This window comes from Parambassis ranga, chromosome 2, assembly GCF_900634625.1.
Source record: "Parambassis ranga chromosome 2, fParRan2.1, whole genome shotgun sequence".
Taxonomy (NCBI): Eukaryota; Metazoa; Chordata; class Actinopteri; family Ambassidae; genus Parambassis; species Parambassis ranga.
The window spans coordinates 31,102,812-31,391,169 of record NC_041023.1 but is presented as its reverse complement, the minus strand read 5'-3'; the positions used below and the strand labels follow the sequence as shown (position 1 = coordinate 31,391,169).

At 41.5% G+C, this 288,358-nt stretch overlaps 4 protein-coding genes across 7 annotated transcripts; 2 read left to right on the top strand and 2 right to left on the bottom strand.

Annotated features, from left to right (window-relative positions):
- Positions 1 to 80,230: 80,230 nt before the first annotated feature.
- snd1 (staphylococcal nuclease and tudor domain containing 1) lies at positions 80,231 to 242,133 on the bottom strand. Its single transcript, XM_028422360.1, has 24 exons — positions 241,905 to 242,133; positions 239,546 to 239,695; positions 238,498 to 238,618; positions 238,248 to 238,329; positions 233,641 to 233,801; positions 232,268 to 232,359; positions 231,184 to 231,342; positions 230,982 to 231,088; positions 230,085 to 230,175; positions 224,426 to 224,530; positions 211,696 to 211,797; positions 204,466 to 204,566; positions 202,732 to 202,842; positions 201,311 to 201,383; positions 197,284 to 197,425; positions 187,047 to 187,156; positions 138,288 to 138,476; positions 114,868 to 115,009; positions 101,805 to 101,928; positions 100,192 to 100,261; positions 97,700 to 97,813; positions 94,055 to 94,258; positions 81,721 to 81,765; positions 80,231 to 80,329 (listed from the first exon to the last, which is right to left on the bottom strand). Exons 1-24 carry the CDS (start codon positions 241,977 to 241,979, stop codon positions 80,264 to 80,266), a joined length of 2,736 nt encoding a protein of 911 aa, XP_028278161.1. The 5' UTR covers positions 241,980 to 242,133; the 3' UTR covers positions 80,231 to 80,263.
- On the top strand, positions 164,796 to 168,556 carry LOC114446652 (leucine-rich repeat-containing protein 4-like). 2 transcript variants are annotated; one of them, XM_028422347.1, is made up of 3 exons: positions 164,796 to 166,796; positions 166,869 to 167,229; positions 168,037 to 168,556. In XM_028422347.1, exons 1-3 carry the CDS (start codon positions 165,336 to 165,338, stop codon positions 168,198 to 168,200), a joined length of 1,986 nt encoding a protein of 661 aa, XP_028278148.1. In that variant the 5' UTR covers positions 164,796 to 165,335; the 3' UTR covers positions 168,201 to 168,556. The 2 variants fall into 2 exon arrangements, with proteins under 2 accessions (XP_028278148.1, XP_028278139.1); XM_028422338.1 differs by having other exon boundaries at positions 164,796 to 168,556.
- Positions 242,134 to 245,421: 3,288 nt separating the features above from the next.
- pax4 (paired box 4) lies at positions 245,422 to 248,667 on the top strand. Of its 2 annotated transcripts, XM_028399600.1 has the most exons (10): positions 245,422 to 245,553; positions 245,650 to 245,780; positions 245,884 to 246,099; positions 246,180 to 246,270; positions 246,403 to 246,543; positions 246,613 to 246,695; positions 246,787 to 246,850; positions 246,974 to 247,047; positions 247,194 to 247,290; positions 247,866 to 248,667. In XM_028399600.1, exons 1-10 carry the CDS (start codon positions 245,520 to 245,522, stop codon positions 248,147 to 248,149), a joined length of 1,215 nt encoding a protein of 404 aa, XP_028255401.1. In that variant the 5' UTR covers positions 245,422 to 245,519; the 3' UTR covers positions 248,150 to 248,667. The 2 variants fall into 2 exon arrangements, with proteins under 2 accessions (XP_028255401.1, XP_028255400.1); XM_028399599.1 differs by having other exon boundaries at positions 246,403 to 246,695.
- Positions 248,668 to 252,290: 3,623 nt separating this feature from the next.
- On the bottom strand, positions 252,291 to 272,209 carry LOC114427866 (hepatocyte growth factor-like). 2 transcript variants are annotated; one of them, XM_028396079.1, is made up of 18 exons: positions 272,043 to 272,209; positions 268,745 to 268,907; positions 268,449 to 268,561; positions 267,745 to 267,859; positions 263,177 to 263,319; positions 262,919 to 263,039; positions 262,623 to 262,741; positions 260,566 to 260,737; positions 260,251 to 260,402; positions 259,128 to 259,221; positions 257,513 to 257,652; positions 256,128 to 256,160; positions 255,821 to 255,929; positions 255,656 to 255,730; positions 254,555 to 254,692; positions 254,348 to 254,454; positions 254,100 to 254,233; positions 252,291 to 253,267 (listed from the first exon to the last, which is right to left on the bottom strand). In XM_028396079.1, exons 1-18 carry the CDS (start codon positions 272,104 to 272,106, stop codon positions 253,091 to 253,093), a joined length of 2,169 nt encoding a protein of 722 aa, XP_028251880.1. In that variant the 5' UTR covers positions 272,107 to 272,209; the 3' UTR covers positions 252,291 to 253,090. The 2 variants fall into 2 exon arrangements, with proteins under 2 accessions (XP_028251880.1, XP_028251888.1); XM_028396087.1 differs by having other exon boundaries at positions 260,251 to 260,384; positions 272,043 to 272,106.
- Between the last annotated feature and the right edge of the window lie 16,149 nt (positions 272,210 to 288,358).

The following is a 288,358-nucleotide window of genomic DNA, read 5'->3' as shown; positions in this document are numbered from 1 at the left end:
TTCTGATATCTTCTGGGCCTGCTGTTGTCTAGGTTCATGCATTTTGCTACAGGATAATTTTTTTTTTTACAAAGTGGAACAGTTTCAACATTGATTTGTTGCTTTATTACCTACAAATCAGAGGAATCGGAGAACAAAATAAAAACTTTTTCAACAGGCATTTTTAGTATTCACTCCATATAAAGACTGACCTTGTTGTCTCCTGCAGTCTCATGGTCTTAGCCCAACTGTCCCTCCAACTGTCTCCTTTTGTTTTTTATCCAAAGTGGAGCCTCAATGCCTGAACATTATATTTTCTGATATATCTCTCCCAGTCAGTTTTTTTTTTGGTTCCTCCTCTGGGGAATCCCAGAGCATCTGATGTATATGGATCTACCTCTCTCTGTTGGTTTCACCTCCAGGCGAATGCGCTCAGGAAGCATCCCCATCAGATACCCAAAACCATCTCAACTGGCTGCTTTTGACCTTTTGAGTTAGGTGCACGGTTCCAAGCTCCCTGTGGATGTTCAATACTCCCACTATATTGCCTGAGGAGAATTTAGTTCTTTCAGTCACCCAAAGCTCATCACTGTAGGTGATGGCTGGAATGTAGATAGATCGAAATCTATTCCTTATACCTCAGGGAACAACAACATCGTTTTTTCAATTCCAGTTGTGCCACAACTTGAAGTAGGAAAAGAATTTAAAAGTCAAATGTTTACTTGCTGCACATTGCTTTCTTTAAATGATTTTTGAGATTTGTGTGTAACAGCTGTACTCCCAAATCAATACCCCCCATCTTTTACCTTCCACAGTGTAGTGTTACTGTAGAGCAGACAGGTAACTAACCATATCTTGTCTTACACGTGGGTCCACGCTCACAGTTCGGCTTCTGTTTCTCTCCCACAAGTCTCCTTCCATCTCTCTCTTAGCTGAATTTCCGAACCTCCCTCTTTTCTCTTTCTCTCTCTCACTCTTGTCTGCCATGCTTGGGTAGCTGCTTGTGCTCCCATGGGGTGGTCCATCAGCCTGCGCTGCTGAGCCCTGACTGGGCATCAGTGCCTGGACTCCTTTCCAGTAGAGTTCAGGTATCATCTGTTAGCACATCAGAGCCAGAGTTGCCCCTCCATTCCCCCAGCCACATGCCCAGTAAAACTGTAAGGACACTGTGTCCTGGATCTGCTGTATGGAGACTGAAAGTTCATACCAGGACCATATGTATGATGACATTTGAAATGATTTTTAAGCAGTGAATTCACTTAGTTGTAGCAAGAAGAAGTAGCAGTTAAATCATCATTTTTTATATAACATGACTTTATATGACCTTCAGTTAATACAGGATGGAGTTTGATGTTAAGGTTTGCATGGCTGCTGACGTGTTCTTCTTTTAAACTAATTAAGTTTTCAAAACAGAAGAGGGTTTTCTCTTCCTTTGAATATTTTATAGTTGCACTTTTGCTAAGGTGAAAAATAGATATATGATGCAAATATGCAGAAAGGGAGAAAGTAGAACACTTACTGTAGAACCCAAACCCATTTTTAGGCAAATTTCACTGCCTTAATTTTAGCCACATGTTATGTTTCTACATCTTATGTTTATAGCGTGTATTTTTTCATGAAATTCTGGCAGTATAATTGCAGAGTTGAGATCATCTGGATAGTTCAGAACCAAAGGTAGGCTACTGATATCTCAAATGTACTCATTCCTTTGCAAAAAAACAGTAATTATTATTTAACTTTAACAGCAAGAGCAGCAATTTTGGTCAATTTTAACTTGCTCCAGAAGTGACAGATGCTTATTTTCTTGCCAAACGGATGCACGATCATGGTCACAGGGCTAAGAGACATGTATAAACTCTCACAAAGAAAATGTTGTAAAAATGATAAAATATTAAGAAAATAAACATATGTTCAGTAGGCTGTCTGCACACAGGTAGAGAAAAAATGTGCTTTGCTTAATCTTCCGTAGATTCCTCTGTTGCTATAACTCAGTTTTTTCTCAGACTGCTCATGTCATCTATATGAAACAGACACCTCACAAATCTGTAACCCACAAAGCTAAACCTTGCTTATAGCTTGATTTTTCAAGAGAAACCACCAGCTCAGCGTGTTACAATTCACCTGCCACTGCACCCGTCTCTTGACCCGGCGCTAACGCCAAACAGGGTTGCCAATACTTATAACCTTGCTGTATTAAAGCAGCAGTGTGCAAGTAGAAATTCCAAATAAGCATTGTGGTAGAAAGGTCTTAATCAAAAGCTGCCCTTCCTCACACCTTGTCTGATACTTTGCCCTTTTCCCACAGTGCTCATGCCATCCTGCTGTGCCCAGCTTCCCTTGACCTACTAAATCCATAGAGGCAGCACTAACACAGATTTGAAGGACTATTGGATGTCTTTCCCAGTGTTTGGCTGGGTAGTGCTGACCTGAATTGCATCAAGTTTGCATGTGAAATATGTACATCTGTCAAATTGATTCTTACATTTAAAAAAATTTAAAACATCTGAAACAAATCTTTAAACCATTCCTAACCTTGAATTAGCTGTAATATCCTAGACTCAACTCCATGTGATAAATCATGTCCGTATGTTCACATCAAACACACAACATGGTCCATATAATTCTTCCACATTTGCATGATTTGATCTAACGTCTCCATCATTTTGATTAACTTCCACATGCCATTACTCTCTGCCTATTAAAGGAATGAAGCAACAAAATAACGAGAAAAACTACAAACCACCCAAATAAATGTGTTCTTGTGCTCTTTTCTCTCCTCTTACTGCCCTGAAAAATTATATTTCATGCATGATAAACTCTTGCAAATGATATTATGTTTGTACATTATCTGTTTCTCGCATATGCTCAGATCATAATGACGGATAGCTCCTTAGGAATGTCAGTGTGCACTCTTGCTCGCCTTTTCTCCAAGCTCAGGGATTTTCTAAAAGATTCATCTGCGGGTGTCAGTTTGTTGGCATTGATTGAACCTAACGGGCTTTTTGTGGAGATGGAAGTTTGTTTGGTAAAATTGCAAATCCAGGCTGACAGTTTGTGTTTACTGCTTGCTGAGGAAGAGCGTCAGGTGGGAAATGAAAACAAGAATAAAATCGCAGTGGGGGAATCATTTTCGAAAAGTCATTTACATCATTTTTATTTGCATCAGATTACAATGTTTGTCCCCTAAAATAATTGCCTCACATGCATCTTCCTTACCTGACTCAGTGTGCACAGCTCAGCTCAATTAAGGGTGCATCCCATTTACCACATAGCGAACCACTTCATGCTTATGAGAGGTCATTAAAACATTCACCTTCACAGGTCAATAAAGATTCTAAAGCCTTGTAAGAAGGCTGGGGGTTGATCTCAGCAGGCACACACACACACTCAGTTATACTGGTTTTTCTAGGATCAAACTACTTAAACATTCCTGCTCCCCGAGGGAGGATGTCCATTGGGCGAAAAAGTTTATCTCATTAATACCGCTGGGGTCAATGAAGTGTGCGACTGGTGGCTCTAATGACTTGACTTCTCATCTGCAATGCAGTAAATGATGGCAGATCTGATTTAAAGGCACAGGCTGCAGAACATTTACATTGACTCCCTTGTACAGACGCACTGTGAGAAATGTTACAGCTTAAATCTCGCCTTCCAAAATCTCATTCATAATTCACTCAAACAGTGTTGTCATGTATTTTTTTATTAAATGTTTTAATAACCATTAATGCTGATGAATGACCTACCATAAAAATATTTAATATTATGAGAAAATCATTGGATGTGTTAAAGTTCTTTTTTGAGATTTACAATATCGGGCTTTCTTCTTTTCTTCAACAGTAATGCCTGGCATGCATTATTCATGTCTCTCCACAATACCAAATCATAACTAATAGAGAATGATAAGCATTTTTACATTCTGTCTAGTATGTCTATCTATCTAACCTTTTTGTCCTTCTTCACACAATGCATACTGTATATGCATACATGTGTGACACCAGGGAATCCATCATGCTTCTTGCATAACTGGGCACTGATCAAGCGATCAACCCCCCCTGTGATGTCTAACCTTGGTGCAATTGCCAGGCTTCACACAGGACCCCTTAATTGATCTGGGGATATCAGAGAGAGATTGTGACAGCCTGCCTAAAGGGTCAAAAGTCATGAGAGTTGATCCTCAGACACAAATTATGGAGGTTGCTGGTCTGAATATGTTATTCTCTGTGTTTTAGCTCAAATTAGTACTTATCCCTGAACAAAATGATGTACAATACAGTTGCCTATAATCTTCAAAATCTTTAAAGACTTCAAAATCCCAAATCCTATTGATTCCAATAGGAAAAGCAAGCTTAGATATTGACAATTTTTTGCCCCATATATACTGGACCCATTTTTCACAATATACACGTTATCTTATGGTATTTGGAGAAACAAATTAGCAGCATCTGATGTGCCCTGTCTTAGCAACATACTGTTAACAGGAAAGGTTCCTCTGGGTTTAGCAACAGTCAGTTTTGACTGAAACCATGAATTTGAATTAAATTCGATTTATTACCTAGTTCTTGTAAAATCTGTGAATTTTGCACTCATCATAAATTCAGAAAGCTTATGCTAGCTGCAACATTTTGCACATTACAGATGGCTGAATTAAGCCAGTCAATATGAGGATGGCTCCTATCAGTGCAGTTGTAATTAGGGATGACATTTTGTGTGTAAGATGGTTCTGTGTACACTGTTTGATAATTGGTTGGTGTCATGTGTTCTGCCAATTGATGTTAGAAACAGTAATTCAGGTCTAATGATGAAAAATGTGCCTCTGAAAAATAGACAAGTATTTGAGTCTTCAATGTTTTTTTAAGATGAAGGTGGAAATTAGACATTTTATTTCCTCTTCTTGGAGGTTTCTCCCCCAGTTTTCGATTCCTGTCCAATGGGCCTGACTAACACTGAAAGAGACCCTGCTAATCTCTCCTCGAGCGTCAGCTCACTTCTCTGTTCTTCGTCTAAAAAGATGCTGTTTATCTGGCCAAAGCCCTTCGCAGTGCCATTTGCGCTGTGGGGTGCTTATCGACCATGAGATAATTCAAAAAGCCCCTCAGCCAGCTTCTTGTTCATTAAAAGTTTCCTCGGACTCCTCTTCAAAAGTGCATCCATCTGTCTGGTAGGAGAAACGATGGAGGGCGATGTGAAGGGAGCTGTGTGTATGGGGAGGGGTGTGTGTGGACATTATCCCTCTATCTGAGTCCTTGTGTTGTTCCCTTTGATTTAATTTCCTTTGACGCTTCTCTGTTCGTCCTGTTCGGATCCCTGATGGATTGGGTCTAGGCCATGAGTTTAAGATTTGTTTCTCTCCTGCTTGTGTTGCCTCGTTATTTGATCAGCTTTGTTAACTCTGATCCAATAATGATGGTAAATGTTAAAAGGGTATGTGTGACCTACATTGGCAGTTCCGCCACTAATTTCCCGTGGTAGACCTGACCGATTTTCAGAGTCAAAACTTTGACTTGAAGGACTTTGCTCTGCATCAATTTCACTTAGATCTAGTGTGTTCCATTTGATACCAGTGAACCAAGACATCAAAGTGAACAAAACACTGGCTCTGAATTTAACAAGAAGTTCCACTCCAGTGACTCAGTGAACTTTGAAAGGCTTGTTTTTTTTGTTTTTTTTTTACAACCATGAATCACTGTTGAATTCTAATCCTGAGCTGATATTTGTAGACACCAATAAAACAAGCAGCAGACTGAGTAGCTTTCGCGCTGACAGTGTCTCAAACCACCACTTCAGATTAGCTCTGAGGAATGCTCAAGGACGAAAAAAAGCGAGGAGAGTAGTTAAGAGATTGATGCTTTTCATGTGGCCATGTGTTTAATTTATCAATAAAGCTGTCAGGCCTCCACTAACCTGGGCGGGTGTGCCTCGGCATTAATCAACAAACCAGCATCAATCTGTTGGTCCAGAGCTGCCGGCCGCCACTCCATTACATTGACCGTAGCAAGGTTGTCCCAAAGCCAAAGTTTGATGACTGATGCCTATCTTGCTGAACAAGACACAACATTCTAAAGCTTCACAGAATGGTATCCAGAACCGAGATATGGAGAGTGTACTGGAGAATGAGTGGAGGGACTTTTCCTCTCTGGTCTGCCGTGTTCCCTCTGCTGTTAACAAGCAGGTAATTATGGATAGTGGTTTGGGCCATCCGTCAGGGGCAGGCAGCGGGTAGATTGATACCAGCAGAGCTCCATCCGGTTTTTACCCCCCCCCCCTTGCTTTTAAGATCCTCAGTGCGTGATTTGGGAAATTGAATATTCCAGCTTGCTCATCCATTAAATTCTTTAATCTCTGGGTGGAAGTCGTATAGAGGGATTGTGATAGATGTGCAGGAGATGGTTACAGAAAGGATACTTCTTGGAGCGATGATGATGATGATGTAAGATGAGAATGGAAAGACTTAATGAGAAGATAAAAACTAGTCACAATTTGCTTTACTTAATTACTCGCAGTATAGTAGCATAGTAATGACTTCCTCAATCTTTCATAAGTGGATTTGGCCCAAGTTGACAGCCTTCCAGTCAGTTGTAATTGAAGAGCTGCCTTTAAACAATAATTGGTCTGTCTCATGGGTGTAGACTGTGAACCAATGTGTGTGTAAACCAATGGCCAATGTCAAGTTAATGTTTGTATGACAGGATAAGCTTCTTACCTGTCAAAGCGTTCATATGAAAACAATTAAGTCAGGACACAAACACAGCTTTGGCACAGTTTTCAATTAACAGAAAGTAAATGAAACATTGTCTGCCTGCTTATTAACTGCCTCAACACCACCGTTTTGGAGGTCCACAGTCTCCAAGGCAACAGGTTGCAGTGGAGCCTCGCCATGGAAGCTGCAGGGACATGAGTGAGAACACACCGATAAATCAAACTGCAATTGAGTGCCATCATGTTTGTGGGTTATCAACCACGATCATTTGCAGCTTTTGATTAATTCTCTGATTGAAAGGTCTTTTCATTAGGAACTTGTTTACCTAATTTTTGCAGCAGCCTTCATTTTGCAGTATTAATTTACTCATCAAATAATCCAGATACTAGGACAACATTGTTTGCTGGTGCTACTTGTTAGCTCAGGACGAGTCTTGGCATTCTCTTACTTTTCATGGCTTTGTTGAATGTCCTTTTTGTCCTTGTCAGTATCGCTCAATTGACGACCAAGACAATTATAAGCCAGTCAATCACCACTTCACACATGAAACCCATCTGAGAAGCTCCTGAGATCCATCTCATGAATATTGTATGTGCGTTTCTGTCACCATGTTAAAGCTCCTTTGCACAAATATTACCATGGGTGAATTGTTTTGACACCGGCCTGTCATTTTTTTCTGACTGATTTTTTTTTTTTTTTGATGTCTCTTTTATTCTGAAATGTTTTCCTGAAACAAGAAAGCTGAAGGAAGAGGATGAGCAAATGAGAGACAGTAAGGAAGATGGACTCTGCGTTTCCACACCATGAATTACCAGTGGGGAAAGGAGGTGAAAGACTGACAGCATGACGAAAATTTAATTAATCGCAATATCTGGAGCTCCATAAACAAGTATTGGATTTTCAATTTAGGGGAGAAGACCGTGGTTGACAGACAGGGATGCATTGCAGCTCAACCCGAAGCTCACTTTCTCTGCGAGTGCTGGCAGGTATTGATCAGTAATCATTTACATATGCCCTTAACTTTGCCAGACGTCAAAACAAGTCAACAACACAGCACTAACATTGGAGAGTGAAAAGGAACCAAAAATCTGTGGATGTCACGACAGCCCCCGCGAGTCTCGTTAACATCACACTCATTTTCACAGTTTTCTCTGTCTGTGTGGGGTCCTCCTCTGCCAAGTCGATGTGATGCACGAGCTCCATAAACTTAACTAAGCCCAGACAGAAGTGATGGCCTACACCCAGGGGAGTCGTGTCCAATTTTGCACTTCATAGCCAATAAGCTTCACAGATAAGGCTGTATTCAGAATATCTAACCGTCTGTCAAGAAATGACTTTGTACTTCATAAAACAAACAAGCTGTAATAAGATAAGCACGAACAATGAAGACAAATACAGCATGGTGTAATCCAAAGAAATATGCCACTACTTTGACAACAATTTTGTTTTTGTGATGGCGCAATCTGTTGGTTTAATGGAACTGTTTTTATTGTCTAGCTTATGGCATTTTGCGTAAGCACATTGGATACATCTGCCAAAAAAAAAAATATTTTTGCACCAGTTTGATCACATACGAACATTTATCTCTTGATATAATAGTAACACAATGGGTGAGTTTTCAGTGTGCAGGGCAGGATAACATCCTGCTGGGTGAGGTCATTGGGTGGCTGTTTTTATGTTGTTGTTGTCCTGTTTATCTCAGAGTTGAACTGGAGGTGAGCCACAGTGTTGAGTTCAACCAATCAAAGGCAAACCCTGTCATGCAGTTTTTTAAAAGGGACATTCACATGTACTTTTTTTTCTGCCCTGAAAGAAAGTACATAATAGCCCATTAGTTCTTGTATCACATCAATTCCTGCAGTGGAAATAACACCCAATGTGACATTTAAGAGTTATCTGTCCAAGCACCCATTCCCAAAATGTAACCACAGGTTTATTTGCCATCCTCATGGCAGTGACCAGCTCACCTGTCAAAGAGCTAAGTGGAACTGAAGGCCTCTTGTTTTTTTATTTGATTATAGTTGAGGTTATTTCCCACTGGCAAGTCTCCTTACACTTGTCAAACACTTTATGAAATCTACATTTAGAGTGAACCTCAGAAGTATCTGAGCTGATAACAACAATCCTTATTCCAGCATCACAGCAGCCATCCTAATGGGCACCAAATAATTCACTGGGGTACAGGAAGTGCTCAGTAGTGAGTGCATTTGCAGTATTGATGAGGCATGACAGAAAAGTTCAAAGCATGAAGCCTGTCAGAGGGCTCCAACATACAGAGGCTATGGCCTATGGATGACATTACACATGTGCATGGACTTTATTTTTACTCCTCATGGTGGGTGGCTGTAACAGAGATATTTCTGGAAATGTGACCACCACATTAGTGTGTGGAGTCATTCTCCTACAGGCATGTGATGATGAGTCCTCCATTGCTACAAATGACTGGACAGTAAATGCAACATTCTTCCTGAAAATCAGAACAAATTGCATTTGAATTTCTGTCAATTCTCCCCTGGGGTTCTTTTGTGGGGATGCCACTCACAGCTGGTGACTCACTTTTCAGATGTCAGTAGCTGGACAAAATGCCATCATGAATTTAAGTTATTCTACTCTTTTGAGAATATAGACCTTATCCTGAGTCCTTCCCCTGCAAACTTTTGCCCCAGTTTGTTCCTTTTATAGCATGTGAATCAGATTATGCAAGAGTGCTGCAGAATTATTAGAGGAGCTGACTGGCATGTGCTGTTGCTTTCATTCCCCGACAAAGCTGAGTGAAAGATAATGATGTGCTGCATTATGGAGTATGTGCTCCTCTCACCCTATTAATGAGCACCACGTGCACGCACAGGGGAAGTATGTATAGCAGCCATTTTGTAGCACAGTGCTTAATGCATGATTATGCAAATGAATCATGATTACAACCTTATGTTATTTAAGCTCTCCTAATCAAAAACGGAGACATCATTTTCATTCATGGTGTAGCCAAACTCGTCCATGCGAATCTGACACTCAGTCACATATTTCCAGCTCTCATGTGAACTTCCCACTGTAAAATGCCTGTCATTCATTTTCATTAACTGCTATAAATGAGGCTGACATCTGCTGTATTAAAAATGTAATTATCAGAATACATAAATATGTAATTGCTGCCACCTGCATAATTGATGTGCACTAATGCACAATGTTGAAGATATAAACTTCCACTTAGCAGGCGCATGCCACCTGAACAATAGGTGGGCTCCTGAGTGATAATTGAACCCACAGACGATTCCTGGGCCTGTGAAAATGTTAATCACAGAAGATGGAGCCTTCATTAGCTGGCTCATCCATAAAAGCACCATTTATATGTGTGAAGTAGAGAGAAATGAAGGTAGAGTGAGAGACTTTCCCCTAGTGTAAGAGGAAGTGAGGGATAGCCCGTAACATGTCCCCACAGAAAGCACTGAGAAGTCAAATACCAAATCAGGCATGCACCAGGGCAAAAAAAATCTAATTATGCTTGAGTCATCTTTATAGTGATTAAGATGTTAGCTAATGCATGATACATGACATTGCAACCAATGGACAGCCAGTTCATACTGCAGAGATGTGGCTGTATATCCAAATGCAAACTAAGAACAGGGCCACAGAGTCTCTCTCTGGTTTTCAATTAATCATGCCTTGCATTAAACTAATATAACTCCATGTGCTTAATGCTTGTGCTGGTAAGCAGTTCTGAGGCAGAGATCTTCAAGAAGTCCCAGGCTATGAATGAATGCATGCATGCTTGCAAGATATCATTGAGTGGTAGAAGAAGGAACACAGGAAAGGAGAGCAAATTAAATGTGTACTTACAGTAAGTATATTTTACAGGCTTGGAACTCTTATAAGTGGCACTTACACCTTATCCTCAGCTGGCTTTCCTTCAAGGGTAGAAAAATGAAGACACTGCTATGATTTCCTTAAAAAAAATCCCACTAATACCCACTAACATCTGGCTTTGTCCTCAATGGGAAAGGACTCAGTCAGCATTGCCAGGCAAATAACTCTGCATTAGTCTGTGTTTAAGCAGCATTCTAAACAGTACTTTGTGCATTAAGGTGGACAACATTCTGTAGTTTCCTGTAGGGTAGTTGTGAAGTTCCCTTGTGTGCTTCCTTTTTCATTTTTTTACTGTGAGATAGAAGGTACAGTTAGTAACATAGGGCACTGAAGGCAATATCTTCTCCAGTTTTAGCGTGGGATTGAAGCCACGCCACTGCCTGCTGTTGATGAATGCTGTGTAGCACAGCTTCGGCTGCATACCAACCCTAGTTTGAGGACAAACCTACATAGGCTGTGATCTCACAGGCTGCATCCAGAAATATTACAGCCAATCAGGGACCACTGCCATGACCCATCTCCCCCCCCCGTGAGCTTCTCAGCCCGATCAGAGCAGCCAGTCAGGGGCCCACTGAGCTGTGGCACGTCGGGCTGCATTACCCAAAATTCCCTGTGTATCCCCAAGGCTTTACTACGTTGGGATTGTGTGGTGTCGTCTGAGGCCTGTCTGCGAGCTAGCCTCATTTTTCATCTGCTGTTCTCTCTCTTTTTCTTCTCCCCCACCATCCCTCTTTCTTCCCCTCCCTCTGTGTGACCTCTCAGCCTGCCTTTCTTGTGCTAAATTTGGCATATATCCCTTTAGTGTATGCCTTTGTGTCCCTATGTATGTGTTTGTCTGTGGCTTGCTGTCCTTTCGCTTTCCCCCTGCAGTACCTTTCTCCTTCGCTGTCTGACCCCCCATGGGAAGCTGTTGTTGGAGTTGGCGCGAATGTTCTGTTGCTTTGAGTAATTGAACATCTCTTTGAAATAAACAGCCACACACACACACACACATACATACCCCCCCCTCCAATTATCTCTGTGTCTTAATTAGGCCCTCATGCTGTGCAGAGACCCTCCCTGGTGACTGTGTGTAAGTCTGTGACTGTGTATGTTTGCTGCAGTAGCTTCTCTGGTCTAATTCAGCTGTAGTTGTCCTCACTTGCCATGGGATGTTCTGTCAGGCTGACTAATTACCAACTTGTACGTGTGTGTGTGTTCATCTTGTGTGTGTGTGTGTGTGTGTGCAATAATGCAATTCAACACCTACTCTGTATCAGTGCTCCCACTGTAGCTCAAGACATCATTGTCCTGTCAACACATCCAGTCAACCAGCTATAGTCAACGATTTCTTATTTCTGAACTGAAAGAAAGTGTGAGCTCTGTTACATGAAAGTTTGTTACGTAGTGTATACATGTTCACATTGTGTGTATGTTTGTATGCGCTTGTCCCTTTTGTGGTTTTGCTCTTTATAGACAGCACTCCTCTAGGAAGCTGATTGACAGCGAGTCGCCCCTGTGGCAGAAAATCCATGGCCTTCTTCCCTCACCTTTACTCTGACTGCTGTCTCTCTGCTGCTGATTTATTGTGATGCTAATTTGATTTTGGCTCACTGGCCTCCCACTCCCTTCTGCTATCACCTTCAGGAGGACTGAATAAGGCTCTCACGTCTTGTCTAGGCATAATACTTAAACTTGGCAGCAAGTTTTTGATAAAGTGATATTCGTTGGTGTTTTGGTTCTCTGCAGAAACGCATTATATGAGTTTTAGCTCTAATCTATGATGGTTGCACATTGTAATTTTCACTCAGAAAAAGTGATCATGAAATAGAATTAAGTCCTAATTTGTTATCGTTGTATGAATTTAAATTAACACAAAAATAGAGAGAAACATATTGCAAAGAATATGCGAAGTTAGCATCTAATAATGTACAGACAGTATGTTAAACCTTAGGCATTCAAGGATTGTCCTCATACGGACATACTGTGTTTGATTGAAAATCCCATACAAAGCCCATATGTTTTTGTATTAGGAGAAGTCTATGCTATGTGATGTTCTGTCAAGAAAGCCTAAGGCAGGAAGTGGATCCTTCCTCCTGCCTTCTATATGCATACATGGAAAGCCAAAGGCAGGAGTGGGCAGCAAATCAATGCCAACAGACTGAAATGGATTAGACATGGTCAGACATAAAAAGGATGAGCTGGGGTAGAGATGGGTGACTTGTTTCCATGACAACATAACACCCTAGTCTGAATGGACTAATACCACCAATTATTATTGGGGTTTTTTTGGGGTCTTGTGATGCTAATGTGGCTCATTTCACAGTTGATGTTGGTATGGTAATAAACTGCTAGTGAGAGGTTTGTTTTACGCAATGTGTTCATGCAAAAATAATGCAGTTACACAATGCAATTTCCTTCACTCGTCTCAAATGTATTTTGACCATTGACAATCCTTAACATATGTTTTATTTTATTATTATTAAGTTAACAATGAGTTGACTAAAGATCACAGTGGGCTGGGCCCAATCCTAGCTGTCAATGGGCAACAGAGGTGGGGTAAACTCTGGACTAGGTCGGCAGTCTAAAGGGTAGTTGTACACCCTAAACAAATTGTACAGTTAAATCAGCAGTGATTTTAAAAGCCAAAAACGAAGAGCAGAAGAAAAGTTTTTCACTGTCTTAATACTTACAGACCTCCCTATATATCTGAGGAACACCTCAGAAAATAATATGTCGTTTGTGGCTCACTAAATCACTAACACTCCTTGTAGTGGTTACTCTTATGTTTTAAATGGGTACATGTTAACAAGTGAACTCCCAGCTTTGGAGAAGTGTTGCTTTTTTGCCCTCCATCGGTTTTTGCATCATGTGGCTCAAATGAAAAAGCCCACTGGGTGTAAGACCTGCACAATATTAGCCAATGATTCATTTCTGTCCACTTATGTATTCTGTGCTCTCTGAGTCACGCAAAACTAGCGTTGCTGTTTTCAGATAAGGGTTTCAATGATGATGGGCCAATATAAGAGGCAACTACAGGGTTCCTCCTCATCCTCTCCATCACCCAGTATATCTCTCAATCTTTCTCCCACTCTCTTTGTCAGTCTTCCATTGGTTTGATGGGTGTAGCTGACAGATGACAATCTCATTTCCATTCAGGCGTGGTTCGATGCTATCTGGGGGCTAAGCCATGCAATAGCTATAAGTGTCACATTAAATCCCAGCCAGGGAGATGGGAATGGCAGAGTGACAGAGAAACCGGCCACAACCACCATTATCTATGTCTCTGTGGGTGACACCCACAGATAGAAATGTGCAGCTGCAGTGTGCCTGTGTGGAAACTGAGACATGTTTAGGTAGCCATGATCTTTACAATGTCCCAGAGCAATCTCCTGCTTGACACTAACTGTGATTTGCTTCACAAGTTTAAAGTGACAGGAGCTCTGCATTTGACAGAGGCAGCTATGGTGACAGTGGTGCTGATGAAAGTGATTATGATGGTCACACCAATACTGATCAATGATGATGATGATTTCAGTCAAAATTATGATGATGGGGTACTGATTGACAGTAATAATGATGATCAATACTGGAAACCTTGATAATGATGTATGTACATGTTAATCATGATGGATCCATCAAGAAAATTGCCCCAAGTATCAGGGGAGCAGAAAAAAATTTGAATATGTGCAATTGAAGTCCATTACATTAACAGCAGGGTGTAATTACCTTTGCTCAAATGCACAGATAGAGAATCTGAATGAATACATTCACACAATTGCATACACCTTGTTTGATGGTGATTAAATCCACCATCCAAGTGGAAAAAAAAACTCCCATAATTATTCCAGCCAGTACACATGGAAATCCAAGTCCTATTCCTCATCCACTTACCATCTGCAAGCTTTCCATTTCAGACCTCTAATGGGCTCCATTATTGCCAGGGGGGATAAATAGCATGACACCCTCATTGTCTGGCACACATACAATCCATGACCAAAACGTCTGTGCTGCTCCTCAAATTAACCAACCCAAAAGAACAATACTAGCACCTGGAAAAGGGCAGCAAAAACTTCACATGTCAGTCGAAGACAATTACCTCAAGAAGAACGCTCTCCTCTGCATTTAGCTGATGAGATTTTGGTCAGGTGCAGAAAGAAAAGAAGTGGAGGGGAAAGAAAAAAATCCCAGTCCAATTACAGCAACCCTGAAGAGATTTGGAGTTGCTCTCCATAGTGTGTGCGGGGGTTGTTTGAATGGAACAGTGGCAGAAAAGGGGAAAATGAATTATCGATTCTAATTACACAAGCCTGAGATCCTCTGCTCTCTGTGTGACAGGCCGCATTTCGGTCCTGTCATTGTAGGACCCTGTTTATGGGGATAGCTGAGACATTAACATTGTGCAGTGTTCAGGGTTGTTAAGTGGCTAAAGTTGTTAACATTGATTATTTAGTTAGTGTGTGAATTGCATGATGGGTTTAGATTTTTAGGGTTAAATTACAGTCTTTAAAATGTCACATTGTCACATACTGCCACAGTGGTGCGGAGTAATGGAGTGCACTAAATATAGGTAGCTGTAAGTTCACATTCAATTCACATTCTGGATTTCCAGGGGCCAATACCAATGAACACTTAATAAGTTTATGAAGTGTCCATTGATACTGGCCCCTGGACACAAGTGGATATACATACAACCAATCAGAGAAATGGAGCATGTGACCTAGGCTGAGTGAAAACCAGACTAGTATCAACACAAGACATCCAAAGCACTGAGTAGTGGGGTCAGTCCACTAGTGACATGACTGTTGTCGAGAAACCTGAAAATTCTGGGTGTTATCTGCAATTTTGCAGCTATTTTTGCATGAGCAGTGAGTGATCGCATAAAGCATGCCCCATTTTAGGTAAATGGTTATGGTTGGTGCCATGGGGTTAGTACAGAGTGGAACTGGCTGTGAAGGGAAAAAATCCCAGACATGGTTAGCCGGGCTAATTTAGTAACACTTCCATAGAGAGTTACTTACTTATCTGAATCAACTATTGGTAACAACATGGGGTTAGCTTGTGTAATATATTCTAAAAGTGTATCATAATAAGTTTGAACTAAAACTGACTACAGGCTTTTGGGATGCTAGCCTTACTCTCCGCTCTGTGCAGTATTTCAGATTTAAATGATTTGTTATTTATATCATCACATTTCTTGGTAAAATCTGGCTTTTCTGCTGCCATTTTGTTTAATACTAGGGCAACAAAGACACATATGGAATTGTTATTTTACATCAAAATAATAGCTGGAGGAAAAATTTAAAACATTCCCCTCACTGTGACTGCTAGGTTCCCTCTTGTTGAAGTAATCCAACGTATAAAGATTAGGAACGAGTATTCTGTCAGCTGTTACCATCCTAACACTGTCTAACACCACTGATACTCAATACGTGACAGGAGTACATTTCTGCGCATAACTGGTTAAAGTTTTAATTCTTTTTTGGGTATTAATATTCCCAGTTTTACAGCTGAGCTCAGCTTCGTCTGTCTTGCATTGATTATTAGCATATGTATAGGAAATATTTGCATGCAATGCTATTTAAAAAGTTTCCCAACAAGCTGCTTGAAACTCTACCTGAGTCTGTGTTATATAATCCTCAGACTGAATCTAAAAGTAAAAGATTATAATACAATCGTCTGCAGCTTTCACCATCCAAGCCATCTCCTCCTCAGTGCATAAAATCTTAATACAACTACAACTTTTGATTGTTTAGTTTTCTTGTGCAAATTACAGCTCATTCTGTGCTTCCCTATTGTTGTCTGTTGTAGTGCAGTTTTTCGCAAAGCAGCATACCTGTACACATTTCTGTGCATGGATATGTGCATGCTTCACATCTTGGAGATGGAGCGCGGGGTGGGCATGAGGCGCCTGATGGAAACAGGACACACTCAGTCTGAATACTGATGAGTTGCGCAGCAGATTCCTCAGATGTGAAAGTCAGACACACAGAAGCAGTCGCACAACCGCTATCTATATACACAACCATCACATTTGTGATACCTGTCATGACTTCCTCTCTCTTGCCACTATTGCTAATATACTTCAACATCAAGCCCATTCTGACATATGAATGCCAAATAACTGTTCAGAGTAGCAGTCTCCTATGTAGAGATAACACAGAAGACAGTTTTACTCCCTCTATTCACTACTGCATAATAGAGCTTTCACAGCTGAAGTCTCGTTGGATGTGTTTTGAATGGAGGTGGTAACATTTCAGCAGCCATCAGAAGTTATCTGCACTAAATATATCATTTGCAAATCCAGATAATGTTTCCAAACACAGAGAGCGATGAATAATACAAACCTGTTAATAATATTTTAGTGCCGAATTTTCAGAAGTTCCTCTGTAAATCTCAAGCCTCTTATTCTTCTTACAGCGTGTTAATGTGTTAACCAGGGTTCTCTATGTTATGCATGATCACAGTTTTCTCACATTTCCCAAGGCAAACTCGAAAATTTTGCCTGAATGAGACTACATATTGGAAGATAAACAGGCTCATTGTGCAATGTGCAGTTTGGTGTAATTAGAGATTTACTGTTTCTTCTTGCAACATGCAGTGTCTTTGATATAATGTGTGCTGTCATAATTATTAAGCCTTTCCTTGTTAAGGAACCCAGAAGCTTGGGAATATTTCACCTGTTGAATGGAAAGTCTAAATTTAGATCCTCTGCCACAGTTATAAGCCAAAATGTCCTCTCATTTTGGCACAGTGGTTGAATGCTGACTATCACCCAGTAGACTGGGGTTCCATTCACACCCTGTGTGGGACCTTATTCGTTTTACCTTTGCTTTCTGTTATTTTTTGGTCAGATTTTTTAATGATCATCATGACTTATTTTGAAGATTAATCCCTAACTCCTGTTATTGAAAGTATGAGAATTCGTATTAAAATGATTCGTTTTATTTTGACATTTTTGGATTTGTTGTGATTCATTAGACGATCCCCTGCTGTAGAACGGAGTGTGAAAGCTGAGTAAACATGTAGAAAGCGTGTGTGTTTAACAGGCCATTAGCGCAGTCTTTGACATGTTAGACTCTGCAGTGTTGCTGTGTGCTTTTTGTTTATTAAAATGTGAATAAATTGGCCAAAATGTAAGCTACAGAATATGAGAATGAGTTGTGACTTTTAGTCAGTTGTTACTGAAGGAGCAAAGCAGCTTCACCACCACAATGGTGAAGCTGCTTACACAACAGTGGCATTTCACATCTCCCTTTCTGCCTCTGCCATTACAACATCCATTGAAACATCAGGGCCCGAACACAGTAAGTATAAAAATGAAAAAACAAGGTGTGTGTTTGAATCAAAATGCACATTGTTTTGGATATCTGTCACTGTAAAGATTACTATGACAATAGGAAGTGTGTATGCAGTGAAGAGAAAGAGCAATGATGCGGTGGATGAAAATTGTGTCTGTGTGTGGGGTTGCATGATGGGATAGGCTGGATAAAATCTCATTTCTGTTGCTTGGCAAAGCATTGATGGAGACTGAACAGAGAGAGCTGTGTGTGTGTGTGTGGGGATGTTGCAGTGGTTTTGACAGGTCGCCTAAGCACACTCCCAATTCCATATTTACAGTACCCGCTGATTCATTACATCACATGCAGTACTGTATAATCCTGGAATGAGGGAAGCAAGAGGTCTCAGAGGGAGGAAGAGGAGGAGATATGAGTGAGTAGAAGCAGACCCTGTTTGACTCCATAGCAGCTGCCTTGCCTTTGGCAATAAAGATAATACCCAGAAATATCACTTTTATATTGTCAGATTGTCAGATTGTCAGATTGAATGTTTCCTTATTATTTCATTTTCTGTCTCTTTTCCTTTCAGTCTGTCTGTCCTCACCTATCAATTCCCCTGAAATGTGCCGAAGAGAGGACATATGAAAAGAAATCAGACAGCACGCTTACATGCACAGAACCACCCCCACTCCCACCTTACTCCTCACCACCACGTTCTCTCTACCCCCCCCCCCCCAAAAAAAAAAAAGAAAATAAATTGAATCTTGCATTTGGTAGTGATGGAGAGGAGCTTGGCAGTTTTATGCCAGGCTGGCCCTGCATGCTGTTTTATTTATTTTATTCTTTTCCCTCAATGCGACTCAGTACAGTTAACCCAATAGCCTATTGCTATTGACTTTCGCAGGGGCGTGTGTGTGGAAAGGTGGAAAAAAAAAAAGGGTTGGAAAAGAAAAAACTCATCAAAGTAGGGATTATGATATATAATAGAGTGCTGGGCTCTGATCAAACACAGACCTGGTCACTCCTTGGGACTAAAGAGTTGTTTATTTTGATCTTTGCACAGCTTTTATTGACAGAAGGCCTTACCCTTTCCAGCAACTATCCACAGGAAAAATGTACCCGGCTGTCTAAAGAGTGGAAAGGTTAGAAAATGAAATTGGTGCTACAAGCCAGAGAGAAAGGGGCTGTGGTTTCCTATTTGCTAAAAAGGTTAAAAAACGTCAACATTATTGCCTTTTTAGCTTGTGGCTACTAAAAAAAACAGTCAGAGGTGCTGACATATGTTGTTTAAAGGCTCAGTAAAATATGGGTATTGCATGTTTACACAGCGATGTTGTTAGTGACCAAATACGATTGTTTTGGCTCCACTGTGTTCTTCTTGCTTGCAGAATTTTACTATTTAAACAATATCAGGACATTTGTCCACTACAACTGTTGTAGCATCAAAGTAAAAGGTCAGAAGATTTAAGGGCTATTGTTTGTGTTATGGTTGGGTGGACTTCGACTGTTTACTTCCTGTCTTATGAAATTGGTCTGTCCTCTTTAACATGTTATTAAATTCTTCCCCCCTTTGTTTAGTTTCCTGCCATTTTTGTGACTCACCTGTGTTCAATCAGCCAGTCACACTCATAGTGTATATATAACCCCTTGCTGCCCGGTGCTCTCTGCCAGATTGTCTTTACACTCTTGATGATAAATCGAGCCATAGTTTTGCTCTGATTGCTTGTGTATGACTCATGCCTCGTTCTCGACCTTGAGCTATCTACGCCTCATGTTTGTTTTTTTACTCTTTGATAATTGTGAAGAAAAAAAAACATCCCCAGTAACCCCTTTGTCTTGACTTTTGTCTACTTTTGAAACTGCCCTAAGGCAGGATAATAGAAAAAAGAACATGTGCTACACAATGAGGCCACAGCTCTAATTAGGTGTATAGAACACCTTTACTGTGGAGTGTAACAGGAGGCTCGATTGTGTGTGTGAGTGGGCCACAGTATAATATGTTTTCCTATAAATAAGATATGAACAAACAGATCACTTTTGTATGAACAGCCGTCTCTCTCTGTCGTAGCTTCATAAAGTATAGCTTGAACCAGCGAATGCGGTGATGGAGAGATGAAAAGAGAGAGCAGGGAGAGCAGAAGAGGAAGAGATTGAATAAGGGTTTGAAAGGCAGGCTGCAAGGGGAAGATGAAAACAAGCTTCAGAAGGAAGAGAAGCGACTGAGAGTCAGGTAAGGGTGTGAAATGTGTTACACAAGATGGAGGGAGCATATGAAAGGAAAGAAAGATAAGGAGAAGGAAAGGCCAGCACAAACAGGGAAAACCACAAACTCGACTGACAGAGCTGATTGATAGAGACGAGCTAGAGGGTGATGGGTAGCGGTTATTGAAGGAGAGTGCAGCCAATAACTTCCCGTGGGTCCGTTGTGTCAAGTCCATATCCACAACCAGCAAGGCAGCAACTGTAATAGGGATTCCCTATTGACCGGTCAATAGGAGCCAGGTAGGAGGCCATGGATCTATTCTCTGAGCCCTACTAGGAGGAGAGCACCAGCTGTCACTGTCTCCGTTTATCTGATTTTTCCATGCATCCTTCCCCCATTTTACTTCCACCTCCCAGCATTCTCCTTCTTCTGCTTTGCCTCCATATTTTTTTCTTGTTTCACCTTGCAGCTTTAGGTCTCTGATCAATAACTCATGTGTCTTTTGCAGCCCTGACATTACTGTGAAATAGAGGAAGCAGCAAGAAGTCAGTCAGGAGACAGACAACAGCTGGCAGTTGTTTTGATTTGGGTGAAGAGTTGAGGATGTCCTGGGTATCTATAAAAGGTGTCACAGCACTGAATAACACTACAGACTTTGACCTACCTCCATTCCTGGAATCCAGATCTTCTCTTCTGCACTACATCCACCTTAATGTTTCACGACTGAACTGTCACTCAAATGTCAGTACATGCCCACTCACTTCCTCACTCTCAGATTTCTTTCACACACACAATCCTCTGTGTGTTTGTGTGTGTGTTTAGAAGCCTGCCCAACTTCTCGTCACTCATATTTTGTATTTGTCGGATGCTCAAAAGCCCACTGAACTTCTCAGCACTCTCAGGGAGATGCATTAGTGTCATCTTCCTGCTACCGTTGCCGTGGCACCCACATGCAGTATGGAGATCACTGATTGACGCAGTGGCAGCATCATGGCTGACATGACAAGACAGGTGACGGGGTGACACTCCTGACACTCAAGCCTCATGCATGACAACACACTCACACATACAGACTTTCCCTTACATGCCTTCACACATGTACAAATGTATAGAACAGTATAGATCTTATGTGTCATTATATGTACCCATTTCTCACAGCCTTAGTCTTTGATGCTCATAGCTCTCTCACACACACACACACACACACACAAATACCATTCCATCTTCCAAATCCGTCTTTTCCACGGCTCATTTCCTCTCTCCTCTCCTCTAAAAATGACAGTGGCAGATATTTCCACTCACTCGGAAGGAAAAAGAGCAGATATATCTAGTTGAGTCACAAAATTGGGTTCAAATTATATTGCTCTGTCAAGGCAGCCTTGACTTCTTCTTACCAGACCTGACATTTGGAGTGCATCCGCAGGATACCAATTTTACTCTCTTCCTCCCATTCAACACTGAGCTGACTCACTTTGTTATGTATTTTGGATGTACTGATGGCCTATTAGGTACAGTTTTTTACAGGCAGGATATTTTCTTTGAGTCTTGTTCACAATTCTTTTCCGGTCATAGGTAGTTTGTAACGTGACCTTTGTATTTGATAAGATTGGATTTGCTGGAATTCCTTGTGAGGTAGCCACAGAACATAAAAATTTTTTTTAAGTTACTCTACTTAATTGTTTTCTTGCAAAATGTAAAACAGACTAAAACATCATATGTCACACACAGTTAGACCTTAGTTATTCAAAAAACACATGCAATGCCATATAAACTCTCAGGTCCACTTTCTTCAACTAAGTACAATCTGGCAATGTACTTTAATAAGCTGTTTCAGGGCAGATAGACTGGAAACGTCCTCACACCAATTCATCCACTCCTGCTGTTTGTTTTTCTTGACGTCAGCCTGATATCTGTGGACAGCTGCTTGCTGGTGTTAGGTAGGGACAAATTGAACAAAATGGAAACCACACTGCTCTGTCAGTTCCCATGGAGCACAAAGCAGTGTTCATTCTCTCTTTCTTTCTTTTTTTTCAGGCTGTCTCTCTCATAAATGTGACCATTAGATTCACTAGAAGATATGCGCACCTCCTGAAGGGTAACTAGCTGTGGCCAAAGGGGATTCAAAATGACAGATGCAGGCACAGGTTGAGCATTAATTTTTTATTTTTTTTTTCTCTTTGTGGTTTTGCAAGACTACAGCAAAGAACTCAAGCAACAAACAGCCTGTATGGTCTGTTTAAGCAAGCAGTCTGTTAATGTTAGGCTGGTTCGCTCTCTCATACTCTGGTACAGACTTACTCTACTTGGTTAGCATGCTAACTATAGTAGACATCTTAACAAAAGAAATACAATTGCCTCACATTCTGTTAGTCTTTTTGATTAGTTTAAATTGCATCTTTAAGGTAAACAGGGTCTGTTTGCAATTAATGGTGTGGCAGGAATTATACGGACAAGGCTAAATTAAAAATCACAGCATGACATTGCAAAGTATTCTGATTCATAACTTCTTACTATAGCTATTTCACAGACTTTTCCATGCCAATTTGCATAGTGTTTTCAAAACATCCTGCCTTCCTAACCTGCAGGGCTGCACCGTACCACTAACTTGTCACCAAGTTCGCTCACAGACCAAACTGCTGCTAAATGCTCTTTTCCTAAGCTAAGATTAGTGTCAGTGACACTCCTGAGCCTGGTTGACAACACCTAAAGGAAGGAGCCTAACAGAGCCAGGCTAATTGAGAAATAGCAGATCTCCTCCGCAGGATAGGCTAATGCAAATCCTTGCTGTTTTTGCCTGGAATCAGTTTCACTTCAGTTACCCCTAATTATGTATTACCCTTCTATTCCCCTAACATGATACAATGATGCTGCACCTAATTTAAATTTTCCAAAAATAAAATCACAATCGGGTTTTTATTTCGACTGAATTAGATTGAAAAGACAAGACAAATGTATTCATCATCAATAAAACCTAATAGACAAAATGGACATACACAGCTACCCATGCACACACAGAGAAGCTTATTTTTGTTCCAGACAAAATTGAAAACAGGTTGCTGAAGAGGTGGAAACCACCTTGTATAAAATCCTTCAGCTTTGACATGGCATTGAGAGGAGGCAGGGATTTACTGTACAGCCAGGAGGCTGTAGGTTAAACCATACAAGCTTCTCTTTTGATTTTGGATCTCTTCCACATGAGGAGAAATTTAGAGTTAAACAGGCAAAGGGTTTAAACCATTCCCCCCACTATTACCTTCAGACAGAACGCAGACAGAGTGAAAGCACTGTACTTTATTTCCACACCTCCTCCTCATGTGAAAACAAGCACATACTGTAGTACAGTACAGGAGAAATTCAAATGTTCTTCCTACAAGGAAGTCTCAGACGCTCACAGCAAAGTATTGGTTGTGACTTGTGTAACATTTCTCAAATGTTTTGTGGCTTAGTAAACCTTTCTGCTTGTACTGCGTTCATGACATTTTCAGACTCCTCAGGTCAAAACGCTGAACGCTTGATGTAAAGTTTAAACAGCTTTTGCTGTTTCTCATTTCTCATTTTTGCATCCTGCCAGGATGACTGAGTCCGACACAGCTGTGCCTCTGAACTCTCTTTGGTACTGACTGAGAAACTGCTGAGTCGTCGGTAGCAGCGAAGAGCATGCGTGTGATGTGTAAAGTGATACGTGTGTGACAGCAGAGGAGGCTGTTGGACAGCAAGGACGAGGCATGATGACAGCTCCATTAGTGGCCCTCCTGGGGCTTTACAGGGGCCTTTTGATCAATCTGGCTTCTGCTTGGCCCTTGGCCTTGTTGCTGCATATGCGGCCCTCAACCCTGCACGCACACTGTATTGGCAAGCACAGTTGATACAAGGGCAAACATACCCACAAACTCAGGGACTGTGTACATTATGCGCGCATAGGCACACACCTAGTGGTACCTGTATGCATGTAGATATTGTGGCATTATGAATATGCATGAATACATACATTTCCATGGTAATTATGTGCATGGGCATATCATGTATCCTACACACACAGACAGAAAAACACAAACAAATCTGTTTGCAGTATTACTCTGTCAGCAGTAGTGAAATAAATGAAAACAGTTCAGAGGTCACCTGGATCAATAGCCATGTTGTTTCCTGTCCCCATCTGATTGTTTGGCTCGTGTACAGCAGCTCTGCGCATGGCAGATTGATCTGCAGAAAATGTGAAGTTGTCAACCACCGTGTCCATCAAAACTGCCTGCCAGGGCCATTTGTCTTGTTTATATGTGTCAACTGGGGACCCGTGTGGAAGAGACAAACCCCACACTCTTTGAATTTCTTCAGTTCTGAGATCTCCTGTGACGAGCAGTTGTTTGCCAGTGTCTTTGCATTGATCATTCCTTGCACAGAAAATGGCCAGTGCTTGACAGTTACTGAATCAATGAGTACACAGAAATCCTGGAGTTTGCTTGTAGTGAAGATGTAATGCTCTGAGCAGGTATGTGTGATGTATTTGCAACTAGATCACATCGATCACACAAAACACAAAACTTCGCTGCAGAGCTGTTTGCACACTAAATCTAATTTGGGCTTACTCTCTCATTACATTTGCTTCCCCCATTTCCATGTCTTTCCCAGGTTATGGGGCTAATTCCTCGCGTCTCCATCTATATCTCCAATCTACCTTCCCTGGGTGTTAAATTATGGATGAAACCTACCTGACAAGGCACCGAGTTACATAAGCCTCCCTCTGTCCTCTCACCTGGATCCCAGCGGCTTCATTATTCTGTGTGAGGATCATTTGGCTGTGAGTAAGCCCTGCCCCACCACATGGGAGTCGACATTAATATGTATTAGAGGGGCCTTTTTGGAGAGCAGTCATACAGGGAAAAAGAGAGAATATGGGCAACAGGGAAGAAAAATAAAGACAAAAAAGAGAGAGAGGAAGATGTTTTGTGTGTCTTGTCTTATGACGGGTTCAGGTTACAGCCAATAGTTTTCAAAGCTGGACAGACCTGAGATGTAAAGGACGATCCAGCCATCTGTTTCAGCCTTTTTTTCCCTCTTTTTTTGTGGGTAATTCTTTAATTTTTTATTTTTTTGGAGGGGGTGGGAAAGCTGATAGTGTGTGTTTTATCTCCAGGCTAACAGCATGTTGGGTTATTTATTCATAATTTGACACAGTGTGCCAAGAGTGAACCCTATTTTTTTCTGCAGAGGCTGGCACTAACTCAGCTTTTCTCCTTGACCCGACCATATGGATAATGAACTTTGGTGTCCCAAGACTAAAAACTAGTCATATTTAAATATACGGGAAAATATGCTTGGATTTTGCTTCCCTTTTAACTTTTAAAATATTTACTATTTATCTCATAGGAGATTTCAGTAATATTTAAATATATAGTTTTATAATGTTGTTCCCAGAGATGAGGTGTCATACAATGTCTTCTTAATCATGGACGGTCACTTTTATCTTGCTGCACAGCAGTAGATTAGCACCTCATGTTGGGAGGTGTAATTGTATATTTAACCACAATGGCACTGAGTCTTGCTCCGTTGTGATCGCCCTTGCTCCAAATCGTGTTAATCCCATTTATTGTTTGGGCCCCTTGGCTCTCTGGCCAGCACATATTCAAAGCAGGCCTCCTTTCAGACTCATTGTGCTCCCTTTTGCACTAACAAGATTCAATTACTGTACACACAGAGTGTGATTACATTTCAGTGTGTGGGTTTAGAACTCCTGCTGTGGCTCAACCCAGCCAGGTTTGTGGAGTTTATGCTGCCAAAGTGGTGAGAAAAGCTGTTAAAACCTTCAAAAATCATTAGTGAGGAAAAGATAGAAGACAGCGGTCAATTCAACAAAGAAAATTAACACTCCCACGGCCATACTTTTTTAAAATTCTGCCGAAAAGGCAAAAAACATTTTCCTGCATTATAACTGTGTCATACACCAGAAAAGAGATGTTTGACTGCTCTCTACATCTAGTCGTGGTTGTGCTACTTACATAAAGGTGCACGAAAAAAGTGAAAGAAATGAAAAATGACAAAAAAAAAAAACGGCCACAGAAAGTTAAGTGACCATTTTTAGACCAATCCTTTAAACTTTTGAAATGTATGTGACTTTCTTTATTATTCAGAAATTTCATTTTACTTTCCCCTTTAAATTTTTGCTAAAGAATTCTGGAGAGTAGTGCTCTCTATACTAAACAAAAAACTTAGTAGAAGTTTTTTCTTATGAAAAACATATATGTGCTCTGGTTGTTGTCTAGACTCTCTTAATTAATTATATTTTTCCATTGTAGATCCACCTTAGTTCTTGTTAGTTACAACCTTGCCATTCCACATACCTGGATCACAAAGCCTGTGAACATTGGCATTTATGGTAAAAATAAGTAATGACTCATGGGAAAACCAAAGGGCAGCACAGCAGGGCAGCTTTTGAACTAACTCTGGCAGCAAAATGTAGAGTATACCCTCTACTTATATGACACATCGGAGCCCAGACATAAACTATTAGATGCATGTTTTTTTTAGCTCAAAATAAAACTGTTGAAAATCAATATGTGATGTTCGTGGAGGGATAAAAATGAATGGATTAATTTAAAACCACTGCTTTTAAAGTTTGTATTTAGGTATTTACAGAAATGAGAGAATTGGTGATTGGGATTTATTTTGCCACACACACAAGCATTCATCCTCGCCCACAGATGCCGAGGCATATGGCCGAACCAAGCAACAGCCATTTTTTCTCAGGAGTGATTTGTTTTTTCTCTCACAGCTGCTTGGCTTAGCACTCAAAACCCAAAAACTGTGCTCCGAGATGACAACAAATCAACGCTGAAACAGCTCTTGTGGAGCAACCCTTGCCAAACAGCATTCAAACATTTTGCCCCTTTTACTGTAATTTCGATGGCCATTTAGACTTACCATTTAAATTCTGACACATGATAGTGTTTTTTCTTATGAAGCTTATATAAGTCACAGAAGGTGTCAGGCAGCAAGCACAAACATGGTTTGTGAATACTGAGGCATGACTCATAGTTTTGCAGGGCGATTAGTTTGATAATTAGCTGGTGATCCACCTGTCAGATATCTTCAAGCTGCGCAGACAAAACAAGCTCCGTCTGCAGAAATTTCATTAGTATCCTCCATGTTGCCTTTTCTCCTCTCTGAGCGACCCTTGTAGATGTCATTTGGTCTGTTAATGTTGTACAACCTGCAATAACAAGGTACCCATGACATATACTGTACATATACTGTAAAACTTAATCATTGAATCCTTCACTATATCTGTCACAACACTTATGAAAAAAGTAGTTTTATAGGTGCATCATTTCCTGGAATAACTATATGTTGATGACTCATCTTGTGCATGGGGGCATGATGTAATTTTGCATCCAATCAGACGCTTTCTCCTGCAAATCTTCTTCCTCAGCAGCTCTTACATCCATCTCCATCAAAACTTGCTAAATAGGGCAGGCTTTCTTCATGTCTTCTTGCCTGCCTTGCTCCTGTTTATGATCATTTGTACAATACAGTCTTACAGTAGAATAATATAAAACTAAAGAGGAAATTGTAACTTTTTAAAGTTACATTTCTTTTTAGTAGGACCTTTAAGCTCAATGTCATACAGCGCCATAGAAAATTTAGTAAATAATTCATATTCAGTACTTTACTATATCTATAATGTATATAAAAAAAGAGTGGTGCCCCCTTGGGCTTAAACCCATATGTATGAAACACCATGGATTTGACACAATCCTGACAGTTTGAGGTTAGACCTGAGCTGTGGCTGAGCTGTAGACATGTGCAAAACAGTTTCAGTTCAATTACTTGTGTAGAATGACTCTGTCACAGATATAAATAGGATTGCCAGGAAGTGTTTACATTTCCGAAGAGACAATGCTGTGATACATGTAGATATAATGTACATCTGCGTCTTGCATAAAATCCCTGGAGTTTGTGGGAATTAAATGCAAGATGTAGTCAAACACCTCCACCAGACTGAAATGAATATAAATGGAATGCGGTGTGTTGGTTCAAAGGTCCTCCGATGAGACCCAGTAGCTTGCGCCGGTGCATCTTCCAAAGAAGCCATCGCTGTGCATATGTCAAGTTGGACTCTGGAAAATTCCATCCCCTCCAGCATCAGCCTGAAGGCCTGTAATGCTGAGAGTTTCATTAAAAGATATAGTAGGTTCATGCCACAGGGCTAAGGGGAGCAGCTCGCTCTGCTTTAGGACTATAAACCTCCAACTCTTCTCTGTGACTGCTCAGCTGATGCTCGAAGGAAGCCTGAGGACAGATGTGCCACGTTTTGATGATGGCTAAGTTAAGAGGGCAGCATCCACGTCTTCATTGGTCCATTTCTCACTTTTCCTTCCCTTGTTTTTCTTCTCTTTGTCTTACTTTTGCAATAAACAAAACAGCAATGTTGAGATTAGTGGCAAGCCCAGTCAGGGCTGCTCAGAAGTACCTACACAACGTAGAAGATACTTTTCTCTTCACTGATATCACCCCTCCACAGCTGTTATATCCATACAGTTTCCTGTCTAACTGCAGATCTCACTTCCTTTTAGATGTCCTGTGCCCCAAAAAATGCTTAACAGCATTCATACTGAGGCCTTACAATCTACAGTTTGAGCTATTAGACAGGTCCAAGATCCAAAGGAAAAAGTAAATATGAGCATTTCAATAGACACGATAAAAATCTGTTTGCTTTTGATCCTCCTTTTTTCTATTAGGGTTGTTTTTATTTCAAACAACTGACCATGAAAGCTTTATGAAAGTGTTATATATTCCACTGTGTCAAAGCCAAAAAAGCACCTTTTTGTAGTTCATCAGCATGTAGATGAGAGGTAAATGTATTCATCTCCTACCGAGGAGAAGCCTGATCTGTATTCATATCTACATTTGCATATTTCCCAATGATCTCTCTTCATCTGCTCTCTCTCAGTTACTGCTCTCTCTGTTTGTTTTTATCATAGAGGACTGACCCTTTTTAAACGTAATAAAGTTTAATAACCAGAGAAGTATGGCACTTTTGAACACATACATTAACATCTGTATAGTTTCACCTTACATCATTTATACACTTATAGATATTTTATGTGTTATCTCATTTTAGATATGGATGCTAGGGACCGCTTTTCATCCACTCCTGCAGCATCCTTCCTCTTCATACTCCAGGTATAGTAAAAGCCTGTGCTACATCCTTATCTCCTTTTGTTTTATTTGAAGTAACTGTATGCATTCAGGTGACACTACAACACTCCCACAGCTGTGACTTTTTTTGATATATTAGAGGCTGGATTCACATCAAAGGTTGCCACTATTGCGTGTCAATGGGAGCTACACCACTGTGGTGGAATGTATCTGATTCAAATACATTATTCAATACTCATTCCTATACATATTCACCAATATGGAGTCAATTGAGCTGCAAGCCTGTACAATTGCAGAGATGTTCCCAGTCAACCAAAGAAAAAAAAAACACCATCATAGACAGGCTGCTGAGAACAATCAAACACTGAGAAAATTTGATGAGAATTTCTTGAAATGCTATTCAGGAAGACCTCTTTTTTGTGTGTGTGAGAGACTTTTCTTAAACTGCTGGCCATGAATTTTTTTCACTTCTCAAAGCTGTTAAAGTTTTAGTTATGAAGTCAGAACCTGTCCTTGAAGGCATTTATCTACTGTTCACTCTCGCTGCTGCCTACAGTAGAGGGAACAATACAATGCGAGTGAATAGGCATGACATATTTCAGAGGTAAATGAATTGTCAGGTATGTTCCCTTTTTTTCATTCATGCTATAAAAAAAAAGAAGAAGAAGAAAAAAAGAATCCGGTATGTTCTACCCAAGCGGCAACCTTCGGGGCTCAAAGTTGAAGCCCATGCGGAAGTGTCAAAACTTGTAATTCACGCCGCAACTGCTGGGGGCTGGGTCCAAAAGCAAGTGATTTCCCATAGACTCCCATGTTAAAATGGCCGACTTCACAGCAGAAAAAACATGTTTACAGCCTGGTACAAAAAACCACTTTAGTCTCAGATGATAGGTTCTGTTCTAGTGTCAATTGTAGGGGGGGTGAATTTTTTTACAACTCACTAGTTTCAATGGTATTCTGACTTAAAATTACGCATAATTATGGGCGTTGCCGCTCGAGTGACAGACAGTTGACGTATCACAACGTGAGTTTCCTGCTTCCACGATCGCCCGCCCCCCTAAACCCCGCTGGTGCTCCCCCTTTTTGTCCATATTTGGAGTTTTGGCGGACGTGACGCTGCCAACATGGCGGCGGTCATCAACGTCCTGGAACCTCCCACCGAGCCTCAGAACGGCTCTTCAGAAACAAACGGGTGACGTCACGGAAGCTCTGTCCATAGTTTTTACTGTCAATGGTTCTACCTCACGCTCCAAGTCGTGGTGTACATGTGCTCCACTTCACCGCATGAATCGATATACTTTGAGTCAAATGTCAATGTTGGTTAGAGAGAATGCAGCGAGCAGAGAAGACAAAAATACAGAGGAGGAGCATTGATTCATTATATAAGGTGGTTTGTGACATTATACAGTGTATCTCTGGTCAGAAGTGTTAAGTCTTTGAAAGGGCATTCCAATTCATTTACCATCACGACAGGAAAACTTTTGGGTATTTTGCTCCACATCAATCAATTCATTTCAAATAAGCTGTTTTTCACTCCTATCTCCTGGACACTGGTCTCCAGGTTATTGATTGCTTTAGTATTCAGCAGACTTCATTAGAGCAGTACTTGCTAGTGGCAGCATGTTTTGTTTGATCAGTCATTAGCAACTAATCATTAATGTGTCTGAACATATCCCTTTTATCTTTTGGACACATTTATCTGGGGATGTGTTCAATAAGTTGCACGGTTGAAGAATACATTTAAGCTTTTTTTTGGTGCTGGGATTGCATTCTTGCGGTATAGATCTGGTGCAGGTAGAAGATAGAAGGAAGCCAAAGAGAAGGTGTGTGTGAATCAAAGACTTTTTAGTTAGAGGTGTCTCTTTGTGTCTGTTATCAGGAGAGGATTAAATCTTTTTCAAGTGTCATCAGATTTTCTAAACGCTGCTTCTAAGCTTTCACAATTGATTTGTAATCATAATCATGTTCTTTCTGGTTGTACGTCACAGAGCTCGGTTCTGCATGGCTCTGCTCCATATGTGTCAAATATTCTGAATTAATCAGTTTGAGGTGAAGCAGACAAGAGAGAACGACGTGGGGATAATTAATTGGATCTTACTTGTATTGACTTTGACATATGTGATGTTTTGCATCTGTAGTAGGATCATGCATACATTATTGCATGTTGACTACATGTACTCCACTATAATTGGCTTAGATGTCAAATTTGCACTGTGTTATATTAAAAGCAAATTGCTTCTTTAATGATTTTTCTCCTAGGCGATTCCTGACGTCTGTTTCATTTTGTTTTTCCTGCAGCTCCCTCACCTACTTGATGACCTACCTCACTCTTCTGATATTTTCCAGATGATTCTCTCACAGCCCCATTTACTCTCCTGCTTTCTTCATCACATCCTTCTCCATCTTTAGAAAAGCAAGAGGAAGGTCTAAGTGAGCAAAAGCTGCAGCCTGGGGACTCTGTGATTGATAAATCCCTCCTCGCCAGTGACAGTGGGCTCCTCAGCTCCAATCACAGTACAAATTGGCTAAAATGCCTGCTGGTGTTTATGCACATATCCACAGCTAGAATGGCTGGTCTGATAGCAGCTAAAGAGAGAGAGAGAGAGAGATTCAGAGGGTATCAGCATTGCCTCAGTGGGAGCTCCATTTACCGCAATTAGAACAGGTAAATTAAGAAACTGTCTTTACCAACTTTACAACAGAAACAACACAGAAATGGACAGAAGCGTGACAGCTGAGGGATGCATGTTGTCTATGACCTTTGAAGTTATTGAGGTCAGTCATGTATAACATCCTTGGGTTGCGTTAGTCGTTAGGTGTATATTTAGCCTGCCAAGTCAAATAATCTGATGGAATCCATTTTGGTGTACTACTCGCAGCATTGTGATTATTTCCTGCCCAGCAGAATATAAAAACTGGTCAACATTTCCAGACCTATTAAAATGGCCGTTGTGTATGCTTCACCCAGAAATCTGTTGTTTCTGGTAGAATTGAAAACATCACATTTCATTGTTTGTGTTGTTAACTTTTTGTTAATTATTATTATTATTAGTTTATTTAAAAAGGGACAGTGCAATTTCAAAAAACACATGATTACACATGGTTAAAAAAGCCAGAATTAGCCAGAAGGCTAGTTTTCATCTGTAGCCCCCTGGCCATGATTTAAAAAGGCAAAAAGCACACTTACATATACAACACTTACTATATATATATATATGAAAAAACATTTAATCAAAACATCATATTAGGTTTGTATTTTTAGTGTTGGCAGCTGTAAGTGTTCATAAGCCACATTCTCATTTATTTGTGAAAGCCTTGTATGTTGTAATAATAGTGAGTTCCATGCTCTCGCACCCCTTACTGACCAGGCCGACTTACTGAAAGTGCTCCAGCAAATGTATGAAGACTGTCCCAATTTAAAATGTTATATTTGTTTAAAATTGCACAGTGATAATAATAGTGCCTCTGTTTTTATCCATGACTCTATTTGCTTGTTTGTACAAGACTTCCAAGGGTGTTTTTTTCCCAAGATATTTATATTGGCTGACAAATTGTATTTTTTCTCCATTAACATGTATGTTGGGGTCAGGTGATACTTTGCTTCAGTCTAATTATTCTTCAGTCATAAGTATTGTTGGCCTGCTTTTGATCTCTCTCAGCCCCCAGAATTCTTTGCAGTTATATTCAGAATCTCCATCAAAAAATACATAAATTATGGTTGAATGTATAATCATTCACTAATATATTAGATGAGGATTTATTATTAAGGCCACACAAACAAGTTTTTGTACACACTGAGCCTGCACAAGAACAATTGCCGCACATCCATAAACTGGCATGTCAACAGAAAGCCTTCTGCTCTGCCACACAATGATAGGCTTTATGAGGAATTTAATAAGCCCCTATCCATGTTGTGCCCACATGCCTTATCACTGCCAATAGAAAAATATCCATTTGGCCTCTGACATCCTCAGAATTATGAACCATCGCTGTTTACGAGCCCGTCCCTATTCTTTACGCTACATCCTGCACCGCCACCCATCCAGCACACATCCTGACTCACCCCCTTCACCCCCCCTCCTCCCCTCCTCCTCCTCCTCCTCCTCCCATGTGCTATAAGGGCCAAACATTCAGCCTCTTAAGCCGAGGGCCTCATAGTGGGATGCCTCTGATCTGAATCTGCTTTAGAGACAAGGTTAATAATATCTTTGAGAATAGTCGGTAGCAACAGGACCTGGCATGGCCTTCTCTACTGATCAGTGTTGTAGGAGGGTGGGACTGGGGCAGGGTGAAGGGAGCATAAGCACAAGCAGGGAAGCTGCATTTACATACTTTAGTGCCAAGAGCTGATATTTAATTACCAGCCTGCCAAGATGGTGGGATCAGTTTGCATGTTGTTCCGTTTCTGATCATTGCCATCTCATGAGACTGCTGCCTTCAGGAGGGGCCAAGGACATTGGCAACAGAATACACTGAATACACACAGCAGGCATGAATTGCTGGTGTGCACATGTGGATGCGGCCAACACAGGGATTTTGGTGCAGTTATATAATTATGAATCATACCATACCAAGGCATTCAGTTCAGTTTCATTATGTGAACATGCTCTTTATTTCCTTCCTTGTATGTGTCACAACCCATTTTGTCCTTCGGTACTAAAAAAGTAGATAAAAAAAAAAAAGTCTCTGGTTTTTTTAATACAATTTCACCAGCTCCATGTCATTGTCAGCTCATCAAATCAAATCTTATTGTTTATTTGTGACAGCAGCAGGTTTGATCTGTTGCCTTCAGGGCGGAGTCTCTTTGGATTAAAATATATGCACTCATACACACACACACACACACACATAGTCGCTCAGCTCCTTTGCTTGTGCAGTGACGCACAGACCAAAGTGCCAAGAATAGAACAGTTCAGTTGCCTCCTTTCCCTCTACCTCCAGGATTAATGGACTTAATTGGGCAAAAACATATTTCATGTGCACTGGCCTTGCTTTTGTAAGGTTTGCACTAGTATCGGGCACAGGGTCACATAAAACAATGAAGTCTCTGATTTATTAGGGCTTAAAATCATCATGATACATAAAATTACTTGCTTCTAATGGCTTCTGCTGTACTGTGAATGAAAGCTACACTATTTCCTGCACATTTTTTATTATTTAAATAGCCACACTTCTTTAAAATGCTTCTTTTATTTGCTGTAAATACCACAAAACCACAGCTTGATTTCTTACCTTTCAGTCTCTTTCAAATCTATTCAATTGATTCTGTGCACCTTCCCTCATTTGGATATAAAGTTCATTTATTGAGAATAGGACCTGCTACACAGCTCACCATCTAATCACTTTAATGGAAAAATTAGGTCAGATAAAATATAATCTAACAAAAACAACTGTAAATGAGAGTAAAGTGAAAGTATAATTTTGTGACGCAGGGAAATATGCTCAGCCTTCAGGGTCAATTATGGACTATAGGGCTGCTTCATTAGCAACCTCAGCCTTCACAGCCTGGTAAAACAACCCTATATGTCTATTTGGGATTCATCAGAAATTAATTTCAGTGTGAGCGCATGTTGGATATAATTCACTTGGATTATCGGGGGTTTTGATATATTTCAGTCACAGTTATAATGTGGCTCTATGTACTGCAGATTAATATACACCAATGACACGCTTACAGCTTGCAGCTAATCATTACTTTTATTCAGAAAACTGAGATATTTTTATATATAAAAAATGTTCAAAAAATGAGAGATCCTTCATAAAAAAGTAAGAAAAGCAAATATTCATGATGTTCTTAAAATTATAGTTAATTATAGTAATTGTTGCATAACTTTCTGCCGCTTGATTCATCTTTTTCTCACCTCCCTCACAGTCCCACAGACTCATTAGTTTTAAAAATCATTATCACAATCCTTAAATTTAACACAACTAGCCGTAGACACCTTTGAGTAGTGTGCAATTAATTTTGGGCTCGAGCTCATACATTTTAGAAGCACACGGGGTCGTGGTCTCTAATCATTTAATAATTCAACTCAAACGTGACAAGATGTAAGAGCAGAAATGTTGGGTTAGAGGGGTCAGGCCGGTGAGAGGGAGGCAGGCTGGTACTGACATCCTGAATCTCATTATACCAAGGGGAGTGTCGGGACATTTTTTCTGTTCTCTGACATTAGTACCCAAAGTCAAAGTGAGGAATTCAATTAAAGTCATTTTAATTTGGCAGTTAAATGCACATGTACGCAGACCTATAAGTAATTTGACAGCTTAGCTAAAGTTCAGTCCAGAAGAAGTATGACATTCAGGACACCACATGGACTTCATACAGGGCTTTTATTTTGAAATGTGAGGTGACGAGGGAATTTTTTCTACACCTTTATTTTATATGATCGTTGAGTAGCTACCACAAGTGTTCCAAGTGGAATCAATTCAGAATATTTATCTTCCATTTCATCTTTTATTTATATTTAACCTGCTTAATGGTTATTTTATGTTAGCTACCTAAATGCAGAAACTTGCAAACTGGCTTTTAATTCAAGTGACCACAAATACGGTGGTGGATTGAGGTGAAGCTGTACACAACATTGCACCTGCACTTTTCACAGTGTAGTGAAATATATTTCATGCTTGGTGCAGACATCTAAAATTACAGGTTTGGCACAGTGAATGTGTGAATAAATCAGTACATGAAAGCACACTTATTTTTGGAAGCTACTGTTAGTAGCCTTGGAACATTTGAAAAAAAAAGAAAAAAACACCTCCTTGAAGTAATTTACCACCAAACCACTCAGGGTAGAAAACTCCTTCTGCACTGCTCTGTGAGTTTGAGCTTTCAAGCAAGTGGCAGTTCTGGCTTCCCCTGCTGACTGATGCCAAAGTGTTTTCTTTGCTTTTGACATAGAAGTGAGTGCTGTGACATCACACATCATACACTTAAAAGTTTGAACCTGGTGAGACCTGTGTACGGCATCAGGAGTTTTTTCTAATGTAATTCCTCTGCATTCCACACATGATTAGTGTCTTTATTGTTTTCATATTCCCTTTAATGTAAAGTAATGGATGCTTGTTTTTTGCTTGGTGAGAGGAGAAACACTTATTATTGGAAACTTCAGTGTAAAACTATTGATATTGATTTCAGCCATTAAAATCCACATGAGTTGAAAGCTGCTGTGTATTGATCGTGTGCATGTTTATTAGACCACCACATATGAGTGCACTGAACTTATTTAGTATTTTTATATTTATCCATCTCCTGTATATGTGTGGAGCTGTTTCTGTTATTTCTTCTGTGTATACGTGAGTAGGCAGAGCTGATGGGGCCAGACAGAGCTGGCAGCTAGCCCGTGTATCTTAGTTAAAGGGCAGTGTGTGCATAATGCTGGCGCGGCGGAGTATCAGGGTCTATAATCTCTTCTGGAGCAGTGTCATCATGGAGGGGTCAGAGTCCCCTCTGCCCGGCACGGAGGGAGAAGGAGAGTGGAGTGGAGTTGACAGTCTGGACACTGTAGGCCATGCTCAGTGCAGCTGCAGGCCAGCTAGGCACAAGGACAAATGACATATTGCAGCACACATTAGCATTTTAGTCTGGGATAGCATTTAGCATTAGAGAAATGATGCACAGATTGGTTTGGCTGAATTAGCATACTGCCTTTGTTTGCATCAGGAAAGATTTTCTCAAAGGCCACACTGGCTAACGCTTAGCACACTGACAGGCACTTTTCACAGTATCAAAACGAATCAGTGAATGTCCGCTATCTGCAACGTCTTAGGTGGCTTTATTTAAACCATTCCACTGCTTAGGGTGGCACTGAATAGGCCACTGTTACACAGCTTACTCAAGCAGCTTACTCTAGCACTTAGCTCAGCGCAACCAAAGATAGTATTATGGAAATAGAACTGCAACAACTGCAGATGTTCTAACAATGTCGAGAAACACCCCCCTTCTCCTGGTTGCCATATTTGTGTTTTCTCCTCTTCAGATGATTACTCCAGTAAGCTGCTGGTGCATATCATGGGGAAGTGTAGGAGGGAAATGTGCACAGGCTGCCTTTAGCAGATGCTGTGTGCTCGTGTGCTTCCCTTTTTTGCAAGTCAACAATTTGAAGCGTTGCTTGAGCTGCTTGTTTTTATTCTCACTCTTAGTCATCTCCTTGAGAGAGCTTGCTTCTTAAAATATTCATCCCTCCTTTTTTTCTCCCCTTCTCAACTAACTTTTTGTCAAGAGAACAATTTTTAGAGCCTTTTTTTCCTCCATCTTTACATCTCTCTTTCTTTTCTTCTTCTCTCTCTCTCTTTCCCACTGTCTCTGCCTCTCCCTCTCCCTCTCTCTCTCTCTCCCTCTTTCTCTCTCTCTTCTGTGTGGACTGTTTTGTTTGCCCCTCAAGACTTCAGCTTTCTGTTGTTATCTGGGTCAGTTTGCGAGCAGAGTTTCTTCTCAGCTTTTCTTTCTGTATTTTTCTTCACCCACTCACAAAAAAAACAAAAAAACAAAAAACAAGATGGGGGCTACATCTATTCTTAGCATTACACCAGTAACAAGGGTTGTCCTCCTTTCATTGTTCTAGGTGACATGAATATTGCAAACAAGAGGACTTACTGTGTGGGAAATTAATTAGTGCTATTTTTCCACATGAAAAGGAACTGTCAGTCTCTGTTACACATGTGCACCTGATTTTCTTCCACTCCTTTCTCTCTCTCCCTCTCACACTCTCTTTCCCCATTTTCTTCAACCTCAGCATTACAAATTAAATGATGAATGTTTTATTATATTATTTCCCTGTTCCCATAGTTGCCAGGAGGTATATGCAGGAGGCATTTCCAACAGTGCCTTTGTGACATTCCCCCTGGGTTCTACAGAGGATTGAAGCATAGCAGGGAAGATTAACGCTTGCATGTTTTGTATTATTCTTTTAAACCCTGGAAGGTGACTGCGGAAGGTCACAATTGTATCTGGTATAATATAAAGTATGCCTGCCATTGTTAGGGATTAAAGCCTGTCCAATGGAATTATAATGGCAGCCGTAGTGTAACACTGTAGAAGTGGTTTGAACACAGAGACCATATGCATAAGGTTTTTGTGTAATACAATGCTGTTAGTCATGCTCAGGGGTGTCACAATATACTGGTATTAACAGTGACTTTGAGACAGTAGGTGGCAGTGATGCAGACACAAAAAAGATCTTTCACCTCCATCATCTTGCAGAGAAAGTAACATACAGTTAGCTAGCCATTAGTTGCTCTCTTTGCAGCACTTTAGTTCACTTAACTCTTAGGGTACAGAGCTGGAGTTCAGCCTTTTAACATGGGGTGTTGATGTGTTGATTAGCATTTTAAAATCACTTTCAAGTGGCCATTTTTGGAACTGCAGTTTTTGGCACTTTTATGCTGGGTCCATTTATCATTTAGCACTGGATGTTGCATGTTAAAGGTAGGGTAGGAGATTTTGAAAACTTGAGTCAGTTAGATTTCGAAAGTAAACACACGCCCCTTTCTCTCGGAGCTCACACCGAAGCCACGCCTCCAATCACATGGACGCACATTACCTGAACACGAGCTGCGGTCTGTGACTTCGGCCATCATGCACGTACCTCTCTAGTGCGTGCAGAGCAGGAAGAGAGTGACAACCAGCAGGGTCATCACAGAGGATTGGCTGATGTTTTTAGCATTTTATAGCTTCCACAGATGATTATTATTATTCGTTTTAATGCAAAACTGCCGAAGTAATTGGTTGCTATCGAAAGAGAAGTTACACTAATTTAACAAAAAGTGCATCAGAATGAAATCTCCTACCCTACCTTTAAGAACATCACAACCAAAGAGGTTAGTCAAATGTTTTATAGATATCGTAATGGTACTGTTATTTTTCATACACTGAAATGCATCATTAAAGCGTTAATTTAGTCAAGTTGAGGCCTAATGGCATTTCAATCAAGGGAATTTGATTTAAAACTGTTTCATCATTACGCCTTGTAATGATTTAAAGCCTATTCAGATTTCCTGGATTACCTTAATGAAAGGTCAAACTTCAAGGTCAGACCATTTTAGATTACTTCCACTCCAATTCAGTGTTTTACCTGTACTGCAGCTGATCATCTTTCCCATCCAGCTGGGTGACGCTGTCCGATTGATTGTGCTTATCTGCAATGTTTTTTTTTTTTTTTTACCTCCTATTTTACTCACAATACCTCGTCCCTTATTGCCTGATTACTTTGCCTCACTTGATTCTTGGTTCTGTGTACCGTCAATATTTTAGTCAGAGATTAATTTCACCACCAAATCTAGGAATTGGAAAGCTCTCAGCAATCAGATAACATTAATAAAGCCATGCTTGACCCTGAATGTGGAGACAGACAGAGTTTGTCTGGGTTAACTCATTACAGCCACACTTCTAAACAATGCAGTGTCCTCCCCCTCCTCTTCCAGGTCCTCTTTCCCCTCTTGTTTCATACCTATGAGCATAATGTTGACTTCTCTCATTTTCAGGGAGCATACGGACAACATCACGTTAATCCTTTGCTAAGACTGCATGGTCAATCATATTAAATCCTAATACTTTCAAGGTGACCCTGAGCACAGATTCACTGGGCATATGGTCCCGTTTTAAGCCGTGAAACAGCAGGGAGGATAGGGAGGGGGGGGGGGGACTTTTATCTTTTCATTACATTCAAATCAACACAATTCATGAACTTGGAGTTGAAGATCATTGTGTGTGTGTGTGTATTTCCTTGTGACTGCTGCCTGTGAAAAATGTGGCTCCACTCCAAGCTTCTACTTCCCTGTGATTCTGCCCTTTACGCACCTTTTTGTTTTTTGATTAATTGTTTTTCTAAAATTAAGCAGCAGTTGGATTAATGCAAAGATCACACAATAGAAAACACACTAAGCCAATAAATGAACCCCCTTCCAGCCACCATTAGCTTCAATTAGTTTGCTTTGAAATTTAGATTTTCTTCAATTAAGGGTTTATTTTTCAACCTGGAGCGGAATAAATGGGATTTCAAAGAGACATATTATGACAAGGGAGTGCATATCCAAACAGGCGAGCACAAAATACACATTACTGCTCCTTGACTCGTTTATTGTAAGTGTTGTAAAGCACACTTAACCTTACAAAAGTGCTCTATGGCATTGCTAAGAAATATTGATTGGAGAGGCACCTATACATCATCTGGTATCATTATTGACAGTTTTGTTCAGGGAGAATTGTTCATATTTGTGGAGTGTACAGCCCAGTGTGTGGTCTTTATCCCTTTGTGGTGTGGATGATTGAGGTGTTTTTCTGTACAGATGAAACCCAGGGTGCCTCTGTTGGGCTGTGACCAGGATGATATGGTGTTGCAGAATGCAGACTTCTGTATGTATCGATTTCTGAACATGATTTATGCTCATTCAGCCGTATATAATCAGGAGGGGCTTGAACGTTCAGTCTAGTTGGCTTGTGAATTAGTTCTATCAGCATGTGAAAAGCTGAAAATAAGCTTTGTGTTGGCTGTTTCATTGCATTCACCGCTACAAAAGACCAGCATTTAGGCCTGTAACAGGGGTACATCTGTGCTTTGGACACCCATCCTCACCAGCAAAACATAATTTGAGGGCAATATTTCTTATTAAGTGTGCATATTTTTCTGGCTGCATCTCTACGTGTTCATGGTGGTGTGGACTCATCGTGTATGTAGCAGTTTTCCCCATAAAATGTGCTTAATGTTATGAATTTGTGGATTTTAAAATGATCTTTATCTAAGCCCTTACACTTTTTGTAATGCATATCCATAACAAATCATTTTTGTGCCAAATCCAGTTAAATTGATTAAAAACAAAATTTAACCGGAGGCAAAACAACAGCTTGTGGTCTCAGGGGTACTGGAACCTTTGAAAGTCCATCATATACTGCTTAAACACCCACCATCTCCCAACCTACTTCTTTACTCAGACTTATGTGGCCCCATGATCTAATGATGTTGGGTATTATGCAATAATATGTTCCCTTAAATAACAGCATGATGATGTATGTCGGGAATTATGTCCATCGTATGTGGAAGATGTATTATTGACCACATCTGCTGTTTTTTGTTAGGACGTGATGGCATTGAGTAATTTGTGGATGGAAGCAGGAAGAATTTTTTCAAAGGGACTGTGTAACCCCAAAATCAATATGACATGAAGTCAATACAATGATACCACATATAATCCAGCACCAGTGTATGTGCATGACTTTCCAACATAGAGAAGGGATTATGTAAAAAAAAGACAGCATGTTGGTAGAGACAGACAATCAACCCAACACTTCCCATCACAGCACAGAGAGTAACTGCAGTTAGCTTGTTACCCATGAAATGGTACATTTAGGTTTTGTGTGCTGTATGTGTATTGACACTACTCCATTGACAGTATTGCAACATGAAATTGTCTGTGGATTTTTATCACCTGACCAGGTTATAGTTACTGAGTTTCTCAATTGCACTTTTAGCACTTTGAGCACCGGAGGATGAGTGCCATTTACTTCCATTATATTGAAGAAGAATCTGCTTCCCACATCATAACAATCTAGACAGAAAAACAACACTGTAGGCAAGAGGAATTATTTGGAGGATTATTTGATTTTGGGGTCAACAGTCTCTTTCACATAAGCACTCTACATGTCCAGTCAGAGAAATGCTGTAAACAAGCATCAATTCCTATTAAAGAGAAAAATGGCCGCTGTTTTGATTGTGAGGCAGGCAGTACTGCAGTCACACTGCGACATCTCCAACAACACGAACAGATATGGAAAGCAGGAAATCAATAGTCAGTTGGACTCATCAGAATGCTGTCCCACTTATAAATCAATTGATGGCCTACAAAAGGCTATCACAGAGAGAGCCTCCACTGTATAACAATTCCCAGCCCGACTCTGCAGTAGACTGCCTAATCAATCAGATTCCTGCAGATGGAAGCAATGACCATTGAGATGATGACATTTGTTTGTCCCAAAAGTAAGTGAGGTGAGAGGCTCAAAAATGCATTATTCCACACTATTGATGCACTGCTGACAGTGAGGCTAGAGGTCAGACCAGCTGCTGTCATATTGGTCTGTCTGTGGTGTATTGATCTGCTTCCAGGTGCTGCCTGGTTGTGAGATCTGAACACCTACTGCTGACAGCTGGGATCGCTTGTATCCTGGCCTGCATTAAATAGTGTCATTTTCAGTCTGTTGCCATTGAAGGTAATAGAGTGGACTTGATAGAGCTGCATAAGTTTGTATTGCAGAAATCTATGTAATATTTACACTGACAACCCAGTCTGTTCTAATCAAAATGCAAAATATCCACACACAGCCTATATTGTGAATATAGGCTGAAGGCGTTTGACACTTTCTTTAATGTTAACAGGCAGATATAAAGGCCAACCAGAATGTGATTCTTATGCACAACCATTGCTGCTGCTTGCTCTTGTTTTCTAGTGCTTTTTCTTCATCACTTTCAATCACCTTCAGGTCTAGGCAACAACCATACTTGATTAGGTATAGAAAGAGATTGTGGTTTTCTAACCTGATAATTTTAACCCTTTTAACCCCTGCTACAAACTCAGTTAATCTCTACTCAAACTGTGCTGACACATTGGTTATTTAACATTGATAACAATAATAATAACTTATTATTATTATTTGACTGTACATCTGGATCATTTGATGAATGATGTCAGATGTGACATACCTGCAGAAATGTCACATTTTCTGAGCTTTTATTGTCACATATGGGTGAAAGGTTGTGCCAGAGTAAGGATGGCTTCACTATTACTTTTCCTTCTGAACTGCACATCTATTACTTGCTAAACTTCTTTATATTAAATACTATATAGTTTTATTGTTTTCAGTTTATTTCTGCCTGTCTGTCATCAGAACTCTGATAAAGCGTGTGAGCTGAATCTTATAAGCACTCCAGCTTATGAATCAGGAGGTGCCAGTTGAAGTTCCTTCTGAGGGATTCTCATGAGACCTTTTAATCATGTGCACACACACAGAGGCTAATAGAATAATCTACAGCAGCTAGGAGATGACTGATTGGCCGTCCCATCTCCCCATCAGCCTTTAACAACTGCACATAACTCAAAAAAAGTCTTGCACACACTGCCTAAATAGCTGATATGCATTCCCATGATGCATTAGACAACCATTAATGATCACTGACCCACCCGCTTGATGATTTAGATTACTGAAAGAGTGATGAGTCATCATGCTGGGATATGATTGATTAACTAGTTGCATTTAGATCAGTACATTGTTAAGCACTTAGTATACACACACACACAGATTATGATGATGTGTTTGAATATTAACTAATTATTCTGAGGAACGTGTAGCAGTGCAATACCTCTCAGAGCGATTGATAAGTTTGTGGCCTGGGGGAGAAGGAGCTCTCACACATGGATTTTTATTTGTTCGCGATCATACAGAAAATGTTAAATCAATAACGTTTGTGTCGATTCCATGAGGACATGATGTCATCACTAGGGAAGAGTTCTCCTTTTTACAGCATGGAAAGTAACCCTCCATCTTGAAAGCCGGGTTACTGTCACTTAGAAACTGCTGCTCTAGGTGTGTCTGACTTTCACTTTAGACCATAAATCTATCACTTAACACTTGTATCACGTCATGTAAGATGTAAATTACTTGTAGTGTAGTTTTGTACTCTGCAGTATTATTTAAATACCAAGATTTTAGTCAACATTGCCATCACTGAAATGAGTTGAATGTATCCTACTGAGAAGCCAATAATGCCACTAAGCAAACTATCTCAATAGAAAACAGAAAGCTTTAGAATCATGGAGTTGGCAGGGAACCCACTACCACTGTGACTGTGCTGCTGCTGCTCGCTTTTTACTCTGAAACGTAGAAGATTGATGTGTTCATTTAACATTAGCCTCCAGCACCACAAAGAGGATAAGCACCTGGGCTCTAAAAATACCTCCTTTTCAGATCATCTGAGGAAGAGAAAATCAGATGAGTGAAATTACACTCCAAATGGAACCCCATTCATATAACACTGTCCTCCTTGCCAGCGATCCACTGTGCTCACAGTAATGCCTCGCTTGCTCCTGAAATATTGATATTCATATGGAAATGCTACCCTTTATTAACATAATAACATAAACAAATTGGGGATTTGATTTGGGTCCAAGGAAAGAGGCGGTGGGGCACTTTTGGCAAGCTTACCAGTCAACAGCTGTGCATCTCAGCCCAGCATGATGTATGCTTATACAGCTTTTGCAGCTGTATTTTTTTGGCGTATAAGGCAATGTGCATGGTTTCTTGTGAGGGTTAGTGGAGTATGATTATGTATCTATAGGCTTGTTGTCATAGTAACTGTGCTAAGCTCTCTTTTTTTCTATTATAGTCTAAGAAAAACAGCCCCTGGGAACCAAGAGCCAACAATTAACCGAGCTGAATCAGCCATGGCTTTCTTTAAAAATTAGAGGGCTGAAAATGAAAAGACCTTCATTTTTATTTCATGAGCATTGATATTTGTCCAGAAATTCCAGTGTACATTTACATTAAAAGTGTGGGTGTGGGTGAATGGTGCATACGCTAGTGTCACCGCATATGAACAAGCATTCAAGTGGCTACTATTTTGCTCAATAACCCTCCACTGCACTAGAGATGAGGAAATTGGTAAAGGTCATACACTTAAAATAGATCCTTCCTAGTAACTTCCTAGTAGTTACTAGGTAGACAACACTATTGATACTCCAGCATTTTCCTAAATTTATATATATTCATTGCTGTCTTAACTGCACTTTTAATCTTTTATGATTTTAACATCTATGTTGTTTGTATTGTTTTTATGTCTTAATATGTTTTATTCTGTGATTTTATTATCCTCTGTGCCTTGTGTATGAATGGTGCAATATAAATAAAGCCTTGCCTTGCCTAGTATGGACAAATGGTGGCACAAGAATAAGTAGAAAAAAAACTGCTTAACAAGGCTAGTGTCACCCCTTCAAACAGCGTGTTTTTATCTTTTTATGGAGATATTATTCAGCAGCTATGCCCCCTCTCATCACTCAGTGCTTCTGTCCATGTAAGTGAGATGGAAAGAATGGGGATGTGGTCAGTCAGTCATGTCTAAGAAGACCTTGGAGGACCACAGAGCTCAGCCGCCGGGACTTGACAGCACAAAGCTGATAGATTGGTTCGCCCAGCAGGGCTCAGGCGAAAAAAAAAAAAAGCAAGATACCATGACCACACCTGGGATATTAAATCACACCAGAGTATCATGAGGTTAGTTCATCCTCATGGGGTCGGGTACTAATAGGTCAATTTTACACTAATACACCAGAAGGGGGAAGATGGATCACATTAATCAGAACAAAGTAAATCTGACAAAAGATGCATTAAAAGTGTATCATATATGGAGAAAAAGATGACTGTGACAAGTGCAGTACACTGTGAGGGATCTGGGATGGAAATAGAATAGGGAATAGATTTCAGGTGAGGGAGGCTTGAGCTCAATGTTTTTCAGTAGCACTGGTTATATTTTCCACATTTGTTTCCCCTAAACATCTTACTGAGAAATTTTAATCTTGACTTTTTGACAGAAAACATTTCTGCCACTCCATGGTCAAATTAAAGGAACATATAAAATGTGTTGCTCTATGCAGAACCCTGACAGCCTAGAAAATGGCAGCGATGCTTGTTGCAGATGGGAGAAATTTGCCTAACATCATTTACACCAATAATGATCTTCCTAAACTGATGCCCCATTACACAGTAGTTTGAACGGTGCATGCCAGAAGCCTCAGGATTGCTTCTGAAAATGCTGGCTTCTTATAGGATTAATATTTTTACTTTTATTTATTTCTAGAACATCTGGTTGATAATTTGAAGTGGACTAACACTGCTATCACCAGAAGTCCTTGGTAATACCTTGTCACTAAAGTAATAAAAGTGAAAGAGCCTCCCTCTCCTACCTACACTAGCTCACCTGGGGCGGATACCAGTTCCCAGAGCAGCCAAGCAATATAATCCCGCCTGCATGTCTGGGGTTTTTGGCCTCTTCCCCTATGGACATGTCTGGAACACCTCACCAGGGGAGACACCCAAAATACATCCAAACCAGGTGCCCTGAAGCCCCTTAACTGCCTCCTTTTTTATAACTTACAGTATGTTTGTAGATTTCCAAACTATTTGGAGTTGTCCTAACACAATTAAAACCAATAACATTAGTCGTGCCACCTTCCTTTGTGTTACCATCACTTTTACATACAATCACTAAGCAGCCATCAAACTGGGCTGCAACAGCTCATATTCCATCTGCCCGATGTGAAGGACAAATCACAGGAGTGTGCTTTATCGATTCATGTACCCCCTGGTGGGAGAATCCCCACAGCGGTTATCCTGAAATCTTATCTGTCCTATAAGCTCTACTTTTTAACTAGCACTGTTACTATTTCCTCTATTTTCAGAACTCCCTGTGACATCAAAATGTAAAGAAAGAAAAGATCATATTTGCTAATTAGGCCGATTTTAGCATGTTCATGCTAATCCAAGCAAACCCTGTGACTCTTGCTCCAGCCAACAGCTAAGTGACCTGTGCCTGACATTAATTGCAATCTCTTATTATGTTATACATCCTAATTAAACCCCCACGTCACTTTGCAGCAGTATCACCAAAATGTACCAGTGGTTCTGATAACATTGAGTTTACAGCTGTAAGTGCATCTTTTGTGCTGCTTGTGAGTATGTTTTCTAGTTAATTGGGAAATGCTTGAGAGAGACACCGCATCAAAAGCAATAAATATAACAGCAGGGAAGGCTTAACCGTGTCCTCAAGGATTAGAAATGACTACAAAAGTGTAGAAAAACAAAAACTAATTTGGCTAATACAATAAATTCTCTTTGTTAATCTGTTTAATTACCTTCAAATAAACCATAGACAGTCTCACATCACACAATACAAAATAACTTTTGTATTCAGTGTAAAACAAAAACACACAAAAATGTGGTTGGTGAAATAATTTCTTTTGTTGCATTCAGTTTTCGTTGTATATGTGTGTATGTGAGCCTGAGCAGAGTTTTCACACCAAAATTGGACTAATTACTCTAGTTGGCAACATATCAGCTAGATCATTTCAGATCTGGAGGATAATCAATGGGCCCAAAGAGATTAAGGAATCCCTAACCTAACCTAATTATTCCTGACAGAGACAAGCACGATGAAGCCTTGAAATGTGAAGCATAACAGCAGAATTATGTTGCACGATTGCCAAAGAGCTGTGTGGACAGGTCAGAGCCTCTGTCAGAAGAGGACATGACGACTGGTATTCAGGCTGACAATATGAGGTCCTCTTGACATTTGTGATAGATCTGCGTTGTCCCCTGAATGTTTAATTACACACAACCCAGTGTGGCACAAATTACATAGATAATTCTCCCGCATTTTGTTTAAGCCTCTGTTTGAAAATTCAAAGATTAATTGAAGTGCTATGGAGATGGAGATGAATAAAACAGTATGAGTGTTTTTAAGTGACATAAAATATCATCATTTTTTTAACTTACATCACCCATCACATTTTAGTACTTGGCATGCTTTACTGAATTTACACAAAAGAGACATTTTTTACATGCACTGTATTATCAAAGTGTTCTGGTAAATATCAGTCTTAATGCTCCATCAGAGCTGTATTAAGCCTTTTGGAATAATGTTTGGCAGCATTAGGAGGACTCACACTGAATCTCCTGGAGTTCCTCTCTTTGTATAGTACAGTGGGGGAAAAAAGGCACTTTTCTTGGTTGGATCAATGAAGTATTACTTTATTTTTATGAATGCTGCCCGAGGCTTTCACACTGGCACCTTGTTTTCAGCATCAGTTGTAATGGAATGTTTGCTCAGTCGCTCACGTTGTTCTCGACAGCTCGCTGAATGCATGGAGAACTTCCCCTCTCCACCCCCGACATAAATGCTTGAGTCAATTTTCTCTCTGTTGCTTTAGACTTCTGCTTAAAGAATGCATAAACACGATGTTGTCAGCAAGCATTTACCAAGTACACAGCTGTGAAAGATTTAGCAAAGTGTTGTTGAGAGTTAGAGGGCATACAGGACTGTGTCTGTAAAACCAGATCGCTGCTTGGGGATTGTTATGGTAGAATACGAAGCCTGATGTTGGCCCACAGAGAGGTGTATGGCAATGAATTTCTGCCTGTACAAGTGTATGTTGGACTTTTGTAGGGTTAGCGAGGTCTTTAATAAAACTGTGACATAATTATAGCCCTTAATGTTAACATCCTTTGTGTGTTATATGTATGTTGACACAGAAATATTGCCTAATTAATGCATGGACTCACTTTGTCTGAACTGAACTCATTAGCATGAGCAGCTATGTTTAATGGGGATTGTGGCAGCACATTAGGCAGCTCAAACACTTTTTTTTTGTGCGTCATACCTGTGAGATTCTGAAACCATTTCATATTCACAGCAGCACTGAGCATTCTCAGTGACACTGGATACCAGAATAGCAGTCATGATGACCGTGTTTTGAAGAGGAAGAGAGAATAATTACGTTTTCTAAGAGAATAATGCGCATCTTTTACAAGAAAAGGTCTTTGGGATGCTTTTCTGTGTGTGTTTAGGCACTTGTGTAGTGTAGTGGGGTACGTGACTGTGTGTTTGTCCCTGACTTCTTTTGAAATTCCGTGTGTAACTCGTGTTTTTTAGATTGACCTTCTCTTTTATACTTGGTTCCTGTGCAAGCTGTATTCCCAGTCATTCTGCTCTCAATGGTTTAACGTGGTTGAATGTGTGTAGAGAAAAAAAAAGAAAAAAAAACAGTGTGTTGAAACCAGGACTCCCTGTCCCCTCAGTGGATTGTGTCGCTCCTGCTTAGACCCCATATGAGCTCAATTCAAAGTGAGCAGCGCTGGCCCATTCTGCAGCCTCAGTTCCTCTGGTAAATGGCTGACTGAGTGGCGGTAATTGCCTCCCGCCCTGCCAGTTCACACTTTAAAAAGCCACAGCAAATGCAGCACTGAGATTCCAACCATAACTCCCATTAGATTACGTGAAGCAAGGTGGGGGTATCCTGACTCCCACTCCACAGCACGCTCTCTCTCTGTCTCAATACCCTAATATATGAAAGAAAAAAAAACGACTGCGACATCAGCCAAGGTCATTTTCCAGTGAGACGCAGAGCTAGGAGGGAGATGTTTAAACAGAAAGGTCATTAGCAGGAGACATAAAGAAGCTCTGACAAATGAAGTCAAGCCAAGTTAATACTCCATTCTTGGAAAGAGGAGGATTAAACTGAAAGAAGGTGAACAAAATAAATGGAAAATTGCCATAACTGTGTATTGTCTCTCTAAAAGTGGAGCTTATGAATCAGATCAGGCATCTTGAGAATGGAGGAAATAAACAGAGGTGTATAGAATAAATAAACAGTATTTTCCTTTTATATGCCCCAGACTGCCAGCATTTCCCAAACATCCCTCAGGCAACAACTCATTTGATTTCCAACCAATACTGTATTCTCAATATATGATCGTGTGATGCTTCTTTCTTGCAATTCTAGCTCAGACATCTGTTTGTATGGGTGAACAGATGGGGGGAGAATACTCTAGAGGGTCGTGGCTATTGAGAAAAATGCTAGCATGACTTCCCATCCCCCTAACACTTTTGCTATCTCAGTACATCTTGCCCTGGAGGACACTAGTGCATAACTGGCACATGCAGCTATCCCACCTACAGCATTACACTGTAACACACACATTCGTACTGTACGTGCAAATGCATAAACACGTGCGTGAATACACGCATGGACACACATACACAGACCGAAGGACAAACTCACATGCTGGCTGCTGGTTCACAGTCACATGTGTGAGAACACATGCATATGTTGCTGTGATTTCATGTTTCGAGAAAAAAAAATGTTTTTTCTGTGACAGGGCTGAAAGATATATGAGGCGTGCATGACCCTGTTAATGAGCAAATCTGCAGAGTAGATCTGTCTGCGAACCAAACGTCTCATAAGAGAAATGGTTTCTGTGTGTGTGTGTGTGTGTGTGTGTAATCTCTGGGGACACCACCCCCCCACCAGCTCATCAAAGTAGCATATTAAAATGAGATGACTCAGACTGATGATGACGCTCTGAGACCTGCTGCGCCAGCAGTGTAGCAAAGGATAACATGTTTGTCTTATTCTTCTCTCCCTCTCCCCTGCTCTCGTTTTTGATCAAATAAGATGAAGATGTACTCTGATTGCATGTGATAGAGTTGGGGCCTGCTTTTAAAATCCAGTTTGTATCGTTAAAACAGATGTCAGGTGTATTCACAAGTTAGCTCAGAGTTAAGCGATATACATCAATACAATTATATACAATGCTGTGCTGTGGTGCTCTAGTTTCTGTAATTTCTAGACAATGGAGTATTTGAGTATACCATAATGAGACGCTTCTACAGTAAACAACCTGTATTTGGTGAATAATCTGTACACAGTCTTGGCTCACTGCAGGCACCAGCCCTCAGGGTTGCCAGATACTGGCGGCTGGAGGTTTGCGCTAAGCTAAAAACAAACCTAAGCTAAACCAGCTATCCTCTTAATCCTGCTCTCCAATGGTTTACTTACCAACCTCAGTCAGTTTAATCACTGACTACCTGTCCATCAACGCTGCAGATTTATTTGGTTTATATTGATATTCTGTGGATAATTTTAGTTTGAACATTTTAAATGTTTTTGAAAGAAATTACAAATGATACATTTAAATGAGTTTGTCTTGCAACCTATGTCAACCAATATAACGCTTAAATGTACATTACTGACCTTCGGATAGATCCTAGTTTTACATACTTTATACCAATCTGGACTAAATGTCTTGTATGAAATCGACATCTTCAATTAGAAGAGCAAGCAAGCATATTTCCCAAATGTCATGTTGTCCTTTAACCGTGGCTCTCACCACATATTAAAATCAGAAAGTAATCCAGGATTACGTAACAGCAGCTGCAGGCCAGATGTTGTGACCCACTTGTCTATTCATTTAAGTGTCACGGCTGTGATTGGTATGGATTTAGAGTGATTATTCAATATTTAATCAGATTTGCATGTGAGATCATGGACAGGTGTGAAAGACAAACGCCTGCCAGCGGTGATCCTGGAAGTGCGGCTTTTGGAGGGTATTATGGGTATTAGGTCATGAAGAACAGAACACTTAAAGATCACTTATTTTTCCTTCCTAATTTGTCATGATGAGTTTAGAAGGCTCCGCATTGCATATAATGACACTAAATTGTGTGCCATATGCTTTATTGAATATTTGATAACTCTAAAAAAGGCCCAATAAAAAAAATATTAATTTGCAAAAATGTAAAATTATACTTTTCTCATGTTTTAAAAAGCTGAATATTGCAAAATAATGTTTATTTTTAAAAAAGCTTTTAGCATTTTAACTCAACCCACAAACTTTAAAAATCAACTTTGACAACTTTGTGTTTGCCCCTTTTTCTGCATGATTTCTGATTATTGCCAACAGCATCGGGATGTTCAAGCACTTTCTAGCAAAGCCATGACTGATATAAATCATTAATGACCTTTAGTGCCCAAGAGGGCTCCTAACCAAAGCCAGGGACCCAGGGTGGTGGGTACTGAGCACCGGAGTGAGTATAGCCATTCCACGCTGGTAGTAGTGAATATATGTGTCCTTGACATGACAAAGAGAGGTGGAGGGCTGAAAGTGGTCACATTGCATTAGCATCGAGCATGCTTGACTGGCTGACAGGGCAGTTTGACTGCAGCCCAGTGGTGGTAAAGGCAGTGCGCAGGAGGTGAGGGGCAGAGGGTCTGCCATGCTTGGGGCATTACACGGGACAGTCGGATGGGGTCAGTCAGCAAAACCAAGCAGCCACCCATCAATAATTAAATCAGTCACAGTCAATATATTTTGGCATGGGCGCCTGAGCACTTTGATCACCACAGAAGACCCTAGAACCGGCATCAAAGAGGAGGAATGAAGCCGCTTATGTGACAGACTACATGAATGCACACCTCCTTTAAGATCTATGCATACACATCAGTCGAAAAAGTTGTTCACAAGTGTGCACAGTGAGCAGTCTGTTGCTCTTTATGGAGACGATGGCTTTTCACTAGAGATGCAGCCCCTCTGTCAAATTAGATTAAGGGCTGCTTACTTATTATTGACAGGAGCCGCTTGCAGTAATGACCCATAGTGAGAGAGCCATTTCTTTTGATGGTAAGAACACAGGGTGCACTGGACATTTCCCACAACATATCTCTCTAGGGGGAAAGAGCTCTTTGATGGCCATTAGATTTTTGTGAATTATTCCACATTGCAGTGCTCGTTCTGTGTCTGGCTAACTTTGATCTTAAAAGCGTCTGTCTGATGTGTTTTTTTTCTTTCCACTACCCCTCTTTGGCCCACCCTAAAGTCAGTCGACAGGGAGGTTAGATTTCATAAAGGCCCCTGGGAGGTTGTGTCTGCATTTCATTTGTTTGAGTTGGAACGATGACAAGAAGTCACATTTAATTATGGGTTTCTTGTGTCAGCTGAGGAGATAAGGGGGTGTGTTATGAATGCATGATGCATGCAGAATCATTACAGTCTGGTCTCTAATTTCTTTATAAAGGAAAATGTATCTGTAAACTTTCTCGTTCAGCCCAGGCTCACAGAATAATGTGCAATAGTCATCAGTCCACAAACATGCAGTAAAAGATGAGAACATATGTTTAGGTTGCAAAAGCTGCACACTGTAAAGCAGCATCTACCTCTTTAGTATCAACTTGCAGGATAGTGTGCTGTGCTAGACATAGCTGGTGCACATTTTGCAGCACTGCATTGCTTTACATTTTTCTCACACTGTCTGTAGTTATGCGTATGAATCATGTGCCTTCACGTGTGCAGTATATTTACACTGTCTGTTTGCACACCTGCTTCGATCTGCGTGTGTAATTGTAGGCCATTGCAAAGCCCCAGAGTGGTGCAGCCACCCTGTACAAACAGCAGGGCGCCCAGTGAGATGCTGAAGAGGAATTCAGCAGCACTGTGTGATTAACATGAACCAGAAGAGGAGGAGGAGGCAGCTATCTGCCTCTGATTAACTACACTGAGAGTGCACATTTCAAGCATACAAGTCAAGAGCCAACTTAGACAAGTGGTAGACTCAAGGGTGTAGGCTTCTCTTTATCTATAACAGTATTCAGCTACTACCAAATTTCCTTTTCCAGTAAATTCGATCAAGCTCTCACAATGTAACCCGTCTCTGTCAGTGCTGATATGTAGACAGTTAACATAGCTAGATGGACTTTATTACAAGTTCAAATATTTATAAAGTGCAATCTGTAGACTATAAAGATGAACAAACTCTTGATGCCAGGTTTTTTCAATATTATTATTGACTGACTAACTCACAATTAATCCAAATTTGGCAAGAAGAGCTGTTCATTTAGACATTTTATCATGGAGTTCTATGCAGAAGTGCAGTATTCTGTATTTAGCAAATTCTGGTATAGGCTTTATTACTCAGTCTCAGAGGTTTCAGTTTGGCATTTACACACATGTTCCCGAGCATGTGATGTTTCATAGCAACAAGTTTCCTATTGAAAATGAAACACATTTTTGTAATTGCGTCCAGTGCTAAAACAAAAGAAACTGTGCCCTCGGTTCTACTCACATCCAGAGAAAATACTGTTGTGTGCAAACTGAATTGGTCTTGGCAGTCGAGCCGTACAAGTAGTTGCTAATCAAAGGGCCGGCATCCAGAGCTGACAGTATGCTTTAGTAGTACTGACAGAGACAGAGCTGCTGTATAGCCTTGTGTCTTTACAGCAGCGGGGTTAAAAGTGAGATCTGAGACGTCCTCGCTGCAAGCTCTGAATCATTTGTGTCATTTCCTCATCTCTGACCTTTACAGGGCAGGTGTGAGGGTAACATTACTTGTGACAGCTCGCTAGCATTTTGCATGATTTATTTGTATATTCCATCTCCTTTGCCCCTAAGGTGTGTATTGATAAAAATCTATAGTCCTATCGTCCCATTGGAATTTAAAATATGGATGCACCATAAATTCCACATCAAGAGACAAATGGCAATTAGTCGATGCTTCCAGGATTATGCAATCATCTGCTTTGTTGATTGCTGCTGGGTGTGGCCTATGTGGGAGTAATCACTGACCCACTTGCATTTATTATCATGTTAGTGCTCATCCTATATTCATTGTCTTATTTCATTTAACATTTCAAGTATAGAACATCTGTACACAATTGTTATTTCGTTTAGTCGAGGCTGCTGACAGTATCACACTGAGGAGGTGAAAAAACAAACAAACAAACTAACTAACAAAAAGGAAACAGTCGATTTCACCCACAGAACAAACAACCTCGCCCCTAGCCTTCATAGCTATATCCGGCCATAGGTACTCAGTTCAAAACAATCTGGCAGGTGGAGTTAGAAAAGAGCACAATGTTGTCAAACAGAAATCAGATTTGCTCCACTCTCCATTAGCCTTAGCCCCTTCACTCTCCCCCCTGGAGATCACATTAAATGACATCTGCTATCACCAGGATAACCTGTGTCAGCTCCGTGACAGGACTGCAGATGCTGGGCAGTGAGAGGATGGAAGAAAGAGAGTAAAGATAAAGGAGATAGAGCTAGCTTAGGAGTCCTCACACTTACATTAGAGCTTGTTAGATCTGTCCCAGAATATAATTAACATATAAATCGAAGCTGGTTCATAAACCAAGCATGGAACAGTTATACCACAGGGAGGATAGAATCAAAGGACGTATTCAGGGTGTATAGCTTATATCACCACACTAATAAGGTACTGTAGGACATGGAAAATGTGATGGGAAAGTCGGGCATGTTTTACAGGAGGATCTCTGGGAAATGTGGTGGGTTTCCACAGCCAGGTATGCACTGTTAAGGAAATCTACTGAGTGACAGCAGACTGAGCAGTTGTCAAAAGTAGCGAAGCATGACCTAGCACAGGAGCATCAGCCACAACCAAACAGCTCTGCTTATCTTCTGACAGTACCATTTGGAGAGCTCACACTCTTCTATCTGTCTCTCTTTCACTGCGTTGTGCCCCTCCCCTTTCCTTCCTTGGCAGCACAAACAGGCCACTTCTGTTCACTTGGTAATGAGAAGATGGGTCTCTTTGTCACTCTGCTTCTTTCAGCTTCCACTTCGTTTCAAGCAGCTGCCTTTTGTTGCCTTTTTTGAACATCTGTTTCTGCCTCTCAAAGGACTGTTTATCTCATGTCACCTCTTTAGCAGCAAAAGCCAGGCAGGTTTTTGTTCTCCTCTTGGCTTTTAACTTGACTATCTCTGAGACATGTATGCATTGTGCTGCATCCAAGCTGCTAACCTCATGAAGCTGCCTTTGAGTGGTCCTTCTTGCAGTCGCTTCCTCGCAGTTACTGTGTAACGCAGAATGAATGGCTCTCCATTGGATATAACATTACCTCCAGGCTTGTGTCCAAGATGCTCCCATTGAGTACTAATCATCTGGCAGAATTTGATTTCTGCTTTTCTGGAGGAAATCATTAAAAAGATTCACAAAAAAGCAGCCTCCAAATAGCCAGTGCCTAGACATTGTTAGACTGAGGCGTCTGCACAGGCGCCTGATTAAAAAAGAAGCATGGGCATTAATTGGCCAGCTGATGTTAGGTTGTCAGCAGTAGCTGATGGCTCATTATGCTGCTGGAGCAGAATAGGAGGAAGATGAGAGATGATCGCGCCCCCTCACCCGTTCCATTTTGGCCATCCTTAAACCGAGCACACCCTGTAATTTCAGCATCAAAACATCACTCAAAGGGTCTGGAGTATTAGATAAATAAAATCTGTCATTCCCATAGATACACAGTTGGTGCTGTGCTACAGAGATGGGTCTGATTGTGCTTGTGTGTGAAGCAGGGATTCATGGGGACAGTTTGCTTGGCTAATGGGGTTGGCGGGCAGCACAGTGCTCTCTCAGGCGAACAGCTAATTAGCAGGAGCAGATGAGAACATGGCGAGTGTGTGTCCAGGATCCAAAGACACTCTTCTCAACCAACCAGGATTGCACAGCTTCCCTCCTTTGCCCAATCAGAAGCTATGAGCAGATATCCTTCTCTTCCTTGTTTAGTGTCCACCCAGCCAATCGCTGACATCTTAACCTTTAAGGGACCCCTCCCCCACTGCCACCACCTCTCTAGCAAAGCTTTCATTTACCATGGCAACAACATGTGTCAAATGGCTACTTAGCCCTGAGGGAGTCTCACAAAAACAGAATCCATTAAGTTCAGGGTCATTTAACGTTCACATTCCCCATTTTCACTGCAGATGAACAATTGGAATGTGAGGACCGTCCTTGAGATCAAAATTGTGCAATATGAGGGGATGTAGAGAACAAAGGCTGAGTCTGTATGGACATGATGTACACCGTTCTGTCACATTAGAGATGAACCTGACCTTGTAGTTCAAAGCATGGAGATTCGTCCATTGAAACAAAGAACAGAATCTTTCAAAGTTATGAATGCATTTTCCAAATGAGACTTCTGACACCAGTGAGATGGTGGTTCATGTCTCAACGTCTCTCAGACAGTTATTACACTGACACATGAGCAAAAAGGTGGAATATATCTCATATTTCTTGGGTAACCATGGCAATCAGTGCTGCCTTTGTGAAAGACTGAACTGTTTCCACAGACCAGCGCCTGCTGCAGACACTGTGTCTTAGTAAAGCGGATGTCGATGACGCTGTTGCCAAATGATGCAAGAACAATAATTGTTATTGCTGTAAAGATTTCTGTGAAAGAGGAAGAAATTAGTCATCTGCCCTGTGTGAGACGAAGATTTCTTTTTACCCCTCTTTTGATTTGATAACACATTCTCATATCCTTGTGGACATCAGTGGCATCTTTTATCATGGGTTAGCCTGAACCAATCAGATTGTGTCTTACTGTCGTAACCAACCGTAAAACACACACAAATGCACGTAGCGGTATTTGCTGTGTGCCAGGTGAGATGAACCACTGGTCTTCACAAACACCTGAGAGCCCAGAAAGTTGGATTCCTCTGGGGTCTTGTGATCTGACCAATCTCACCAGAATGTTTAGGCAGCAAAACTACCTGGTTAGGTTCAAGAGAAGATCATGGTTTGAGCCTTGGTTACCACAAGAACGAATCCTGCCCTGTCTAAAGTACAATTTACCTGAAAAGGTGTGACTGTGGCATCTATTGCTGAGGTTCAAGGACTTCCATGCCTGGCACCTTCTGCATTACACTAGGACAACCAAGTGTCCATATATGATGAATGTGGAGTGAGACCACCCTGTGGTCCTGTGACAGAGAACATGCAGACAGTTATGGTTTGGTATGAGGATTGCACGCAATACCCTGTGCTTTAACAGCTCATTTATCATTCATCTGAGGATGCCCCCAGCCAGCCAGAAAATATATAGGAATGATATTTCCCTGGCCTCCCGGCCAAGCTATCTGCAGTAGGTGCACGCACAACTCAGAGTCAGCCTTGCAGTGTTAGCAAGAGCATTTTTATCCCCTTGCAGATACGAAGACAGCTCATCATTACAGCGAAATTTGCCAAGGTGTTGAGCTGGCATCCCCCAGTTTTAGTGTATTTTTAGGCTTGCACACATAAAACCCCTAATCTAAAACAGGAATCGGGGCATTTTACAGATAAGAGATGATGGAGGGATACTGCATGCCATGACTTACCTTGTTATTGGAAATCTCTGCTGTTAAAAATAAGTTTGATGTGCTATCTTGCCTTGGAATAATGAAATATGTCCAATATGGTATTCATCTTCACCCATCCTCTGCACAGCACACTGCTGTAGCCGGGGATAAAAATCCCATCATTACATTCTCGCCTGTGTCTAGCTCAGCTCTCGTCTGTATCCCTCTCATCTTTTCCTGCATCTCAGTAAAGAGAGCATAGTTGAAAAGGTTAGAATACCCACTTTGTAAAGAAAAAAAATCTAAAAAAATGTCTTGGTCCAGAGTGGCTACCTTTCAATGCCACTCATAAGTTGATGATAAACTCATGTGAAGAATTTTTGATAAACAATATTGAAGTGGGCTGGGCTTTGCATCACTTGAAAGGTATGAAACATGAGACATTCTCATTTCAAGGCTGGTAAACAAAGCAGAGTGCATGTCAGGCATTCCCCAGCAGGGTACTCTGACACTTAGAGAGAACAGCACGGCAGGCAGTGTCTCACACACACACACCATAGCCATACTACCCTTACACAACTGACATACTATACACTACATCTATATTTAAGACCGAGGTTCTCAGGAGTGAGAGCTTCTTGATGGCAACTTTCACAGCACAGCGGTCAAAGCAGTTCAACAATGTATCAACCAGCGTGTCATCCAATCATGAAGCCGGATTTTCACTTCCCTCCTGGTCACAGGGTAAAAAATCTGAGTGGCTTCGTCCTCCCTGAAGACACACACAGAGCGAGAGAGAGAAATGCACATCTATTATACATGGTATATATGGTTATGTGAAATCAACTGGCCTCAGCAAATTGGGCACATTTTGCTCTGATGCTAGCCAGTCTCCGAGGGGAGCCAATTACTACTTCTATCCGTCAGAGTGGGGCCAAAATAACCAAAATTCCCCCATCTTCCCCCCGAGCAGGAACAAGGAGCAGCCAGGAAAATGTCCACTCCCTAGTTTCCCATTCTGTGAGCCCCACAGACACTCACTGAAATCACACATCTCCTGCATTCATTACCTGCTAATGACTCTCCATCCCTCAGAGACCACACTGAGAGAGGAAAGCAAGGGGAAAGAGGAGAAAAAAAAAGAGTGGCGGTAAATGAAGTATAGGTGGAAGGAGGATGCTGAGGTCTATCATCACGGAAGATGGATGTGTCCCAGGAGCAGGTGATTTCCAGACTGGAACACTGAACATTGAAGACATGGAAACATCCGATATGGCTGGTTACTCAGTGTCGGCTGGTGGCCGAGGAGTGTCCATAGCAGCCGGGCGCTGAAAACTGAGCGGCCCACACACCTGCGTTGACCTTCACCTCCAGTGGGAAAACCCAGCAAGCGGATGCTTTGCTTATTGTTTTGTATTAGAGACAGAATATGCACTAATTTAAGCAAACTGTGTTTTTCAATATGGAGAAAAATCTATCCATCTCTTGTTGCTTTTTGCTTCAGCCTTTATTACAACATTACCATCAAGCATTTTAACCTCTTTTTGTGAAATAATGAATCTGCAAAGTGCTTTTCTTTGGGACCTTTTTACACACTGAAAGACCTAAAGATAAGCCTTGTACATAATGGTGTGGTTAATCCTAATAGTGTGCATTGTGACCACACTATTAGAAATGCAGAGCTAAGAGCGAATAATTCAACTGAAGCTTTGCAAGACATATAATTAGGCCTTATGCCTGCCCTGTTATCCCAGTGAACTACATTCTTTATCTGCCTGCTGGCTCCAGTGCTGTGACGTATTGCAGCTCATACCAATCTTTCAGTCTCTCATCTTTATATTATAAATAAAACAGCATGCTGTGAGAATATGTATACCTCCAGGTGTGTTTTACAGCACACACATATGGTATCCATTAGTGATCTTAGCTCATGTGTAATTTTGTATAGTCAGGGTAATGTCAAAAATGTTGAAGTTTGGGTGCTTTATTTAAATCTGTCTGCAGAGGTTTGGCTGTGTTTGGTATGATTTTGTTTTGTGACATATGCAAATAGCTTTACAGCAGCTTTAACTGAGTCCATGTAAAGGTAAGAGAGTTTTTTTTAATTACTTGTAGGATAATGATGAACTGTGCTCAGGAAATCACTGACTGCCTTGACTTGAAAACTAAAAATTGATGTTGAAATTCATGTCTCTGGTGTCCGCAAGGAAATTTAATCCCAGATTTAAAAGATGATTACAGTATTTTTAAAACCTAGGCTGTATTTTTTCCATCTTTTTAGGTCTAAATGATTAATGGGGACAAAATATCAGGAATGTGGTACAGTTTTTTCACTCTCTAGACTTTCTCTGTGCAGCCCGCCCCCACCAGAGAAACATAACGTAATGTCTGTATTTCAGAAGCTGGAAAATGTGTTTGAGTTCGTTGTAAGATCATTACCTAACCATTTACCTTGTTTTCAGAGCCTAACCTCAAGCAGCCATTATTTATGGAATATCTATCCGCAATTAAAAATGAAAGTTAACAACAAGTAAAACCCAAACACTATTGTCAGGACTTGGACACCTGAATCAAAGGGCACTTCATTGTCCCCCACTGCCTTCTTACATGGGCTCTTGACAAAAATGATGAACCTGTATGTCCTTAATTCAAAAAGACAACAGAGAACATCTAATTATTTCACTACTTTCCCACTACTTTTCCCACAGACTGTGTTTTAAACCAAAAGCCACATACCAGCTATGTTTTCCTACAGGAGCTGAAATGAAACTTGCACATTTTAATTACTCTCCACTCCACTAAAAGTATGAACCATTTGCTCACAATTAGTGTGTAAAAGTCCAACCCTGCAGAGGGCTGAGTTATTGCCATGGATTTTCTGTATCATCAAATGAGTTGGTTTTAGAAAGCAAAATGGTCTCTCTTTCTCTTTCTTTCTTTTCTTTACTCTTTTTTTTGGTGGGGTTGACTCACCCTGTTCCCTACAGCAAGAGATAAGGTGGGTGTTCAGTGCGACATGATGAAATGATTGTATCTTTTCTGTAAGAGGTCTGCAGGGTGACTCAGAGAGACATATGAGCATTTATTCTCTCTTTGTCTGACTACCTTTCTTTCTTTGTACTTCCTGCACACACAGACACACACAGAATGAAAAAAGAAAGTGTGAGAAAGTGTATCTTTAAATCACCAGGTGGACAGTGTACAGGAAAAATGTGTGTGTGCGCGCGAGGCCATCTTCAGTTTGCCCCTGGGCTTCTCTCTGTCCACTGTCATCCACCAAGCTCAAACCTCTGAGGACAGAGACTGTTCTGCCAGAGGGATCTCTTCACTGCAACATCCTCGACTGATAAACTACGACGACTGCTTTTGTCAGACTCTTCTCTGACATTACCATCAAGTCTGAAGACAACAGCATTCTCTCTAGTTTTTTCAGTTTCAGTTGTTAGACATGTAATAGTTCTCATCTGTTGAAGTGATGGACTTTGTTATTACATTTACCTTTAATATCTCTTATGCCTTTGCAAGGCACCTCATACTTTTTCTGTACATTGTTTATAAAGAAGGTGTAATCTACCTGAAGGTTTCCTGAAGTTTAAAAGCACAGTGTAGTGTGAATGTGTTTGTTACCTATGCTGTAATAATAGGCATTTTTCAATATAGCAGGCTATGGGGATTTACTCACTTTTTGACCTAGCCTCCCGTGGTCATTTGACGAACTGCACCTTTTTTTGGCATTAAGTTTTTTGGCAGGTGGATTGTCTTAGAAATTTGTCACCATTTGTGTTAAAAAATTTGAGTATATATAATATATACCGTATTTTCTGGACCATAAGCCGTTACTTTTTTCCTAGGTTTTGAACCAAGCAGCTTATACAAAGCTGCGGCTATACTGTGGAATATTTTTCTTCCACCGCTAGGGACGCTCTAACCGGAAGTAACCGGAAGTAGAATAAAAAAAAGATAGACGAAAAAGCAATTCAAAGAAAAATAAACTACACTACTTTTTCTTTAGCAGATAGAACACGCACGATTTTACAAATCCTTGCCCCTTCATCATGGAAACCACACGAAGAAGTTTATATGATCCAAGTTTTAAGTTGAAGGCCGTCGAGCTTGCTATCCAGGAAGGAAACCGTGCTGCGGCATGCAAGCTTTGCATCAATGAATCTATGGTGAGATGTTGGAGGCGGCAGCAAGAAGAGCTCATGCAATGCCAAAAGTCGAGAAAAGCTTTCAGAGGACATAAAAGCAGGTCCTGGAAGACTGGGTGAACACACAGCAGGTGGCCGAGGTTTATCGACTGTACAGATCCTACTGAAAGTCAAAACAATCGCCCGCAAAATGAATATTGAGGATTTCAAAGCTGGGCCGTCATGGCGTTTCAGATTTATGAGACGTAAAAACCTGTCCATTAGGGCACGGACCACTATCTGTCAGCAACTCCCTCCTGACTATCAGGAAAAAGTTGAAAACTTCCACAAATTCGTTGAAACAAAGATACAAGAAAACTCCGTCGGACTAGACGACATCATAAATATGGATGAAGTACCTTTGACGTTTGATCTGCCTCTGACCAGGACTGTTAACAAGATAGGTGCCTCGGGTTGTTGAAAACAACAGGCCACGAGAGAATGCACTTCACCTGCGTTCTGGCATGCACGGCATCCAGACAAAAGCTTCACCAATGGTGATTTTTAAGCGCATAACTATGCCGAAAGAACAACTCCCGAAAGGCATAGTGGTCAAAGTTAACACCAAAGGGTGGATGATGGAAGGCCTAATGAAGGAATGGTTAACGGAGTGCTACGGTAAGCGCCCGGGAGGATTTTTTCACCGGAAAAAAGCACTGCTTGTTTTGGATAGCATGAGGGCCCACATCACAGATTCTGTGAAAGCAGCGATCAAGAAAACAAACTCCATTCCAGCTGTGATTCCTGGAGGTACAACAAAGTATTTGCAGCCACTTGACATAAGTGTGAATCGGGCATTTAAAGCTGCACTCCGGGTTGAGTGGGAGACTTGGATGACAAGTGGTGAGAAGTCCTTCACAAAAACCGGCCGCATGCGAAAAGCATCCTTTTCTGATGTCTGTCAGTGGATCCTAACAGTGTGGAGTGCTGTGAAAGAATCCACCATCACTAACAGGTTCCGAAAGGCTGGACTGCTACGCGAAGAGAGTGGCGCACCTTCAGAGCTAACTTCACCGGAGGATGACAGTGACATGGAGAGCGAGACTGATGGAGACAGATGTGACGAAGCGCTTCTGAGGCTGTTCAACTCCGACACTTCATGGGTTTCAGTGAAAATGATTAAAGTGACTTAAAACACAGGAGAAATTAAGGTAAATAAATACCGGTTATTTTCTCTTGGTTCTGTTCCGTTTTAATCAGCAAAGTTGCTGCCGTGTTAAAAGGCACTGTTCGGAAAGAATCTGTTCAGGTACATACATGTACATTTTCAGTACAAAATCGTTCTGTACATGCAGTAAATATCTAATTTTTCAAAATAAATATCTGCGGCCTATAGCCTTGGTGCGGCTTGTATGTCTTTTCTAGGGATGTCCCGATCCGATCACGTGATTGGAAATCGGGCCCGATTACGTGATTTTAGACTCGATCGGAATCGGATGTTACCTCCCGATCAGGACTCGGATATATATTTATTAGGGCTCTCAAAGTTAACGCCTTCTGTGCAGGGTGGCTCTGTTTCCTGTAGTGTAGGGGTTTGACTAGGCCTGTCACGATAAACAATAAATCAATTAATTGCACGATAAATTAAGTTTTTCGGCCGCGATAAATAACATTTGCATGCTGGTTTGTTTTCCTATCTTTCTCTCTCTCTCCCTCTCGCTGCCAAAGAGACTGAATGACAAAAGGCGTCACTCCGGTGCGTCGTAGCGTATAAAGGCCGTCGGACTTTATATGGCCCACGGATTCTGTCTTATAATGTGTCAAATCAACAGGTAGTTCTTATTTTTTTAACCTATTGTGTAACCTTTACGTGATGTTCTGAGCAGACCACGGTCAGCTCGCTGTCTGCGTCGCCACGGTGCGTCACAGCGCTGCAGGGCTTGGACGTTGCAGCAACACAGGGAGCTGTGAAGCTGCTCATCACCGTTTCAACACTTTGCCACAATTCACCACGACACTAAACCTGCTCATGTATAGAACCTGCTCTCAGAGAGAGTCCGCGTTGTACGAGTGAAGTTCTCTGCCTTCTCACTGGCGGCACTCGCTGCAGCGCCACCCATTCTAGTTCTCTTGCCCAGTCCTCTTGTGCCATCTCTGCTATCAGTTTCTGTGTTTCTGTCTACATAGTGGTGTTTGTAAAATTCACTGCAGCTGTCTGCAGCGGCCTGATGCGCATACACACATGCAAACGTGTGCGCACACAAGCACATGTGCATACAGGTGAGCCCACTCCCAGAGAGTGCGTGTTGTTTGGCTCTGTTGCTCATGACGTGCTAGTTGGTTTGATTTAACTCCATTGACTATGCTCAGATAAGCCATGGTAATAGGCCTACCACTACTCATAATAATAATATCAACATTAATATTAATATCATTAATAATAACAATAATAATAATAATGTTGATGATTGGGGGCCTTTCCAGTGTTAAATGTTCTTTAGAAATTAAAGTTTATTGATCATATATAGAATCTTGAAAGTATCGGATCGGGACTCGGTATCGGCAGATACTCAAAATCAAATGACTCGGACTCGGACTCAAAGGCAAAAAAACCTGATCGGGACATCCCTAGTCTTTTCCTTTTCTTTTTTTTTAAAATAGAGCAGATGCGGCTTATATACAGGTGTGCTCTATAGTCCAGAAAATACGGTATGTAATATATATATTATAATATATAATGTAAAGTGATTTAAATGATTGTAAAATGAATGTGTTGATTGGACAGAGGAAAGTGTTTTGCACTTTCAGAATGTGTCTATTTTCTAAAATGTATGAAATAATTATGCTGTGTGCGATGTGGAATGTGATGTTAACACAATGATGTTTCAAGTATCTCTGAGGTATTATTCTCACACGAGCGTGACACAAATCTTTCATAAGATGTGCGTCAGTGTGAGGTGCAAGTTAATCGAACTTCCTTGACACCACTTTAAAAGCAAAAACCAACGTCTCTTCCTGACGGCAGAACACATCTTTTATTCCTTTTTCAGTCCTTTCATCAAAGCACCTACAGCACTAAATACAGAAGCCAAGGTGAAGCGAAGAGTGGACACATAAGAGGAATATCTTAGATTCTTGCCTCTACCTTGGTTCGTCAGTGAATCAAGCCCATCTGTTTAAACAATGTGCAATTACCATCATTTAAACAGCTAAACTCGTTAAAGTGATTAGCCAGTGTTTACCATAAGCAACATTTTGTACACAAGATAACAGTACTCATTTGCATATGCTAATGCTTAGTAATTAGCTATGCTCCAGCGGGTAATTCCTATTCAGCCCCAACCTACGGGCTTTTTTTTTTCTGGAGCAGATTAAAAACAGCAAAAATAATGAATTAATTCAATCAATCATGTAAAGGCTAATATATGCATAACAAATGGCAAGGGGACAGTTTTAATGTCAGAAATCAAAAGGCAAAGATTCAAGGATACTCCAAGGCATGAAAGACGGAAGCTGCTGCCAAGGTAGGTTTAATTGTCTTTCTGTGACATAACTATGATAACAGCTTATTTACCTGGATTTTTGGCGAGTGGTAATGATGCTAAATGTTCAGCAGGGAGCAGCAAGACAGGCACTTTATCCATTAAACCTTTATTTTTCCTGTAATCACTTGCCCACACAAACCTGTTGATGGACGAAGAAGAACAAAATTTGTGTTCTTTTAGAATTAAGGTAAACCTAATTCGCCCTCCAGGCAGACACGACTTAGAAGTGGTGACAAGAGAGACATGCTGATGTAATTTAAGTTTAATGTGTGTTTGCGCTCCTAATCTTTTCTTTTCTCAGCCATTGTAAGGCATGATAAACTCTGAGACTGCTCGTGGTTAAAGCAGGCAGAAGCCACTTCTGCTCATCTCTCTTGTTCTATTACTTCAGAATGGGCTTGGGTATTATAGCAGCCCGCAATATATCCATTCCCATCAAAGCTGAGGCCAGACAGAGGGCAGGAAATATTTTACCCTCACAAACAAATGCCAGAACTATTAGGAGAATTGAAAGGAAGCTGTGTGAGTCATGCTGTGCATGGCTTAAATTTAGGTCTGAGTATTCTCTACTGGAAAGTGTTTTGGCATTAGAGGCATCAAACTGAAAAAGAAAAGAAAACTGCAGTGGCTACTTGAGGGTTGTCAACCCCTATAGACCCTATAGACAAACAACGAGGTGCGTGTCGTTTGAATAAGAGCCTGTTCAGACTTGGGGAAGTCAATCTAGATGGATCAAATTGTCACGTAACTTCCTTTAATGCTGTGAAAGTCTGTAAAACTTTAAAGAGGCATTACTTGTTTACCGACCTTGTTTTTTTACTTACAACTTTACAGCAATTACACAGTTTATGTGTAAATAGCTTAATGCATAATGGGGCATGGCTGTGTTTGGGTGTCATCACAGCTGCCATTTTGTCCATCTTTATTTACAGTCAATGTACATACAACCAGAAATATAATAACATACAAAGGATCTTATCTACAGGTAAAAGCACGTGTCCACATGCAGGCTCACAATACATGAAGGTTTATTACAGGTTTGGTTGAAAACATTGACAGTAAAAACTATGGACAAAGCTTTGTTGACGTTACCCGTAATTATGCGTAATTTTCAGTCAGAATATAATTAAAACGAGTTGTAAAAAAATTCACCAGAATGTTTTTTTTTGCACCAGACTGCAAACATGTTTATTTCTGCTGTGAACTTGGCCATTTTAACATGGGATTCTATGGGAAATGACTCGCTTCTGGAGCCAGCCCCCAGCGGTTGTGGCGTGAACTACTAGACGTTTTGACACTTCCACGTGGGCTTCAAGTCAACTGAAGGCGTCCTCAAAAGGAGATTCAAAAACCAGCAGGTAAATTTACGCCAAGGGAAGCAGCCACCACAGGGAAGGGAACCAGAACAGGTGACCTGGGAGAAAAGAACAGTAAGTCTAGACGAAAGGATCACAGACGTTTTACATTTGCTGCTTTCTATACTACCACGCAGAGCGAGAGCACTATATTTGGACATATATAGTGATTAGGGATTAGGGAGTGATTTTGGACACTTGTTGAACATTTGCTGAGGCATGGCCTGAATGACCGTTGATAGGAATATTACAGACTGCATTTTCAATCTAAAGTTTACCTTTTAAAAACTGCTGTTGCTGGGTCCTGGTCAGAGCTGAGTCATTTCAGTACCTATCAAACCAGTTTATAATTTAACATCTTAGAGTACATCACCTTTTGCACAGTGATAAAAAAACAGCATGTGTCCCTTCTTTTACTGTTTAAAGGACTGATGAGAGAAAAAGATGAAGATGGTTGTCATGGTGACGCATAAGCCAGAAAAAGCCACACTAACATTTTTCATTTTTCTAATAACAAGCTGATCTCTCACAGCTTGGTTGTTATCCAACTTACTGACAGATGTTATGATCTTATTATTCATCTTGTTAGTATTTATTTCTTGACACTGATGTTAGTTAAACACATTTTAGCTTGACAGAAATGCCTTTTAGTCAGAATAGTTTGTCATGACAAAGACAAAGAAATGCAGAGTCCTTGCCAAAAAAAACAAAAATTAGACAGTGTGCTGTGTTTTCTCAGGGATGTGTTCTACTCATTAAAATGACACCGGACCCGTCGAGTTTTACATTTACAGAGCAGAGGACTGCAGCAGACCTACTCTGTGGGCGGAGGTTGCCTTGGAGAATCACCTGGTGTTACCACGGAAACAGACAAGCTGGTGGTGGAATGGCTATTTATGTAAATTCTTGATAGCCATGGGTGGGGTGCGCATTTCAATGCACACCTGACAACAGAGCCTGTTGCTATGGTGACAAAGACTTAAAATTGGATCAAGAAGGGGATTATAGCAGCCTCACAAGATTAAAAGGAACATGGTAAAAAAAAATAAGTGAAATTCTTGTTCTTTTTTTTATTCTGATTTGATTTGGCTGGAAGTATCAATGTGCAGATAATACATTTCAAACACATGACTGGTTGGTGCCTGGTGTCTGTCAGCGATAACAGAGCTCTGTATTCCATCATACACTCAGACAGCGAGGCTGGTTGTGGTAGCACACGATGAAATTACAAGGAAGCCACCATGACAAGATAAATACAATAAATCTAATGCGCTCTTTGTCAAATTCAGGGCTAGATAATGAGTTCTGGAGGCTCTCGCAGTAAACAGCAACTGTGCTCATAGCTCAGATGGGAAACTGTAAATAAAGTTGCAGGTCTGCTTCCAAGTTGCTTGAAGTCTGGAGGGACTAGAACATGCCCATATGTGTATTGGCATTGGAATAGTGGATTTTTAGTTTTATTAGGACAGAAAACAAATAAAACTTTAAAAGGCAAATCTGCCGCATTCAGGTCACTCTTCTTCGTGGAGTATCACCAGAGTGATTCAGAGTGTTTCTGCTGACAAGTGTTGTGTAGAACCTGTTATGTAACCGTACTATGTCAGCGCGCTACATTTCAACATGCAGATTTCCAACTAAGAGGCTCACTTGAAGGCCTGTGATGTCCCCAGCTGCCACCTGCCGTGGCAAGCGTCATCTCAAGAGTTGCAGGGCATTAGCATGGCATGAAGCTGGCACAGTACAACAAGAGCTTGCATACAACCCTTCAGGGGAAGAGGGAATGGTGTTTTTCTTCTCCTTCTTCTTCTTCTTCTTCTTCTTCTTTTGGATTGGATTGGGAGTGTTCCTGGGCAGAGGCCTCCCCCAGAGCAGTAGGACTTACAAGAGAAAACTTGCAAACCACAGCAGGCCCTGCAGAGGACCGACATGCCACTCGATAATAGCGTATTCCTTTGGTGGTTTATGGGATTGGCAAGCACGTGTAAGCTTGGAGCGATGGCAGTGGAGAAACAAGTGCTGGCAAAGATAGATATGTGACTAGAAAGTGTGTGTGGTGGACAGAAGTGAGAGGAAGCTCACATATATGCACATATGGTGCAGTACATGCCAGTGAGTGTGCTTGAGGGTAATAAGAAAGTGTGTGTGTGTATGCCTTTGTGCTGCGATGCCATTGTTAGGTACGTATGGTTTTCTAATGTGTGTGAGGGTGTCCTGTACTTGCATTGTGCATGCTTGGCTTGAACAGGAAGTAGTCCAAAGCTTCAGGGAAACAAGCGGGCAGCGTGCTCCGGCAGCGAGCCTCGCACCCTCTGGTGTGTACTGTCACTTCAGTGGAGGGGTTCCTCCATCAAGGTGCAAAAGGAGAAGACAGCAGAGGAGATAGGCACAGTTTTTACTGTGTGTGTGTGTGTGTGTGGCCTCTTTTGTGCTTCAACCGTGTCTACTTCCCACCAGCCCTCCCTCCTTTTCCACTGCTGTTTTAGCATTCAACACAGAGCGCATACAGCTCGCTAATCAAACACAGGTTAATTTGTGTTCTCAAGTCTGGGTGTCTGTACAGGTGCAGCCATTTAAGAATGCTGATGGTATATTGTGTTAAATAATACATGAGGCACATAATTACAGCTGCCTCATGAAATGTCATGGAAGCCCTCCCTAAACAGATGTGCTGCGTATTGACCACTAATCTGCTTTTAGGCACTTTTCAGAGATACTGAAGTAATGAACAGTGAACAACAACATTAGAGGTGAACATGGTGACAATTGTGTCTGGACTCATACTTGTTTTGTTTATAGACTCATGCTTGTGACTGCTCTGCCTCTTGGTTGGGGGTGTTTTCCTTTCAGAGTGGCTGGGTGTGGTTTCCTATCAGCTGGCTGCTGGCACACCTGGGCCTTCTGCATGGCTCTGCTTCAGCACTGGATTGTAACACTGTTTTCTTTTGAATTACACCCTTCTAGTGTGTGTGTTTGAGACTAAGATTTTTGCTAGTGTTCTGGTGCTCAGGAATAATCAGGAATCCTTTTTTACTGTTTTCTCCAGGACTCCGATCTCACCATGTTCACTCATCCTTTCCTCCACCTCAAGAACTATTATCTTCTGAGCTACCTTTGGTATATTAAAGAAACTTTAAATCTACCCCTGTCTGCGATCTGCTTTATTGTCCCACTAAACTAAACAACAAAGTATAAATTGCTGCATTCAATTCACAGGTAAATGTGTTGTGTACCTTTCTCAGAGACACTGAGGTTAGTTTTATCATGTGTTGTACTTCTAATAGGCAACTTGCACTAAAACTAGAAATCTTATATTCATGAATTATTGAGTCAATCCCTTACTCCACCAGCAATTACAAATGACAGTCAAACTGTGTCGCATCACCAACAACCTGTCTTGCTGAATAGCAGTGTTCTTTGTTGCTTAAAGGTCGGGTAGGAGATTTCATTCTGATGCACTTTTTGTTAAATTAGTGTAACTTCTCTTTACAATCCGATAGCAACCGATTAGTTCGGCAGTTTCGCATTAAAATGAAGAATATTAATCATCTGTGGAAGCTATAAAACACTAAAAACATCAGCCAATCCTCCGGGTGGACCCTGTGCGGAGTATTGGCTGGTTGTCACTCTCTTCCTGCTCTGCGCGCACCAGAGAGGTACGTGCATGATGGCCGAAGTCACAGACTTCAGCTCGTCTTCAGGTAATGCGCATCCATGTGATTGGGAGGCGTGGCTTCGGGGTGAGCTCCGAGAGAAAGGGGCGTGTGTTTACTTTCGAAATCTGGCTGACTCTCACTGAGTTTTCAAAATCTCCTACCCTACCTGCAGCATAGTCTGCTACAGTCGGATGTAATCCAATTTATATGTATTCTGCATAAATATGAGCCAAAACATCAGCGGATTGGATTGTTTTCCCTGAATAAATAAATGAAGTGAAGTGTTTCTGTTTTATTTGTTTGATACAATACAGTATGAAGTTGATTTTTGGTTGATTTCTACATGTACTGAATGCCAGTTGCTTCATTGATCATGTTAAGCATGGCTGGGTGGTCTGGTTAGCCGTAGCAGTTATTTCTTTACAGTCTTTTGTTTTAGTTGATTTTTGATTAAACACTTCTTACATGCATTTCACATTATCACACAAAACGGAGTGCGTCAGTTGACAGAAACGTAACAAATTAATAGCTAAATTACATCCAATTAAGTGCATACAGTACAGCACACCATTTGGTAATGTCAAGATAAAGATGTCTAGGCACACAGGTAGACACACGCACACACTTACAGTACATGCCTATAAATACACAAATGAGTTCAACAAAGGAGAATGATGTCTGCAGAGTCCAATCAGATAATTATTATCAGGATTATTATTGCTTCTCAGAGCCTCAGAGGAATCTTTGTATCTGTGAACAAATTATTGCTCAACCTCCTTGGGGATTTCTTTTTAAATTGCACTGTGTTCTTTCAGAATGCCAAACCTGGAGGAATCACATAATTTGTGTGTCCTTCTTATTCCCCGTTTCTTTTCACCCACTGAAAACCTTCAGTGCTTTCACCATCCACCAGGACCTGCACCTGCCTCACTCATACAGCGCTGACAGCTGATGGTGCATAAGTGGATTATGTAATGTCCACCCAGCCAATAGACGTGTGCATTAGTGTCACATTCAAGCAATGATAGACTACTGTACTGTACGTCCAAGTGGATCAGTGCATCTCCATGGATCAACACTTAATTGCTTAGTGAAGACTCCGGAGTTCCCTTCTCTTTAAATTCACATCCAAATGATGCAGGGTGGGTGGGAATGACAAAGACAGCATAGCTTTTTCTAGCTGTTTCTTCCTCTTCCTCTGTCAGTCACCGGGTCACAGAGTTTGGCCCATTTTTTTTTTCATGTCGGCCTTTTTTATGCTTTTGTTTTTCTCTACAGATACAAAATGTTTCTTTGCCAGTTGCAGCTGTGATATAACAGGAGAGCTCTGACCCAAACTCCTACCATTAGCAGCCCAGCTTATAGCATCCTTACCTCAAATTCCACAATCATGTTATGTACATTTATGATCACATATTTTGTCCTGACTTCCATCTTTACATTTGGATTGATTAGCACTTTTTGGTATGTTTTAACACAATGAAAGTTAGCTAGTTAAGGAGACCTTAACTAAAGAATGGATAATAAGAAATGAGGCATATAAAAGTGTGACAACAGCACACTTTGTCGTTTTTGTTTTTTTTTTTGTTTTTTTTTGTCAATGCTTTACAATTTTGTTGTTTACCCAGTAAGATCAGCCTGCCTGTCAAAATCCTTCTCTGTGACCTCTCTGACAGAGCATTGTATTTGCACTAAGGGGTCATACTAGACCTCTGGTTTCATCGAAAACACACCCACATCAGCGCTCACATAAACACAGCCTTTTGAAGTTGTTGGACACTGTGCTGCTGTTGATCAGAGCGTGGCCTCTGTTGGTGAAGGGCATCCAGAAGGATCTGTTTACTGTGTGAGTTCATAGCATGTCAGCATCGCAGTGTGCAGCTGTGATCTGATTTCTCTGTGTGTCAGTGATACTAAAAGAAGATACTGGTTTGAAACATTAGCCTCTAGTTTTGAGAATTCCAGGCATAAACCCAGTTCTTTTCTATGTACTTGTGAATATAATGCACAAAAAGCAAGGCTCAGATAGCTCAACAGCTTTAATTAAATTAGACAAATCCCCATTTCTGTGTCCACTAACAATAACTTCATCTCTATCTGGGACCTACAATGGAATGGACCCGTGGTTGTAATAGGAGCTTACAGGAAAGAAGAAAATACTCTGGGGTGGTGAAATGTTAAGAAGCAGGATTATGCTGGAAACTGAAAAGGAATTACATTTAAATCTATATATTCTGGACAACGTCTACCTAATTAAACCTGAATTTATGGCTCTCCAGGGTATTTTTCACAAAACAGTAATTCTTCAAGTAAGTTTTTTATTTTGAAGGATTATTTTAAGGATTAACTTTCACTTTGTCCTTTGTGTATTCAAAACAGTAAATTCACTTTATTATAGAAAAAAATGAGAGTGTACAATAGAGCTGCCCGCAAGAAAAAAGGGTTTTTATTAATAAATCCACTTCTATGAGCAGCGGTTATGACAACAGTGAGTGTAAAAATCATTTAAATATTGTATGATGAAGGAAAACACACGCTGTGGGGCTCTATAACTGAGTGGGATAGAAGTACCCCTGTGAGACCAGTTATAGTGGACACAGATTCCAGGGGGGCGAGGTCCCACAGCAGGAACTTGCTGGCTGGTGAGCATGTAATAACACAATGGTCTGGATGGAAAAGTTCACAGAAGGTTCACTGGGGGAAAATGGGAGATCTAGAAAGGTGAATAAAAGCTATTGTGTGGATTTCACATCGATTTCCTCATTTTTACATCCAACCCTAGTTTTCAACCTGTTTCAATTTGTACAGGGCTGTAACTGTTACTATTAAGTGTGTTTCAAATCTGATTCATGCCTAAATTATTATGTAATATATAATCAGATGCAGTACTCTATGGTTGTTTTACAGTGGTAATGTAATAAGATGTAGTCTTTTGGACACATTTTTGTCACTCAGGCTCAGTTAAATTGAAATTACAATAATGGATTCTCCATTAAAGTGCCAAGCTTCTGCTTTAATCTGGCCTTTTAACACAAAGTGCCCAAACTGTAAGGGTTTTGAGGTAATTGGACATTTGCCTACTAAACACTTCACAGGCTTCTGTTCCAGAGTTAATTCATGCACAATGGTGCATGTTGACAAATGAGTTCCTACTTTCTAGTTATTTGAGTTCTCTGTCTGTAAAATAATGAAGAGGTAAAAAAATCAAGGACTCAAGGCGCAGGCAAAGCTAAACCAAGAAAACCCAACCACCAAAAAAAAAAAAAAAAAAAAAAAAAAACTCAGCAAAACATTATGTAACAAGACGATCTGGCCCAGACAACGGGGAACACGTTAAGATGGGGCAAACAATCACAAAAGGCGGGAACACAAGGGAGGCAGGACTTTCAAAATAAAACAGGAAACAAGGACAGAACCAAAGCAGACAGCCAGAAACAGAACTACACAGGGAACACCAGAACTACAAAATAACAAAGAAACCAGGAAATAAATGACAACACAGGAAAATAACCAAAAGAACAAATCATGACAATGCAAGGTTTTCTTAGGCATATTATATGATATAATATAACATTTTTTAAATTTACTTGAACATATGTATGTGTTCTCCACGTTAAACGTATCCTAGATTTTTTTATTGTAAAACATAAAATGAAAGAAAAATACTCATATACCAATCCACCTCCCAATAACTGCAGTGTTGTCTTTTGGCAGTGTGTGTGTAGCACTGTGTCATGTGTGACAAAGTGTCATTCATAACTGCCAGACTTACAAGAGAAGCCCTTTACAGAGAGATTTCCATTCAATAACAAATACATTTATATTCAGGCAAAGCTGAATGTGAGCTGGGACCAGAGCAGGTAAATTCTGGACTCACACCGGACCACTGGAGGACAGAGGGCAGGATGGCTGTTACTGAGAGATAAGCAAAGACAGGAGGAGAGCCAGGAAATATGTTTAAAGAGGGAAGGCGCCAACAATAAATTAACAATTCAGAGTAGCACATCGACATTATAAATGATCAAATAAAAACATCTTATTTAGCTCCTGATCTCAGCTTATTAGAATAAAAAAGACAATAATCCATCACTGGGACAGTGCATGAAGTATTTTATATGTTTTGAAATGATAAAAGTGTGGGATGCAGATTCTGCTCTGTGACCAGTGGTGTGTTGTTAAAACACATTTATAATACAAAACATGCATAACTGACGTTACAAGTATCATTTAAATATTTCAAACATGTCTCTCACTTTAAAGCTGGATCCATACTCTGCGAGACAAAGACATTTTTCCCCCGTGCAGACGTTACGCCCACAAAATGATGTCATTTTTTGTCTCTGACCGCCCGCTGATCCGCACTCCTGTGCACAGGGTCCGGGCCGAACTTTGTCTTTCAAGGCTGTGCGGCAACCATGCTGTGATTGGTCGGAATTTATTGTGGGCGTGATAAAAGTGGAGAAGCGCAAGAGCCTCTCCAGGTATATAGGTAGGTGTATAAACAGCACTGATTCAACAGATTTAGATAAGACCATACCGGGTTTGCATGATGAGCAATAAAAGAAAGAAAGAAAGGCAAGTCAGGGTGATTTGTCACCAATAACTCCAGACAGCCATTCACACATACCAGATGGTGACTGTTATTACCATTCTATATACTCCTACATACCCGGGCATAATAGGCTCGTTAACAATGTCTGTATATCTTTGCTATTGTTACTTTTAATGTCGCATCTTTACAGCTCATCACCGGACAGTTTGAAGTATCGCAGGCACATTGGAACACAGTAGATGTGCAAATGTGGTCATAAAGGCACAAACACTGAATCTTTGCTATTGTTACTTTTAATGTTGCATTTTCACAACTCATCGCCGGACATCTCACGCTGTTGCAGGCGAGTATGGAACAGCCTTAAGTGATGTAACAGTGATAGGACACTGAATGAACACTGTATTCAACTGTAAATCTGAGAGCAAAAACTTCTTTTAGTGGTCATGAAAAAAAGATATTTCTCTACAGTTGCTTTGATTGTTCTCTTCAAATCATTGATTCTGCCACACACACACACACACACACAGATCACAGTAAAGCACTATTTGCCTGATTGAAAAAGGACCTCTGTGATGGCTGCTTTTCTCTTACAAATCCCTTCAAAAACAAGGCATCATTTCATGGTTTAATTGTTGTTGACACAGTTTTGATTTGGCTGCCTCAGATGCTGTGGAAGACGCCGAATAATCGACATTTCTAAGCAAACAATTTGCTGACAACAGTTCTCTGTAATCTGGCTGTTAGGTCGGCCGGGCGTAGATTCAACTATGACAGCTTTACAAACAGAGAGGAGATGAAATCAGAAGGCTTAACTTACAACTCCAACAGACAGCCACTTTTCATATCTTACCATTATTCTTCTCCTTCCCTGTCTTCTTTTAGTACGCCAGCTCAGTAGCTATCTCATCAGCTCGGGAGAGGAAAGGCAATGAGGCAAATGGGGAGAGAAAGTGGAAGGCGATGAATCGTTTGTGACAAAAAAAGACAGAGAAAGGACATGGATCTAAAAGACAAAGTCGTCTCTTGGAGTCCATGAGTCAGCTGACAGCACAGACAGGATTCTTAATTGCCCTGAGAGCATATTTCTCATCCCAACTCTTGTAATTGGACATGAACACTGGTGATAAATTGCTCAGGCCATCTTTGATTTGGTGGCTCCTGACTGCAGCATAGCACCTCAGAATGAAGACTGGCATCCAGCAGGGAGGCGTGCAGGCAACACTTTTTTCTTTTTTTTTTACTTTATTCCACACACATATTCTGAATAATTTAATGACACCTGGCTCTGTAACACCTTTATAACAGATACAATACAAAGTTCACTCATGAATAGTAGAACAGCCACAAAGACAGTCACATAAAATAAAAATACGGCTGCCATGTCTAATTGAAAAACATATCTCCAAGGCAGAAGAGGCTTAAAAAAAAGAGGAAAAACACAATTTGAATGTTAAGTAGGTACATTTCTATTATGGTCATTCTCTTTCAAGGCAGTTTGCAATAACTACCTCTGGTCACTCCTTCAAAATGTGTTTGATTTCAAGTGGAAAACAAGCGGCTTTGTTTGTTCCTGCCGCACTTGTTTTTCATATTAAAGTCCAACTAAAATTAATTTGCATGTTTTGTTTTATGCTACCGAATTCTCTGTAGATCACACTTGTTGTCCCCGAAGCTAGGCGTGTGCTTGCCATCACAATAAGATGCTGGAGAGCTCGATCTCTAGGGGGGCGACGGCCAGCATTTCCTGGCTTCTGGTGCGTGTTAGCGGATATCTGTGTAACAGGGAATTATGTGTACACTTTCCTTTAATCCACTAAAGTTAGCATGCTAACCAGTTAGCCCTGGGCAGTAGTTCCCAGTAGCACTCAGTAGTGTGTCTTTAGTCTGGCTCAGACCACAGGGACTGACCAATCAGGGCAGGCTGTGGCTGCTTTATTCATTAAACAATTAGGGCTCTGCTGCTGGTTTCATGGGGACTTTAAATAACACCATTATGTGGCATGTGACAGCTTTTTATTTAGCCATGATAAGCGTTTATACTGTGCTGTATCAGCAGCTTGTTTGCCCATATGGTTGAGTAAATAATGTGGTGATTCGCCATGTGAATCCCTGTCTGCAATCAAATGCAGTTAAAAGGAGAGACCTGATCCTGATCGAGTGTGTGTGTGTGTGTGTGTGTGTTGTTCGCTGTGGTTTCAGTACTTCACACACTGATCTGTCACTTGAAAGGCTTTTCATATGATGGACGTCCATTGGCATTGAAAACATCGAACATACATCTCCAATGTAAATGAAGGATGTGCTTCATTCATGTCAACAACGATCGGAGTCACAGAATGTGGATGATGACATACAGGGGTGTAAACGTCTGTTTCATGTGGGTGACCTTGGTGATGTTGCGGCTGCATCTTCATTCTAGTGTGAACATTTTCACGAAGTCTCCTTTAAGCCGTAACTGGTGATTTGAGGAGGTAACGATTTAGATTATGTTTGGCAAAGCACGAGTCCTCTATGCTTAACAGTCATTTAATGTGGAATGGAGCATTTATTTATATGGCAGATCATATTAAATGTTTATGAGCGCGTCATTATGGCCCTTTTTAACTGTATCATGTTGGTTGTAGCTGCATGGAAAAAAAATGGTTGAAGTCTATGATCCAGAAAACGAGATATGAGCGCTACATTTAGATTTAAAAGCAGCATTTAAAAGCACAAAAAATGAGAAGTAACAGCTCACTGCAATTTTAATCTAAACCCACAAACCCCCCTTAGAAATGATTGTTGCCATGGTAACTGTCATTTTAATTGTAAAACAGAGTTAGGTTTTTGCATTTTTATAACCAAAGTATAATTACAGAATAGGGTAATTTAACACTTGTATTGTGTTGCAGCTGTGTCTACCTCTGTAGACTGTGGAGTTACACAGTGACATTAGATGCACTACGAGCCATGGAGCATGAACAGAAGCTGTAGTACAGATGCCTACTAACACCGTATTTTTATGCATTTAACATGGGTATTGTAGCAACTGTGGTGTTTTTGTCTGGTACAAAAATCATCCATCAACCAACCTGCATTATAATCTGTTAGAACTATGTGTTTATCAGCAGAGATCCAGGGTTACGTTATTTTTGAGGACTGAAGCAAGAGGGTCCATTCTGGGCTACAAAGGCTGCATCATGAGATTGATGACTGGCTGCTGGAGACACAAACGCAGCAGAGACATGGCTCAGGCTGGGGACACACTGCACAATTTAACTAACCATTCCCTGTCGGGCCGAGTCTGCAACGATCTGCACTAGTTGGGGACTGTGGACGTGTAGTCTGCACCAAATTCTGTTAGGGAGCTGCACAGACAACAGCAGCGGCGAGCCGATTGTCGTCAGTGTTTGTTTACTTCTTTTGATTTTGTTGGTGGTTGGCAAACAACAAATTGCTGCATTACGCCACCAGCTGGTGCGGTTGTTTGTAAACTGTCTCTGTTGACAGAGTTGGCTGTGTTCAGTCGGCTATATTTGGTTTGACAGATCCTGTAGTCTGTGATCCCTCATCAGGTTCAGTTGTTAAGTGTGTGACCCCCCATCGTCATGCAAAAAATCTGCCGAAGCCAGTCTGTTAGCATGTCCTCCTAGTCTTTACAAAGACATGTGTGTCCACAGCCTCAGAGTTCTAGCGGTATCGTGTATCTGTGGGCGGCAAGTGCTTCTTAGTACTAGTGGAATATTGGATCAACTGTGGAAGCCATGTTTCCACATACAGTAGATGTTCTTTAACGTCACCCTCTACTCTCTCAGTAATCACACGTCTGAGGTACTGAAGCGCTTCAGTGCTGCAAACACCCACTGTGAGTGATAGACAGTGAGGTCACAGAAACACATTTAAAACACGGACCTCATTCGAATTCAGCAGCCGCACTTCTGCACAACACAACTTGCTTAAAATGTATTAGTGTAAAAAGTTGATTTGTGTAAAAATTTGCCACTGTGTGGTAGCATATTAGAAGCAGTGATCTAAATTCATGATAAATTATAAAGGTTAAAGTAGTTCAAACTTTGTCAGGTTAAAAAACATTATTAGCATTGCTAATTTAACATTTTGTGAAAGAAAATCCAGCTTTTAGTGAAAAAACCTGTCAGTATCAAAACAGAACCTTTTATCTGCCTAGAAGTGCTTTTCTGTTTTGGCACTAATGTTTTATTAAAATCAAGCAGCTTCTCTGTAGAAATCAGTCAATCCACAAATCCCAGGCTCAACATTCTTCCATTGTGTACGAAAAAAAAGAAAGAAAACAAAATCACTTTTTAGTTTGCTTATTTTTATTCAGCAGATTTTTATTAGAATGCAAAGGTCCATTACGTGGAAACAAATTCAAACACTGTATCTGCTATGGCATACAGAGACAGAAAGAGAAGAAGACTGCCAGAGACAGGATCATTACCGTTCTTAGAATGTAAACTTTACAGAAGAAGAGATGATAAAATGCCACATGAAGGCGTCCATATTTATTTACTGGTCATTAAAATGTGACATAGTGAATAAACGACAAAACACTCCCCACAAAAACATCTGCAAATGTCATCATCACACAGATAGTATACATCAAAGGCAAAAATAAACTCATCCTTTAGTTTTTTTTTTTAAGTCTGTGTGGCTCCACCTACAGTGCTTCTTCTAAATAAAGCATTTTACACCTTCCACATATCGTCACATTTACAAGAATTCTTCAGGGAAGCATTTGTTTGCAAAAAACAGCCGGTCCCTTTCAGTAAAGAGGGAAAAGCAGGGATAAGAACATGACTGGCTGAAACACATACAGAACTATTTATCATCATTCACACAGGAAGTGTGCAGAGAAGATACCCTGGCAAATAACACAGATTGGCAATAGTGCAGGCTGGTTGAGCTGGCAGTGGCCAATTAGAAGAATAAAGGAAGAATGAAAGGTGATTTTTTTTTTAGTTAGCATTGCTAGCATGCTCTATTTGGAGCTACAGGAGCTAGCAGGAGGAAGAAAATAAAGAGTATGAGCAGAATAAAAGCCAGACTGGAGCAATGAAAATGTCAAATAGGGAGGAAAGAGTGAGTCAATGCTTGTCGTCTAGTTTCATCATCTGTCCAATGCATCGCTTGCCGGCCATGTTGGTCTTTGGAATGGTGTTTACAGGATGGTCGATGTGTTTTTTTTCTTCTTTGTTTCTTGTTTTTCTTTTTTCTTTTTTTTAACGGCTGTAACCGAACTCGTCAGCGTCGTCCGCACGGAAGTCTCCGTAGCGCCAAATGTTGAGCTGATGCGGAAGACAGAGACAGATTTTATTGACCATGATGAAATACATTACATGTTAAATGAGAGAGCGAGATCAGCGCTTTCACAGTCCAATTGGAAGGCGCCATCATCATCATCACCATTTAATCTGACTCTGTGCTTGCCCATCCAGCAAGCCCACAGTGCCTCAAATACCACCTAGTCTATTACTTCTCCTATTTTCATTACACCGACACTCCTGCATCGCCTCATAAACCGCCACATGCGTTTCCAGGCTAAATGTCTCTCCTCTTATAGCGGCACGTATTTGGCACAGAGTGTGTGTAGTTTGGATCGGCGGCCCTTTAAGCTGTGATAGAAATTGTCCAGGCTGGGAGGTGTGAGTAGGAACAGGGGATGTTTCTTTTTTGGCTCTCAGAAGCAGGAGCGCTCAGCTGTTAATGCTGTGATTCATAGCTAATTAGCGACAGTGCTAATTAGCACTAGTTATTAGGATGAATGAAATGAATGAAGCCATTTTCCGTTTCCCTACTCCACGGCTTTTTTTTCTGCTCCTCCCTGACACCCTGAAAACATGGCAGTGACTCTGATTGTGATTACAGTCAATTCCACCTCTGACTGGCTCATTGTCTGCACATGCTGTATTACAACCAGATAACAGAAAGAGCACAGGGAGGGACGGACTGAGAAACTTGAGCCGTCGTGCTTAACATAAGTGAAACAAATTTGCTCCTGGTGATGTTAGTAAAGGCATATTGTAATTGTAGCAACACTTTTTTGCTAGCTGTTTAAGGCCTTTACACAGCAGCAGGATCCATATGTGCAGCAGGATCCAACAGTAAATTCCTCATGCATGAGAAGTGGGCTGTCCCATAGTTTGTTGTCTATAGACAAGTGAAGTTGTTGTCATATCAAAGCATCCCAAGTGATGATATTTCTTAACTGAGCCATTTAGTGCAGGAAAAAATTCAGGATTTACTTAATGGATCTTTGAGAGAGAGGAGTATGCACTGGAAAGTCCTCCTCAGTGGACTATTATTGTCAGAGCTCTAACATCCTAACAGGAGAGCCCCGTGTGCTATATGCTGCATCCTATTCATTCTCCACTTTTCCTTCTTTCTATCCCCATAGCATGCTATTGCACACATCCCCACCCCCATTTTCACAGTATGGACCTGCACAGACTGTGGGCAGCAATCCATATGGGACAATGGTGACTGCCAACTTAATGTGTGACATCTTGAGAAAGAAGAGGAAAAAGTAGCAAAGAGAAAGGACACTTTCTCTCCGAAGGCTGCTAAAAAGTAATTAGTGTTCTAATGTATTGTTGTTTTGGCACCGTTAGATTTCTCGCAGACTTATTAGGAGGCGACAGAAAAAACTGCAAGACAAAGGAAAGACAATGGGACTTACCCTGGCAGTCTTGGCAGATTCTTGACTGTTCAGGTACTCTGTCACCTAGGGCAGAAAGAGACGAGTCATTAGCATATCACATCACTGCATCACACATGGGATTTTAAAGGATTAAGGTGAATCAATGCATCCTTTCAACCTGCTCTGCCCCAGGAGACATTCCTATTACCCGCTTACATGGAAATTTCCAAGTTTTTTTGCTTAAAGTTCATATTTTTTAAGAGGGGCCCTTGCTCAGCCTCTCCACAACACAGGGTGTGAGAAACACCGTGTTCTCTAAAGATCAACTGGATCAAGATAACACATGCAGAGCAGTTATGTCACCGCAGGGGATGTGGAACATGTGAGGGAAGCACGAGGGAGCCTCCGACGTCACAGCTCAGTGTTTGGGGTCACTGCTTTATCCACCATGTGCAGGGCAACACTTCGCACCTAATGCAGCAACTCACACAGGCAGAGTCACTCAGGATGAGAGGCTATCATGCCTCCTTGAGCCAACTAGCCTCCAGCCAAGCAGCAGCAATTTACAATCAAGTGCATTCACAGGATGCCTTAAGGAGAGCAAATCCCACTATTTTTTTGTGGTAGAAAATCAAAGGTTAGGATAAGAGTCACAAGTGAGACAGAGTAAACAGGAAGGCACTTTTAGTGTTTGAGATGTTTCTAACCTCTAGTATGTGTCCACAGGATTGGTCATTTCCATTTTTTATCAAACATTTTCTATAAGGAGCTGACATCATTTTATTGAAAGGTAACACCATGAGATGCTGGCATTGTGAGTCATGAAGCTTCTCATTACGTAATGTTGTGGTCTATGCATAATATGTTCTTAAACAGCCATGTTGATCCAGTTTGGAATATGAGAACAGATAGCCCACAAGGAAAACCTTCAACATCAGTCATCTGTTTACTGTCACCTTCTCGTGGTTCACCTACCGAATACCAAGCTCCCAAACAGTGCTTTGTAAAGCTAATGCTAGCAAATTGAAAAAAAAAAAAAAAAAATTCTCTGTATTCTAGACATCATTTTCCCCACTTTCTCTTTACCTTCACAAAGCCAGAATTGATAGCAAGTTTTGGGTCTACCTCAGGGCTCCCTTTCAGCTGGGCATGCCCAGGAGGCGAGACACCCAGGATCCTGATCAGGTGCCCGAACTACCTCGACCTGGCTCCTTTAGATGTAAGGTAGCAGATGCTCTACATTTATTACTTGGATGGTGTGATGTCAACTTGGCCAGTATCCTGAACAGGGTAATGACATATACACTCATGTCTAAGGTTGATTTATCAAAAAATAATATTTGAGTTTAATTTTTGTCTTCATAATTATTATTCTTTAGCTGTGCTGCTCTTAATAACCCGTCACATGTATACTACTCTGTTTTTTTCTTGTCCAGCCATAATCACCATCATCAATCGCATGTATGAACATCACATTCTTGTTTTTTTCAATATAAAATGGTTGTTATGTACCGAAGACATACGCACACCCTGAGAGTACAGAGCGGATACACGAGGGCTGAAGAAGAGGGGAGGCAATGTGCAGTGTTGAGCATATTGACTGCTTCTGCTAGAACAGCCATTTAGACTCATTGAATGAACTAGTGGTGAGTCATAGGGCAGAGGGTTGGGGTGTACAGTGAAAGTGGAAGTATGGACCTTGAAAAGTTCAAGTGGCAGTCCATCTAAGTAGACAGATTAGACACTGAACAAAATGTTTCACAACCCTGGCCACCTGCAGCAAACAAACCAGTTTGCAGAGGGAAACATTAGCATGAGTGTAAAACTTTAAAGAAAGAACACAAACAAATGAGAGAGAAGCCACGGTTCATGTAACAAATTCAATTGTGTACCACATTTTTGTAACTTATTATATCAGCCGATAAGCTGGCTTTCACACTCAAACGCGCACACGGAGACACACACACAAAAACAAGCATGCCAGATGTTAAAACAGTCCGGTGTGGGCGCGGCTGTGAAGTGTAATTGCCTAGCTAGCTTGTGCACGTCGACTGGTTTTCATAGCTGAGCTGCACATGGCACGGCCCAGATACCGGGGCTGCAGCTGGATCGCGTGGCTTCACCTCCGTATGAGCGGGTGCACTCTGCCAGTGTGTGGCTGGGGAAAGTGCTGTGGCTGCACGAGTCATCCATCAAAGCCAACTAAAGGAGAGATTTTTTTGGAAGGTGTTAGGATGTGGCATCTTGGTCCCATCAGGCAGATGTCACCATATGGAAGAGCCCAGCTGACAATATTTCACAGACACAAAAGGGCCTGTGATGCCATTTGGGCTTTGGAGGAGAGCTCTCAGTGCCCACAGCGGTATTCACTGTCCTTCCTAGTGCAGTACTTGGAAAGCTAGGGGGAGGCTAAAGTGATGTGGAAGTGGGTCTCATATGTGTCAAAGTGGATTTGGCCAAATTTTAACACAAAATAGTGAATTACATTTGTGAGGAAAAATGGCCAACCAGAAGAGGAGCTCAACTTTAGAGGAAATATATTACATTTGCACTTTTTCCAAACTCAATGGCGCTCAGAGTCTGCATCCACACGTAAAGTATTCTATAAAAGCCGCTAAGTCAAGAGCACTAGAGCACAATACGCACAGATGATATGCTGCCATGTTGAGATGATCATGGTGAGCCTCTTTGTGCTCCAGTCGGGAGGGTGCCTTTTTTGTGCTTCACCCTTGTCTTTCACTGTTCTCTTCAGTTCAGTGAGCACAACAGCCAATCACCGCAGATGATGACTGACTTTTGGATTCTTTGTGCAGCTCTGCGTATCCTGCACCGGATCTGTCTTTCAAAGCTCTTCTATTGGATCCAGCGGCGGAGCATAATGGCTCATTTACAACAGAGAGAAAACCTCTTCTGGCGTGGTAAAGAAAGAGAAGGTTACTTGTTCTAGAAAACAAAAAAGGAAAAGGTGGGATACGGGGATTGTTGATGAAGAAAGGTGCTGATAAGACGAAATAAAAAGGTTAGCAGAAGGCAGCGGGTGACAGTGTGCTCGTCTGGATGACCCAACAGAGTTCCCATATGCCAGACAGATGTCAACAGTGAGCAGACCCATGGACACTGGCAGCAAAGATGGTGCTAAGCTATGAAGTAAATGTTTGTGATCAATTTATTTACAGCAAACTAGCAGTAAGTTTTTTTGACTCCTGAAGTAAAATTCATGTTATTTCTGACCATGAAGTCTCAGTTTACTTCATGCAGGTAACTTTCTAATGGAGGCCTTGGTGGGAGACTGTGTGTAAGTGTGATGAACGACAGGTGGTGTGGGTCTGGTGGTTTGGCACTCATCTGTGTGTCTGACTGGCTGTGAATCTGTGAGAGTGTGAGAGAAAGAGAGAACGAGGGAGGGAGAGAGGGAGGCCTTTGCATTTCCCTGCGCTGGACGCCCAGCCATGCCCAGGTGGTGTTCTGGTAAGCGTGTTGTGAAAGTGATGGATCTGAGCTAACAGCTAACGCGGCACTTTTCTGACAGGTTGTGCGCGACTGGTGCGTAGGTGAAGCTGCCGCCGTTTTTTTCTTTTTGAAATTTCACAGCACGTGAAAAGTGAAAGCAGATTCTGGATGCTGTGCATATGAGTAAATGAATGACTAATCAAAGTTTTAGCAGCAGCTAAAGTGCTTTCTCACAACTGTGACAGGTGACTTAAGAGCTGCCCATGTGGAAAGGTAACAGTGAAGTCCTCCATGTGTGTTGAGCTTTACACATTAACAACAATGACAATCAGACAAACACAGCCTGGAAGACTCAAGCAGTCAAAAAATCCTGCACTAAATCCCTTTTGTGATCGTTTCCTTGCTCCTTGTTTTTCCACACCACTCTATCAATCCTTATTATGCCTCGTTCTTCGCTTGCCATCTCAAAAACTCTGCACAAGACAGATCATCATCGGAGTGCCTGCTGGAACATAACGGCTTTTATGTGTTTGTCTCACAGTTTCAAGTTGAGCTGTGGATCGTCCTATGAGACATCTCTCATTTAACATGCCCATGCATGAATACTGCATGGAAAGCAGAGTGGAGGCCAGGATTTTGGGAAAGTCTCTGCAGACTTGTCATTGTACAAGTGGTTGTGATAGCGAGAAGGCTTGTCACAAAAGAACCACAGTAACCAGGGGAGAGAATCCTTAAAGGCTTGTTGCATGTGTGCATACAAAGGACGGTGTGCTCGGGTAAAGACAGGCTGCACGTGTTCATTTTACAAACATCCAGGAGCGTTATCTCAATTCCCCTATGTTGACGCTAGCCCCCTTAACAGTAACACCCCAAAATGGGGTTAAGAAAGTGTAGAAATACAATGTAGAATTGAAAGCTGCTTGGATAAAGACAGATTTGTGACAAAGGACAAATGATTCTGCTCTTAGCACGCAGTGTGTGCAGAAGTTGCCCTTTTTGGGAAAGAATCTCAGAAGCTAGAGATGAGATGGACTGGTCGGGTGTCATGTTTCTGTCACTGGTGGTGATAAGAACCAACATGACGGAAACTGGAAATAGCAAAAAGCAGGTGAATAGACTTGATCTGTTTGTCAGCATCTATCAGAGTGGCTTGTCGCTGTTGGCACCATGGACAGTCTTCAGAGCTAAGGCAAGATACCAGGAGTTCCTAACAGGGCTCTGACTGGTACAAACAACTATGGTTCAGCCATAAGCTCACAGCTTGAGCTGCCCTGTTAGGGGATCCCTTTAAATGCTGCAGTCATTTCACCTGGATTTAATCTGGTATTTGACCTTGTAATGTCAAACTGCTGCTGAATTGATGGATAGATGTGCGTTAGAGAAGGGGCTAAACGGTGCTCCTTTCAGATGCAAAGCCCGATGTTGGTATAAAATTTTAGAGTCTCAGGTAACATTGGCATCAGATTTGCATGCACTCCTCTTTTTATCTCTTATTTCTACTACTGTAAGTGCTTCCGGAGCTGTCAGTGGAGCAGGAAAATCATGTCTACTGTAAGCTGCAGAAAGTGCTCTGTTCCATTTGCAGGATATAAATGTTATATGAATATGAAAATAAGTTTATACAGCCCATTCCTTCTGAAAAATGTCTGTATTCTAACCCAAAAAGAAAACGATGAGCCAGGCACGGGCATTGTGTGTATGAGTGTCATTGACCATATCTGAGGCCAACTGGGATTACGTCGTGTTGCATGCTGGTCCCCCCAGCATGGCTGTCGGAGGAGATCAGAGGCTTTGTCTGCAACATGGCATGACAAGCCCGCCAGCATAGGTTCATAGAGTTAAGGAGGACACACTCATGTAAAACACGTGTGCATACAACGAATGCAAGTACTAAGAACAACAACATTCCCAGAGGCACTGGAAAGAAAACGAGTCTTACGTAAATGTTAATGTGTCACACCCATACATCTCACACACAAACTCGACTATTCCAAGCAAACACTTTAATAAGATAAGTTTGAACAACCTGGTTTCTGTCCTTTCCTAACCCCATGGTGTGTCTGTGTGTGTGCATCTGCAGAGGATGGAATGGTGTTGTGTGTGAAGTGGCGCGTGTCAGCTAGGACATGTCAAAAGGGCCCTCAGAGCAGAGGCAGCAGGGGAGGCAACTGCCTGGGCAAGTGTGTGTGTGTGTGCAGTCAATAAGAATGGAGCAGAAAATGTCCATTAAAAGGCCCCATCTCTAACTCTTGTAAATTAGGTATTGAGCCATTGGTGGGAAGCGGTCATGCTGTCACACATCCATGAAGCTCAGCAGGTTGTGTGAGTGTGTTTATGTGTGTCCTGTGGTTTTGTTGGGAGGAGTAAGGAGAGGGTTCTTGATGGGCTGTGACAGGCGGTGGGGTTATAATGGAAGGGCAGCAACCTAAAAGTCAGACGACAGACAAGTCATTTACAGACCCTCTATAAGATTTTTTGGGGGACTGTTGCTGTGCAGGTAAAGGAAACATTGAAGATTCCAAAAGGGTTCCACTTGGACTCATCAACTCCGACACATAATTTTTGTCTTATCTTGCTATTTTCGTCCCTCTATTATTCATCTGTGTGGCCTCTGTGTTGGGGACAGCCCATAAGCGACAACAGACCTGCTACATGTAATGCTGTTTGCCCAGCAGGCCTTATTTTGTCACAGTGAACCTAATGTATAGAGGCAACAACATTCCCACGAGGCATATCATCAGTGTCCAAAGCAGAGCCTTAACAGTTTGCTAGCAGAAGACTACATCACTTGAGGCCCCCTTACTGTAGTGTACATGTACCAAACAGTGCAATTGTGTTCTGATAAATGAGGCAGGCCATCCCTGGAGGCATCCTGTGTATGTGTGAGCCTCCTTCCTGACTTCCTGTATGGATTCCCCACATCCAGCTCAATCGTCATCCACGCTTTCAGACCTCATTAACACAACTGCTTTGCAAAGCAGCCACTGCGCTATTAGCTACACTAGGGGCTCCAACTGCAAGCTGTAAAAAAAAAAAAAAAAAAAAAAAAAAAAAAAAAAAAAAAAAAAACTACACTACCCATGTGGCAGTTTGTGCAAAAAAAGATGTTCCCGGTTTACACAAAAACAGGTTTTTGTTTTATGACATTAATATTTTATATACTGGCAACAAAGCTTTAAATAGCCTAAACATGTCCGGAACTCAGCACAGTGATTGTTTCATAGGGGATGTTTTTCACTGCTGCACACACATGGAGCAGAGCACAAGTATTAGTGAAGTTGTTGAGCGTTGTGAAAATGGACAGGGGAAGTTCTGAACCAGAACCAGAACACAAATAGATTTCTCTGTTCTCGTGGAGTATACAACAAGCTTGAGTCGTGTGACTCCGCCTCCTTCATCTAGTCTCACTCAAAGTAAAGTGATGAGCGAAGCTGATATTGAGCATATTTAACAATATGGACACATACATTAAAAGAGCATAAAGTCTGCCACTTAAAGGCATCTCCTCTGGCCCTCTTTTTTATGTGATTTAAAGTTGCAACAATCATACATGAAAAGCCAGTGCTCTATGAGAATACAGCAACAATGCGAAGGAGGAAAAAGATAAAAGGAAAAAATAGAACTATATTTCCCCTGGGGGCTCCTGGGTAATTAAAGATTCCTGGACTCTCATCTCTAGCTTTCACTCTTAGGAGGCTACCTCACAGCTGTTTTCCCCACAGTCTGCCTGACACTCACTCACACACAGCACTAACATTTTAATAAAGATCTTCAGCATGTGGTCATAAGCATTAGTTTAAGGTGTGCGGGTAACACTACATCTCAATCTGTTTAGGGGGGAACATATTGGAAACTAGGATAGGTCGATACTGCAGGCCCGGCTGTTGGTGATTGATAATAATTGCTCTGGTGAAGAAGTGACAGACACTTCCGTGTTTGTAATTGACTTGTAATTAGCAAACTGGAGATTATTAGCTTGTAAGCGCTAATGAACTTTGTGGGCTAGCAGCAGTGTCAGTGAGCCGTGGTGACAGTGGCCTGCCAGGAGTTTGAATCTGTCACGTTGACGGCTGCTGACAGAAAACACTGGTGAAAAGCAGCAGAGCACAAAAGATGGTGCTTCCAACCACACAGGCATCTTCCACTTGAGCTGCCATGACAGACTCATTACATCTAAGACAAATAAATATCTAGTTAGAGTGTGGGTCTAGACAAAAATGGCTGCTGCAGGCACTTATTTCATGCATATCCAATCAGGTAGAAGGAAAATACATTTCTAGGGTAGTTCTCTGTTTCATATTAGCTTTCCACAATTAAAGGGAAACTTTTTTGGATTACAATGTCTAAAAAATCTGTACAAGCCAATCTGCTCAGCAGCAAAATATCACCTACAATCAGAGGAATTACTATTAATACAGTATGAGTTCACAGGGCAGTAATCAGCTTATGCTAGTCTCAAATAACTGCATTTTAAATCAAAGTTCATTAACAGGCCAACATCGGATCTGATGTGAGCACCTCCCCACTTTAATTCCTAAGGGATTATAGCTCATCATGACACAGCACTGGAAGACAAAATGCAAATGAGCACGTGCAAAAAGCCAAACAATCTGCCTGAAACAGAAAAAAAAAACAGAACACAGTAAGAGGCGGGAGTGTGTGTGAATTTCTGAGAAAAAAGTAATAATGACAAGTGCAGCAAAGTGAGCCAGTGAAGTTCAGAAGACAGAGAAATGAGAGAGTACGAGATAGAGCAAGTAAACAAGAAATAAGTGGTGAGCACTGGAAAGATAAGAGCAGATAGGAAGTGGAGGAGGACGAACTTGAGCGATGTTGTGGAGCTGTTAAGGAAAGCAAAAAAAAAAAATGGAAGAATTCAGACTGTGAACAGTGAGTGGAGAAAGACATTAAGAGGGATGAAGGAGGAGAAAGAAGTGTGTTAGTGAGTGTCTGTGTTCCAGATTGGCCAGTTGCCATTTTAGGAGTGGATAGTTGATGGTGCCAGGACAATTTAAGGACGGCTCGGTATATCTGCTGTGCCTGAGGTGAAAGAGGCATGAAGTCAGTGTGTGTGAGGGGGAGTCTCAGGTCAGAGCAAGAGAAAGAGACCTAAGTGTGGTGTTAAAAAAGACAGTTTGTTTGTACACACAGAGAAAGCCACGATGAAATTTGGCAAACATTCACTGTTTCTTTCTTTGCCAAAGTTAAGAACACTATCGTACTTTAAGCTGCAGTGATAATTGTACCTCCCTGCTGCTACAACTATTTCCTTCCTCATTTTTTTTCCTGTCAGAGAAAAAACACACACTGTAGATGTGGAATCTGTCCTCGTTTTAGATCGATAACATTTCCACAGGAAGTGAGTCAATGACCAGCCAACATTATGCTGCTACTCTTGATACACAACATTTAAATAATGTAGGAAATGATAGGTCCCACAGACACAGACCTTTACAGAGCAGTACAATAAAAAGTAGGGTGATGTAGCAGAGCAAAAGCAATGTATTCTTGGAGAGGAAAAATGGTCAACAGACTGGGTACTGTCCCATGATGCCTGTAATGCTATATGTAATGTAAACTGCCCATCCCTTCTGTTTCTGTGTTGGTGATAAACCATTATATCGCTTTCTGATGATAATCGAAATATAAAAGCCTCATAAAAACAAACATGCAGAAGGACCACATGATATGCCAGATGTATGACAGATTAAATTTTAAACCACAACATTAAATCTGCTTGATTATGCAGAAAAGTATGTGCGCGTACAATACTCATGTGTAATGTAATGTAATGGATATAAATCATATAAAATCAGCTGTTGGCATTGGTCTGCATTTTTTTGGATCATTTCTATACCTCATGACACAACATCAGCAGCAGTTTAATCTCATGCTTTAACACTCACTCACACCTCCAGGTCGCTCGGTCACTTCGCCTACTTAAAACCTTATATTGATGATGCTTTGCCTCAATGTTTTTGACCCATTTCACCTGCTTTCCTTTAAATCCTGCCAACATCTGGCATGTGATCATCTTTTCACCTACACTTTCAAAATGTTTATCCTTCAGAGTGATATAGCTGTATGGCAGAAACAATAGCTGTCCATATGGTGCGCGTATAGCGAGCATTTACAAATGTAGGGCTTAAGTCGGGAAGGTACTTGAAAGGAGAAATAAAATCCCAAATGGATGAATATCCCACTCTGCTTTCGCTCTCTTGGGACAATGCCATCCTCAAAGACTGGTGTTAACCTTCAGTGCCACTTACGCCTGACTATTAATGGCTGCTAAAGTGCCAGTGAACATTACAGGCCCCATCTGTTACGTAATGCTTTAGCACTAGAGTACAGATTACAATGACCATATTCCAATCCCCAGGAATGGGTAATGAATAAAGAACAGAGACTATTTGGGTTAGATAGGAAGGACAAAAGTCACTTTTTACAAGAAGGCTGATAGTCTGGGTTGGTGAAAGGACTAAGACGATGGTACACTGTCAGAAGATTGAGGAGAACTTTCCATAAAGGAAGGTAAGGAGTGATGGTTCAACAGAAGGCATTATCTAACATATTTGGCTATTTTCTAGCATCTTCGTGAATATCTGAACCAAAATGCACCTTGCACAACAAATGGCTATACATCAGCACTAAATTTACCAAGCTAAACAGCTTCCCCAGCAAACAAGGGGGTGGAAGAACAAAATCAATTAATCACTACAATAGTTTAAATCAATAGCATCATTCGTGTGGCCACCCTTCTTTTTGCTCAATTAATGAAATAATGCCATGAGTCCAAGGTGACTCTGTCCAAATGACAGACAAAAATAGAAGAGCATTATTCTCTGTTTTCTTCTTCTTTCCCCCTCCGGCATCAGGTCTGTTCACACATCAGGACAGCAATTACAAATGGTTAATTGATAAATAATCACTTCAGCACAAGTACATTAAGGCCGAGACAAAAACAGACCAGAGAACTAGTGGCAATGAATGATGTCACCTGTGTCAGGGCTAAAAAGTTATCCTTGAATAAATTCCAATAGCATGTATGTTCTACACCTGCATGAAATGAAATAACTCTGTACCAGCATGTGGCAGTAAAAAAACATTTGCGTTCATGCACTTGTTCACAAAGCAGAGCAATCACTCAGCGACGGGCTCCACCACCAATTCACCCTGCTCATTCGGCTGAAAAGCCACCGACAGAGGTCTAAATAGTGCCAACGAAGCAGGACGCACCTCAACAATAAACGCCTCAGATGGCCCGACATTTGCCAGCTGCTGGCTTGTGGTGTGACTGCCCTTGATTTAATGAAGCCCACTAGAAAATTTGATCTCTTACCTTTAGCAAACTTCCAGCTGTGCAATTCAGACACTATGTACAGAAGAAGTGCAGTCTATCAAATAAGCCCACAGACGCAATGAATCAAAAGCTCATCTATTCCATTTAGAGGTTTTGAAAGGTAGTCTAATCACACTTGAGCTTGTTTTCACAGAGTAGAATATATGAAAGATCTCAGTGATGGCTTTGAGCTGGGAAGCAGACTTGATGGGTGGAATTATCGGTAAGAAAACCCTGTAGAGCTTTACTTTAACGCACACTTGTAAGCACTTTGGCAACACTGCTGCTTGTTAAGCTTTCTCCACATCAAAATATTCATCTGTAGCCAGCAAGGAAGAGGCAAATGTGTGTGGAGGAACAGCTGTTGCATACTAAAGAGGGACCATTTGAGCCAACAGAACCTAAATCTGTGCAGTCTATAAGCCTATTAAGTCCAATGGCTGGGAGGTTTTAATCACTGTCTTTTGTCTATAGGGTCCATTTCCCGGAGACTGCATTATAGTCACTGGCTACTCTTTGGAGGTCAGAGGTCAAAATGCTCTCACAGTGATGCATGGTGCTTTATTGACTGACTGGTAAGTGAGCTGGTAAGTATGTCCCATGTGTGAGTGAATAAATTGTACGAAAGATTGCGTTGACAGGTCAGTTCTTCCCGCTCATCACTAATTTAGATGAATATACATTCCGATTATATTTATGAACAATTACACCCTGGTGGACACATTCCTCCATTCTTTTGTGAGTTTTAAATAAACCAGAGTGACTAATATTGGGGTTGCGCTGAAGCAGTAATTGCAGCAGGAATAAATATCCTCCATTTTTCTTTATCTTTCATGTACAGCGTGGCTTCGAGTTTGCAGGGAGAATTAGCATAATGAGAGAAAAGCAAATGAGCAATGCCTCGCCCATGAGAAAATGAGAAAATGGCTGAGAAAATGGCCACCATCTGAGACAAATTGTAGAGGCGTCTGAATGTGTACTGCACGACTGCATATAGGTACTTATGTCTTTTGTATGTTCACATTAGAAAAACCTACAGCCGTTTAAAGTTAACACTAGCTATCAAAAGAAAAATCTATACATGGCAAACTGAATGGGTGGATGGAAATGTGGTAATTAATACTGGCGGAATGCAAGATGTAGCATATAGGCCTTATAACAATAAATAAAAAGCAGGGCCATTAGCCAATTAGACTGCTAAACATTTACAATCGGGTTTAACAAGTGGCACCTGCTACCATTTGATCAACAGGCTGCAGAAAGAGTGGTGGCACAAATATTGATCCATACTCTGCATTGCAGCTACGCTGTTAGCAAGACAAATACACTGCAATTTTAAAGATAGGTTGAAAACAGTCAGAGGAGGGCTGGGATGTCAGATATTTAACTGACATATCTAATTGACTTATCTTTTAGGCAGGTAGCCCCTCACCAGTGCAACAATTCACATCTTACCCCTCAAGCACAAACAGCTAATCAATGTCAGTCATTATTTTTTCTGCATGGATTGGACAAGTCAAGTATAGGTTCATGGTAGTCCAAACTCAGATTGTATGCACATAGTAAAGACTTATGTTTCCTTACCATCTTCTGCAGGTGCTTCTCCTTGCGGATGTCCACCATGACCAAGCCCTCTTTGACCAAGCCGAGGCCGACGTCATCCTTGGTGTCCCCAAACTGTATTGTGACTTGCGGGCAGGTTACGCCTGAATACTCAACGTTCAACAGGCACTGGCTGTTGTGTATGTCCCGAACCACGCAGTCCACCACATCCGCACGGGCATCCTCCTGATGAATTAATAATGGACAGAGGGTTTCCAACAAAAGAGAATGGAAGAGGAGAGGGAGATGATGGTGGGGAAGTCAGGAAAAAAAAGGTGAAAGAGATAATTAGCACGTTATCACTGATGGCATACACACAAAGACAAACAACGAAGTGGCTCAGAGACACAGTAAATGTGCAGAAACGCACCAAAGCTGTCAAACGTCAATCACATTTAAATGTGCACTCACACAGTCATCTATCCAGTACCACAATTATCTACTCAAGCAGTTCAAGAGATTTCAGTTTAGCTGAACTATCTAATGGTCTGACTCCGATCTATCCTCCTCCTCTTTATTGTTTTTTTTTTTTCACCCCTCAACCCTAACCCTTTCTTATTCTTAACCTTCTCAGATGTGAAAGGCCAAGATTTGATTGAACATATGGTGGACAAGGAGGTGGGACAGCTGCAATGCAATTGTGACCTCGTGTCCTCAAGCAGTCAGGGTGAAAACAAGAAAAACAAGGGAGTTACTTCCTCAAAGGCAAGAAAAAAAAGCCGTCCCTGGCCATCATCCATCCCCTACTCTACACCATCCATCTCTTCGCTTCCCTTCTTTCTCGCCCTGGACTTGTCTCCATGGCAACCCCCTTCGAGCTAGCCGCCCTTGGGTATGTGTGTGCCTGGTGTATGTGTGCACGAGAGCAAGTGTGGGCAGGGAGGCTTGTTCAAGGCAGAAAACTAAGGGCCTTTTTTGTCCTCGCTCTCCCTGTGGTTAACTTGTCACAGGCGCTGCAGGGAAGCTCAGGGCGTGAGAGAGGGAGAGAGAGGTAGTGTATGACAGAGTGAGAGAAGGGAGGATAGAGGAAGAGAGACAGCTGACACAGGAGGAAAGAGAAGAAGAATGCGTTGACACTCATGAAGAGACAATACAAAAGGAATGAGAGCCTTTCAGTGACCCGGAGGTGCTAGTGGGTCAGTGTAGCATCTAGTCTGGCCTCGGTTCAACATTATTAAAATAGGTAGCATTGGACAAACATGCCTTTGTGACTGTCATCCCCAAACTGTATGTAAGAAAGTGAAAATGTGATTAAAGCTTGTGTATCTGTGTCCTCTCTGGACAATAAACTGGACTACATCTAACTGACCACACGGCTGGAATTTCAGGACTGCTGCATCTGTTCTGAGACAACATTATGGATGATGCCATTTAACTTTTTCTTGTCTTTAAATCAACTCTACGCTTTTACTTATCACTAGTAAAGGCGTGGAGTCTATGGTGACATAACATTACTAGTTTTCTATGCAATTTTTCCTTTTTCCAATTTTTACTTTTCCTTTATTTTAACAAACTAGTCCTTTAATGAGAAATGTAGATGCCAATCCAGTAGGAGTGAGAAAGCATAGTAAACCAGTATGAGTAATGAGTAATTGAAGTTGTGCCATTTTTACCAGAGTGCTGCCAGTGAAGAGTGGCTATTTTGACTAGACTTTATTCTGCCTGCCATTTTTTGTTTAGAATTTATTTAGCTGTTCATTTTTTTTACACATTCTTGGCAAAAATGAGTTTAATTAGCTAAACAGATACAATAAAGAAATAGCAGTGTTTTATGAGTGCAGGCAGCTGTGAGTTCATGACATCCATAATAAAACTGGCAAAAACGTGCCAGCCGTTGTTGCTCTGATATAAGTAGTTGCTGGACGGAGATCGCATGGAAATAACGTGCACTGTACTCCTCAGTTGTCAAGTTACAAGTACACACTTCAGGTAAGAAAGTGTTTTTTCTTTAACAACAGCAGGGCGGTGAGAGTGCACAGACATCTCGACATTTTTCGAAGATATTGTCACTTATGGAATATTTTATGAAACGGCACTGGAAGGCAGCAGAACAATCCTGTCCTAGTGGCAGAATTCTATTGCCAAGAATTTGTAAGTAAGGCCTTATAAAGCTGTAGTGGGAACATGTTATGCGGGGCATCAGGTGGCAAGGTTGCAAGACAAAGGCAACAACCTTTCCTGTGTACAGCAGCGAAGGTGGAGTACAAGTGCGGAACCATGCTGTGACAGTTTGTGTGATGTAGTAAAAAAAAGCCTCAGAAGAAGCAGGCGGCGAACACATGAAAGGAAGAGGAAAGTGGAAGGAACAGATGCAGAGAGATGTAGAGAGAGAATGAGGGAGTAGGAGAGGTGTATGAGGCATGTCAGCTTCCAACATGTGGTTTAGCTTATTGTGTTTGTGTGTCTGGGGGCTGGAACGTGTTGGTGATGCCCGTGTCCCCTGAGCTGGACCCAACAGATGGGCCACTTCATCACTGACTCATGAGACAGGTGACAGCATGCACCCTTGGTACAACCAGCTTGCACACACACATGGGCACACACACCACCATTTCCAATGGTGATGCAACATTTGTCCATTTGATTGATAGATCATTATGTGGATATTTTTTCACCACACTGATGTTTCCATCATATTTTTTCCTTATATAAAACAATAAGATTGCTATTTTATTTCCTATAACATATTTCTGCTGTGGCCTACGCAGCTGTCTTGCAATACACTAAACAAATCAATGACCGCAGACTCAATTTACAACACAATTCAGCAGAACACCAGAAACTACAACCATATATACATGACGCATCTCCTGTACACTGAGCCCATCATTAGACTGTAGCAATATTTCAAAAACAGCTGCACACAAACAAACTATGACTATTAAAGGGCAATTACTTTAATTCTAGGAACATATGACATGCACTTTATCTCGTTTAAGTGGAACAAAAACTTTTTAAACACACTCCAGTGAGCACTCACACACACAACCAATTAAAGTCAGAGCTTATGCAGTGCCAATCAGCCACAAACCAATAGAAAACATGTTTGCAACTACTCTGGATGCCACCAATGAGCAGACCCCCTGACACTCACAAAATACCTTCGCGCACACACATGTGCAGAGACAAATACACACAAGTGTAAACAAGAGGATTAGCGTTGCCAAAAAAAAGCAGTAACTGCAGCACCACTATCAGATGGACATGCACAAACACATAAAGCTCCTGCATGGGTTTTATCTATAAGATGCGTGAGAGTCTAAATTGCTCATATAACAATGTCTCAGCAGGTAAGTCAATTATTGTCAAATTCCTGCATCCTGGTAAATCAATGACTTGCGTGTTTGCCATTGTTCTGTCTGCTATGTACAACATGCATTATGTATGAGCATAATTTTCACTAACACTCGCCTGGAATGAAAAGTCGACCCCGTCTGTCAGTTACAGACTTATCGCTGCGTGCGATAAGTGAAACTCAAACAGTTTTTATGTCTTGCCAGGAAAGTCAACTTTCAAAAGCTGGCAGAAAATGAGACTGAAGGAGCTGATATCTCAAAGTTAATTTTGAAGCTTTCAGCTGCGACACATATCTCCGCTCTCTGAGCGTGTGCTCGTCCATGCACTTACGTCCTGTGGGACCTGGATGAAGGCGAAGGCATACTCGGTGGCCTGTGCTGGCAGAGTCCTGGTGCTGAAGGCTGGGGGCATGACAGCCAGGCGGGTGGATGACACAACTTCTCTCTGAAGGAGGACAAAAACAAGACCTGATATAGATATCAATCAAATACAGACACAAAGCTGGATTTGTTTTTCTGTAAGTGCAAATACTGTGGCAGTGAAATCTTGAGTTTACTCTGTGGGAATTGTTTGGTTTGTGAGGTTTACAAAATCTCAGCAACAGTGTCTGAGATAACAACTGTGTCTGAGCAGACATAACAGACACATCCATCTTTTACTTTAACAACACTCAATAAATCCAGGAGATTTACTGGCTTGTTGAGTTATGATGCATATTGATACACGAAAATGGAACCACGTAACAAGGCCGTTGAAAGCTTGTAATGAGTGTTTACCTTCATAAAATGTGGTATTACAACACAGCTCTTATGCTCTACACTGTAACATAATATTTTCTTCTTTCAAAACCACTTCTGCAATTCTAAAACACTAGTAATTTACAACTGCACAATGGCAGAAGTCATGCCATTGGTTAAGGGTTCCTATACTCCAGCTTACTGTACAGTCATTTTAGTTGGTTTGTAGCACCACTACAAGCTAAAAGCAAAGCTGATTTTGACACGACTCTGTCTCAGCCCATCTACTTCTATTACTCTTGCTATTATGAGTGACTGTGTTCACAGTGATACCGATTCAGATTGCGGCTGGGGAAGGTGCAGCTGTTTGAATCAGTTAATTGTGCACCACAGAAAGCTGTTTGCAAAAGTTTCTGTCATCAGAGTGAAATCAACAATTATTTAATGGGAATACCTTCAAATGAGACATAGCACTGATGTGAAGCTGATCATAAACATTGACTATTGTATATGTATGGAGACTGAGGGGTTGCAACTATTTCAGACTAAATTTTATGCACGTTTACCTGTAATTGCACCATAATGAAACAGCTGCTTTTTTCTCTTATGTACTGATTACAGTTTGACTGGGTTCCCGTCATATATGAAACATATGTGCTACACCTCACTAGCAATTAAACTGATACATCCTGGCAGGCTGACAGCCTATGTGACCTATAACTGATCACCACAGGCTACACTGAGGTGGAAAGTCATCTGAGGTTAATGTGTTCATTGGGCTGTACAGACTAGACAGAGAATACCTTGAACGTTTATTATGGATAAGATTTATCTGTGCCATATTAGACACTGACGGCACTGTAAATGTGGGCTTTAAAATGATACAACAAAAGTGCTCTGCTGTGTTTGTTAATGACCACATAATAACTCAGGTACTGACCTGTACCTGAGAGAGGTGGCAATATTGTCAACTAATAGCTCGTGACACAGAGAGCATGAAATCAAGGCCAAAGTGACTCAACCTAAAATGACGCAAAACTACAAAGAACAAGGTAGATGTCAGCTTTTTATTCTCTCTCTCTCTCATGTGTGCCAGGTCGGCCTCGGAGAATCACACTTTCAGCAACATGCCAGGATGCATCGCGTCTGCCAGCCAAACCTCGATCTGTCCCCCGACTGTGAGGTCAGCCACACACTGTGCCACTCCACTGCATCAAGGGAAATCTCCCACAGGGGTGGGGGGTGGCTGCATGAGCCACTTGGTGATGCAAGTGAGCTTACGCACGTGGGCACAGAGACACAGAGACACAATAACGCACTCCCAAGGATATAGTGCCTTCGTCATTATGGAGCAATAATAAAAAAAAAAAATTAAAAAAAAAAAAAAGCTCCAGAGAGAGAGTGAGGGGGAGGAATGAAAACAATATACTCACTTGCACCATTTGCTTCAGTTATAAACAATAAAGGGAAAACAAACAAGCCAGCGTTGTATTTGTCCTAAAAAAACTCCAGCTGAAAGGGAACAGCACATAAAGGCGCCTATGAATGTGGAAATAAGTAAACAAGTGACTGAAATGGAAAAGAAATCCCACTTTAGATACTAGATTGCTTCTGGTGGTGGGTTTAGCCACAGCAAAACTTTTTACAGTTTAAACCCTTTAAAGTCCGAGCTGGCCATTTTTACTCTCTGTGGGCAAATTTTTCACTACCTCTATGGAAGCATAATCATAGCTTCAAGTAGTGAGAACACAAATAGTTGTTTTGTGTAGTAAACTGTAGTTACAAAGATAAAATATTTCAATCATTTGCTTTTCTTTGACCACTACAACCTCTCTGCACATCAACTGTAAAGACCCAGCGGATCAGGCAGATACTTTCAGATCTTTGACTACTGGCCTGTTGTGCAGAGACTAAAGCCTGAAGCATATATTTTAGTTATGTTTTCAGATGGTACCATGCTGATACATTCAGGCACCATTAGAAAGATAAAAGTTGTTTTTACAATCTTTCGAACGTGTTGACGGGGTTTTGGGCATTCAGAGAAATAATTGCATGCACACAATTTGTAATCACTAAGTTACTCACATTGCCGTAGTCGATGTAGAAGACATGGACCCTTGCTGGCGACTCAACTTTCTCCACTCTGGCTCTGTACCTGCAGAAGAATAATTGAGAGAGGGATACAAAAAAGAAAGAAAGAAAAAGAGGGAGAGAGAACAAGGAAACAGAGATTAAGTGAGAGGGCACAAGAGGAAAAGGAGATGAGTAAATGATTTGGTGCTTATTTCCCTGGGGAGAAGGTGTTGAGGATCTGTCTGTTGTGATCAGGGAGGGGGGACAGAGGGGATCTATCAGGACATGGCAGGGCTGTGAAAATTGCACAGAGGCCTCCTTGCAATAAAAGGCAGACATTTAAACCTACTTCTGCCTTGTAGCAAATAACTTTAGTGCATTAGTGCAAATCACAAAAACCCAGCAGTTTCACTCTGTAACGTGAGAGTGAAACTGCTGAGATTACAAGTACATAGTGATCAGTGAGAAATTAGAGGAAAACAAAGTGCCTAAAAAAATGGTAAATTATATACTAGTGTAAACCACACGTTTTCCTTTCTGTCCATCACTTCTCTGACACAAACAAGAGCAAGGAAGACAAATTGGCAGCGAAAGCAAGGACAGCAGTTAAAAATAGTTCCAAATAATTAGGCCCACATGGGCAGAGAGAGGGAGGCAAAAGAACAAAAGTTAAAACTGAATAAGTGATTAACAGGAAGACATAAAGAACAGCAACGAGCAAGAGTGAGAGACAAAGTGTGAGCGACTGATGAAGAGTTCTTTTCCTTCTTCTATTCACTTTGACTCTGCAAGGCCTTAAAAGGCGAATTTCTAATTAGCCCCCTAATGAAACAAGACAACATTCCACATACATCACAGAACACTAAGATATGGACACAGAACAATGCAAACATGAACATAATTAGCAGGCTGTATAATACGAGGTTGAGTGGGGAAAAAAAAGACAAACATCTCAAACATTTGCCACCTGGAGCATGATTACACCGTTCTTTATAAACAATTGCTGTTGCTTTACAGCAGACGGTCTCTTTAGAGGGCTCACTGTCTTGTACTGGTGTTGCAGGGGGATAACTTTAGTTTGCCTCTAAAAACCAGGACAGTAAGATGGAGGGAAGGAAAGGACAGCACCTGTGTTGGGGGAACATTTGGTTTTTAATCAGTTTCATGATCCCTTTTCAACGTCACCTTCTCTCCCCCTCCCTCAATGACGATGACTTCTATCTGTCCCCATGACCATCTGTAAACTTGGAACATCCAGCAAGGAGAGACTACATGACGAGGTGTGTATGTGTGTTACTGTCAAGCAACTGCTGATTCTAAAAGGGCCACAGCAGTGGCGGTGAGCTAATTACACCCTGCGGGTGTCTGCAGTCAACGCATCGCAGGCTTAGATAGAGACAAGGTACAAATGAAATGTCAGGTATTCCTGAGAGGGATGCAAGTGTATATATATATATATATATATATATATATATATATATATATATATATATATATATATATATATGCAGAGCCACAATATTATAACCACCTGCTGAAATGGTGTACATGATTACATGTCACTGTGGTATGTGTCAATGTAACAATCCTAATTAGGTCAGTATCTGTGCATGTCTAGATCTTACCATTCACCATCGGCAAACTTGGCTATGCAGTAGTCCCCACGGCGTGCAGAGTAGGAACCTTCCACAGGCGGCTGGGTGGTGATCTCTGCTCTCATGGTCTCCATCAGACTCTCCAACTGGCCTCCTGACAGAAGCACATTTACAAGTGAGATCTACAATTTCTACGCTCCATGCAAAAGTTGTTTAAAATGTGTGAAATGGATATAAAATTCCACTCCACAGAGCCGCAAACACTTTGCTTTAATTTGCATGTTGTCTGGTGATTGACAGAGTGCAGCTCCTGAGGCAACACGAGCCGTATACATTTACACTCAATGCAAAGAATGGAGGATCAAAAAAAAAAAAAAAATCATGTTAACCCCTTTAGAGACTGAGGCCATAGATGATCTAGGGTTTTTGTTGGAAGCCAGCCCTCCCAGTGGGCCTTTTTATCCTATCAAGCCATTATATCAGGCACAGCAGACCTATTATGGCAGAGTCAAAGCGAGAATGTGGCGCTGGGATTTGAAGATTGTGAATCAGTGCCTTGTGGATCCACTGACTCTGGTAAGTGGCAGCCTGATTTGTACCCATCGGTTGCAATTGAAGGTCTGATTGTGAACAAGTATCTGCACCCCCCAAGAGAGCCACTTTTCGGCTGTTTGTGTGGTATGTATAGTATGTTTGTTTTGTGTTGCAGTGTATGTTTATGCACACGTGTCTATTAGTGATCGCAGAGAGAGGCTGCGCTTCTGTGTGTGGAGCTGCATGAAGTGTGTGGAAGAAATTATAGCAGCTAGTTTACTAAAGTGGCCCATATGAAAATCCGAGGTGGTATTTTTAGAGGCCATTTTCGCTGATCAACCACCTGGAGGGGATTTGTGGGCAGGAATGCCAGAATCATGTGTAATGGAGCATCTTTAAAGACATAAATTTATGAAATGGGGAAACTGAGGCAAAAATAAAACTACATTACTTTATTCTGCACTGTGTGAATGCCAGAGGACATAAAAGTAAAGTAAGGATGTCTTCAAAATGAACTCTTTTTTTATAATGTACAGTAAACAAGAAAAAAAAGACATTGACTTGCATTGAAGTCAGCAAACAGGTACTTCAGATGTGTCTCTGATAACCCATCTGCTCTTGATTTTTGTCAAAATATTTCACATATTTCTGCTAAAAAATCAGATGTAAATTAGTTCTATGGTGTTGAATGACTGCAGAAGCCAATATTGTTGACTGGCTAATGTTTTTGCGAGCTGCAATGTAATCATGACACCTGGGTGGACACACATTTTAGTCGTAGCTTTTTTCTGATGCACCTACATTAGGGAAGAGAATTAGGTAAAAGGATGGAAAATTAAGCCATAATAATAAACCATACTAATAAATAAATAATAAAGGAAGAGAATGGGGAAGCAGCTCTGTTGCAGCAGTATATGAATATAGTGATGTTAAAGTCTCACAATATTGCATCTTTGTAGCCTGAGTAATTAAGTCTGCTGTATGCAGCCAAAAACGAAATTACTTCTTATATCTGGCTTTTACAGATTCTCCAAGAAATACTCATGATGGAAAGAAAGTTTTCTGAGGAATGTGGGAGGTTATGGACCTTAATATTGTAGAGTAAATACACACCTTGCTTGCTCCTTTTCCTTTGTAGCAGTTACAAATAATAAAAAAAGGATTCAACTAAACTGACACCAAGCTGGTGTCAGCTAAACAGCAGTAGTAAAATTCAAATGCATGCAAACACTGTGTGCTCTCACACTGCAGAGCCTGTCTGAGTCTAAATAACAAAACAAAAGACATTCAGGCTGCTGTCTGATGTGTCACTGATGTACGTCAAGCATGCCAGTCTTGGATAAAGACAGAAACTAGGAGAAGCCTCACTTCTGTGCATGTATAGTTTACTGCAGCCACATGTTTTCTCACACCAACATGTTTTTTATTGTAAATAAAAGCAGTTAGTCTGTGCAAAATTAGTAACTTCTGCTCACTATGTATGTTATTATAAAGCAAACAGCTTGGAGGCAGGCACACCTTTCTACTTCTGCACTGCTGCCGTGAGTTGTCATTAACACCTAATATTATTTATGCTGCAGGAGAACAAGGAAATATAAATAATGATGCTGTTTTCCCACGTTTATCTGTGTCGAGACAGGCAGGCAGCTGCCAACCAACAGCAGACGGCAGACCTTCATTTGCATCATGTCAAATTCAGAGGGAAACACACCGAGGAGGGATTCAAAGGGATTTGGAGTGTGAAGGAAAAAGCTGGGAGCTCAGTTGAGTTTGAGTGAGTAGGGGTGTGGGTGTCCAAACACCTTTTTAGCCACCCACCGCTACACCGATTGCTGATGAGGGGAGGAAAGGGAGCATAAATTCACACACACAAACAGACACATACTCAGAGTTTTGTGGAGAAAGCAGTTTTTAGAAAACACAGCAGATGAATTGGATGAATGGACTCCTTACATCACACACACACACACACGCACACACGCACACACGCACACACACACACACACATATATATATATATATATACTTGCTGGTGTGGTTGCATCATTTTAACTTTGCCATAGTTTGCTTGGTGCAGGATTATGTGGACTACAGCCATCACAGACACCTTTTTGATCAATCTAATGAAAAAAAAGCGTGTGCGTACACTTACTTGAAAACACGTTATTCATGTGTTCACAATATTGAGTAAGGAATAGGTAAGTTAGCTGATGGTCTGTTGATATTACCTGCACGGAGACTATCTACAGGGTGTGTAGGCTCCTGATGTCTGGGAAAAGAAAAGTAACTCACTACCACTATTCTATAGGTTCACGTGGTGGTCAGAAAAGTCATATCTGACACTGTATAGGAGGCTCTGGATGGGGTTGTGCAGTCAAAGGCCACTGACAGTTCAGTGTTATGGATCACCAGTTTTAATAAGTGGATTTATGATCTGCTCTGACCCATAGATTCACAAGAATTACTTTAAAGTCAGGTCCAGCCACACTTTAACAATAAATCCATGTCCAAGCCCACTGACTGATGTGAGAACTTGTTAAATTTTATCCTTAAAGAAAAGGGTGGAAGAAAGGATAGGCCTCAGGCACAAGGTTACAACATCGGTCTTCATGCAGGCATCTGATTGCCACCCATGGTGACACCACTACTGGATGGTGTTCCTGGAAGATGACCCCAATGCTGGGAGGCAGGTCACTGTCACCGCACGGGAGACAACTGGCAAGCTTTTAACAGATTGACAAATAACACAACAGCACACTGCCACAGAGCTCTCAGGTACATGTTTTATAACAAACAAAATGACTAAGGTGTTACAACCTGATGAGTAGCAGCTTTAGCACTGTGTGCATTTCCTTCCAGCTCCACATCTGCAGGATGCAAGGTCCGTTTGATTTAGTATGCAGAATGCGCCTCCTGCATTATCATCACTCTGTGTTGGGATTTAAAGGTCTAATTAGCTGCGCAGGCTTCTTGGATCTGGGATTATCAGAAACACTTCACCCGTGCGTCCAGGTTTAAGTCCATGCTTGTTCAGAGAGAATAATCTATGTGGTGTCAAAATCCATGCAGAGAAATATATAGGAAAATCAGAGACTTTATATGCTGCAGGTGAGCACAAAAAGAACCAGCCTGCCAGTATGGTGTGACTTGAGCAAATCTTTGTGCAAGTGCAGCCTGCCAGTGAAATTCTAAATGAATAGAAACAACCACATTAGGAAGGAAGTACAGCTACAGCACACAGCGCATTACAGAGGCAGATTCCTATTTAATGTTGGCATCAAGACAACTAAATATCTGCGTGCAGAAGGGGTAAACCATGTCGAGCGTGTCATTCTGTGCTGAAGGGAGAGCCAAAGCAATGATCCCAAAAGCAGCCATCCCAATGACCGTGTCTGATGCCGGCCAATTTCTTCTCGTCTTCATCTCTTTATTCCTCTGTTGTTTTTGCTCTCTCGTTCTGTAATTTGTTTATACACCATTATGGCTGCAGCTGTTTGTAAATCATATATAATTACATTCTGAATGGCCAGTGCATAGTGAGGGAGCGATTAGGCTTTAAAACAAGAAAAGAATGGAGATGGTGTCAGGGTGGAGATAGCAGAACGACAACGGTTTTACAGGTTGGTTATGATCGCATTTGATTATTTCGCGGCACACGGTGTGTGAGCACAGACAAGGAGGGGGAACAAAAAGCCAATGAAAACTGTGAATCAAGTGGCCTTTCACTGTGCATCCCAAGGCTCTACTGAATTCTATTAAGCTGTTTATGAAAGCTATTAAACCACAGAAGGGTAAATAATCGCAATATGACAGTGGCACAGGCCAAGAGAGCAATGGTTGCTTATGAAAGCATTCTAATTTCCTGCTTTATAAGAATAAAGGAATTAAGAGTCAAAGTGGGGTGCATCTGTGAAAAGGACACCTGCCAGGGAAACAAGCGACTGGAGAGGATCCGGAAACATAAACCCGGCTATAATTGACTGCAATTTATGAAGGAAAAATGGAAGGCAACATGTGGAGGAGGGAGACGCAATCAAACCGATACTGACACACAAATGTTTTCCACTCTATAAATACTGCTGAGGCTTTGTTGTGTGTCCTGCCTGGTTGGTCAAAGACCATCAGAGCTGTGCTTTGGTTTTCATGTTAAGTTCTTAGTGTTAAATATGCATGAGGTCTGGACAGTCTTCATCCTCTGGGGGGTGGGGAGGAAAGGACACACAAGCAACACTTCAAAAGGTAAAAGGCCGCATGACAGACAATATACAGCTGCGAAGTAGTATGAGTAGTATAGAGGGCAGCTGAACGAGCTTTTGTTGCAAGTACCCCCTGTGGTTGGTCAACAAAGACACAGCGGTCACTTATTTGTACACTGTGTGTCAAGAAGAGCAGGAACAGAAGTCGTCTGTGTTCAGAGTGATGTTTAAAGTAGAGCTGAAGGAGGCCACACCAAAAATAAATGATCCCCCTGCTTGACTAATGCTGCTCCACTCCCACAAGAGGTGGATATGGATTATATCTCATGTGATACCTCACCACCACCACAACCACCAATTTCCCTCTTCCATTCTACCCTTCCCGGCAGTCTGGAGCCTTTTACAGCAAATTACTGTTTCTGTAATTGGAAAAGCCATCAGCGAAAAATCCAAACAGAGAAACCATCTGTGGCTCTCTTTTTGCATCAGTCTCTATGCCACCTGTCGAGTCTCTCTGGCCGGGGCTAATGCCCTGATTTGATTGTGAGGATTCCAAATATACTCATAAGATGGCCCCTATTCCCTAAATGTGCACACATTTCTGCACATTTGGCCAATTTCGTAGAGAACTCCCCATTTGGACCTGTAAGTGACTTACCGCTGTGAAAAGTGTCGTTCAGCTTTAGGTAATAGACCGAGATGCTGACATTAGTGCAAATCACGCACGCTGGGTATTGCGTGGACAAAGATGCTCATTTTCTACCTGAAAATCAAAAGCAACCCATCTGAAACAGACAGGTGAGCTGACCTTTTAGAAGCTAAGTTGCATATCTGATTTAATAATGAATGCCTCGGGAGGGGAGGGAGATCACCTAGGCAGGGCCTGACCTCTAAATATTGCATCTTGCTGCAGTGGCATTGAAGTTGAGAAAGACGAAAAAGAACAGCAGCATGTACTGCTCCGTCTACTGCAACTTTCATTCACCTGCTTGGTTACCTTGTTTGTTGTTGGTGTATGGTCGAGTGGTACCACAACAGGGTCCTGTACACACTACATCTAAATTAAACATGAGACGTAAAAGGCAGACAGACAAGGATACAATGGCAACGCTCTGGTGCCATTCTTTTCTCAGCCTGTTGTGGACAAGAGACTCTCTGCTGAGACACAGCATGATCTAATTATTTATATTGCAAATTCTAATTAGGCTGAATTTAAAACTAATATGGTATTACAAATAAGGAGCTTTAGCTTCAATGTGACTGCATACATATTGGGAGAATAGCATAGCAATTAAGACCATTCTCTCCTAATTTGACAGGACCATTAAACATAATCATCAATTCAATTGACATTTTGCAATTCTTTGTCATTTTTCCACTGCACAGTTTGTTCATTGTTTTAATCAGACTGTTCAACATGACTGACAAAAAAAAAAAACTTTTTCAAATGCAGTGTCAGTGGTGTAGGAGTTAATTATCTCAAACCCTGGCTTAGCAGTGTGATGCAGAGATATTTTAAATGAAATGATGAATATATATGATATATAATATGATGAATAATATATAATAATGAAATACTGCAGGCAGCCCTGGAACCATTTCTGAATGTGTACTCTTTTTTTCATATTAGGCTCTATTCTGTAAAGTAATCATCTCTTGGCTGCCTTGATGTGACATCCAATTAGTGGGCCACTCACCCTGATCAATATGAAATGTTACAGTTATTCTCGTGTTCTCTCATTGAAATCAACACCATGAACAAAGGGAAAGGCAACGGAGAAAGTGAATATTCTCGGCAGGCAAACAAAGCAAACAAAGTTGATTGAAATGTTACATTTCAAAGGGCCCTGGTTTGAAGTCCACCCAGAAAGAGAGCTGTTCTCTGGCCACACTGCCTCCACCAGAGGCTGAGTCCAGCATCATTAGGTGATGAACAGCTGCTCTGTGTAAAAGGTGGAAGTGTGAATAATGTGGACGGAGTGGCACCTGGTTGGGGGGGACGACTCCGCTCTTTATGAATCTGTATGGTTGCCAGAAAACAAGCATTGGACAGAATGTACCGCCAACTGTGCCGCAGCTGAGGCTTTTTGGGGGCAAGCAGAAAACAGTCTGGGCCGGGCCGAGCCTAGCAGTGCAGTACCATGGAGAAAAAGAAAGCCCTGCAGGAAGGTTGCCCATTGGTACAATCTGTAGGTTGGAACAGGGTCTGATGTGGACTGGAGCTAACATGTTAAAGGTAGGGTAGGAGATTTTGAAAACTCAGCCAGATTTTGAAAGTAAACACACGCCCCTTTCTGTCCGAGCTCACCCCGAAGCCTTTTAGCTGATGTTTTTAGCTATTGTTTTTAGCATTTTATAGCTTCCACAGATTATTAATATTCTTCGTTTTATGGCAAAACTGCCAAACTAATTGCTTGCTATTGGATTGTAAAGAGAAGTTACACTAATTTAACAAAAAGTGCATCAGAATGAAATCTCCTACCCTACCTTTAATATGGTGATTTATTCATACACAGGAATCCTGTGCTCTTTGGTAGCTGTGTCCCAGTTTCATACTACATACTAAAGCCATTTTAACACATATATCAGATGTGGTCATTGTCCACAGCTGCTATTTCACACATTCGATGTGTTCGTACCAACTTGAAATACTCAGTTTGGCCCAACACAAACGCTAGGAGGACAACTAAGCAGCGATGGTTTAAAATTGAGACTATGTGTTTGAACATATCCACAACATCAACACAAGAGTATAAATTCTATTGGACTGGCATAAAAGTGTACTTACTTTACTCGATTAACAATTAACCTTGAAAACAAAGATACTAATAAAAGGCATATGAATGAAGTCACAACCGCACAGAGAGGTAATGGTTTCACCAAACCCAGCAACCTGTTTTTCGGTTTTGTCGCAATATCTGGTGTTCTGTGCCAAGTTCTTATTCCAGTTAAACTGCTCTAGAGGTGGTTTTGGTGCACACAGGATGCAGATATCAGTGTTCCAACTTGCTCAAACAAACTGTGCCATTTTAAAGTAACTAACCTGCCAAGTCTGACCACACAGAGATTCTCTCCATTTCCAAAATAAGTCTATTTTGCCTTATTTGTCTGTGCTGTAGAGTTGCACTGTTGCCAAAAACCTATTAAAATCACATTGGTGAGCCACTGTGTGACAAGTGTCATTACAAAACAAAAACAAGCATCAACAGTATAGTTTATTTAGAAACAGCTTCACAGACTAATAACTGTGATCACTGTCACTGTTCCTGTGAGACAGGTCAAAGGACACGCAGTTCTGTAGCTCAGTGATGTCTGTGGCATTTCTATACTGCAATTTCTTGTTATTTACTGGCTGACATGCACATCGATACTAATATACCTGCACTAAGTGTTCAATTTATCAGTTCAGCTTTATTCCTAAACTACACTTTGGACTGTAGTGTGGATGCAGCTTTTTTAAGTTTAAAAAAAGGAGGTACACATTGATTAGGCACTAAAAAAAGACACTAAACAAACAAAACAAAAAAAACATTTTAGCACTATATTTAGCAAATTTTTAATTGCGTGGTCTTTCCAGCATAGTGGCAAAAACTACAACATTGTACAGCAGAGTCTTGCTGAAGTGGCCTCTGTCTTCTTGTGTCCAAGGTCACACAGATCTATGCAGGTCCCCCTCTGACAGTAATTACATATAGCCTCCGGAGAGGAAGCAACACACAAGGAAAATAAGAGGAGAGAGAAGAGAGAGGCGGCACTACTGAGGAGAGACGTGTGTGTGGGGTGGGGGGGTGAGACAATGAGAGATAAATGAATAGAGCAACAGATAAAGACCCTTAAAATAAACTGAGGATTAAACACCAAAATCCCCCAAGCTTCTCAGTGACTTGGAAAAACCATTGCTAACGTGAAGTTAATCACTTATCAAGCTTGTGCAAAGATATTCACATGTGAAAAAAGCCCTCACACTTATGAGTAATTAAATGTGAATAATTAAAATGGGAAAAGGGGTAAAATACCGAGCAGATACAGAGGACCCCAGAGAATAAAAGATATTACAAACTGCATTTCCTTCATAATGTTTAAGAACTGCTCAGAAGATGACAGCATGAAGATTATTTCACAGGGCTACGTATGTTCTTTAAAGTGCAACAACAGCCGTGAAGCCTCAGCAGACCACAAAAAACAAACACATCCCGGCCTATTATATAGCCACAACTCCCACAGAGTTAATGGTTTGGAAACTGCATCTAAATATTAATGGTGGTAACCCTACTGGTTTTTAATCTTTTTTTCTCCTTCTTCACCTTCTCTGTTGTTTATTAACAGATGTTACTGCCCACCACATTACTATATTGTTATTCTGCTACAAACATTTATTTGAACCTGCTCATTCCTACGGAAACAAACCCAGCATGCTTCTATCAACTATGCCGTTTTTGTTTTTTTGGGCATATAACATCTGCCTAGCTAAATGAAACCATTCAGAGTTGATCGAATCAATAAAGTTCATCTTATTCCGTTAAGGCAACGATTGAAATAAATGAGAGCTTAACTGACAGACAGAAAAATGACTCTCCCTGCCAGTCCCAGCTGTGTTTTCATCTTTTTTTGTTTCTATAAATACAGCCACCTTTCATGATTATGGTTTTACATCCGCAATAAAAGCTGTGAATTATTTGGTTAAGTAAATGGCCTCAACCTATCATCATTACAATGTCAAAAGCAAAGTGGCAGTATTGTTTTATTCTCTTATTCAGGTTATGTTCAGTGAGGATTCCAGACTGAACAAAGAAGACCTAGCTAGTCTCGCATACAATGTCGTCAAGTGTGCTACACTGCAAGAATGGTCAAAGAGTACTCTATGAAATGGTTTGCTCCATCTGGTAAATGGAGTGGTGGCAGCGGCTGCCAACAACCCTGAAAGGATTCTGACTCTAATCTTAGCTGGTTGTAGTTGTAAAAGACGAGGAGAAAACAGGCTGGAGAGGTGAGCCGGTATAAACTTATCCTGTAATGTGCGTCTTCTGCTATGTTTTTAATTTAACATAATGTATTGTGCTGTATTATAGAATGTGAAGAAAAAGACCTGTAGTTTTAGGTATCAGATATACGTGTTATTACCGTGGCATGCAAAAGTTTGGGCACCCCTTAGGAAGATCACCGTATCTGTCATTGTCACTTTTTTATTGGCCCAACAGAAACATTTTGCCAAACATTAATCCCAAAGAAATAATTCTATTAATATTTCGTTTTGCTGCAATAACAGCCTTTAGATGCCTCCTATAGCCACAAACATGTCCTTGAAATTTGGCTTGTGGTATTTTGGCCCATTCCTCCATACAAAACAGCTCCAGTTCAGTCAGGTTTCTTGGGATCCGTGTGTGAACAGCCTACCTTAAATCAATCTATAGATTTTCAATGATGTTATGGTCTAGGCACTGGGATGGTCATTCCAGAACATTGTATTTGTGCTTCTGCATGAATTCCTTGGTGGATTTAGAACACTCAGGAAAGGCTTTTTTGGGCATTACCCTTCCAGCGAACTTTTCCTGGTGCAAAGTACGCTGGATTGTGGAACGATGAACAACTACACCATCAGCAGCCAGATGTTCTTGTAGTTCACTGGAGGTGATCTGCGGCTTGTCTGTGACCATTCTAACCATCTTCGCCTGTGCCTTTCATGTATTTTTTCAGCCTACTTTATATTAATGAATCATCTTAGTTTGTAGGACAGTGGAGAGTTGTTTAGAGGCCCCCATGTTTTCACTCTCTAAGAAAAAACCTAGGACAAGCACAGCCAGCAGTTACCTATGTTCAACAGCCCTTTTCATGATTGATTCCACCTGTTTTTGTAATTGAATATCTAATGAGCTAATCAAAGCAGTTTTGTGCTGCAGTCTGTCATCTACAAATTCCTACACATCCTGAATTGAATGTAATTAAGGGTGCCCAAATTTATGCACATGTCTATTTTTGTTTAAATGTACATAAAAATGTCTCTGTTGGGCCAATAAATGTTATTTCACTACTGAAATGGTTCTGTTTCCATAAGGAATAGCATGTTAAAAAGTTGCCGCTTCTAAAGCTCAGCAAGTGACAAACTGATGCAGTGATTTTCCTAAGGGGTGCCCAAACTTCTACATACCACTGTATAGTTCCTATTTGAGCTTGGTTTTGCACTGAATTCATGTTGTTCAGATGAACTTGCAGGACAGACATGATTTGAAGTGGTATGAATATAGTGTTTCACACGAGATTAGTAAAGTCATAAGACATGCAGAAAATGCTAGCCTTGTATCATAAACAATGGCTCAAATGCTGTAACCACTTTATTTAAAGTGGTCATCACTTGCAATCATGAGAACACTCCGATTCCAAGCTTATCCCAATATAAAACTTTTTTTTGTGGGCTGGGTGTGGGGGCATGTAATGATATTGCAAAGCACTCAGCTCGTGTGATTTTACAGGCCCTAAGACTTTGATGTTCTCTTTAAGAGGTTGGCATGACTTAATGTAGCTTTGAGGGAGCGTCAGCGAAAATGAAAGAAACCAAGAGAGGAAAAAAGAGATGGAGGAAGGCAGGGAGGGGCTAACAACATGATAGAGAGATGAGGAGAGGAAGGCAGGAGTGGGGGTGAGGACCGGTCAGGTTCTGCTTCCCTGCTGAGAATAACACTTTTTTTTTCTTTAACTAGCACATAAGCCTCTTGGTGGGAGAACACGGGCCAATTAAAGGGGAAAATAAATAAATAAAAAGGCCCCAGCATTGCTGGATCATCTAAAAATCAAGCCTTTATATGAGAAAAGATTAAATAACTCACAGCTCCCCTGTCAAAATACACTGAGAGCAGCAATATAAAAAATGCAGTTTATGTACAATTTCTTTAAATGCAACACTTTGGTTTTCTACAGAGAAAAAGTTGTAAATGCTTTGCATCTCACCATTTCCCCAATTCTTTATAGATATAAGCAACTTATGAGAAAATGCTAAAAAATGAATAAAACACTTTGATTTGCTCTTTCATGTGCAGCTTTGGTACATTACATTTTTTCCAACTCCCTCTTTCCACACATTCCATATTTCCACACATTTGGCCTGTACTTTCTCCCTACTGACAATAACTGAAGGCTTTAACCCTACCTTCAGGTCAACATGTGCTATGTACTGTGCATTTCAGCCTCATTGTGGTGACGTGATTTTGATCAATAATAAAAAACACCTCACACACACAGCCTGAACCTCATTTCAGACAGGCAAGGGAGTGGAGCAGAGGTAGCCAGAGGCAGAGTAAAGGCTTTAGATTTGAATCTACAGCTCATGGCAAAAAGATGAATAACAGATTGTTTGTGCACACTTTGCAACACCTGGAGGATCTCATGGAAGCGAGAAAGGTACGGGGTGTTTATACAAACAATCGCGGGCCAGACGTTTGCCGCACTCACATGTGATTGGTTTATTATGGTGTGTGTGATGCCTGAGCTCAGACTAGCAGTAAATGAAGGCAAATTAATTAATTATGGCAGTGAGGCAAATTAAAAGGTGGCCAAAGTCAATTTCATGGCCTCTTAACAGTCAACTGCCAGCGAGGACAGATGTGGGGGGGCGACAGAGGGAAAGAACCTCTGAATCCTGGGCTGCTCCCACAAAACTGGCAGACGATGAAGGGACAGTGATTGGCATGATGGCTTCAGATCTGTTCCAGCTAGTTTGTGAATGCAGGGTTTTCTTAGCGTATTCATGTGTTTCTGAAAATGAAAGTGTGTAAGGCAATAATTAAGTCATTGGTGCCAAGGACAGAACGGTTTTAATTCTCTTAAATTTGAAGAGGTGAAAAATACCTCTTGGACAAGTATTGAGGCAGAAAGTAGTTAATAAGCAGGTACGTGTATGCACTTTCAATAAACGTGTGTGTGTGGATATATATACAAATGCAAACAGAGCAGCCGAACTGGGAATAACCAGTGTGTTCATTTTTGTATGGTGACAAAGGCGGACTAGTTGTTTTATTCCTGTCAGTAGTAAAAACAAGTGGGACCTCCTTTGTTTTGTCTCTGGTGGTGGGAAGAATACTGCAGCAAGGGATGAGTTGAATGTCTGAGTGGTGAGAGATAATTGTCATTCATAATAACACCAAGGTGTTTAAAGGGAATAAAAAATGAGAAGCCAGAACCCTGGCTAGCATCTCTATGTATGTACAGGTATGAAGCAGTCACTGCTGCATGAACTAATAATAATCATAATTTATATATATCCATGTATGAAGGGTAACAGACAAGTTTAAGTGATCTGGACTTTTCAAACAATCCTGCAAGCTGTCCACACCTCCATACAATCACACACACAAAACACAATTTGAGGGTACCTGTCTCTACGTCCTGGGCGTAGAAGTGCAGGTTGTCGGTGATTTCGGTCACATATACTGGTCTGTAGTTGGCTACACGTTCCTTCTCCTCTGAAAGATGCACAACCTCCTCCACTGGTTTCTCCTCATAGTTGGCCCAGACCTACAAAAGATATAAAAAAACACAGTTGGTTAGACCCTCTGCGATATAGCCACACCACTGAGACACATGTCCTCAAATACACAGTAATAGGATACTACATGTTTTTATCTTCTTGAGGCTTTATAATGATGTGTACATGTTGCACTTAAACCTAAATGGATCTCATAGTTATGCCAACATAAAAAAAGACAAGAATGTCATGTGTGTAAACCCGATTTTAGCAACATTCATTAGAAGCACAATGCTACCAGCATATAGTGGTGTCTGTGGCCTCAAATAAAATTGCATATTTTCATATTTTCAAGACTCAGTCTCCATAGAATCACAATTACCAATGTCAAAACTAGAGCTAAGGCTGGCCATACACATAATGTCATAGTGCAGTCCACTGAGGTTTTTTCACTGGCACAACAATCCGTGTGTGTAAGCAGGTTATTTCCTTTTTTAAGCTGCATCAAGGTTAGCTCTCTTTCAGCTCCCCAGGAGAAACAGAGGGCAGCAGGCTCATTAGGGAGAAGTGCTTTGCCTTGGGTCACACATCAAACTCCATGGATGTCAGTAGGCGTGTGTGTGTGTGTTTACAGAGAGCAAGGGATGCAGCTGAAAGATGTGGGAGGTTGTTATGATGGAATGTTTGTATACAGCTTCAAGTACAGTAATAGTATTAAGCACATGCACAAACACAAGATGGTCAGGATGAAAGGGAGCTAATCAGCTCCCTGTAGATGAATCATTGTGAAACAGGTGGTGAGGTTGGGGTGGGGTGGCTCAAAAGTCAGAGAATTTAACTGAGCTTCATGGCGCCGCAACTTCTTACACAGCTACAACACAGCTTGTTGCCCCTATTTGGGAAGTTACTTTTAAATGTTAGAGGAAAAAAAGAAAGATATTTTAACAGTGCTGATATTAGCCAATTAGGTTCTGGCTAATTATTTAACTTCATGGCATCTCTGAGTTAATTAGATTAGCTAGTTTTAGTGTTGACATTTTTTCAGTTGTGTGCCAGCTACACGAGCATTAATGCTTAGTTAATCATACCTGAGGCCTTTTTGTAACATGCTGGCTCTCCAGCGGCATGTTAAGATGCTTGTTAGCTCACTGATGTGGTGAGGTGTGTGTGTGTTTTATTTGCATGTGGACAAATAGCTGAGAGATCAATACATTAATAAATATGTTATGCAAATAAAAGACAAATGTCAGTGCTGCTACCAAACATTACTGCTAAAAAACAAAAGGATCATACTAAAAAATCATATGAAATTTGTTATCTCACAAATGTTACAAAAACAAAAAGCATGGAAGGAGGGGGTTGGGGGGGACTAGTTGTAATTCTAGGGAATGAGGTCGTGCAAGGTTAATGAGGAGTAAAAATGCAGCCACGCTTCGTAAACCCCGAGATCAACCAGAATATTTTTTTGCACTGCATTAGACAGGTATGCACATTATTAGCATAACACACAGCTGCAGTATGCTTGAATACGCAGCGTCTGGTGCTTCCTACATTGCAATTGAGCTGACATGACTTGGCTTTTAATCAAACTTGCAGCATCAATTAGAGGGGACAAAGATTAGGGTGTCACCATTCATTAGCCCGGTGGCTATCACTGCAGCACGTTTAGGGTGGTGGTGAGTGGGTGGGGGCCTATAGTGAGATTGGACATCAAGCACAACCGCAAGGCTTCATGTTGACCTCTGATTCTGCAGCACGTATGTGTGTCACTGTGTAAAATGTCTTCACATAGCATTGATGCTTCATTAGACACAACATTGAGGTAAACTATTTTCTAGCTTCTACTTTGAAAGGCTCTGTTGATCAGTGAGATTACAGCAAGATGAAACCTTTCTTTACACTGTGTCTGAGTCTTCTGTTAAAAACACTTGTGCTTCAGCTTTCTAAAGCACAAATAGGCACAAATTCATGCCCACACACACACACACACACACACACTGTGCCCAGGGCTGATGACCTTCTGTGAGCAGCCAACCATCCTGTTTGTTCCACTTGAATGCAGGTATGTGACTGCTGCTTCTGCTGCCGCTGCTCTGCAACTGCAGCCAGACGCTACAGCCACCAAGCTGACAATGAGAGAGAGAGAGAGAGAGAACGAAAGAGAGGAGAAAGATGTGGGTGGAAAGCAGGACGTCATTAAGCTTAGGTTGAAAGGACAACAAGTCCTAATAATGGAGACCAAGCTGAGAGAAAGATGGCAGGTTAGCCTGACCTTCACAAGTCTTGAATGACAAAACACACTTACATGCAACACAAGTGACAACTGATTCCAGTGGGGTAATAATGACAGGGAAGGGGTGCTCTCATGCTGCACATAGAAGGCTTAGAGAAGGCTGAAGATGTGCTCAAGCATGTGAAAATAAGTCCTGCTAGCATCTTTGCTTTTTTTTTTTTTCTTGTTACACGCCAATATCCTAAATCCATATTAGCTTATTATTCAATAAGATTATGTCAATGAGTTGTAGTTCTGGGACTCAGAATAATTGTTTTTCTAGGAACTGGTGACATCATTGGTTCTCAGAGGAACCAAAAGCTGGATTTTGCTCTGGATACGCAGACAATTGAGGATAAGGATTAAGTTACATTAGCTTTACAAGAATATAGGACCCATGGGGACCATCTAGAAACTGAACTGCAGAAAGCAGCAGTGATAGGTGGTACTTTAAAGGTTGGTCTCTGATGCAAACAGAAACTGAATCCGTGAACAGCAGTGTTTATATCAGAGGAATTTTTTCCTCCACCTTACAGTAATTACAATTAATAATGAATGGACGGCCTCTAATCAATGCAAAACTGACTGACCCAGAAGGAAAATTATGTAGTTAAGTTATTGCAGCAGTGCCATATTTTTCCCCCCTGCCTGGCACACCAGATACCTTCTCCCAACTGAAGAGCAGCTCTCTGATAGTTAATGAGTGCAACTGTGCTTCAGGATAGTTAAGATGCCTGCTGATTAGTTTAGCACCAATTTATCCGACTGTTGCTAATTTGATGAAGAGCGCCACACTTCAGAAAGGCTAAACAATGGTGCTGCATTCATATTCACAAGTTCAAGTACAGGTGGATGAATAGAAAGACAGATGGATGACTGAACAAACACACGTAGTGCCAGGCTGAGGATGTGAGGGCTGGTTTGAACACTGATTAAATGTGGCAGTGTGTCAATTGTAGTAGAGTGTGTGTGTGTGTGTGTGTGTGTATATATATGGTCTGTGGAGACAAAAAGCAGCATTGCTTGCTTCATGTGCACACTTTGTTAGCAGGTAAGTGCACAGAATTGACAATTTAGCCTGGGTCTTTAAAAGCAAATACAAGATTGAAGAGAACTACTACTAAAAATTTGTAACAATGCTAAGAAGTAAACAGATTTACATCTCCTGGAGTTACATGAAGATTGTTTGGAGATGACTCTTTAAAAAGTCTTCTACAATTGTATTCTTTTCTCAGCTATGAAATTTAGAAGATTACACACCGTTCATGATTAATTTGACACACTCAGTTCTGAAAAGAACATCATGTCCACATTAAAACCTGTCTTCACACAGAAAGCACTTGACGAAATCTTTGCTCTGTGAATCCTACACACCTCAGCACAAACTTCTGTTCTGAACCAATGCAGGTGTCTCAAAGTGTCAGAAGCACTGAGTAAAATGAGCAAGATGTAATATAGAGTGGTCCATCTTCTTACATGGGTTTTACATATTTCCATTGTTAATTCACTACCCAATCACACTGGGAGAACAATTGAAATCAATAGGAGCATTTATTTATAAAAGTGCACTCCGTGAATCTATTTAGCCCCTATTATATCCTTGATGAATCCCCTTCAGACAGAATGGTTCATTAATTCAATCGAGGGCACGTTTTTTTCTTTCAGTCTCTCCACACTCACTTGTAGTTTTGTTTTCCCTCTCTCACTTCAAAAAGGCTTAAAGCTAAACATAGGATCAGAAAACGTCTGCATATTACGATTAATTTTATTCTGTTTAGAAGGTGGGCGGGTGAGTTCTACTCAAACAACAACATATGAGCCAGTATCAAAGGAAAAATAAAAATCCCAGGCCTGTGGTACTACAACACTCGGAACTACCATCTCACAGCCTTAAAACTCTTTAATTACTATTGTGTCAGCATTCAGAGTGTCCTTCCTGACGTTACGTATAAAATTTATGAGTGTAAATTAGGTATGGAAGAGAATTTGATTGGCATACAAAGTGAGGAAGAGCTCATTAGGAATCGGCAATGGTGTCATGTTAATGAGCGGGACAGGTTTGTGTGGCAGGAAAGGTGCACGACCCTGAATTTCCTTTTCCTCAATGATGTTGTCTGTATCGACTAAGCTATTAGAGCAGCAGAATGATCAACAAGATAGACAGCTGCTGCACTGAGAGTCTGCCTTGTCAACTGCACACTCTCCTCCTAAAGTCAGAGAACTGATTTGTAAAATGAATCTACAGTACATATATTTCTATAATCGTTTTTTTTTTAACTTTAGACAAAGACAATCTTTTTAGAAGGTCTAGAATCTTTCCGTTTTCTCTGCCATTAAGTGCAAATCTTCTTTAACAATTCTGCCGTCAGCAGTATGGCATAGCACTATTAACTACTGCGATGAGAGGCTGGTGTCAGGTAAACCCCTGAAGCTGATAAAGGTACAACAGAGCATGACTGACTGACTGGCAGGTGGACTACCTGGGTCCCTTTGATTTATTGACAGTTAAGAGATCGTTTCAGGCACAACAATCACTATATGTGTGACACAGCCTCAGGGCCACTTCCGTTGCTTTGACAACCTCCAAGTCGAATGGAGCAACCTCTGTGTGGGAAAAACAACGCACTTATTGATCGCAATTGGATGGCAAGTTGAGTGACAGGTGTCAGAAAAGCCCAGTCACTCTTGTACTGTAAAGTGAAAAGACATTAACCCAATGCACCACCCAGCCCATAAAAAGACCTCCTCCAAGGTTAAGAAGGGTTGTTGATGGTACATTAACCCTGATGGCTCACCTTGTCGTGCTGGTCTAAGTAAGAGGGGATGCTGTGCTATCGAAAGGTGAACTGATTTAGAGGATGGGGACAACATGTTCAGGATATCTTGTCATTTCTTCCCTGCTGTCATTATATTCAGATATAATGCATGGAGGACTTGCATCATAAACCTTACATACAGGGATAAGCACAAACTGGCACAGGTATAGCATTGCCATAGCCTTGAAGAAAAATTGGTCCAGGCTGAACTACAATGTTGTTGCGATATTGTTCCTGTCACAGTGGGCTAATACAATAAGACTGCTTATAGGCCTGCAAGGCCACATGAGTGGGCACAGTAACAAAACATGTCAGCTGCACACAGGTCTATGTGACAAGCTGTAAAAACTGAATTCATACAAGTATATCATGTTGGAAGAAGCAGCAGGTTTGTCACATTAAAACCCAATAACATAAAGCTGAAATGAACATATGGATAAGCAAGACAAATTAGAATCAGAATGTTTCTAGCTTCTGCGTTCTCATGTCAGCACAGAAAGAGTGCTTTGTTTTTTGATTTGAGATAGCACTTCCAGTCAGGCTTCAAAAATGATCAATACAATCTTAAAATCAATCGTATGTATGTGGCAGCTTGTCAATAAAGATAAGCCTAAAATAGCTGTTACTTTGTTTCTTGGTCTACTGCCAGTTGAGACATTCTAAAATGGCTCGAGTATTCTGTAATTGGTAAAAGCTCCCTTACATTTTCAACTTTTGGGTTGCCATAGCAGCAGGGTTTTCTGTGTGACCACAATGCTGGCTGAACAAACAGGGAAAATGAACTGTATTTGAGCCAAGGGGATGTGCATTACCATTTACAATGCCATTTCTGGAGAAGGTCGCAACCGACATATGTGCCACAACAAAAAAGTTCCACATCCTTTTTTTGGGTTTGTACCATGATCATATTTCATCCAAAGTGCCCAAGAGTTTGTTTGAAAGGTTTTCACAACAATCTGACTTCTGAAGGTAACAGATCAAAAACAGAGACAGAACACATCCTACAGAAAGATCTCGGGCTCTGGATTCAAGCCAACACGACATTGACTGTAGAGTTCGACACTTGGGCACACTCAGCCCCAAATGAAATCTAATAAAACCTAATCTGCTTAAATAGGAATATCAGGAAATAGGTGTCCACTTCTATATCCCAAGTCAGACCGCACTGATGGAAGGGAGGGAGAGCAGAGAAACGGGTGGAGGGATGAGTCTCTCGGATGTGGTTACTTAGCAGATAAATTATGCATTAAAACTGCACAGGTGGTGTGGGACAGGGTTTTTAGGTGAAGGGAGGGAGCCGAGCCGAGCAGCTGGGGAATTCATAGCAGAAACGGAAGAGCAAGTGAAGGAGAGAGAGAAGGAGAGAGAAAGAGATACTCCCTAGCTTCATATCACAGCCAACAGATGTTCTCCCATCAAAGAGGCAGCAGGCAGGCGGCGAGGCTACTCAACCCCGGCTTACACGGCTAATATGACCCCCACTTATGCTACCACACACATGCACATGGACACACACAGCAGTCAAAGGCTTGGAAACGTCCTAAGGCTATCGTGGTGTCAACTTGTTACACTTTATAAATTGACATAAATTGATCCACTTAGACATGTGTGTTCGGGTGGGTAGTGGGAGTATTTCTGCCGGCTCGCTGACAAAGTACCATTAGCAACAAGCACTAACTTGCACCTGACAGAGATTGGTGGTTATGAGTGTGTGAACCAAAGGGGGGGGGGCATAGTGTTACCATAGAAACTGAGCATGTTGGTGCATATGTAATCGGGGCGTGCGCGCGCACACAAACACAAAAACCCACACCTGTGCTACCGCACTCATGGGTGCCTCCCAACTCGGCTGGTACCAGACAGCTGAGGGAGCGATACAGGCATTGCTCACAGATGACACACACATCGTCCCTGAAGGTAGTCACTCCAGCATATGGAGCCTTATGTCAAGTGGGCTGTTTTTAAAATCGGAACAGTGACTGTGTCTATCGGTGGCCATTAAAAAATGATCAAGCCAAACAAGATCAGAGCAAACAAAAGCAACACTGGGGAATAAGCATGCAATTAAATTCGGCCAGCTTTGAGTGCGAGGGCACATGGTACATAGACTCAATCATCAAAGGACTGGACAAAGAGAGAGAGGGGAGCCAGGAAAGAGGAAGTAATAAGAAAGAAACAATTACATTTGTAGGAGAGAAAAACATTTTGTCAGGTGTACATCATGCAAAAAAAAAGGTGTTGTTGGTTACTTTAGGGTTTGCTTGATTACTGTGTTTGCTGGTCTTGCACTGATCTAGCATTTGTTTGTGACAGATGAATTGTCAATGTCATTTTTTCACTGCTGGGCAATAGAACAAACTCAATAATGATCATGAAAAAACAACCATGAGAGACGGATGAGTGACTCAGCCCTAATCTGCATAATCAGTTTACAGCAACACGGTTAAATAGTTGACATATGCAAGGTTAAAGAAAGGAAATTACACATTAGGTGGTTTAAAAGGGCCATAAGGTGAGTCAGAATCACAAGAAGGGTTACTGTCATGAAGAGTTCTGTGATTAGGAAATAATACAGTCTCCAGATGTGGAAAAGTGACCACTTTCATAAAAATACCACCCAATCAACTATGAATGTGAAAAATACTGAAATGCAAATCCTTAAAATGGTCACTTAATGCTGGCACTGATAGCAAGTCAGTCCGTATATAGCTCCTTGTTAAAATGTCTTAAAATGTCTATTTAACAAACCACCATGTTTTCAGCCTGGTACAAACATTTGGATCTGTGTGTTTATATTCTCATTACTGCCTTTAGATGCAGATTGCCAATAATCTAGCCAAGGCTACATTTTCAATGAGTTTCGACTGAAATGAAAGAAGAAATATTGTCTCTGTCTGAATTATTAAATGTAACCACCTGCCATTGCAGCGCGCAATTTAAATGGTCTAAAATTATCAATCAATGCACAGGATTTAGCGCACGCCCCTCGTCCTTTTCTCTCTGTTGTTTCTTTCAACCTTCCTCTGTAAGATACGTTTATTGGCTCGGCTGGATTATTGTCCATGAGAGCACGCTCTCTCTGCCTGATCGTTACAAATTGTAGAAGAGCTTAAATGAACAAGAGGAGGAAGACAATGAGGGAAGAAAAGAGTAAGTATAAAGTAGAGTGATTAAGAAAAAGGACTACCTCAATGTTACAATGTATAAGTACGCAATTAAAAGGCAATTAATCAACTTTTTAATTAACAGGCCAGTCTGTCCTAGCTTGCCAACGTGTTGCCATGACAACTGGATTCGTGCACAGCGACATCGTCGTTCCTCCTCTGTTCTTCTCTGCAGAGGAGTCCTGACTGTTGCTGGTGGGGGATTAGGGTGAATGGGAGAGATGCAGGATCGCGCAGACTGACAGAGAGGTTAATGTGGATCTGGCAGTGCCGAAGAACAGCGATGAAAGCGAAAACAGGAGAGAGAATGAGACAGGAAAAGAAATGAATGGAAAAGAGGGAGGGGAGAGGACTGGGGGAAGAAAGAAACAGCAATAATGTGGTGTCAGAAGCACACAAGGCCTCTTGAAAGCTATCTTTTGTGGGGAGAGGGACTGGCATTGGATCAAAAAACACATAGATAACATCCAAAGGTATTTTTTCAAGAATCTCTTTTTTTTATAAGAATGTTAAAATTCCATCTGTGGTCACTTATCTTGATTGATACAAGTAAAAGAAAAGGAAACTTATTCTCCTACTAAAAAAGGTCCAAATAAAAATAGTACTAATAAATGTAACAATGGCTTCTAGGTGTGGAACAGCAATGATGCAAGGTTATCTCTCAACTGCTCCCACTGTTGTTACTGCAATCCTAATGCACCTAAATTCTTTCCTACCTAAACACTAAAAATGACTTTTCAGATGCCATTGAGTTTCAAAAAAGGATTTTTTTTGTGTGTACGTGTCTGTGTGTGCTGTGTGCAGACGGTGAATTGTAAATGTGTGTAGAGATAGAAAAGACATGCTGCTTTGCAAACAGGATAAATAACATGAGGCATGTATTTTGTTAAATAAAAGAACAAGGTCTAGACCTGTTCTATAGAAAAGGTAACCTTAAATGACTTATCTGGTGCTATATAAAATAAAATGAAATTAAAATGACTTGACCTTCTTAAGGGCAGGAGGGGCAGTTGGGGGTGCGGGCCGCCCCCCTAATTTTACGGTAGGGGAAACACTGAGAGCCTACTACTACTACTACTACACACTAGAGAAACGGCTGATATAAGCACATTAGTAATAAAAGTAATAAGCACATGATATGTCGTGCATATGGGGAAAATAAAGAGCAAACATAGAAAAGGGGAGAAGGGGTATGAAAAGAGACTGGTACAACAGTGAGAATCGGAAGTGCGGAGATGACGAGAGCCTGTTTATGTAACTGTCTCTCCCTAAGGCAAAAGAGAAAGGAAGAGACAGCTACTCTGTAAAATGCACAAAAACACACTCCTCAAACTAGCAGAGTGGTCCCTTTCTCTAGATTTAGAGAGTTTTCTGCAGGCTAGGGAGGCATGAGACTGAACACAGTAAAAATGGACTGACCTAAATTACAAGGGAACACCTTAAGAATTTATTAAAAATTCTCTCAAACCTAAAAAAACAAAAAAAAAATGTCATGTGGATGAAAAAAGAGGCAATTTCAGGTACCCTGCACGCCCTGTTAATAAACCCTATCACTTCCTCTTAGCTTGACTGATGAGGTGGAATAGGCCAGCTACGCCCCTAAGGGACAGTCAAAGACAAACACAATGAAGAGAATACAGATGTAAACACTAAAATAACACACACACAATCTTACCTTTACATTTGCTTCGTATAAGCAAATTATACACAAAACAACGATAACCTGGGATCTACATTGATCACAACACAACACACTCGACTGTTAACAGCACTTCCTATCGGACATCCCACACTGCCTCCATCCATCTACTCTTCTTACTGCATGTCACCATACTCCAAGCCTGACAGCTCATGAAAAAGGACCCAACCATTTTGTATGAAAGGCCAGCATGTTCTAAGGGTTTAACAAACATGTTGAATGCTTTACCTCAAACAAGCAATGGCATTTCATAATTATGAGCTACAACAACAACATATTGTATTTTGTTGGACAGTGTGAGCTCATGAGAGTTTCACAAGTACAATGTGACAGTTATAGATCTGTATAGTTGAAGCAAAAGTGAGTCCCATCACCACTCCAGGACAAAAACAAGAGATAGGAAATGAAAGTACTAGAAGATAGTTTACTAGTGAATAGAGATTTACATTAGCTCAATCAGTGGCAGATCTAGGTACATGAGGGTGTATACTGGTGATGTATAATGCTTCTAAACTGTTGAGACACCTGCTCAAATACCTTGAAAAACGAATGTGTGCACAGTAACGACACAGCCAACTTTATTTTTGGACAGAAATGTTTCCTATCCTAGCGAACTTTAGCATAGCTTTCTAATTCAGCCAATGGCTGCCTCCCAAATAGGCTACACCAACATGCTATTTAGTAAATTTGTAACATTACAGTATTACGAAGCCAACAGTACATGAACTGCATACTATTTCCAAAGATATTACGGTATGGGATCAGTACAGACAACAGCCGACAATGGAAGTAAATTACTGAAACACTGTAACATGAACCCAAGCACATACTCACAAAAGTAGGGTGGCATAGTTGGGATAATTATCCTTGGTCAACTCCAGGGGCTTAAGCTTAAATCACACATCAAACAGGTGCCATTAGAAAGACAAGGACAGTAAAAATGCATCAATGAATCAATGCACTTTGCATTCTCCTTGCAGTGAGAAAACATTAGAGAGCATGCAAGGTAAGGGCAGACTAATAAATAAGATGCCTAATTCAGGGCTTAGATTGGGAAAGTGTAAAAGGGAGAAAGGGAATAAGGGAGTCAAAAAGACAAAGGGGTTGAATTAAAGATGAGATGGGGATGATGGTGTGTAGGTACTACAGCAAGAGCAAATGAATGAGAGAGAGAGAGAGAGAGAGAAATGCTAAAGAATGGGAGGCAGTGAAGTAAATGATCATGAGGGGTGTAGCAGAAAAAAAAAAAAAAAGCAAATACATTTAGCAATAGATTTGGCTGTTCAACCGTGAGCGGCCTGCCAATGCGTAGAAGACTTCTAGAGATAATAAAGAGAACTGATGAGGCATCCACACCTACAGTAAGTTTCTTCTTTCCATTTCTGGATAAAAGAAGACTGACCTATTTCCTGCAACATGAGGCTACAATACTCCTTGGTATATGGCATAAGGTAAAAGCTTGAATAATAACACAGATTTAACAAGGTCAAAAGGCAACTACTGTATGTCACAACTGTTTTTACATGACAACAGGCCAGTGGGGCAATGTCAACAAGGTCTCCTTGTAATGCCTTGCAACTAATAAAACCGGAACTCATTAAGCAGAACAGGGTTTGAAGATCCCAACCGGCGCAGAGAACATTTAAATGGTGCCCTGAAGAAACAAATATTTAGCATTTCATTAGACGGCAGAGAAAAGCGAGGGGGGTGGAGAAGCAGGGAGATGGTGGGATATGTGAGGGAGGGGTGTTTCACTGCCGACCCATATTAAACGGAGTTAAGTGTGGCTCCGAGCACGGCTCTAAAAAATGTCAAAGGGTGTGTAAATGACTATAACTTGCGTGTGTCTTATTTTTAGTGCAATGGTGAATAGCCCACTCTGTCTAAATAAGAACAAAAGTGGAGCGGACACCTGAGGCAGGACAAAACGTGCTGTGTGATTAGTCAAATGTCAGGGAAAAAAGTCATCATGAACGTATACATGTCAGTATAAGGTACAACAAGGTCAATTAATAATAATAAATAATAAATAATAATTAATAAATTACTTTGGGATAAAAAAAAAGGTCTCAGGTAAACACCCAGAGCATTTAGGTATCAAGGTAACAACCTTTGCCACAACTGACTAATAAAAGCTCTACAGTCTGAGGTCAAATACATTGTGTTAAAATTCAAGGCTCAGTGCTTGTATTCCATGCACTCATTCTAGTGGCAGTAGGAAGCAGTCAGCCACAACCAGTCCTCAGCAAACCAAGTGGAAAAGTGTCTCCTTACAGTGTCCCAGGAGGGACTAACCAGGAAAAAAGGGAGAGCAAATAATCGACTAGCCTAAGTCCAGTCAGTGCATGTCCTTCACACTTACTTTAATCAGCAGAGATGGAGGAGAAATTGGGGCAGAGAAGAGGGATAAAAAAGGAAGCCCTAAGATATAAGAAGCAGAGAACGGTGGTGGGGGGCTGCAGTAAGGCAGACCGGCAGTCTGGGAGTTTGTGTTTGTCTGTTGCAGGTTACAAAGCCGAGCATGTGTTAATCAGCCATAATGCAACGCACTACGTCATATCGCATTATGCTCTCTGCCAGCGTCTCACCTCCTCTCACTCTCTCTCTTCTAGGCACCTTCTCTCTTGTCTCATGGCCTCGGGGCTTAATCCCGATACCCGAGTGAAGGGGTGAGTGGGTGTGGTGGGGTAAGGAGAAACTGCATGAGTTATTTCTGCACTGATGAACCAGTGGCAGCCGCAAACCTGCCCCTGAGGACCTCTGCCACAAGAACCCTGTGCATGACTGGTCCAAGGACATACTGACAAACCTATATATAACACATAGGATCATATATCATAATGAGCATGCACACATATGGAAGAAAAACGGAATACACCAACGCGTGGATAGCAAGTGCATGCAGAGAGAAAACGTCCCGCTAAACAAAAAGGCCTACTTCCTGTTATATGCTTCATCAAGTAGAATATTTCACTGGAGTGTGTGCGTGTTCCTCAGGACTCGCCTCATGTCCTTGTGGCTGGATGCATTTTTCAGATGACATTTTCAAAGTCAGCCTGTAATCCTGCAACTTATGTAAATGCATAATTCAGCAAGCAGAAGGTGAGACTGCTGAGACGTCACTGGATGTGTGTGTCTTGCTTGGAAAAAAAAAATAAAAATTGTAGGCTCAACTTTGCAGGTGACTGCTGAGTGTGTGTGTGTGTGTGTGTGTGTGTGTGTGTGTGTGTGTGTGTGTGTGTGAGCACACGACCTGCATGCTGAGATGGAGAATGAAGCAGATAAAGACGAAAAGAATGTTCATATGTGATTTCAGGAGATGGCGAGTGGAGCTGACAGACTGCTGATTTTGCAGCTTGGAATTGGGGAAAAGGAAGATGAAGACAGAGAGAGAGAGAACTGGGAGTAAGGGTGTAAATAACACACACATCACTGGGTCCACTGATCTCTTTTTCTGTCTCTGCCTCGGGCACTGAGGGTCCAGCTTGCCAACTAAAGTAAGGGGGGGGGGGTGTCCCCTGAGAGTGTGTGTGTGCATGTGTACATCTGTGTGTGCACTGTCTGTCTGCAAGGACTCAAAGTGTGTTTGAGTAAGCAGGATAGAAACAGCGAGTGTATGGTGTGTGTGTGTGTGTGTGTGCACGTGTGGCGCCCTCCCTCCATCTGCAACCAAGTTTGTGTGTGTGGATGTGTACACAGCACACTGAGGACCATATTATGTAATCTTTTAGCCATATGAAAAAGCCTCTGTCAGCGCTTTGCTTTTGTGTGGTAGGTGGTTCATTTTGTGCACACTAAGAAGAAAGATAAAGGCAGGAGTAAACATACACACACACACACACACACACGCACAAACATCATGGCATAGTAAACAAACAGAAAAGGAAATGGTATGCAGTCGCATACAAATGCATACATGAATGCAAAGACAGACGCACACACAGACTGAAGCCTGAGATTTAGCAGCACATATAATAGAGCACGCAGTCCTCTCCATCTTTTCCAGAGATGTGAGGTCTCACACGGGTCACCTCTCCCATTGTGACCACCCTGCAGGCAATAATGTCCCCTTGCTGTGATCCTGCTGTCCTTTCACACTTGCCAACAAACGCTGCAACCTTCATCTTGCTTGTGTATTGATGACACACTGGCAATAAGGCCAAGCGTCCGCTTGCTGGATGTGCTGGTAATTTCCGGTGTAGGACGTGAGTTTTGAACCACTGATCTGAAAGGTGATAGGCTATCATAAAGCCTTTAACACTGTTCTGCCATCTTTTTTGTCAGGGATGAGTACTAGCATTTAGCATCTCCTTTTGATTTATTTTTAATGTAATGAAACAGATTTAGCCTGTCATAGATAATTAATAGAATTATTATATAATATTAGCACTTAAACTGGTAATTAAAAAATTAAAAACCATGTTACTTATTAGATTGTTTTGTAAGCATAGCATTACTCTGTGTTTGAGATGAGGTGTCTTAACTTTCCCTACAATTTTATTTTGAATGAAATTGCACTGCTGCACCATGACTCATCAAACTGTATCAACCTGCTCATTGCTACACTCAGCTACATCAGCCAAAGACATAATGTGGCCAAGGCCTTGGAGTTTGTGCAGGCCTGTGTAATACTGTGGATGATAAATTCGAAACACAAAGCAGGACTGGCATTAATAGATTGCCCATGGGTGAGATGATGCACTGTGACTTTTGGCACCGTTTAAGCCACTCATCTCCGAAAGGGCAAAAAAATGCAAATTACCAGTGACATAATGATTCTCCTGGCCCTCCATCTTTGAGATGACTGAGCAAAAACACTACCACTGACCCCATTTCATTCTTTCATTAGATTTCTGGTATATGAAAGGACCTCTGCACATTGGTATTTATGCATTTGAAACTATCAAAAACAAATATTATCAGTAGAGGAACAACGTGCACAAGGATGGAAATAGTTTAATGATCAGTCACAATATCAAAACTATGGCAGGTAAGCCATTATGTGATGTTACTGTGATCGTCAAAAGGCAGCACTGGGCCGCAAGTAAGCAGCCATTTATTAACATTGGAATGGTTAAAGCAGGAAGAAATGGGAAAGCATACGGAACTGAGTGACTTTGATGAAAGGCAGGTCTTTAGGTGTTTCTGAACAAAGCCAGCACCTACATGATGGCCTATTTCACACTCTCCAATCCATCTCTTCTCTTGATCTGCCGCTCTTTGTCATTAACTACAGAGCATATTCTGAAGAAAACAAATACAATAACAATCAGCATTAAACTCTGTCCCCCAGTGTACCAGGGCTGCAGGGGAAGTTCCAGCAGTAGGAATAAAAGTGCAGGCCAAATGTGGCCTATTAGTTCCTGCAATGGACGACCAGGTACATGGGATGTACCTGGCTGGCCCATGTGGTCTGAACAGAATGCAAGAAAGGAAAGCAGAGATGCACATTCACTGTACATCAGCAGACTATGGTCGCCTGGCCTGATAATATTTTTTTCCCCATTTACCTGGGAAAGAGATGGCTGCAGGATGCACTATGGGAAGAAGGCAAATTGCTGCAGGCGCTGTGATGCTCTGGGCAATGCTGTTGGGAAGCTTTGGGTTCTAGCATTCATTTGGATGTTACTTTGACACATACCACCTACTTGTGCTGCTGCCGACCACCATTAGGCAGATGTTTAAACTGCTGTGGCTGATCATTGTAAGCTGCAACACATATTTGTAACAGAATCTGTACTAGTGTTTTATTATATGCAGAACATTAATTATTCATCCCTGTCATTTTCAGGTACACAACATGCCTGAGTAACTGCAGGATGTTGTTACATTCGTTACTTTGAATGAGCAGTTTTAAATACAATACCTGCATTATGCATGCTCTCCACATACACGCAATAAGCTTTTCCAAAAACCTCCAGGCAGCTCAACTCGAAGAAAAAGACAAAGAGCAAAACCCCAAACAAACTGCTGGGGGTCCAAACGTATTAAATTAAAATGAGGGAGTTTGCAGGAGTTGGCACTATATGACCCGACAGAGTGCCTCTCTTTTTTTTTAATCCAAAGTTCACCCATTAAACATTTTACAATGGAGCGAAATTGTTCCAAAAAGCAATTGTAGAGATGCAAACAAGCTGTGCGCACTCATGACCCTGAGAATATAACCAAAAGCTGCAAAGATATGCTACACTACATAAAGCCTTTCCATTATTTCCATTATCACATTCCAGCCTACCAGGGAAAGTGCAGTTCACACAATAATTTGAGAAAAACAGAACCCCATGTGTTAAGTATTTAGGTTTAATGTGTAATCAAAGAAACCTTTCTGGCATCAAATTAAAGGAGTGGAGTTTGGACTCGACTTTTCTGTGATGATTAGGAAAAGGAAGCCACAAAAGTGGCTAGAAAACCTTAAAACATCAGCACTTCACTTTAAGAATCACTTCCTCCTGATCCCTTTCATTTTCATCCAGGCATAAGAAGTCGTTTTCTCAGCTGCCATTCCGATTTGCTCTTAAATGGTCCGGACAGGTGTCGAGCCCGGTCATTAAGTGCGTATCACTTTCTGTGATTGGCCATGTCGTGGCTGTTGTTCCTGTCTCAACAACATAAAGCCCCCATTTGTTAAATCAGAAGGCAACAGTGACAACAGTAGTGAGCCATCCAGTGAAGACATAGCGTAGAGGGATGATTGGAATGGTAATACAGGTGACCAATCATCCTGTTCGCTCTCAAATGCCATTACATCTCAATTCTTTACAAGACCATAATGCAATTTGTGAGCGAAAGGTAATACCAGCAATTATTTCATGTTTGCCAAATATCTCTCTATGAAGTGAGGTCAGCCAGAGAATAACACTGAAATGTCTGACGTTAAGAGGAGATAATTTGCAAGAGGAGCAAAGGGATTTGGCTAAAAGAGACCTGAATTTAAGAAACAATTGGTCAAAGCAGCCACAGAATGAGCTAAATTTACTTTGTTATTTCACTTGAAGCCTCCATAGATGAACTGCTTTATTATTAATCCCCAGCAATTTTTTTCCATGGTATTGCCTAGTGACTGCCACAGGTTATTTCACTATGAGAAGCCAGGAAAAATGGGAATGGAAAGAGAGAGAGAGAGAAAAGATTGCAACCCTGAAAGCATTTCAATGGCTCTGGGCTTAAGACAGCACTAAGCATGGTATTAATAGAAAAGGGACAGTCATCCATGGAAACCAAACAAAGCTGCTCATATGTAATTCTATGCGGCCCGTTTACAAAAGACTGATAATCAGCATGCCACATACGTCATACATAAAAGTCATTTATTGTATAAAAAAATGCATTTCGCTGAATTGTACAAGGAAATATACAATGTAGACATTCACTGGAAAGAAGGACAGAATGCCAACCATGGATAATCCTTTGAGCAGAACCAGTCCACTTGAGGTAAACCTATGACGGCCTGAACATAGAGAAAGAAGCCAATTAGCTTTGCTAAAAGCCCAATTATCTTGATTTGTCCACAGTGTGTTCCTGTTTAGCCAGGTGTGTGATGTGCTGACTGGAGAGAAGGTGAGTCTTCAATGGCCATACAGGGAGACGATTTTGCATAGCCTTTAAAAAGTACTGAAAATTACAGGCGGGTTGGGGAATTTTTCAGTTGAATGTTGAAATGTTTTGTCTGCAAGGTGAGCCACTTGACCTTTGAGAAAGAAAGACCAGTATAACAAGACATGCAGAGTTTAGTGCTGCATTCACATGGAATCATTGGTAGATGGCAAACTCAATTTTGCTACAAGGAGCAATAAAATTAGGTGTATTTTAAGGCTGAAGAATCTGGTGATAAGATATGCCTTGTGATAGACTGGTTACATTCAGTATATTGCAATATATTAGATTTACATTTAAAGAGGCTATATATTGTAATTTTTCTACACAAATAAAACAATATTCATTTTTTCAGAGCATTATTTTGTTAAGACAGCCTGGTACACAAAGGTGTGGGTCTGACTTGCTTTAAAGGTACAAAAATGGTTGATTAATGCACACTTGTGAAAAGGCCCCTGGGCAAAGTGACAGTCAAGTTGGCTGGACTTGCAGCGTCCTGGATACCACAGGAAAAAAAAGAAATGCTGAAACAAGATTAGGTACTTCAATCAGGCTCGGCCAAGGACACGTCATGAAGCTCAATGTCACAGCGATGATGCTTCAAGTGCTTTGATGAGTGCTGTTGATGGACAGGTGAAGTATAAGGAGCGGCAGCACCAGATTCTGGGTTTAAGTTTCACAAGGACCCCACCCCCCCACCTCCCCTTTTCAAAAGCCGTACAAAAGTGATGCAGGTTCCTGACTCACTGTGACCATACTGTCCAGCATGATCCAAACACTGCAGAGCAACTGAGTGAAACAGGGCTATAACCGAGTTTCAATGAATAGCAGAAGAATGATAGAGGATCTCTTCAGCGTTCTCACATAAGGATGTGAGAATGCTGAAGAGATTAAAAGGAAGACAGTGGTGTGTGAAAAGGGTTGAGAAAAAGGAGGCGGGCTGTGATGAAAGGAGAAGAGTCCCGTGACAGAAATATCTTTAACAGGGGTTGTCATATCTTTTTTTCCTCCCTTTTTCTTTTCCCACTCCCTCTCTTTTCTATCTTCCATTCACCCACTCTGAGACCCATCGGAGTGTGTTAATCTCCTTCAAGGTTGGGTAATTACAGAAAAAAAACCCTTGCTCAACAGAAAACTCACTTTGGTTATTCATTTCTTCACAATTAGGCCACCCCAATTACTACCATGTTTGTTTCCTCTGCCAATTTACAGCTACTAGGTCTTCTTTTGTCAAACAGTAGGCTTTAAAATAATAAAATACACACTGGAGGATGGTGAAAAGCTTAGAAAGTAGAGCGGAGAGCTTCTGGGAGTGTAAATTGATTTCTCTTTCTTGACCCCACTTCTTAATTCCATTTCATTTTTCTGTTTCTAAAATCTGAAATTCCCTTAGGCAAAGCCGAATATTGACAAACCAACTGCCACACCTGCTCAGTCTTTGGGGAATGGGAATGGAAGCTCCAGCCAATGTCTCTACAGTTGGTCTCTGTTGAGCCAAACTCCTGCTATCTCGTCAAATTTATTTCTCAGCAGCAGCAAAGGGGAATACTGAAAATTCAAATGAATAGCTGCAATGAGACATCTCATATTACAATGACAAAGTGCACTGTTTTCACAGTGAGTCTAATTTACAGAGATGCCTGGTAAGCAACAACTTTTTCCTTCCTCCTAGGAGAATCCAAATATTACACAAGAATGCTTTACAACACCTAGCGAGAGATTTCAGCACAGGGCATGGGCGCTGCTTGGCAACACTGGAGTCTACATACAGAGCACCAGGTCTGTCTTCTAGCTGAATTATGCAAATGTAATCACAGACAGCATGACAGTGACAATTGTCAAAGGTCGATACACATAGAGATTTATGTTAACAATAGTTTGTAAGTCATGGCTTGACATTAAGGTTGTTCAGCCACTTTGGCAGATGGCTCAGATACCCTGCTTGTCTGAGATTCAAACGTTCTTGTCTAAAAAGAACATGTTAATCTTATACAAAAAAAGAAGAAGAAATCCACACAATTCACCAACTGTTTGTTAATTCCTTAAAGAGTAGAGGTAGCTGCTGCCATCTTTTCCCTGCTACTTGTAGTAATAAACATTTAACCAGCCAATACTACTGTAATCTTACAACAATCATTGTCAGATTGATAAACCCCAAAATAAGGACTGTGTGTGAACTTGCAGGAGATTTCTCCTGGCCATAAAAAATCCAAGAAAACTTATATTAACAACATTTGTTTCCAACATCATCATTTCCTTTTTGTTTTAGGTGGCTGGAAGAACATTTAAAGACAATATAAAATGCTCCGGAGCTTCCACATAGTCCAATTGGTTAACCAGTGAAAGTGTCAGTCCCTGATTGGTTGAAAGACTCAACAAAAGGTAAAGTGGAGCTAAAGAGACAACAACAGATTAAGGCATAAGGTTTTCGGCACAGGCGGAAAATCTCCAGTTTTTGCTAGAAAGCTATTGTACTTTGTTAGGTGAAAGATTTTATTTTGTATGATGTTGTTATGTGGTGTGGGTCCACATATCTAGAAGTGTGTCCCTAATATGAGTTTTCATTTCTGTATGCATATTACTGTAATGTGTTTTATAAGTACTTATGTGTTAAGTAAGTTTTACAGAAGATCAAAGGAAGATAGGTATACCGAATGTATTGAGAAGTGTGTAATTTCCCTACTTCTCATAGACTTTTGTAATTCATTTCCTTTGTTAGCTGTTGTCTGCTCTTTGGAGACAGCTCTGGTTGATATCAAGCTAAGGTTGTAAATCCAGATCTTGATTGAAAGAATGTGTTCATCCCCATGACCCCATTTTACGACCCACCCTTCCTGTGAATTTGTTTTCCTGGTCACTTTCAGATCTGACTCACAGCTTATGAGATGTTAGGACTTAAAGTGAACTTACATGGGGGAAGAGGTGTAAGCTTTTATGGGGCGTCATAAAGTCACTCATATGGTACAGTGATCATTCTCCTGGAGAACTTATCTTCAACTTAGGTTTACGACTGACAAAAGGGGACCCCCTGCTATTTCTTTCTGTTTTATCCTGACTCTAAGGTTTAACCATTACCAAATAAGGTAAACTAAATATCAGTTGAGCTGACCCCATTGGTGCAGAGTTAGGGAAGGACATGATTTTATGGGATCTCAAGATAGGATAAAAGGTGTTTACAAGAATGGCATATTGTTCTCTGGCTGTGAGGCCAGGCAATCACAGAGATCTGTTTGTGTGACTCAGAATTTGCTTCTTTACTGTTAGAATAAATTGTAATTTTGAGACCAGATATTGTCCACTTCTTCTTAATCAAAGAACCGGGGAAGATGAACGAAAGGATCCAGAAGATTTTTATGTCCCGAACAATTTGTAAGTGTTAAAGCCCAAAATTAAAGATATCTACTCTTTATGTGACCAGCAGTGCTATTCTTGCTTCTTTATTAGTTAGAGTTATGCAGATAATGGCTGTAGAGAGTTCTGCTTTCTCTCTCCAACATAAATGCATTTGGTTCCTCGTTTACACTCACTCTTTTATCATAGGTGTGAGCATTCATATCTAGCCCTGTAAGTCAATGTAATGGGAAACAGAGTTAGAAATAGGTCCAGGCCTCCAACTTCAACCTTCTGAATGAAGTGAGCAGTGTAAGGCCTGTTCCAGGAGATGCTGATATGCAAGATTAAAATATGCTGAGCTGAAGAAAAGTCCTCTTTTCTCTCCAAACCCTTTGGAATGCAATCACTTTGTCCCATTGGTCTCATTGTAACAGAATCTCATATTCACCTAAGTCATTCGAACTAAGCAGTTTTGGTTCAGGATGCTACAGCAGCAAGCCTCAGTCCTCCCTTGTTGTCCTGGGTCCCTGCTGGACCACCAACGCAAACTTTTTCTTAATGAGTGTGTGCACGCATACACACACACACAATGCTTTATTACGACAACCTTGTTTTCTTGTAGAGACGCCTGACACAGCAGTACCACTGACGTCTTCCATTTCTACAGCCGTAGGGACAATAAAGAGAGGGCAATGCGAAAAGAGGAAGAGAGGGAGAGAGATGCCCTACCTACCCGCAGCCTACACACAGACAAAGAGCAGCCACAACATCAAAAGAGAAAGACAGAAAAAATGCTAAGCTCTCAGCTTTTCTTCAGATGGTCTCTACGGGTTAATTAGAACAGCAAGTCCCACCTCATCTGCCTCCAAGTTGCACAGTATGCATTCACACGCATATAACTGCCCTGTGCTCCCCTAACAAAACACACTCTGCTACACACAAACAAATCAGGCTGTGGTTGATCTGTCCACCGCTGCCTGTGGCAAACTAACATCAAACATAATCACTGTCTGTCTGGTCAATTCAGGGCCCCATTCTGCAGTCTTTCCTCACGGCCGTGTCTGCACTCAGGTTAGCTCAAGTCAAAACATTGTGGTGAAAGTCAATCTGTCTCAACGCAGGGACCGGTAGTGAAATTGTTATCAGGTGTCAGGGATGTGCCTTCCTGCTGCAGTTTGATTTAACATGGCAGCATCTGTGTGCTCACATCGCAGGCAAGATGTTTTTATTTTTTTTTTGATAGCAGACAAAGGTTCACCTGCGCGCCACTCTGCGCAGATATTTAGCTGTCTTTCAGTCGTTTGAGGAAAAGAAGGACCTGCAAAGAGCAGGCGAGACATAGAACAGCAGCACAACGACAATGAACATGATAGATTCTAGGGAGGGAAAAGGAACACAGCCCCCTTTTGTCTCCTGCAATACATCACATTTGTATGGGGAGAAGAGGCATTTGTGTCAGCTCAAGGACCCGAATACGTAGAAGTGAGTGAAAGAAAGAGAGAGAGAGAGAGAGAGACGTAAAAAGAGAGAGAAGAAACAAGTTACAGATGATAGAGAGAAAGAGGACGATGGTGACAGCTGGCCAGGCACTTTGTGCATCTGCCAGGGGTGACTTGTGCAGCCATAATGAAAATGCAGGGCAAGATCAGGATCACTGTGAGAGAGGCCTCCATCCATCAAAGGGCTCCCATAGAGGAAAGACAGCTTCAATGATAACAGCAAATATGCGGCTATTTGCAACCCCAGATGGAGTGTTTTCACAACACTGTGGCTGCAGCTACTGACTGCATGTTATTAATATGTTTTAGCCACATTTATGCTGTCATTCAAATTATATCAACATTAACAAAAGATTATTGGACCAAATATTTTCATTTATTTACAGCACGTTTACCTCTTGAATGTGGGAACAGAGCTATCATGTAGCTTGACAAACCTTACACCGTAAATAAACACACGTCCACCATGGTATCACCTAAATCTTTCCTGAAAATCGTGTTCCAAGGTCAGTATAGTGATGCTTGCTTGGCAGTACTTGCCAGTTACTCTGTTAACCCAAATTTGGGCAACTGTTGCCCAAACTGTTGCTTAAGTGACAACTTTGCAAAACCTGTAACTGAAAGCATTCAAAACCTTTACGCCTAATAATATCTACAATAAAAACTATAAACATATACACAATATATTACTGTTGTATAAATACAATAGAAAGGTTTACCGACTGGCAGAATAAAAAGTTGAATGTATGACAGGTGGGTAACCCTTTTAGGTGGGGCTCAGCTTGATTCACACTAGCCAGAAGTTAACAAGACTCAGGCAATGCCAAGATGGCGACTGCTAAAACCGTCACATGGAGCTTCATGATGCTCATGGTTGAGTTGACCACCTCTAAGGTTTTTTTTAACAGTTTTACAAGACACACAATAGTTTCTGCATATAAACGACACCTACCTTCTCTTTTCTCTGTCGGCACCCCTCCTCTGCTGAGACCAGGGTTTTGTAGTAGGCGCTGCGTTCCGCTGTGAAGTGCACCTTGGACAAAGCATTTTCTACAAGCGCAACGGACAGATTCACACCCTCGATGTGCAGCCAGCCAATGAAGTTCCCTGCTTTGTCCATGCTCTCTACTTCAACTTCCACCTGGAGCACAAGAAGAAGAGCAGAAGGGGAGGGGAGGGAAGAAGAGGAGAAAAGAGGCACAGTTAATGGTTTGTATCAAGATTAGGGTTGAGATTCCTTTCCAGCAATGAAATAGAGTAAGTCCTCTGAGGAGATACTGTTCTTAAATAGACACATCAATAGAGACCTGTGAGCTTTCTATTGATTTGGTAGCGCACACACAAATCCCGGTTCACACATCTGTTATAAAGTTGTCCACACACATTTTGTGGTCTCTTGTATTCTTACTTTAGTCCTTGAGATTTTCAATTAAGTACAACTGTCAGCGTTCAATAATGTGTCTATTTGTAGAAATCAGAGGGCCTGCACAAACAGTGCAGACTATTAGAGACTTTCATTTAGTGTTGTGCATGCACTTCTTTCTTAATTAAGACTCTAAATATCTTCATCCTAGTTTTACATAACATAAATCATTTTCAATTAGTGACAGCCATGTTGCCATTCCCTCAAGTAAACAATTAAGGGCAGTGATATAGCTAACCCTGCTGACAAAGTAGGTAAGATCTCACAACATTGTCCATAATGGACTATAACAAAATTCTGCCTATTCAAGCTAATTATCTATTCATTACGTTTAGTTTCATAAGTGATGGACGACCATGGAAAGAAAGAAGAGAGAGAAAAAAAAATCAATCGATTTTTTTCCTACTCTAAAGCATAAAGTCAGCGAGAAAGTGAGAGGGCAGGTGTGCTGAAGAGATAGGGAGAAGTCAAGCGATTAAGACTTGGACTGCTTAGCCCTGCAGTCACAAGGGAAATCTGTGGGGAATTAAGTTTGTAAACTGCTCTGCCTTGTTCTCTGCTAAAGTAAAAGACTTTTATTACAGCATGCATGATCACTTCTATTATTAAGCACAAAATTGACAACCTACACATAAAACATTGACATACATATATTTCTACTTTATAGATCCAGTTACTACTCGAATAAAAAACACAAAGAATGCCTGCACTTGTCAAAACATGTAAAAAACAACAAAGGGCCATCAAAGAGAAGAGCACCAAAACATTGGTCTACAAATCCAGGTTCTGACCGTGACACGGTCCAGGTCCACTAATTCCTTGTCTGCCTCTGTATAAGACTCCTTTCTCTGTGCCATCGCAGATACTCACCCCATTTTATCTCTTTGTATCTAAGTGCAGAAGCAGTTACATAACTAGTCTATAAGAGCAACACTGGTCCTCTGAGCATCCCAATGTCAAAACGGGGGAAAGTGGGCGAGTGCTGGGAAAAAAAAGGCCAAAATGGCTCAAACCTCCTAAGTGTTACCAGTCACCATTAAAGCAGCTAGCGGAAAACAAAAATAAAACAACACTGACAGCTAAAAGCAACATTCATTGCTGGGGAAAAACCAATTTGAAGGGAAAATAGACTTCTGGACAGTTCCACAGAGGGGTACAGAGGCAACTTAACTGAGGGCCTTTTCTAGAATGAGCGAAAGCCTTTGGACAAGCCATTTTTAGTCTAAACTATTCTTTAATTATCAGGACACCAATTTCATGGTTTAGGTAATTAAAACAAGCAAAAGAAAGCACACGATTTGCTTACTACCTCTGTGTTAAGTATCAGCACTGTGCTACATACAGTGTGTGTTACTCGGAGCAAGTTCAAGCAAGATATCACAGCGTGGAACATGGACTCAAAATTAGTATGAGAACAACTGTGTTCGTTTCACAGGAATATAATCCCTTTGTAATTACAAACCAATCTAAACATGTGACAAAGAAATGCGGTAAATTCGGGCATTGACAGCACAGACACGCAGCTTTCCACTCTTTCAATCACATTATAATAAATTGGTCTGTGTTTTTTCTGACCACTTGTACTAGGAAGCTTCATTTACCACATACTGCTAACTTTATGAAAAGAAAATTAGCCTGCTAGTGACAACAGCACGCTGAAGACTAACTGACTCCATTCAATGTCCGGGGGGGTGGCATTACATTGCACAGCAATAATAATAACATAACAGAGGAAGGTCAATACAATATTTTTCATTTCAACAGGCTGCAGAGGCACAATAATATGCCAAATACATACAAAAAGCAGCTGTGTCCCATTGTGGTATGCTATTAGAAAAGCCAATCATACATCTGGAGAATTCTACTCTATCAATATGTGCCTGGAAAAAGAATCCAGACACAAGTTAAACAAATTGGTGACAAAGCCCATGAAAGATTCATTAAATAAGTAAAAACTGACATATCATCTGGAAGTAAAGAAGAGATGAAAGAGGCTAATAAAGAGGCCACGTGAAATTAAAAAGGATGAATTCATTTATTAAAAGAGAGCAGAGGCCACATTTCCCACTGACAGAATAATGTCAACTTCAAGAGGCTTTAATCCAACATAGGATTCCTTGGATTAAAGCCACGGGATGAATAAGTGGCATTTAAGAGCCAAAAAATAGACTGATCACAGGTTACAGCCTCACTGACTAGGATCAACCTGCCATATTTTTGACATTTTTCAGAATATTTTACTCATTAGACTAAAAAACAGATTAATTCATTATATAGATGGTGCTCATTTAGTCATTAACACATGCTATGTTTAATTGCTATAACATCATTGCATCATTAGTGTTCTGCATTAGGAAACTGTGCCGCCCTAAAGTTCAAGAGCTCCATCTGAGCCTCTAATTGCAGAGTTTTACAAACACACACATTGAATTTGAGTTCCTCCTCCCTTCAAAGTAAATAGCTCTGGTCACAATGTGGAGAGGACAGGGGAGGCGGAGTGGAAACTGCTTTGAGTAGAGCCCAGATGGTTCCCAGCGGAGGCCTCCTCCGAGCCAAGATGGCTCCCGCCGGAACACAAATGGGCTCTGGTAATCTCATAAACGCTGGGATTGTGTCGACACAGTGGACAGAAAAGAGAAAAAGCAAAATACGCATACACACCGAGCTATGTACGTGTCCGTGCGAGCACATACACATTTGCAGTCACTCACAAGTACAAAAGACAAAGCCATTTGGTGCCATTGAAGTGAAACCTGGCCCAAGGGAATGTTTTAAAACTGCAGCAGATTTAATTCACTTAGCTGTTTGAAAGTGAGCAAAAAAATGGAATAAGACTGCGGTAGGTGACATGTCATGACAGAGCCAAACCCTGCACTAAAATAAAATGGAGGAACACAGTGGGCTGGCAATTTAAAAATTGGCAAGCGATGGGATTTCCTTTTATCACCTCATCCGAACAAAACAAATTTTCATACCTGCCGGGAAAAATGCAAATAGATGAATAAGCAAAGGTTACAGAGAACAAGGTGTGCCCATCTGTGTTTCCAACCTAGGAGGTCCAACCTGGCACACGAGTTAGGAGCCTGACTCAAGTACTGCTTTACACATACATTATGCGCTATGCAGCTCTCATCAGTAGAAGAGAGCAGGCTACATACATAACACAAGGCACACAGGTGATTAATCTGTCAGTCAGAGCTTTCAATCATCACTGACAGCAGCTCTGCCACAACTTAAATTGAACTTTTACTGCACTTTTCCAATTACTGGGATCACCATAGAGATTTAAGTTAGCACGAGTCAAATCACCGGTTTGCTTGTAAAACAGCATTTGTTCAGAGTGCACTACAGAGTGTGTGTCTGTGTGTGACTGACAGAGCACTGAACACCAGGAATCCAAACTGGCAGGTGTAGACATTTAGGAATGTCTTCATTTATTCTCATTAAGCAACAAGGCAGCAGCTGCTTTTGTGCCACTGTAATGAAGGATGTGTGTGTCGATGAGTACAAAACAAATTATGTGAAGACATCAATAGTTTTTAGGCAGCAAATCATGGTAAATACACCTGCCTCTGCATTGCATTTTTGTCCCGCTTATGTCCCTCATGACCCTGACCCAAAACAAGACAAAAAAAAAAAAAAACCTTGAGATACTCCCACCTACAGCCCCTTTGCTCATCCAGCAGAATAAGCCATCTATCAAGCTGAGCTATGGTGAAGATTGAAGGAGCGATGTGGAGGTGTGTTGTGTGTGTGCGTTCTCCTTTGTGCGCAGGGGCAAAAAGATCAAACCTTCTCTAAGCAATGAGTGATCCTAAGCCTTAGATTGAGGTGCAAAGTGGGTAGAAAAGGAGAAAAAAGGAGGACCGCAATCAGATAATCTCTATGCCTTAATTCATATTCCTAACCTTCCCTATTCACTTAAAAAAAAAAAAATCAATGGCCCTGAACACTTAATTCAGAGTCATGAATGTCACATGAAAAGGACAGTTTGTCCTATTCGTAGGCACATGTGGATTTAAGCAGAAAAAGCTGAACACTGTCAGGTTTGCTTCACTGCTCCAAGCCCAGTCTTGCGTGAAGACTCCCATTTGCTGGTATGAACAGGCCAATCCAACAAAAGTCCATCATCTCTCAATAATGCCCTACATTTTGGCTTATCCGGATCATTTTTTTGGTGGGGGTCTCTTTCTGTGATACATTTGTCCCACACACGCACAACACACAAGCACAACACTGATCACATTTCATCCAAAAATCAATATTCTGTGAAGGTGTTCTGTTTGGTGGAGATAATTAATCAAAGCTGAAGTGCAAAGTGAATCAAGCTGTCCAGAACAACAGATGAGCAGGGAACAAAATAAGATACAATAACTACAAGTAATAAATACATCATTAGTGTAAAAGGAGTTGCATAAAGCCATGAGAAAGAGAATCAGGCTTTAAAGTCATCCAGTAACGTGTATGTGTGGAAGGGCACATACAATAACATGTCAGCCTCTCAAAATCATCCTGCAGTCCATTATCAATAGTGCATGTCCATTACTAAGGTCCATAAACTCCTGTTAATGGGACATAGTAGCACAGGATGTTTAGGAAACTAGGGCAAATGTGAACACCTTCAAATTAACATCAACTTTTTGTTTATAATAAATAAAGTGTGTATGTTAAAAATCATTGCTGTCTTTATTTAAGCTCTGTATTTGCCTATATTCTGGCTATGAAATGGCTTAATGTGTTAGCATGTTACTGCTGTTGAATCGAGAGAGGAAAAGGACAGTCGGATCCGGGAGAAATCTATAAATATAGATCATGTTTGAAAAAAAAAAGACGAGAGACAAAGAATAAATGAATGAATTAAACAAACCGCTATTGATTCCTTAATGGCATAGATCAGGCAGGGATGTAAATAGAGTGTTAATGGGGCCTGTAATTAAAAAATATCTTCACACGGAGAGAACCGCTGCAGCCAGAGTTAAAGGTTAGCAGGGAAACTTATGACCTGTTGTCACCACTATGAAAAAAAAGGAAATGAGGGCAGCACATGATAAAAGAGGTCAGCAGTCACAAGATGGAGGCAACATGTACACTGCTTTTGTTTTTATTGATATATGCTAATGTAAATGGCTTATAAGGCCTTTTTTTTTAGAAAAAAGAAAACTGAATGTCCTACAAGTCATGTTTATAATTCAGTTCTGCCGCGAAACAGTTTAAACACAGCTTTGTAAGTTAAGAAAGTTACAGTTTATCATTAAATCAGTGAAGTAAGAAACTAAATATGTGCTCTTGTTTGTTCACTTATGCATTCTTAGTTTAAAATTTCCTTTCATCACTGTTTCCACATAAACCATATTTAAAACCTACAACATCAAAAAAACAGCTGGGTTATTGAAGTGAAAAGGGCTGGATGAGGTGAAGCTTGCCAGCAGCTATCCTAAGCCAGTAGGATGCCTGAGGGTGTAGGTTATTGACTGTTCCTGCTTTGAAACCAAGCTGTGCAGCTAAACCTCTGGTGCCAACAAATTGCAAACTAGGTTGGTTCATTAACTATTGGTACACAGGGTCAGGACAGACAGCTATTTGTCAGATGTTGATTGAATTAAGCCTGGAGGGTCTGTTTGAAAAAGCAATCTAGTATTACTTCCAGGCAAGTGTTTATTCTTGTGCAAAGAGTATATGAGTAAAAACGAAAGATGTGCAGTGAATGTTGAGCAAAATACTGGGCTATAAGAGCTATCACTGCCTGGCGCAACACCATAAAATAGAGAAATGGGAATGGTAGAAGACAAAAGAAGCTTACCATTTGCAATGTAGTGCAAGGTGAGGATCGTCTTTACCTTGGCAGGACATTATTGTCTAGAGTGCCCACAAGTGCAACTCAATCTGCCTGTCTAAACAATGTGGTGGCAGAAGGACTGCTTTGCCACTTGCTCACATGCCAAGCATCTACAGTTATAGCAGTAGTTGCACTGATGAAAACAAATCTTTTATTGGCACTACAGCAAACTAGCTTGCCTACCCTCCAGTGTGCATTTCAGTGCTTTACCCTGGCCTTCCAACATGTTTTCTGGAACAAACAGATTTCTTTAGAATCTGAGGAGAAGCAAGTAAACTTGGAGTGCCATATCCTGATATCCTTAATATGACTTCATTGCCAGTTGCTGTACTTATGCTATTAACCTGGCTGTTGTACAAGAGTCACGCTTTTATCTAGGGGGAAAGAACTCCAACTTCGTATAAGAATAAAGCCTAAGCCCAATATCAGCGAAGGCTGCTGCTAGGATCAGAGTTATAACATACACAGCAGGCAGAATGGTATTTGTGTGTGTCTGCCTGTGTGTGTGTAGACTCTCCCAGGGTGATCAATGTGACTCAGGGGGTCCCATGCATCACTGTCAGCGGCAGGCTGCTGTCTGTCGGTGGCAGGGTTGGGAAAAGTCAAACAGCTTCTCAAATAGCCAGGGTCATTAACGGTCAGGCAAGTAAGCATGATCCCCACCATTAAACCTGCCTGATGCCCATTAATGAGTTTTTCTTTCATCAATAGATAATTGATGTTTGCCCTACACCACCATTCTGACAAAACAGGTGAATAGAGGGAAGCTGCTGGAGGAGGGGTTGAGGGAGAGAAAAGTGGACAATGGAAGGTTGAATGAGTTCAATGTGCTTCATGTTAACACAGGTGGGAAAATGATCTGGCAGTTACCAGAATCTGATATTATATCCTGCCTTTCAAGTACAGATCACAGACTGAGTTAAAAGCGTTCATGCTTTTCCCCCAGTAGTGCCCCTTAGAAGGAGATGGTATGTGACTAAGACCGGGCGCTGTTCACACTTAAATAACCATGGTATCGTTTGGGTAGTATACTACCACATTGTGTCTTGTTGTCACTACTGAAGTGCTTCTCTAGTGTAGTATTTGACACTGCCCTGACTAGGTTAAACCTGAAACAGCATTTTCTGGGCTCTCTGAAGTACAACAATTTGGCTCAGACTGATTTGACAATAGTATCAAGACTTAACTCTGCCAGTACCCCTAATTCTTTTGGGTTTATTATAAAATTACAGTTTGCACACACACACAAAAAAAACACAGTCTTGGCAGAACCGTTTTACAGAGGATTCAGACTAAAGCATTCATATGAATGAGTCAGAGTGAAAAGGCAGAGGTCAACAGTGAGTCAATTAGAGCAGAATCTGTGTTGTCCTCTGTGAATGACACAGTATAGACCACTAGACTAAAACAACAAATCATAACAGAGGGTTCAACTGACCACTCTGAAACTCCTGTGTTCCTTTAGTATTGACAAAGTATTGACCTGAACCAAGTGAATTATTTTGTATCTTTTTCTTCTCTGTTAAGAGTTTTTTGCTATAGACATATATATCCATTACATTCTGTGATCAAGTGAATTAAACAATCACACTAAAATTTGTAGCACGAATCAAACACCATGGTAAGCCACCGAAAAGATGAAGGAACCAAACTCTATGGAAAGGAAATGAGTGGTTGGACCATGCAGGCCTTTGTGAGGCTCAATGACCTATCTGATCTTAGAATTAGAAATAGAATTGTCACTTCTGCCTCATAGTCTCTACATTTCTAACAGTTACACAGCAAAGAACCTACAGTGCTGTGGTGTTTGACAAGTCCCAAGATGAAATAGGGGTCAGCAGCAATGAGTAATACACAACCTCTGGCAATGCTGATGACTAACAAGATCACTATGTCTCTCCAATCTGGATCAATAGTGTTGTCAGGACAGTTGATCCTTTAACTAACACACGGCACCTTGCTAAACTCCACTAGCTGTGTCCCATTAAATTAACAATCTTTATACGTGCCTCTGCGGCCAAGGAGATTTAATCTTAGTAGGGATACAAGCACCCACTCCTTCAGAGAAGGTGTGCGGATAAAAAGGGAAAACTACAAGACTCAGCAAACCTGATCATGCTAAACCTGTAAGTTAAATTAGTTTATAGATCCTTTGTTAGACAGATGAAAGAATAGCACAGCCCTCACCCAGTGCAAGACGCAGCTGAGCCGGAGCAAGGCTCTGCTTTGGGTCTTAACAGCCTGGTTGTTAAAATCAATAACAACAATAACTACAATCCATCTCATTTTTAAGAGAGGGGTGACATGGCATGCTGGTCAATGAATATTGAGCTACATTTGTAATATTACTAATATCATATAATTCCCCTTAACTGAGTAGTGTGAGGGTGCAGGTGGGAAAACACACACAAATTGAACTGGGCTGCAAGTTACTGAATAGCTGTTAAAAAGCATATGTCACACAGCTTCGCGAAAATGAGGACTTTGTAACAATTTGTTGGCAACACAACTTACAGCAACACATCTAAATGGATTCATAAGTGCCAGCGGAAAGCAGCAGCTTTGGAGCATTGGAATCGACATTGTTATTTAATCGTTAAGCATTTTTCACTTAGTTGCCAATGGATGCATTGTGTTGTTGGTGAAGACATTCTGCTTTCTTGAGGCCCTCAGGTCCTTAGGAAACCCAGGAGAGGTAAAAGCCCAAATCTTCAAATCGTAGCCTGAAGCAGTGAGAGCTTGGTGGGGGCAGTCAAGCCACATTAAGCACATTTAGGGGTGGTCAAAATGATTGGAGAGGGCACTAAGCCACATTACCTCTCAAAATGACAGTGTTGCTTTCCAGCGGATCCATTTACACATATACCTTGAAGTACATAACCAGGGAAGTGTGGCCCATTATTTTGCAGTCAACGAGCAGTACAGCAACAAAGTCAAGACAGAAGAACATTTTTTGAGCTCTGGGGAAATTTTTTATATTGATATAATGTGGCTTAAAGAGAAATGCTTTATAGGTGTTAAGGAAAAACTGGCATTTGCAATTGTGTGTTCCACTTGTGTTTTTTTCCCCTTAGTGTTTTAGCTTTAATGTCATGAATGCTATCAGACAACTAGTGTTGCTAAATACACAGTAACATGGAGGCAAGTAACTATACTATGATGCACGTCAACCCAAGAATCACCTAATAAATACCAATGACTCTCGCAGAGTAATTTGATTAACAAATGCCAACTGTACCCTTTTCTACTGAAGACTTGTGCCATTCAACACTAAATTTTCCGAGTGCACCAGAAATCACAAAATCTACTCCCTTGTCAAGATTACGTCACCACTGATTAGGTGACAAACACCCATCCAGTATAAAATGGGGCTATACTCATTACTCACTACTATATAAAAGCGAATACGCCTATTCGTGGGTGCAAGCAGCCATTTCTGTAGGGAAAGGACTGACGAGCGTGACGTAATTTAAGGTAGATGACTCATTAACAACAAACAATCCTGCGTACCATTCCCATCTAAATGTGGCTTATGACTGTATGGGTGGTGATGTAAAAATAGAAGACATGAATCTCCCTTTCTGCCTTATGAAACCGCTCTCCTCTACAGCAATATCCTACCACATGAACAGCTGTTTCCTCACTCCACTTACTGCAGCTTTATGAATCGTTTTAAGATTTCATAATGGAATTTTAAATATTTATAATTCTCCTGCTGCAATGGCCCATGTATGATTTTGTGCCATAGATAGCCCTTTGTAGGAAAAACAGTGCAGCTGATGAGAGAAATATCGAGGAGTCGTACAAAACCCAGAGACACAGCGTGGTCAAACGCAGGAGAATGTAGAGTGTGGACTGAGTGTGGACAACATCAGAAATTTGATTACTCTAAATCAATTTAGATTTGTTCTTCTTCCACTCCCAAGAACATGTTTCCAAGAGAGAGTACAACACTACAAATCAGACATCGACAGACAGGGATTGTGACGTGGTTTGGTTCATTATTCACAACAGCCTTACAGTACCTACTTGAATTTCCACTTACATCACACAACAGGATTCAATCAGTCAGAGGGTAAAACAATAATAAGAGAAAAACAAAATGAGACAAAGTTGAAGATGAAGAGAAAAAACATCCACAGCACTGTGCCAAACATTTTCACACATACTGGCCTTGTGGCAACATTATTAGAGCTCAATGACCTTGATGGAGGGGAGAGGTGGAGGGTGAAAGTGAGAGGGGGCACAGAACAATCATGGCCAGGCCATCATCATTTGTCTCTACCTCCTTTTATATCCTCTTTCACCGGTTGACACGGCAAATGGCATAGCCAGCCTGTGTCACTCAAAAAGCCATTTCTGTCCTCCCAGACCCTGCCTGTGCTGACAGACTGCTAGAATGAGGGAGAGAAAAAGGGTGAGGAAAAGAGCCGACAGAGGCCTTTTTCAACATGGCTTTTTGTCAATTTCTGTGTGCTTGTCAAAACGAGAGGCAGAGCCTGGTTGCAGGGCTGGTTGGAGTGTTGTTAGGCAGAGGTCGAAGTTTGAGTGTGAGAAAAGTGGTGGTGACAAGCCACTGAAGAGGTACTCCATGTTGCAATAAACTCCTGGTACAATAAAAGGAGTGGCGTTACGGGCTGGAGACTGTGAGGACTGTGGCAGAAAGAAGGCATTTAACAGTTACACATTTATTAAGAACAGACAAGTTAAGGTAAAATGATGTTGACAACAGTTGTCTGGCAACCATGAGGCCTATTAATACATTTTATTATAGTCAGGTAAAATTCATCTTTCATGCCAACAGGTAGTCAGAGATCATATAATAGGAAATGATCTGACACCATTCTGCGACACACAAGATAAAACTCTCTTGAAAAAAAATCATTGTATAATCATTCTTTAGATTTGGCAATCCAATTCAGACTCGCCACACATTCAATCACATAAATGGCGAGTGACGATCAACAAATGAGATAGGGGATTGAGGTGGGTGCTGTGTGACTGTGTGTGAGGGAGATAGGGAGAGCAGGGACTGATTGAATCAAGTCATGCCTACTTAGGAGCTAAGCTGTTGCTGGACTGCACATGATGATTCATTGGCAAATATAATTTGTCCTCAATTTTCTTTATTCATACGCACATTTTGACCAGTCTGACCAGAGTAGTTTATCTAATCAGTACGTGTCAAATAAATGAGATTAAAGCCATCTGCACCTGTGTTTGGATAGCAGGCTCACCTTTAAGTGGATAACGGAGCTCTATTACGATGGAAGGCTAGGTAGATGAGTGCTATCTCCCACTAGTAATTTTGTTTCTCATGGTCAAATAGGTTTAGCAGTTAATATCAAAGTCATAATGAAAAAGAGATTGAGATATTTGAACAATACAAGCGAGTCAGTCTCCATCGAAATATCTAACTTCAGAGCAGAGATATCCATAGAAACTAAAGCAATTTTATTCTCTATGGTTAATATTTCCTTGTATACTAACTGCTATGGTCAGGTATACACAATGGATACCTGGCCTGACACCTGACTGTCACAAGGTGATGCATTTATGACGACAACAATGTCCACTGAAGGGCAAGTTTGATTCTAATCCACACACTTAGAGTAGGCCTCATGACCAGCAACAAAGCTTCAATTGTGAGTTTGTTTTTTCATCATTTCTGTTTGTGACTTTGTTCCAATCATCCTTTTCTTTGTTTTTTTTTTTCCTTCCCCTTCCCTTGCCGTTTTGGAGGAAATGGAAAGAAAAAATAAAATTGGTGTCAAAAACCAGACGGGGCCTCTAAACACCTCCATAATGAGTAGACAAGGTAGAGAATTGGGGCTAATTTTTGTGGAATGAGATCTGGAGAGAGAGATAGAAGCAGAGAAACAGACGATGGAAAGAGGAAGATAGAGAAAACTCATCACAAATGACTAAAACAATGTTGAAGTTTTTTCCTTCTTCCCCCCTTCCTCCTCCTCTTCATGTCTCACAAGGAAACATGACTTCGGCTAATCAGCACTACCTTAGAGAGGACATGTTCTGACTAGAGAGTCAGAGATATGGACAGAAATGTTTCATTTTGCCGTTTATCACACAGTAAGGCTGAGGCGCTATGACCTAAACAGTTAACGATATAATTGATATGTAATTCCTTCCACGGCTGCGTTTTGTAAGCATTAGGAGAGCGATGAGTCAAGTCATGAATCAGGCACTGATGTCACTGTTGCAGGGTTTTTTTCCCCTTTTTACTGCATCTTGAGGGCTAAGCTTGTGTAAGAGGAGCAACACATTCTTAACTATTCCTTTTACTTATGACCACCCATGCAGAATATAATGAAACATGTACAAAAGACCAAGGCTCAATATAATACAAGGCTGAATCATTTACAAGGCTACATGAACAAAACAGCATAAAACATGTTCTAAAGCCAAGTGAAGTCATAAAACAAATTACTAAGGTTGATATACATCATGCAAGTTTACCAAGATGGCGCCGGGTACGGACGCCCTGGTGTTTTGGTGCGCTCTGTTTTGTTTGTTTTTGTGCACAAACTGTGTGTCTGCATGCTCTTACACCAGAGAAGAGCTCATGAACATCAGATTTACCATACCTGTGGACTTATCACCAGTTTTTTTAGCATCTGCTGCCGATTTACTACACGTTTTAGTTAAAAACGTGAGACGCCGGCGCAGAGGGAAGAGAGCTGGTGCGCTGGTGCGCCTCCGGAGACGCGCACACCGCTACCTGGGATTTTTCTCTCTAACGTCCGCTCACTTAGCAACAAAATGGACGAGCTGACACTGTTGATAGGAAGGAACAGGGACTTTTCTTCATCTTGTGTGTTGTGCTTCACGGAGACCTGGCTTTGTGAACAGATACCGGACTGCGCGCTGCAGCTGGAGGGATTCCAACTCCTCCGAGCGGATCGCCACAGGGAACTCTCCGGTAAAACCAAAGGTGGAGGTGTCTGTTTCTATATCAACAGTGGTTGGTGTACTGATGTGACTGTGATCTCCCAGCACTGCTCTCCTGCTCTGGAATACTTATTCATTCACTGTAAGCCATTTTACTCTCCACGTGAGTTTGCTTCATTCATTCTGGCCGCTGTTTACATCTCGCCCGGTGCGGACGTGCACGAGGCTCAGCGTGCACTCGCGGATCAGATCCTGTGTTTGGAGCAAACATATCCGGACTCCTTAATTATTGTCCTTGGTGACTTTAATAAAGGAAACCTGAGCAAAGAACTCCCGAAGTACAAACAGCTGATCAAATGCCCGACCAGAGAGGAGAACGCACTGGATCACTGTTACACCACAATAAGCGAGGCGTATCGCGCAGTGCCCCGTGCTGCTCTTGGACTATCTGACCACGTGATGGTCCATCTGATTCCTGCGTACAGACAGAGGCTGAAGCTCTCCAAACCTGTGGTGAGGACATCTAAAAAGTGGACCAGCCAGGCTGTGGAGGAGCTTCGCTCCTGTTTTGAGACAACGGACTGGGAGGTGTTCAGGGCTGCCACTGATAGTCTTGATGAGTATACAGACACTGTGACGTCATATATACAGTACTGTGAGGACAGTATTGTGCCAACACGCACCAGGGTGACTTATAACAATGACAAACCCTGGTTCACAGCTAAACTCAGACAGCTGAGGCTAGAGAAGGAGGCCGCTTTCAGAAGTGGGGACAGAGACTGCTACAAACAGGCACAGGTTTAGCAAGGAGGTGAGAAGTGCTAAATCACTGTACTCTGAGAAAATCCAGCAGCAGTTCTCTGCTAACGACTCTGCCTCTGTGTGGAAAGGACTGAGGCAGATCACCAACTACAAGCCCAAAGCCCCCCACTCAGCTGACGACCTGCAATTAGCCAACAGTCTGAACGAGTTCTACTGCCGCTTTGATGGACTATCAGCCAGCCCTGACACCTCTCCACACACATCTCCACACCCCATCAACACGGACATCCACATCAAAGATACCCCATCAGAGTCCTCCTTGCCCCCCTCCTCCTCCCCCTCAGCTGCCCTCTCAATCCTGGAGGAGGATGTTAACAGGCTGTTCAGGAGACTGAACCCCCGCAAGGCTCCTGGACCTGATGGTGTGTCCCCCTCCTCCCTAAGACACTGTGCAGATGAGCTGACTCCAGTGCTCACAGACATCTTTAACACCTCTCTGGAGTCATGCCATGTGCCAGCCTGCTTCAAATCCTCCACCATTGTTCCAGTTCCCAAGAAACCAAGGATCACTGGTCTTAATGACTACAGACCTGTGGCACTGACGTCTGTAGTCATGAAGTCCTTTGAGCGCCTGGTACTGTCCCACATCAAGACCATCACAGCCCCCCTCCTGGACCCCCTGCAGTTCGCCTACAGAGCTAACAGATCTGTGGACGATGCTGTCAACCTGGCTCTTCACTACATCCTGCAGCATCTGGACTCCCCGGGAACCTACGCTAGGATCCTGTTTGTGGACTTCAGCTCTGCTTTCAACACAATCCGCCCAGCTCTCCTCCAAGACAAGCTGTCCCTGCTGCATGTTCCAGACTCCATCTGCCGGTGGATCACTGACTTCCTGACAGACAGGAGACAGCATGTGAGGCTGGGGACGAATGTCTCGGAAACAAGGACCATCAGCACCGGTACCCCCCCAAGGCTGTGTACTTTCCCCTCTGCTCTTCTCCCTGTACACCAACTGCTGCACCTCCAGCCACCAGTCTGTCAAGCTGATTAAGTTTGCTGACGACACCACCCTCATTGGACTCATCTCAGACGGGGATGAGTCTGCCTACAGGATGGAGGTGGACCGTCTGGTGTCCTGGTGTGCTGACAACAACCTGGAGCTGAATGCCCAGAAGACAGTGGAGATGACAGTAGACTTTCGGAAAGTGCCAGCTCCATCACCCCCCCTCACCCTGACAGACACCTCCATCTCCACAGTGGACTCTTTCCGCTTCCTGGGTACCACCATCACCCAGGACCTCAAGTGGGAGCTCACCATCAGCTCCCTCATCAAAAAGGCCCAGCAGAGGATGTACTTCCTGCGGCAGCTGAGGAAACTAAAGGTGCCAGCCAGGATGATGGTTCAGTTCTACACGGCCATCATTGAGTCCATCCTCACCTCCTCCATCACAGTGTGGTACGCTGGGGCCACTGCCAGGGACAGGCACAGACTGCAGCGTGTTGTGCGCTCTGCTGAGAAGGTGATCGGCTGCAGCCTGCCATCTATCGAGGACCTGTACGTCTCCAGGACTCTGAGGCGTGCAGGTCGGATCACAGCTGACCCTTCTCACCCTGGACACGGACTCTTTGAGCCACTCCCCTCAGGCAGGAGGTTACGGTCCATTCGGACCAGAACCTCACGCCACAAGAACAGCTTCTTCCCCTCTGCTGTTGGACTGTTAAACTGTAATTAATGCACTGCTCTGCACTGTCTTCAGAAGGTCACTTTAGTATAGTCACTGCACAATGACGACTATTTGCACTGTTTACTCCATCTTGCACTACTTGCACACGAGTACCACCTCACCGATCCATGTGGTACCTGTTACATTATTACATTATTACACTGTTCCATTCGATCATATAAGGGTCTATGTTTACCATTTCATCTGCACAGTATTTTATGTTCTGTTCATTGTATGTCTGTTACGACATGTCTGTCATGTAAATTTAGCCTTACTTTAGTTTATTTACTTAATTTTATCTTAGTTTTTATCTTATTGCATGTTAATTGTCATATGTTCTTTGTATGCACCAATCACTAAGGCAAATTCCTAGTAATGTGAACCCCCTTCACTTACATGGCAATAAACATGATTCTGATTCTGATTCTGATTCTGAATACAGGTAAAACATTCAGCAGCGAATGTACAGCCAGTATGATGTGATTATGATGACACAAATTGACACAATGAAATGCATAATCTTTGATGTAAAGTTCTGCTGAAAATACCTAACTAGCAAATGTAATTAAAACCCTTTTTTATGTGCCTCTGCACTACTTATTGCACCTGAAAAGTCATGCAGCCAAGCAGTCACATTCAGCATGTGGCTGATCTGCATGCTTGATGAGCAGCTTGAGTCGATGAGCACAGTGGAAAACTGGTTTGTAGATGTTGTCAAAAAAGCAAAACAATTATTCTTTGCTTACAATCAGTGTAGTTTCAAATGTTGCCAAGATGAAGCCATTTTCATGGGGCATCACATCGCAGTGAAAAATAAACCCACAGTGCCTAAAAATGGGGCAGGGATGAAAAACACTGCACAGGGTTCAGAGGGTTAAAGAGCACAGTATTAGTATGAGTGAAATAAATGAAAACACTTGTTAAGTATCAAACTAAGTCTCTTTAGCATACAAACACTGCACAATACAAACAACACACAGAGTGATATATCTGGGTTAGAACACACAATTTCCTGCAGAAGGGCTCTTAACACCACCAGGTGTGCAATATGACAACCGGGCTCCCAAACAGCAAGGATAATGCTTGATTTAAAACAGACAACAGCGTGCAAACACACACACACTCACACTCATTCTCTTCAAATTCAATTTCAACAATGTGGCCAGAGGCAAAAGCAGACACCTACCACCCTGCTGCATCATAGAGTTACAAGCTACAACAATCTCGTGGCCAGATCAACACTCCTGCTGCACAGACTGACTGCTTGAATACCCGCCTTTTAAGAAGTAAAAAAACCCTTCTGCCCATAGGCTGTTGTCTGGTGGTATTTCCACTGAATGAATGAGAGGAGAGCTCAATTGTTTTCTCTTTAAAAAAAAAAAAAATAACTGCTGCGTGTCTCGGAGGCCTCATCAATTTTCAGCCATTTATTGCTGTGTTACAAAGAAACAGCAACAAAAACAAACGGCAGCCCTTAAAGAAGAAAAGTGTCCTGACTTGCATCACATCTCAGTTAACACTTTATGGATAATAGACAGTGGAGCAAAACATCTAATACCTGTCTATGAGCGGAGCTGGAATCACAACACACATGCTCAATGGGCAATGAGAGCCCTGAAAGTACGGAGGGAAAGCAGAAATAATGCCTTTTATAATGACAATTATTTTGCTATTATGTGTTAAATGCTCCAATTTGACTGGTTAAAAGCCTCATGGATTCTGTGATATTTTTGCTCAGACATTACAAAAGGCTCTGGTAAATCATTACAAAGGGGTGAGTAAAAGTAGAAACACGCGACTTCAACAATTACAGTTTTTTTTGTCAAACTCAATGAACACTACGTCTACTTTTTACAGTCAAAATGGAAAAAATGAAAAAAGTTGCAAATAATCTATTGAAATAAAGCAATAGGTTTTTAGTCAAAATTATAATTTTCAGCAGCATGTCGAACAATGAGAGGCAGGGAAATGAAATCAATGTCTGCCTTGGGAAATTACCACTGTTCATCCATGTGTCAAGCATCTTCTATGTGTGTGCTATGCGAGTGAGTGTGTGTGGGGTGCAGGGTTATTACGGGGGGGAAAAAAAAAAAAACAATAACTGGGCCACACACCAATAAACACAACTAGGGTGCTAGTGACCTAGACTGATGCTATCAGTCAGAGAGTTGACAGAATAGAGAGGAAGAGGACAGCAGGCTGTGTGCAACACACATCATGCAAATTTAAATATTTCATTGCATTATAAAACCGAGAGACATGCATACTAGTATGAACATATGTGACAATGTGTGCAACTACACATACAGCATTGAGAGTAGAGGGCTTTGGGAATAGTGAGTTATGAATCCATCTCCAGCCATTAGTCCCTCAACCTAACACAAAAAGTACGATTCCTATATGCAGCCACTTAAAACCCCATCTTGTTATAATGTGAGGTTTTATCATAAACTTGCATTTGCCTGTTAAAAAAAAAAACACAACACACATAAGGAGGTCAGCACACTACTGGGAACACGGCGTATTAAAACTGCAGCTGATCGACCTTTTTTTTTTTCAGCTCAGCAAAAGTAAGTAAAAAAAAAAGTGCTAGCTCCTGAACAAATCACGCCTGTTCCATTCTGCGTGCGGATGTGCCAGTAACCGTTGCATAGTCGTCATCAGATTCAGAGGCATGTAAGCTTACCACACATGCATGTCATGTCAGCCCGGATGTCTACTGTCTACCTGTCGCTAATTTCCTTTTTCCTAACCCTGCTTGGGGCAGGCCAGCCATACCAGTTCTAATCCCCCAAAGCTATATAGAAGTGCTAACATGCGAAAAGGGATTAAAGGCAAAATAGGGCTGTGTGTGCATGTGTCTCAAATATGCCTGCATTGGCAAGATTTCACACAACGGCTAGATGTAGAGAGGGAGAAAAAAAATCACTTTCATGAGGCAGGCATAGGGCATTTGGTCAGGTTTGATAATTCGTTCTATTCCCAGTGTTTCCACACTGGGTACTGTATGGGTTTTTCATTTTTAATCACCTCAACCATAACATCAAATATTATATTGAAACACCAAGTGCCACCTAGCATTACATTACATTACATTGAGAGAACATAAACATGGCTACATGGCTGATATCTTCAAAATGACAGGACACAGGAGAAATGTGAATGTTGGGGTGAGCTGTCCCTTTGAATGTTCTATTATCTGGACGGTGCTGAAATCACTACTTCCCCTGATGCATTCACCTACACAAAACCCGTTGCCATGGGTAGTGGTACTCTGAAGAACACAATCGACATCCTACCCTTGGCTTTCCTTAGTGGCTGTAAGCGGACTGTGTGGGAGGACCTGTGCTGATAGAATGGACTGTTGTGTTATTGACTTCAATTTAGAAAGTGCTGCCTGCTGCTTTTTCCCCCCCTGCCTCTCATAGCCGGGACTGCATTGCCCCCCCCAGCTGCAGCCTTCCTCTGGGGGATATCCCTGATTGCACTGCTACAGAAAACACATTTAAGCAAGGTCACGGGGCCTGGAGTTTAAGATAGGGTGTGTGAGCAAAGTGTGTGTTTTGGGGAGGGGATCCACATGACATTTCCATCTGCTTTTCCCTTCATCCTCAGTGTTTTTTTTTTCCTTTACTTCTTCCCATGGTCAGTTACACATAATATCAAGGCCCACTCAGGTATCTGCTTCTCAACCTTCAGCCCTCCCTTTTCACCAGTGTCTCCTACCTGCTTGGTTGAACAGCTGCGGAAGTGTTGTATTGTTGGAGTCTGCAGGTACATCAGCACCAAACATTTGACGCTGTGCTGACTGCACTCATAGATTAGACACACTTAGCTTGGCTTCTCAAATCCCCCAGTACAAGACAAAAATGTGACCAGAGGCAGAGGATGTTAAAAGAGTGAAAAAAAGGCTGGGAGGTGAACAGACATACAAAATGCATCTCCTGTACACACCTTCACACCTTTTTTTTGCAGTACTTTTGTCTGACCTCAGACCTCCTTAAAGTAGTCTTGATTATTCTTACATTGAAGATCAGACAGCCAGACATTTGCTTTCTAACACTGGAAGTCACTGTAAAGACTTTTTGTGGGGTGACAAAAAAAATTAAAATAAATAAAAATTACCTCTGTCTGCAGAACAGTGTCACTATAATCTGGATGTGACCAGGTGGATCTGACAAAAATGAAAAGCTGTTTCATTCTTTTTCTCAAATGCTGGCTCTGTGCTGTAACAGGCATTGCAGGAGCTAATCCCCCCCTTACACGAAGCTTGATGGAGATTCTAGGATTACCGTTTCACAGAAGCTACACTGTAAAGGTAGCTGTCACTGTTTTGAGAGGGGGGACATTATAAGAGCAGTGGCATCAGGGGGGAGCAGTAGGAAAGGTGGCTACTTTTGAGTCTAGCAAAAGAAAGTACAAGAATTTTCATGGTGTTTACAGTTCAGATAAATAAGTAGCGAGACGTGTAGTTTTAGACATTACAGATTTTGTTTTGACCCAACTGAGGACATGGAAGTAATCCCAGGAGAGGAACATCTGAATGAAGACAGCATCTTTGCTCCCATGGAGCTAAAAGTCTTGAAGATTTAGCTGCTTTCTCAGCAGTTGAATTACTATGTTTTTACCTTCACATTGCTCAGAGAAAGAGACATCAATTTCCTACGCCTGGCAGTTGGCAAGGCAACATTGTGATGAACGCACATAGAGGGATGCGCCATGAATCCTAATGGGGGCCAGCTGACCAATGAGGGGGCCAGGGCAAGGCACAGAAAGCATTAGCATATTTGGAGCAGTATATGGGAAAAGAAAGGACATTCCATCACAAGCTGGGCACATTGTACTTTACATTCGTATTTTTAATTAACAGTTACAATTCAATTAACTGAGAAGCAACTGGCAAAAAAACGTTCATAACTGAAGTGGCTGAAGATTACAATTTCCAAAACTACATGAAGCATCTCTTCCTATCTAGCTATCTTGGCTCATGCTGATTGGGTTAACCGTGCTAACCTAACAATATCTGTCTTCTGCTTCCAGCTAACAGAGCACTAGGGCTAATCCCCACTCTGGCAGCCAGTATGAACACAGCTCACCATAATGAAGCCCATTAGTCTGGAGACAATGGCTGCTAGCGAAGCTCAAACGCTGAATAACACAGGATGAGAGAAAAAAAAATAGGAGCAAAACGCTCATCTTTTATTGTGTGCCTTCAGTTGCCATGACCTAATGTTGCCCCCATTTGAGAGCATACACTTTGTCTCACACACACATAACATAAGCTCAATGAGCAAACACAATTAACGCAAGACAGGCCTGCAAATAGTGGACCACCAGAGGAACACTGTGGGATGTAGCAATTCAGAGTAAGAGAGATACTGCAAGAAAAAGAGCGGACAAACAGAGAAAGAGAACAAACAAGGAAGAAAGAGAAAAAGAAACTGTGGAGCAGAGAAGAAAAAAAAAGAAACGGGGCAAAAACAAATATGTAGGAAAAAAAAAGAAAAAAAGCCAAGGTCAAGAGTGAATTTGAATAAATATTGCCAATTACAACCCTTACATTATATCCTTTGTGACAGTGCAGTAAATAAGTAATGTTTATGCTTGCTGCGAGTGTCTTGCCACAGCATGCAACACTTGCTAACTTTAGCTTGCCTAATGTTGCAATCTGTCAGTGCATCCAATTCATCAAAACTCCCGGGGCTAAACTGGCTGGTAAAGTGGCCAGCTTGCGTTTGTCGATGAACAGATGTTACAAAATAACCAATTTCATCTAAGAACCTTTACACAAAGCTTGTTGTTTGAATAAACTGCCATTGACCACCAGTTCACAGTCACCAACTTAGTTACATGTAAATGTGCGGGATGTTAATCCAAGTCATTGAGTGGCGGCCACACAAGGTCAGAAAAGGCAAGACAGAGCAGGTATCAGGATGAAATGCATCTACACATCTAACCTGGCCAGATGGAAGTAACTAAATATACCCTATTGCCTATTATAATCCCTCGATACGCTAGCATATGATTGGTGTGTGTGCCTGTGTGTATGAGAGAGAGAAGAGAAAAATGATAAACAGAAAAAAAATCCCCACCAAGCAGTTTAAGCCTTTACTTGGACACTGGTAGTGTGCGATTGTGTGTGTGTGTGTGTGTGTGTGTTATATATAATCTCCAACAGAATTAATTCTTGGAAACTGAAATGAAAATGGGAAAGGAACTGTCTAGTAGCCGGTCCTCTACCTCAAGGTCAGCATCACAGAATTCAGTTTGTCTGTGTGTATATGTTTACGTACAGGAAGGTGGCCTTGAAAAACTGGTTTAAGATAACATTGTGCCAGGATGGGCACTGGTAGGAAATACACCACTGGGACATTACTGGATAGTTAGAGGACATCCTCGCTCACACACAAACGCAGAAAATGTGTAATGGCTCTCGAAGCATGAAACAAGCCCCAAAAATAGTGTGCCTCTTGTCTCCTTAAGATAAATGTCTCAGTCTCTCTTACACACACATATAGACAGCTATATGTGGATTACTGAAAGGCCCTATACTGTAAAGCCTTGATCCTGGCGTTGACAGATCTAATGATAATGTCATTGCCTCTATCATTCAACTGTACATTTCTCTAATCCGATTGTCAGTGCTGCTATACCATACTGCAGGCCACTCATCCAAATGGAACTACTGACACGCACACAAGCTAACAGACACAGGCTGCTGACCTACATGTGACTGGCCTCAGCCCAGTTATGCTAGCGCTCACCCCAGGGGATGGGTTCTGTACTGACTGCATATACCCCTCGAACATGCTGGCGGACAGGCCACATCAAAGTAGGTCGTGCAGCACCCCCAAACTACACCCACTGCCCTCCTGGCCTGGTGCAGGGGTTGGCCACACAGACCTCTGAGGGCAGGGGTCATATAGCAGGCGAATGGGCCTGGCATGACAGTATGAAGGTCCCACATATCTGACAGCTCATCAAGCCGTCATCAGTCAGCAAGTCCTGAAGGTAAGGGCTGACAACACTCTTCTTGTCAAAACAGTTGTGAACATATGGGACCAATATTTGACCTAAATAATGGCTATGGATATAGTGTGTAACCCAAACTATAAAAGACACTCCGAATTAAACAGTTTAGCCAGGTTTGCAATTTCAGCTCCACCTAAGCTGCTAAATTCAAAGTGACTTGGCACTAATAAAAGGGCCACTAGCTTAAAAACGTCTCATCTTATTCTCTCTTTGCTGATGTCAACCTTGGGAAAACCTTGTCGTGACGAGAGTTTGGCCAACTATCAGGACTCTTTGGTCATCCAGGGCCAGGATCAAACTATAACGCAAAGGGTCAACCACTTTTGGTCAGTGGAGCATTACAGAAATTGGCAGGCCACGACTCCATCAGTTGCGAGAAAGCAGAGCGTCCACTGAAAGGCAAAAAACAGAGTGAGAACAGAAGACAGCAAAGAGAGAAATGGACAGGATGCGTGCCAAGAGGAGAGAGCTGCCCTTGCAGCACTGGTCATGTTACGGGTCAGTGCACGATTCTGGTAAGATGTAGTCGAAGATTGCTGTGTTGGGTGGGTAAAACTCAACCTGAACCCATTCTGGGTCACTTGTTCATCAACTGGTGGTACACCACACCTACAATGCAGTGCACATGTGCACATGCCACTACCTGCCACAGGAAAAGCACTTTTGTCATTGATAACTACAGATAACCAGCCTTCATGTGGCCTAAAAGCCATATCCCAATGTGGCTAATGCTTTGAGAAGCATATTTATCACTTGCAGCTTGTTTTTGCAACAAGGCTGGCCCATCCAATGGGTGAATTCAGAATCCAACTGGTCCCACTAAGCTCTATGCCTTAAACTTCTGTAGTCTTAAGACCACACCTATGCAGAATGTATCCCTCGAGAGTGCAGCCTGTGAGTTGAGATGCCACTTTTGGCCTTGTGTTGCTGTGATCCTATAGAATCCCTGAAGAAAAAAAATGAAACTGCCTTTTATTTCAAAACACAGAAACATCACCCCTATAGTCCTGTGGTCCCTACCTCACTGTTACATGTTCATTGCTTCATTGAAGTCTATTCATATTCAACTGCAGTGAAGTCAAGGAGAAAGTCTGTGTGTATGTGTGTGTATAATATAGGAGTTGGCTCTATACTCCTGTGCCAGTGGGAATAACGTACTGCGCTACAGGCAGAGTGACCTTTTCTAGCTGGTGTGCTTTCTCTCCTCCCTCTTTGTCTCCCCCTTTCACACGCTTACTCTCTAGCTCAGACGCAAACACATACACTCACCTAACAGCACTGTCAAAGCTACCTTTACCAACTATCAATTACCCACACTGCTACCTAGTTTAATGGACATGAGGCTTGTACAAATCATTTGACAAAGCGGGTTGATGGGACAGCAGGGCACATTTGTTTTGCCACTTTTTCTGTGGCAAGAAGGTAAAGCATGCCTCGTTTTCTCCTGTTTGCCTTCTTTAACATGACCTTTATGGCTGTGTGCTTCCTGGAGCGACAGTTTGTGCTCAAATTGAGGGTTAAGGCCTGCCTGTTTAGAGTGCTCTATCTACTTTCAAGGGCACACATGAGGAAGGGTAGGAGAGTTAATATTATATCCTGTATTGCACTTTTTTACCCAGTAGTTTTAGTAAAGCTACACCTCTATATTTCCATTTCTGTCCGTTTAACGTACTGTGAGGTATAAAAGTAACCCAGTTCTTACAATCTAAACTTTACATTCCACTGCACTGCACAGTAAGAAATTAAATCCAATAATTTGGTTACAAAAATGTAATTGTAAAAAGAGAGAGCAAGACTGAGAAGAAGCGAGTGACACAGTGACGGACAAATGGTGAGAGGAGGAGGAAAGACAGTGAAGAGGGTGAGGGTGGAGTGAGTGGGTGGGTGGGTGGGTGGGATGGAGGAAGGGGGGAGTTAATGCACATAACACACTGCATCAAACCAAAGCACTGCTTCGAGCAGGATGCGTCAGCAGTCCATTCATGTTCCTCTATTTTCCACGAAAGGACAAAGCAAAAAAAGAGTGAGCGAGCAAAAGACAGATAGAGGAAAATAAAGCTAGAGAGCATCATGAAAGAGAGGAAGCCAGAGAGTGAGTGAAACAGTGTTCCATCTGTCTGCCTTTGCCACCACAGCAATGCTGGAAAGCTTCGCCAGACTCTTTGGAATGGCTGGATTATTACTGGGTAGGACTGGGTTAAAATTTGGTTGCTGTGGGATGCCCATGTCCATCTCTGCCTCTTGCTTGGACAGTCTGTCTATTCCCCTAAGCCACATAAAGCTCCAGAAAGCCACAGAACAAGAGACTATGAGCATTAAAAAAGAAGAGAGCGGAGGACAGCAGGAGCAAACTGGTTTTTGAAGAGGTAGATCTCTAAAAAGGTCTGAGTGCTTTGAGCTCACCCAAGTACCTCAGGACACTGCAGAGAGCGGGAGGGAGGCAGAGAGAGTGTGTGTAAGAGAGAGAGGGAGAGGGAGAGAGAGAGAGAGAGAGAGAGAGGGAGAGAGAGAGAGGGTGTGTGTGTGTGTGTGTTTGAAAGAGAGACAGGGAGAGAGAGGAAAAGGAGTGCGAGAGAGAGACAGCGCACGCTCTCTCTTTTGCTGCTACAACGGATCCTTTCCACATCGACGCTACTGTTAACGTCACGCCTGTAAGCCGTGCTTGCCCAGCGCTTGCCTTCTCTCCCCAGTTGGACGCTGCATTAGCGAGGGGGTGCTGATCACCATAAGAAGAGGAGGAGAAAAAAAAGAACTGGAAACAAGAAGAAACAAGCCAAAGAGAGGACGGAGAAACTGTGTACCACCCCTCCTCCCTCTAACCCACCTCAATCAACCCAGCTACAATACCCCCACTCCTCCCAGCACCCCCTTCCATCCCCCACCCCACTCCCCCTCTGAAGAAATTGACGGATTATTGGGAAGTGCAGGGGAGGCAGGCTGCAGCTGCTGCTGTGTGTGCTGGCTACTGCTGCTGTGTGCTTCGCAGGGATGGTGTGTGCACGTTTGCGATCGCTGCTGTTGCTGCCGCGGCTGCCGAGGCTGAAGCGTGTGGCTAGTTAAGAGGAAGAAGAAGCTAATGAAGGCAGTGAGTGTCGCCTAGCCTTTTCAACCCCTGCCAGGCTCTCCCGGAGGACAGAAAAAAAAATTAAGAAAAATCAAGTGGACACGACGCCACATTGAGAGGGGGAGCACGGAAAAGAGTGTCAGAGAGAGAGAAGGGCTGTCAGACTGACCAACCGACCAACTGATTGACTACTAAAAAGTGAACAGAGGAATACAGAGAGAGGAGGGGGTCTGTTTTTTCTACAGCTTGTCAACCTCCCCTTCTAACCACTGCAAACAAAAGGCAAAGAACATTGGAAAGGACTGTGGAATTTTCATTCAACCATCTCCAATCCCACCCGCACCTACCTCCCTCCTTTTTGCCTTTGGGTTTTTAGTGCACAAAAAAATTGTGCGTGTGTGTTCCTGTGGTTGCTGTACTATGGAGACCTGGGTAAGGTGTCTAGCAGGGGGATCAACTGTCGGATTCCAAGGACAAGCAAGAGAAGAGGAGCCGACAGCAAGAAACGGGCAAGGGAGCACTGCTGCTTTGGGAGCCTGACTGGATTCCTATCTACAGTCTTTTTTTCCTACTAATCAGCAAGGAAAGGGAGAAAAAAAAACACTCACAAAGGGCCTTCGAACCTTTCTCTTTGGATGTATGGATTTACAAAAGGGCTCATCTTGGTTAAGCTCTTTGGCATTGATACCTGTTTTGACAGGGCAAATATAAAATGTTTTCTTTGCTGCTTGGATATAAATACATCTGATGCGAATCCCACAGCTCTTTTTGATTGCAAAAAGGAGGGAAGCTATATATCTGAGTTCAAGGACCTGTAATAATAACTTGAGGTAGGTGTCTAGTGTTTCAAACCCTCTTTGCATCAATTTGTAACACCTTACCCTCCCCCTCTGTCTTGTAATACGGTTTTTGGTTCTTTAATTTACCATCATGTCCTTCTCATACACATGTTACAGAAAAGCCAGCCCTCTCCACCCTCCCTTCTCCTTCTGCCCCTGAGCACAGTTCATGGAAATAAAAGCACTTCTTAACTGCGGATAGGTCAAGTCCTCTTGTCCCTTAGCAAGCACCCAAATCCATGTTACCCCCTTATCCTCTTCAGTTCCCTTAACCTCTTTACTCTGGTTCCCTTAACACTACTACCAGCCAACCAGATACTTTCCCTGTCCTTAAACCCCCCCAAACACCACCCCCAAACATCCCCATCCTCCCCCCCAGATGATGCTGAATTATGAACGTGCCACATCATGAGTCTCCTGGGGCGGGTAGCTGTGCATCGTGCCAGGAAAGCCGCCCTGCTCTGTGTAGTCTTCCTGATGGCGCAAGCGTGGAGCAGCGCCTCCCTGGCCTTGGCGGGGGAGGTGGTGTCTCAAGGACCCCAGGGCTGTCCACCGCAGTGTTCCTGCAGTAATCAGCAGGGGAAAGTGGTGTGCACCCGTCGTGGCCTCACCCGTGTACCCCCTGGGATTCCTGCCAACACGCGACACCTCAATCTAATGGAAAACGCCATTGAGGCGGTGCAGGCTGACTCCTTCCGCCATCTGCACCACCTTGAGGTGCTCCAGCTTGGGCGAAATGCCATACGGCAGATTGAGGTGGGCGCGTTCAATGGACTTACCAGCCTCAACACATTGGAGCTGTTTGACAACCGGTTGACAGTGGTGCCCAGTGGGGCCTTTGAGTACCTGTCTAAACTAAGAGAACTATGGCTGAGGAACAACCCCATTGAGAGTATTCCCTCTTACGCCTTCAACCGGGTGCCCTCACTGATGCGACTGGATCTAGGAGAGTTAAGGAAACTGGAGTACATCTCAGAAGGAGCTTTTGAGGGCCTACAAAACCTCAAGTACCTCAATCTGGGGATGTGCAACATAAGGGGTGACATGCCAAACCTAAGCCCCCTCAAAGGACTGGAGGAGCTGGAGATTTCGGAAAACTACTTTCCAGAGATAAGGCCAAGCTCTTTCAAAGGTCTACGCTCACTGAAAAAGCTCTGGGTGATGAACTCACAAATTACAGTAATAGAGCGCAATGCTTTTGATGACCTTTCTTCATTGGTGGAGCTTAATCTTGCCCATAATAATCTGAGCGCTGTGCCACATGATCTGTTCTCCCCGCTCAGGTACCTGGTGGAGCTCCACCTTCACCATAACCCCTGGAACTGTGGCTGTGATTCTGTATGGTTAGCACGCTGGCTAAGGGAGTACATCCCTACTAACTCAACTTGCTGTGGACGCTGTCACTCACCTGCCACCATGAGAGGGCGACAGCTAGTTGAGGTGGACAGAGGTGAGGGCGCTGCAACCCAGTGTTCTGCACCATTCATTGCTGATGCACCAAGGGACTTGAACATTTCAGCAGGGCGAGTGGCTGAACTTCGTTGCCGTACAGCCCCAATGTCTTCAGTGCGCTGGCTCCTACCCAACGGAACTATCCTGACACATGCCTCGGGCAACCCAAGAATATCAGTCCTCAATGATGGTACACTTAATTTCTCAAATGTCCTGGCAGCAGATACAGGCACTTACACCTGCATGGTGTCCAATGCAGCTGGGAACTCCAATGCTTCAGCCTACCTCAACGTGAGTGCAGCTGAGCTTAACACATCTAACCTGAGTTACTTTACCACAGTGACAGTGGAGGTCTTGGGGCCAACCACTGAGATGCCCAAACCTAAAACTACAACAACCACTGCTGCAGGTGCTGGGGTTGCAGGAGGAGGAGGAGGAGGAGTTGGCCTAGGAACAACAACTACAACAGCCTCTCCTTCTGTGTTTCAGCCAGTCTTCATCTCCACACCAACTGTGCTGCTGCAAAACACTGACAGTTCATCAGGTGCAGCTAAGCCATCTGTCTTGCCAGGAATCCAAGGTGCCACTAGCAAGCCAGGCAAGTCTGGCCCTAGCCTGGATGAAGTGATGAAAACCACAAAGATCATAATTGGTTGCTTTGTGGCAGTGACACTGCTGGCTGCTGTCATGCTCATTGCATTCTACAAATTAAGAAAGCGCCACCAGCAGAGGAGTACAGTTGCAGCTGCCCGCACTGTTGAGATTATCCAGGTGGATGAGGAGGATCTTCCACCACCAGCATCTGCAGCCCAAGAGTCAGCTCTCACATTGCCTGAAATCCGGGACCATAACAGCATACACAAACTGGACTTTATCAGCCACAAGACTGACTACAGCTTTCACAAACCCAAGGCTGAATACAAACCCCAGCCTGATTTCACTCTACACAAGCCGAAGGCTGAGTATACCACATATAAACCAAATATGGACTTCAGCAGCCACAAATCCATGCCAGATTACAGCACTCACAGATCAACGCCAGATTTTAGCCTTCACAGACCAAAGCCTGACTATAGCCCATTCAGACAGGACTACATCACTCACAAACCTAAAGCAGAATACAGTCCTTTCAAACCAGACTTTGGCACACACCCGAAAATTAAATCAGACTACAGCCCCTTCAAGCCAGATTACAGTACTCATCCAAGGCAGAAAACTGACTTCAGTCCATTCAAACGAGACTACAACACCCAACCGAAACCTAAACATGACTACAGCCCACTAAAATCGGACTACAACATACAACATAAACCTAAAGCTGAATACAGTCCATTCAAGCCTGACTTTGGGACTCACCCAAGACCTAAACCTGATTACAGTCCGTTTAAGCCTGACTATAGCACTCAGCCTAAGTCCAAAACAGACTACAGTGCCCAGAGATCCAAAACAGACAGTATGTACAAAACCAAGGACCATTACACTCCCCATAAGACTGCAACTGATTACAGCGCCTTCAAGACAGACTTCAGCCCCCACAAAGTGGATTACAGCGCCTTCAAGTCTGACTTTAGTCCACACACTCAGAGACCGAAACTTGATTACAGTCCACACAAACTGGACTACAGCCCCCACAAAGTGGACTACAACACTCTAAAGCCCAAATATAACACCTATAAACCAACTGGTCATGGGGCTAAATGGACAGAAAACAATGTTGGGAATTCTTTGCCTCGAACCTTGCCCAGCACCATCACAGCAATGGCTGAGCCCTTTGTCATAAAAACTCACACCAAGGAGAAGGTCCAGGAGACTCAAATTTGAAAAGGCCCCCCCAGAAGGTTTTACTACTTTCCTTAGGCCCCTGACTCCCACCCTCCCTTGCCACTCCCCCCCTTTTCCTTTCTTCATTAAAATCATGCAATAGAATGCACAACGAAAAAAGGACAGGAACTACTTTTTTTGTACAGAGTGCAAACTTTAAAAGACTGATGATTTCTTGTTGTACATGCTTATAAATAAATATATATATGGACAAACTGAAACTACCATGGGTTGGTGATAGAGAAACATATATTAAAAAGAAATTGAAACTATTTTCTAACTTGTAACTTCTATTTAAAATGATGAGTTGTTTAAGATGCTGTCTTGACTTTGACAAATGAGGGTAGTCTTGTTTTAAAAAGGGGCATTCTGTGTGATTTTTACACCGTGCTACAGAGAATGCAGTGATAAGAAAAAAATATTTATACAGAGAAGACTTTCTTTAACAAAAACCGAAAAAAAAGGTCAGTGTCGATCTTTACAGGTTTATCTTGTAAAAGCACCAAGAATTTGTACTGTGCCAAATGTTATAAATGCAATAAAAAGGATTTTTGGAAGAAAAAGGAAGTATTAGAGAGAGATGTTTTTCCCCCCCTTCTCCTGGCGTATACTGTAACGATCAGCCAACGATGCTTTAGACACTGCAGCAAGATGCTGCAGCTATACTTTAACCCTAAGTGTGCTGAATGACTCAGACAGAGTGGATCACACTGCAGAAGTGGATGTTTTATTTTTTCTTTTAAAGAAACTGTCAACACCTTAAATTTTTTTACATGTAAAAGAAGAGTTTCTCATAGCTCTCATTTTATATCAGCAGTCACTGCGGTGGTGCTCCATCAATGTGTGGCTGATCAAAAGCGTGTGCTTAATCTAAATCTTAAGCTTTAAAATGAAACTGCACCATATCCACAGACAAGTATAGCTAATGTTAATAGAATTTGTGCTTTTGAAGAATGCAAGCCGAGTGTGTTACCCTGCTCAATTTTACATTGTAAGCAGGTGTTATTAATCATGTTTCTAATGAGTGGAAAAAAGGTGATAAATTATGGTGAAATGCTGTTTGGGTGATCAGACTGTCTTGCACTTTGCCAAAAAATATAGATCCTCATTTCACTTTTCATTACATTTCCAGCTGTTGGGCTTTCATCAATCACTATGGGGGCTTTTTTATGGTGACAAATGCATTTGGGTCTTGCCGTTAACTGTGCATTTTTCATCCTTGACAATATCACCCCTCTCAATCATAATACAGCCTCACAGTTCTGAGTAACAAAAAGGGATAACGTACAACATACACTGAGGTAAACCTTACCTGTAGCAGCTAGACGTGTTTATTTTGAAGTCTAAGAAGTGCTATTGCCGTTCTCTTATTTAATTATCATATTGAGGACAGTATTTGAAGCTTGGTTTATTTAAAAGAAAGAAAGTTGGTGTGAACTACCCTGGGAGCACAAGCAGTGAACAGAGAAGCAATTTTGGAATGGGCAACATGTGGGTGAAACACAACCCAGAGAACACGACAAACGTGAAAGCTGTGTCAACAATAATCCCCCAAACCAGAAAGATACTCATTAACGCCTAAAAAGCTAATAACTACAAGGATAATGAATAAACTGAATAATTAGCCTCAGATACAGGACTTTATCAAATGTACACTCATGGGTATGTAAAAGCAGGCAAAGTGGGATGTTCGGCAAATAAGGAGCTGGTTACCTGCAAGGGCCACAAAAAGAAAATCCAAGATTTTGTGTCTACATCATTTAGCGATTTGACATCTCATGCAGTGCAAGTAAAAAGACAGAGGACAGTCTAGCTAAGGAAATATGATGTGCTTAACAGACAGTAGAGGCTGACAGAAGAGAGTGATGTATGTTTGTAATGCTTAGAGTCCAGCCATGATAAATTGGCGAAAAGATGAGACATGGTGTGAGAAATGTAGTTTTGAAAGGGTTGCTAAGGAGTGAGAAGTGGTTTGTGTTTTTTCATTTGAGCATCTCCTGTTGTAGTGAGAAAATGTTTGTAGTAAATGTATAATTTAAATGTCTTCAAATGTTGTACATTACAAGGGGTGGATAGGAGAAACTACTGTTGCATCACACTGGGGGCAACCTTATGCACATCCAGCGTGGAAACATGATGAGGGCTAGAGAAACGCATAAGACAATCAGACAGAACTGATGAACCTGCTTGGATGAGCAGCGAAACGTCTTCAAGAAAACTCTACAAGTCCAGACGCCTTGCTTCAATCTTCTCTACATAAGACAATCCTATGTCTAGATATGTGTGGGTTACACACCAAGAAGTGAGAACTGCATCAGTGCCTTGTCATTATCCCTCTATTAACATATGATTGAGATATAAATAACATACTGCAGTGTGTGAGGTCTGTGAAAACTGGTCACTTTGATAAAAGACAAAAATCAGACATGATCAAATCAGCTATAGCCCTCCGCACCGTCCTCCCTTTCTTGTCTGTTGATGACTCAGTCTGCATTTTAAATATTGAGAATTTTTCTGCAGGTGCAAGAACGAGCTTGATAGATGAGACATGCAAGTCTGTTTGTATTGGCCATGTGTGCAGTTCTTGTGCCAGCTACTTTAGGTTTTGTGGGTGTGTGTTTGGCTACATCAAAGCAAGATAGATAGCAGAGCTACAGGCAAACTCAGACAGCAGATTCTTAACAATACCTAACATGACAAAAGTATGTTTCCAAATGAATAGTGTCACAGGGTTAGATTGATTGTAACTGTATGAACACCATGTTGTGCTATGTGGTCACATATTAGGCTGCACTGTGCTATAAAAGGCTCTGTCATACTAATCGGTCAAAATGGCTACAGGGTCATCAATCAGCCAATCATTTTCCCAGCCAGCTAAAGGGCCCATCTCCATGGGAAACACTTCTCCCCATCTGATCTTCCTCCATGTCATTTTTCTGTCTATGTGCTTCATTAACAATCATGAGGTCATTTAAAAGAGGAAGCAAGGCAAGATGAACCTATTTAACCACAGCTCAGAGAGCCTGGGGAGGGGGGAAAAAAGGTTGGAAAGGTTAGGAGCTAAAGGACGCAAAAGATAGAAACTGAGATTAAGGACAGGATGTAAAGCATAAAGGATTACTGGAAAGTAGAAAGTTGGATAAAACCGGCGAGGGGGAAATAGGGGAATGTGGCAGAGTTTGTTATTGAAGCATTTCACAGAGACAAGAAAGAAATAGAAAACATCAGCAAGAGCTGAAGAGGGAGGCTAATTAAGGAAGAAGAAAAGATACAAAAAACAACAAAGAAAGACTTTGATTAAAGTAAAAATGAAAATGAGAAAAAGAAGAGTTAGAGCTATCAAAAGAAAAAAAAGCAATACAGGGAGAGTGAAAAGAAGCAGGAGCAAAGGCACATGGAAAAGGAGTGAGCAGAGCAAATGTGATGCAAGAGTGCCAGCTACAGATGGAATAGGGGATATATAGCTTGGCTGTCATAGTGTCTAGCATGATTGGTGAATGGCCTAGACTGCATCACAAGGCGTGTGGTGTCGGTGGTGTGCCTTGTGTATGTGTGTGTGTCTGTGTGTGCGTGTTGGTGGAGGGGTGGAGTGGGAGGGGGGGTTATAGTGGCAGATAAGAAGTGCTGATATGAGAAATGGACTGGAACACTGGGGGTGTTTGAGCAAGGGAGACCGGCAAATATAAAAACAGCAGGCAGGGATGAGAGGATCAAGAGGTCAATGCAAATGGAATTGTTGGGACGACACAGTGCTGCACGTGGCATGTGCATACTTTCGGTGTGTAGGGTCAAATCTCTTAAACCAGCAGCAACAAAAAAAGGGAAAAAAACAAGCATTATACTCGCTCTCCACATTCAATTTAAGAAATGAGCTGATTTTTAACTTAAAAGGACATTTTGAAAACCAATTAATTTGATGCAATCTCTTAATTTGTTTTTTTTTTCCCCAGTCATGCTAATTACTGTGCACAGCCGAACAGAAGATGCTTATAATAAAATGTTATTCCATTAAAATGACCTAGACCAATAGGCATTGGCATGTATCAGCCAGGTTCCCAATATGGTAACAGCAATGTTTACTTTCTACAGTACATCTTTGTTCCTTCTACCTCCAAAGTGCCTGTCGATGTCTCGATCGGTGTCTTCTATAATTTTACATTAATTTACATTAAATGAATTTTCAGAAAAGCCTGCAAATTGTGCATGCATAATTACAATCTTCTAATGACTGATTATAGTAACTGCCGACATTTTGCACCTCTAGTTTTAAGCAAGGGATGTACTGACGGTGGGATTTTGTGTGTGAGTCCTGGACTCTGTGCTAGTGGAGCAGAGAGGAGGCTATTCTAAGCAGGCCTGTGAGCATGCTGCCTTGTGACTCAACATGAGTCAGGGCCAGAGACTTGTTCAGGCCTAATGTCAAATAGAGGGACTTTGCAGAGGGGAGGGGCGGTAGTGTCAAAAGGTGGAGATGGCACACCACAAGGACAAGAACAGATGTACAGAATAAAGACAAATTTGTTTATTAAAAGGGACAGTTCACCCCGCAATTATTTTTTTTTTTAATGATTAAATAAACAATGCAGTTAAAACTGAAATTATATTATATACAAATAAATGTACTTTGAGTTGTTAAAATCATGTCCAGAAGGTGATGTTGGTGGACTGGAGGATGTTTGCTGGTGCATCTGACTCTTGACCGTGTGAAAATCGATGCAGATAGCCATATTCAGTGACCAGCTGGTGGAATGATTTGTTGTTATTGAGGTCAACGGTGGCTGAAGAAAAATTTTCCTCACAGTATACTCTTGGCAATGAGCCCGGTGCCGCCGAGCCTGTAGCGTTGAATAGATGCATGCCGACACACTTAAATATGTATACTGTGGTCAGACTCACACAGATTCTGCTGCTAAAACTGAGACTGAGTGGCAGGTGGGTTTGTGCAAGCTATTTTTGCCATGCGGAGAACTGCTCAAGTGTGTTACTCCCTGTGAGACAGAGTTTATTGCCCTTTTGGTGGGTGAAAAACATCCCTGTGTTTTCTTAGCAGCCAGAGAAGATAAAGTCTTACTTTTATGATCCTGTCCAATGGTTGAGGCCACGGTGTGTGTGTGCAGTAAATCATGTCCACTGAGAGCAGCAAACAGGGGACTGAGACATATGTGAACTGGAGTATGTTGAGGGTTTTTTTGTGCAACACAAATAAAGACAGTAAAGGAACACATGCACACACAGACAGAGCAAAAAAAAACAAAATAAAGCTGCTGACCGTTAATTTCACTGCTTTTGTTGAGATTTACATCCCAGAGAGAAATCATGTTCACAGACAGCATCACCAAGGATACAGTGCTCAAGATCAGCCCTCAGTCACCCACTCACAAACACAGACATACAGAAACACACTGATAGCAAGTTGACAAAGCTACACAGTTAAAATGTCATCTTTTGTGGACAAAGTGTTTCTTTACATCATCTTTTCAATCTGAAACGCTATTTCTATGTATTTAGAAGCAAAATATATACTAGCTCCTGGGATTAAATTGAAGGCAAGTGTTCTGACAAGCATGGCATATAAATTTAAGATGTCTATATTTTGTGTGCTCTTCTGAAAATATCAGTCTAAAATAACATCCCTGCCTTTGGTATAGTAACTTAAAGCCAAGTGAGATGCTGCTGTCCTGTCTATGTCCTTTACTTCATATAATTTCCTCTGCTATTCAAGCATTTTCCCAGAAACTGCAGTACTGCAGAAGCACTGATGTGATTTTACTGACCATTCTTGTAGTTTCCATGGCACTAAAAGCCTATGCACACAGTGCGCTGATAAGGAAATCTCGAGGAGAGAAATGAGGACAAACCAGCAGACTGATGTTCCATGCAGCAAGCAGGGCAAGTTTGGGGGGTTACAGGGAGCATTCAGGGATGACAGTGAATGTATCAGGGTGTGGATATTTTCTTGATTGTGGGGTTACAAAATGGCCTCCTGAATAGCTCAAGACAGAAGACAGGAGTCGGTGAGAAAATGAATGGACAAGAGAAAAAAAATTAACTGAAGTGGAAAGTGAGGACAATGTATTATCTATATCATCCTGAATTAGTATGTCAGGGGACAGTGGTGTCATATAGAAGAGGGTGCGTAGATAACGAAGTGGGAAAGAAAAGGTGAGCTAGACAAAGGGCACTACAGATGGGAAAGAAAGGGGAGCACAGAACATAGGATTGCAGATAAGACGCACCTATCTGGCATTTTAAGAAGAGCTCAGTGCTCTTTCTGTAGTAACTGTAGGATCATGAATTTACACCGATATGGACTTGAAGATGACAAGCAGTGCACTAATGTCAAAAACATGCTGAGAAAATGTGCACTGCTGAGCAGAGAATGGCGAATGAAAGCAACTTCAAGATGAAAGCTCTGACAAGCTGCGGCGAGCATCCACGGGTAGAAAACGTACTTTTCATGCGGTGGCAAAATTATTCGCTGCAGCAGACTGCCTGTGTGCATGTGTGTTTAAATGTGTGTATAGTTGGGTCAGTAGTGATCTTTAAAGATCAAACAAATCAATAGAAAACCTCTATTTGCAGTGGATAACTTTAGCCTCATTGGATTATAGGCAGTGAGCTTTTTTTTCAAACCTCACAAGCTTTAAGAACCTCATCTAAGTAAAAGAAACATGCAGAGTCAAAAGAGAAAGGCACAGGATCCAGACACTTCAGGTTTTAATTGATTGCAAAAACGTTCCCTCTCTCTTCCCACCATAAGCACCTCCTTGAAATTCTGTTCTTTTTCTTTAGAGAAGGGCGTAAACAACTCATTCATTTTTCCATTTTAATTCTGGCTTCTGTATAGAGGAAAAGAGGAAGACAAGTGCTCTGCAGTGGGGAAACATTCAGCGGTTTTGGGTGTCACATCATAGGATGAGATTCAGCCCTCTGTAACAACAGCTGCAATACAGCTGTGTGACTGCAGGGGAAACTGCTTGTGAAAGGAGTGAGCCTGGGCCAGCAAACTATGCCACCTTTGCATAAAAACCGATCAAAGCATATGCCAGGCAGCAAGGACCATTTAAATCCAGGAGCTGCTTATTAATGTCAACATTAAAGTGTAAGTTTGCAAGATCTTCTGGAATTCCACTTGGGATAGCTTCAGCCTTAAGAACTGTAGTTAATTCAGCCAAGTGAGAAGGAATGAATTGGACTGACTTTAATTGAGCCAGAAAAGCTCACCATTACTGTGACAGTAGGTCTGCAATAGTGCCTTGTCAGCAGTGCAGCTCTGATGAACAGACACAGGCATTTTCCACTGCAGAAACCTAATCATACTCTCTGTAGTTAAAGTGAAGTGTAGGATCTACCAGAATTCGGTTTACCCGTTGAGTTTAACTGGAGTTCAACAGAGATTGTGTGTTTTACCAATCCACATTGCACCCAGTTAACAGGTTTTTCTTTCCTCGAAAAACTTCCAAGTGTTCCAAAAGGGTCCAGGCCATGCTAAAAGAGCCAAATAAGTTTCTGCATCAGAACCAACCAACCAACCAATCAGGTGTTTTTTGTTGCAGAAACTCAGCCTTCGTGGTTCCAGTGGGGTGCAGAATCCTCTGGGGCCACAAAGAGATGTAATACAACATTAAGAACAACAAAGCCTTTCTCCACACTGGTCCACCAGTCACTTTTTTCATTCTATATCGTCACTTCTTCTTTTACTTGCCCTTTGAGGTAAACCAGAAGGGAAAAGAATGTTAAAAAAAAACAAGTGAGAGAACTTCTCTCTTCCACCAAACAGGTACCACAGGGAATCTTTCTGTGGTCAGATCATGTGCAAAGGTCATTCAACGGTCCACAGGTTCCTGCCGTGGAAATGGACTAATTGTTGTCAGGGCCATGTGAGGTGTTTCAGAACCAAGAACTTCCCAACAGGTGAATCAGAGGCACTGTGTTTGCCCCAAGCTGAGCGTGACCTCGTCAGGCTGGCTGATATAAGAGTACGTACCCAACGGGGGAGCCGATAATTAGACAGCCAGTTAAACTGCTCTTCTACCCCTCACCACTCTGTTGTCCCTCACTCCAGCTAATTAAACACACCAGACACATCAAAGACGGATATGTGCATGCAGACTTGTGCTTGTCCATCAATTATACTTTGTTGTCAGAGTAAAAATGACTTCAAACCAAGTTGTGAGCCATAGTTAGGGATGTGAGAGTGTAAACATTAGATCCTGGTGCCACAAATCAGAAAGAAAAGACAGTGTGAACATGTAGTGGTTATATTAAAAAGCAGAGCGTATACAGGAGGACTCCTGTGATGGGAATTTAATGCTAAGAGAAGGTGAAGAGGAGGATGTGGCGCCGCTTATGAGAAAAGCAGGCAGAGCAAACGGCAGGAAAAAAATAAAACACAGAAATGGCAGACAAAGAAAGGTTAGGGTTTATGATTGGGGAGAGAGGAAAGGAGAAATAGAGGAGGCTCAGGGTAGAAGAGACTTGGCAAGCGTTCACCCTCCCACACTGTTGGCAGCAGTGGCACAAACTGTTTGCTCACAGCAGTACATGCATCTATTAGTATTGTTCCAGGAGATAATAACTCTGTGTGTGTGAATTTGTGTGAATGCATGTGTGCGTTTGAGTGTCAATCATCAGCCAAAAGTGGCAAACAAGTTGCAAAGAGGTGGCAGACAAAATATGGAGAGGCAATGTAAAAATGCATGTGGAAATTAGTGGTCGTCTACGAGTGTGTCAGACTATAGTGCTAAATGTCAGCACTATAGAAACACCAGAGGCCATGTTGCTAAAAAGAGTGTAGCTCCTGACAACTACAGCTTGCACTGGTCTGAGCTGAAGAGGCTATTAAAACAGAAAGTTGTTAGTCTTTTGGTTATTTAAACTTATGATGGAGCATTATGACATTAAAAAATTCTATAGGAAACAAAGTGGAACAGGATTCTCTATCTAATTCTTAACTCCAGCTTCTTTTGTATATAAGAAAACACTTTTTGTTTCTGGTGGGGAAATTAGGCACGGAGTAATTTAAGTCATCACTAGTATTTATCAGATCCAGGTCCAATTGGCAGTAATGGAATTTTAGTAATTTTTATCTAAATGTGTTATGTGTACATTAATATATAATATGCATTATGCTCCTGTAACTACACGTTTCTCCCACTGACATTAATGAAATCCTTCTTAAATATACAGATAAGCAGCCCAACACACAAAGATTATTTGCCACCACATAAATGAACAACAGTAAACATCCTCACTTCAAAATAGATTCAACTGGCAACGAAAGCATTTTTTCATAGACTGCAGTGCCCTGGCCAGCCATTCTTGGAACTTCCCCTGCCTGCATTCCCTGCACATTGAGAGAGAGAGAGAGAGAGAGAGAGACTCGGCCAGCAAAGGGGTTTAAAGAAACTATATTTCTATAGCTGGCCTCAATTGAAGCTATGCTTGTGCACACATACACACCACTTCCTGCCTGTCGCCCACTTCTGCCATTAGCTTTATCTGTCTGAATTCAAAGCTGGGAGCCCAATCCCCATTCGTTTTTTGAATAGTTTTTGCAAGGCTTGTTCTTCGCTTTATGCCCCCGACTGTCCTCTGGGAAAGATAGGAAAAAAAGAGGGAGGGGGGGAGAGGGGAAAAGATGCCGATCGCTGACACAGCCACTAAGATAGCCTCTTTCTTGTTGGAAAGAGATATAAAGAAATGGAACGAGAGAGGAGGGAGATGGAAGGAGATGCTGAGATGGGGATAAGGGTGCAGGTGTGAGGACGTTATGCTGGAGTAAGCTGCAGAAGGATTATTACTTTGAATCTCTCCTCCTTTTGCCCCTTATTTGGTGATTATTTATTCAGATCTTTGAAGCTATAGTCCTCCTCATGTCAGGTGCACTTACAGAAAATGAGTTTTATGAAAGCTGACGAAAAGGTGAGCAGGCCAGCAAAAGAAAAAAAGGGAGGTCTAGGAAGGTGTAGCGATATCGCCAAAGGTGTGCCCTCTACACAACCGGGGCAATGCGTTGACAACTCAATAAGCGAGCGAGTGACAGTGGACTGACATGAAACAAAGAGACATGCATATAGAAGATGGTGTGTTTGTGTTTGGCTTGCCAACCATTCCTGCCATCACAGAAAAAGCTTAAAAAAGTACAAATAAAAAAAAAGCAGGGACTAACTGTGGATGATGACCGGTGACTTCAGTGTGTGTGTGCCTATGTCCTTGTGGTATGTGCTTTAACCCTAGAGCCAAGACAATATCAATATGTAACAACTGCTGTGTTGTCAAGGGAACCATTAGCACTGAGAGGCTGGTATGTGCTCTGCAGTTGCTGGTACAAACGCACATACACACCTCCTTCTTGTAATTACAAAGAAAATGATTTCTCTTCATAACCCCAACAGAGATATACCAGGTTGTAAGATGCTATAAGTAGAGTTGACTGCAACATAAATAACATCAATATGCGGCTGCATTGTATCTACTCTATATTTGATGTATGACACAAAGAGAGATGGATGTGCATTTGTTCGTCAAAACCATCAATATGTTTCACTGTTGTGTCATAGTCATCAACAAAATAGGATCAATCCGAGCATCAATAAAGCAGTGACGTCTAGAGCTATTTCTCACGCTGGCTCAGAGATTTAACGGTCATGTGATGAAGGACACAAATGTCTATCTTTTCTAGAACTGTACAGTATTAAGAGCAATTGTTATTATACTTTTACCCTTTAATATGGGGAATAAGGGGGTGTATGTTTGAGTAACGGAGGACACAAGAAGGAGAATGGAGGTGTGAGTACATGTGCAGCATGCAACAGCAATAATTTAGCGAGGATGATAAAATGCCACTGACAGGGACAACAATAACAGCAAATTATGAAATAAGCAATAAACATAAAGCTGCTTCATAACGCAGAGCAAGAGATGAAGGAGAATCGCCTGACCGAAGACGACTCATGGAGAATAAAAAAAAAAAAAACTTCTCAAAGCTCACTTGACCCTGCAAATAGGTGCTTTAATCTCCCACTTATTCTACAAATTCCTTGCATAGAAGTCAACCTTTCAGCAAGATGAGAGTACTTGTATAACCTCTTTGTTATAAAAAGAACAAAATCTGTCACACATTCAGGCTGTGTTGTGTTTTGTCCCTAACTCTTATTATAAATTGTTAACTTTTGTCTTCCTTGTCTATATCACACTGCACTGCATAGACAGGTGGAACAAAATGAGAAACTGAAACAAGCTGCACACAAAAAGAACACCACACAAGCAGAAAGGAAGTTTAAGTAAGAGCCAAAAGAAGAAAATAAGCCAAATAATAAGACGAGTAATGGTGTGTCTATTGACACAGCCAGTGGCTATCTGCCGTCAGTATTCAGAGCCAGACCTGAATTCAATATGTAGTTTGGCCATTTTCCTTTTAAGTGAGAGGGACTGCAAGAGTATAAGCGGAGAAAAGGGCAAACAAAGACAACAGAGGTCTTTTCTCCTCCTCCTCCTGCTGCTGCAATCCCTTGTAAAACTTTTTCAGTCAACTGGCCTTAAGTTTAGCAATAATTTAAGAATGTGTTTGTCTGAGTGTAAGCACACACACCAATGTCCCGTGTCCTATACTTTGACCCACATGATGTGCAAGAAGAAAAGCAGTTGAAATGTTATCGTAGTGTGAAAAAGAGGGATAAATACAAAAGTAGGTTTACTGTGAGAAAGTACAGTGCATGGGTGCGTTTGCTTTGGTGGAAGCAAACGCACCCATGATGTGTTGATGTGGAAGAAATACTGCAGTGCCCTTCATGTAGAGGAAAAAGCTAAGAGGATTCAGCTGGTCCCCAAGTACAGCTTGTGCCTACGTCTTTGCACTGTTTGCAGGTTATGCTTATCAGGGTGGATGGTGAAGTTGCAATTCCATCACACACACACGTTAAACACAAGGTCGCCCTCGTAAACGAGTTGAGGCGATAAAGCAGTGAGCAGGTTTCTCCCTTCCTCTCATCTCTCCATCTCCATTCAGGCCCATCTATCTCTCCGTCGCTGCGATGGTGTGAATGCATTTATGTGGGCCACTCTGTTCACCTTCAGGCTATAATTGACTACTTTCAAGGAACAAAAGCAGCCAACAGTGAAACCAATACACACAAACAGTCTGAGCGGTTTTTTACTAGCAAACTGCTGCAAAACCAAAAGCTGAAGTCCACCCGCGACACCAATTAGTTCAGATGGGCAATTGTTAGACACTAAATTTATGGTCAGTACCCGCAACTACTCTTTCCAGGCATTATGCCTGTGGGGTGAATACCAAGGTCACACCTCAATTTATACATTTAGCAAATTGACTGGGTGCTTTAAAGTCATACAGTGTCTTTGTGAAGTGTGCAGTTTTCAGCCAAAGGTCCAATCATCTGAAAAGAGAATATACATACTGATGGGCTTATAACCAAGCAACAGCTTTAGGTCATGAGAAGTGATGACAACAGGGGAGCCAAAAACTACAGTTCCTCAAATGGCCACTTGAGGCTTCAGGTGCACCAAAGACTGAAATGCTCTTCAAAAAAACGGATGGATGATAGCACTGCAGGTTCTTCCTGATTTTCTTCTATCCAACAGTATCGTGACGCTTTATACTGTACTTTAAGTTTCTAGCTTTTGCACCATTTGAGACCATATTACTTACTTGTACTGCACTGCATGTTACCATGCTATTCACAGTAGCACAGAAAAATGAGACGTGACCATCATTTGACCCATAATAAAATTACACCTTAAATCTTACACATAGCTAGTTGTTTTTTTTCTTTGGTCTTCACTCATGTTTGTGTCAATATCCCAAAAAATGCACATTTCAAGGCACACATGGAATTGACCTTACAGAAACCCTGCCCTCCTTTCACACGCTCAACATAGGCCAATATGTCAACAATGCTAGCAACAGATATCCCAAAGGGAATTATTGACAATTTTTGGAAAACTAGTAGAGTATCTGAAAGAGCCAGGCAGAGGGGACAGTGGGGACAGCAGTATGCTTTTGAGGGGTAAATCCATTACATTATTTTGTCAATGTTTATCAAAACTGATGAACAAACCAAGCAGCAGTCACGACACTTCCTGTTTATACAAACCGTGTTATAAATCAATGATGTTCATGCACCATGGGGTGACTGAAATATAGTATGTAGCCTTAGACGTTTTCAAGAAAACTATACAAGTCCAGACGCCTTGCTTCAATCTTCTCTACGTATGATGACCTGGATGACTGAGAATCTTCATCAACAGTATGTAGCCTTAATAATTCTTACCAGTAAGAGCTGCCTGATGCATGCATTGTTATTGATAGCAATAGAAGGAACTACGGACCCTGTGCTATACGTCATACCTCGACTCGCTAACTCTCTCCACTTCTCTCTCCACTGTATCTACCAAAATTGAGGCAAAAAACAAAAGTCTTTAAAAAGCCCCATTTGGGCACATATTTCTCATATAGTAAACATACATACTGTATGTGTATTAAATATTACTTCTAAGGATACTGGTCAAACTGGTCATGCTGTTGAGCTTGTGCCAGAGTTATGACAGAACAGGGACACATCTTGTCTGCAGCTATAAAGCCACAGTAATCTAAAATATGGGGCTGCCTTCTGCACTCGTGGTTTGTTTAACTACAGTACACGATGGAAAAAAAGGGGCCTGATGGGCAGCTCACCGTCCCCGCCGTCTGCCTCACTGACCAGGAAACCACACCATGCATTATTCATCATGTGTACTCGTCTGTCTCTCACACACATAGACAGACTAGCACACATGTTTTTCATGTGTATGCTGGAGAAAGGGAAAAAGAAAAACAAGTCAAAAATAGATCGAAAGCTGCCAAAACGGGCCAATATGAACAACAGGATGTGAGAGAAAGGTAGAGAGATGATGGTCAAACGCTGTGACATCAGGCACTTGTGCAATTGACCTCATGCCAAAATAATTCAAGCTTGATTGAAAATCAATACGAGAGCATAGAAGATGCAAAGAAATCCAATGTTGTCCTGCAGCCATGAATGGCAAAATAAGACATATAATAGAGGTTAAATCCATGAAGGATGCTTTCTGCATAGCTGTGAAGAATGGGATGGGAGTTACACTCACAACAACAAAAAACAGACAAGTAGGTAACACTGCAATTACCCAACTGCTATAGTGCGTTCCCTTATTTGCGGTAGTGATACAATGAAACTGTACCACACACTAACACAGAGAGAAAATAAAATCCTCTTGATCATACAAAGGTATTGGCTTTATTAGAATTTAATTAAAATTCTCACCAAGAAAACATATTAAGGCAGAGGGATCTGTAGAGGCAGGCATTAGCAAGGCATCTGTGATGCCACGCTGGCACAGTGACTCATCAGCGCTCCACAAAACAACCTCCTGCAGGTCTGGAGGCAGCCGGTGCCAACCCCCACCACCCGTGGCAGCCGGGTGCACATGGTGTTCATGTCAAAAGGTGGGGATGGTGGGAGAGGGGGAGGTGCGGGGAGACCCCTTTTAAGCATGACTGGGTCATGCAACGCCACATGACACTGAAAACTGACACTGGGCAACCGCAAAGACAGGTAAGTTCTTGTGTGTGTCTTGTGTGGTAATTATCTTGAAATGTCTATGCAATTTAGTTTGAGGTCTAATTACTGTAATTATTATGTAAGTATTATTTTCAATCCAACATCTTCCTTTCAACTAGATGTAAAAGTTTAGGTGAAATAAATGGTTCTATCAAACGGCAAAGTGGTAAATCAATAAGAGGAAACAAGCTGTGGAACAACTTTAAATAATGATGTGCAGCTTTTGCTCATTATATTTTAGGTTTAGTCAATCTATTACAATAAATACTGTCAGCAGGATCCTTTTATACAAATTGGCAACACCCAAGGCTGAAAAATTAAGTGCCAAAAGCAGCCACTCCTAAAGTGGTCACTTGTGGCTGGCTCCAAATATCAATCAGTCACTTCTGTTAAAATACCTTCACAGCATGCCTGATTTGTTACACAGGACCATCCTAGGGGTCATCCTAGATAACAGTTTCAGAACAAATACATGCCAGGTGATTGGAAGAACTAGCCGTCCATCACCATCTTGGCAAACTAAGTAACTGCATAAAAATAGCAAATTTCCATGATGGTAGAAGAGATTTGCTGAATATGTAAGGATATTATGTGAATAAAAGTACTTTATTTGCATTTTTTATTTCTATATGTTAGACACAGACTGCTCCACACCACCTGTGGTCCAGCCACAAGCACATATCTTATCGCCTTGAGCAATAGCTTTGTGGGAGTTTTTGATGTTTACATATCGCACACAAAAAAAAACCCTAGCTGTCTTGCAAGATTAGAGACTACATTATAATGTGGTATAAAGTGATTTAATATTTAAGGGTGTTATCGCAGAAAAGTGTTGTTAGGTTGAGTCAGGCGTTGACAAGATGGCGACGTCTGGAGCCACAACACTGTTCTTCGAAACCTCTTTTCAGAACACCTATGAGCCATGTCACGGATGGTTTGTCAATCTTTTCCCAGATTGACATGCCAACAAGTGAGATCATCTCAAGCATGTGTGTGTGCAACACAGAGGTAAATGTTAGTGAGTAGGCAGTCAGGGATGTACGGTAGATGAGAGACCACCCAGACTGAATGAGGTCAATAGAAGTGACAGTACCCGTAGGTGGAACAGTACGCCACATATTACTGTCCACTTAGCCTGCTCTCGTGTCTGCTCAAACACTCCTGCTTCACCCTCCTTTTCTTATTCTTGCTTCCCCTCCCACCTGCTGATTAGTTATACAACTCAAAGCATGCAGTATGGCTCCAATGCTGCAAACTTAAAACAGGTTGTCATCAGAGCATAAACCTGCACAGGTCTTTTAAAATAGCTTGTAAATTTGAGGTATACCAAAACCTTACCAACATCATAAACTCCAATTGCAATGCTGGAGCCATCTCAGTCGAAATGATGCTCATTAGGGGTGCTGTATTTTAATGAGGCACTGGAAATAATTTAAATACTGTCCCACTAACTTATGCCTTTTAATAACAGTACACCACTAAATATGCTCCATGTCTAGCTGACTCATCCTAGATAAACACATCAATGCAGTGAAATTCCTCTGTTTGCCTCCCTCCTGCTTAGGTTGAGCTTTTTGAAGTTGCCTCCCAAAAAGCAAAAAGAAAATCAACAGAGAGGCTCAGTGAGATAGTGAATGAATTCTCTTTTTTTGTCAATGGAAGGCAGGAGGTGAGTGAAATTAAATGGAAGACATCAAAAAAGAAAAGGGAAATGTCTGGGGAGTGGTGTTTACCAATGTGTTTTTCTTTTTTTTTTCTCTTAGAATTCTCTGCTGCTGTTTTGGTTCCACGCTGGGAACGGGAGCAGTGTCTGTCAGAGATTAACACTACACAGGGAGAGGAGAGGCAGGCGGAGAGAAGGAAGAGAGGGAGGGATAAAGGAAGACAGAGCTGATAAACACAAAAGTGATTTTTTTTTTTTTTAAAAGAGGACAGAAATCTTTAAAAAAAAAAAAATGAGAGAGATGGGAGAGAGAAAATCACCGGAGAGACACAGAGGGAAATCAGGGGTGGTGATGGTGAAGAGGGGGTTATAAATAGAGCAGACAGAAACCAGGGCCTCTCTCCCTCACTGGATGCCACTTTAATTATGCATGTCTGCATCAGGAGAAATTAAAACATAGCTGTGTGGCAGTTTGGAGAGAAACTCAGAGAGAAGGGAGAGGCTAAGAGCAAGTGTCACTCACAGATTTAAAGTTGGACACCATTGACGACAGAGAGAGCGGAAGAAAAAAAAAAGCTGTTGGTTTAAAACCAAAACAGCCATACAAAAGAAAGAAAAGAGAAAATTGTGCTCATACATGGATCCAAACTCAATTTAAAAGGGTAATCACAGGGTAGTGAAATGAGGAAGCGTCGAGAAAACGGAGTCAACATGTCATCAGCTCAACAAAGACAGAAAACTCAAAATGGCTGTCGAGTAGCGCAAGCGAGAAAAATATTTTATGAATGCAAATGAATGTGCTGCCGAAAACCTAAATCAAACGTTTTTCACGTGAGGCCACGTAAGGGACTTCTAAATGGCTCCCGCAATCAGAGGCTATTGAGAGATGAACCGATGCTGATGAAATCAGATGATCCATATTCATGTTGGAGTGCGACACACCTTAATAACATGTTTCTGTTTTACTCAGCGGGGAGACGAGAGATGGGGGACTGAGAAAACCAGTTTCCGTCTGTCATCGTCTTTTTAACTCCGCTGCTACTCCTCTTATTAGATCTCCTGCACTTCCTCTCACCTCTCTACTGTCCAGCTTTCTCTTAGGCAACTCTATCCTGTTACATTGTCAGGGACCAGATAACATTACACTATCATGTGGCTCTTTTCCACCACCTAATTGTGTGTTCCATGACCGCATTTATTCTGTGTATTAATGAAAATAAATTACTTTTGGATTATGATTGTGCCTTTCTTTTGGACTAATGACAGCTTATATGTGTGAATCCTTGACTGTGTTGTCATCTACTCGAATGTGTCCCTCTGAGAGTGTGAGTGTGTGTTTGTGTTCATATTAGCCCAAACAGCAGGTCAGTGCAGCCAGCCCGCCAACCATCCCCCACGCACTGGGCTCAAGACTCATTATGTGGCTTCATCCTGCTTGCTAACTCCCACCTACCTGTGAAAAACTTGCTGACACCACTGATGACTGGCAAGGGAGAAAATGTGTGAGAGCATTTGTGCACAAATTTAATCTGTGAGCATGTGTGCAATCATTTCAGTGTATCTTTAAAAATATAATTCATATCAACATGTACCTGCACAACCACTACTGCATTGACTCCACCTGTCAATCAAATTCTGCTGTGTTACTGGCTTGCCACATGCACACACACACACACTCAGGTTCCATTTCCATGACAATTAAAGGCCGGTGGACAGTGGAGTCAGCCACCCTACACAAAAATCCCCCTTTAAAACAGAGATAGGGAAAAAAGAGAGAGTGTGAGTGTGTGGCCAGGATAAGTGGTGGCAGGATTATAGCTAGTTCCATCATGGCTTTGGCCCGTTCGCTGCTTCTTATGAAAACCTATTAGCATGTGAATGAACAGTGCACACAGCGCACAGAGTTTTCTAAAGCACAGGAGCACTGATCTGCTATCAGGTGAGCTTGCAGTAAACTGGGAATAAGCAGGGGACAATGGTGTTTGTGTGTGTGTTCTGGAGTGACAGAGCTCATACACTACAAGGAGAATACCCTGAGTTTTCTCAATAATTTCCATTACAGTTTTTCAAATTTTAGATTTAGTTTCACTCAATAAAAAAGGTGCAGGTGTACTGCTGATGTATGGTAACACAAATTTAAGCTAATTAAGTACAAGATTAAGTACATATTGCAGTTTTCCAGGAAGTTGATAACTTCCTGGCAACTTTTTTTGTTAGGCTAGAAACTGGCAAACATACGACTTTAAACACATTAATAAATACATTTTGATATATGTGGTTTTAATAAAAGAGTATAGCTATTCAGAGTATTGGAGAGTCTGTGTTGGAAACATTTTGAAGCCACATCAGCTGCAGCAGGTACAATTGTAACCAACAATATTCTGCTCTCTGAACCTAAATGTTCCCAAAACGAACCTAAAGTCTAGAATGCAGCAAAGCTTGGGACTATGAATGTTAAAACCAAATACAGCAAAGCAGGAGCCAAAATAACAGAATGTCAGAAAGAGCCCCAACATTGCAATGGACTTTGAAACCAGAGGAAATGATTAAAGTAGAGCCAGGATGTTCCGTTTCATTGCTTACCTCCCTCTGCAGCACCAGCTCTTTGGTGAACAGCATGGCTTCATCACTGAAGGGTTCGGCCACCTGCATCCCTCCAGGCAGATTTCGGGAACTTCGTGGACATTCAATACCTAACCAGAGACAACACCATCAAAGGAGTTAAAGGGCAGCACAGCTGATGTTCAAAATAACCACAAGAAACCTGACATCTGCTTAAAATGATTCGGCTTTATAAGAGGAGAATAAAGATTAGACATTAATCAACAAGTCAGTGGATTGACTTGTGCAATCTGCAATTAGTCAGTGCTCCTGACAGCTGATCACACCTCGAGCATCCCTTCATACCTCGCAACAAGTCAGGGTATAATTTGCTCACAAATGCTTATCAGCAGCACAATGCAGGTAAACCAGCTATCATTTGTACAAAATGGATAATTTGTAATCAAGAGGTCACTCCAGAATGCATGAAGCACTTCTGTACAACAAATGTTCACTGACGACTGGAGTTAGAGAAGTTATGTCTTTGGAAGCCTCAAATTTAATACATTGTTGGAACACTTTCTAATGAGTTCTGTGTGGTTTTGTCTGATGTGCATCCTCTATCAGTCCAGTACTATTACTGTGTAAAACCCATGCTCCATGAATTCTTGAATTAATAAGCCACTACGTCAGTTCACTACTGCCAATGTACACCAACAAGAAGGTTGGTGCTTTATTGTAAAGTTTCTAATGATGGTTTCAGTTGGGAGTTGAACCCTGTGGCGTTGTGCTAATAACGCAACTTTCAGAGTCTTTCTTTCCTCTTTGACTCAAGGTTTCATTTAATGAGCTTCACTGGTATGACAGATATATTGCTTTAGGATGGACTCTCACAAATACATGACAGAGAAATAAAATGAGATTTGTTAGGGCATTCTGGTGACTCAGTGATTAGCATGGCCATCTCACTGAAAGACCATCCTAGGCTTTGAATCTCGGTCCTTTTAGAGTTTCATTTACGTATACTCTCCTGTGTTGCCTTGAAATTAGTTTGAATGGAAACCTAGTTATGTGTTTGTGAAATTCAATTTAGAGAAAGACTGCTGAGCACTTTCTCCAATTTTTTCATAAGAATGGTACTTTATAAAAGTACATACTGCACACACAGTTCCCATGTTTCCCTTAAACTAATTTATAAGTACATGTTAAAACTACAGATCTCCTTTACAGTTACAAGCATGTATCAGATGTGCCTTCAAACTGATTTACCTCAGACATTGATTTATTAACTCACCAACAGTTGACTAAGTTCCTGGCAAATACATGGACATCACACACTAATCCTGAGGTCCTGCAGCTAAATAATGTCTAATCCTAGTACACTAGCAACAGTTTCTTTGTGTGGCTTGTCACTGGATTTAAAACCAAACTGGCTTTTTTTTTAAATCTTGTCTTTGTTTAGTACTTTCTGTTCCCTACATGGCCATGTCTGTCCCATTTATGAGTACAAGAACAGGAGACATCAGCGTATTCACACTGGCAGCAAAGTGAAAATGACCCAGGAAAGGCAAAACGAGGCCGCAGGACAGTCAGCACCCAAGAGTTATGAAGAACTGTCGAGTCAACCTTCTGTAAGACATAAAAGGTCTACAGAGTACAGACCTAAAGCATTAAAGCAAAACATGTAATTCCCTGTTTTACACTAAACAGTGACTCACAAGTGTGTTTCTTATTGTGTCAGGCAGCTGTTTAATATACCTACATTTACTGCACTATTCTGGCTATATCTAAACATTTAATGTAAAAGCACAGCTTCCTGTAGAGCAGAGGAGGTGGAGGAGAAGGCACTGATGGCCAAGATCATCTGAAAGTATTTATAGAAGTGGACCAGGACAGGCCTTCCACATGGGACACTGTAGCTACAACACTGCCAGAATAAAGAGAGGGAAAGAGGCAAGGGATGCAGAATAAAGGAAAGGGAAAAGACAAGAGAGGAAAGCCTGGCGGGAGGGGTAAATACTGCACACTGTTAGCAAAAAAGTGGTGTATGAAGTAATTGCAGAGGGAAGATTTCTGCTTGGCTTGGCTGGAGCTATGATAAGGGCTAGAATTTTGTGGATTTTTTTTTCTACCCTGGAGCATAATCCACCGAAAAGACTACTCATGAATGTAATACACAAAAAAGTCAAGTTTAATTGTATAGCACATACAGTACAAGGGCTTTACAGGCAACAATTTCCAACTAAGCCAAAGCTTATTAAGAAGACAAAAACATCTAAAAAAAACTTAACACAAAAAAAAGAAAGAGGACTGTATTCCAAAAACTTGTCAAAAATAATGCAATAATCCTCAATGATTCACAAACATTCACACTCCTCAAATAACCTAACTGCACCGTGCCCCCCTCACATAGACTGTAGTCTCCTCCCCACAGCATTTAGCCTGGGAGGCACTTAGCAAAGCCATTTTTAACCTGCACTGTAATATAACTCACGCCTGACACTGAGATAAACATCTGGGTCAAACTCCAGGATATCCATCTTATCTGATCTCAGAGACAAACGAGACATACACTGATCTTCTGACATCACACTACATACACACACACACACACACACACACACAGGATGCTTCTCCGGGCGGGTACGCAGGAGGTACGCATCAATCCGTACAATCTGTACGCCTATTATCATAATTGATAAGCAAGAAATGGATATTAGATTTCCCATATTAAAAAGTAGAGACAGAAGTGGAAACAGAGTTAACAATGACTGCTTCCTCTCAGAACAAATGAACACACAATTGAATGAACAATTGAATTTATGTTATTTCCAAGTTCTGCAGAAGACAACAAGCATCAGCAGCTCCATTTAATAGTGCTGTGCCTTTGTATCATGTACTGCTGTCTCCTCTTTATAAAGCCCAGACTCGGAGACAGGTGAGGTGGCCCTGTGGAGACTCTGTGACCTTTTAATCTGTGATTTAGGGTGTGTCCGGTGGAATACCGCCTGCTCCCTCAGCTCAAACAGACACATACACATATGCTTCAGATCTTTGGCCTCACCCCAAAACAAAAACTGTTCCTCCATCTGGACACTTCCTCACAAATTCTACAACTAATCACCTCATTCTTTCACAAACACGTTTGTATAGATTCCGTTGTAAACTTAACAAAAGGCTCATATTTATGATGGAGCTAAATTTAAATGAGACAAACCTTAGTCACAACACTAAGCTTCAAAACCAATGTTCAGGAAACACTTGGGTGACAACATGGAGCCTTTGCCCATCTTTATGAGATGTACCTTTGGACACACTGGTACTAGCTTTTCCCTTGCTTCTAATTTATGTAGTAAACTATGCTATCCTAAAAGCAACAAGCTCAACTGTTGCTTTTTAATCCCGCAATTCAACTGCAGTATAAGTAATCAAACACATCCAGTCATTAAGACTTAGAATGCAAATACACAAGTGCCACATAATGTGCATTTACAGCACGCAGTGATCCTTGTTCTTGTTGTAATTCTCATCACAAACCAAAACTAATTGGATGAATTCATATACACCCAGTTCCCACAAGCAGATTCTTTTTCTAATATATATTTTTTTATACTCTGTAATTGAATGTGCTTTCAGTTGACCCAACATACAGAGCGAACAGGATTGAGTTGACCTCTCTTCCTTTACTAACCAAGTCGAATAATGAGCTTCATCTCGTAGAAATGAGTCTGGAGGAAGGGGGGGGGGGGGGGGGGAAATGTGGCCATGTGTCAACGCAGACTCCAGTTTATACAAATATATATCACTTTGCAAATTCCAATGCTAATAATGTGCATATTAATGAGCTTCACAGTTTTTGCTCATAACCTGCCAGACGCTTGGCATGTCTGCGGACGGATACTTGCAAGATACAGTGTGAACGTCATTAGTGCGCATCTTTTAAATGTTAAGATACTAATTCTTCATGTTTGACAGGCTGTTGACAGGATATAATTAGCACAGCAAGGGGACATCTGTACATCCCCACCACAGACGCCTCAATGGTTCCAGCAAAAGACTCAGCGGTTAGGGTAGGGTGAGGTGAGGTGAGGGGCAGGGGGGTGAAGCAAATAGTCAAAGGGAGAAGACAAAAAAGGAGCATGCTGTTAGGGGAAATCTCAGGACAAGACAAAAAGACAAAAAGGAGCATGCTGTTAGGGGAAATCTCAGGATTGAGTGAATTCCTCACTGGTATCCTCTTAATCCATCTCTCCAACTCACCACCATTTCTCTATGGAACCAATGTAAGGCCTCATTACCTCAGATGAAGCTTAGGCAACGATAGGTCCATTCCACTGGGGATATTTCAAACACTGTGTCTGTATGTTTGCTAAAATTAAGTGAGGAACCATTCTGTTATGGGCAAAATGTGGTCTTTTAAATTAAAGACTACCTATTTTGTGGTGTGTGTGCAGCAGGCTAGATAATGTAACTCAAATAATGAGGTGAAGGGTTAACGAAGGCCTGTGACATCCACCTTCTGCAGCCTCACCTTCTGCAGCCTCACCTTCAGCAGAGTAATGCAATATAATCTATAATTCATTTCTCATGCACAGCAAATGTAATTTGTTATTTATTAAAGTTAAATATTAGTTGTAGGTTAGCACATTTGCAGGGCTTCTGAGAGCTTTATTCCACTTTCTCATGATGATTCATCTGCCTGTACACGGATGCATCTTATGGCCCGTGTTTAGGTTCAAGATTATAGCTCACGTATTGCAGTAAATTTCATACCAATAAAGTGTTATTGACTAATATGACTTCCTGACCAGCAAGTTTATTATGCAGCAGGCCTTAAAGTCCGTCTCGAGGCATCAAAACAACCATGAAATTTTTTTATCAGATTTGCAAAAATTTTTACTCCATTTGAATGCGGTGCCAGAAACATATTTCACTAGTGTTTGGGAACGGGGAGGGGGACCAAGTGTGGGAGTTGTGAGATAAAAATGTTTACACATTCTGGCTAAATATACAGTGTGTGAGATAGATGTGGCAGGCAATTTTGGTATTGTTGTGCTGAAGTGACCAAAGCATTCCCTGATAAAGGCCTTGGCTGGATGGCAGCATATTTTGCTCTAAAACCTGTACATATCATTCTGCATGAATGTGCTAGCTAGCCACTTACAGAATCCATATCACCACAGATGCTGGCATTTGAACTGTGTGCTGATAGCAAGCTGGAGGATTTGTCTTTTTGCTGGAGCAAAGGCACCATCTCAATTAAGATCTGTCCATTCAATCAAGATAAACGATCTAAATCTAAACTGCACATAGGAATTATATGATAAAGCATCACTCATTTAAATTTAATACAGCATTTCATATGAGCTGTTTTGAAAACTGGTGCGCACATGTGTGAATGACACTGCTTAACTTGCTAAACATTTTTTTTTTTGCACAACAGACACTCTTCTTTACCATCTTCCCGCCTGTCCTCTCATGGCACCGGAAGTCTACCAGCACACAGGTGTATACACGTGCACACACACACACCCATACACACACTCTAAGATCAGAAATCAGACAAATGGCACTAGGCCACACACTGTGACGACTAATGCTCCTCGCTGACACTGTAAATCTTTGTGTCCGAGTGATGGGCGTTTTATCTTTTTGACAGTCGCCTGCTCAACATACCTTTCTGAGTAACTTTGAAAGTACACTTCACCTGCTGTGGCCTCCATCAGAAACTCAGTGAAAGCTATTGAAGGCTATAAACTTTTACAGCCTTCTCACTGCTTCGTCTCTCTGAGCTTCAACAGGCCTTTATACCCACATACTTCACATCTATTGTACCGTTTTTGTGCTCTTCACCCTGCTCCCTTTTCCTTTATCCTCCACGTCCTTTCAGCCTCCACATCTTAGTTCTGCTCCTCCTTTCATCATCCTACGGAGCCCCCTCCCCATGCCCCCAAATCCCTTTCCTGTGTAGTAGCCCTTCTTTTCCTTCAGAAACAGGATGACTCTTTTAACCTTTATCAACCTTACATACGGAAGTGACAATGCACAGGACTACGAGTGAAATGAGAAGAAAGGAGAAGGCGATGTGGGAGGAGGGTAAAGGGAACTACCCTTCAACTCCTGAAGCACACCTCCGGCCCTCTTTGAAGCAGAGGCTGCTCCTGCTGCTGCTGTTGCAACTTTTGTTTCCTCAACCCTGCTTTTTTTTTCTTTAAGCACTGTCTTTACGCATCAAGGAAAAAAAGCTGATGCTGATGCTGATGCTGAGGCTCTGAGGTGCCACGCTGGAGAAACAAGTCCTTGCAGAAAATGTGGGCTCAGTGTTAAATAAGGACAAATAATAATATTAATGCTATGACAAAAACAAAGGAACAAAGATGCTGCTGGCTAAGCAGCTAGGCTGAGAGTTCAAATTCAAAGTTGTTTTGGTATTATAATTTTGATTTGCAGTGTTACATCACTTGCTGCCTTTGGGACCATTTCCAATGCAGTGCTACTGTAAACAGTTTGCTCTTCAATGGCCTCCCACAACATTGTTAAAGAATAAAAATTTGGCCATGATGAATAAAGTATGAAAAAATAGGGCTAATAAAACAGATGAGTAATGCAGGACTTGTTTTAACAGCAGCACCCTTTGAATGTATTCAACGTTCCTATGTGGAGTCAATATTTACTTAGCGCATTACTGAACAGCTTATAGAAAACATATTTTAACCTTAAATACAAAATAAATGAAGCAACAAGTCACAGTGATGCTTAACCTTCCTACAGCATTGAAATAATCTACTTGTAGAATGTTATGAGACATTAGTCATTATGTAGGGTTTCCATCTATATGCCACAACATTAAATGCACTGGCAGGTAAAACAAGCAGCACTGATCATCTCTTTATAATGGCACGATGTGGCATACATTTGGCATCATATAAACAGTATGTTTTCAAAACATGGAAACAGTATTGATGGGTAAACATTAGGCCTGAGCATCCTGCACTGAATGTACCGTATTTTCGCGGCCATAAGGCGCACCGCATTATAAGGCGCAGTGTCAGTTACACGGTCTATAGGTGGACTTCATCCATGTTGGTGATGTGGCTGGGCTGGATGTTTTTGCTGGCAATGTTGTCACTGCATAACGCGGAAGCTGTAATCCGCTGGAAGTTGCTGCGCCAGTACCGTAGCATTCAGCTGATTGGTGAATTGCTGCCAGCGTACGTAGTGTACGCTGGCAGCAATTCACCAATCAGCTGAACCGGTATGTTATGTAGTATCCATCTGATTGGTTCATCGCTGCTAGTGTACGTAGTGTACGTATGACGAACTGTTCAGCTGATTGGTGAATTGCTGCCAGCGTACGTAGTTTACGTACCACGTCCCCGTGTCTGGTACTCAACCCATACACAAGGCGCACCGTATTATAAGGCGCAGGGCCGACTTTTGAGAAAATTTTAGACTTTTAGGTGCGCCTTATAGTCGTGAAAATACGGTACACAGATGTTGCACTGGTGGAGTAGAGAGGCCAGCTACACTGTACCTTGCCTGGATTCACTGGATCAAGCTTAAGGATTCATTGACTTTTGAAAGGGCCAAATCGTGTGACTCCTCCAAAAGAGCAAGACCTTGTGGGCAGTCCTTGATACTGACCAAAAGTGGTCCAAGGAAGTAAACCAGTGACAGGGTCATGGACAATAGAGACTCCCAACACCTACAATTGACACTTGAAGATCAGATCATGGAGTATGGGTGGTGTAATGCCCTGCTGGCTGGCATTCACCCGAATATTTCAAATATACCTCAACACCCCTTCACAACAATATTGCACATACCACAACAAAGAGTTGGCCTCCAAATTCTTCTCTTAATCTGATCAAGCATGTGAGACCATACGAAGTCATATCCATTTGGACCCCACCCCACCAGCCTACGGGACTTAAAAACTTAGTTGCTGCTAATGTGTTGGCGCCACATACACAGGACACCTTCAAAAGGCCTGTAAAGTCCAGGTCTAACAGAGCCACTGTTTACGCATTACAAATAGAAGCTTTTTACATCGTAAATCAAATTATTTAAAACAACTGCTACCCCAGTATGAACAATATAAGCAATGAGCAAAACAGAAGTGGTTAAAATATGTGCCAAAACCTCTTTCAATTAAAAAGCTTTATAATAAAGTGCTAAGAAATTTCATCATAGATATACTTTTCCATAAACCACTGTTGTCAAGTGTGCATGCTGTAAAACAATCACACACCCATTTAACTTTAAAATACTTGAAAATATAAACATCATAGTTCCTGTCACAAATATGAGACAGCTTATAGAGAAAAAGTCCAGAAGCCCTTTGCCATTTCACACACAGAGATAAATACAACAAGCTCAGGGCATGCAATTTATCATGTGTGTCACTTTAAACACAGCCCATGGTGCAGATGGGTGAATAAAACATGGAAAGATAAATTTGACAGGAAAGAGAAAGTGGAAGGAGATAGGGACGCACTTGGAGATTAGTAGTAGAGAGATAATAAAGAGGTTCCTTTGTGCCTAAGGGTTTCATTTCATGAATGGTTAAGGGTTTGACATCAGTTATCACAAAGAAAACCGTGTATGTAGCAGCATACATGCACAGAAACATTGAGGCTGTGACCTACCACACATCCCATTTTATCTCATACACATCCAAGATGAAAGAAAACACAAGTTGTATGGAAAAAATGAGAACAGGACACACTGTCCTATCAGAGGAAAGAGGTGAAGAGAGCTGTCCGACTGATGCAGAGGAGAGGAGGTCACATGCACAGAATAGGATGATCATGTGTATCCATCAGCATTAGGAGAGCACTGGTCATCTCATATCCAGCAGGTGAATATATTTTTCTGTTAATAAAATCAACTTTAATGTGGTTTAGTAGCAATTTTGATTGAATAAAGTCATTTCAAGAGAAGACAATGTAAACATCATCTGGCATCTTCTCAAACATACGTTTGAGTGTGTTTAAGCAAACCAGTGCTTTAATGGTTCTATGAGCAGATGGCTTTTCGGCTGAGGTCAATTCAACACAACTTGGAGCAGGAAGCACACAAAAATTGCAATTACAAAAACCATCAGCAGATGGCAAAGACAATTACAAGATTAATTAATGTATCACCGATTCAGCCATGCATAATTTAACAGAATCTGGGTGTTTGTCAGAAATATATGGTGTTTGTTTTTCTGCAAATGAAGAGGAACTTTATGTGTTGCTAAAATGGACGACACATTTTGTCTTCAACAGTGACAAAATAAGTTTCATCCGCTGTGGAAAGGCCAAGCCATCTCACCATCCTCCTGATGGGGAGGGATGTGCAAATCATCACCGGCTGCCACAGATACAGTCTCAGTGTTTTTATTACTACTGCAAACTGTCATAGACAAGTCATAGAGCTGAAATAAATGTTTGGACCTGCTATCAAATACTCTGTATTTCATCCCATCTGCATCTGAACTTCATACTGTTGCTCTCTAGATATTCTACAACTGCAGCTAACATTTAAATATTTTTTTAGATTAGTTAAGCAATTATGTTCAGTATAGACGTTGAGATTTGTCTTAAATGCCAAAATACTACATTCATGCTGGTTTAGGAGTCTTGTTTTTTATTCATTTATTTGAAGAAATTCCCCCAAGGTGTCCAAGGGAAATCGTGCTCACAACGGACAAACAGTCCGACAACACAAACACATAATGCTAAGCTGCCTTGTTTTCCAATGCCAAATGGTACAACTTTACAATCTGACAACAAGTTTGCACAATGTGACCTCTTATACTTACTTATAAGAGGAACAGACAGAAGATTTGAGAGCAGCAATATACTTCCAATTTAAACCCTTTTTTTACTGTGACACGGTGGTCAGTTTCTAATGAAGATACCTACAAAAAAAAAGAGTGTGAATTCGATATCAAAGAGAGCCTGGGGGTGGGGAGTGCGGTTAAAGGGCTTTACGCCAACACTGCTGTCCTGAAGGTAGGTGGGCTGTGGCTGGCACATACAACCACATACCCCTCTTGCCCTCTTATGGTTGGCTGCTGAGAGGCATGGAGAGGACTTCATCTCCGACCCCTGAGCTAGCAGGAGTCTCTAAATGGCACATACCGTCTGCACAGCACACACTTCTCTGTGAGTCAAATATATGTCAGTGAACCTTACTAGGGCAGAAACTAATGCCTAACCAGACCCAGAAGTGACTCAATTAAGCGACACAAAAATATGACCTTCACGTGAAGAGGGTAAAAGATACCTACCGGCAAGGAGGAATGTGATGAGGCAAGTTTCTTTAGGCATGTACAACTTGAGGCGTGAGCCGCTGAAGACGTATTCTACCACAGCTTCTGACCGGCCAGCCCTCTGCAGGAAGGGCAGGAACTGCTTGGCTTTCTGTGTCTCCTAAAGAATAAAAAGGATGAGAGATGACAGTAAGTGCCATTTTCTTAACGTTGCTTTTAATGATTCAGTATTTTTGGGGCTTTTGACAGTTATAAAAACACTGAAATAAGTGTGACAAAATTAGCATAGACACTAAACTCCAACCAAAATAAACAGAGTAAGTATGTTTATTGCAGACAGAATCTGCGTTCTTTCCCAGACATCCTTAATTCTCGGTCTAGCCTAATAAGTCCTCCACTTTTCGGTGACACGTCTGGAAGCTGCAATCAAGAATAATTCTCTCCATTCCTGCTTCCATCTCTGTCTGCAAGGGTGAGTCACTACTAGCTTATCTTGGTGTGCTTGGGCCAAAATTACAAGCAGAACTACACCATTCAAGCAGGGCTAGTGATGTCGTGGCAGGAGATTCATAAATGATAAAAAAAACGTAAAAATATTTAATATGTGCCTACTCCAGGCACGAGCATGTAGGCACAACAAACCATGAGTCATGGACCAGTGTAGTGTGTGTGTGTGTTTGTGTGTGTGTGTGTGGCAGTGTGGACATGGCAGCAGGCAGAGACTCGGAGGGAAGGACAGAGTTCAGATAAGGAAAGTCAGAGCAAACACGTGTCCAAAACTATAAATATCAATATTTTTTTAAAGGGACTAGTACACTAGACAAAAAAGAATTGACTGCAAACACCATGAACACATGTCACCACTAACACATCTGAGTAAAGGGTATATGTGCTTTAGCCACAAGATGCACCACCTGAACTCCACCCACTGAAATCAAAAATAACCCCTTGAGTGGGAGCCGTCAGAACCAAACACTCTCTCGTTCACACAAACAGATTTGCAGCACCTGCAGTGTGTGGGCTGTGCAGTCTAACTTGGTTCAGAAAAAAGGAAGAGACAAGAGAAAGAAGAGGACCTCATTATGCAACCTTTAGAGGCATGAGGTGAGTCAAGTGCTTTATCCACTCGCCTCCCACCACCTCTGTACATTTCCTACACTATACATTTATAAACCTATCTCTGCTCTATTTGTGACTGCGTCCCACTCAATGTACATAATCCCTTTCAGCGAACCTTCACCACCAGTGGATGCTGACGTATAGGAGTGTGTATTTCCATGTGTGTGTTTGGTTTGGGGGGGGGTATGCGTGTACACAATTGTGTGTGTGGGCGTGCATCACACAAGAGGGAAAAAAGAGACAGGCAAAAGGGAAAGGATGTCAGAGTTGGAGGGGTGCAATGTTGCTATTTTAGTCCTTTTATTACAATGCTCATTACATTAGCCTTGCCAAACAACTGGTGCATGTGCATGCGCACACACACGCCCACCGGCAGTCACTGGCAGCAATCCTAGACAGTGCTGCAAATCATGTATGGTGGGCTGACAGAAATGTTAAAAAAGAGGGGGGCACTGACCTGAACCCCTGACAGGGTACAACGAAGACAACATGGTGCTGGCGTGTAACTCATAGCTGGTCTACAGAGAGCCTGTCTAATTCTTATTAATGCCACATTAGGAAACCTGGATGTAATTAGCCTAGGGGATAGTCCCCAACAATACTGAGTGGATACCATTTGATTGTGATTTTGTCCGCCTTACAAAAAAGGTAATTTTGCCTAAAAATGATTAGCATTCAGCTAATGAAAGTGGTCAGCTAAGACTATGACTGATTAAGACTAGTATATTACCCATAACATTACGCTCCAGGAACACCTGGGCTGTTTTAGTGCAAGTTCTAAACAAAAATAAAGATCATAAATGAAGCAGAAGAATGGGAGACGGAAGAGGAAATGTGTCTATAGCGAAATTTCCCAGCTTGGGATGAATAAAGTATCTTCTATAAGTATTTTCTATTAAGCCACAGAGTCCAAATGTTAATTTATTATCATGTCACACACTGAGAGAATTGCCTAAACATGCCCCACCTCACTCCAGACATAAGGTATTACAGTAAAAAAAAACACTTATTCATTGTTTTAAGCCCTACTGTATATTGCAATTATAATAAAGATGATTTATATGTTAACCTGATGACTTAAACTTATATTCTGTAGCTACAGTTCTATAGGATCCTGAAGCTCAGACAGTCCTAAACAACATTTATGTGACAACATGTTAAAATATAAAGCTTACCACAGCCCACTCATTTTTAATGAGTGAGATGTGCAGTGTAACTCTCTAGCTGAAACTTAGGTGGCGCACTCAACATATTCCTTTCCTGCTATTACAGTAAAAAAAAAAAATTGAGCACTTCCCCTGATAACCACTCCCAAGTCATTGCTGCTCACTGAATACGGTCAGTTTAGCCAGTTAAGTTGGGGTGGTTTATAAGTACACTAAAACCCCTGATGCAATATCAGGGCTGCTCAGTCAGCACAACAATTCCCTGTCATAATTATTTTTACGGGGTCCAGTAATTTATCTGTCCTGCTGACACAATAAGACAGAGAGAGGTTACGAGGATAACTACGTGGAAAGGCATCACATCTGAGAGCAGTTAGGCAGAGCAATGTCGGACTTATTGGGCCAACTCTAAAGTCCTGTTGGTGTTGAAGAGTTTTAATGACTTGGCAGAAAGCCCCTGTTCAAATGTACTTTTCTTACACTTTAAAAAAGGGACTTGCAGATCTGGTGGAATCACCCTAAACTTGAGAAATCACACACACAGAGAAGAAGAGTGAGTAATTTACCAAAAAATCTCTCTCTGGAGCCTACAAGTATAACAAGAGTACTAGAGTGAGCCAGACAATGAGCTGCTAATGTTTCTGAAGTTCAGTTTTGAGTTATTCGCAGCAGACCATCAAGTGGCTTGTTAAAGTGAAGAAGAGATGAGCAGTCACAAGTACATGTAGACACAGAGGCACAGAAACACTCCAGCTTTTGCACAACTTTGCTAGATAGAATAATGGTATTTCAAGTTATTTTGACAGATGCAAAAAAGAAAATGAAAGAAAAAAACTTTGAGGATGTCTGACTTGTTTATGTACTGTGATGTAATCTGCTGTAAGACATCATCACTTGTGACTCCATACAAAACTGAACTGTTGACTGATTGACCTCAATTTTCTCCATGAATGTTAGAAGGATAAGACAATGTTAAAAAAAAAGGTTAACAGCAACAATGGCTTACTATAGTAGCAGCATTTAATGTACACATCAGTGCACACTTTCAGCTGATCGCACTTGATCAGACTCATCTGACTTTAACAAATGTGGAAAGCTACAACAATGCAGCTTATAGAGCTAATAGTGACTGCATGTGAGCACTACAGTTATTTGGGAGGACATCTCTCATGTATGTATAGAATACAGACTCTGATCATGTTCCTTTTGAAATAATAAGACTGAGCGTGTGGAGATGAGATGACAGTAAGACACATAGTCCTCCTGGGTGGTGCCAACAGAAACACATGCTTAATACGAATTTGCAACAATTAGCTATTACTCGTTGCAGAGAGGCTTTATGGTTTTCCCACGTTAATGTTTGCAAGCACTCCCAATCAGGCCTCATTAGCCAAATGATCAAGCCCCTGGGCGCACGTAAACAAGCCAGGACCAAGCACCCCTGATGGTTTTATTAATGCTGCTGATTATTTTTAGAGGCTACTTATAGGGTTGAGATGAGGATTATAGATGGTCGTCTGAGAATTACTGCCCTGAAATGTAGTCTGGTGAGTCATGGGGCTCGAGAGCAAATGAGTACACATTTAAAAAAAGGAAGATATTTATCCTAAATCCAGGGCCAAATACCCACTGAAGACAGACTTTGTGTACATTTTGGCTTTTGTGTGCAATATAGATGTTGTCACGGTGTGTTTCACATTGTCTTAGCATTGCATTGGGATATGTGTACTCATTTTGAGTCTCTTTCAAACAATACTTACCCCAGAGATATCAGCCACTCTGTGGATGGGAACCTCCTTCTTGCTGTGCAGCCCCTTCCCATTCTTGATGGCCCTACAGGCAAAGAAATGAGACCATAAACACAGAATGTTGAGCACATATCAAGGAGCATAGAAGGACTAACAGACCTTGGGAAAAGCAAGCTTTTTATGTCATCACTATAGATACATTGTGTATCTATAGTGGACTGCCATTACAGCTCAACTGTAGAGACCTGTGGGTGGACTTTAAATCTATATATGAAGAGTAGACATTGTGCTAGAGGAATTACAATGGAGGAGAAATAATGGTTAGAATGGTGGAAAGAGGAGAAACGTAGAGAGAACAGATGCTTCTTTAGAGTCAGTTCAAGGGTTTACTGATGGGGATGACTGGTGCTGGTGAGTGGCTTTGAAAAGCCTCAAGGGCCAAGTAAGATCAAGACCTGTGGTTACTGCCGAGGAGTGGATTCATGCCACTATTGGATCACTGAGATGTAACCCAAGACAAGAGTATGTGCATATATCTTTAAGCATGTATACAGTATATGTGCATTGAAAAGCCAGGAGGAGGTTCCTTGAAGGCTGTGGGCCACTGGCCTTGTACAGCGGGAACTAAAAATAAAACCAAGGCTATAGACAGAAACCTCTCATCAACTCTAATAGGACCCCACCAGGGACACGGAGGAGGAGAGAGGGAAGAGAGGGAAAAAGAGAAGACCCAGAAGAGCGAGGCCAAGGAAGGACGAAGCAGCTAAGGTGCAGAAATAAGGACAAAATGTGCAAAGGAAAAGAGAAAACAGGAGTGTGGCGAGAGATGAGGAAAAGAGGGTGGATGGCCAGTGACACTGCATGGGAGAAAGGGAAGGAAAGAGTTAATCCTATAAAAAGAGGCTGTGGCTGTATCTGCTCTACCTATAGCAAGCAGATCTTAATCTATGGCAGAGTAATAAAGCCTGTACTAAATCTCTCCGATGCACCTCCATATAATTATATTCATAGGGTAAAGAGAGCCTGTGATTTAGCATCTAGTGCTTGGAAGGTGTATGTGTGCATAAGCATGTAGAATAAAAGGGCACCAATACATGTACAAGTAAATATTTGAGAGTAATGACATGTTTCCTTGAGAAAACATAGCAATGGAAGCGACAGGCCGTGACTTACAAGGGTGGGGCTTCTACAGTAAATTCTGAAAAACAATAAGTGACTCACTTTACCTGAGGTTCAATTTGAGGGAAAAAAAAAGACTCAAGGTCATATCTGTATTTCTTCCATTTCCCAAGAGCAACATTTCTCAAAGTCATAAAAGAGATTAGTGTAATGCATGTGCATGTAGTGTGTCTGTTAAAAAAATAATTGTGTCTTATGTAAGTTGACGATTGGAAAAGAAAGATGGAAATTGTAAAAGAGCAGGTAGTCCTCACCGTGCCTCTGCAGCAAGCAGCTCGTCATAGTGGGAGGAGCGCTGGTCATCATCTTGTCTGTATCTGATGACTGAGGCAAGGCCCTTACTGACCAGAGCCTCTGCTATGTTACTGGAGAAATGAGAAAGAGAAAAAGAGATTAATAAAAACAATAAAACAACTGTTCAGCTTCTGTCAATCAATATATTGTTGAAATCAAGCAACATATTTCCCCTTGTTTGCAAATGTTTGCTTTTCTTTTAATCACATTCATCAGTTGCATTATTATGCTACTCCTAGCTGTTATCAGTCGCTTCCTTCAATTGTTGTTTCCACAAGGTTGTAATCATCCTGCCAGTCGGTAAACCTACATAATGAGGTTTGTGAAAAGACTATGCTTCATTAGTCCCTTTTAATACACCCTGGACACCAACGCCTCCTGTCTAGATTTCCAGGGTAACCAACGCCACCAGAGATGCTTTATCTTTTTATATGTATATGTTTTAAGCAGAAAAAAAATACAAAACAAAGTTGACCAGAAGAGGATGTATTTAACAGATGGTAAGGCCATCACACAGACCTCATCATCAAGTCAGTCTGGGATTCCATGAAAACATGGAAGCAGCTCAAACATAAAAACCAGTTCTCCAAGATGTTTAGAACACCTCAAATGTCTTATGAAGCAGGACATAAAATAAAGAACACGTCTCATTTCCGACACATATCAGAGCTCATTTCCTCCAAACAATTCTAATGAGCCAGTCTTCTACCACAAGCAGGGAAATTATGAGTAATACCACACACCAAAGGACAAGGTCATACAAGGTCAAAAACATCTGATGCACTGACCACCTTCGCTCCCAACCTTAGTCACAGTGGGGCCATGCCAACTGTTATCTGTGAAACATGCCATGGTCTAATAGGCTGTTGACAAGACAAGTTCCTAACCTCTATGCAGGCAAGCACAACGGAGACAGTTGATTTGATGAAAAAAGGGGGTCTGCATTTACATCTCCATGTGCTCATGTGACAGTACTTTGTGTCTTGTGTAACACAGAGAAGACCAAAAGTACAAATTTCAACTGTTATTTTTTTCCCAAATGAGAACAGACTTCTAATGCTTCATTTCATCTCATGTGGCATTAAAGCTCCTTTATTCTGGTTTTGATTAAATCTGAACTTCTGAGTAGTTTAATAATGTTCATGTCTGTGCTACTGTGCAAAAGACATGTTTCAAAAAGCTAAATCCAAGTCCTTTAAAGCAGTGTTTGTAGACAGAAAATAATTGCTTGCACTGATGTGACCCTTTTTATAAATTATAAATACAAAAAAGTACTTTCCAGTTTCTTTTAGATTCACAGTGAGATTACAAGTTTTAGGCATTAAAAAAAGTGTCGGTGTAATCTTGCATCAGATGAACTTTTTAGGGTGTTGCTTAGGGAGATAGAGTAATCAAATGAAATATGTTTGTGAAGCCTTCTACACTGATGAATTACATGCTGTATGATCTGTCAATAAGTGCTGCTCAGGGTGATGATAAGTTTGTGGCCCCAAGAGTTGTGCAGCTGTTGGAAATCAATAACTTTTGTTGTGCCTCTGTTTTGGGTGATTGAAAATTCCAAGTAGGCATTGTCTGAATCTTTCATGCAGTCATTCGCAACATCTGTCACAAGGACATGGTGGCAGCAATTGGAAAAGAAGGTCCTTAATACAGCATAAGGTGAAGAAGTGGGAACACAGTGGGCCATTACTTACATGCCACCAATTGTGACTGTAGCACAGGTGCGCTCTGGGAAGGCAGGTGTGCCTTCTCCTGGTCCAGTAGCTGCTCTGATGTAGTCCACTGTCACATTGACCTATAGGGAAACATAAGCCAGAGGTTAAAGAAAAGCAACAGGAATAAATGAGAGAAAGTAGGGGCGGCAGCAGTACTGATAATTAGTAAAGGGTAGGGAATATTCTGATGTGTGGGTGTGTATGGGTCCCTTCGTTTGTCCCAGTTCTCAAGGTCACCCCCAGTCAGTGTGAATCACATCAGGCAGCACTGTAGATCTCCCCAGAGGAGAAGTATTAACACACAGTCAGTGTTTGGGACAAAACACACATACACACACACACACACACACAGAGGGAACAGTGACAGAACCCAAATGACCCTACACTGTGTGTTCTAACCACAGCTCCCTAGGGATAGACTCCAATCCACCCACCCTGAAGATACAATTTTGTCACTCAGCTGTGCGCGCGTGCATATATCCACCGGCATGTGACAGGGAATGCCTGCTTTGTGGGCCAGACACAGGCAGACAACGCTAACAGCAGGGATGCAGCCATACCGGTGCACGCGCTCGGCAGTTTAAGAGCTACGTGTCAACCATGTCAGACAAGTGTGATGAGAGGATGGGGGAAGAAAAATGTGGGAATCGGGCTTGGCATCACAGCGTCATAGCATAGACAGAGACAATACAGACAGGCCTATTACAGGGACAAAGAACAGCGTTGGCCTGTCATTACATGGACAGGATGAGGATATGGTGACGTGAGCAAGGGGAGAGAAGAGCTTCTGGCACAGGAGAGTGGAATGTCGTAGTGTATTGTTCAGCAGTAAGCGCCATCTGCAATTTCAGTTGTAAGGTTTATTTGGCCGGGTTGAAAAGCCATTTAAATGAAGGCAAAAAGCAGCACTGTTGTTGGATACTTTTGTGTTTAATGGCGATGTCCAGGTATGGGTAACTGAAGGATATGAGACAAACATGAATGTAAAACGGACAGAAGTCGAGTTAGCTAGAAAGAGCAAGATGAAAGACAATTGAGGAACACTAGATCAGATGTTGCGATGTAAACCCCATTAAGTAAAGTGATGACAGATTATAAACTTTGACCAAGCAATGTTAGATTAGAGGCGTGCTGGGCCTATTCTCCACGGGCCATCTAACAGATCTCCTGATAAGGCAAAGCCATCTATAAGAACCCCCCACCCCCTTCCAGAGCAGAGTGAAACGGGGGGGGGGGGGGGGCAGTGGATGGATTAGAAAGTGGCAGAGTGATAAGGACAGCAGGCGGAGTTTGTTCTGCTGAGGCAACATGCATGTATTTGTAACGCAAGTGTTTGAAGCATAAAGCATAGCAGCCTCTATGTGTCCTGTCCAATGGTGTTTTAGCATGTTTTGGTATGATTTGTTTTACATACACAGCAGTTTGCAAATTTTTAGAACCCCAGAATCATCAGGTTGGAAAAACAACCGCATCATGGAATGAATATAGGACCAGTCAGAAAGAATGAGAGTAGTGGGACAAATAACAGGAATTACAAGGCAGTTTGGGGCAGCTTGCACCACTGTGCATGTTTCCTTTGCTGGACATTTCCCATTGCAGTTCTAGGCATTGCTGGTTGGTTAAACTCTGCCTTTCTGCCCAGAAGAAGCAATAAAAATGTTAGCAGAGCAAAGAAGGCAAACATACAAAGGAAAGGTACAAAAAGGTAAGGCGATTCAGCTTTGTAACTACATTCACTGGCGGCTCAAAGGCAGCACAACACTGCTCTCCATTTTGTCTCTGTACCTTTCACACAGCAGGAGCAAGAATCCCACCATGAACAGATTGAGGCTAGGCTTACAATTCTTATTAAAATGTATATGACCTCTGACCAGCTGTTGCAGAAAAAGATAAAAGATGCAATATAGAGCCAGAAACCAAAAGGAAACAAAATATGGACGCAGAAAAGCTCACACTTGTTGTAGCAGCCTCACCTGACTGTTGTTACCAAATAAAGCTGTGCTTGAACATAAATCTTCTCTGGATAGTTTTATGCCTTGAACAGGCAAAGAAAGAATGAGGAATGAAGGTTAAGAAAATGAGTGCAAGAAAAAAAAATTTAAGGTACGAAAATCAGTAAGAGAACAGAGAGCGCAGGTGACTAAGCAACTGCGTGTACAAGAGGTGCTTAAGTTACTGATGTGTTTTAGCAGGCAATAATCACAGCTGGCTATCATTTAATGAAGTGAGGAAAAAACCTGAGGCTGGGAAGGCACAACGCACCAAAGAAAAAGGAGGAAAAAGAGGGAGCCCCATCTGGATTTTCAACTATGAGACCTGATGATGCTCAGGTCTACCCGCTTTGCATCTGCTTGAACACACACACACACACCTCAAAGCTTTCCCAAATCAACTTTCACTCTCAAACACACACCACATCAAATACACTGCACACAAGGAGTCCATATAGGCACACTTGCATGCACACACCAATGAGAGGGGAGAAAACTCTGTCACTAACAGTGCTACACAAGCAGCTGCATAACAGGAGCCACTTTGAGCACGCAGGATTATCCGAATGTGCTCAACCCTGATAAGTGGCTTAATGCAACATTTCCATTCGACTTTTTTTCTGCTGAGGCTGAGACCCAGGCGCACAAGAAGCACTACTTATAAAGTTAGCCAAATCAAGCTTTTTGGGATTATGTCACCATGCAAGCGCTGCCATTTCAATGGGGGCTGGTGTGTGTGTGTGTATATATATATATATATATATATATATATATATATATATATATATATATATATATATATATATATATATATATATATATATATATATATATATATATATATGAGAATGACAGAGACAGACAGACAGACAGGCATAGTGACAGACAGGAATGAAGAGAAAGAAATATGCCTCGGTGCATTTTTAGCCCACTGTAAAGGGATAGCTCAGGAGGTTTTTAGATATAAAAGGTAGGATGGGGAATAAAAGGTGGTGACACGTGTCCTCTAAATGTGAAAAAACATTATTATATAGTATTATTTTAAAGACCCAAAGGGATAATCAAGTTCTTCTGCCTCAAACAGCTTGTTATATATTCATGAAACTGATCCCAGACATATAGTTAGTGGAGCTGTGAAGCCCAGGTATTGCACCAATTTCTTTCTGCCTCAGAGAGCTATCAAATATAGACTCTGCCAGGCCCTAAAAAAAGAGAAAAGGAAGGAAGTCTTTTGAATATGGATATTAGATATGCTTTATAAAAGATCAAAAGCACCATGCTCTGCTTATAGAGATGAGAAATGGGGGGTTTAATAGAAAAAAAGCATTTAATATAGCTTTATTCTCCTAAACCGAAGCGGTGGCATTAGGGCTTTGAGCTTTAGCATGCTGAGACTGGTAGTTAATGCTTAGTCACGTCCTAGAAGGTTTAGTCAGAGGAAAATCTGCTTGTTTCCCAATTCATGTAATGCATTGCACTCAGAGGCAGTTCTTGCGCTTTGAAAGAAAACACTGTCAAGGGGAATACCTGTGGGTCAATGTGATAACTCAACCTTGTGACTCAAAGGGGACGTTTAGCTTTGGTTAAGTCCAGTTTGAGCCAGATGATGCAGAAATACACCTTTTGTGATCTTACAATAAGTCTGTAAGGGACTCAGGTCCTTCTTCTCCATTACTTCTTTCAGGGAAGACCTGACCAAGTGTGTTTTAATTTAAATCTACCAGGTCAACTTCTCTGTCTGGGTTTGTGACAAAACAAAGAGAAAGCAAGAAAAGCCAAGCTCTCTCAAGCAAACACATTTCTGGGAAAACTGGTCTTCTACTAAAGCTTCCTGCTCCAAATCTGTCTCGGTTATTGTTCTGAGACAGGATGACAGTAAGTGGGTCGAAAAAACTCCTCTCCTTGCAACATGCATCTGTGACTTGTGCATATACCTGCATTAACAAGTAGGCCAAGGTAGCATAGATAAACATTAAAGCCTAGAGGGTTAGGCATCATGCTCACAAATAAACATGTGAGCATGTGATCATTTTCATCCAAACTAGATCTTTCTTGTTGCCAAGGCAGCTAAATGATAATGCTTGTACTCTTTTTTTAATTAAAAAAAAAAAAAAAGCTGTTTTCTAAGGCTGTGTAATTATTCTTAAAAATGTGTCTTGGCAACAATAAAGAAAATAGGAGGGATTCAACATAGCAGGGCTCTTCTGTTATTGATTTCAGAGCATGAGAAGTGAGGAAGCACATAAGTTCTCCACTTAAACATAACCCACTTCAAAGGCCGAATAAGCACAGAATTGGGACATCTGACTTCAACAGTAATCAAACGCAGATGAATATAGTGGCATATTTTACTACGACACTGCGAAAACGTTTCAGATGTTTGGATCATTATTCACAGAATTACATCAAAGAGTCAGCTGGATTACACAGACAGAAGCAGCTGACTACTGGCTGGCTGTTTGATTATTTTCAGCCTACTTTACAGTAGTGATATCTGTAAAACTCAATACTAAAATCACTTGAAAGTAAGACGGGCCTTCTAAAAGTTTATGGTTTAGTTAAAAGGGCCCAATTTACCTAACATCACCCGTTATTCAACTAATAGTTACATGGAAACTGCGGTGGAACAAAATGTAACACACCAACAAAAAACAAGGCCTATCTTGATATATACATATGTCAATAAAAAGGGTGTTTATTATTGTTATTTCACCTTGTTGTCAGACAATATGTAATTTGACTACAGAGATTAATACAGTAATTTTTAATGGCAGGAAACTATAGCTGTTTAGTCACTGTATCTTATCAGACTCCATTGACATGCACAACAGTCCTATTGTCTCATTGTGTGACTGGTGTGTTAACTTAAGAGGAAAAGCACCTCTTACAATCTCACATCAAAGAAACAAAGCGATCTCTTTAATGACACAGAAGGGCCAGCTTTACAGAAACACCAAGTACCAAGAAAAAAAAAAGTCACTGGATAACGATGGAACTAAAGGGCATAAATGGTAATTTGCCTTGGGTATGGACTGTGCTTCAGAGGTTTGTTGTGCTCTTGCACATATTAAAACAACACACATTAACTGGTCAAGGTTACATTTGCATGCACGCAGCTCTGCATGTGCGGATAAACAAGAGGTCCCAGATGACACCACCTGCATTTTGTAGCTTGAGTGATCAAATCTCCCAAGATGTGTGCTTCCACCTGCACACAGTGGACCAATCAGGATTTTAATACTCATTCTTTAAAAATAAATAAATAAATAAATAAAAAAAACAGGGCCACTGACTCATCCTGGTTAAAACACGCATAGTCAACACACTTAAGACACTAACTCTTTTTGACGCATACACAATCATGCATACTTTCCTCTCCGATAAACACTACAAACAGCAATTTGCCTTGGGCTTAGAAAGGCACAGGAACACTTAAGCTGAGTTGACACCCTAGAGTCTAAGCAAGAAATACAGTGATATCAAACCGGAAACAAAGACGACACAGACGGATATGAGTAATGTCAGACATTGTGGATGCACATGTGTGTTGAGGAGAATTAGAGCAAGGTTTTTAGATGACGCAAATGCTGAACCTCACTTGATTATTATGTAATAAGTTAATTCAGCTGCTGTTAATGTATGTGTTCCGAGTTGTGTGCCATCAGTGCTTGCATGAGTAAACAGCTAATAGCCATAGTACAGTGGTGAGATGTTTCAGAGTAGATGTATACAGTGTGTACTCATCTGTAGGCATGTCCATACACCATGCAACAACATGTCTAATGTCTGCATGCAACCCTTGACAATGCTTATGTAGCTTGATATGAGGCTGACACACATTTTTATCATCACACTACTTGCATATCTTTTTACACCTTTACATGGCTGTAAGCCCCAAACTCCTGTTACATGCACACTCACTACTTGGATTACTTCCAAACAAATACTACAAATAAATAGCAGAATGATTATTCTCGCTTCACTCATCAAAAGCCAGCTTACGGCTTATTTTCTGTCATTAAAAAAACATTAATGAGGATGATTAAAATGACTTTGGTGAGAGGCTGGGACAGGGATATGAATCTCACTCCTGAACTGAATGCCAAAAGGAACTCTCTAAGCTTTTTGCTTTGAGTGGGTGCATGTTTTTGTGTTTATCAGGCTGTACTGTTTTTTGTTGTTGTTTTTGAAAACTCACTTGTACAGTTATGAAAGTGTGTGAGAATGTAAGCTCAATCTATCGTTGAGAGGACAGAGGTTTGGAGCCCTGAAAGTTTGGTACATTATCATTGCAGCAGAAGTACAGACAGAAAATCAATGTGATAAAGTCTGAGTTCCAAAATCTTGGGAGTTAGCTGCTAAACGCTGAATTTCTGAGTTGCAATTCTGTTTTGTCAGTGTGATAGTACATAAATATGTTGAAAGTCAGGCATCAATATAATTTTAAGTCTAAATTTCCATGTAAATTTTTGCTGTGTTTTCATCATGGTCCCCCTTCAGTTAGTGGACAGCAGCTCTAGGTGTGCATGATGCAGCAGCCGCCTTCTCTCCATGCCATTACTGCTGTTGGAGGTGGCAAAATTGCCACTGTACAGTCAATGACAACAATGTAGGCGTTATTTTACTGATTTACTGAAGGGACCCTGCCTGGAAAAAATAAATAAATAAAAATCCATCTATTGTACGTGCTAAAAATTTTGTTATGTATGGTAGAGTTTGCTGCATTCCAAACAGGACAGAAGTTTGTTTCTCCACGTTTATACAACTATCATTTGTGTTAAACTGATGAATCAAAGTTAAACATTTCGGCCCTGGTGTGCATCTGAATAGCTCTTTAGCTCAGTGCAGAGCTCCACTGGGTCAGATTCGTGTAAATCATAGCGGCCCCCAAGGTGTGCAGATCCGGTAGATCAATAGACACAAGAGGGGGGAAATCAACATTGCTTGTTTAAAGGGTGCGCCCGGGCCAACACCAAGCCCTGGGGGCATCTACTGTGACCACTCTGTATTCACACTGAGACAGAGGGAAATAGGAATCTACCTCAGAAACGCGTTAGGCTATTGCTGAGGGGCAAAAAAAGGTGTCACAGCATTTGTACAGCCACTGGGGGAACTCCCATTTAGAGCCATTGTTTAATTCATTAAAGCTGATTTAGAGGTAATCACATTGATTCACATGCACATCAAAACAAGTGATTAGGAGATTTCAAAGTCTTACCTTTTTACCAATGAGCTTCTTCCTCAGGAATTCGCGGGCCTCAAACATGTAGGCGATGTCATAGAGTGGACGGAAACGTTTGTCTTTGTCCTTGTTCTTCTCCTGAAAAGACATGGAGGGATGATGGAGGAAGGTTGGGAAGGAGAAGGGGGGGAAAGGGGTAAGTTATTCACATTGCTCATTTTTAAGCTCGGAAAAACACACATTTAAACAAACGCCCACATCCAGCATTCACACATCAACACAGATTCTTATACGGTCAGATTCTTTGTTCTCCCCATTTCAATCCCATGACTCAAAAGTTGCTGAATTATTTTAGTGTGAATGACATCATTTCACACACCTTCCTCTGTATCAATACTAACATGCAACATACAAAAAAAAAACTACAGTTACCAAGGACATGCAAATACAAACAGCCAAAGCAAAAGATGCTTTGCGTTAGAGAGATAGACTGAGAGATGCACAATGGCGGGCCATGTGTACATACGGTGTATATGCAGACAAAGCTACACATACTCGCAGCTGCACACAAAAACTTCCCTCAACACGCTCACCGACTCGCTGACAGGAGCAGGCCACAAATAGAACCTATTAGCTTTTTCAAAAGAAGGCTGAGGTTTTCTGTTGCTCCCAGAGTGAATAGACAAACACACAGAAGCAGAGCAACAGGTGTCGTTTAGTAGGGGCAGGGTAAAAAATATAAATATATATATATATATATATATATATATATTATAACACAGCAAACAACAATAATGCGGTGGGAAAATAAATGACAGGCGCTAACAAGAGGAACGAAGCTATGAATGACAATACCAGCATGCTCGTCACCCATGCCCCTCCCACACTCATCCATGAACGCCATTATTATCTGTCACACAAACAGAAGTAACACACTTCCAAATGAACACACACAGGCTTAGATTAATTCCTCATTTCCCCTTCTCTTCAACGGTTTTCATTCATTTTTAATGACTCTCCAGTTGTTCAGAGCTGCCAGGTGTGGTGCACAGCTGGGCAGATGGATGCGTAGAGAAGACACATGGGGCAAAGGATGTGCTAGCATGCGCATGTAGTTACGGCTCCATTAAGGTCTTTAAAACAAATCTTGTGGGGGGACACATTTTGCTGGAATTTATCACTATGTGTTGTCACCATGACAGCACAGAGGGATGTCGTATTGGCTCTGTGATTAGACTTCCTTTAACCTTGGCAGCATTGCAATAACCTTTCAGTTAAATAGCCTCCTATCTTTATTTCTTATTCCGTTGCTTCATTCCTCTCCACTTTCACTAGTGGAGTCAGCACAGTATCGAACCTCAGAGCTAATCTCACACATGCCCCGTGGAAATACTTCTCCGCTCAGCCAAGAACCGATGTCCTCCATTTTGTGTCAGTTGGGGCTTATTGTCAGGGTATTTCATCCCTCGCAATTCAACTGCAGTGGGATGATGGGGCCTTTTAGGAAAACTGCCAGCCAGCCTCTTCCATTTTGTGCCTGAGCTACTTCTGGGGAAGATGGATTCTGCTCAGATTAAAGCACAAATTCGTAACATTCAAGTCAAAATAAACCCTCTCACTATGGTGAAATTAGTTGGTAGATATGGATTGGATCACTGGATATCAGAAATGCCATTAAATGTTTGTCCAGTGTTAAAGGGGTGGAAATAACTTTTTTTGTTAATGTTAAGGGTACTTAGCAGCTTTTGTCCAGTGTAACAAGTCCTTCAATATGGCCTTTAGTGGATTTTATTGTGTCCAGTTTAAATGGGACTTCCAGATACCAAACACATTGCATTTGCAACCTTTACATAAACCCGGTTCATGGTAGCACTCCATTAGGATCCTGGTAGCAAACACTGGTGAAACTTCAATAGGAAAAGTAAAGAAAACCTAGGAGGAAAGGGAATAAAAAAAGAAGAATCATTTCTAACTAATAAGCGGTTTCACAGTGGAAAGGCAACCATGTCACTGAGGGCAAAGAGTGTAAATGTCAGCACTCTATGCCAATTAGGCACAAGGAGTGGAAAAAGAGACAGAGAGTACAAAAGGTACTACTCCTGCATCTTTTAGAGGGTCTGTGGGGAAAGGAACTAGACTGGGTGGGAGTCTACGAGGTGAAGGTGTCAGAAAACAAGAAGATGAGACAATCAGAGGAAATGTTAAAACTAAAAAAAAAAAACAGGCAGCAGGACAGAACACAGTGACAATCACTTTAACCAAACTGGAGGTTATGGCTATAACCATGATTCTCTGATTAGCATGAGTGAGTGTCTCACTATGGGAGAACGCCCCCTGCGTGATCCCGACAGAAGCTTTAATTACACTACACCAGCCCTTGGGGCTGGTATCAGTGACGTCTATGTCGGGAGGGGCCGGGATAACAGGCTGACATAGCTTCAGTCGCCATTCAAACAAGCTCACCTCTTCCTCGCTTCCATAGCAAGGAGGGTGGTCTGGTGAGACACACACTCCATAACCTCCAGTTTTCTTTCATAGCATTCGTTTCGTGTCTCACTATGGGAGAAATACTGACTCCTGGATTGCCAGACATGCCTGTAAAAATTACAACTGTTCCACGGGGCCTCACGAAGAGTGGGTTGTACCCCGTGAAGGCCCTACACCAAGAACTGAATGTCCCAGAGTTGGAACCGTAACGTCCAACTTGTAAAACCTAGCAAAAGTGTGGGGCAAATCCCAACTTGCAGCTGCACAAATTTCCTGGGCTGAAACCCCCCTAAAGAGAGCCCAGGAAGCAGCCAGGCCCCTAGTGAAGTGCGCACTCAGACCAGCAGGAGGCTGAAGACCTTTGGTCGTGTAAGCCAGAGTAATAGCCTCCACAATCCAGAAGGAAAGGCGCTGTTTTGAGACTGGCTTGCCCACACATGGCTTAGCCCAGGACACAAACAACTGGTCACTCTGCCTAACACCCTGTGTCCTGTCCAAATAGGTTCTTAGTGCATGGACCGGACACAGCATATGCATATGCCGACATTCCTCAGAGGAGTAAGGCGGTGGATAAAAAGCAACCAGCTCTATTGGGGAGAGAGACCCAACCACCTTTGGGATAAACGCTGGGTTAGGCTGCATACTGACCCTCTTGTACCCTGGTGAAAAATGGGTACAAGCTTCATGCACAGACAGGGCATGAACCTCACTGACGCGCTAAGCCAAGGCCAAGGCCAGGAACAGTGCTGCCTTAAGAGATAGCACCTTCAAGTCCACCTGATCCAGTGGTTCAAAAGGTGGATCAGAAAGAGCATCCAGCACCGTGGGCAGGTCCCATGATGGCGTAAGAGACCTAGATACAGGTAATTTACGTCGTGCACCTTTCATGAACTGACACACCAGAGGGTGTCGACCCACAGATTTACCATCAAAACCAACATGGCAAGCAGAGATTGCCGCCAGGTACACCTTGATGGTTGAGAAAGATTTTCCCTTCTCAATGAGGTCCTGCAGAAAGGATAAAATCACCCCCAAAGAACACTGAAAAGGAATGGCCTGGGACTCCGAGCACCAGCTCTCAAACACTTGCCACTTAAGCCCATACAACGTCCTAGTTGATGAGGCCCTAGCACATTGAATAGTCTCAATGACACGGTTCGGGAGTCCTGTTGAGTTCAGGTTAAACCACTCATGGGCCAGGCCCACAGAGCCAGCCTCTCTGGGTGAGGGTGAAATATTTACCCTTGTGCTTGGGATAGCAGGTCCCTGCGTAATGGTAGCTCTCATGGACAGGCGTCCCAGGGGTATCACCACCACAGATGAGGCCATCAGGCCTAACAGCCTTTGACACTACCTGAGTGTGACTGTGTTGCCCCTGTGAAACAGTGCAAGACTTACTTTTATTGCCACCACCCTGTCCTGAGACAGGAAAGCTCTGCCTTGGAGAGAGTCCAAAGTCAGGCCTATGAAGGTGATGCACTGAGAAGGTGTCAACATGCTTTATCAACATGCTTTTTTGCAGCCCAGCCGGTGATGATGAAGTTTGCTTCCTCTTCGTCACCGTCTGATAACAGGAGCTTGGAGTCGGCCAACACTCCCTCCTCGTCGTCAGCGTCTCGTCTCGGCCCGACATGGCTGAGGTTCTCCCATCCCTCCTCTGACGGGAAACAGGAGTCTGCAGTCTGGGGAACTGCGTCTGCCCAACTCAGCCCGGGCGGCAGCGTTTCAGCCGCTCTACCTGACATATCCACCTCGCCTTGCGGCGAGGCTGTCTCCGACAGCAGTGGGTCCCCTCCGGACAAACAAGCCTGTTGAGCTAGCCGTTGGCGGAGGAGCACAATGGATACAATCGTCTGTGGAGGATACAGCTGCCTGCGCATGAGGTAAGCCCAGACATGCTGCACACAGGGGGTGAGTGTCCCAGCTAGACACTTTATTGCCGCAGGGACAAAGCTTTGGGCTTTTCCCGTCTTCTGCGGGGTTGTTAGCCGTGGCCATGACTAGCATAGGGTTCAAGGGCACTAGCGTTAGCTTGTGCAGCTACTGTTTTCAGGGAAATGTGGCTATTTTCCTGGCTAGCGTGTGGTGAGGTATCGCTACCTGCTGTGGGTATTATTAGCGTGAGCTGTATAGTGGTATTGCTACCTACAGATGATGCTAATGCAACCGCTGTTAGCAGAAGTATCGCTACTTTGGCTGTGACAAGTATTGCTACTTGAGACGAGAGTATTTCTACTTTCACCAATGATAGCGTGGAATAGTATTTCTACTATTCTTCAGCTGTGAAGCAACCGTGTCATGTGGGACCAAGCGCCCGGTGACCGAGTTTGCGCTCGAATCAATGGACAGTTTAGCTAGGCACCCAGTAACACAGTTGTCATCAGGCTTCTGTGAGAAGCGAGAAGAGGTGTTTGAATGGCGACTGAAGCTATGTCAGCCTATTATATAGGGGGAGGACTGACAGTACTATTGTCACTATAATGTACACAATGAGGTGAAAAAGATTATGTTAAACACAAAAAGAGGTGGCACAAAGAGCTTTAATGCCAACTCGTCTGCTTTGTGTTCAAGACTAACAGGTTCCACACAACCTGCTGTGCAGGTCAAAAATATTAATTGACACTTAACAACAATTCAAACAATGTGAAACTATTTGTGCCTCCTTGTCAATCAAATAAAACAGGTCTGTTTCACACCGATGAATTTGACAAGTATATTTGTCTGACTGTAGAGCCAATTTCAACTTCAGTCAATTAAAACTGACGGCATCGGCATCAGCATCATTATTAAAATACTGCAAGCAGCCAAATTCTGTGTGTATCCATAAACTGTTATTACGCGATAGCAGGAAGGTTAAAGAAAAGATGAGAGAGTCACTGCTATGTCTCATCCGTAACCCAATAACAACAGTTTGCTCTCACTATCCTCAGGGGGAGTTTTGTTCTATTTGGGGTAAATTCCCTTCGTTCCAAATTACCCACTGAAGCTCAGGAATTGCCTTTGACTATTGCAGAGGCATGGCGATAGCTGGATTGTACAGTGTTATGGGGCTGCAGGGTCTGGGGCTGGCAAACGTGTGGAAGCTACTGCTGGAAGCATTTGCCGCCTCTGTAACGTCAAGGGTGAAATCATGACTCAGGAGCATGTCATCGGTACTGATGTTTGGCTGCGTTATTAGGGCGGGAAGTACAGTATTAGGCCTTAGTTTTACATTTAGCTCACTGAGACGAGTGTGTGTCATTTTATGAGTAACCTATCTTTTTGGAAAAACTATGCTGCTTAGCACGTGGACCGCACACGACATTGTGGACATTATTTTTTTGGTTAAGCAGTGCACTAGGAAAACTCAGACAAACAGTCAACATTTACAAGTGAATGTCTGGCACCATAAAGCTTGTTCCATACTCCACGAGAACAGAGAACTCGCTCCTTGCTCCCAGGGTGGTAAGACTTAAATAAAAAGAGTTTGTTTCGGCACGGAGGTACCATACTCCACAAGAAGTGTGTGTGCATACGGCCCCCCCACGCAGCGCACGTCACACACAAAAGGCTGACAATGTAATTGTATTACAAATTGTGCACGTCGTGGTTACCTGGCCTAACGACCTGATAATGCTCAGGGTAGAGGGCGTATAGCATGACAATAGATAGAAGATTAGTGTAGCTGACTGTAGAGCAGACCTCTGGTCTGTGTGAATTTAATTCTGTGAACGTGTGGATGACTGTCTGTAATAATACATCCCGTCTCCCGGTGTTTAATGTGCGCGTCGAGCCACTGTAACGCCGTGATCAATACTGGGGTTAATTTTTATCGCCACCTTTTGGACAGACACTCTCCTCTGTGCACAGTGTTTCTCCATTTAGGAGCTGTTTGCCAGCTGCTCATCTAAACTGTCCATCGCCGTTCTACTTCCTCCTTCTGTCTATGTGTTCTGTGCACCTGAAGAAGCCCTTGTGCTTCACCACATTCACCACGCCCACTAAATTCCAACCAATCACAGAATTGTTCTCGCACACCACTGAGAGAAAAAGTTCTGCCTGGGCCATGTGTCCGAGAGAGCTGCAGAACAGGCGCAGAGAGGGAATACACTTCAAGAAGCAAGAGTATTCATTTGTATTGCCAGTTTGAACATACCAAGCAAAAATCCAGCCAACGTGATTAAGCAGGATACAAATAAGTTATTTATTTTATGTCAGTTGTTGAAAGTGTGGAGAACCAAAATGAGATTATATCAGGTTTGGTTATCAGTATTGTATTCCAGGTAAAGTTTCTGGTACCATGTTGAATATGAATCATGTGTCGCTCATGTTAAGTATCATGAGTAACAACACACAAAGCTACCACTATTCAGTGAAATGCATTTAGATCAGCTATGTAAAACTGACTACAAAAAGAATAAAGCTTCATTTCTAAATGATATTACCTGTGAATAAAACAGCCACTCAATACACGATTAGCTGCTTGCAGACAGGTAAACATACTGGAACAGCAGTGACAGGTTGATTGTCCTGTCATTAATAGGATGTTTTATGCAAAATGGGAGCTGAAGCACTAGCTGCACTGTGGCTCAATATGTGCAGTGCTGTGTTTTTAATTTGTGAAACCAGACAGACGGTCAAACCTGCCCTGCAGACAGACAGATATAGCAATGCAGTGTTATAACTGCAGTGCTGCATGCTAAAATAAATCTCAATATTGGTTTACACATTTAAGTAATGAAAGTTCAGAACAGTTTTGGACATCCTTTGCTGGATAATTTTGAATATTTTAAAAGCAGGAGTCACTTTGTCGTCTCCTGCACTTACACACAAACAAGAGGAACCAATGTCCTTGTTTTATTTTTATTTTTTTAACAGCAGCAGCCAAAAAAATATAAAATGGGGCCAAAAATATTCATTCAGTAATTGAGGAAGGAGGATGCTGGCAACTGATCTGCCTCGCCCCAGCCAATGGCGGCACAAGTGAATCACGAGGTGGGCGACCCTCTCCTCCCTTTGTCATCATGCTCCCAAACTTGAGGTCAAAGCATGTGTTCTGAAGCCAGAGGGATGCTCTGGGCACACACATGGCTAGACAGAAGACTGGGAGGACGGGGACAGAAGTGAGGAGGGAGGGAGGAAGCCAAAAACAGACTCTAAAGCAAAAACACAGCAAATGGGTCTGCTGCTTGCTTCTTTTTGAAACAATCAGCATCTAATATTTAAAACTAACATTCCAATTTTGACATTGCAAACTAAATATGTATTTTTCTGAAAATCCCAAAACAACAGCAGCCAATCTTTCTTTTAAATAGTATTTCACTATGCTTCTTTATTTATCTATTTTAGCCCCCGTTTTGATCCCTAATGTTATTATTTATACTTTGTATGTCAATGTTTTGTTTGACAGGATTTGGATGATTTCACATCTATTGTTTTTCACTGTACTGAAAAAAATGCTACAGCACATTTTATATTTCCATATTCTATCACTCTTTTAAGACCCTGATGTAGCCTTGTAGATGTGCAATAGAATTCATTATCATGTCAACAAAACAATGCTAATGTACTACATGTAGCCACCAGTTAAAAACCACAGAGGCACTGAGGTGTTTACGCATGTGGTCATTGATAATCTAGAAATATGCCAGGAACCAAAGGTTTGTATGCTATCATTGTGCTGTTGTCCACTTAAGATGTTTAACCGCCAATAACCAGTGTTTTAGGCAGGAGATAGCAGAGGTGGTCTGACTGGTCTCTACAAGCTACCAAATTCGCCACAGTACTTCTTCTGTAAGTTTTGGTCACATCAGCACATCTATGGCCCAGTAGGTGATTTACTTATTGCCCTATTTTTTGGACAAATAGGTACTAGATACTTAGCGCTGAATTTTACCCAATCACTATAACACCAGTATTATAATTTTAGACAGAATGATATTTGGCAATCCAGTTAGCAATCCCAGTGCATCATTAATGTCAGATCTTCCTCCAGGAACACCCTTCAAGACCTGCTTCTTATACTCTAAATTCAAAAACTGACTACACTTGCTGCATAATATATTCCACTTTTTGACAGGTGCTACTCTAGCAAGATAATCAATTGCTCTCCTTACGTGTCAGTAGTTTTAATATTGTGGCAGATCTGTGTTTGGGAGTAGACTTCCAGTAACATCAACAGGTATTGACTTCTAAAGACTTCAGGAAGACATAGATACCAGACAAACCTGTCATATTTCTGGAAGTATTCCTCAATGCGCAATGTTCCGGTAAAAAATAATGTCAAAGCAAAAATAAACAGTAGACAGAAGAAAGGAGGGGGAAGAAAAGTAAAGATGGTTTATGAGAGGCAGCAGCAGACAGGATGGTGAGAAATGTATTGAGCGATTAAATCATCTACAAAGTCAACACAGGCAGAGGTATACTGTAGAGAGGTTAGATGAGTAGGCAGGGCTGTATGTAGTAGCAGTGGTAAAAACCATAGTCATTGTATTGCCTTATATAAGAACAGCAAGTTCACAACTCTGTGTGCTCCATTGGCACTGCACTTAACCCTACTTAAACCAAACAACCATGCCAATACATTACAATGCACAGAGAGACATGCACACAAACATTTCAGACTCAATGTCAATGCAGATACACACACAAAAACATCCAAACACAATGAGTGTAAATGAGTGGGTGTTAACAATGAGTCAGTCAGTGGCATCTTTTACCACTTATGTTTACACTGGTGTGCCCTGCTGCACATGAGAGAAAATGGTGATTGGGGGTGAACAGAAAGAACAGAAAAGCTTCAACTCCCAAGCTTAAAATAACTCATATCTGAAGGCAGCAGTAACAATGGGGAGGATAGAGATAGAAGTAAAATATGTGTCCTATGTTTTTCACCAGGCAGACACCATTGGTCCACTAATCTATCAGTCTGAGCACAATTAGTATAGTCGTGGGTCTGGGAGGGGAGAGAGCTGTGGCGTTAGGAGACTAAAAACGAACCAGAGGAGATGGAAGGAGGAGGAGAGGGGCTTGGCAGGAACTGTCACAGTTCATCAGTGCACTGGTACATCGCATCTGGCCTCCATACTCCTCAACAGTACACACACTCACACACATCCTGACACACCCACACACAAACACAACTGGCCTTTGCTCGCAGGGTACACGGTCACACTGTGCATGTACACATCCAGACAGACAGAGATAATAATGACAACTGGCACAAGAAAATCCCTACAGACCTCTAGAGAATGCAACACACACACACTTGTATATGTACAGTGTGTATATATATATATATATATATATATATATATATATAAATAAAATTGGTACATTTCTGAGTTTGTTTCCTTAGAGGATAACAGATAGGCGAGAGTCTCTATATGCACACGCATAACACATGCCTGCATAATCTGTTTGTGCACACACTGACGCCAATTTCCAAGATGTTTCCTGACATAGGCTAATGCAGCTTAACCAAGCATGTCTCTGTGTGCTTCAAACCATGACCATGTCTTTTTGTCTGTCTGCTGCACTGTAAGCAAATAGTCAGTTCACTCGTGACGTTAGCTAACACCATGTCAAGTGGGTGCAGAGTTTATGACAGAGGTACCTGCTGTGACCTCTGGCCTCTCCTTCTCCTGAGTTGACCTAACTCTAAGAAGCATTCTTCTGTAGTACACAAACAATCTTAAGCATTGACAGTGGAGTGTGCTACACTACAATTTTATTACCTTTGAAAAACATTCAAGAAACAGTAATGAAAGTAAGATTACAATGTCAAGAACAGCCTCCAATAACTACATCTGCATCCGTGAAGGTGTGTGGACAGGGAATGAAACTGAGATCATCTAAGATAACAGCTTACTTACCAAATTTAGTGGTCAGACAAGGGCACTGCTGGCAAATGAGACCAGACATAAAATCTTTTGCATGAATATAAAAAAAAGATAAAGCAAAATTTCAAAGCTTCTGTGCCCATATTCTACCTTACAGTCAAAGGGTTCATCACAGTCTCTGTAAACCTATCACAACTCCGCATTGCTGCCATAGCGACAACACTCAAAGCTGAGCCAACAGCATTATAGACAGGCAGGCAGGCAACTCTTTAGCTTGCAGACAGAAATAACTAGCTAACAAACAACACCAGCAGCAGAGGCAGAATCGTGAACAATCCTTATTAAAAACAAAAAAACAGTTCAGATGCAACACAGCCTCAAAAGGCACAGAAGACACAAGGCCCAACTCTGACATATTAATATAATCACATAAAACATAAAAAGAACCCTATGACATATCCGTTTATATTTATATTTACCTAAAGCATCTGAGCCCCAAGCAGTTTTTGGGCATTTTCCACTACTGTGGAAGTTTTAGTCACAGTAGGCTCACTGTTTACTGCAATAACATCCTGCTGCACTTCTACAGGAGCATTACAGTCACAGCTAGAAATAGAAACCTCAAACTATATTACTAAAATTAATAAACTGGAATCATAACTGGACTAAAGAAAGCTTCAAATGCTACAGATATTTACCCTGTACAAACCAGCTTTTCTTCACTACTCTGCACAACAACAGAAGGTCTTGAGATCAGCAAAAACACTTTCAGTTGTATTTAGTGGTCCATTTATTTATTTTTTATTTTCAGAATGTTGTTAGTCATATTCATTTTAGCCAGTGTTTCTGTGTAAAACATGATGGACCATCACAAAAGCTATTTTCTGTTTTTACATATTCTAGATATGATGAAGACTGTAAATGTATTATTCTTTCCCTCCAAGTATGAATTTCAAACCCGCTGAATAGTATGGGTATTTGCACAAAATCCGAAATGTACTAACACAAGATTAAATATGCATAAAGGGCAATAATAGCAATACAACACTCATGCCAGCGTAACATCAACACAAAACACTCCAACATCCACATCTGGGCTCACTCTCCCTGGCTCCCTGTAACATACGACAGTGTAATGAAGCACAAAACACATACTGTCGAAGCATCTGGTGCAGGGGAAGACGGAGTGAAAGAATAAAGAGACGCACCAAGAAGAAGAGGATGGCAAGAGAAGTGAGAGAAGGCTGCAAAGCTGTGTAATGGAAAGAACAAGACAAATGAGACAAAATGAGGGAGATGCTTTTGCCCACAAGCTTGTAACAACCACAAAGAGCTGAAGAGAATAAACACAAGAAGGGCAACAGTGCAGGTCAAAAATCGGACCACAGTGTGCACACCCACAGGGAGTGGGTGGTAGTGAGTGGCTGTAGAGACAAGAGAGGAGAGAACAGACAAAAAGCGGGAGGTGGGGAAAGATCCTAAGTACAGTCTTAATGATGAGAGGCATTAACCAGGGGAGAAGGGGGTGAGGACAGAGGAGGGAGAGGGGATGGACAAACAGGACAACACTGAGGAAATATGAAATATAATATGAAAGAGTATGAAACGGAAAGAAATGAGAAGTCAATAAAAACAAAAAAGAAAAAAAACAAGTTTTACAACTGTCGCCTCACCAGACCTCCACTCCAAATGCAAGAGGTGATGCTTACTTTAAAAAGGATCAGGAACAGCTAGAAGCTCTCAGCTAGAAGAGTTATTGTCAAACATACTTAAACGTTAGGGAAGTGGGAAACACCTCAGAGGGCTCAGATACCAACAGCAACAGAGAAATCAAACCTAATCATTTGTTTTTCTCACAAAAACAAATACACTGCATTCAGATGCAAATGTATGACTGGAAAGTGATGCTTCATTTCAACTAATAAACTCACTGCAATAAGTGTTAGGGAGACTGTGGCATCCACCGTCTGTGCCAAGGTATCACTGCAGACAACACTGTCTATTATGTCAACAAATATACGTTTTCCTGGTGTCCCTGTGTGTGTGTGTATATGTATGTGTGTGTGTGTGTGTGTGTTTTCGCAGTCTTGAACTGATTCTGAGGAAAGAGGGGGAGTGCGGTGAGGGGGGAAAAAAAATCGATCTGCCTCACTCTTCTCTGCAGTGCTGCAACTACTGGGTGTGTGCAAGTGTTTCACTGTGTCTTCATGTGCCCCAACTGCAGGGGCGCCACCAAGTGGCCAGAATGAAACCTGATTTAGATGTGCAAGGAAAAAGGAGGGGGGCATGACTGTCAAAAGAAGGAAGTTGCTACCAGCTGGAGATTTATCATATTTCCGAGATGCTCCTAATAAACTGTGTATGAGTATTCAACACTATAAAGTATTCTACAAACATGTACATTCAGTCAAGTAGCCACACACTCATAAATAAGCAGACAGACACAGGTTTGTTTGTACCTCTCCTTCATTCCTTGGGGGCCGAATGCTGGACAGGTGGATGGTCTTGTATTCTCCGGAGTTGAGCTTGACAACCAGTGCATCAGCATTGACTACCTGCATCACCTATAAGGACATGAGCACAGACAAGAAGGGTGGTTAAAACGGCAATATCAAGTGAATTAAAAAATATTTTTTATTTATGGTTCCAAAAACTTTGGATAGGGTAAAGGAGTGTTGGAGCAAAAACACCAGCAGTGCATTCTGTGGAGTGAGCAAGCAGAAAGACTGATGGTGAGTGAAGGAGCAGCAGGATAAATGGAGAGGAAGAGATCTATTCAAAGGTAGAAAGAGAGTGACAGTGCAGATCGTGTGCTGTCACGAGCACACGGCACCGTGAGCGAGGTAAGAAAGAGTGATCCTTGAGTGACTTGAGTAAGTAAAGCAAGCCGAGGCATCCCAGCAGGCCAGCGAGGTTTGGAGGACAGGGCGAGGACGTTTCGCTATCTGGGGGATTGGCAGCAAGGAGGGAGGGGAGGGATGAAGAAGACTGACAGAGTGCAAGAAAAAAAAGCTTTAAAACACAAACATTCTGTTAAAGATAGACTGGCAGAGCATTACAAAGCTTCCTGCCCAAGTACTGCCTGGCAGCATTTTGTTTTAGAGACCTTTGAAAGTGTGCTGCGGGTTCGGCATTTAAATGTTCTTTCAAAAAGGGAGAAACGGACACAGTTAAGACGTGTGTGCATATTCAAAGGTTGAGAAATAAACTGAAGAAATTCAATTCATTTTTAGTAGTCAACAACCCACTCATTGGTGCAACATTGCCACACTGGCGTGGAATGAGGACAGCAGATAGTCAATCAAACATCATCAGCTGGTCATGATGTAAGCTGTCATTTCCTTCCTACCACCTCAGCTATGTAGAAACAGATGAGTTTTTCAAGATCTGGTGTAAAATAGACCAGGTGTCTTATAAAATGTCTAACAAAGTAAACCTGTTCCTGGAAAAAAAAAAATACATCCAGTGGAACAAGAGCACGGTGTGTCTCTCACAACGTGTTGCTAGCTCCTGCCCCAAATCCACTGCTAAAAAAAACAGCAAGCATTTTGTAGCGTCATCCCAGACAGGTAATCAGGAAAACTCAATCTTAAAGCTCATGAGCTGCAACTTTGTTGAGAAGGTACCATTAAGAGTGAGCTCAGAAATACACAAGAGAGGATATTGGTGCAGTAAGAGTAGGCCTTGATGAAACTAGTGTGCACATGAAGCCAGGCAGAGGAACAAATCTCAGTGTTTTGGACACAGACTGCACAATGCCGTTCAACAGCCTTGTTCACAAGAGGGGTAAGTTTAGCACAGGACTACAGAATGTGTTCCCAATAAAGAGAAAGCTCTATGGGAATCTGGAAACTACTGACCTAGTCCACAAAGTATAAATCTTCAAGAAATGTTATTATAAATGGAGAGGGGAACATATATTTGTAACCCACCCCAATCTATATATGTACCCATGGCCTCCCAAGTAAGAAGACAGATTGGGGGTATAATGTGATTGAGATGGAGAAGGCATCCAAACCCGGAGTCTTTAAGTAGGCCACTTGTGAGAGACTGAGAAATCAATCGCCCTACACATGTTGCCACCCACGTGTGCATTAAATGGCCTCATCATCACTCAAACTGTAGTAGGCTGCACATAAGTCAAGTCCTCTAAGCGAGAGATGCACATCTGAGCTGTGGCAATGTGGGTGTTGAAGGTGTGGTATATAAAACAAAACAAAAACAGAAAAAAAAAATCATGAGAACTTCTTTTGAGCGTGTAATGACAACATGAATCCAGGTGTGTTTGGCTCATTGGGAGATTCAATATTCTATGAAAACAAACCCGACTACCATTGCATTTGCCACCAGAGAACAGAAATTAGACCAGCCCACATGCTAAATAGGCTGCCCACAACTGCAGCCAAAATACATCATACACTAATCACTGAGCCGAGTGGGAGAGATGCAGAGACATAGGGAGCAGGAGGGAGAGAGACGGAGAAGGGGAAGAGGTGTAATGAGTAAGTGTGAAGGGGAGCATGCATGCACACCGAGACGCGCACACCAGCCTACACAAATTCACACTGTAACAAGGTCATTTTGTGGCCTGCCCAAGTAAATAAAGTGCAAGAGAGAGAATGTGGCAGGAGCAGAATAAAAATGGCTCAGCATTTACTGGCTAATTATCAGCCCGGAGGAGGCGAGAGAAGACAGGCGAAGGAGGATGGATCAACACACACACACACGCACCGAGATAGAGGAACAGAAAGATGGAGCGAGACAGAGTGTAATCTCACAGCAAATATCACAGGAACAGAGACGGAGGAAAAAGATGGCGAACAGATAGAAAAATAGAGCAAAAAACTCTTTGGAAAGTAACTGCCATGAGGGTCGAGCGAGCAGGCAGAAAAGACAAACAGGCTGGCAGCATGACTCACTGCTCTAATCTGATGCTGAGAGGTGGGGATCTACTGCCACCCACTGCCCGCAGACGACATGACATCTGCAGTGGCCAAGAACAGTCACTGTGCGAGGAGGATCTTGGCCACTGTCAGGGAATGTGTTGGTTGTTGCTCGAATTCATTAGGTTTGCTGTAACCACAGGGCCAAGCACAGGCTTATCCCAGACTTCCTCATTACTCATGTCAGAACACCTCTCTCTGAAGTAACATCTATCCCAGCGTGTTTTATTCTTGATGCCAGTAGACATGATCTGTCACCCAAATTACATGCTTTCACATAAACTAGTGGTGTTTTTGATGGCAAGATAAACACTTGAGTGCAGTCAGGGTGCTGTTGAATGAGCAGACGAATATATATTGTTTCAGGAGAACATTACACAGGGATCAATAATGTGGAGATGTTTCACTTCAGTGCCCTTCCACTTGACAGATTTGAACTAGAGCAGAAACTAATTTTACCCTTTCCTTATTATCCTCCCCTTAAAGTGACTTTTTAATTTCTTAAAGAAGCTGCCAGACCTGGAGAGCAGTCCGTTTCACTTATTTTAACCTCTTTAACAAAAGATGCCCCCTGTGTCAGCTATTCCCTATTAAATACACATTTAAACTGCATACAAGATCCTGAGCACATAGGTGAGAAGAAATGTTGAAATTTGTGCTATATAACCATAGAAGAGGACCATGTTACACCCAGAATGCACTGGATGTTCCTTTCTTAGCTTGTAGCTGTCACAAACATCTAATCAGAGCCATAAAAATGACAACAAACCTGAAGCACAGTATGTGCTAAAAGACAAAACATAAACCATGTAATGCACACAGTTTAATTTCACACAGTAATATGTCTTTTTGGCATCTTGTAGTTTGAACCCAGGACTGCACGGTCTACATCTGGCCCTAGATGCAGCGTTACAAAATATTAAGCAACGTGACACTTGATTCGCTGTGTACCACCCCTCTTAAAAGCCGGCAGCACAAGACACAAGTTTTTGTGGAAGCCTCTTCCACCTGCTTATCCCCAATTCCTCTGCACTGTGCTCTGTAAAACTAGCCACCAAAGTCCAGGTCCAGCATTAAACTAAGGCATGTGGAAAAACAATTGTTAGGAAAAACACATCAGCTTTTTGTTGACATTGGGTTGGAGTCATTTGACCTAAAAACAAGTGTTTCTGACAAGCTAGTGATGAGACTGGTAAAGGGGTTTATACCATGTCACCTTTTATCACCTCACAAGTCAATGGTTACCCGTGGGAGAGGTGGGGGGAGGGCTATTGGGATGTGGCCTACATCTGATTCTTTAGTCCCAGCAGAGGTGTGGAGGAGAGAGGCCAGACAGTCAAAAAGGAAGATGCGTCAGCAGAATTGACTTGTGGGGATTGAACCTGCTGTGCCTCTCCACTCTATCCATCACTCAGGTAATAAGAAGTGAAAAGTAGAGTGGACGAGGAAAGGGGAGGAGTGTATGATGATGGGATTGATGGATGGATGTGTCCTTGCGAGAGTCGGTGCATTGCAGTATTAAGGTGGCAACAAATGTCACAAAGACTAGTACGCCGGGGGGGGGGGGGGGGGGGGACTAACCTTAGTCTGTCCAATATGTACTTAGCTCTAAAACACCTCAACCACCTGCAGGGTCAGCGTGACATTTTCCATCACAACTGTCAGACACTTTCAGGGGAATGTTTTTAGAGTCGCACGGTCCTGCTATCATTTCAGAGGCCTTCACAAGATCAAAGATCATATTCCAAGTTCTTTTCTAAGGTGATAATAAAGAGAAGCTGGGGGCTTTACAATCCCCATTGCAAACAGAGAGCAATACTCATCCTATGTGGCTCACTTTGGGGGAAGAATAGTTGCAGGGAAAAGGGGACATAGAAGCATCCTACAGAGATCCAAAAGTGCATCAAGGTTTAACTGGGGGCAGTGGTCTAAAGTGGTGCAGTACCACAGCAGCAAAAAAAAACTCACCGACTTCTCATGTCTTTCCATTCTATACCTCTCCACAAACACTCGTTCTTCAACCTCCTGCTTTTTTTCGTTTTCCTTTTTCATACACAAGCTCACCACCAAATGTTCCCCACACCCATGCTGCCCACATCCTACCCTCTTTACTGCGAGATCTGAGAGCAGCTCACACTGATAATATAAATGTTTTATCCTTTCTCAAGCCTCTTGCCTCTGACTCATGAAAAAATATACATACGCATAAGTTTCTCTTTGCACCTTCTTTTATGTGTGTGCAGTTTATCAAATTCATTGTGTAAGCAGATTGCCAAAGCTACACCTTTTATGTAACCCTCTGGCTAGCCATGAATTTTTCAGGGTCTTAAAAGTTCAGGGTCTGGAGGGAGCAAACACAGACAAAAGACAAACTTACAAAAAAGTATTAGAAAAAAGTTTTATTTCTAGAGAAATATATATCAACTGAGGGGAAGGCTGGGGGTGCAGCTCATTATCAAAATGCCCACCGAGTAGAGCAGATTTAAAGCTGATGTTTTAAAGCTAGAGTTGCTTTTTACCACATTAAAGTGACAATTTGGAACCTATAATATGTCATTTCATCCTGAGGATAAGGTTAGGATGAAACTGTATCAAGGAGTCAATCTTACTTAGTTTGAACTTTGAAATGTGCTGACAACTTGGTGGGACTGTATACTGCTGTACTTGATATTAAGGGCACTTCTTTTCTCCAGAGGCCCCTGGCCAATAACCTCCAAAGCTACTGTCTCCAGTTCTTGGCTTTTGGGGGGTCGTTCTGTGCAGCTACTACAGCATACACCTCATTCTTTGTACCTTTACTGATGGGATTTTTATTTTGGCTTTTTTATTCAACAAGGGTGAAAATGTGAAAATAAGAAGTGTCAGGAAGCTATAATTTGTTAGAAGCCTCAAAGTGCCCCTTCTTTTGCTGTAAAGCTGAAAGAAAATTGGAAATGCCGCAGCAGACATCAAATGGTAAAAGTGGAGGAAACGACTGGCTTCCCTTTAGCACTGCTTAACAATGTCTGAAAGGTTTATACCCTACACCTGCCTTTTCTCTGTAGTGTTTAAAGATAAACCAAGGACTTCAGATGATCCCACATGAAAGTTAGAAAATCACATTAAGACCAAATTAAGCAGAGAGGAGACCTTCACCAATGAGAAAAAGCTTATAAAAGCCACTTAAAGGCCTCACCTTGGCTACAAACTGTCTGTCCTTCTGGTCCAAGTTGGCTGTGGGTGCCACATAGTCCTTCCAGATACGAACCTTGCGCTCTTTAGCAGATCTGGCCAAGAACAAAACCAACATCACTCACATAGTAGGACATAAAGGGCTTAATCAAGTGACTAAAAATTATCCATTTGGCTGGAAAACGGCACGAAAGCTCATTAAAGTGAGAGAATTCCAACATGATTAGCCTACAGACATGAAGAGAATGAGAATCATTGCAACAAAGTAGAGTAAGATTCCTCATCTCAAGTGATATTGGCCTAAATGTGCATTACTTGTAGAACCAAATATTTTGTAAACTAGGCGTCTATAGCTTTTTTCTGTCCACTAAGTAAACACTGGATTTAATAAAGCAAGACAATTTGTCTGCCACCAACAGAAGTCTTTATCAGTAAGTTGATTAGGAAGGCTTAAAAATAAATGTCCTTCATCTAATCACTCTTTAGTATCCATGAGCCGTATCAGACTTCTTAGGTTTTAAAAGGGACAGTTCATTCCAAAATAAAACATTCACAAATTGACTGTGGCCAGCAGTGCTAATTATCCATCTAGCTTGTTTTGATGTGAGTTTCAGTCGTAGAGATTTATGCCTTCTCCACAATATAGTGTAATAACATTTGGCTTTTGATCTTAAAACGAATAAACAGCACTGCAGGCCACATGAAAAATGGCAATAGTTGAGTGAATATTTGGAGTAAACAAAGTAAAGTTTTCTCATCTTGCCAAGCAAACAAACTTTGTTTCATGACTTCTTTTCATAGTTCCTGAAGCTTGTGCATTTATTTTGAAAAAACACAATCAACACAAGAGTCTATTGAACAAGTAATGTTCTAATTTTTGTGTTTATATGTAGGTACATACCGTTCAGCCGCTCTTAGTTTCTCAGCTCCCTGGGTGTAAACAGCCATGGACCAGTCCACGCAGCGGGCGAAGCCTTCCTTCAGTAGAAGTTCTGTGATGTTACCATTCTGAGACAAAAAACAAAAAGAGTCAAAACAATCATAAGACAAATGCCTGAATCTTTAATGACACTGCCACCACTAGGTGCCGACTGTGTTTTTACCGGGTGAAGGATAGTCCCCAGGATGACCTGGTTAGGGCAGCTTTCCAAAATGATCTGAACATCTCTCTGCAGAAGACGGGATTCAGTGAAGAATTTGGCCTCGGCTGCGAATGGCTCGGGCGTTTCTGTGCCATCTGCTTCCCTTTTGAATGTGGGACACTGGTGGAAAAAATAATAATCTAGTCTCAATGTTCATTACAAGCACTTGTACATTAAAAGTGTGCTATTCCTATACAACAGTGATTTCTAGTAGCCAACAAGTATTGCTCTTTTTGTTTGCACACACACTTTATTTATTTTATTTTTTTTAATCCTCTTTTAACTGGCATCACCTTGCTGTACATACTGTATCTGTAATCTCCTTCTGAGCATGGAAAAAAACTCACGACAGCACAACAGGCACGACAAGCAGACAGGTCTTTGAACAATGAGACAAAGAACACCTTGAAGGAGATGTAATATCTTCAAGTGGAAGATGAAAAAGATTAGTTATCTTGAGTGGTCCATTGGCAAGGCTGGGCTTGGTGAAAAAGATTGATGGAAAAAACCTAGTGGCACGGCTACGACACTGAACAAACAACTGAAGAAGTGACAAGAAAGGGCTATTACTTTTTTTAATATATAACAATGCTGTCTATATTAAAGGAGACATATTGTGTGAAATGGTTTAATTATGCTGTAACAGTAGGTTGAGAGGGAAGTCTAGGTGTCTCTGCTTAGACTGCTGCCTCTAGAACCCGGCCCCAGACAAGCAGTTTGTTTATGGATGGATGGACAGTAGGTTTAGAGACCAACAACACATGAGAAAATGTGGTCCCTATGTTTTTTTTCCTATTCTAAAAGATTAGGGTCAGCATGAGCTAGTTTGCCAAGCTAGACAGTGAGAACAGCCTATTTGCAAAAGGGCAAAACCTATGGCTATATAGCAAAGGCAGAGAAAATATACCATATTTGGTTGCACTTTACTTATAAAAGACATTTTTATGTATTTTTGTGACTACCTGTTACTGTTGGCTCAGAGTAATAAATAGGTTTGCTCAACATTTAACAAAATCTGTGTGCACTGCAACTGAGTGGTTGTTACCTTAACACCAGACAACATGACAGTGACCAGGTAGTAGTCAGGGAGCAGCAAGGCACGAACAACACTGCCGTCACGCACATGCTCAATGATGGCTGAGGGGAAAGAGAGCAGAGTGTTAGAGGAAGGAAGGGAGAATGACAATGCGATTACACACAAAGCTCAGGTTAGACTCAATTATTTTTGAGCTAGACATTTTAGGCATATTGGACTTCATAAATTATTTAATGTTTGGCCTAGAAAAAAAAAAAGTTGTTTTACTGAACAGTGAAGGTTTGCACTTGGGGAGCAGCACGTCACAGCCTCCCTGACAGACTGAACTCCAACTAAAGCCAATCTTTATTGTTCACTAGGCTTAAAAGCTTCCTAGAAGAGGCCCCAAAAAAACATAAAAAAGGCTGTGATCAGCTTGATTTCTTTTTCACTACAGACAATTTCAGTGACTTTCACTCCACAAGGAGTAACATGTTCTCAGAAACTTCTAACGCCCATTCCACTCCTCTGCTGTCAGTATGCCAAAAATGCTTGAAACAATGGCACCAAAATAAAACTCAACTTAGAGCTCTTGGGTTCAGTGGCAAGTAGTGTATTTAACAAAGAATGTCGAGCGGAGCCCACAGATAGGGAAGGAGAAAGTTTTACTGATGGCTGTTATATTTTGATCGTTGCTGGAAAACATTGTGAGTGGCATAAACTCAAGCTGACCAGCCATTCTTCTTCAGGAGGAAGCTAATAATATATGCTGCATAGTGTTTGTAAAAACCAGCTTTGAGGTGAAGACAATTTATCTAGAGACCTTTTGAGATAAATGCTTTAGGATGTGGGTCAAAGGCATTTCACACTGAAAAGTATTTGAGATTTTAAAGATTTCTTGCTTATAACGTGTGTGTGGTGTGTTTTAGTGTTTGTAAGAATATGCAGCAGCCCAAGGAGATGAATACATGAAATTGGTATTCCAGTTTTAAAACATAATAGCTCTTTGCACATTTAAAGTGCTTCAGCAGGATTGCTGCCTCCAATTCTAAAAACCATGAATGACTTCTGAATGGTAAGATGAAAGAATGAAAAAGACACCATCCTGTTCATTTTCCTATTCAATTAAAGGGTGGAGAAATGAACCACTGTTACCGGCAGTCGTCTGAAAATAAATCAAGTGGCATATTAAACCCAGAGTAGGTCAGAGATGAGAGACCGACAGAATGAGCTGGTGAAGGGCAACATACTGTGTGTCATTACAACTCGTGAATTGAGAATTCAGAACAAAACCAAAAATTTTTAATCCTGTTTTTTGCCTTTATTAAAACACTTTTGTTGTATTTTTTTTATAAATCATGTGCCTTTGTTTTCTGTGTGTGTGTCCCTCCCAAACCCATTACCATTGATAGGTTTCTGGTGCAGGGAGTCGACAAAGTTGCGAGGATTCTCTATGGTGTACTTGAGGTCGCGGACGGTGTGTGTGCCGCCCCCCTCACTCCACATGCCCTTCTTGGAAGCCTTTGCCTGGTCCTCGAGTTCACAGAGTCTGGCCTGCTCTGGACTGTTCACACAAAGAGAAAGAAAGGTTTTAGATGCAAAACCATGATAACTAACAAAATACTTTTAAAAATCTGTTTAAACCATAACTTGACACCTCCAGTTCCAGCTACCTTCTAAGCACTGTTTATCCATCCACTCTCTTTACCCTGCACAGGGTTTTGGACGGTTGTAGCCTAACACAGCCATCAATGAGCCAAAGGCAGGACACACTCTGGACAAGCTGCAAGCTTATCACATGGCCACACAGACACACAGAGACAACCAACCAGTCACACTCACACCTACAGTCAATTAATAGACCCCAATTAACCTAATGTGCACGTCTTTTCAAATGTTGTAGGAAGGCAGAGACTTCAAGCATTATAATTCTTCTAAAATAACAAGTTTAATTTGATTGTTTTAATCATGGTTGAAATCTGGCTCCTGCTGAAACCTGCAGCAAAGAGAACCTGAGACAGAAACTTTCTAATTTGAAAATTAAAAATGCTTTAACAGAACACAGCTGGACCAGCTCCAGTTGATATTGCTATTAACTGAGTTACACACAGCTTCAACAAAGATCTGAAGGCGTTTGAGTGCTATAAAACCTCTCTGACAACAACACTAGTGCTGCCTGTTAACAAGCTGCAATTAATTACACTCGATGATGCTTCTTGTTAAGCTTAACATGTTGATATTGCCTTACAATAATCGGTAGCATTAGAACATCTACAACTACAACATCTTTGTAACTTCTATCATGCTGGGTTTACCGCAAAGTCATCAAATTTCAGATAGCGTTTTTTTTTTTTGGTACAAAGATCCATCACCAGTCAAGTGCTTATTAAATGCATAAGTGTGGGTTTGATATGGATCCAACTTTGTTCAATTGAGTGCTGGATAAAGTGCCGTTCCTGACAACCTGTACTGTTGGATTACTGGCTGATGACCAGATTATAACTGCTTAAAAATGTATCTTAGCATTTTGCACGGAGACAATAGCCGTATTTGACAGCTCCTTCAAAATCAACCACACAGCTGGCTACAAACACCGCGGTTAATTCCATGCTGGCTCCCTAAATTGTGCAGCCTAATGGTTTTTGAGGGCCCTTGTACAACTTTAATTATTCAGAACTTCAAATGGCCGACAGCCTTTTGTTTTTTCAAACGGCAAAGGCTGCCCAATTGGTATGGGAGCTGCGATGGTGACTGGAGCTTTTTAAAAATGAACGGTGCATAAACTGAATTTTTCACATCTTGTTTCCTAAAAGACGCTGTCTGCTTTGCAGAGGCAACAAAGTGACTCAATTAAAATGCCACACACATAAACGCACACATAGCCTGTTCTCCAGCTGTGTGTTCCTAATTGGGCTTTTGGAACAGTGCCTAAAATGCAGTCAAGTTCACTTCCCCCTCTACACTGATTTAGCTACCAACTTCAAATTGAATTGAAACTATTTCTTGCTTACTGAGCAACAAAACTCACTTTTAAGAAGGCAATTGTGTTTAAGCTACTTAGAATTTAAGTATCAACCAGAAACAGGCAGCTACAAAGTTATAGAGAGAATGCAATCAAGAAAAGCAGACATTGTAGAGCCACTGAGAAGAAGGAAAGTCATAAGCAGAGATTGGTTAAGATACTGGGGAAAAAAAACTTCATGTGTGGAGGCAGACAATTGTGAACTTATCCATGTCTCCAAATAGACTGGTTTCTTTTTAGGTCAGCAACTCCTTCCTACCAACACACTGCTCAAATCAAAACAGATATTGATGGGTAAGAAAAAGCAATACTGAGCAAGACTACTGAAGGAACAAGGGCCGAGGAGAAAACTTTCCAATTCCCTTATATTTGAACATGCTCAAGGCTAAATCTTTCATCTCCATACGTCTCCCTTGTGCAACTAAAAATACTTCAGATACAACACACTGAACCTTAGTCAGTCATTATACAGTTCCCTGTGGTCTTTGTACAGTTTGAGGAGGTTGTAGGAAGTCATGTTCCCCTGTGTACTTGACTGGAAGGGTTCCATTCCCAGTCAACAGCAAGGCCCAGATGAAAAAAGTTCATCCCCCAGAAGTTTAAATCCCTCAACCAGCACTCCTCTGGGGCTCCAGAGCAACAGTGGGTTATAAAGCGCAGTCAGTCTCTATGCAGCTCCCTTCTGCTCCATTATGTTGGCATTATATAAACCAATCAGTAAAGCCCCCTGCCTGTGGTTTTAATATTTCAAATGAAAAAGTTTAACGCTGAGGAATCTGACCAAATTTCAGAGTCTTGCCACCTCAGCAAACGGATTAACTGTTTTTTTTGTTTTTTTTTTTTTTTTTTTAAAAAGAAGAGCAGTCAGACAAAGTGACATGGACTGAATAGACAAGGCTGATAAATGTGTCAGTTTGGATCCCTGCATGGCTCTACACTGAGAAAGGCAATTTTTATGACTGATCAAATCAAAGTGAAACTCAGTCAAATGATGACGCCTACAACAGCAAAAGCTCAGCTTGTGATTCAAATAAATTTAAATCTGCCCGACACTGGCTGCAGCAATATGTAGGAAGTAAAAATGCAACATATGAATCTAGCCCGTCTTTCTCATTTGACAGCATGCATCTGGGGCCGACCACCTGCAATGTATAGCTAACAAATATCTGGACCATAACTTCCTGTTGCATCATTGTTTGCACCTGATTGGCAACTTAAGACACAAGAATGGAGGTAAGAGACAATGTATACAACAGAGCTGTTTGTTTAATTTGTCATTTAAAGCTACAATCTGGAAGCTAGGTCTTATCTTCAGGCAGGGAGAACATTACAAACACTGTTCATACCAATAAAGTTATTAGTTTCTTCCCCTTAATGGTACATAATTGTCCTGGAACTGTGGAAATTGCTCTGTACATGTGGGATGAACATGTGCCTGGCACTTCTACAGAGCGAGTTGGATTTTGCAGTTTTGAACGTTTCTTGATTCAGATTGTAATCTTCATTTCATTTTTAACAGGAGTTTACCTCCTCCACCAAAAGCTCCACCATATTTCTAACAATCATCACCTACTCCATCACCAAGTTGGTTGGAATCCCAATAAAAAAAGATACTTAAGACTCAATTGTTTGTCGGTTCTCCAAATTATTGTATTATGAACAATACCAGACTGCTTCGTGCACCGAGTACTGAGAAGTGGCCCCTGCCTTCAGATGTGAACTGGCTGACCGCGTGAGCGAGTAGTCGTCAGCTTTTGAACACATGTTTAACTGTGCTGTCCAAAGCCACCATCATTATCATCACTTCCATAATTATCATCACATCATAGTTAGTGTGATCAATATAGGCAGTCACGAGAAGTAACAATATTGGAGGCTATTGCAGAGAGAAGAAACTGGGGTTTTAAGTTCTCACTGAGTAATGGGCCTCCCCTTTGGCCAAATGATGCCAGCTTACACTTAAAGCATCATTTACATTAGTGCTTGTTCTAGGCCATTGCACAGAATGCTTGAAATAGGTCATTAGTGGCAAAACATTCACATCATCTCTGTTCATGTTTGAACATAAAAATGTAGCAGCATGAGTCAAATTGCTTGTAATGTGTGTAACGTGCAAATACTGCCACTGGGGGGTATATACAGTGCTTTGTCATAAAGCTCTGTGGGTGTGCAAGTGTATTTAGGGAATTACTGCATAAAGGCAATGTGGCAGAAAAGGGTTTCAGAGGGACATCAGTGCAGCAGCAGGGTAATGCTGCCACCATCTGGGATAGCATAGCTCCATCTCAGTTCTCTACAGTCCAGCAGTATATGACTTATGTACGGCTCCCACCAGATTTACTAGTGTTGTGCTGCTATAAGCTTTAGCAAGCACACATCGCAGTGCCAAAAGCCATTTCCAGTTCCTTACACAAAGTGATGAGTTGCAAATTCAAAACAAGCTTGGACATCAAAAATGACCACGCTGGCTGAGCCAATGTCTGAGCATTTAAAACACCACTTCCACGTCAAACTACAGTATCACAAAGAGAAACAATGACACACAGTACAGTCAGGTACTGCTGGAATTACTGGACTGGACTGGTACTAGAACCCTAGTGAAGCACCAGCAAGCCTATTTAGGCTAACTGGGGTTGAACACAGAACCGTTTTACCCGTTTACTGTATAGACAAACTGGCTGCTGTCAAACTGGATTTAACATTTTAGCTACTGTAAACAAACACGTTGTCATCAGTGTAGCACTCAAAACTACCGTAAACCACAATCATATTTAAATTTGTTAAATGGCAGCTAAAGCCCAAGCTTGTCAGAAGAATATAACTGTTAGTATTTTGTCAACTTTTGCTCAAATATAGAGTACACTTAAATTAAGGCTCCATACTGTAACAAACACCGTAGAAGTGACATTTCACAAACAAAATCAGAAGCTTTGGAAAAGCAATGATGGTTAGGGGAGAAAAAAAAAAAAAAAAAAAAAAAAAACTTACTTGTTCCCTCTGATTCCTTCCCTGCGGACTGTGGCAAGGCCGTCGTTCACCAAAGACTCAGCAATATTCTCACCTGTTGTGTCTACCATGACACAAAAATAAACATCACTTAGACCAGCAGCAAACAACTTTTTACTGTTCTGCATAAGAACAGGGACGAGGCAATATAACATGTTTCTATAGAGGCCCATACAGCTACAAAACCAACATATAAAACATTCAGTAAGTGATTCTAGAAGCAACAGTGCACCTTTCCCCAGGTAGACCATGCCATATTCCCGGCCCAGTGCGGTCTTGATTTCCACTGTGAAGCACACTTCTTTGCCGATTAGCTTCTTCCTCAGGAACTCTCTAGCTTGGAAGGCCCATGGCTGCAAATCATAAACAGAGACAGTTATGTACACTTAAGGTAATCACAACCACTTAACCAAGGTGGACTTTGACTCTTCATTATCAGCAGTAGTAAACAACTAGTTGAGAAATACTGCTCCAGTGCCACATACAATCCTTTATGTTATATAAAGTGTATAATATATTCATTTTGTTTTACATATTAAAACACTGCCACTGCTACAGCAAAGGCCATTTCAAGTGGAGGAGGCAGCTTTTTCAGGGTGGCACAGCAGATTTACCAGTAGTTCTCTCTTTATACAAACAAATATTTTGACATTAAACTGAAATGAGATGATTTTTTTTTTATTATTTCTCAGAGCAACACATATGGATGATGACCTTTCATGTAGTTGTCAAATTACCTTTTGTTTTGTGTTGCATTATTGACAGTGCTTCCTTTACAGGCAATGATTAGCTACATGATGATCACATCACATTAGCAAAAACTAAAATGAGCAAAGTTTTCAATGTAATGTTATTTTGTTCAAGCAAACTTTCCTTGAGCTTATCTTACAGGATTTTTTTTATCTGATGAAAAGAAGGCAGATGTTTCAGTCTTGAAAGATTCAGACAGTAATAGATTTATATAGATCTCTTTAAACTGGCAGCAGAACAGACAGCAGACTGACTGTGATAGATAAACTGATGAATTTTAGAGTTTTCAAAGGGCATAGTGAAAATGTCAAGTTAGATTACTGTTATCTTAAAGCCTTGAGTTCACCTGAGGACATGCATTTCCAATAATATCACATTTGAAAAACGGAAAAAAAACACCTGTATGCTTCATTATCATCTCCAAATTGTATGTACCAGTATGTATGTGTTTAACAAAGATACTTGTCCTGTCCTTGTCAAACAAGCACAAATATTACTGAACATAAGCCCAGTGAGACAGAACCACTCACCTCATCAGGGGTGTCCTTAGTGTCAGGCTGGCCCTGTACAGCTCTGCGGGCCATGGCCCCAGCTCGGATATTACTGAGATTGATCTGACGCTCTGGGGGTGGGCCACCTCGAGGCTGGCCCCGAACAATGATGGCACAGCCCGACAAGACCTGGAGAGATGATATTAAAGACTGTCAAGTGAGGAAGGCAGAATCAATAGTGCACTCTGTCCTCTGAAAATCTATTCAATAAGAAAAAGATGAAACAAGTACCAGACCACAGGACTTCAGTCACCTGTTTTCTATTTCTTCTTGACAGAATGTTGTACTTTCAGTAAACAACTGTATGTGCATTTCACAAAGTGATGAATGCTACAGCAGGGTCCCTTAGGACCAATTTGAATTTAGTGTAATACAAACAAGTGCAAAAGGAAATCATCAATGCAGATGCTAATCAGCTGCCAATTCACAAAATCACAGCATCTCTAAATGAACAAAGTCTTAGGCCTTATGGAGCTGCCTTACACTACATGTTGCCATAGTAACAGCCTGCCATTCAAGGTGAGATCACACTATCTGATAACGTAGCTAAATACAAAAAAAGATAACCTACTCTTGGGTTTGACAACCATGGCATTTACACGAATCTGAGCAAACACTGTTTATCTGCAGACCCTTCAGTGTGTCTGCAGGGAGCATCACTGGGTGCTGTTGATCTAAGATGTGGGCCAGATAAAAGACCTTCATCAAACCAGTGTTCCCCACCAAGACCCTCCATGTACAGGAGAAGCAGAGGTGCAGCTGTAATTACTAAAGATTGACTAATCAAGGAAAAAGGGCCAAAGAGCCTTGCCTGAGCTCCTGATTACCTCTCTTAAGGTGTAGACATACAAACACAAGTTCCACAGGCACAAAACAGAAGACCAGGGTTGGAGGGGATCTTGATTTAAATGTGACTAGAGAGATATGTATTATTAATGATATATAAAGGTTCCTGGTACCGTACATATTGTTGACGTATGACAATACTTTCAAAGATGTTCCTGAAGACCTGGCACATGGATTTGACAGAAATACATCATGTAGCTGTCTTTTTTAATAAAATGCTGCATTTGCAAAATGAGTACTAAGTATTCATACAAAAATAGCAATAAAGCAGAGAATATTTTAAGTAATATAGTGGAAAAAATGTGCTTAACTTGAACCCTAAAAACATAGAAGTAAAATATAAGTGGGTTTTTTTTTTTCTCTCAGAAAACTACAAGTTCCTGTGTGCTCTTAAACAAGACTAAATTATAGGAGGCTGGCAGAACACTGTGACTGGTAGGCACCTTATACAAGTTGAACTATTCATCAAAACAAATTCAGAGAAAGTAAAGAAAATCTGTTCACTTTATCCACATGAATGTCAAAGTTAGCGGTCAAGATGAGAAATGTATAAGTGGACTTAAACAGTCTCCTACATCCAGCAGGGATGACTGGGAGATTATAGGGGGCAGGAAAGTTGGAGCTACGTGTCAGTTTCCCGTGGTTAGTTTTACCCGGCACTCAGTGGAAATGCTAACTGTGTGGATTTATCAGGGACACATTAACCAGCGCTACAGCACATTAAGTCTGAATATCCACATTAATACAATGAACGCTTAAACGCGTATCGGTGGAATTTAAATCGAAGTTTGAGAGAGTAAATGTCCAAACCCATAACTTCTAGCTTCATGCTTTTTAGGTTCGCATAACCGGTAGCCTGTTAACTTTTAATCTGATTGTGGCGATTTAGGCAAATGTTGCGGTTCAGCTGACTGCAAAGGTGAGGGTACCTTCCTACGAGCAACGAACTTTGTGTAAAAAAGTTCCTTGACAGTAAACGCTGTTAAGCTAACTGTTAGCTAGCTGTTAGCTGGGAAACTATACATCTGTTACAGCTAACAAGTTGATAATAAAGTATTTCTTCAGTTCGCTTGGAAGTTACTAAATGTTCATAAAAAACGACCATTTAGATTTTGACAGTTCACTATTTGTTAATACACTCTTCAGGAAAATAGTTCGTTTAAGTCACTTATTGCTAACTATGAAGACAGCTAACGTTGGTTTCCTTCAGCTTATAAGAAGGCTTGGAAATCTTGTAGCAAACCAGCTAACGTTAGCCAGCATGCTGCTGTTACCAGGTGAGCTGAATGCTAGTGGAAAGTGTTGGTACCACAATGTCAACACCGGAATCCAACTATATAATATTATGTATAACATCAGATAGGTTCAGTTAAAGTCCTATGACAACCGGCCATACGTTTAGCCGTTAGTAGCCCCTGTTTCTCTAAGCTAGCTAGCTGTCTCCTAGGATTCACGTAGTGAGCCCACAGATTCACATGTTAAAGATTCCTACCATTTTTACAATTCCTCTTTGCAGAGGAGCAGCCGGAGAGGGGGCTGTCTGAGCTGGTGCCGAAACAGATGCCATGTCCACGGGGTTGAGATGTAACGCCGTTAAGGGGTAGCCAGGTGAGGGAGCAGGGACTCTGAAGTCAATGACTGTTCTAATGAAAGCCAAGAGAAAAAGACTGAGCACCGATCAACACACACGTTATACCGGAAACACACTCTGCCATGCATACACACGCGTCAAAATCTTTCCGGGTGCAAGGATCCGAATGAATGGGAGTAAATGGTGGCGCTTCAAGACCGCGTAGACAAATTGAAATAAAGACTTCCGGGGCAGGAGGTATGACACGTCAGCATAGCGTTAACTCAGCTAATGCTGCCTTCAGGGTGCCTCGGAAACATTCAGTCACATAATATAAACTAGTAACCATTGCTGAGAAAAATAATAATAAAAAAACAATGCAACTGTCGACTCAAATTTTACCTTCTCTCCATTTTATTAATGTTTGTAAAGACTTTTTTTGTCAGAATAAAACATTAAAAAAAAATAAAAATGATACAATAAAACGACATATTTTAATTTCCACCTTCCAACTAAACATTAATCTGACAAAATGTACACAGAATTGGTGGAATGTAAACTATGTGGAAATTGGCAAAATATAATTAAGAAACAGTTCATCTGCAGGTGTCACAACTTGTTAAGAGTTACATTTAAAATCGCTGCAAAATATGTGTAGGGGTCCTTCATTCAATTAACCAATGAAATATGAATCATGGCTGATTCTCTTCTAAATTAGCAATAATGTTACAGTATGTTGATGAATAATAAAGGGATTTTATGAAAAAAAAATCAGTATACATGGCACCAGGTGAGAATGTAAAAATGTTGCTTGGCAGCAGATGGGACTGAGAGTTACCCAGAGCTCTGTGTGTCATTGCAGTAGTTCAAATTATACTATAAGCAAAGGAGTGTGTCTTAGAAATGTAGCCCTAGTATTGTGTTTTAACATAATTCATTCTGTCACACCATTCATTTTCAGGTGGGACATTTATTTCTCACTTTAGAAATAAGGTTTTTAAGTTTTTCACCTTGATATAATTAGTAACAAGAAAATGACCAAAAAAATCACACATGTAAGTTTACAGAAATAGTTTTTTTAAATGATATCGGGAAAAGAGAAGTATTTAGAAATAATGACTTTTGTCAAAAGTATCCACATTCATGATGCAAGAATAACATGCGTCTTGGCCGTCACATCTTTCCAAAGAGGGCGTGTAACCTTTAACTAAGTATTAAATGCAGAATTAATAATAATCTCGTCTATGTTACAACAATTTAGTTATATGAAAAATAAACTCTCGTTCAGGAAATTTGGTGTCATTAGTTCAGTTTGGCACATCTATGGCAAATTTGGTAATGTGGCATATTGGGCTTCGCAAACGCAGATGGCGCTGTCACGTTGCACAAAGTGTGTGATGTACGTGTCTCCGTGTACAAATCCTTTATAAATAAAACAAGCGATGAGTTCCAACCTCAAGGTTAATAAATAAACACAGCATATAAGACCTTAAACGGCATGTTAAATGAATATTGTGTTGTATGTTGGAGAAATAGACGCATATCAGCACACCACGTTAGGTCTATAGTAAATAATGAACATGTAGGTTATAACGATAAAAGATGAATACCATCATGTGCATTCACAGAATGAAACAACAGTCATAAAAGTACACCTCAAAAATGTCAATGAGACGCAAATGGCGTTGTTCTCCCATAAATATGTAGAGAATACTGACCATGGCAGCAGCAACTCCGTTGCGCACACATGACCTCGGTGCGCTTTGGAGAGGTTTTGGTACCCTTTTTACGCGGCTGATTTTTTCACACTTCTAAGCGCCTCCTGAAACAGAAATGCACAAAATTATATGTTTTATGAACAAGACAAAAAAACTAGGATGTGTGACTGAAACATACACGTGGCAAGTGGTTCTATTTATGTACTGTAAACTTTCGCTCCTGCCTGTGGCGAAAGAGATTAAAATTTACGCACCAGGAAAACGCGGTGCTGCCTTAACAACACAACCTAAGTACTTTAATCAGCCTCGTTTGGCACACACTGTATGTGCAATAAAGTGCTATAAATCAATGACTACATCATCTCCGCGGTAATAAATAAAAACGCTCGCCTTATTTGTCCTTTGCCTCCGTTGGCAAGGAGATGATGGTGTCCAAAAAATGGCTGACCTGAACCCAACGTGGCTGATTGTACACAGAGTATTATTGTCCTCTAACTCTTGGTTAATGTATAATGTGGGCCATATGGCATTTTAAAATCCGAGCCTTTATTTCAGAGGCACTTCGATCTGTGTGGACCCAACTAATGATATTCAATTAGTCATTAAACAGGCCAAAAGACGAGGCTTGTGTGGGTTTTCACATAGGCTAATATTTGCTCGTCAAATATTTCCCTTTGAAACGTTTACAACGCATTTTTATCTGCTGGCTGCCCAAGGAACATCTGTGAGGGTTATTTTAGCGTCCCTCTTCTGGATAAAAGAGGTCCCCCAATTGGCCCCTTTCTTGCGCCCATATACTAGTCTATTTGTTCACGTTTTGAAAGAAAATGTAATAAAGAGAGACTACGTGATGGATTTATGATTTATCAAAAGCACTTTACCATATGGCAGTCATCATTGGAGCAGATTTTACAAATGTTTGTTTTATGAAAGGAGACCAGAGATCCCCTTTTAATCTGAAGGGAAATCTGGAAAAAAGGATGCTCAAGTCACGTGACCACGAGTATGGAAAAACATACCAGTGTTGATCATAATGGTTTGGTTTTTGTAACTTTTTGTCATAATGAGAAAGTAAAAGAAATAAAAACAGGTGCACAGACAGATGCTCGAGCTCGACAGCCACTGCGCAATTAAGGGGACACCATTTGTTCCCAGACTTGGATATATTTCTGTTGAATCACTTATTGCAGCAGTGCAGCAAAAAAAATAAAAATAAAACATCAAGCGCAACTTATAATAAACCTCATATGAAAATTAAGGTATAGTCACTAAATCTATGGCTCAGTTAAAAAGTGCAAGTTCTTACAGGGATTCATAAACGTTCATCTTCATCTTCAATATGCTTAATTATTCCCTAAAATAACCACACAAACACATACATCGTGGTCATTTCTGAGCATTTTTTTTAATTTAATCATGCATTATACATTTTTGTGACAAATGCTTAATAGCCTCTCTTACTTTTGGCTTACATCAAAATACTGGAAACTTGTTTTGAAAAATCCACAAAACATTATGCACCTGAGATATTTGCATCTTACGCAAAGTGTTTTTTTGCCGCACGGACACACTAATCTATGAGTATATGAGCCCAGATTCACTTCCAAGCAATATTGACATTTCAGGAAACGGTCCACCACGTCATGTTGAGGTCTGCAGGCCTATAAATTTCTGCTGAAGCCTCTGATTCATCTCACTGTCACTCAGCAGAGGTGCGTGGAGTTTCCTGGACAGTTCTATTATAGTTCCATTTCTATTTTACTCAAAACTTTCACAGTTTTTCTGGAATTATTTCTTCAATTTTATCAGAAAAACTGAGATGTGCGGAACAAACATTGACCTGCAAAATAAAGGTTGGTATTAGTTTTAATATACACTTTATGTCTGGTGACAGACAGTTGCGCGTACGCATGGGATTTCAGTTTAAGAGTGTGCTGTGTTATGATAAGGTGGTGGAAGTGTAAACCAGCTGGGAGGATTGTTTCTAAACGGCAGACCCCTACCAGAATCCAAGAGACGGAAAATGATTGAGCTGGCCTCAGAGGGAGTCCGTCCGAGCCAGATCTCCAGGATACTCCGGGTACGCAAGACCCAAGTGGCACAAATGTACACTTTTGATTTGACTCCGAATCACCACACTCATGTATCCGATATCTGTGAAACCACTGCGTGCTTTGCTTTAGGTGTCCAACGGTTGCGTCAGCAAGATCCTGAGCCGCTACCGGCGCACGGGACTCCTGGAGCCGAAGACCATCGGAGGGAGCCGCCCTCGGCTGCTCACCCCCGGCGTCATCTCTACAATCATCAAATGCAAAAGGGAAAATCCAACTATTTTTGCTTGGGAAATTCGAAAACGACTCGCATCTGCGCGCATATGCAAGGCCTCCAAAGTTCCCAGCGTAAGTTACAGGAGGTGAAATTCAAACTGATGATGTTTCAGGTGTTGGTGGAGCCTTATTTGCGCACTGTCTTCTGTAAGGTGTCGTCTATAAACAGGATTTTAAGAAAGACACACATGGACCATGGACCCCTGTGCATGGAGGTCGACTCACAGAGCAGAGTTGAGGAGGGTAAGTCACATCACTGCAAACAGGGGAAAATAAAGAAGTGTTCTACAATGTGGCTGCACATTAAAATTCAATGCACCACAGAAGGTGCAGGTTGGACGCTGATGTGGTTAACATGTGCTTTCATTCACCCAGATTATTATTCTCTGGTTGAAGAGGAGGTGAATGAGCGTGACGTGTTTGAAACAGTATTCCTTGCTGACCAAAAATCGAATGGCACCCAGCCCAGGAACCGGACCACCTTCACACCAGAACAGAGCAGAGCACTTGAGCGAGGTAGTTTTCAGCCTTGTCACTTCATGTCTAACAGAATGCTACTGAGACATTTCTGTCTCCCCTTGTCAGAATTCTCTCACCACCAGTATGCTGATATGTACACCAGAGAGAGATTGTCTGCAGAAATTAAACTTCCTGAGGACACCATCAAGGTATAGACTTATGATTTTGCCATTAAAGTGCTTGTTCACACCTTAAGTCTTTCCTTTCTTGAGATGTTTTTTTTCTCTTACTCTCTCAAAGATTTGGTTTTCAAACAGACGGGCTAAATTAAGGAGGGAAGCCAAGCAGAGAAGTAGCTCACAGAGTGAGTGAGTGCTTAAATTAGCCATGTGTAGTGCTACCATTCAGCCATAACAAATGGAACTGAACTGAAGAGCAATGGAAAATCCCTCACAGCTATTTGACAAAGCGTGTTTCTCTCTAACAGCCACAGACATTCAGAAGAAGAGAGATGTTCTTCCTGTGAGTCCAGCAGTGCAGCACAGCTTCTCTTCTCAGCAGGTACAGTGTGAAACAGACGTTACAGCCTTTTAAAGCATGTTACTGTGAGCTGTTTAGTTGTCTCTGCAGCATCACTTTCCATCAGGAGAGGCCTTTTGTTCTGCATACTGTAGAATCATATTGAAACCGTTTATGTTGTTTTGAAGGTGTCAGGAGCCACAAGGGTTCACTGTGAAAACTCCTCTTCATACAACACAGTTACCAGGAGGCTGCACAACAGCTATTTCTACTCAGCGGAAGCAGGTAAGATCCTTTAAAGGCTTCAGACGTTCAGTTCTGTGCTTAGTTATTTAGATTCAACACAGAGTACTCACATAAATAAAGTTTGTTTGTTTATAATGAAACAATAACATTTTGCATTTATTTTGTCACCAATATATTTCGTACTGTATTTCTTTCTTGCTTCAAAAGGAAATAATGAATATAGAAATATATTACTTTCTAGATTTTAAACAAAACTGACATAACCTACATTTACGCCTCGGTTTTTTGTTAGTTTTTCTTACTTAAGTTTTTAAGTTAAATTTCAAATGTATAAAAGAAAATCAAAGTAAGTAATTCAAGAATAAAAGCAGAAAATCTAAAAAGTTACAAAGAACAATTTACATTTATTATTCTGAGATTTGTTATTGCAATTTCACAAGATTTTTTAAAATAAAATCTAAAATCAAAATTTTAAATCAGAAAATGCATTTTGGGGGAAAAATATAAAAAGGCAAACAAAGGCGGGTTATACTGTCTGTACATTTAAATGTAAATTGGTAAAAATGAATATTAATAATATTTTTGGTAAGTAACCTTTTTTATCTGATATTCAGGTGGAGGGACTCCAGAAAGTCTCACATCCATCTCATTTCCACCCTCTTTCCTCCATCATCCAAGTGATGTAACAACCCAGCCCACAGAAAAGACTCTGCTGGATCTTCACAGAGACAGACTCACTCTCCCACTGGTTCACTGTCACACAGACACAAGGACGACACTGAGGGCAGACTGCCTCGTGACTCAGCAGTGGAACCAGACCTTCACTTGGAACCAGTTTCAGAGCAATGAGAGATTTCTGCTCGCTGAAGATGTGCACGCTCATCGGTACCTGAACTGAAAGAGAGACCCTGCTCTTCACATTGCTGAGTGCAATGCAAGCACTGTAAATGCAATGTATGTAACAAGTATAAGTCACTGAATCCCTTTGACCTGAGAGTCAACAGGCTTCTGGACTCGAGTGACACACTGTAGCCAGTAGAGGGAGACAAAGGCCTGAAGTTAATCATGTTCATGTTTCTGAAAATGCACTGCAGCTTTCTTTCAACCTCGGGTGACGGTGTCCTCTGGCTTTTAATCACTAACACAACTGTCTACATTAGGCGTAATGCAAAAAGAAAAAGTTCTTGATGATTAAATTCATCCAACATGGAGAGCTGATGTTTTATTTACAGATTAAACCAATAAATCCTGGTTCTGCTTGAAAGAGTGCAGATTTTAAAGGGTACATTTAGTGCTGAGAGAGAACATTAAAGGGTAAACTATATCATGTGGTCAGTGGTCGTTCAGGTCTGAGAACTTGTTGACTGTAACATAAATCATTGCTCCATGGATCATTAAAGGTTACCGCAGGCTTGATATGGATGTTATCTCTTTTATGGTCTTGTGCTGGTTGTTTGCTTTAGTGCAGAAGGAGGTGAAGGCAACCCTCCAAGATTTCTGTTCAGGGAAAGCCAGTGGGAGAATCTATAAAAGTGTAGCTTCAAAAAGTCTAAACATGACCTGATATCTGCTGTGCTCGGTATCAGTTTTTATGACTGCAACAGGGCAGAGGCATTGAGTTCCTTCATATCCCTTTACTACAGGGAAGAGACAGTAAGACTCTGAGTTTCTTGATAATTGGCCACGGGAGGGAAAGTTTGGGATCAGAATGCAAACAGCTTGGTCAGCAGTGTGGAAGTGGCCTACTGGTAAAATGACCCTCGTTGGAATATAACACCACAATGAAGCCAGATAGGTAAATGACATCTCCACATGACAGTTTGTGCTGCATAAATATAAGTGCTTGAGTATTTATATTTTTTACAACATCATGGAGGAAAATATGACTGTATATTTTTGCCCCCAGGCAGACAAGAGATAGTTGGTTTTCACCGGCCAAGGCAAATCCCTAAAACAAGGGAACACTAGCTCTACGCAACTGATGTTGATCCTAACAAACAATAAACGTGGTATAGTGTCCAAGCAATAACGTCCACTAAAAGGTTAAGAGAAAATGTTTTAATGCATCCACACAAATTCCTGCTTTGTAGAAGGGATTCAAAAAAGTGTTCCAAATGTGATAATGATGCCAAAAGAGAGGAAGCAGTCTAAAGGTGACAATCAGGTGGGTGTTGGATGAGTTCAAATCCACACTTCTGGCTGGCAGCCATCACTGCTGTGGGCTTGTGGGCTGGTGGGCTGGAGCGTTGTCCTGGTGGAAGAGTGCTCCACTCGTCAGCTTTCCATGATGAATTTTCTAGCTTTGTCCCATAGCTGTCTTTCAGATCAGCTTAGTAGGCCCACACACAGTGACACAGTTGTGACCCTTTTCCAGGTAGTCCACCAGCAGGGCCATCATCATGCCTGAAGATCTCACTGATTTGTCCTTCTTGGGACCTGGAGACTGGGTGTTTTCTCCATTTTGACTTGCTGGGTGTGGTGGACCAAAGTGTCATCCGTGTTACTGGAGACATCTCTAGGGGTCTGCCTCAGAAATTGAAACGAGTCTGCTAGAGACCTCATAGTGAGTTTGTTGTGGATACCTACATGTGCAGCTCTGTTGCAATGGACAGTTCATGTATCCATCTATTTTCTGAACCCACTTGTCCTGTACACGTTCATAGGGGGGCTCGAGCATATCAGCTCAGCCCCACAAGAGCTGTGGTGCACCCTGGACAGGTCATCAGACCATTGTGGAGCCAATGGACAGTCTGCAAAAATCATCTCATAGACCTCGTCAATAGTCTCCTCCGACAACCGGCCTTCCAGAACTTGTGTTGTTTCTGAATACTTCTTGCACCACAAATTACAAAACCTCTGTCCCAACATTTTGTTGTTTTTACTTACATATTATAATTTGACACAAATATTAATCTTCCATCTGGAGCATTAAGTATATCTTATCTCATATTGAGCAAGCAGACATTTTAGAGTTGCTGAAAAACACATCCTGCACCTCACTGAAGTCCAAATTTGTTATCCAAATGTTTCCTCGGGCATGTTGTTATTTATCTCTGCCTCTGGTTGTATGGATGGCCCCTGTTGCTTCAGCCACTTCAGGCTATTTATTATACACTAGATTTTGTCTCTTTGAGTGATAGGAGGCCTAAACTGCCAAAAACAGAGTAAACGGACTCCAAACTGAGTTTCTGGCCTTTTTCTTAGTACATATTACACCAAGGGAAATGTCAAGTATAAAGAGAAGTGGAGAATACAGCTATATGTAACGTCAACTTGTTTATTAAAATAGGAATGATACAAAGGCTACAAAATTCAGATGCACTGACTCTAAAAACACAAAAATAGCAGCTGTTATAAGTTTACAAACATATAAACAAATAAAAAATATATTTACAAAAATTACAAATTGTAATTTACAGAACATATCGAGCTATTTACATAAAGAGAAATTAAATAACAATTACAACACATTAAGAACGTATTTGAAGTAAACTTTGGCATTTGTTTCAGTTTGGATTTAATTAATATGTGTTCCTTTGTTGTGCTCTTCTGTAGCAGGTTATTGTGTCATTTTTTTTAATTTCATGCATCTATCTTTGTCAATTGCTGTTTGTCAATGTAACATACAAACTTAATGTGTGAGTGAAAGGGATGGAGCGGCATCAGCCAGAGCTAAACAAGTCGATCTGAGAAATATTTTTAAGATTGTCTTACACTGGCTACATTCTAAACTACAGGTAAACTTCTATAAACTCCCAGCTAATCAGAAAACAACCAAAGACATGTAGCATGAGAGACACCTTGGCTTGACAGATAGGAACATGCCCACCTCCACCTATAAAAAAAATCCACCCCGGTACAGTTCCAACTGGGATTTGTACCAAGCTGTAAACATGTTTATTTCAGCTGTAAAGTTGGGAAATTTAAACATGTTTCAAGGAACAGCAGTTGTTGACACTACTATGTTGGTTTCATTATTTTAGATAAATACATTGCCACAAACTCAGTGGTTCAAAACTGGTGATCTGGAAGTGATTTCATTTTGGAACAATTTGCATAGTGCACCTTTAACTGCCCTCACCCTTCTATATTTAAAACTGAGGCAGAACAATAGAACCATTATGAAATGTGTGTGTGTGTGTGTGTGTGTGTGTGTGTGTGTGTGTGCGTGTGTGTGTGTGTGTGGCTGCTACCTCAGTGTCAGATCTCAGTTACTTTGGAGAGGTCTATAATTCTCAAGATAAAGAACTGTTTACCTATCTCATGAAATATTGTCTCCTTCTAATTTAAAAAAAATAAATATACATTAGTACAAGCTACCAGTCTCTTTAAATATTAAACATAATCAGAAGGGTGATTCTGACTTACTAAAACAACCCCCCAATAATAATCCAGATCTATAAGACCTATAAAATCTTACAGCACAGCAGAAACATTATAAATCTGCAGGTATGTACATACGGAGTCACTTTCCGTGAAACAAAAAAAATAGTTATAATATCCTACTGACCACACACAGCCCGCCAGGGGCCACAGTTCCCTCCAAACCGGAGACCAAATAGCCATGTTATATTTGGCATGGCTCTTCTCTCTCTCATGCTACAAATATTAGCATAAGATTTGGAGCAGTTTGCTCAGTCCTACTTAGACACTCTCATGGGGAAACTAACAGTTAAAGCTAACTGGGGAAAAGGTAGTTCAGCTACTGCACACAATTAGCACTACAGCTAGGTTTGCCAAGGCTGCTGCAGTTGACCTTTCAAGCAGCAACAATGTACTTTACATATTTATTTCCAAGAGTTTAAATCGAGGCAACTGATCTCAAGGATTGTTTTTTGAAGACGTTTCGCCACTCCCCCAAGTGGCTTCTTCAGTTCTGCTACTTTTCTGGTTGGGAATCTGAGTTTTATGTGTTCAGCACCTCTGTGGGTGGATCTTGCAGGAGCTCACATGACTAAGATCCCTATAGTTGGTTAATGGTCAGTTAACGACCAGAAACTGTGTCTTGGCCATGTGCAGGACTAGTTGACGGCCCATCATTAGAGTTTGAATGTGAGTGAAGTCTGCCAGGAAGGGATGAAGGGACAGAGAGGGGTTTTCCAATTTCACATAGATGGCTTCTTTGACTCCTCTTTCAAACCATCTGTCCTCCCTGTCTAGGATTTGTACTTTACATACTTAAAGGCTGGTATATCTGAAGACAAAATTCAAGGTCACAGACTTTATTTAAGGGCTGATTGGTTTATTCACTATTCCCTAAAAATGACTTTTAATGTCTAATCCTGAATTTTATGTGTATGCTTTCCTCCTTTGGTCCTGTGAACTAGACTGGTAAATATGTTTGCATGAATGAATCATTTTGGTCCATCTACATAAAAAAGACACAGTTGGCAGTCGAGGTCAACACATTAAAATAAGTACCATAAAAAAAATCCCAGTCAAAGAAGGCAACCATAGAGGTAACCGCCGAGGAGTTGGGTTCAAGTATAATCCAGGAAATAATACTGAATCGCACATGTCTTTCTCTTAATTGTCTTTTTCTTGCATGGCTTCAGAAAATCTGAACATGTCAAAATACATTTAGTAGATGTGCCCAGGACTTTGGTTGTAGAATGGTATTAAGGCTAACTACCTGAATCTCTTCATTTGCAAAGTGGAAGAAGGATGAGATTCCATTTGGTACTTCCCAGTCTCAAATTACTTGCCTCTGTGCACAAAATTCCCAAATCGCTGCGTTCCATAAGGTGATTTTCCTCATTTCTCTCCCGTGGTCCAAATCAGGGAGATTTTGCAGGGTATGATACATTCCTGTGTGAGGTTGTTCTTTTACACCACACCATTAGTTACTTTCCACACTGGGGTAAAGTTTAAACACTTTGTATATCCACTCCGAGTAGAAAGCAACGTTCACAAAAAGTGCAGGCCGGGATGAGGCACATTTTGTCCTTTGGATGCTCACGCCGATTATAACTTTGCGTTCATGTTCCTGGCAAACCAGCGGGCCGCCGTAGTCTCTCTGCAACAAAATAACATACAAAGAAATCAAAAATTTGTTCAAACTAAAACAAACACCAACAAAACACAAACAGCCAGTGTGTTTACACCCAACAACAGCCATTAGCTATTTACACTCAGGTGAATAGTATGGCAGAAATGAGGACACACCATATCCAATAATGCTATTTGCATTCATGCACAAAATGGGCAATGTGGCTATTTACACCCAGACATAAGGAAAACGGCAACAACAAAACAGGGCTCTATAGCAACAGTGCTATTTTAACCAACCACAAAATAACCCCATGAAGTTATTTGCATCAAAGACGTATTTCCACAGAGCAACAGTGCTATTTACATCCTTTGTTAAACAGGCAATAGTACTTTTAAACTCAAGCGGCAGGGACAAGCAACTTGTGGTCTATAGCAACAATGCTATATTCACCCAGGGTGGAATAGCCAATGAAGCTGTTTGGATCAGATGCATTGCATTGCAATGACTGGCACCCATGTGCCTGTAGCTAATAATGCTATTTACACATTGTATGTTTAGCATGGCAGAAAAAAGGTGTTTGTAACTAACAATGTTTTTGCATCCAGGCTGGAATAGCCAGATTGATTTACACCCAGGTGTCTAGCAAGTCATGGACAAGCAGGTTACTGTGCCTAACAATGCTTTTTACAACCAGCAGAAGAGCCTTCTATTACCAGTCAGATATATTGTGATCATTTCCTAAACCTAACCAAGTCGCCAAAGGACTATTCACCCCTCAGTGCAAACAAGCAAAGTTTGTACTGTGCATTCACATGTGTATGTTTCATGATATGGTTGGCTGGTTTTTGATCCTTACATCACATACACCTTCTCCTCTCCTGCCACCAGCACATATTCTGCTTTCACCAGCATCCCCTTTGATCTGTGAGCACATGTTGTTGTCAACCATCGGCATGGTCACAGTGTTCAATGCTTCATCGTATCCTGTATCTATAAACAGAGATGGGTGCAAAAACTGAGTAAAAAAAAAATTACAGATTTTTTTGGTTTGAAGATTCATTAACATAGAAAGTGGTTTAACATGTGTGTGAGAGATGGCAGTACTTTTTGTTTCACCCCATCCATACATGGTGCAGTTGGTGCCTTCGGGGATGTGACAATCTTTTACAGGCAGATGAATGGTGGAGGCACCCTCAGACACAGGTGCAGGACTAGAAAAACAATGTCACATATTAGGGAAAAAATATACTGGATAGGATTTGAACTCTACCAATGAAGGGTTAAATTAGTGGAACATTATTGAGTACTTACTCTGCTAGTTTCAACATAACCAGATTAGATCCCTCTGGGCCACAGATTAAGCGAGAGATTCGTAGTCTTGGATGGTTTGAAGACTCGTTCAGGTAGCGCAGACCAACCTGCACACTGTAATCCCGGAGATCTGGAACACTGGGGACAACAAGGTATAGCATCAGCAGCTTTGCTTTTAAACATTGCAAAGATTGTGAGTAAGCAGTGTTAGTCACTGCACTACACACATTTTAGTATTTGTTGATGGGTAAAAACCAATCTGTGTAAATATTAGTACTACTAGAATTTTACAAGAACCTTTTTTTGTCCTGTGACAAAAAGGTTCTTGTAAAATTCTAGTAGTACTATTTACACAGATTGGTTTTGTAATTCTAGTAGTACTAATGTACTAATCTCAGTATTAATGTACTTTCAGTACATTTCTACTGAGATAGGGTGCCTTCATTTTTCTTGGAACATACTCATACAAAATGTGTCAAGCAATCAACTTCAGATCAAATTAACAATCAGGTCTGAGCCTGGAGTTGATAAATACTCATGGTGACAGGACTGTACATGTTCTCATTGTACACAACAACTAGATGTTAGCAGGCTTCAGTCACAGACTGTATATAATGATGGACAACATGACAGCCCTCCAAAAGTAAGCCCCCCTGGTTGCTGGCTGCAGTATAGATCATACACGCCAGGTTAGTGGATGGGACATGGCCCCAACTAAAAACTAGTGTGCAAGTATACCGTAACATAATTTTTCCTAGAGATGGTTTATGGCTTGCTAGCTAGATCTTATCATGCCAACCTGTGTTTATGTATTCAAGTGTTTGCTATGCAAAATATCTGTCTCCAAGATGGTGTCTTTGTCCAAGATGGCAGCCCTGTGTAAGTGAAATGTGCAATCTCTTATTCTCTCTGGTGCCATTTTGTACAATGGATGGAGGAGCCCTGTCATCCATCTTTATTTACAGTCTATCATTTTAATGTTGTTGTGAAAGCAACTATATATTGATATATATAAGCAATGAAAAAAAGCATGTTTGAGGATGTAAAGTGTGGGTAGGACAGTCAGGCAGTAACTACTAGTATCAGAGGGTGGAGCATTACCATGAGGTGAAGCACTGTTGGTCTGTCAACACCCAATCTTCTCTTATTAGTGAGCCACCACACAAATGAACCTTCCTAAGAACATTTAATGAAGACATTTTTATTACTGGATGACGCAAAGATGAATAAAAAAACATTCTTAAAATCACAAAAAATATGACTTACTCTCTTTGGATGCTTACAACCCAGCTGCCATCTGTACCTCGAACTTGATGGCCTCCAACTATTCTGGTGTTTATATGCACAAAGCATGATATCTTTGGCTTAGTAAGATCTAAACAAGGAGATAGTGTGGATACTTTATATTAGATGTTTATCAAAGCTTCAACTATAAAATATGATTTGTTTAGTCAGGTAAATGGCAGCAGAAGGATTTGATATAAAGAGTTTAAAGGAAACGGAAGGTGATCAGAGATAAGACGAGGAAGAGGATGAGGCTGGTGAAAACCAGAGGAACAAAAAGGATACTCACTGTGTGGCTGAGGAGCTGCTGTAGCTGATTGACCTGGTAGACATAAGGCAAACAGTAAGAGGGATACCCCACAGCAGCAGAGAATAATTCAGACCACTGACCATACATTGACACATAAAGCATAAACGCTCAGTGAAAATGACAAGCTTTTATTCTTTATAAAGACTTATCTCTGCATCTGAATTGCTGTTGGAGGCTATAACAGCTCTGCAACCACAGCAAATAAATTTGCTCAAGACCTCAAAAACTTCACGGAAGACATGTTTTACATTATGGAAATTATTGTACAGCCATTCAAAAGAGGCTCTTCAATGCAGCCAGATTGAAACCAGCCAAGGAAAATGTTAAGTCCAGCGGCCCAAGTGTGTTCTCTCTCGAATAAAAGGATGGCAGCATCTGTTTGCTGTTTGAGCATCGTGTCTTCTCTGCCAATTGGACAAAACCGCAGCAGATTACGTAAGCCACTATGGCAAGATTTATAAAAAAAAAAAAAACACTTTTGACATTTCAGTTGAAGTCAACAAAGGCTGCAAAGTTAACTTTTGTTATTTTATTGTCGTACACCCAGACACCAACTACATTTTATTACACGCTCTATCAGAAGTCCTGAAATTATTATTGTCTTTAGCCGCCCACAACTTTTCAACTTTTCGACATGTAAAAAGCAACGATTCTGACCGTCTAACAGCTGCTCAGCACAGCACACAGAGAAAACACAAATGGGAGGCTGGCCTGGCTCCTGCCATGGTCAGAGAAAAAAACCCTGACACCTGATCATATCATATTTCTTTATTGCAGACCTGTTTTACTAAGTGGCAACCTGGACCTGTTTATGTCAAAAACTGAACTGCTGGCTCCAAAAGTGACTCAATCACAGATTCCTGTGTTAAAATGTCCAACTTAACAGCAGAAATAAACACGTTTACAGCCTGAAACTGTCTTCAATCTGCCACCTCAAGCTCCACCTCTTTACTTTTTTCAATTAGCCTGGAGTTAGGCACCGCCAAGATGGCAACAGCAGCCCATACGGAAAGCACAGTTAAAAAAAGAGTTATATCTCTATGTGTTACATATAGATCTATGTTTATAACATATATGTAAAACTGAAATTTGATGTATTTATGTTGAAAATATCTGTATGATTATTATACATTGTCATAATATATTTAAGACATTATAACACAGTATGTGATGTATGACGAGATAATTATAAAGCCAAGATATGTGTATAATAATATATATGTATACATTAGGGAGGGAGAGAAAAAAGGTATTTTAGTGTGAAGTAACCAAAGCTTCAAATTGACTTTCCATGCTACAGCTACAACAGGTGCATCACTTGGACAACACAGGATACAGGCTTATTTATTATTTAAGCTTCTTACAGTGCTTCAGCTTGCAGTAGTCCCAGGCCAAGCGGTTATTTGGACTGGTGTAACACCAGGGGCCATGTTTGTCCCGGTCTGGGTTCCGGCAGTAGTTCTTTTCCAGCCCTACATAGGATACTGTAGAGTGAGAATCCCTGCTGTAAAACACACAAATACAGACTCTCATATTGCATTTGTTTTTTTGAACACAGTTTATCAGAACTAACACTGGGTCACGTCTCATAAAGACTCACACACACACACTCTCGCACTCTAAAAACACACAAGCCTGTGTATACATAGAGTCGCGCACACACTGTCATGCACATATAGTACGCATACATTGTAAGTAACCATGGCGTGCCTGGAAAGTCTGACTCTGGCTTTCCTATAGTGCAACAAGCTCCCTGCATTTGCTGCTCAGAGGCCGTAGAAGGAAACAGAGTTTTGTGAAGAGTGCTCATGGGAGTATGAAAGTATGCAGTCTAAGCATTCAGCGGGGCTCAGACCAGCAGGAGCCACATCCTCTACGGAACGATTTGGTTGTGCTCTCGATTGGTAGGAATTCACATCTAATCGTGTGTCTTTTTGCAGCAGCGGCTCTACAAGAATTAAATGTAATCTCCTCAGATATCCCTGAGAAGCAATTACGAGGTAGGAGTTCGGAGAGAGACACACGCAAAAATAACGCTTAAGCGATGGGCGACAATTTGTCAGGGGAGGGGGTGAAGATAATTGCTCTTCCCAGGAGAATGTTAAATAAGCTGTGGCTCTCGGCAGATTTTCCTGGGATGACCCTCGACCTTGAGCAGGGTAGACTTGCTGGCTGCGGTGAATGTGAGGGAGCTGATTGGCTTTGATCTACTTTCCTCAGAAAGCACTTCCTGGGGTCAGGGGTCGGCTCTGGAACATGTCCATCTGTCTATGCCGTTTTGGCTTTTAAAATTCTTGTAAATTAAGTAATTCCAACAGCCTGACTTCAGCATTAAATAACAGCCCTGGAGTGGGCAACCCTTCCATCAGGATGGGTCACTTTGGAGAGCACCCTGGGGTTTTCCTCTTGTCAGTTAGATGAATAATAATTGGACCTGGTATTGACCTCTGAGGAACCCCTTGATTTCCTCTCGCTGTTTGTTTTCACTGCTTAGCTTCATTCATATGAAAGGGATTTTCACAAGGCAATGGGAGCTAAGTTGTCAACAAACCAATCAACTGAGGCAGAAAGAATGTCAGTCTTTCTAAGACACTGTTTCAATCTTCACAGGCTACATTCACACTAGTGTATTTTTAAACGGAGTCACTTTATACTTGTGTCCATACACATATGAGCTCATCTGGGAAAGCTGCTGAACCTGTTTTAGTGAGTTTATTTAAGGGCTAAGCTTTAATCTGGTTGGGTTTACTTTTTTGCTTTCTGATTGAATTTTATCTGTCACATGACCCATTTTTATGAATGAAATCAAGGATATCAGCGATGGATTAATTCAACATAGTTAATTTAATACAACATATTGTGCATTTTTTCCATGCAATAAATGGGTATACAGCAGTATCATAACAGTGGAGTATAGTTTGTATTCAAGTCAAAGGAGCTCATCTAAGTATAGATGAGTCAAAATACTGCATCTGTTACCTGTTTATATGATTTGACCAGTCTGCACAGGGAATCCCTGATCGAGTTATGGCCAGCGTGCCCCGATATGTCTCTCCGTTGTCTTTATAACACTCTGAGGAAAAACAATGTACTCATTTTAGACCAGTTTGTTAAATACTCCCAAAGATTCTCTCTAACATCCAAGCAAGTGGACAACCACCCACTCACCCACACACACACACACACACACACTTTCATGCCATTGCAGGAACAAAGAAAGGATCTTGGGGAATGCTTCTCTTTGTGGTTTTGAATCAATTTAACACTGAAGGACCCTGTGAAACTCACTAGGTCTGTTCTTAAATAGAATCAGAAGAGGGCCTGTTGTAACTAATTGACTGGTTGGTTTTTGACATGTGTGGTCTTCTGAAATGTAAAGCAGAGAAACATGGGAAATGACAGCGGGCACAGTTGCCAGAGTCTGATGTTTTTGTTCTTCCATGAAATGGAATTCATTGGGCAAGCATGCTGCCAAGTGCTCGGTCCTCCGAGAGCAATACAGAAAGTGTCTGTGTAATTCCACTTTGCAGAAACATGACATGAATTTTTTCAGCAGTTCAGTGTTTTAGCCAAATTGTTCAGGAAATTATATTTTTTAATGTAAATGTGTTTAAAGTAAGCTTGGTGGTAGTTTTAAAGTAAGGGTCTGTTTTTTATTCATGTACATTTTTTATGTACATGTCAAGAAAAAAATGCTGAAGTTTGAAATTAATTAGTAGTTACATCCAACCTGGCAACATCAGTTGAAGATGAAAGCATTGTAATACATTATCAGTCATTTGTTAAATCCATATGGGTGTCAGATGTCAGAAGGCGGTTTGAAGGTATGTGGAAGGCTTTACTTAGCCATAACCGCCTGGAGTAACAATTGATTGGCTGTCAGCTTAGAACATGGCAGTTAACACTTTGGAAGACAATATTTTTTTATAGCAAGACTGCATAAGAGCAACGGTTTGATCTTGTTTTAATCACTTTAAGAGAAGTCAAGTTGCAGCTTGTCGTAAAATTGCTGTATTATGAAAGTGCGAAAATATGCAGAGACTACACTACACATATGTGTGTATTAGCCTCTGCTGTATCTGCATCATAATTAGTCATTTACCAATTTTTTGTGTGGCCTCTGCCTCACATCTGGGGATGTGAGTGCAGTTGGCTATCCTCTGATTAGGGTCTGTTGTGAAGCACCATGGGTAATCTGCACCATCGGGGTTACGGCAGAAATTCTCTCGGAGGTCTCTGTAACACAAACACAAACTACTATTTAAATGAAAGTGCTCGAAACTGAATGTGTGTTTACAACAAATTAAATCTCCTTTCTAATTTTTTCCACCTGCCACTCACGCAAAAATATACAAATAATTTCCTCATACTGTCTGAGCCTATTAGTTCTGAGCTGTCGACAACCATCATTACTCACTTGCATTTGAAGTTCTGGGGGAAAAAGGAGTGGTTGTGGGGAAACTGAGAGTCCCAGCGCTGACACGTCACGCCGTCTGGAGTGACATTCATTGTGCCTCTGTAATTTGCGCCCTTTACCTCCACACAGGATGTTGTTGTGTTGACATCTGTGTCCTCGCTGGGGTCTGAATCTACGAGAGGGAAAAACACAACTATAAGGATGAAGCATGAGAAAGAAGGGAAAGTCGCTAAAGAGGTGGTGAGGTTGGAGAGAGCAGGAATGAGGGAGGGAGATATTAATCCCCAGAAGAATGTGTCATGTTTAACCTAGAAACTGATGATCAAAAACAGTAGCACGCCCCCACCACTACCACCCCCACCCCTCCCCGCTTCTATTGCGATAGGAAACTTTCTGTGTATTCATAACAGTGGTGCCCCCACATTCTTGCACGTACGGACATCCACAACAATGAGAAGTCACTTAGCTTGCTGACAGTACCCATCAGCGCTGTGACTAGAAAGAAAAATCCTGCATCCAAAATTTAAACATTCAAATTTCTGTTCCTGGATAATTTGTTTATTGTAGGGAAGGCGTCCAAACCCCAGCCTGGATCAGACAACTTCATCCACCATCAAACTATTCCAAACATCCTCAGATGGAATTCTGCTTTTCAGCAGAGCAGGGCTGTCTGTACACACAGGGAGCTACTTCTCCCCTCTGGATTTCTGTCTCTGTTTCTTTAGCCTTTGACAAATGAGATGGGAGAAGATGGAGGAGGAAAAGGGAATGTTTTGAAGCAGAAACAAGAAAGCGGGTGGAAAAGAGGGATTCTTTGGCTTGATGTAATGCATGCCAGTGTCTGTGTGCACCGTGGAGTACAGGTCAGTGGTTTTTATCTTTCTAAAGGGCAGGCATTGAGGGATACACACATCTGGACAAATGCAGATCCTCCGCCCTCGCTGTAAATCATAACATGTACTGTGAAGTACATGTGCGTATGTGTCTGACAGAGACAGAGAGAGATGCTCTGTGCGTTTGTGGGTGCGCAGATGGGAACATAACACACACACAAAAAAAGAATAAATTCTCAAATGGTTCAACCCCTTTTTGCTCAACATTTCACACACCTTTCACTCCATCTTTTTATATTACACATGAAGGCAAATGTTATCTAAACTACAACTCGGTCAGACTTTATGATATGATGAGTCAAGTGGAGCTAGACTCACTGAATCACAGAATACAGGGTGGCATAAAACAAAATATATTGTAAGTATTTGCACTTTTGCTTATACGTAAATCTACTTAGCCAGCTACATGCTTAGCTAAATTGCTTGTTTTCCAAAGGAACCTGGCCCATGTGGTGTTGTGTGGTGAATGAGAGCATTGCCTAACATGTTCACTCGGATTCTCTCTGGTGACTGTAAAGGCCTGACCCCCTGAGCCCTGTAAGGAAGCATCTGCAGTTGTTTTGCTCTTCACACATTAATTCAGCTCTTTTAATTTGTGTATATATGTAATGATTTTAAATAATGTTCACGCCACTAAAACAACTTTAAGACCTTCCTGTGCCTCTTAGTATAGTAGCCTCTATTGTCATCCACCACATTTTATAGCCCTCAGAACACTTCTGGCTCTCTGAAGTCAGACCCTCGCCTTTACAAACAACCTATTTGCTCTTCCTTGTTGAGGTAGAAGTACTTGAAGCCAAAGACCACATAAAACACCCGGCCAAGTAAACAAATGTCTTATGAGACTCTGCAGGGGTAAAGGAAGCCTTTTAACTCTGCTGACCACAGCTACCCCAAAAAACCCACCAAAGCTACGTATGTAACAAATCACCCCGGCAACGACGTGTTGGTGGTACAAAGCTGACATCAGTGCTATGTCCATGTTTGAATCCTATGATAGATTCCTAACTGCGTGACACATATTGTAATAGATGTCGAGACAAAAAATCCACCAACAGACCCATAAATCACACTAAAACAATAATTTGTCGTTAATTTGTTTGAAGACTGCCCACAAAGCCCCATGCAGCTCCAGATTTGGAGCATATACAGCACATCTCTTACCACACACAGTGATGTTACAGTACTCCCACGGCACTTTAGGATCCATGGTGAAGCACCACGGACGGAGACGATTATCTGGGTTACGACAGTAGTTGTCCTTTAAATCTTTGTCCCGGTACCTGAAAAGAGGAAAGTCAGGGAGATATGGAAAAATAAGAGCACAGACAGAGAAGTAAGTCATAACAACTGGTGAGGTCTACTTCTCTGGAGCATTAGCGTCATTTATTTAAGCATCTGTCATGGGTGTGTGCTGGTGTAGTCCATGAGAAAGATTACACTGTGATTTTGCAGCTTACTTCTTGGGCTGGAAGTGGTGTTTGTGAGGTCTTATTGAGTCCCATCTCTGGCACTCCCTGCCACTCTCTGTATGGTCCATTTTGCCCTGGTAATCCTCTCCATTACACCTCATACAGACTTCTGTCAACAGAAAGAAACATCAGTCATCAAAACCTTCCTTTAAAGAGGAATGCAAACAAAACATAAAACACATAAACGCTGATTAAATGTTAGATTAGAATCTTATCGTCCAGTGGTGATCTTTTGCTGGGTCTCACCCTCTGAACACTGTGGTATGCCACACTCCTCAGTTCGTACGTTGGGGTCCGTTGTGTAGCACCACGGACCACCAGGATCGTTGTTGGGATTCCGACAAAAGTTCTCCCTCAGGTCTTGCTTTGGGTACCTATCTGGATAAAACCTACAGGGGCACAGACAGGAATTATTAAAAGTGTTAGTTGATACTGTGAGCTGTGTAAATAAATTTCCTGGGAGTACTTGCACACTTGGCTGTTCCACCAGTGTATACAGTGCCGTACCTGCCTGGTAGGGTTCTCAGTAACAAATCAAACAAATTCAAAGGGCATTTCCATTGAGACATAAGCCGCACTCTGTGAAATACTAGGTTACATTTTATCACAGGCATAGCAACGGTATGCAAAGTAAGTCATCAATACTTTACTCCTGTCCAGCATGATCTCCTTACTTGATTCCATCCATATCCCATCTCCCTCAAGTGTGAAGCAGCCAGGTATTCACAGCACGGTAACTGCCAACAGCACAGAACAGTGTTATGGGCCACTTGGAGCAGCCCATGCAGGTCTTTCGCTGGCAGCCTTTAAACACGTTTAAACCTAATCCTTCTCTGTCAACTGCACCATCACGTCAGTAAGGGGTAAAAAAAAAAGAACCTGGCTAGCCCAAACATATGTGCTGTAACAAAGGGGAAGCAGCACGGGATCCCAATTCTAAATAGACGTGTGAAATTTGTCTTCTGTCGGGGCAGGGTGATGAAAAGCTGGCTTGTCAGCACCTCCTGAACCGTGCCGACCACATTCTGCCTCCCACTCAGGGAGACAGTGAGGGAGGAAGGAGAAGAAAAGTGAAAAGGATGATTTAAAACCCTTAAAAATAAACAATTATCTTGTAAATTATCTTAAGATATATATTTTAAACTTTTAAAATGAGGGACTTTACAGTGATTTCTACCAGAGTTAACCTGCTAACCAGCTAGCCTGTAGCCTGCAGTTCTAATTTCTTGTCAATCATGTTGACAGACAGAAAGTTGATGAGTAAAATGGTAAACTTAAGGATGGCTGAACGCCTTAGTAAGCAACCATGGAATATCAAGATTTATGGGCGAGCCAACCAGGCAACTGCTTACAGCGTCTGCTCTCCTTGAGATTACAAAGCAGGCCTGGCACCTGCAGCCAGCTGAGAGTTTGTGTCCTAGCAGATCATCATGCAGGTTGGTTGTTGGATTTTTATGCTCTAACAGCATCTGTGAATAGCAGATGTGAATATTTCTACTTCCCATGTGCTTTGACATTAAGGAAAGTTGGGACAAAAAAGCACGAAACAAAAACAATCTGCTGTAACCCCCTCTAGAGAACGACACACTGTTTTTCACAGTTTTTGTTTTTTTTAAATAAATGGTACCTTTAAGAGCCAGATAAAGAATGTGAGCATAAAGGCGGGAGTTCATTGTTGAGATGATGATGTAAGGAAAAATATGCACCAAAGAGTCCACCCTCCCTTCAGCAGCCTGTCTGCACACTCTACCCCAGGCAGTGACTCTTGGGGGAGTCTGCTCCGGTCTCCCCTCTGTGCCTGGAGAGTGGGGGGGTGGGGGGGGCTCACGCAAGGTTTCTCCGATAATGCACAACATCATTCGGCCTGGAGGTCTCTAGCATCTCACTCAGGGTGATAACGGGTGCAAAACAGGCCTTCCAAACACACACAACAGTGTAAGAGCCACTTTTCTCTCATGCATCTAACTAAAGCAAAACACTTGTTCCCCTACAAAGCAGCTCACAGCCGGAGGCCAAAACTCACATCTGTTGTGTGTAACTCACAACCTCAATACACTATATTTCTATCATAATACAGTTTTGTTCATTTATAAATGGAATTACAAGGTTCCTCACTTGACAAACTCACAAAACAAAAATGTTGCATCTGGTGAGACTCCGTAAAAGGCCACAGCATGGGAGCAAGTTAGCCGTAATGATGTTGTGCTAACAGATGTTGGCCAGTTATTCATCTCGTTGCCAAAATCTGTTCCCATCGGAGCGCAAAGCAGACACTGTGCTCACATGCCTCGCTCTCTGGTCCGACTAAAACATATTGGCTAGATTTTGGATATCACTAAAGATGAAATCTACGCCTGAAGTAACTGCTGCAGATTCACGTGAAACACACATAAAAGCTTCAATCCTACAGCATAAAAAGAAGGCAGAGCCAGCCAAAGACTGTGTAAATCCTAATAATGTTTTCTGAATGCAGCAGTTACAGTGTGACATGTGCATTAGCACGTTAGGTATTTTTGTGTATTGAAAAAAAAAGATCCAGTAGATCACTGCCTTAACTTAGCTTAGCTTTGATTATCTGGCCAAATCACACATCACAAAGTGGACAGCATAACTCCCCACATGTGGGGCTTTGGAGTGACTGGATATTTGCTTCTCTTCTACCTTTCTATAAAATAACCATCTCCATCATTTCTGTTTGCAAATGCTAAATATTTTGACCCGGAGGGACACAACGATGCAAGCCAAGTTTGCCATGGCGAGCTTGGCGCGCTTCTAATACGTCTCTTCAGGCAAACTATGAACTTGATGTTACTTCTATTGGTGCATTTTCCTGCTTATAGCAGAGGATAGCAGCTGCGGTCTGTAGAGAACTCAGGCAAGAAATAAATTATTATCTGTGTGCCAATGGTGACAACAACAAGTCCATAGAAAGAACAATAGTCATCTTCCCAGCATGTGGAATAAAAGACCGCGGGGAATTGGTGTGGATGGCTAGATTAACAGACTATCCAAAGTTGTTCAGTTTGGAAAGTGCACCAATTATTGAATTGTATTTTCCATAGTTGGTGCCACACAGGTGCCAGTGACATGAACAGGAAATCCTCCAAACAGCCAGATCAGTATATATTAGCCCACGATAGCCATTCTTACATAGGCCACATCCAGTCACTCCAGTCTGTACTGATTTAATTTCTTCTAATCTGTTGCAGATTAAACTTTGGAAACTCATTTTGGTCTCCCACAAAATGAGCTAGGTCTTGTAAAGAGAGGAAGTAAGTAAAATCGGATCAACTTGCAAAGCATGTGCAGACACCAGGTGCTGAGCTGGCATGCTTAAAGCTCAGTCCACCTGTGGTCAGATAGGATCACCCAGGATGCATGTTAATACCAAGGTGTGTCGAAATGTCCAACAAGGTCTTCCAGCACATCTACAGCTCACTCATCAACCAACAGATGAGCCAGCTGTTCTCCGGTTTATTTGCTAATACGTACTAATGTGAGGTCTAACTAACAAGTGAGTTATTCTCAATAAGAAAGCCCTTTTATCAAGATGACAAATGGTTACAGCCATGAAGATTATTAAATAAACACTACAGGGTGTGTTTCTGCAGCTGAGAGCGCTCACTGACATCCCAGAGAAAATACGTAGACAAACAAAAGAACGTCCTTGAGGGAATAGATAAATGATTGGGTTGTTAAGTAGGATTATTAACATGAAATGAAATGTTCCCTTCAGTTCACACTTCTCTCAGAGCCATGGTTCAAACACTAAATATAGACAACAGGTGGAAGTCCCATTCCTGGAAGGAAACCTCCTGAGAAATCACCCCTTGCCCCCACGACGAGCGGTCAAGCATGAAAATAATAGTTACCTGGAAGTCAAATGGTGCATGGTTCATTATGGTGGTAATTCTCACACAGCGGGACAGTCCCCATGTTAGGTAACCCCCACAGTGGCACTAAATCTCCCTTTAAGTAAAGCTCCCTCTGACCCTTTGAAAGTTTAAAAGTTGCTGACAAGTTAGCGATCTATCTGCAAAGGGGACTGGGACCATGTGTCAAATAAACAATGACAAAGGATTCCTAATGCGAACAACTGCTTCTGGAAAGCGATGAGAGTATTTAGGGTGGAGAGGATGGGGGACCAATGCTGTAACCTGTATTAATTGTGCGGGAACCTGGTATGCTTTGTGAGCTCAGCTGGACATCAGACAGAACATGACTTCAGTCTATAAATCTTTGCACCTTCTTTCTTTTTACGCTACCTCCCTTATATTTTTCACTCTGCACTCCGTCAAACTCTTATTACTCTGTCTCCTGACCCCCCTCCACCCTTCCTCCCTGCCGCTGTTAAAATATCTCGTAACTAATGAGCGCCGCTAATGAGATGCTGGCACAGGACCCATCGCTGCAGCTGAGGGAAAACATCTTTGGGATACACCTGATGGCCTACAGTGCTGTGCAAAAAAATCGGGGAGGACATCCCTGCATGTGTTGAAAGAAATCTGACTTAACTCTGGATAAACGTTCAACTGTCTCCAAACCTCCACCTTCCCTTAACCCCTGAGGTGCAAGGGGATGAACTGAACATCAATAAATCAAGCACGAGGCCTGTTCAGTATCAGACACAGCGAAAGAGAGAGGGAGCATCCAGGAAGGTGGCGGAAGCCGAAGAGATTAGAGATGAGACCTTTGAAGGCTGGCAAAGGGGAAGTGAGTGATTAATCTCCTGACCGATGAGCAAGGCACTACACCCTCTGCCTCATAAATATCCAGCACTGTTGGTTTTTCTCAGTGAAAACAAGACGACTTACGTGTGCTCATTGATGATATTATCTGACCAAGCTTGGCAAGTGATGTTTGACTTCGTCCAAGACCTCCTCCCTCTGTAGTTGTCCTTGGTGCCGACGATACACTCCCTTATATAATCTAAGTGAGAGCAAAGACACATTTTGAAAACATCCATTCATGCTTAGATACAAGCTGTCTGTGTGTACTCTCCTTGTGCCAGTTTACACTGCGTTTCAGGCAATTAAAAGTGTGATTTGTGTGCCCTGCCCTTGACCACCTGGAATTTATTTTCCCATGTATGGTCAGAGAGACATTTTTACAGCAAACATTTCGCCTGCATGACCCGGCCTGCGTGTTATTCCCAAAACAGACAACTTCCTGAAGTTCATTAAATGTCACCGAGGAGAGTTTTCGTAAATTTTGCCGTAAATTCTGAAGTGCTAGATTCCACAGGCTGCACTTGAGGAAGGTTACGACTGTAAACAATGATTTTTTTTTTGTTTACAGTCCCACTTAAGTCAGCTACGTGTTTATGCATACGACTCTCCCCACAGGGGTTATTAAACAGCAGGGGTGGGGGAGTTAGGAGGCTGGGTTGCTTTTATTGTGTCAACAAAAGAAACCAAAGTCCTTAAATAAGTAATAAGAGCTAATAAGATCTAAAAAAAAACCCTCACCTAAATCCCTCCATCATGAGAAAAACACTCCAAAAAACAATGACATTTACCTTTTTTTTCGTACAAAGTAAAGTTGATGTTGGCCAGCTTCTGTACACCATGGGTAAAACGGTCAAAAGGGAGCAAGTGGCATTTCCTGTTGTGCCTTTGAAAGTTGAAAGCTCTGCAGAAAAACAGGGGAAACAGTGGAGAGATGTACACATGATAAAGCGCAAAAATATGTAAATGCTACATAAGAGAGGTAGAGAGAGAGAGGGAGGAAGATGGAGAGATCAGGAGCGAGCGGCTATGAAGAAACCATGTGCCGGACTTCAGGGAAACAGAGAGAGGGGGAAATGAAACTCACCTGCAGTTGAAGTTTTTCTTGACCTTCTTGCACTTCCGGGCGCAGTGCTCCTGTGAGCGGCTGTCTTTCACCAATGGGGGCTGAGGACAGTCTGTACAAACCATCATGTAGCTCTCAGTCTTTTCATACTTCTGTAATAGCTGATGGGACTTTCTACTGCAACCTGTGGGACACATGACAATCGGCATGATGATGATGATGTAGGGTGTCAAACTACTTAGTACATTTTAATGACCAACATAGTGATCCATTTACTATGCAACTTTTGCTCAGTGCTGAGCTATTGAGTTTGTTAATAACCCTTTCAGCTATGGCCATTTTGTTGGCATTCAGTCTTTGATGCATATTGTACTATTCAATGGGCTGTTAGCCATCTACATTAGCATCCTATCACTAGCTACAATACACTAGCAGCCTTTTACGTGGCATAAGCTAATGTTTTCAACAGGCTGCAGCCATTTGACTAGCTCACTGCACTCTTTGGTTGCATATTGTGCTGTGGTTGCGGAGTATTCAAACTGTCCACATGTCTTTTATATGATCTGTCGTCTTCATTATTAAAACCTCTCACAATCAATTTATTTCTCTGAATGAAACACTGCCATATACCACAGTGCTCTTTCCCCACTAATATCCCTGTCTTTTCAACATTTAATGGTATTTGAACAACAAAAAAACATCCTTTGTATGAAGCCATGTGTTTGGAGCACATCCCTGGTTTGGTTTTGGTTTTGGTTGCTTGCAACATTTTTATTAAAAAAAACATTAAATGTTTCCGTTAGTGCAACATATTAGTGTCGTAATCATTTATTTGTGTATTAATGTCATGGCATGCTGCTACAAAATGTCCTTTTGCAAAATGCTGAGTAATGCTTTTTCCTTAAAGTGATGTCAGCTAATTTCTCCTCTGACCTACTGTCCTATTTGAAGATGTGATGGTGGTGATGGCAGTCCTGACCCCCCACCCCTAGAAATCATCCACATGGTAGCATGCCAGTAGAATATGTGTTAGAAAAACAAGTATGAAGTGTGTCCAGGATGGAATCCAGCTCAAAAAGCCCCCCCAGCAGTCCTGCTTGCTTCAGACCGGGCCAAGAGAACTGAACGATGTCCATCAACAGGCTGCAGTGCCTCAGTCGCTTTGATGATCACGAAAACATATTTTATATTTTATTGCTCACAGAAAGAGCTTTTTTAACAACTTTTACTACTTTGCGGTACTTGTAATGCTACAGTTTTATGTTAATGGTCAATATTCATCTTTTTAGAACTCTAGCTGTTTTAATGGCTTTCATTTATTCCTTTTTATTTCAAGCAATACGGTTTTTCTGTTTGTTACAAGATGCATTCACAATTCCACAAACATCAATCATAATTACAACAAAATAGTAAAGTTTCGTAAATAAAAAGTTTATGTTCTCCTTTAGCTGTAGTAGAAAACATAAACAGTACTTTATACTAGTCATTCTTGTGTTATTTATAGGCTTTTCTACATCAAAAGAGATCATTGCAAATATGTGGCATAATGTACATGAGGTCCAACGGAGTTCAGAAGCAGGACAGGACCATATTTTAGGCTTAAATTCTCTGTCACACAAATCAGAGCTCATCCTTTAGCTGTACCAACATCTTCGGATAAACTGTAGATACAACAGCTTGGAGTTTATAATTAGTGGCAAGTGCGGTAACACACAGGAACACTCATGCTACCGAATTACAGCTACACACTCTGGTGCCAAGATCCGACACAAGACGTTGTGTGTGTGTGTGTACTTAGGATATTGTAAACTGTGGAGCGTTTAGAGGCTCCTCGCGGTTGAAAATGGTTTTCGGGGAGGATGTGTTATTAATGTTTGGGCTCCACTGGACCACATCTGGCACTCATCACTGTGTTGTTCCAGCCCTGATGTCTGGCCCAGGCTGCTCAATTAGATTTCACTTAGTCTCTTCCTCTCCTTGCACTCAGACTCCTGCTATCTCCAAAATCCCCAAACATTTGCTCAAGTTGAAGATTATAATAGACGTGAGTGAGGGAGAGGAGATTTAATGAGAAGAGGCAGCTTGGAGGATCTAGTTTAGTTTGAAAAATGTAGATATGAAAAGGTGAAAAGACCAACACCATGACCCCGGCTTACAAACCTCCACTCTACTAACGTGCCCTTGAGCTAAAAGTGTCAGCTGGATAAGTATTTTGGGTCAGGCTTTCCTGGAATACAATATGACACAATGTAATAATCATAAAAATATATAATGTGGAGGTGAAATGCTGCATTGCAGGAACAACAGGAAAGTAGCAGGTTAAAGGTGTGTCTCTGTCTGGGAATTAAACAGACATTACATCTGCTTCAGACAGCGCAAAATGTGGTAGTGGGCTCAGGAGCCAGATGTTACCCCACCATACACACACACACACACACACACAAGTGGCTGCCTCCAAATTTATAGCACATACAGACACATCATACACGTGCACGGCTTTTTCTATCTCCCAAACGGGACACCATCACCATCAGCCCAGTGCTCGCAATTTTTACTTTCCCCAGTTTTCATGTCAAAGCCGCGCGGTCAGAGGTCAGAGACGGCACCCCCCCCCCCCACCCCCAGCTGGAGGCGGTAACTGTGGGCTGACTCAGTGACCATGTCAGTGGGGCGGATGTGAGCCTCCGAAGCCACCAGAAAAAAAATAAAAAAATAAAAGGGGGGGGGGGGGGGGGGGGGGTAAAATGACTTGGTGGTCGTGTGGGCGCGCGGCGTATCATCATGCACCCTCTCCTCTGCAGCTGGAGTCAGCCCAGCAGATGCAAAAGTGTCTGCTGACCTATATAACACAGTTTAATGACAGCGCAGGAACAAACTTTTTTGTTTGTTGTTGTTGTTGTTTTTGGCACAGCTGGATTTGGCATAGTGCGCGCAACAAAAGTAAAAGATAAATTATAATCACATTAATTACGCTCAACTGAATTCTTGAAGTGTTTGTCATTAGGTGCGGCTCAGAAGAAGGAGCAGCTCAACATTTTTGTATTCCATTAAAGTCACAGAGATAATTAAATATTTTGTGACTGACACGCCACCAAAACTGCCTTGAGTATTTTCATTTCACAATCTTTTCCCAAACCCCACAATAGCGCAAGACGCGGCTTGTGGGGACTGAATGGTGCACCCTCATAGTCTCAAATTACATTTGAATTAAGATTAAGAGTCAGAATTAAAAAAAAATAAAAATGACAGATGAGAGCTATTAATAAAATATATACATCTGAAGCTAATGCAGATGTGTAACATCCACTGGAACTCTTACCTGTATCTACAATGATGAGCAGCACACACACCAAAGCTTGGTAAATCCACATGTTAGTCCTCATGGTGGTGGAGTGGTGTGTAGAATCCCGACAGACTGGTTTGAAGTTCAGTGTCTGATGATCAGCAGATTTCCTTCCTCAGCACAGATGCCACACGTCCTCGGTTCAACCCCCTTCCACTCTAACTTTGAGCGACTCTTTATCAGCTCTGTCGCTCTCCTCACTGGTGTCAAGTCCTGCAGAGCAAAATACAGCACTACTTCCGGTTTACATTTTCAAAATAAAAGCTGATGGTTTACTTTTTCTCCTTTTTTCCTCCACAAAGTCTTTTAAAGTGACTATATTGTCAACCATCCAAAACGCAAACACAGTAGGTTTTTGTTTTTATTTTTGAAAGTCAATCATTTGCTGGTCAACTTGCACATGCAATGTGTTTACACCAAATTTATAGGCTGTAATTACCAAATTTAGAATAAATAAATAAATAAATAACTTTCAGTTTATATATCAGCAATCAGGAAATCATTCATTCAAACACATTGGGGACTGTCATCTAGCTGCTTCCTTGAATAAACACTTTACTGACTGACTGGTCCCCTCACCGTTATGAAATGAGAATAAAGAGAATACAAAATGCGAAAATCAAGGAGGGGCTAAAAGTGGAGTCACCGTTTCTCAACACTGAGAAGAGCATCGAGGTAGGTCAAGCACACGGTTAAGGTGGCCTCTGGGCGCCTCCCTTTTAGAGGTTCACCAAGTACAGCCATCTGGGTGGAGGCCTACAGCCTGGACACACTAAAGAGATTAGATCTACCTGCTGGCCAGGGAGCAGCTGGGGATCCCAGGAAGAGCTGGATAAAGTTTCTGGAAACAGTGAGGCCTGTGTGTTTCTGCTCCATGGATGATGGATGTATGGATCAAACAAAATTAATCGATATGCAAGTTTTTAAACATAAGCAAACATGCAGAGAGACCACTGACTTTGCAAGTTTAAGTAAACATATTTACACATCCTGGCAACCCAGTTACTACCCAGAACACATTATCAAGTGATTAAACAGCCTTTAATAAGGTTTGTTACCGAGCCAGACTGGCGGCGCTTGGGCCTATTACTATAACATATGAATGGGCTTATTGGTGCGCCAACCCGCAAACTGCACTTGGCGCAGAGAATTGATTATATAATGCTGTACCAGATCATAATGTGACTGGTGTGCTCTAAAGTCGAGAGAATCTAACAAATTTATTTATGTATTTATTTATTTATTTTACACACAGATATTGTGCAGCATCGGGATCTCTTCTCTGGACAAGCCATTGTCATGGACCAATACAAAGCTGTCCACAGCTGTAATGAAATAATCATTACAGTCAAAATGACAACCACTGAGCTCCATCTTCAGCTTAGAGAATCTGTGGGTGACAAATCAGCTGGTGGCTGTGACCACTGTGGACTGATGGGTTGGAGATTTGTCCTGATGGAAGAGCATATCCCTGGTCAGCTATCCACACTGAATCATCAGAATGTTCTCAGATATTAGTGTAGTCACCCCCTGTAATAGCATGACATTACAAGTCGTCAACCAGCAGGACTCACTTTGTTTCCCTGGAGTATGGAGGCCCTCACCTTGTTGCAGACCTCTACTTGATTGTTTAGCAGTGGTGGACCCAAGTCTCATCCAAAGTTCTGCAGAAATGCCCCAGCATCTGCCACGAAAATGGCAGATTTCTTCAACCTTCCCTTCATCAGGTCCAAGAACACTTTGGTCATTGAGAATTTGTTGTGGGTAACAGCACAAACACCTCTGTGACAATGTGCTGTTTAGTAACCATGGATGACTAAACAGCACAAAGGGTTGTCCTGTATGGTTATGGTGACTAATCTTCTAGGCTCTCTCTGCTACGTTTGAATCTCATTCAGCTCATTTCTTCATCACACTGAGACAAGGAGTGTTAGCATGTTGTAATTCATAGGTAGCACCTTAAGGCAAAAATGTATAAATCATCAATCAATCATTTCTCATGGCGTTTAACTGAGTTGTCCCTAAGCAAGATGCTGAAAATGGCACCAAATTCTGCTGGTGCTGAACTTTTGACAGCACCTCTCCATCAATCACATCGACTTCAGTGTTTATACATGTCAAAATGGAATATTCTCAGCCTGTGTCACAACTCATGTGCTGCTTCTGTGAGTGATTAATGTGACATGTTACATTAAAGGCACAAACCCGATCTGCACTGCCTATGCCACATCACGAGATACCATCTTTTACTTAAAAAAAGGGTTGAGCTGTTCTCATGAAAGTCAAATCATGACAAGGATGTAAAATATCTGTCAGGGACTGGCGGAATATTTGTCCCGCTGTTCAAATAATCCCCACAGGAGCAGGAGATATGAGGGAGGAGAACAGTGCCAAGAGTCTGAGTGACCTAGTACAGCCCTATAGTGTCTGTGTTATATAAGGATACCACTATATTCTTATTATATGAAAGTTAATTTGATTACTGGGCAATAAAGGTGCAATAAGGTCACTATAAAGACAAAGCTGAGCACCACTGGCACAGTATAAATCCCTATAGGGACATTATAAGACATGAGGGTGTGTGTTTAGGTGGGGCAGCTGGAAGTGATCCTATTTAGGTACTACAGTACGGGACTTTTGTTGGGCTCTAACCCTTATTTGACAGGAAATCCACACTTCAGCCGTTAACGGGCGGCGGACTTAAAGCCCTCCAGAGAGAGCAGCGGGGGGAAGAAATGGTTTGAGGTGAATGCCAGACACCCGTCCCTCCCTCATTAAGACGCGTGCAGGTCATTTCATTTTCCTTTGGTCCCTTTTCCTCCCTTTGGTCTGCGTGTGGAGAAGTGTACTAGCAGGTGTAGAGGTGTGTGTGTGTGCTCTGGGGGCTATATAGGCCCTGGCAACAGGCACGTAACTGCACTGTTCACCATACACACATCACACTCGCAATGTCAATCAGTGTCAGTGCAGAGAAGAAATCCAGACGCCCAGAAAGTCTGTCTAGGAGCAAATTTTTGCAGATTGGTACCTTTTGAATTACAGCTCGCCCTGTCCCATGTGATTCACGAACCTTAGGAAAATAAGTTAGGTTTGACAGCTGATTATGCATCCAGGGAGAAGATGTTGGAAGTGGGAGCGCTCTTTCATAACAGGCCAAAGCAATGGGAATATTAACTTCCAAGATTTATTTTTTTCACTCAGGGCTGATGCCTGAAAATTCCAAAATGTCAGTCATGGTACAGCATAGTTAATTAGAGCATGGGAAGTTTGGTAGCGCTGTGATCCGTAGGACCAAGAAGCTGCTTTATCTAAATACTAGCTTAAGATGTAATCACTTTAACTGACATACTGCCAGTAACAACAGCTTCTTGGGAAGCATGGTCATTGTTTTTATCGGAGAGAAACGTGATCCCCACATGGTTTCCAGTTAACCTGTGATCAATCTGAAATTCCAGCCAATCATGATTTGTCTTTAAAGATCTTTGATCTTACTGTTTCTTCTAAACTTAGAGCAAGCAGAAGAAGCTTTGTTGACTAAGAATGTTTTCTGCAAACAGTAATTGTAACATCTGCATTTACCTCACCTGTATGTACAAGCAGTGATTGGTGGTTTTGTTGCATTTGTAGTTCCGAACAATCACCCAGGGTGATCTACAAAGACGTGGCAGCAAACATATTGGGTATTGACTCTGAAAGATGACCCCATCCTAAGAGACCACTCACAAGATCCAAGAATATGATTGTAATAGATCAGTGGAGTCTCACAGTTATCCACAATAAACTCTGAATGACTAAGGTGTCAGCTCGCTGGGTCCTGAAATTCATTGGGAACTGATAAGAAGCTGTTTCAATAAAACACGTCAAGGGACAATTTGCTATTTTTGGGGCCGATCCTGACAGATTCCTCCAGCAATATGTAACCATGAAGACCCTTTTCCACTAGAGCTCAGATTCTCTGCCCGAGCCCGACCTGAAACTTTCCGTCTCTGTTCTCAGGCTCTGACAGGAATCAGTCATGTGACATGTGTGTTTTTTATATGATTATTTTTAAGTTTTATTAGTTAAATAACCTGAACATTTGCATGTAATAATTGGTTTTGATACTTCATGTAGCCTCTAATTGATAATAATGCGACTCAGAAGGATTATGCTGGGGCTCAGGTAGGGTCGCGCCAAATTTTTTGGGGCCTGATCAAAGCTCTAGTTTCCACCACTTACACCCAGACACCAAAAGAAGAGTTGGAAATGCTGGAGTCTCATACTGGGATCTGACAAGAAGCAGGTTCAAGCTACATTTCTGACACAGATGGTGACATGTTTCTACACCAAGAAAGCCAGATCTGTGAGTTCTTCACTAAGTGGATCACCTCTGCCTTCCAGGATTCTGGAGTGCTGCTGGTGGACTTTATGGAAAAGTGTCATGCTGTTACAAGGACTCCATCCCTATCACAGCAACTGGACCACATTGAGTAGATTCAGCATGGAAATAAAGAAACGAGCGGTAGCTACCACTTACTGGTGGCAACTTCTACAACAGAGGGATCGAGTTGTGGGCATATTTGTGCCTTGATCAGTGGAGCTCTCCCAGCATCCTCACTGTCAAAACACAGTGTATATTATCAGTGAAAAAACTGAAATAAATAGATTTTCAGATCTGACTGCAACAATTTCCAACATTTTTTATTTTTCTTCTGAAAATGCTCAAAGTTATTCCATGATTGACATCTTCCGTTTGACTGTCAAGGGCATTAATAAGTTGTTCCAGACTGGAAAATGTTGTTTGATCTTATCAAGTTCAGAATCTAGAGTTTAAAAAGAGAGTGTGACATCCATGGCATGCACTGACCTGTGTTTGGCAGGTAGTTCAGAAGTGTCTGCCGATGTTTAAGAAGTCACTGACATGTGTTATTTTAGTGTTCCCTGCTTCAGGCGCTTGCCACACAAATGTTGCTTTAACTGACGGAGATCAGGGTCAGTGGAAAGGTGCCACATACTGTACGTTTTCTACAAAGTTATGTAAATGATGTTGCCAATTTGATGACTTTAAAGGATGATCCCATGTGAATATTTATGTGTACACGTGGCCGTCTTTTGTGAGTTTCTCGCACTCTCTCTCTCTCTCTCTTTACACCCACATAAACACACATCTATTTCATGGCCTGCTGAGCCATGTAAAGAGGTGTGGACAGGGGAAGTGAGGAGGCGGAGGAGGGAGACCCGCAGAGTTCATCATCAGGTGGACGAAGGGAGTAAAGGAGGTTTTTGAGATCGTCTGCTTCCAGTGCCAAAACCTGTCAGCGTTCACAAAATGCAGCCTAATTTGACTCATTTTCCACAATGACTTCCTCCCTTATAGCATCATGCCAAAGATAAACGCAGTTTAACACAAGGTTGATATGCATTTCCATCTGGAAGCTTGGAGTACTGTCATTATGAGGGCCAACATTTCCAAGCATGCAGCGGTAGAGCTCCAGTTGGAATAAAAAAAATCAGATTTCACCTCCTCTTATCAGCCTCCGGGTGTCAATGCCACCTTGACCCAGATCGCACTGACCATCCACGACTTCACCCAATTCCCTCTAATTGCTTTACACCCCAGCTGCCCAACACACACTCCCACTGTCCTTACTTCCCTCCATTCCCTGCACATGAAGCAGGCTAATCACCGGTATGATCTCCCCCCTTTTCACCTCTGACCCCCCAACACTAGAATAACAACCTCCACACCAGCCCCCCAAACCCTCGACGCTTTCCCCCCAATTAGGAGGGTGCTTTTCCCCTTTGCAGATGACAGATGAGGGGTCAGGGGGTTGTTGGACCCCCTTGCTAGTTTCTCCTCGTGCCCACAGAGGGATGAAACAGGAGGACGTCCTTGCCTTGGGGAGTGACAAGGAAAAAAGGTTTGGAGATGGAAGTCGCAGTGACGTAGATAAATGACTGTCCGAGAAGCGGAAGCACAAAGAAGTGCGGGGAGTGCTGGGGTGGTTTAGCAGATGGAAAACGAGACCTGTTGGACAGACTTCAGGGGGAAGGGGGGGATGTTCAAGGAGTGCAGAGCTGAGGCTCAAGTAGATGAAAGAAATAGTTCAAACCTCCAAAGAAGAAATGGTTGCACCTGAGGAAGAAAAACCTTTTGACATAAATAGAGTTTGAACGAAGAGATGGCAAGTGGATTGAAGGAATAAATGTCCAAGGAATAAAAAAAAAACAAATGAAATGGAGAACAGGGGAGGAAGAAGACAGAGATAGATAAAGCAGCGCTCGCTGTGCTGAAACACAGCAGCAAGTCTTTTTCCTCCGCTGCAATAAAAGCAGAGCTGCAGTCCAATGAATCAAGGCGTTGGGGGCTTTCCTCCCTCTGTTGTGTGTTATGTCCACCGCTAATGGGCAGCAGATGTGGAGGTATTTCACAAGTGTGGCTTTGGAAAACATTCCCGCACATAAATCCAATTAGGTCGGACCCTGAACACGAGCTAGCTTAGAGAGCCTGCGAGCTCATTGACGAAGTGCCGGACAGTTGATTTAAATAATCAGATTTTAGTAGAGGAAGGTGTAGACTAAGTTATGGTTAAAGACATTCTAAGCTTAAGTAAACTGATGTTCTAATTCAGGATTTTGGATATTTGGGTTAGTCTAGATTTGACGATCTGGTAGGTGATGAGGTTTGACAGCTCAGGGTTTACTGCTTTTGTGCAGGTGGCCAAAAAAAAAACTGGACAATAAGATTCAGTCTTAGGCCAAAGTTGTATCATCAGTTGGATGCACTCTATCCACATCACCTGCACTATATAGGGTGAAATAATGCACACTTGATAACCATGTGCAAGCTTCAAGGCAGCGAAGCATCAACATTATGATGTTTCCTCTGGGACTCGTTCCACACAAAAACTCAGTTATTTGTTCCCAAAGCATTGTTCAGACAAGAGACCCAAGACAAGAGACTTTACTGGAGTCAAATAAATGGCTTCCAAGCTTTTGACATTATTGAAATCATGTGATTAATGCAGGCTTAAATTGCAAAGTTGAGTGCTTAATTCTATAATATATCAACATAACCTTTTCCTATGACTTCACTAAAACTTTAGTTAAAAATATGTGTTATGTTTACTTCTATTCATTTTTTATTTCCATCTTGTATGGTAGGTGTGTAGCAGCTTGAATTCACTTGACAATGTAACACATGTTGTGAGTTTTATTCCTATGTATTTGTGGTTTTGTGGTTGTTACACACTCTATAACTGTTTATGCTACAAATGATACAATTAAAACAGCCAAAAATGTGCAGACAACACACAAAAAGTGCAACCATGCAACACATAGTTAAGCAGAGTCCCTAACAACAGTAGGATTTAAATCGATGGATTGTAGATAAAGGTGGATGACATGACTGCCTCTGCCCACTGTAGGGGCAAATATCTCTGTTATGGGGGCTGCCATCTTGGAACTGGAATCTGTGTTGCATTGGTGTGTTTTTCACTGACAATTCTAGATGATGTGAGAAATATTTGTTATTATATTATAATTATATTATTATATTAATATTTTCTTAAACTAAATTAACTAAAATTACATGTAGCTTTTATACAAACACAGTGCAGGCCTATCATAGAAGAACAGCGACATCCCCATTTAGGATTGACCACAGACCATAACAAAAAGTGACAAACTGAGCAGAGTGCACGTGACCCGTACACTAACATCTTCCAACCAATTTCAGCAGTACACATGATCTGACCTGGAGTCGGTACTCAGCAGTGACTGCAGCCTACTGTGTCTGGATCATGAGCTATCGTCTCCAGTGTGGCAGCTGCTGCATGCTTGTCTGGCACCTCATTCACTGCTAACTGGCTCCACGTGTGTAAAGACAAAAAAAAAAGAACAGGTCCAGATACATTACATGCACTGCATGTACACACACACACTTACTCCACATATTACAGGCGTAAATGCACACCTCGCCACACGCCACAGACGAACACACATGCACACACACACTTGCTAATCTCCCTGGCTTTAGTGGCGCAGCAGGAGTGCGGTGGTCTTGTGTGGCTTTATTAACTAGGGTGGGACAGGGAGAGGTGAGATGGTAAAGTGAGGGATGGATGAATGGAGAAGTGGGGAGAGAGAGGATAGAATTGGGCGTGTGGGGAGTCCCACCAGGTGCTAATAGATTTCCTGCAGCTTTGAAACGTTTACTTGCACTGGTCCTCTGGAACGGAGTCAGGTTTCATCTGTGGCAAATTACCCGGACCGAGGTTTGACCTTCCTTCAACACACACCCCAGACACACGCCTGTGACACACATTCTGACACACAAGTGGGACAAATGTGTACGCACACACTCTCAGTTACGCCTACATAGCACTAACACAGTGGCTACATGGCTTTACAGACTCATGTTCATGAGTCTATGTGAAAAAGCAACATCATAGATCATTGCTACAAACTTGATTTTAGCATCTTTTATAAAATAGCACAACCAGGCTTCAGGCAATGGGTCTAAACAACTGGACTCCTGTTGCCGTTGAAGCCGTGGAAGCTACATCCAGCAGCTGTTACCTTAGCTTAGCATAACAACTGCAAAAAAAGGAGGAAGTGCCAGCATGTTTCCCAAAATTAAAGCAAAAATAAGAACATTTCTCAGAAGGCTATACCATTCCTTTGATCCCCCACTCCAACCCTGCCACACTGCCTTTGCACTCATTATGCATTAACTAACATTTGCACTTAATCAGCATCTAATTTTCCATGCCACACACACATAGGTTCACTAGCCTGCTAGCCCTTTGATACTTGTAGTGAGAGAAGTTCTCCGTCTTTGTTGCATGCTTGTAATTTCTCATGTTACTTGTGTGTGTGTGTGTGTGTGTGTGGATGGGTGGGTGGTGTGTGTTTGCGTGAGCGGTCCAGACCAGAGATAAGAGGTTTGTAAATGAGTCAGAACACGAGAAAGTGTGTGCGTAGTAAGGATTGATGAGTTTATCTGTTGTATAGAGGTTGTGTGTGTGTTTGCATGTGAGATGCAGCTGCAGGGTAATTTAGCCACAGTCGACGGAGGCTTGGCGTGTCAGAAGATCTTTAAAGGAGTTCACTTTCTGCGTGTGCCAGACGTTGGCGCTTAATCACACTCTTATTACACACGGCCGAAGTGCTGACTGGCTGTCCTGACCATGCAGACACCTGGGGCACAAAACAGAGGAAATAAGTCACACTCTACCAGAAGACCAAAAACAAATTAGGTTTTGTGTTATGTAACTGAGTTGTATCACATTTATGTGATATAGTCTATATTCTGATATAGCCTGTCTGTGTGTGAGTCATAGCACACTGCTAGTCTAGAAAAGTTAGTCACAGTTTGTGTGTTTGGGCTGTCAGTAATGAAGGCAAACAGTCGGACAATAGTCACAGCAGGAGAGATTCAGATGCTGACAAATCATACACCATCCAATTCACCATGATTACCATCAGTTTGCATGACTGAGTCATTCTGCATCACTGCTTTGGTCAGCAAATTAGTCTTATCAAAAGAGAAATGAACATTTCCTCTACGACTCCTCATTCTGACTTTCTGATTTACGACTTCTCAAAGTTATGAGTTTAAAATTTAGAATTCTGACTTATCTTAGAAGGACATTCTTAATCTGCTTTGTCCCATAGTACATGGGAGCGAGAGGCGGGGGACACTCTGGACAGGCTGCCAGATAGAGACAGACAAACAACCAGTCACACCTATGGCCAAAATGAACTAGAATGATAAGATTTTTTTTCCCAGAATTTGACTTTAAAGTCCATATTCTAGTCATCAGTGTATGATGCAGAAATATGACCTTTTTTGTTAACAGTTAAATCCAAAATGTTGTAATCGCTTCAACGTCCATTACAGTACAACAGACCTGAGACATTTTGCCTCCATTCTAAAAGCAGCTGGACATTTTTTTTTCCTTCTCCGTTTCGGGGATCATTTAGAGCTAACGTTTTGACAGCTTGTATCTTTTTCACCTCCACTCTGTCTGCAAATCTTTGTAAGTGCTCTTCTGTTTTCTCTCCCACTCTGCTCTGCTCTCCCCTGAGATAAGGACCACTCATATTTCCAGTCAAGGACAGCTGATACAAAACCGTGGGTGATGCTGGGTGATTCAAAAACCACATCAAGCCCTTCGGTCCCGGTCACTGTGTGGCCCGGTGAGATGAGAGCGTCCCACATCTGCAGTGCTTGTTTTTCCTGTTTTTCCCCCTGATACAGCTGGAGCCTCTGCTTTAGCTTCACTTTCACTGAGGCCAAAAAAACATGAAAGGAACATGAAAAGCTAATGCTACCAGACTGCAGCAATTACAACAAAGTGAGTGCATTAATGACCAGCAGATGAGTCACAAAGTAACTGAACTCTCAACAGGGATAGGAAGCGGTGCGAAGACAATGCAGCAGGTGGAGGATATTTGTAAATGAAGCTGTTTTGGATAGGGGAAAAGATTGGACTTTGCCAAGCTAATTGTGTAAACCTCCGGTTTTTCATAAAGCCTTTTCAGAGCTTGTTGCGTCAGAGCATGTAAATAAATAAATAATGTGGGAGGAATTACCTCATTGCAGGGTTTTTACATATGCATGGACACTGTTTGTTCTTTTTGCCATGTTATTGTGTGGATAACTTTGCTGGATGACCTGTGCTAAGCATCATCACACTGGATGATGATCTGTATCATCAGCAATGGCTGAATTTCTATTACACCCTCCTCATACAGGCAATAACACAGAGCCTCCTTTACCTCCTTTGTCCACAACAAGTTCAAACACCAGTTTCACATACAATGCCTTCTCTAGTGCAGGGAGACAGTTTGCGTTCTCAAAGCAATGCCCTTAACTTATTCTTTTTAGGATTAGGCAGCCAAGCTGTGGCACAAGGTTGGAGAGACAACCCCACCACCAGCCTCTGACATACCGTAATTTCCTGGGTATGCAACTTATACTCAGGACTTCTATATTAAAATATATAATTTCACATTATTTTCACACTGACAGCCGTGTTCGAACTACACAGTGACTTTCGGGGGAGCGGGGAGGAGGGGGTGTCCTGACGTCCCATTACAATTAAATAATGGCAGCTCCTGACGGTTCTCTTTCACCTCCACCTTGTCTACAACTTGCATTTCAAGCATAGGTGAAGTGGACGTTCATGGAACGTGTGCTTGCAGCTGAGACTTAGACCTCACCTGGCAACAAGGAATTCTATTTTCTGATTGGTCGATAGGTCGCTATTCCAGACAGCTGTATGAGAGCACAGTAGTCTGCCTTTTACTCATTTATAGGATAGTTTATAGGAATTTCTGTGCGGTGAAGCTAATCATTTCTCCACGTGAGGACTTGTTGAAATCCGTGAGACTTGAGAGACCTGCAGCCGCACCACTTAGTTAAGAGAAATTCAAGAGGCAACATAACATGTAGTGATTTACTTAGGCATCTAAGGGAGCTTGGCTCCATTATGGATTTTTGGCTGGTGCGACCAATAGTCTGGTGCGACCTATAGTCCTAGAAAATACGGTAAGTGGTTCTTGGTTCTAGGCTGCAGGAACTTTGGGGCAGTACACACAGAGTAGAATCCACCAAACTCACAAGGTGATGTAATAATCTTGCTAAAACTGACGGTATTGTCATTCCAACATAAAATGTTGAAAAAATTTCTGGAGGGAAGGTCTAGGGAAGCTTGAAAGACACAAAGGTACGGCTGCTCCAAAACCTCCTACCAAGTCCTGCAGTGGAAAAAACACCTAAAGAGAGTCTCACACTGGTCACATGGTGGAAGTGGTTCAAAAGTAAAAACAGACAAACATTTGAGCTACCTTGGTGGAAGTGAAGTGATTCCTCCATGTGGTAATCATTATATGATGAATAAAAACTGATAAATGTCATATGCCATGTCTGTGTTTTACATAAACTGCAGGGTAATCAAAGGGATTTTGTTAAACAACGGGCTACTATGAACCGCTTTAGCCATGATGAAAGAAAGCCATACTTTTCCTGTAATCTCCTTCATCCTAATCTAATATCATCTTTAAAAATATAAAAAAAGGAATGTTAGGAGTTGTATGCAGTTGACTGTTGACCCTCTGGGTACAGACTTTCTGAATAAGAGGCACAGTGATAAAAAAAGGAAGAAAAAACATCCATGGGGAAGAACAAGATATGCTAAACATATCAATCTCAGCTTCCCTTAAATCACACAACATATTTATGACAGCCATTGTGATTGGGTTTTGAACCTCTGCCAAGCAAATGCCTTTACAAGGTGTTTGAAACTTAAATGAAAGGGTATGAACTTCATTTGGGATCTGGGGTGGTCCCTCCTGAGCTTTTTAAAATTACACAGAAGAGCTGAAGGGCAGGAGACGTGGAACAAAAAAACAAAAAACAAAAACCTTAACAATGCCTTGGTGGTCTTATTGTTGTCAGGCCAGGCTCAAAATGCCATTTCTTCCGACCCCAAGCCACAAAGTTGTTCTTTCTTCCCAATAAGCACGTTCCTACTGGATTCTTTGTAGCCTACAAAAAAACAACAACATAAAAAAAATGTTCTGTGGCTGAAACAGGTTCCACGTGGGGACAATGTATTCTTTGGTAATCTAAAACCAGCTGTACTGTAAAGAAAGATTTCACAGAACAGGAAAAAAAGATTGCAGAGACCATATCATCTAGCATGGCGAGGAATGTATGAGTAAGCATCAGAAGAGGAGAGCAACAGAAAGGGATGCATACAAATGAAGCGAGGGTAACACTTAAAAAGGTTCACTGTGGTGCATAAATGACATGCGACACCGTCTCTGTAGTCTTTGGAAGGCCCACACTGGAAAAACAAACCTGCCGGTGTAATGAGAGGACTGTTAATACTTACAAATGTAATTACTTACATAATAAACTTTTCATATTTACTCAAGAGGCCGTTTACTTGTGGGACTTCAGGCCAGATATCAATCAGTGACAGAGGGACACAAGCCTGGAGAATTATGATAACAATCAAAAACACAACAGGAGTGACCTCTCAGTGTAAACCAACAGGGTCATCCCGCTGCCAGACGCGAAAATCCAGAGCCCCTGGCAGGAAATCCACTGTGTGCTGTTGACATCGCAACTCCTCCGTGACAGACAAGGAATAACACTTTTGGAAAGGAAGAGTTTAAGAGGTGGTGGTGGGGGAAACAAGAGTCCAAGAAAGACAGGGTGCTGTCAGCGGAAAACAGGACTTTTAGCACCGTAATAAATCATTTGTACAATATTCACTCAAGGAAAGCATTGAAAACAGAGATTACACATGCTGAAAAGAATGCTATGGTTACAGAGGCGGGCCAGGCTAACAGTTATTTCTGAGTGCTACTATGAGGATTAATTATGTTTTGAATTTGTATTCAGTTTCAAATTGCCAAAAATGACAGTGTTGTAATCAATTTCTGTCACAAGATCTGTAAAATTTCACATTATTGGTCTCCATATAGTCGTTCAGCAGCTGCGCTACCAACAATAAAGTCCTTTTTTTAATAAAAATAAATACTAAAGACCTAGTAATTGGTCTCATTTAAAATGTCCCCAAGCACCTGAAGGATTTCTTCATTCTTTGTACAGGACCAGGGTTAGTTTTAACGTCTGTAATAAAGAGTAAAATGAGCCTGTAGTTTGTCTTTGGGGGGCAGTGAGGAATAGTAGCTCTGGAACAGAGCACAGCTGGTTTTAGGTTCAAGTGTAAAGCGGGCCGCGTTAACGAGAAAGTCACTTACCATTTGATCAACATGCAACAGGGAAAACAGGAATTACTGTAAATTTACGAGCAGAGGCACACTACAGGCTGCTGTTAATGGACGTGTCCTTGAGCCAGATTCAGTGTTGTGCAGAGACGCGGTCCGACCTGCGACTCCTTTCTTTTCTTTTCCTGGACATTGTTGACATTGGCTGGACGTCAGGTCCTGATGTCGACTAGACACTGGGAGAGCAGGCTCAGGGTGCTTCCTCCTCTTTCTCACACACATTTGGATGGGAATTGTGTGTTGGCAATGTGACAGGAGTTAGTAACAGAAATCTGATCTAGTGTAGGAAAAAAAACACACATATTGCAAGAAAAGGACATCAGCTAGACATCTAAAACACAATATAGTAATCATAAACTTTTATTCTGAATATACCTTATTTGCACATGAATAAACACACTCTCCTCTCCAGGATTATAAACATTGTTCTTTTTCTTCAGAATTGTACAATTTTTTTACTTTACACGACTGATTCTGGAGAATCGAGTTCCACTAACATATTAAAGCACAATCGAGAGGGAGACCGACAGAAAGGCCCACCAGGAAACCCCCCCCCCCCCCCAAGTCAGACAAGGTGCCACTTGGTGGAAGCCTCCATCAGAGAGTCTGCCATAAAAACCAAAGGCAGAGAGAGAGAGAGAGAGAGAGAGAGAGACTGACTGGACGGCCAATCGTCTGCCGAAGAGTGGCAGCAAGGTAACAGACACACAAAAAGAAAACACACACATTAAGCAGTCCTCAAGAGTCCAAAAATAAAAGGCCAACCCAAACAATCCATACAGAGAGCACCAACAGAATCAGAAACACTTAATATCACATCCAGTATTTTATTCCTGAGGTGACAGCATCTGATTTTAGCACTTGAGAGTGAAATGGAACATCTGGGCAACGATGGAGGTCGTGTTCTGTCTCCACTGTCTTCTGTGCATTTGTAAAAAGATTCTATTTGGAGGATTTTAGATCATCTGTAAATCCAACATTTCTGCCCAAATCGACTTAAATGACCATGCCAGTACTTCAGCATCACTACATTTTCATGATACTTAAGTACAGCTAGTTTGGGGGGTTTTGAGCTAACTGCTAACATCAGGATACTCCCAGTAAATTGCTGCAGGAACTCGTAGGAGACATATGGCCACATAATTGCTATTTTTTAGCCTTTCCCACAATAAATGAGGGAACAGCGATGTAAATATTATTTAAAAATGTTGTTAAATAGTACTCTATCACACAGTCTGTGCCTTTTTTCTTCCACCCTAATAAGACAGGGAAGTTCCTGTCATTGAAACAGCACAAAACATCACCCCAAAATGGCCCCATTAGTTCCTGTACTATGTTTGTTCTCAGATTTGATAGAGGGTTCATACACACTCAGTGCCTCCCTCCAGTGAAAAAGGGCCTTTTGTAGTGGTACTGCATGATTTGTAGTAAAATGGCTGAATTGCTGGTATGGTCCTTAAGATGTAGTAAAGGACTTGGTTCGAACCAATCAGGTTCCTCTTCCTCAGCCGACTCAGGACAGAGCCAAATGCTGTCTCCTCAAGAGAGCGGCAGTATTCGCTGATCATACCTTCAAAATGCCTGACACTTAGGTTATTATGCTTCCCAACATCACACACTAAAGCAGGAGCACACCGGATAATGTTTGAACTTATCAGCCATTACCATGCAACACAGAGACTTACATCTTGCCTTGGTAACATTGCATAAATGTTATATATTAGGATAATAGTAGTTCTCTCCCATGAGAACAAGAGTCTTACTGTATATATGGCACTTGATATTCTTCAGTGTTAGTAAATAAGGAGCATAAATACCAGTTAGTCTCACCACATTGTTTTTGTTGGAAGATTATATATTTAAAGGTAAACATAGAGAGTATAAAAGTGCAGCTCGGACCAGTTAGAAATGTACTGACGACGACGGTGGTGAAGCCTGACGAGCTGGCATTATTTGATGTGTCACAGAGGAATGCTCATCACATAGAAACCAACATTGTTCACTGTGATGTAATTATTTAGTGAGACAAATGTTTAGTAGTAATCTGATGCACATATGTGGTTTTTACTTCCCCACAGAATTAAGTCATTTCCTGCAAACATCCGTCAGTGTTTATGAAACAAAAAGATGCACTCCCTGGTTTGGTTTTAGTGGTGCGTACACAGCATCCTCAGATTTCATTCAGTGTTGACAGTTTGAATGCCAGTGTTGAATGTTCCAATGACACATTTGATGTAAATGCTTAATTTGTAAGAAACATGAATTGGAAGGATGTTTGGTGACATTTTGGTAGCCTGAGAACCAGACAAATCTGAGAACTTTTTGTAATCTGTTGTGACAGAAAACTGGGATTTTTTAGCTGGGATTACGCCGATCACAACCAACTTTAATTAATATGGAGAACACTGGACACAATGGCTGTGCAGAGGAACAGCGCTGAGGCACTTTTGTAAACACTTCACCGCTGAAACAGTAAGTGACATGGCAGCAACTGGATCATTTTG

Coding starts and splice junctions, on each gene's coding strand:
- LOC114446652 (XM_028422338.1), top strand. CDS start 165,336: ATGAGTCTCCTGGGGCGGGTAGCTGTGCATCGTGCCAGGAAAGCCGCC.
- snd1 (XM_028422360.1), bottom strand. CDS start 241,979: ATGGCATCTGTTTCGGCACCAGCTCAGACAGCCCCCTCTCCGGCTGCT. Junction 224,531..230,084: donor ACAGACAGTTTGTAGCCAAG/GTGAGGCCTTTA, acceptor ATGTCCTTATAG/GTGATGCAGGTAGTCAATGC. Junction 94,259..97,699: donor TCATCCAGGTCCCACAGGAC/GTAAGTGCATGG, acceptor TTAATTCATCAG/GAGGATGCCCGTGCGGATGT.
- pax4 (XM_028399599.1), top strand. CDS start 245,520: ATGTGCGGAACAAACATTGACCTGCAAAATAAAG. Junction 246,100..246,179: donor AGGCCTCCAAAGTTCCCAGC/GTAAGTTACAGG, acceptor GTCTTCTGTAAG/GTGTCGTCTATAAACAGGAT. Junction 247,291..247,865: donor TTTCTACTCAGCGGAAGCAG/GTAAGATCCTTT, acceptor TCTGATATTCAG/GTGGAGGGACTCCAGAAAGT.
- LOC114427866 (XM_028396079.1), bottom strand. CDS start 272,106: ATGAGGACTAACATGTGGATTTACCAAGCTTTGGTGTGTGTGCTGCTC. Junction 263,040..263,176: donor CATACCACAGTGTTCAGAGG/GTGAGACCCAGC, acceptor TTCTGTTGACAG/AAGTCTGTATGAGGTGTAAT. Junction 257,653..259,127: donor TGGTCAAATCATATAAACAG/GTAACAGATGCA, acceptor TGTGTTTTACAG/CAGGGATTCTCACTCTACAG.